Consider the following 252,904-nt stretch of genomic DNA (forward strand, 5'->3'; position numbering starts at 1 on the left):
TTTCCAGCTTCCGAAGACCATATAAACTCTACTTTTGGAAAATGAAAGAACATATCAGAGACCTTATTCATGTTATTTGAAGTCAATTCTTCAGCAACTGTCAAAAGATACCTGGGAATTCAATGAAGAAAAGAAGATTTAAGATGAACATTCAATGTTTGAAAATATTTCTGAGAAATCATCATCAGAAGGGAGTAAAGTGTGGGTCTTTGCTGTAAAACAAGTCTATATATATTGTTTTAAAGCAGGGGGGTGGACGCACAACATCCCACTGTCGTTGAAGATCAGTGAAATACGTCCGAGAAAAGCCGTGGATGTTATTAGTATACAGAGTCCTCACTGAAAATCGTAATTCAAAATTCTCGTTCGGATCTCTTGGACTAATGAGAAAATCCTTCTGAAAGTGTATGATAACTTTCAAAAGTCAAGTGTAGATTTCATAATACAGTATTTAGTCAAATAGCATCAGTTTTACAGGAAATCAAAGCTGGATTGATATTTGAACAAGAAAAAAAGCTATAGAACTGAAGATTTGCAGTCTTAACAATAACGATGTTTAGTTTACTGGCAAGAAATGTCCTTTTAATCATTCCTCATGTACTGAATGTATTTTTTAATTTATAAATTAGATATGACTTGGTCCAGTGATGACTGATTTTGTATGAGGTACATGCTGTTACCCAAAGTTCATGTCATGTGTTTTGCTGATTGTAACACGGGCTCAAAACATGGTATTAAACTTTATCTTATTGATAAGTGTATCAGCCAAACAAAACAACACTGACCTGAATAATCACTTCTTGTAGTTTTTTTTAAAAAGGACACAAGGTTAGCCATGATAACTTGAGAAGTACCGACTGGTAAATCACATCTTGTTTTGCTGAACACACACTCAACAAGATATTGTATCTCAAATGGAAAAAACACCCATTTACCATATATGGAGGAGTTACAAAGACTGGCTTTATTCCTCAGAAATTGTGTCACAATTGGAATAAGTTATAAAATGATTTGTCAAATGATCAGTATGGTGTTAAGCTGAAAGGAAGATGACTATGCTTTTTGGATTTTTTTACAGGCTTTTATTATTTATGATATTTCATTTCCAACACAAATGTTTCAAAAATGATTGATTGATGTTCTTGATTGCCATACTTTTTGAGTTTGTATGTAAATATTTTTTCATCTGACAGTTAGTGTGTTTCATTTCTAAGTAGAAAAACACCTGATTTAAGATTTACAATATTTCTGTTTAATTTACATGGATAATACATATATATGTGTGTATAGTGGGTGAAACTAGTGGTGACAATATTTGATTTAATCCTATTACTGGTTCTGTAGAAGAGGTTAGATTTGACTATAACTAGGAAGCTGATCCCCAGGGATGATTCACTGGGTTTTTTCACACTTGAAGTCATTCTGTCTTGTTGACCTGATTATTCAGCCATATATTGTAATTTTTTTGGTCTTTATTGTCAAAATTCCTAGTGTTGAATCTAACTGTTCTATATCTATTTAACAGTTCTTCATTTAAAAAAAGAAGAAGTGGAACTTTGATCTATTTATTTAGTGTAAGACAAGGAAAGAGACATTTATAGGCTGTGCTGACAGAATTTGTTTTGTTTGTGCTATGGTTTTGTATACTTAATGGATATCATTTTAATGTTACAAGTGTCTTGATGTTCTTGATCAAATTTTTATTATATACGTTTGTGTTTATTGCGGAGTTTTGCCATGATAAAGTTTTTTTGAATAGTTTTAAATCTTTTTTTTTTTTTTACACTTAAAATCGTTGATATATGCAATTATTTGCTTGCACACATTGTAAATGCAAATACTTTTAGAGACATATAAACACTACAAAGAAATAAGTTATGAATGATAGAACTATAACTTCTATAAATTTACGAATCATTAATATTATACATATATTATTTATAGGGTGCGTTTGATATGGACATAGCGGCTTTCAAAATATGTTGGTGCTTTTTGCTATTAAATCTTCATTGTTACTTTGCTTTTTTGTTGCCAAATTATTGATCACATTCTTTTGGACTCATTACTGTCAATTGAGTGTACAACTGTCAAACCTGCCTTAGCAGCCTTATTTATGTAGTGATCACAATTCTACCATGACCAGTTCTGTTACGATGGGTTTTATTACTCCTATAGAAGGCTATTCATGATTATGACCACTATGACTTAGTCCTACAGGTCACTATAGACAGGTTTCACTATACCCTATATTAACATTTCTGTATAAAAGTTGGAAGGGTCATTTATCTATTTTAGGATTTCATCAGTTCAAATAAACAAATAGATACAAGCAATGGGAAATATTATTAACCATACATAGTGATAACATCAAACCTCTTCAACCATTCACAGTGACAACACCCAACCTCATCAGCTATACACAGTGACAACATCCTACCTCATCAGCTATACACAGTGACAACATCCTACCTCATCAACCATACACAGTGATAACACCCAACCTCATCAGCTATACACAGTGACAACATCCAACCTCATCAACCATACACAGTGACAACACCCAACCTCATCAGCTATACACAGTGACAACACCCAACCTCATCAGCTATACACAGTGACAACATCCTACCTCATCAACCATACACAGTGACAACATCCTACCTCATCAGCTATACACAGTGACAACATCCTACCTCATCAACCATACACAGTGATAACATCCAACCTCATCAACCATACACAGTGATAATACCAACCTCATCAACTATACACAGTGCTAACATCCAACCTCAACTTTACACAGTGCTAACATCCAACCTCATCAACAATACACAGTGATAACACCCAACCTCATCAACCATACTCAGCGATAACATCCAACCTCATCAACCATACATAGTGATAACATCCAACCTCATCAACCATACACAGTGATAACATCCAACCTCATCAACCATACACAGTGATAACATCCAACCTCATCAACCATACACAGCGATAACATCCAACCTCATCAACCATACATAGTGATAACATCCAACCTCATCAACCATACACAGTGATTACATACAACCTGATCAAGCATACACAGTGATAACACCCAACCTCATCAACCATACACAGTGATAACACCCAACCTCATCAACCATACACAGTGATAACATCCAACCTCATCAACCATACACAGTGATAACATCCAACCTCATCAACCATACACAGTGATAACATCCAACCTCATCAACCATACACAGTGATAACATCCAACCTAATCAACCATACACAGTTATAACATCCAACCTCATCAACCATACACAGTGTTAACATCCAACCTCATCAGCCATATACAGTGACAACATCCAACCTCATCAACCATACACATCGATAACATCCTACCTCATCAACCATACACAGTGACAACATCCAACCTCATCAACCATACACAGTGACAACATCCAACATCATCAGCCATACACAGTGATAACATCCAACCTCATCAGCCATACACAGTGATAACATCCAACCTCATCAACCATACACAGTGACAACATCCAACCTCATCAGCCATACACAGTGACAACACCCAACCTCATCAACCATACACAGTGACAACATCCAACCTCATCAACCATACACAGTGACAACATCCAACCTCATCAACCATACACAGTGACAACATCCAACCTCATCAACCATACACAGTTATAACATCCAACCTCATCAACCATACACAGTGACAAACACCTCATCAACCTACACATGACAACATCCAACCTCACCATACACAGTGACAACATCCAACCTCATCAACCATACACAGTGACAACATCCAACCTCATCAACCATACACAGTGACAACATCCAACCTCATCAACCATACACAGTGACAACATCCAACCTCATCAACCATACACTGTAATAACATCCAACCTCATCAACCATACACAGTGACAACACCCAACCTCATCAGCCATACACAGTGACAACACCCAACCTCATCAACCATACACAGTGATAACATCCAACCTCATCAACCATACACAGTGACAACATCCAACCTCATCAGCCATACACAGTGACAATATCCAACCTCATCAACCATACACAGTGACAATATCCAACCTCATCAACCATACACAGTGACAACATCCTACCTCATCAACCATACACAGTGATAACATCCAACCAACCATACACAGTGATAACATCCAACCTCATCAACCATACACAGTAATAACATCCAACCTCATCAACCATACACAGTGATCCAACCTCCAACCTCATCAACCATACACAGTGATAACATCCAACCTCATCAACCATACACAGTGATAACATCCAACCTCATCAACCATACACAGTGATAACATCCAACCTCATCAACCATACACAGTGACAACATCCAACCTCATCAACCATACACAGTGACAACATCCAACCTCATCAGCCATACACAGTGACAACATCCAACCTCATCAACCATACACAGTGACAACATCCAACCTCATCAACCATACACAGTGACAACATCCAACCTCATCAACCCTACACAGTGATAACATCCAACCTCATCAACCATACACAGTGATAACATCCAACCTCATTAACCATACACAGTGACAACACCCAACCTCATCAACCATACACAGTGACAACATCCAACCTCATCAACCATACACAGTGATAACATCCAACCTCATCAACCATACACAGTGATAACATCCAACCTCATCAACCATACACAGTAATAACATCCAACCTCATCAACCATACACAGTGATAACATCCAACCTCATCAACCATACACAGTGATAACATCCAACCTCATCAACCATACACAGTGATAACATCCAACCTCATCAACCATACACAGTAATAACATCCAACCTCATCAACCATACACAGTGATAACATCCAACCTCATCAACCATACACAGTGATAACATCCAACCTCATCAACCATACACAGTGATAACATCCAACCTCATCAACCATACACAGTGATAACATCCAACCTCATCAACCATACACAGTAATAACATCCAACCTCATCAACCATACACAGTGACAACATCCAACCTCATCAACCATACACAGTGACAACATCCAACCTCATCAACCATACACAGTGACAACATCCAACCTCATCAACCATACACAGTGACAACATCCAACCTCATCAACCATACACAGTGATAACATCCAACCTCATCAACCATACAATGATAACATCCAACCTCATCAACCATACACAGTAATAACATCCAACCTCAACAACCATACACAGTAATAACATCCAACCTCATCAACCATACACAATGATAACATCCAACCTCATCAACCATACACAGTGATAACATCCAACCTCATCAACCATACACAGTGATAACATCCAACCTCATCAACCATACACAGTGACAACATCCAACCTCATCAAGCCATACACAGTGACAACATCCAACCTCATCAACCATACACAGTGATAACATCCAACCTCATCAACCATACACATTGATAAAATCCAACCTCATCAACCATACACAGTGATAACATCCAACCTCATCAACCATACACAGTGATAACATCCAACCTCATCAACCATACACAGTGACAACATCCAACCTCATCAACCATACACAGTGACAACATCCAACCTCATCAACCATACACAGTGATAACATCCAACCTCATCAACCATACACAGTGATAACATCCAACCTCATCAACCATACACAGTGATAACATCCAACCTCATCAACCATACACAGTGATAACACCCAACCTCATCAACCATACACAGTGATAACATCCAACCTCATCAATCATACACAGTGACAACATCCAACCTCATACACAACCATACACAGTGACAACATCCAACCTCATCAACCATACACAGTGAAAACATCCAACCTCATCAACCATACACAGTGATAACATCCAACCTCATCAACCATACACAGTGATAACACCCAACCTCATCAACCATACACAGTGATAACATCCAACCTCATCAACCATACAATGATAACATCCAACCTCATCAACCATACACAGTGATAAAATCCAACCTCAACAACCATACACAGTAATAACATCCAACCTCATCAACCATACACAATGATAACATCCAACCTCATCAACCATACACAGTGACAACATCCAACCTCATCAACCATACACAGTGACAACATCCAACCTCATCAACCATACACAGTGACAACATCCAACCTCATCAACCATACACAGTGACAACATCCCACCTCATCAGCCATACACAGTAATAACATCCAACCTCATCAACCATACACAGTGATAACATCCAACCTCATCAACCATACACGGTGACAACATCCAACCTCATCAACCATACACAGTGACAACATCCAACCTCATCAACCATACACAGTGACAACATCCAACCTCATTAACCATACACAGTGACAACATCCAACCTCATCAGCCATACACAGTGACAACATCCAACCTCATCAGCCATACACAGTGACAACATCCAACCTCATCAACCATACACAGTGACAACATCCAACCTCATCAACCATACACAGTGACAACATCCAACCTCATCAACCATACACAGTGATAACATCCAACCTCATCAACCATACACAGTGATAACATCCAACCTCATCAACCATACACAGTGACAACATCCAACCTCATCAACCATACACAGTGATAACACCCAACCTCATCAACCATACACAGTGACAACATCCAACCTCATCAGCCATACACAGTGACAACATCCAACCTCATCAACCATACACAGTGACAACATCCAACCTCATCAACCATACACAGTGACAACATCCAACCTCATCAACCATACACAGTGACAACATCCAACCTCATCAACCATACACAGTGACAACATCCAACCTCATCAACCATACACAGTGACAACATCCAACCTCATCAACCATACACAGTGACAACATCCAACCTCATCAACCATACACAGTGACAACATCCAACCTCATCAACCATACACAGTGACAACATCCAACCTCATCAACCATACACAGTGATAACATCCAACCTCATCAGCCATACACAGTGACAATATCCAACCTCATCAACCATACACAGTGACAACATCCAACCTCATCAACCATACACAGTGACAACATCCAACCTCATCAGCCATACACAGTGACAACATCCAACCTCATCAACCATACACAACAACCTCATCAACCATAACATCCAACCTCATCAACCATACACAGTAATAACATCCAACCTCAACAACCATACACAGTGATAACATCCAACCTCATCAACCATACACAGTAATAACATCCAACCTCATCAACCATACACAGTGATAACATCCAACCTCATCAACCATACACAGTGACAACATCCAACCTCATCAGCCATACACAGTGACAACATCCAACCTCATCAACCATACACAGTGATAACATCCAACCTCATCAACCATACACAGTGACAACATCCAACCTCATCAGCCATACACAGTGATAACATCCAACCTCATCAGCCATACACAGTGACAACATCCAACCTCATCAACCATACACTGTAATAACATCCAACCTCATCAACCATACACAGTGACAACATCCAACCTCATCAACCATACACAGTGATAACATCCAACCTCATCAACCATACACAGTGACAACACCCAACCTCATCAACCATACACAGTGATAACATCCAACCTCATCAACCATACACAGTGACAACACCCAACCTCATCAACCATACACAGTGACAACATCCAACCTCATCAACCATACACAGTGATAACATCAACCATACACGGTGACAACATCCAACCTCATCAACCATACACAGTGATAACATCCAACCTCATCAACCATACACAGTAATAACATCCAACCTCATCAACCATACACAGTGATAACATCCAACCTCATCAACCATACACAGTGATAACATCCAACCTCATCAACCATACACAGTGATAACATCCAACCTCATCAACCATACACAGTAATAACATCCAACCTCATCAACCATACACAGTGACAACATCCAACCTCATCAACCATACACAGTGACAACATCCAACCTCATCAACCATACACAGTGACAACATCCAACCTCATCAACCATACACAGTGACAACATCCAACCTCATCAACCATACACAGTGACAACATCCAACCTCATCAACCATACACAGTGACAACATCCAACCTCATCAACCATACACAGTGACAACATCCAACCTCATCAACCATACACAGTGACAACATCCAACCTCATCAACCATACACAGTGACAACATCCAACCTCATCAACCATACACAGTACACATCAACCATACACAGTGACAACATCCAACCTCATCAACCATACACAGTGACAACATCCAACCTCATCAACCATACACAGTGACAACATCCAACCTCATCAACCATACACAGTGACAACATCCAACCTCATCAACCATACACAGTGACAATATCCAACCTCATCAACCATATACAGTGACAACATCCAACCTCATCAACCATACACTGTAATAACATCCAACCTCATCAACCATACACAGTGACAACATCCAACCTCATCAACCATACACAGTGACAACATCCAACCTCATCAGCCATACACAGTGACAACATCCAACCTCATCAACCATACACAGTGACAACATCCAACCTCATCAACCATACACAGTGACAACATCCAACCTCATCAACCATACACAGTGACAACATCCAACCTCATCAACCATACACAGTGACAACATCCAACCTCATCAACCATACACAGTGACAACATCCAACCTCATCAACCATACACAGTGACAACATCCAACCTCATCAACCATACACAGTGACAACATCCAACCTCATCAAGCATACACAGTGACAACATCCAACCTCATCAGCCATACACAGTGACAATATCCAACCTCATCAACCATACACAGTGACAATATCCAACCTCATCAACCATACACAGTGACAACACCCAACCTCATCAGCTATACACTGTAATAACATCCAACCTCATCAACCATACACGGTGACAACATCCAACCTCATCAACCATACACAGTGACAACATCCAACCTCATCAACCATACACAGTGACAACATCCAACCTCATCAACCATACACAGTGACAACATCCAACCTCATCAACCATACACAGTGACAACATCCAACCTCATCAACCATACACAGTGACAACATCCAACCTCATCAACCATACACAGTGATAACATCCAACCTCATCAGCCATACACAGTGACCTCATCAACCATACACAGTGACAACTCCATCATCAACCATACACAGTGACAACATCCAACCTCATCAACCATACACAGTGACAACATCCAACCTCATCAACCATACACAGTGACAACATCCAACCTCATCAGCCATACACAGTGATAACATCCAACCTCATCAGCCATACACAGTGATAACATCCAACCTCATCAGCCATACACAGTGACAACATCCATACACAGTGACAACATCCAACCTCATCAACCATACACAGTGACAACATCCAACCTCATCAACCATACACAGTGACAACATCCAACCTCATCAACCATACACAGTGACAACATCCAACCTCATCAACCATACACAGTGACAACATCCAACCTCATTAACCATACACAGTGACAACATCCAACCTCATCAACCATACACAGTGACAACACCCAACCTCATCAACCATACACAGTGACAATATCCAACCTCATCAGCCATACACAGTGACAACACCCAACCTCATCAGCCATACACAGTGACAACATCCAACCTCATCAGCCATACACAGTGACAACATCCAACCTCATCAGCCATATACAGTGACAACATCCTACCTCATCAACCATACACATCGATAACATCCTACCTCATCAACCATACACAGTGATAACATCCAACCTTATCAACCATACACTGTAATAACATCCAACCTCATCAACCATACACAGTGACAACACCCAACCTCATCAGCTAACACCCAACCTCATCAGCCATACACAGTGACAACATCCAACCTCATCAACCATACACAGTGACAACACCCAACCTCATCAGCTATACACAGTGACAACATCCAACCTCATCAGCCATACACAGTGACAACACCCAACCTCATCAACCATACACAGTGACAACACCCAACCTCATCAGCTATACACAGTGACAATATCCAACCTCATCAGCCATACACAGTGACAACATCCAACCTCATCAACCATACACAGTGACAACACCCAACCTCATCAGCCATACACAGTGACAACACCCAACCTCATCAGCCATACACAGTGACAACACCCAACCTCATCAACCATACACAGTGATAACATCCAACCTCATCAACCATACACAGTGACAACATCCAACATCATCAACCAATTAATTACAGCCCATAATATCATCAGCCAATCAAAGATAGTCTCCAGTTTCAGTAATGATACACAGCACTGACTGCTTGCCTCAATCCTAGACACATCATCCATATACAAATTTGTTATTGCCAAATAACCCTCAAATTTCAATTTTAAAAGTTTTAAGGAAATCCATTTTCAAATTTTGATTAATTGAGCTGTATTAAAAATCTGATTTGAACTTACCTACTTTGAAAAGTATTTCTTCAGTTCAATAAATTCTTGAAAAAATCCTAATCCTTAAAAAAATCCTAATTTTGATGCTTATAATATTTTCCTTTACAATAAAAGTTTTGAGTATAAACTTGTTACTGTTTGAATGTTTAAGTCTAATTTCCAAGGTCAGGGATAATTTTTGTATTCAGTTAAAAATTTCACATATTCGATATCATTTGTGTGCCTATTAGAAACTGATGATTCTTTACTGTAAAATTTACACTTGCTTGACCTCTGAAAGTAATGACTAGCGGTCAAAATTACTTTTTATATTGACCTTACTTTAAATTGAACTTATTTGACAAGTGAGAAGTATAAAGAATTGATCAAGGCTGAATGTTTTATGGTTTTTCTTAGTAGAACTTTTATTGATTTTACAATCTATCAACTTACTCTGTTTGATATTAATTAATCTTCTTTGCCTGGATGGAAGCAACCGTGGGGGTCATACTGTGGAAGGAAACCAGAGTAACCAGGGAAAACCATCATGGTCAGCAGGTGACCCTTACCCTTTCGTGCCTTAAGGTGAGAGGCCAGTATGCTATGATTACACCACCTGACTTCCTTACTGTCGATTTTGATTTTGTGATGAAGGTCATGTAAACCAAACAACTACTCTGGTTCTATTTCAGGAGATGTGTTTTTTAATATGAAAATAAATGGTGATTTTAATTCAAATGTGAAAATCTGAAAAGATAATTAGAAGCAGAGTACAACTACATAAATGACAAGGCAGGGCCCTGCATATATCACACAGGTTTCATACATCAGCATAGTATGAATAAAAGCATTTCATGGTTCTGACCTAATAAGGGTAATTTTGTATCAAGTTAGGAATCCATTACACCACTCATTTTTGAGAAAAATTTGAAAATGTCTCAGCCAATCAGAAGACACCGTGGCCATTATGAATTTTATTATCTGCACGAGTAATAACTATACTTGTTTGGAACTCCTTAAGGATCATTTATACTAAGTTAGAAGTCAATGGAACCAACCGTTCTTAAGAAGAATTTGAAAATGTCTCAGCCAACCAGAAGCTATGGTAGCCATATTGGATTTTCATGATCTGCACCAATATCAGCAACATTTTTGAGAGATGTCATGATGGTCATTTGTCGCAGCATTTAAAGTCCCATGAGTCATGTAAATATGAACAGATGCCAATGATCATCAAAGCCATACAATATATTGTGTACATAAAACCACATAATAAATGTGATGAAAATCTGACAGCAAATATGCAGCATGTAGAAACTAATGAAATGGTCCACACCAAATTTGGTGATAATTTGACAACAAATATACAAGTTATTGCAAAAAGCAAATACGGACAAGCTGATAACTATAGTGCACCAGCATCTCAATGTGGAGCCCTAATTACAAAAGAGAGTCCTTTTCACATTATGATAATACATGCATTAGGAGGGCAAGGCATGCCTGTTAACAGGTGCTGGACCTACGATTGCATGCAACATACTTACCAGTAGTAATACCTATCAATAAATCTTAATCAAAGTTGATAAAGTTTGTATTTCAAACCACAAATTTTGTTGAGCCTTTACAAGCACTGCATAAGTTGAAATGAACAGGAATACTACCAATTTACAGTATCTTTAAAATTCTTTCACTGTTTGGATGACATGTTGTCCAAATTTTGTCAGAAGCATCTTTAAGGGGGAGGGTGCTCAATTTTATATAAATGAAGAGTCTGGAACAAATAGCTCAATAGGGGTAGTAGGGGTAGAGATATTTTTATTTATTTAGTTAGAAGGGTCTTTGTGGGAAGGGTTACCAATGCTGTATGAGCAATGAATCTGACCTCTCAGGCCTAAAACCCTTCTTGTGTTGACATGCAGATATTTTTATTTATTTAGTTAGAAGGATCTTTGTGGGAAGGGTTACCAATTTTGTATGAGCATTGTGTCTGACCCTTCAGGCCTAAAATCCTTCATGTGTTGGCATGAAAGTATTTAGACCAAATATGGTAAGGAGCCTTGAAATCCTTGTTTAGAGGAAAACATTTCTTCTCTCATTTTGGCCAGAAACATCCTTTGGTGAAAGGTTCATGATGATTTTGCATTAATAGAATATCTCAACTTAGTATGGCACAGTGCCCCATAAGGGATTTATAGGAAATTTTTAGAATCCATCTGTAGGTGTGTCAGGATTTTGTCTTAATTTGGTAAGAAGAATCCTTGGTGAAGGGGAACCAATTTTGTTTAAATGAAGGGTCTGGGGCCCCAGGACCTGTAAGGAAAGGGCCCAATTGTGGATATCAAGTGACTTCTTATAAAATCCTTCAAACTTTAAGAAAGACAGGATTTTGTCCCAATATTTATTGGAAAATTAAATGAATCCTAATATGCTTAACTCAGAATATGTTAACGGTGAAAAAAAGACATAAAAAGCATGTGTTAACCATCCATCCAAAAAATTATCTCCAAAGTGCTACAACTAATCTCAGTTTACAGGTCAAACATATTCAATGTACACCTGAATCAATTTAAAGTTATCAATTAGATCAGTTCATTGAACCACACACATAAATTGATATATCTAAGTCTGTGACTGAACACTATTATTTGCACCAAAATTAACTAAGATGTCGACAGTATATGAACTACATTGCTTTTGTCCTTTCTACATTTTATGATGCAATATTCTTGTTTTTTTTTTACAGTAAGAGCACTGTAGTGTCACTTTATAGATCACTCACGTGTACCATTATCTATATCACACGTGACCTGATTTTACCCGAGTGATAAACCCTCCAACAATTCAGCAACTGGCTAAAAATGAATACTTCAAAAATATTATCAGAATCCATGCCCATCGTGTGAAATGTGTCAAACACCAGTTCATATATTTTTGTATGATACTCAAGTACCGTGCGTGAACTATCAATATCTTAAAACTAGTATTAGCAACAAAGAATGAGATATCAAAATAATAGGCATTTGAAATATTGAAATTTTAACAAAACGTGCATAATTTTAACGAAGCAAATATAGCATAAGTTTATGATAACAACGACAATGGTTTTACAAGGATATGCCCGACATGACAACCAACACGTGTTTTTGAAGTTTTGTAAACAAATCAGAGTAATCTCCCTTTGTCACGAGAGTGTACACGAGAGCCACCGCCATTTTGAGAGAAAAAGACAAAACAGAAGTTGTCAGTGTCAAATAACTGCTGTTTACTCGTACACTTGGGCCATTTTGTGGCCTAAAGCGTAATGCATGCCTCTCTCAAATGCTAATAAGCCAGATCTGCAAGAACAGCAGAAGTTTGACGAGGAAGTAAATTACAGGAAAAGAAAATCCAGGGAAAACCTTTCTCCTCCAAATCACAAAAGGGTTCGTCAAAACTCGGATGAAACACCGATGACAGAATCTCAAAAGCGAGCCAATTTCTCAGCGTTATCGAGTCCTAGCAATGGGTTAAATAGACATGCTTCGCCACTGGCAAACAGCAAGCCAGGGGCAGCAAAAAAACTTGTGATAAAGAATTTCAAAGGTAATGATGTAACACAAAAAAGTATAATTTTCCCTTTAAATTCAATGCATATTTTATAAAAAAGTTACAATCACATTGACAGTGCAAAATTATGATACGAAACATTTTGATAGTGATTATAATGAAATACTGGAAATGTAACATACTTTCTTGAATGTAATTTGATAAAAATGAATGGTTGCATTATAATACATCTTCCTTTTCATAAACAGTGAATGACGAAGTAATTGGTTTTCATTAATTATCTACTCAGTTGCACTGGAAGTTACTAAAAGATGCTATCCAAGTTTTATATAACAAGTTCACCTTTAACACACATTATAAGACTAGTACAAGCTTAAGTGTCACACTAAAATTGTTTGCTTGCTAGTCACATGTATAGCATTCATTCATGTGGAAGTAGATGCTTTAATATGAAAACCTGAAATATTTAACAAATGTTATACTAGAGAGTTAAATATCTCCACAAATATTGGAAAAATGTTTACTAGAATAGGTTGATAGTACATATGGTGTTTCTCTTGCTGACAATAAACATACCACATGTGGTCTCATCGTTGAATAACTACAGTAATGAGTTTTGACATAGGTTGCTTTTTGATTTTCAATAGGTGAAAGAAACGAGTTGTCATTGTCTTTTTACAATTATATAGAAGCTCTTCTAATACTTGTGATGTTTCAGATTCAGTTTGACACAAATGTTGACAGTTATGGCTGGTTGTTTGTTTCTATCAAAGCAGTTTGGACTCCTACTATATTTACTGTGTCCTACTATAGTATAGGCAGATGAAGGTTGGAAAACAATTTCTGTGTTAAAGGAGGTAGTGGGGAGTGGCTTTTTTTTTTAAAGATGTATGTGTTGGAATTTTCTTTCTGTAACTGAGATAGTTGTTTATGTTTGGTGAACTAGATTTTATAAGTTTTTGCTCTGATGTGTCTGACTTCCAGTACAATTGACAGGGAAGGAAGTAAATTGGCAATTTTGATTAACCATGCAATAAGCCTATGAACCAACTCTCCATGATCACTTATACCAAAAGTTGTGGGGATTGTTTATATTAAAGGACAAAAAATAGAATTGGTTTATAATCTTACTCACCAGCAACCTGTATGAGTGGACTTATTTCTTTGTATGAGGTTATTGCTGGGTAAATACGATAGTTGTGAGAAGATTGTAGGAAAGTAAATAGCACCTTTCAATGTAGATTAGACTCCTATACAGTGTAAACAAACAATGGATACTGCATTATACCTTTGTTTTGTCCTTCTAGGACTCAACAGTATTGATACTTGGGGCCTACATTTTTGTTTTGAGGTGAAGATTTCATTTATGTCATATAATTGTTTGTTCTTTTTGACAGAAAAACCAAAATTGCCCGAAAACTTTCAACAGCAAACATGGGAGAAGTTAAGGGATTCGGTAGAGGCTATTCACACAAGCCATTCTATCCAATCCAGTCTGGAGGAGCTTTATCAGGCAGTGGAAAACATGTGCTCCCACAAGATGTCTGCCAACCTGTACGACCAGCTCAAACAAGTGTGTGAAAACCATGTCAAAGCCAATATCAAGCAGTTTCTAGAATATCCTTTGTTTAACTAATTACTTGACAAAATTGCTAATGGAAGTGTATGTAGCAGATGTGTGTTTTATTGTATCATTATTTATTGGATTTTTTTGTGAACAGCTGGGGTCATTTTAAGGCAAGGTCTCCTTGTGGTAGCTGGAGGCAATTTGTGTATGGTGTATGCCACTAACACATCAACACTGACTGGTCTGTATCTAATCTTTCTGAGAAAAACAAACTATCAAGGGTAGGGCATGTCACACCATGCACCTCAGATAAGTACGTCATGATATAGGGAGTGTCAAACCATGCACCTTGGATAAGTACCTCATGATATAGGGTATGTCACACCATGAACCTCAGATAAGTACCTCATGATATAGGGTATGTCACACCATGAACCTTGGATCAGTACATCATAATATAGGGTATGTCAAACCATGCACCTCAGATAAGTACCTCATGATATAGGGTATGTCGAACCATGCAGCTCAGATAAGTACCTCATGATATAGGGTATGTCGAACCATGCAGCTCAGATAAGTACCTCATGATCTAGGGTATGTCAAACCAAGCAGCTCAGATCAGTATATGATGTTACAGAGCATGTCGAACCACATACCTCAAATAAGTACCTGATGATACAGGGCATGTTGAAGAGCAGATCTCGGATCAGATGTCTTTTGCTTCATTTATGTGTAATGTGGTTTGTGTTTCGACAGAAAAATTGTGGGTAAGGTTATATGGGGTCTGTTTACAGAGCTTTCCCTATGAAGCATTCATGAATCAGAATCCTTAATTATTGGTACAGAGAATATAGGGTATGAACAATTTCTAAAAATGATGGACAGTTGCTGGAAGGATCACTGCAGACAAATGGTAAGTGTTCATATTAACGATGTGAAATTGCTTTTAGACATTAGTAAAGAAGTGATCTTACTTGTAATTCTATACTGCTGTCATTTGTCAATAAATCTTCATTATTTGCTTTCATTTGTCAAGGAAAATGTGTAAAAAAAACAAGTTTGATGATTGGCCAGATGGGGAATCCATAATTTATTAGTGTATGTCTCATTGTGTTATATTTATGAAAATCTTTTTCTCTACAGATAATGATTCGAAGCATTTTCTTGTATCTGGATCGCACATATGTGTTACAAACGTCCTCAATCTTATCCATCTGGTAAGTTATTCAGAAATTAAGTTATGTATGATGTAGTGACATTTTCCACCCTTTTTTGGGGGGAAGGGGTATTGATTTCCAATATAATTAGATATTTTGGAAATAACAACATCTGTCATTACAAAGATGTGCTTGTTTCCAGTTTTGAAGTTCGGTCAGTTCATGGAGAGATTTAATTTTTAGAGGTAAATTGAAGGAAACTTGTCATTTAAAGATGAAAATTAATTATTGAATTTCCTACATTTATGAAACAAAATGCTTTGTGTGTAATCTGATTTTTTTCAACAAGAAAAATAAATTATTTAGCAATAGACATTTCATGCAGATAAGAGTACCAAGTATGTTTAATATATGTTTTTATGGCATTATTTAAAATATGTAATGTTCACAACATTTTTTGTTTTTGCATTAAATAAGTAAATATGGGACTTAAACGTTATACAGGGACATGGGACTGGACTTATTTCGCTCTCAGATTGTTGGACACCATATTGTACAGACACGTACTGTAGATGGTCTACTCCAGTTGATTCAGCGAGAACGCAATGGCGAGGCTGTAGACAGACAACTGATGAAGAGTTTGTTACGAATGTTGTCAGATCTTCAGGTAAGCTGCATAGAGTGTTAGGACCCAAAAGGGTACTGTAAACCACTATATTTTAGTCAGTATTTAATTTTACGAAAGGTAAGTGACAGTCTTATTCACAAAAACATGGTTTCACAGGTACCATGTCCAAAAGTCATTTAAGGTCAACATGTGCAAAAGTGATTTGTGGGAAATTTAATTGAAGCTGCACAGGAATAAATATGAAATGTAATCCCTTGTGAAAAATAAGTGACTTACAGTCAAATCTTTAGACCCCTACTGTTAAGGTATCTGAACTATTCAGGTGAGTGATGTAAGCACTTGAAACACCAAGACAAAGTAATTTCCATTATGAGGACAACAGTAAATATGTGTAACAGCTAAGTAGCCAGTGTTTAACAGGAAAAAGAAGGAACATTTTATTGACCTTTCAGCAGACCAGGTTTAATTCTTACATGTTTACTGTGGTTTGGTTTGATAGCTTTGATAAGTTTTAACACCTCTGATGAAAACCTGTTGATCTGATTCAGATTTATCAAGATGCCTTTGAGAAGAAATTTATCGAGGCCACAGACAGACTCTATGCTGCTGAAGGACAGCGACTAATGCAAGAAAGAGATGTAAGTAATGACTTCTTGCCCAACAACAGGCCTAACAGTGTGTCTATTACTTCAGGAGTATGTAAAGATAAGTTAAACTGTGCAAAAAAAAGAGTTTCAGGTTTGATAGTCATCAGTCAAGGTTAAAGGGTTGAACTTAAGATATTATATTTTTGGTTGGGAGATATTTATCGGGGATCATGCTCATTTTCTTTTCATTTGAAAAAAAAAGTCTTTATTTTTTACCTGGTATTGCTTTTGTATTATTTTTGTCAACAAAAAATCCACCTACTCAAAGATAGTACTGGCACTGGAAGAGTAAGTGTGTATTTTGACAGTTCTACTTTTGTGATGTTGGTCTATATAATGTACCATTTTAATCTTTTGTGTTAATATACCCATTTAAGATTTTCAGCATTTGTCTTTTACCTTTTGGTGTGTTTAATGTTATTTCCTTTTGGATCGCTGTGTGTTTTTACTGGTTGATGGCCCTAATGACATTTAATGTGTTGACGGGCCATTAAGAATGCAATAATAATAATAATTGTGGATGCAATTTCAACATTGCAAAAGTTTTCTTATTTTCACCATTGATGACAATGACAAACAACAGCCTGAGCTCAGTCCAATTGGCTAAGACTAGATGCAAGTTAAAGAGATGTGTGATACCAACTTTATATTGTTACTTAGGATTTGCATTTCATTGTGTAATTTGTGTTTTCTTTATTGACTGTTAGGTTCCAGAATACTTGGCTTATGTTGACAAGCGTCTAAATGAGGAATCTGAAAGATTGCTACATTATCTGGATCAAGCAACAAAGTAATTACAATTATATATTGTTGGCTTATTAATTGATTAAATGAGAAAAGAATTTTATTTTTGTAGTCGAGGTGAATTGCACGAATGTGATATGGTTTTATAATGAAAAATTTATATGAAAAGAGCTGATACAAGTTGTGAATTCCTCTGTTGGGGAGATATTTTCAAATTATTGGAAATGCCAGATATCCTAAGAACTGTTGTATTTATAACTGGAGGTATACATAAAACTTGATATTTTTATTAACAGAAAACCACTTGTGTGCTGTGTAGAAAAACAGCTACTGGAGCAACACCTAACACAGATCCTACAGAAAGGTACACTTTGTCAAAGCAGAGTCTTTCTAAAATAAAGCCAGTATGATGTACAGATAATATCTGATCTGGATTATGTGTAGCTCTATATTTATGTTTTGATGTTGATCCTTAAAATTGAACAAAATTATTGGACTAAGGGTAAATTTTCTTGGATTTCTAAGTTTGCTGTGATTGTATCAATGTGTCTACTGTTTGTTAATGACCAGGTCTGGACCAGCTGTTGTCAGAGAACAGAATCATGGAACTTACACTCATGTATCAGCTTTTCAACCGGGTGAGAGATGGACTCAAGGATTTATGTATTGCATTTGCTGTGTACATCAAGGTAGGTAACTCATGGAGGACCTAGATAATACACATTGTTACAAGTTCTTAATGAAACAGATAAATTAAAGATAATTGATTAATTCAATTATATCTTAATGTTCAGTGATAATATTTTATACAGTTCTAAAAGAGAAAATTTCCAGTAACAGAAAAATCAAAAAGTAGACTTTGTCGTTCAGGAGTAATGATCTAAGCTGATATTGACAAAACTTTCTATTGTGTTTACAGTCAACAGGGCGCCTAATTGTGATAAACAGTGACAATGATACAGAAAAAGATAAGGACATGGTTCAAAGTCTATTAGGTAAACTGTTTCTTTTTGTTTTCTCCTCTGTAATATCTTTCATCACATGATATGCCTGTTTTCAAATGAATTTCCCTGTGTTAAATTTTTGCATGTAGGTCACTAGTGTAATACACCCTGGGATAATTTTCATTGGCTGAATCAGTCAGAAATTGATTGTGATGTCATGATATGGAGAATGCTCCCATCTTATTCTGACAACCGTTTTTACTTTGAAACTATCAAGATGAATTTTACTGAGTCTGGTGATTAAAGAACTCACTTTCATTTCATGTGAGATATCACAAAACTCTTTTGGAAGTGAAAAGTTTTGCTCGCCAAGAATAGCAAAATAAAAACTGTTTAGATACTATTCATATTTCTGAGACCTTCGTTACTGATTGGCGTGTACTAATGATCTTACTGTTATCAAAGCTTGAGAATGGATACATTACCAGCTATGGTACAGTTCTATGTTAAAAGATTGTTTCTCTTTTCTTGGTTTGGTTGGATTTTGAATTTATTTTCAGTTCCATGCAAGTGGTAGTTTAGACGCAAGAATCTTTTTAAAAATGTTTGTCTGAAAAAGCTCACTTAAGTTAAAATCATTAAAAACATATATATTTTAAGCTGACCTAGTTCCTAGGATGAAGCCTGACAAAGTTTGAAAAAAGAAATGGCCTTAGAACTATGTTCAAGGTCACAGGGGTCAGATTTGTTAAAACATTTTAATAACTTCTTCTCATGAACTAAAAGGCCTAGAGGCATGATATTTAACTGGTATGTTTCTAGGATGAAGCCCGATATAGTTTGGGAAAATGAATGACCTTGACATATATTCACAAGTTCACAGGGGTCAAATATGTTAAAACATTTAAAGGACTTCTTCTCATGACCTGAAATGCTTAGAGGCATGTTATTTGGCTGGTACAGTGTCGAAAGTCACTTAAATGTAACACATGGTTAATATATTTCTGCTTTGTCAGTTGCTCTTATGAAATACATTATCTTAGCCTGAGCTTCTTTTTGTTCCAGATTTCAAAGACAAAACTGACAACATCATCAATGTGTGTTTCAACAAAAATGACAAATTTGTTAATGCAATGAAAGAAAGTTTCGAAAACTTTGTAAATGTTCGACAGAACAAACCAGCAGAACTTATTGGTAAGAACAGAGATAAATGAAATGAGTGAAGAGATGTTTCATGTATACATGTTGTATAAACACACCAGGAAAGCTTATGACAAGAAAGTAGGTGAATTGTAATACTTAGATATTTTTTATTTTGATTTAAAGGTGACAAATTTTCAGGTGGTCAGGTGATGGTGATGGAATCAGAGCTCTAACTTCTATACGGTTTAGTAAAGTAGTCTAATAGAATTGGCATCCTCAACATAGACACTTATATCTTTGAAATGAAATACACACACAAAAATTCCAAGCAAGGAATTTATATAAAGATAAGTGAAACATCAATAATTTTACTTCAGCTTTTCATTAGAAGGCTGTTTGGTACAAAAATCAGAAAAAAATCTTTTTAATTGTTAAAAATTTCACCGTTGTTGTTGTATTCAGCCAAATATGTGGATTCCAAGTTACGAGCCGGAAACAAGGAAGCCACAGAAGAGGAGCTGGAGAGACTTCTTGACAAGATCATGGTCCTCTTTAGGTTTATACATGGTATGTAAAGGCGTCTCAACTGAAATATTATCTTCAAAATTGAAATTCCTTATTGATCAATGTATGAAATATTTTCTAGTTTGACTCTACACAGTATTTTTATTAATAAATATGTTTTTTTTAACTTGTTAACAGGTAAAGATGTGTTTGAGGCTTTCTACAAAAAGGACCTTGCCAAGAGGCTCCTGGTAGGAAAGAGTGCCTCAGTGGATGCAGAGAAATCCATGTTATCTAAACTCAAACAAGGTAGGTAGGATTGTAAAAATTCTTACTGTATTATCTTAAACAAGGTAGGAATGATTGTGAAAATCCTTATTGTCTTAACTCAAATAAGGTAGGTAGGATTGTAAAAATTCTTACTGTATTATCTTAAACAAGGTAGGAATGATTGTGAAAATCCTTATTGTCTTAACTCAAATAAGGTAGGTAGGATTGTAAAAATTCTTACTGTATTATCTTAAACAAGGTAGGAATGATTGTGAAAATCCTTATTGTCTTAACTCAAATAAGGTAGGTAGGATTGTAAAAATTCTTACTGTATTATCTTAAACAAGGTAGGAATGATTGTGAAAATCCTTATTGTCTTAACTCAAATAAGGTAGGTAGGATTGTAAAAATTCTTACTGTATTATCTTAAACAAGGTAGGAATGATTGTGAAAATCCTTATTGTCTTAACTCAAATAAGGTAGGAAGAATTGTGAAAATTTATATTGTCTTATTTTAAACAAGGTAGAAATGATTGTGAAAATCCTTATTGTCTTAATTCAAACAAGGCAGGAAGGATTGTGAAAATCCATATTGTCTTAACTCAAATAAGGTAGAAATGATTGTGAAAATTTTTATTGTCTTTAATTCAAACAAGGTAGGAATGATTTTAAAAAATCCATATTGTCTTAACTCAAATAAGGTAGGGAAGATTGAAAAATCCATGTTTTCTAAACTCAAACAAGTTAGAAAGGATACTCATATGAGATAGAAAAGATTCAAAGGAACAGTTTTAAGTGAACAAATGGAAATTTTGACTTGTTTTTATTCTACCTGAAACCTTTTTAGGGGAGGCGGGAAACATCTATCTCATTTATCTGTAAAATACATATGCTGCAAGATATGTACCACAGAGAAAAATGTAATCATAAAGATGTGTTGTCTGTTTCTTGATAATTTCTGTTAAAAGTTGCTTTTGTTTCATTAATTATTAAAAAAATGTTTTGTAAATAGGAATGTCTTTCAGTATTTGAACGTTAGTGTTGAGGTCAAAATGTTGTATCAACTATTGTCATCAACATGAAACATGAATATAACCACAGGCTTTGTGCTAGATATATGTAAGTGTGTGATATACCGTAACATGAATGATTCAAGTTTCAAAGTTTTTTGCTGGTCCCTTAAATTTCAAAACATCAGATTTTGAAAAAGTTTTGTTGCTGATGTTTGACAACTATGCTCATCATAAGCAACATCTGTTCTATAGTGATTTCCATTTCTCATGGACTAGTGTTAAAAAGTTATGAACAAATTGCAGTAGAGGATGATAATATGAATTAAGTAGTGATATACTAATATCTTCAATATTGGTTCCTTCAGAATGTGGTGCTGCCTTCACAAGTAAATTAGAGGGAATGTTCAAAGACATGGAGCTGTCGAAGGACTTTATGTTGACATTCAAGCAGGTAAAACATTTACATTAACTAAGAAAATCCTGTTTATTATCCCACCATCAACAGTTTTTGTTATTGCTTGATGGATCTTTCTCAAATTTTATGTGTAGGTTTCCCTTGGTCCCTAGTTGTGACATTTTGATTTTGGACAGATATGGAGAACAAAATGGCAAACAGGCAGCCATCTTGGATTTTTTCAATGAAGATTTGTTATGGCTATTTCTTGAAAAAGTACTCTATGGATCTCTCTCAAGTTTTATATGAAGGTCCCCCTTGGTTTCTAGTTGTGCTTGCTAATTTTGGGACTGATCAGAAAAACAAAATGGCCGACAAATGGCCATCTTGGGTTTTGATTTTAAAAGTTTGTTATCCCTATTTCTGAAGAAATACTGAATGGATCTCTCTCAAATTTCATATGTTTGTTCCATTTGGTCACTGCTTGTGTCCATTTGAATTAGGGACTGATCAGAAAAACAAAATGGCTTTCAGACGACATGTATGTTTGGCAGGTAAAGATTATCATTGCTATTTCTGCTAAGGAATGTTCAAATTTCTGATCAATAAGAGCAAAAACAATGAAGGGAAAAGATCCAACTTTCAAAGAGCAAATAAAAGGATCAAACAATGATGGGCACCAAGATCCCTCTGAGATCTCATGTGCTTAATGGGACTTCATATTGTACCACTGAAACCCTCTGGATGTATAGATAAGAAGATAGCTTACATGTCCATTGATGATATATAGACACAATTATATCAATTATCAGAGGATAAAGTTACAATTTTATGATTTAATTAGAAACTGTTATTTGCAACACATGGAATGTGTTCTTTAACAAAACTTCATTACAATTGGGAGTGAGAAAATATAGAAATATAGAGAATCCTTTCCCTGGTAATTTCCAGTTGAGGTATAGGTTATCTTTTCACTACATAAAGTTATAATCTGATAACCACTTGCTTTATTCCATTACTTCAATACATCATGTACAGCATTTATATAATACCCTCGGCACTTTGATGTCTATATTCGTTGTCTTGGGCTTTTTCCCCCTATATTATATTAGACATGTTGACTTTTCTATTCACACTGGATTGTTGATGTCAGAGATAATGTGTTGCTAATGAAATCTCCGTCTTAAACAGTATATGCAGCACATCGATTCACCAGGTGGTATAGAACTGACTGTGAATATCCTCACAATGGGGTACTGGCCCACTTACACTCCCATGGAAATACACCTACCAGTGGAGGTAAGTCTGAACAGGTCTGGAACACGAGGACAGCTGATCTGTACCTCAGTATTACTGACAGTGAAGAATGGGACTGGAACATGCCAATCTGAACCTCAGAATACCTGACAGTGAAGACTGGGACTGGAACATGCCAGTCTGTATCTCAGTACAACTGACAGTATAAAGTACACAATAGTGGTAGGGTAGGGAAGAATGGGACAGTGTAAGATAAAGTAATGTGACTGTTGACTGTTACACTGAAGGTACTTAAGAGTACAGATCTTTTGACAAAATGATAGACTTTAGGGTTCAAGTGACCATAGTGATTAGGTGAGACTTTTGTATTGGGTACAAATATCTGAAGAAAAATTATTTATGAATGAATTTATCTATATATGATTCATGCTTCACATCTTGAGTGAGTTGTCAAAGTGAAAACATTCAACTTCATTTCTCATCAAATGTGCAGTAAGCAAATATTTTTAAAGCACATACAGATGATAGATCAATCAAGCTTTAAAACAAAATTGTGACCATAAATGACTCTTGGCGCTAAAAGATTGGAAATACATTTTGTTTTGCTTTCAGATGATAAAGTTTCAGGAAATTTTCAAGAAATTTTACCTGGGTAAACACAGTGGGAGAAAACTACAGTGGCAGCCCACACTAGGCCATTGTGTGTTGAAGGCTTCCTTTGAAGGGGTAAGTCAGTATTTTGAATATGTAAGATACTTCAACTGCCATCATCATTTTTACATATTTTCCCACATAATTAGTTATGACTGGTCAGGACCTTTTCAGTCTGTAAATAAATAACAATCTGAAGAACAGTGGTCATATTTATTACATAAAAGTTTTCCTGTCTATATATCATTTAGGTTGTCATTTCAATTTTTTGCAGTTTTACCAAAGCATTGAAGCAACAATCATGCATTTTCTTCTATAATGTTAGCTTATTTCTCAACCTTGATGATAAAAGGTATGTTTTATATTTTCAGGGTAAGAAGGAGCTACAAGTATCCCTGTTCCAGACCCTCTGTCTCCTCCTCTTTAATGATGGAGTCAAGTTCTCTCTCGAGGCCATCAGACAGGCCACCGCTATTGGTAAGTTTGTCAGACTCCTAGCTAGTCTCCTAATTATACCCTCTGCAACAAAGTTGGGTTGAGGTGTGGGGATGTACTGGAATCGCATTGTCCATCTGTCTGTCTACAAACATTGTCTGGCTATGTATTCGCTCATATGTAGAGTTGAAATCACAACCTTGGTTTTGTACTCTGGCAAATGTTTTCATAAGGGCATATATGACTTTGATATCAATAAAGAAATCCGAAGAACAGTACATGAGTTACCATCAAGATGGTGATATGGAAGAAGCATCAAGTGTCACATTTTTACCAATGATGTTTATTGTGTTTATAAAGCTTCATGTAACTTTTGAATAAATTTCTGGAATTGTGTATCATTATTCTCATCTTTCTGTATCTATAAATTGGCATGCATGTTGGTAAACAAGTGATTCAAATAGTCTCATTTTCATTTGTTTCAGAAGGCTCTATATTATACAAAATCTTGGAGCTAATGTTGAAATTCGTTCAACTTGAAGTCCCTGTTAATTTTTTTCATGACCCTGACAACTTTCGAGTTAACAAAGTTTGACTGTACTGTTAGTAGTTTTAGTAGGTAATTGACAAATAAGGTGTATAGAGCTAAAAAAAGGTTCTTATGAAATGTCCAAATAAAAACATGGTCTCTAAGTTGTACATGATTAATGATTTTTATTGCTTTAACCAGAGGATGGTGAACTGAGGAGGACGCTTCAGTCACTTGCATGTGGTAAGGCCCGAGTTCTACAGAAACACCCTAAGGTAAGTCACTGTGAGGAGGTTGATCACTGTCAGGACAAAGCTTTGTACCTGGTACTATTTACTATTGTAAACCAACTTTCTTTTGCTTGTGATATACTTTGGGAAATAACACAATCAAAGCAAAATCACGAAAATTGATTGTTGGGAATTAAAACATAGATAATGAACCGTGATTTTCATAGTTAATATTTAATACAAAATGCACATTTACCCTACATGCAATTTGACTGAACTTGTATTGCTGAAATCACAAAGGAGAGTTGGTTTAAAGTGTTTCACACATTAATTCATCTTTGATACCTCAGGGGTTATGAACACTTTCACCCCTCGAACATATCATGCTAAAATTGAAGGCACAAAAGAATTAATAAGATTGATTCCAGGTTGAAGAAAACTACCAATCACAGACTGATAGCTTCTTTTGAAGATTAAAAATGAGCGACACCTAAATTCAAAGTCATTACAACATACCCTTATGCATCCTCCTGATTTGTTTGATGTATATCAAAAGATCAAACTAGTCTTTTCATCTGGTCTATAAGGTGTTGCACAAAAAACATTTTACCAGGGCATGTTCCAGGGGAGTTGAGATTGAAAGTGATGTGACTCTGCTCTGATCATTTTAAATAGGTCTTTTTTTACATGGTATATTTTGATTCAACATTTATTGGAAAAAAATAGTTTCTAAAAAAAAATTTGCGATGGTTCAAATTTTCATGATTATCAAACGATTGAAGCATAAAGGATTTGCAGAAGTCATGAAACTAACAGTGGTTTTCTGTATCAAGTTTATTTTCAAGATTTAGCAATTTTAATCAATACTCACAAATAGTAACAATTAAAACCCCTTGAAAACAAGTTCAGAGTAAAATGTGAAGTTAAAACATTTGATATTTCTTGTGTGTTGATTGTTTATGTTTTTATTTTCCAGAGTAAAGAAATAGAAGATGATGATATGTTTATCTATAATGAAGGATTCAAACACAAACTTTGTAAAATCAAAATCAACCAAATACAAATGAAGGAAACGGTGAGTTTTACTGGAAAATAAATTCTACTTCAGAAATACAAGTATCCTCTGCTGATCAAAGTGTGTTTCTTTATCCCATAATTGTCCTATTATCTAGTAATTTTACCCATTTGATATTTTTGCCACAAGTAAAATTGATCCTGAATTGTTTTTCATTGGCTTCTACTCAGAAACCTGTTGTGATGTCATTGTTGACAGTGATGTTTTGTCATAAATTGAAAGTTATGCAACAAAATTGCTGCCTCTGTTTGATTTTGTCATTCAAATTTTTGCTTTAAAACATGTAATATTTAACTTTTTCTGTCCATCCATCTATCTGTTGTATCTGCCAATCCATTCCACACTTTTGATCTGTCTGTTAGTCCGTCCATCCATACTTTAACTGGTGACTATAGTGAGAGTTAAAGAAGTGGAGTACTTTTGTTTGTGATTGCAGCAAGAAGAGAATACGAGTACAACAGAGCGAGTATTCCAGGACAGACAATACCAAGTAGATGCTGCAATTGTTCGCATCATGAAGACACGGAAAACCCTCACACACAATCTTCTAATATCAGAGCTCTATAACCAGCTTAAATTTCCAGTGAAGGTAAAGTGTTAATCTTAAGATTAGGAAAGTTGACCAAAAGACAAAAAAAAACATCTATTGAATTACAAGCTAAAATTTCGAGGTAAAATACCATCTCTGGAAAAATGATAAAAAAAACCCAACTTCTACATATATAACCATTTTTGTTCCTCTAGATAATTGAAAAGGGATTGGGTAGGCAGGCATATTATTTTCTATCTTTCTGTCCATTTGTTAAATATATTCCAGAGCTTTAATTATTAGATACCAAGTATTTACAAAATTAGAGAATTTTTATGTTAATTACTATGCAACAACTGAACTTGGTAAATTAAATTAAATGATCGAACTACACAGGGACATTATACAGATTTATCTACAGAAATATACTCGATTCAAATTCCAGTCCTGATCATTTATATGTAATTTGAGTTATCTCCCTTGGACAAACGTTTCCAGAGTATTGCATAAGATAATTACATTACTGATGATTGGTTGAATTTGATCAGAATCAATATTATTAGAATATACTATTCATTAATTAAAATGGATATTGTTACACAACTTTAGGAGTATTGCAGGATTACTCCTCATAGATGAATCATGAGATAAGTATACAAACATATGGGCACTCTCAGTTCAGACAGTAGGCTTTCATATAAATCCAAACTAAAACTGGTTTGATTTCAATAAATAATTTCAGAATACACAAGTGTTTGGAGACTCATCTGCTGAAATTTTATAAAAGCAGATGTTAATCCCATTCAAGAATGAGTTCTTATGACTGAGCTTACTTAGGTGTTGAATTTGACATGGAACAAGAGATAGCATTATTGTGAATACATTTCAATTCTATCGATTGCAAAAAGATGCTCCAAATTCTTACAATTAGAAATAAACAAAGCCAATGTACAAGTGAATAAAGGCAAAAACACGACTAAGCATTTATTAGTATATTTATTTTCTTAAGTCTTAAATTAACACCAGAAATAGAAATGGCATGATAAATTCTTGTCAGCAGCTGTCTAGTAATGACAATAGTAAGAAGCAAGGCAAAAACAATCTTTCTTTGGCAGACATAAATACGTGCTGAAGTTGCATTTCACATTCCTTGATTTGTATGTCCATAGTCTTCATACTAATCAGTAACTTTATCCTTTTTAGAAAATACTTTTTCTTTAGCACATGTGTTACTAATGACCGTGACATTAGATTTCACATTTGCTGATCTTTGGTATATGGCAAAAACGCCTCTGAATCGAATGTCTTAGTTTCATGAATGGCTTCCCCTCGGGAGCATAAGTGTTTCTCAAAGATATGGTAAAATGTGAGTTGATAAAGACGATTATAACTGACCAGTCTCCAGTTGTATGATTTACAGTCAAGGTAAACTTCCATTTTCTGAAATTGTAAATACAACGGAAAGGAACCTCTACATCTTATTGGTGATTCAATCGTTCATTTTTGTCAGGTTCTAAGAAATAGAATTTGCCTGCTTTGAATATGCTTCAAGCGATCAATCATATTGATCAATATTGATGATTTTGTATCAAAGACATATTAAGTTGTAATAAAGAGAACTGCATCATATAGCTTTGTGCAAACAGCAAATTTAGCATAGAATTTGGTTGTTTTGAGTTTATAATAAATTTAGAAAAAATGTGTATGACTTTGTTTCATTTTGTTTTCTACTAATTATCAATTTGTCCTTTGTGTTACAGCCGGCAGATTTGAAGAAAAGGATCGAAAGTTTGATTGACAGAGACTACATGGAACGTGATAAAGATAATCCAAATCAGTATCATTATGTTGCTTGATTCTTATGGACAAATTTAGTTGGTGATAAAACATTTATTTGACAGAGATCATTTCTGTCTTTCAAAGGCTTTGATGACCGTGATTATATCTGTCTGACATAAACATTGAGACAGATTGTATCTGCCCAATAAAGATATTGTTACTGTCGTCTTTTCAGTCTGGCGAATGTTTCAGCGATACATCTGCGATTTGCATCATTTCAGTGCTATTTTTGTCATTGTGTGGATTTCTTTTATTCGTGTTCATAGAACTTCTTTCATATTCGTGGAGCAAGAAATTGGGAAGTTGCAGATAATTGGTTCTTTGTGGTATGTGTGTTAGAACTCAACATTAACATTATTTCTCGGGCCATCCTCAGAAAGGCTGTCACCTCATGGTCTGAACTCATAGACAGAAAATGTGAACCAGGAATGTGAACCAGATATATTGGAACCAGTCAATACACTGAACTATACAGAGTATAAATCGGTTGGCAAATACCTACACTTACATATTATTCATTGTGTCATAGACAGGGAAAAACATGTTGACTGTGCAAGTGATATCACTTTTAACAAACCATAGTTATTTATTACTGAAGAAGAACATGGATTAGGAAGTGTAGCTGGGTATGTTTTTCCGTGCCCCAGCAGTAAGGGAATTCACTAAATAGGCTGAAAGAGAAAGCTAGATATTCTTTTTAAAGAAAGCCTCTCATTTGGGATTGAAAATGAACTTAAGTGCATAAAGTGCGACTACAATGTTAAAAGTGAGCATTCCAAGATAATTGAATTCCTTATTTGTAAATCTCATTTTCTTTCTCTGAAGTGATAATGTTTTGTTTATAACTCAACAGACATGCTGGATGTGGTCAACAGTACTAGATAAATTTGAACACCTTAAAGATTTTTTTTCTTTTTATTTATTTATTTCATTTTTTTCAGTTGAACAATTTGCATTGATTTTCATTATTGATGGGATATCTGGTGTCCAATAATATCTGCATATCCCAATATCCAGTCCCCACTAATCTGGTCATCTCTGTCCAGTCACCATTAACCTGGTTATCTCTCTATCCAGTTATCACTAATCTGATCATCTCTCTATCCAACAACCACTTATCTAGTTTTGCCAATATCCAGTCACCACTAATATTGTTATCCCAATATCCAACCACAATTAATCTGGTCCTCTCTCTATCCAGTTACAACTAACCTAGTCATCTCTCTATCCAGTCACTTCTCATCTGGTTATCTCTCTATCCAGTCACTTCTAATCTAGTTATCTCTCTATTTAGTGACCACTAAGCTGGTTATCTCTCTATCCAGCAACCACTAATCTGGTTATCTCTCTATTAAGTGACCACTAATCTGGTTATCTCTCTATTAAGTGACCACTTATCAGGTGTTATTGCTATCCAGCAACTACTAAGCTGGTCATCTCTCTATTAAGTCACCACTAATCTTGTTATCTCTCTATACAGTCACCACTAATCTGGTTATCTCTCTATACAGTCACCACTAATCTGGTTATCTCTCTATTAATGACCACTAATCTGGTTATCTCTCTATACCGTCACCACTAATCTGGTTATCTCTCTATACAGTCACCACTATTTGATTTTCCCACTACCCTTCTACCACAAATATGATCCCATATACATCACACTGATCTACCACCAACATGTCTGTCTCCAGACTGACAATAGAGATATGTAAGAATATGAATGAGTAACCTGTGTTGACACGTTTAAACTGAGATCTGTATACTTGTCCTTGTTCTGTTTGCAAGTTCTTACTTTTGTTATTCAATCACATTTGGAATAAATCCACTCAACACAATAATCTGTCTTTGGTCATGATAACTGGATAGAAATATTAACGCTGATTTGGTTAAAACCCTTATTTAACTTCCTTTGTGTGTGTTCCATACATGTAATATAATACTGTATGTGTACATTTTTCAGCACAAAAAATGTTGTGGTTTCCAAGCGCAAAATTTGAATATCAATGTTTTCTTAGTATGTTGTGTTAAATGGCACATATCCCAAAATTGAAATAGCATTTCTTCTGAACTCTTAACATCTTGAACGTTTGTGATGTCATATTTATTAATTCATTATAGATAAATTTTAATAGCATACCTGCCTGGTTCAAGTGGCTGGCCTCAACCACTTCCCTTGTCATATATACTTTTTCAATCAACAACTTTTGATGATACACCAAAATGTTAATGTTCTGTTGGATAGCTAGCCATTTACATTTTGTGTATTGTAAATTATATTAAAGCAAGGATATTGTCTTACTAAATGCCAAGCTCAAAAATTAAACCATCTCTTACTTTAGATTTAATGAGATTATTTGCTGATGATTTCCTGGACATCTACATGATTTTTTTGATATAATTACATTTCTACGTTTCTATAGTCTTCATGATTCAATATGTATTGAACTGCATTGTGAAAATGGACTGTTTTTCTCATTGATCATTATGTGATATGCAGGGATTATTGCACACTTAGGTCTATATTACACGGGCCATATACACATAATTGTAATCAGTGGTACCTGCAGTAGAACTTTTTGTTTTTATTGCACAATTTCTGTGACATACAAATATGATATTTGTGTTAAGTACATGTACAATATGTATGTAAAGTGAAAGTACAATACAGTATTTATGTAAAGTGGAAGTACAATATAGTATGTATGTAAAATGAAAGTGGAGAGAATGTCTGATGTAAGGGTGTCCTGGCCAGTTGTTTTGTATCTAAATTGACCTATAAGTGACGAAACGGACAACTTTCCGCTCTACAGATTTCAATGTTGACTTTAGGTGGACATTACTGTAAATATTATTTTGAGGAGTTCGTATTGTCCTTGTCTTGAAGATGGAATAAAAACAATAGACACATTGAAAATAAATTTAGTAAAGTAAACATAGTCTGTTCAATGGTAATGAAAAGTATATCTTTTTATGGCTTCAAAATTTGTGAATTAAATGAATTAGAAACCAACATAGATAAATATTTGTTTAATTTTTAGCAATGGGAAAATTAAGCTGTTTTCACAAGAGTTCAGGAATTTTGGTATTATGTTGAAAGTGTGTTTATAATCCTCTATATAAACATTTTTGATATGACTTGAATTTGGTTCTGTTGAATGATAGCCAAATTAGTGCTACTAAAATACAGTGCTAGATATTACTCTGGTTTTACTGAAAATATTTAGAATAGATTGTTGTGCTTTGTTGTTGTTCTAAAAACATGATAAAAGAAGTTTAAATATTTTTGGTTAGTTTTGACAAGTTATATTTTTCGTCCTAATGTGCTCTCACCATTTTGTGGTAGAGGATAATGAATTACAAAATTTATGACAAGGCAAAATTGAGTCTTAGAGGTTATGAATGTCAAAAGTGTATGTGAGGAGTGGCTATTTACCAATTGTCATCTAGTGAGTAAAATTTGTACATATCAGATTTCAACAATCTATTGAGGTTTTCTTTGGGTGATGCAAAAGAAGAAATGATTTGTATATAGACTAAACATTCAAGTAAACACTTGAAGGGGCAAGTTCCTTTAAAATATTTCATCAACTCTCCAACTGCATTAAGTTTGCTTTCCTCTAAGAAGTCTTTGATAGTGTTAAGGGAGGTAATTTTAGCTACCAGGCAGGTCAACTTGTTTTGATTAATGTCTTTCATTTGTTTTCCATCTGTTTCTCACAAATGTTTTAGGAAAAGGTTGAAAGCTAGTTCCTTTGCAATGTTAACTACTAAGGGATAGAGTTAACCATTTTATGAAGTCAACAATACCAGGTAAACTTTAGGTCACTTGCCTGTAGACACATGTCTTAGCTGCCCATAGACTTTGTGTCTGATTTACCCATAGACACAGTGTCCGAGCTGTCCATGTACACAGTATCCAAGATGTATCTATGGACAGCTCACGCTGAAGTTCTAAATAGGTTACTTTCTCAGAAAAGGTATTGACTTAAAATTTTAGCAAAATCTTCATTAATGAATTACTAGTAAGTGGTGTTTTAACTTTCAGTATCAGTGATGATCCTGCAGGCCTGATATATTTCTAATATTTATAGGTTTACTGTCAGGTGTGAGAAAGAATACTAGCTTGCTGGTGTTCTGTGCTAAGTGATATTTTCAGGAATTGTATACACACAATACAAAATATTGATCAGAATTAAAAATATTAAAGTAATGATATGTTTGTTGTGTTATTTTCTTTAGAACAAGAACAACTGAGCTCCAGGTATATTGTGGCGTCCTTCATCCGTCCATTTGTTAGCTTTATCTCCAAATCTTTCCGAGTCATGAATGACTGAGTAAATTTTAACTAAATTTAGTCAAAGGCACCCTTTGGGGGAAGGGGAACATACTTTGTATAAATACTAGGTCTCAGGGCAGGAGAGGCAGGCCCCAATAGGGCAAGTAGAGCAAAGTCTTAAAAATCCTACTCTTCTTGTAGGAATAATTGCATTATGTCCAAATTTGGTCTGAAGCACCCTTGGTGGAAGAGAATCAATTCTATATAAATTGTGGGTCCTACCACACAGGCAGACCAACTATTTACGAAAATTGTGTTCCCCATCCCCCAATGATGCTTCTGTCTTTGGTCAAAATTAGCTTAGTTGTTCATGACATCGTGCTTTGTAAATAAATGGACGATGTCACTGTTTGCCATTTGAGGTAAAGATCTTGTCCCCTGCCACTCTGGTATTCCAATGTAAACCTTGTATCAAAAACTGATGAAATGTAATGAAGACAGTGCAAGAAGAAAATTGATCCTGTACTGGGAAAATTTCACAGCAGTTGAATTTTTCCTGATTTTATTGGTAAAACTGAAAAAGCCAGGCTACAGTCAGTTGTATGTTACTGTATAAAACTTATCCTGAGTGAGAGCAGTTCAGTGTGAGGGCACAATATATTCGCCCTAGATTACAGTTGCACATTAAGGCACAGATATTGGTAAAATAAATGAGATGAGACCTTACACAATTTTCTTTTGAAAACTTACAGTAAACAGTAAGAACATTTGTTCACTTTAATTAACAAGAGGCCCAATGGGCCTGCAGCACTCACCTGGTACAATTGTATATATATATATACCAACTAAATATCATGCCCATAGGCATTTTAGTTCATGAGAAGAAGTTGTTTAAAAGTTTCAACAAATTTGAATGCTGTGACCTTGAATTTAAGTCAAGGTCATTTCTTTTCACAAATTTTGTCAGGATTCATACTGGGAACATACAAGCCAAATATCAAGCCTTTAAGCCTTTTATTCATGTGAAGAAGTAGTTTAAAGGTTTTAACAAATTTGACCTCTGTGACCTTGAATATGAGCCAAGGTCATTTCCTTTAGCATCGTTGTCAGGTTTCATCCTAGGAACATACCAGCCAAATATAAAAACATTTGGTCCACTGGTCATTGAAAAGAAGTTGTTTTCAGGAAAAAGTTGACGCCTGATGACGGACCCTGTGCCACAGCATAAGCTCACTTGCCCCTTTGGGCCAGGTGAGCTAAAAATGACACTGAATCAAATGTCAAATTATTTTTATTACTGTTTCTAGTACGAGTATAAAACATCTTTTGAGTAAATTATTTATCTATTGATACAAATCAAATCATAATTGGACATCATATATCAGCAAATTGGTTAGTGTACAGAAACTTAAATTCATGGCATAAACCTTTTTAGTGTTTCCTGTTTGAATGAAATAATTTTCACCATTGTACATATTTATCCTGTCAACTCTCATCATTAGGGTTGAGTTTATCACAGGAAAATGAAATACATAATGTTCTGCAAAATCATTAATTTTCTTGGTGTTTTTTTTTCTCTGATGAATTTGTGATTTCTCAACAAAGTAAAATGTCCATGAGACGATAAACTAATCAATACTAACATTGATTATAGGACATTATAAGCACTACTGCTTTCCTCAGCGATATTTATCCACAAAATCAAGTGCCAAAGAACATTCAGATTTTTATAGAAAATACAAATTCTCAGCCCAACTAAAATGAATGAATTTACAGCATTGGTTGTTAGGTGGACTTATTACCAGTCATGTCTGTATACAAATCCATAGATATTCAACATTTTTTGTATAATGAATCCAACATTTTAGACAAAATGAACAAAAACAACTTGCTGTATACTCTGTACAAAACATCACAACTTTGATAGTATTTATTTTGAGAATCCAAGCTTTTCTGTAACAATTCTTTGCTATCTTTGACTGTGACATAAGAGTCCATTAGTGACAGATTTACACAGATGGATGAGTAAGTGATCTAGATGTTTGTGACAGGTTTAGCACCAGATAAACGTGTGTTATTATCTTGTATATCCCTATGGATGAAAAGATGAAACGTGCTTGGCACTTCTAGGCTATATATGGCTGGATACAATTTCACAACCCACTTGTAAACTTGAAGAACTGTAAAATTACAGGCATGTCCTAAAACAGCACCCTGATAACATTAACTTCCAGTACATAAAGAAAAAAAATTGTAGTTGGAGATTGAAAAATGCAGGACATTCAGACTATTTTTTTTCTCTTGTAGTCATAAATGACTGAATGAAGACTTTTGTGCCAATAGTCTGTTACTTACTAATCTATGATTTCTAAAGCAGGATTTCATATGTGACATCTGAACATCTATTGGCATAATAAAATGATTATTTCACATGATAAATCTTGAACACATCTTATTCATGTTTTCTCTTTATGATTTATAAATATATAATTTCCCTTTGTCGATATCAATTTTGTTGTGAGACTGGCCTTAAAAGATGGAGTGCAGTTCTAGTAAATAACCTTAGCAGAAAGTCACACTCAACATTGATATTTGACATCAGGATCAGGAACATAAGCAGGGCTATCTCTGGCTCTGAATTTTCAAAAAACTGGTTGCTGTTTCAAGCAACACAATTGGCAACTGATTCTTTAAAATCATTAGCACTACCCATGTGGTACAATAAGTAATAATTAATTATTACGTTTTATCAACTCTCCATCTTGAATCCAGTTGAAAAGTGGTTAATATGACAAATAATAAAAAAAAAATTAACATGATTTGTTAGTTTGCTGACTGGTTTATTACTCTCCTTGTAGTAGTGATAGACTACCTCACTGAACAACATACAGGAGGCCCATCAAGGTAAAATCTATTGCCCAAGAACGCAGATAGGTCTGTTTCTCAAATTCTTGAGAAACACAAACTGCTACAGGTAGGGAGAGGTAAACCATATTCTAAGGGTCTTTACCTGAAGCTGTGTTAGCCAACCCTAAACCAACTGAGTTACTGAAGTTGTGTTAGCCAACCCTCTACCAACTGAGTTACTGAAGTTGTGTTAGCCAACCCTCTACCAACTGAGTTTACATAGATTAGAAACACACGTCACTAGCAGAAATAAAAAACATAAACAATAGATTAAATTTGCAAAGAATATGAAAAACAATGATTTTAAATGAAATAAAAATGATAACTGTTTATATTCCTATTGATATAAATACTTAAAGATAAATGATATATTGTACAAAATAAATATACATATTTACTTCATCAAAGTACAAAATAATTAAATAAGACATTCAACATGTTTACAAAAGGCTAGTTTTGATCATTGAAGAAAACCTGGTCATTAGGCTAGGATTAAACGGCCCAGCAAGTAAATTGAAGAATACCTGGTAATAAGAGTCAAGAATCAGGGCCTTATATTAAATAATGAAAACAATGAAAAACCAGATTTGGTGAAAAAGTATGATAAACTACTAAATGTTGAATTCATGATAAGTGATAAGCCATGAAAGACAATGATTTAAATGTTGTGTTGCCTTACAATGGTTTTTAATTAACCACATATCGTATACTTAACGTCGCAGAAGCCAACAAGGTTAACAAGTGCTTTTTTTATTAAGTGAGATTCTTGTTGTTAATAGAGTACATACGGTAAATAACTTTGGACCAAGGGAACTATTTATATATATATATATGAAAGATCCATTCAGTTCTTCCCAAAAAATACAGATAACAAAAAAATTATTTCAGAATGGACAAATGATGGACAAACCATGCTTGGCAGGAAATTTGAACAGTTGTCATTTAATGATTGCAGTCCAAAAAAATCTAAAATTCACAAACAAACATAGTAAGTTAAGAATTCTGGTTTACATTTGCATTGACCAAAAGATAGTTTTAAATGTACACAAACAAGAGATACCAGAAGGATCTTGACGTCCACCATTGTTTGATCTTTATTTGTCCTTTAAAAGTTGGATCTTTTCCCTTCTTTTCTCTAATCTGTTTTTGCTCTTAATCATGTAAAATTTGAACATTCCTCTAAAGAAATAATGATAACAAACTTTCATTGTTGAAATCCAACAATACTCTTTTTATGAATAGTCCCAAAATCAAACAGACACAACTAGGGACAAAGGAGAACCTACCTACGATATCTGAGACAGATCAATCTAGTCCAGAAAAGCAATAACAAACTCTGTCTCAGGTGACCTAAAAATCCAAGAAGGCTGCCTGTCAGCTATTTTATTTTTTTTATCAGTCCCAAATTGAAATGGGCACAACTGGGTAATGAGGGGAACCCCATATGATCTCTGAGAAAAATCTGTCCAGTACTTTCCAAGAAAAAGTGATAACAAAATTTTTTTTTCGGATGGACGGACAATGGACGAACGGCTATTTGAATAGCCCTCCATAACAATATCAAGACTGGCATTGATTAGGTAACTTTATGAAAATCTACAACCTAGAAACTTTCATCCTCTGAATTATCATCCCAATCACAGGATTCAACTGCATCATCGAAACTCACTTCCTTATCATATTCGAATCCTGCATCTCCAGGTTTAATGCGATTTTTCTCAAATGTATTTTCCATTACAGCTTTCTTCCGTGTAAGTGTCTCAGGATCAACCTTATTCAAGTCTTCTTCTGGATCAAGTTTATCAAGCTCAGCATTTCGAGCAAGGCTAGCCTCAAGACTCATCCCTTTCATTTTATCACTGATGATGGTAATAAGGCGTTCTAATTGGCTTTTTGGAAGACAATGGACAAATTTCTTGTGACGAGGATTTGTTAACAATTCTTCTGCTGCCCTGTCAACGCTGGAATTTTTTGTGAAATTTCTCAGTGGCATTGATCGACGTCTAAGTTTCCCATCTTTTTCATAGCTGACAATAATGCAGGGCGGGTCAAACTTAATGCCACACTTCTTTACGTCAATTCCATTCTCCATTTTTTGGGCTTCAAAAAAATATAATTTCATTACATCAACTGAACATGAAATTCAACATCATTTTTTTAATGAACAGCTGTAAAATACAAAAATACACATACCATTAGTAAAAAAAATTGTGCACATCAAAATTAAGGTGAGTTGGTGACACTAATACATATACATGTAACATTTAGGTATATTTGCATGTGAAATGCTGATCTGGAATTATTCCACTGAAACACGAAAGTATTTGTACCAGATTTTGGACTTGATATATGTAAAGTTCTAAATGCACAGTTTCGTACTTTCCCTTTGAGTATAAATCAATTAACTAAAATTAAGAAACCATTCATTTCATTCATACTTTTATAGAACAATGCTCCTAGAAATATATGAGTGGTCCGACCCTACTTTTTATGCTGAAATTCTGAAAACTAATGATATTCAGCAATTTAGTATCAGGCAGGTACGGCTGGAAACTATGTATAATGAACATATATCAGTTCCAAAATCTGGTACATGTGCGTTCATATATCATGGACTAATTACAGACCACCAGAATCGTTTCAACCTCGTTACGCGAAAGCGGTCATATTATCTTATCCCACTACTGTGCAAGTTCCTGGCAATGATCAAAGTAAAAAAAATCACAAATTATTACAATTTGTCGCCCATGTCAGTCACCTTATTTTTCAAGTTTTCAGTTTCCTCATCTCAAGTTCCTGCCATTTGTTTGAAGTGAGGGCTCACGGCTGAAAGCAAAATCCAATCTTTCACAATTCGGTGTCGTCTATCATTGCAATGTGTCCTCCATATTGAAACAAATATTAAGAGCATGCGCAAGGAGTGCTATTTTTTTCTCAGTAAAAAGTAGTGATAATGTGACGTTACAATTATTAATGTGCTCCGTAATTTCATCATTTTCTGTTGAGTATTCATAAAATAATTATAATAGATATCGAATATTATCAAAAGAATGTTAGATATCCTTCACCCTACCGTATTTGACTAACAAATTTCACTCTAAATGACTACTTTTCTCTTATACAGACATGCGCAGTCGATACCCGCCATTTCAACATGGAGGTCGTGTAGAACTGTGAAGACACAGTGTATGAAAAGTCACTAAATATCTCCTTATTTGCATGGTTTTTTGGTAGCTGAACAGGTAATTATACCAGAATCAACTAAATATGACAATGTTTCAAAAACATGTTTACGCTGCTTTACTGAATTTTCGCAAAAATGTCAAAAATAGTATCGTTAAAGAACATGTCGGCCGGTAATGCGGACGCACTTGATAAAAAAAATATCGTTTTAAGTCCTGTATTCACATCAAGTCGCCATCATTTGTCCGTGTCCTTGCCCCTTGATGTTACAGGCCCTCTCCCTCCCAACATTCGTCATTTCGACCCTCATTATTGTACAAGGGCTATTAACAAAAAAGAATCAAATAGTTCGGTTTTCTGTCTCTTTCTCGTCTGCCCGATAGCTCAGTCGATTAAAGCATTGTCCTCCAAAACTGGAGGTGAAGCTTGGAAGTACGCTATTCACTACTCCATACCCGTTGTGACCCGTGTGTCACATGAAGCTGTGAAACGAACCGGTCAGTGTGGACATGGTTGTATCGGTGGCAAGATGCTCAGCATCGCAATACATGTATTTGGTTAAATCGGCCCAGATTGAGGTCAGCGTGTGGTCGATTTCTTGTAGGTTAAATCGTCCTCAATATGTAAATATTTTCATGCAAAATAACATTTTTGATGATTCATTATAAAAATAAAATATATTTCACATGCTTTTGTTTTACTATTTTACCTAAAGTGTATCCTGATTGTTTTGCTATATTTAGCTACAAAATACTTCATATTAAACAATGAAAGGTCCAGAAAATGTGAATAATGTGGAATGTTATTCCTTTTCCCAGATATCGTGATTTATATGAAATGCACACCTTGGTGATCGCCTCAATACAGGTAGCCTACATCTATGACGTCACAAGTTCAACACTGTCAAAACAGTCCTGTAAAGATTTATACCAGGAATCTTTCATCATGTGTGCAAAATACAAGCATTTTATGTGATATATTCCATTGACACTTGCACTCACAGGTTTACAGTACCAGGATGAAATCCTTCATCCAATTGTAAGACCCTTTGTGGGTGCTGTCAGACCTGAGTTTGTACTGATAGACGACCATGCTCTACCAAACCAAGCTAGACTTGAGAATGAGTACCTTCAAGCAGAAACCATTGAGTGTATGGATAATTTGATAGAGCATGTGTGGGACATGTTTCAGCAATGCATTAGATAGTCCACAGCTTCCTGTCAACTGACAGAGTTTGTTGATGCTTTTCATCAAGAATGGCCATTAATTCCACAAATGGCTATACGGTACATGATTCGCAGCATGTGAAGCCAATGTGGAGGCTAGTGAAGGACACACTATTGAAAGTGTTACTGAATCCACTGAATCATTTTGAATTTTCAACACCATTGGGTCTTTAACTTTGTTTAAGAGGGCTATAACTTTTTATGCAAAACACACTTGAATGAAATGGATTGAAAGTAGGTCTAAGTTGTTCTGTTATTCTTTGACTTCACTGTTCTGTTTCATCTTCCAAAAGCTGAAGCATAACTGGTGCTGATTTCAATGACTGGTAGCAGCCACCACGGAAGGCGAGATTGAGAGCAGCTATTCAATGTCAGATTGCAATTGAAAATTTTCAATGTTATTATGTAGACAGTATCCAGCCATATGTAATATGATAGAATTTTAAGACATTGATCGATTTAAACTTGTTTATTGTTAACTTTAGAACGAGGGATGAGGCAAAAGTTATTACAACTTTACGCCATCTCTCAATATACATTTACGTATTGAACAGTTATTATCATGAAAATATGCGCTCATCTACAATAATTATTACTACAGTGTTAAAATCAAAATCTTAGACCAAATGAAGGACTGCACATGTCTGAAGATGTTTGTATTAAGGTCTATGGTAAAAATTCTTAAACTTAAACCAAATAGCACATTAATAACCAATATGTATATATATGTACAGGCTGATATTACCTTGGGCTGATTTCATGTGCGTAAATAGAGACTTTCAGCTGGGACGATTAAACCATGAATCACTTTGCCCCTTTTCCTGTGGACTGTATACAGCCAACCTTCTGTTTGTTCATTGAGGTGTTCTATAAATAGACCTCAACCCTTGCTGGTCACAGAGTCATAAAATTAACACAAAATGTTGATTAACAGAGAAAATTGCCTTTATCTAAAGACAGAAAAATTCATGGTCAATATGTTACGTATCTGGTATCATATTGTGGTAGGTATGTGGTATCATATCGTGGTAGGTATGTGGTATCATATTGTGGTATGTATCTGGTATCATATTGTGGTATGTATCTGGTATCATATTGTGGTATGTATCTGGTATCATATTGTGGTATGTATCAGGTATCATATTGTGGTATGTATCTGGTATCATATTGTGGTATGTATCTGGTAACATATTGAGGTATGTATCTGGTATCATATTGTGGTATTTATCTGGTATCATATTGTGGTATGTATCTGGTGTATATATCTGGTATCATATTGTGGTATGTATCTGGTATCATATTGTGGTAGGTATCTTATTTAGTGATTGTAACAATAGCTTTTAATGTTTGCTGAATTTTCAGATAAGATGTGGCCAATGTTGCTAGACATGTCACGGGACGAGTGTAAACGTGTCCTAAGGCGTCTGGAGCTGGAAGCCTATTCCTCTCTTATATCAGTGTTCAGGGCACAGGGTGATCTCAACAAAGAAAAGAAAAGGATACTTCAGGACCTGCAGCAAAATCTAAGGTTGGCACACACTGTATGATGGTAGATAGATCAGTAATAAGGTACATAACAGGTGAAACATGGAAGTGAAAGCGTGACAGAACCATCAGTGTCTGAATCGCAATAGAATCATAAGAACCATAGAACATGGATAGCACCAAAACTATCAAGGGAAGACAATGTAACAATCCCCTGAAAAGAGAGTGAAGCTGTGATGCGGCAGTAGCAGAAATAATAAGAGGATGTTGAAATACTGGGAGCTTGTGAAATTACAGGGAGGATTTTTCATGTTTGTTACAATAATCCTGTTTGGTATCTACCAATCTATTCTAGCAGTTCCTAATTGTCGATTAATATTAACTTGTAATATGGTCTGCTGAAGTGCAACAAGTGTCAACATTTAATTAAATGATATGGTGAGTTTATTGCTTTAGATTTCATTTATTACTATGATATTACATTTGAATAACAAATAACACAAACTTTTACAGCATATCAACAGAGAGACATCGAGCAGAAGTGCGAAGAGCAATAAATGATGAAAAACTTTCTACAATTGCTGACAGGTAGGTTATTGCAAAGGTCAAGCCGAACAAATTTCAAGAAAAAAAGAACTCACATTTACTTAAAATGCAGGTCATAACTATCACTGTTTAGAGTTGAGCATTAGAAGCTGTATGTTGTGGGAATTGGTTAAACAGTTTAGATTGTGCCCACTTTGAATGTCAATGGTGTATTTGTGATTAACACTGATGAACATTGAATACCAGGTTTAGCGATGCAGACCCATCTGGCCTCTTGTTACAGGAAATTTTAGCTGGAAACCATTCTCTTTGTTGTCTTTCTGTATCATAATTTTTGTGTTTCTGGAGGCCAATATATTTATTTTACTGTCTTCCTAGGTACTGAAACTACAACTGATGTCTGATATTATAATAGAAATGATAGAAACACCAGCAACAATACTTAGTGTTAGGTTCCTCATCATGGCAAAGCCATTCGATATCATCCTACCAGCTACTGATGAAATGATATTCTCTTTTGTTCTATATTGGATCCTTTTGCCATTTGCTTGTCTTTCCTTTTTTGGGTTGGTCACATTTTTAGACCTTGGTTGCCTGGTAGGTAATATCAAAAGCAACACTTTGAGCAACCAAATCCGGAAATGGTATGAAAAAATGTTGGTATCCCATAACAGATTACTAACAATATATGGTATCCCGGTAAAATATTTGTAATCCTGAAACCTATGTTGAGCTCTGTCACTGTATAAAACTTAAATACATATATGATAGATGGTCCCAAGCTTCTATAATTTTGACCTGATTCAGCATTTGCAATGTTTATGTCAGTCATTATTTTGGGTCCCTGCTATTTTCTGGATGAGGCACATAGTGTTACCCATATCTGTTCTGTCCTGTCCCATGCAGTCCTGTCCTGTCCCTGAACCCCTCAATAGATTTAGATCATAGCTCTGCACCTGATTATATTCTGATTTGCATAGGAGTGAAGGCATTGATGTTCTGACATTTTGTATTTTACCAACACTTACAGGAGAACAACATGGATTTAAAGTTTAGTTAGAATTTATCCCATATAGAAAGAAAATAAAACCAATGTAGTAAAAAATTATTGTTTTTGTTTTTAAAAATAAATTAGAATATAATCAATTAAGCAATCTTCACAGTCTCGGCTTTTAACTGTTCAATTTATTTGAATACGCTTTTCACAAACAAATAAGAATTAAACATGAATCGATTATGGTCTTTTTTATCAAAACTGAAGGAGGGACATACGTTTGTTGGAGAAATCTTTTCTTGTAAGGACCTAATTTGATAAGAGTGTGATTTCTGTTCCTCATAGTATGGCTGGCCCTAACACGGAGTCTGAGTGGTTAATAGAAGGGCGTAGATTGATCCCTCTGATGCCAAGACTTGTACCCCAGACAGCATTCACAGTCACAGCCAATCATGCTGCTAACATACAGGCAGAGAAAAATGCCAGCATGCCTAGTCCATCACACACTGGGAACAAGGAGGGTGAGTTCACAATTTCTTATATGGTAAACCAGTTGTCCTTGTATCTCGAGGAAACTCTGTACATATCATATGTATCTCAAAGGGTTGTAATGGTTGAAAATATCAGTGGTAGTATTTCTTTTTTTTCTTTCTTTTTCTGGCATAAATTTTCCTTTTTCCTTTAATAAATAATTCTTAAATGTGCAATGATAATAGCTTTCACCATCATTGTTTCAGTGAACACAGTGGCCAGCCCTACCACTCCTGTGGCTAGTGGCATCAGTAAGGTGTCACGTCCTACCAGTCCCAGTTCCAATGTGGTAGTCCTGCCAAGTGGCATGTCCATACACATCAAAGGTAGGGATCATAATTTGTAAAACAAAGAAAGGTTACACTGATACAGATGCTATGTTTATCTAAAAGTGACAATTTTTCTGACTATTTATCAATATTTTCACCAGAAATGTAGAAACTGCAACATGTGAGGACTACATGATTTCTAAGATGAGTTTTGTGCCACGAAGAAATGTTTCAAATCAGCAATTTCAAATCTATTTCACACATAACTTCTTGACTATCCTTTCAATTTTACACAAACAAGAAAAGCCATTGTATCTAATTATTCATGCACTGGGAAATGTTTGAATACTCAGTACTGCTTTTAACTTTTAAACATGAAATCAACTCTGATGAGATAAAATCCACTTAGGGCTGTTCCATAAAATAAAACTTCTTCAATATCAAAGTTTGTATACAAAAGAGTTTTAATCAAATTCAATAACCAACAAAATTAAATATGTTACTTAAAGTAACCCTCACAGAATTTTGTTTTCCATGGCACCCAAAAAATTTCATTCTACTGCCCTTTTTTTTACAGCCAAATACATGTTGCTTCCCTGAGCAACTGGAATGATTGTCCCACAAAATCTGATTTTTGATGTCAAGCTTACCCCCACAATTTGATTTTCTGGTGTTCCTGTTGAACAGTCACTCATGTAATTCTGTAATTCAATTTATAATTTGCACCAACCACACACAAAACCCATTTTAGTGTTGTCCCATCTTCCCACAAACCCCTCCCCCACCTCCCCAATTAATCTGATGTCTGACGCCCCCACATATTCAATTCTAGAACAGCCAATACACTATTGGAGACTTTTGATCACAATACTTTACATTCCAGGAGGATTAAATACAGAAGAGGACGAAGAACCAATCAGTCGAAAGAGACGACGTAGTCAATCTACAGAAACAATTGTGTCTCCTTCAGCTTCCACTCAAACCCCTCGAGTTACGTATACCACAACAGCTGCCAGTTCTATTTCAGGGATGTCACCCATGAAAATCACCATTAGCAAAAGTCCTCAGGGACGCTCTCAAGTCTCTACCAACATTACTCAGTCCCAAAAGGTATCCTCAAATGTTGTAGCATAATTTTGGGCATGGTAGTTGAATATGCTACCTGTGCTTGGCGAAATTTAAATTTTCAGTGTTTAAAAAGTGTTGTTGTTAACTTCAGGGCCAGGTGGGGTACATTTTTTTCAGTAAATTTCTCTGTTTTGTGATTGTAGGTCATCTTGGTGTCCAGTTCTGGCCAGTCATCCTCACCCAGCATGCTTCAGAAGTCCATCACAGTTCCCGTGGTTAAAACTGTCGGCTCACTAGCAGCCAGTCACAGCAAAGCTTCAATCATACTTCCAAACACATCCGTCAACTCCTCCAATGGAAACCTTGGCAACATTGTTACTGTAGCAACACCAACCATGTCTACAGCAACTTCCACATGTAAGCTCTAGGTTCATTTTCTTTATTTAACATCACCTTTAATTCTTCTCATTAACTTTTTTATTATTTTCTCAATTAGAGGTTTGATGAGACTTGAGATAACTTTGAATTTCCTGTCATAAGATGAGACAGATGTACTCTTTCATGTGGAATACATCTTAATTAAAAATGAGTTTAAAAGAATGCCCATCAGGCCTTGAAAACTGAACTGTCGTACATATCAACCTTTTTTCAAGGAAATATTATCTTTGCCTTTTCTTTTGTACCCAGTCTAGCCACTTAAACTACAGGTACAAGATGGTGTACTAAAAAAAACCCCACAAATCCAGCAAACTATAAATCTATTCTGTCCAGATTCTCAGGTCTATTTATCTGGTATAACATTGTATTGATGGATCAAATCTCTTGTTGTATAGGTACTACTCCTACAGTGGTGACAACTTCTACCATGACGTTTCTAACACCAGCGGTCAGTGTTCCGAAACCGCGACTAAAGACAAGCATGCCTAGACAACGATTCACAACGGTACAATAACCTATCAATAGATCTCTTTTAGTGCGTCACAAACAAAGCAAAAATAATTTAATGCAAATACCTTTGTGTTAAGAAAATTTGCATTAAAACTGAAAATTGATGACATGACTGCAAAATCAAAAGACAATACAGAATTTCATTAAGATCCTTATGAAGGAGAATATATCACTTGTACTACTAATTTTTACTGAAAATTTGAAGTGTCAAACTTTTACAGTAACAAATTTTGGTGTTTGTACATAATTCGAGATTTGTTTTCTAGTTTACACAAGCAGGTCAGCCTAAACCTGGTGTAGTGATTCCCATGGGTCCCCAGCCAGTCCAACCAAGTCCTCAGAATATTCAGATAAAACCTGTAACAAAAGCATCCTCCATACAGATACGGCAGGAGGGAGGTAAAGTTTCTGTTTCTGTCTAACATACAAAGTATAAGGTGTCATCTCTGTTGTACAGTGGCAGGAATCACACTTATTAGCCCACCATCATCAGATGGTGGGGTATTCAAATCGCCCTGCGTCCGTGGTCCGTCCGTCCGTAAACAATTCTTGTTACCGCTATTTCTGGAAAAGTACTAGATGGATCTTTCTCAAATTTCATATGCAGGTTCTCCTTGGTCCCTAGTTGTGCATTGTACCTTTTTTGGACTGATTCGAATTCAAGATGGCCGACAGGTGGCCATCTTGGATTTTGGATGTAAAAGTTTGTTACCGCTATTTCTTGGAAAGTACTGGATGGATCTTTCTCAAATTTCATATGCAGTTTCCCCTTGGTCCCTAGTTGTGCACTGTACCTCTTTTGGACTGATTCGAATTCAAGATGGCCGACAGGTGGCCATCTTGGATTTTGGATGTAAAAGTTTGTTACTGCTATTTCTTGGAATGTACTGGATGGATCTTTCTCAAATTTCTTATGTATGTTTCCTTTGGTTCCAAGTTGTGCATTGTACCTTTTTGGACTGATCCGAAATCAAGATGGCTGACAGGCAGCCATCTTGGATTTTGAGAGTAAAATCTTGTTACTGCTATATCCGAGGAAGTACTGGATGGATCCTTCTGATATTTCATAGATATTGGTTTCCCTTGGTCCCTAGTTGTGCATTGTACCTTTTTTTGACTGATTTGAAATCAAGGTGGCCCACAGGCTGCCATCTTGGATGTCGACAGTAATACAGCACAAGCATATTGTCCATTATCCACCTGTAACTGACTGCTATCTTTTTCAAATGATATTTGCTAATAAGTGCTTAATAAAAATATCTTGTGCCATCATTGAGTACATTCAATGAAGACCAGTTCATGAACATTTACAACACCTGTAACAAGCAAAAAAAAATAAACAAATCTTCAAGAACTGAAAATAGATCCTCAAATGGTGGGCGCCAAGATCCCTCTGGGATCTCTTCTATTGAAGAAGTGGGGATATATAGTGTGACTGAGGTTTACCGATCTAGAATATCCAATATTTATCATTTAGAAACAAAATATCATACAAAAAAATTGTCGTTCAAATAAATTGATACAGCATTTGTTATGGATAGAACTTTCATTACTAGAGATGGGATAAAATTGTTTAGTAAAATAGTTATCATTTTCTCACCTGCCTGACAGGCAGCTCATTGTGTGTTTCAGGATGTAGCTTCAACTTCTAGGCCTAGGTTGAAAACATTTTTCCTTTATAACAATTTGAGATGAAAGGAAGTTAAGTGATAGAAAAATATCCAATCAGTCAATTTTCTACACATATTTTTAGATACTGAGTGTCTATAGTCAAATCTGATTTACAACCTGGAACCTCATTATACCAAAAAAAAAAAAACACATAACTACCTCAGCAAGAGGGATAAAATATCTTTTGAAATTATTTTGTAAAGTAGTTGATGCAAAATACATTTATATAAACAAATTAAAAAGAAAATGTGAATATCTCCCTAAAATAACATATTTCATCTGTGAGAATTTCTAGGCCTCATATCTGTTTGAAAGAAAATGATTGGCCTATTTTCTATCGTTCAAGTTCCTTCCGTTTATTCTATGACTTTACTAAAACTGTTAAATCACTTTTGTTCTTCTATGATAGTGTTATTAAGAAGGTCATATTATTGTTGAAAGGGTAACAGGCTTCAGACAATATGTGGAACTGGAAGTGTGTGGTTTAGCTTCTTTTTCAGTCTTCGTGAGCTAGTTACTTACACAATGTATTAAATATATCTTCCCCACTATTGGGACATTTCTAGTCCATGCTTACAAGCAAAGATTGCTACCATATCACCAAGCTAGCTCTAGATATGTCAAGTATCATTTTTATATATATATATAAAAAAAAAGTTTCAATAAGATTTTCAGTGAACATCATTTATTAATACACTTTTCAAAAGTTGGAAGTTTTCATAGATTTATTTGATACAGTAAAAAATTATTTTAACTGTTGATGTTGAAATCTCCACCAATTCCCTTGAGCATTAAAAAATATTCAAATGTTTTATGAGAGTCCACTATTTTAGTCCTTCTGCGCTTGTAGTATGCTAATTGTATTTGGCCCAACCAATTATGTTCATGTTCTAATCATCATAGGTATGAAGATCATCACCCAGAGTATACCGGGGGGAGGCACCAGTAAAATTCTGCCGAAGCCCACCCAGCTGTCAAACAGTAGTGGTACACCAGTTGTCGTCGTTAGTGCAGGCTCATCTACTGCCACTTCTAGTGTTACTATGGTAACAAGGCCTGTAACATCCATAGGTATGTAGGCTACTTGAATTATTTGTAAATGATTTACTATCCCCTCGCAGCAACCACAGATAGATATAGTATTCCATTCATTTGTACATGCATACATACACTTCTTGTCTAGCAAATTCATTTCTCTCAACAGATTTTGATCAAACTTCACTTATTGGTATCATAATACCTTGAACTAGTTGGTGTTTCCGCCAGAGTCAGTGTTAATTTTACCTTCTTTATGATTTCAGGCCAGTCTGGTACAAAAATACTCAATATAACCCAGGGAGGAAAAGTGATATCGGGTGTGAATCGCTCTGGCAATGTGGTCACAGTTAGCCCAAAAACCTTACATCTGACTGCAGTCAAGTCTCAGTCTGGAGGCTCAGGTAAGTGTCATCAGCACTCAAGGTTTATTAGCTCACCTGGCCCAAAGGGTCACCCCCAGGGGGGACCGTTGTTGGGAAGTGTAAACATTGACTGTGGTCACCCCCTGGGGGACCATTGTTTGGAAGTGTAAACATTGACTGTGGGGGATCATTGTTGGGAAGTGTAAACATTGACTGTGGTCACCCCCTGGGGGGACCATTGTTGGGGAGTGTAAACATTGACTGTGGTCACCCCCTGGGGGACCATTGTTTGGAAGTGTAAACATTGACTGTGGTCACCCCCTGGGGGACCATTGTTTGGAAGTGTAAACATTGACTGTGGGGGATCATTGTTGGGAAGTGTAAACATTGACAGTGGTCACATAGATAGTCACCCCCTGGGGAGAGAGCAGACTGATAAACATAGATTGTGAATCCTTGGGGTAGGACTGAGGATTGTGCTCTCTGGGGTAAGGTTGATGTATAAACTATGGCTGGGGGCCTCCTGGAACCAGAGCAGATGTAGAAATATCAATTGTGGCCCCTCGCAAGCAAGATGTATGTATGAAATAAGATTGTGGCCCCCTGGAAGTAGAGGTATTATCATAGGCTGTCACCCCCTGGGGACAAGGCAGATGTCTAAGCAGTTAAGCAGAGTCAGTGGTCCCTTGGTGGCAGGACCATTGTACAAACAAACTGTAACCCTCTGGGGCAAGTGGGATGTATGCTTGTAGTTTTTTGGCATTTGAGGCTGTGGAGCAAGGCAAACATATAAATTTAGTAAAACACATGATAATTTTGTTTTTAGAGTACACAAAACTTCCTTAAACTGTATCCTCTTACAATGCTAAAATATAGCATTAGTCTGAAGTAACAAAATAAAAAAAAAAATCAGAATATTTATAAAGTGGTGAAGTTCGTATTACTGAAATAATATTCTGTTTTGTGCCTTGTGTATTAAATTTTGTGTTGCTTTCCTATTATCTTTGTAGTGTAAATTTCCTTTTTTCTAAATGTTAATGTTGACATGATTGGTTCCAGGAAAACCAAATGTGATTGTTGTTCAAAAAACACAACCAAAGAAGTCTCAAGGTGGGCTGAGTAGTACTGCTAAAGGAACAACCATCATCTCCAGTCCATTTGAAAAGGTGAGTTATCTGCCCCTTATTTACATTTAATAAGTGTATAGAGAATACATTGTAAGTGTCTTAAAATTTTAGCTGTCTATAGGAAAAGGTGAAGAAAGACAAAAGTGTCAAGCCTCTGGCAAGTCACTTTTGTCTTTCTGTCCCAATTTACGTACATATTTTACATGAGTGTGCACATTCCATGAATATTTGTGATGAAATATTTATCCCGTTTCTAGGAACTGGTTAGCTTTTTACAAAAACAGGATTCCACCAAGCACATTGTGGTGACCACACCTGGCAGTCAGAGGACAGAGAGGAAGGTCATAGTGACCACACCTGGTCAGCTTGAGGCAGTCACTCGCCATGTAAGTCTTGTCACATGTCTTTGATGTTTCGAAGATCATGGACTACCAAATATACATTGAGACTTTGAATCATTTGTGGTAGTATATATATATCAAAGTTTTCATGTTCATGACTATAATTCATAACACGTTATTTCTACCTGTACAAACACAACAAATACCACAACAAGTTCCAATAAAAAGAGGCATTTTTATCTTTAAACAGTTTCATTCATGAAAGATTAAAGATTTAACTTTAAATAGAAATTAACGAGAAATCAACAATGCATGCTTACGTTTACATTTGTACCTTCATGTCACACAGTTCATGTATTTTATGGATCAATTTAAAATGAAATGACATACAGCATTACAGCGGTCTTCAAGTGTTAAAGTAATAATCACATGACTAATACATCAACATTATAGGCACTAATGATCAATTGTTTTTCTTCTAAGAGGCCTACTTTAACAAAGGCTGTAATGTTCTTTATTCTCTTCTGACTTCCCCAGAGAGCTAGATCGGAATCTGAAGGAAAGACTACATCTTTGCTGGCAGATCTTATCCATGCTGCAGGAATTGTTCCAGACAGCTCTTCAGAGGCAACAGGTGATGTCACAATCAATCTGGACGAGGCTGCAATGGCTGCACTGTCTGTCAGCTCACAGGACAGCGACACATCTACACAAAGTAAGGACCTACACTCAGGGGTCTGATAGACTCGCACATATAAATGGTTGCTCTGTCTTTCAGACACAGGACATTGACATGACTACATAAAGTAAAGACACACACTTCAGATCTTTTAGTCTCACAGATGATAAACACCTGCTGTGTCTGTTTAACACAGGACAGCAACACATCTACACAAATTAAGGACCTACGCTCAAGGATGCGGTAGTCCTACACAGATCAAAAATGGCTGCATTGTCTGTAAGACACGGGGGGACAGTGACATGGCAACACAGCGTAAGGACCTGCAGTCTCAGTCTTCTAGTCTCCTAGAAATCTTGAATGCTTGCAGCATCTGTTTAACACAGCACAATGACACATCTACACAAATTAAGGACCAACACTTTGTAGACATTCATAAATCATTAATAAAAATAATGATAATAATAATAAGATTAACTAATGACTTCATTTTAATGATTTACTGCAGACATTTGCCATTGAACATGACTTTCTGAGGTTCAAATTTATTCATGTGGGAGTCGCAAGTGAACTGGACTCTACCTTACTTATTAATAAATTGCACATTTTTTACCACCACTGACCAGGGATAAACCTCTGACAAATTTATAAATACACGGCCATAACAAATGTCCATCATGATGAATGTTCACAGATATCTTCTCTTACAACACACTCAATTGTGTTGCTGTCATACTAATGGTGTTTGTTCATAGGCACAACATCACAGTCCTTACCCAATAATGAGTGGTTTGAGTATGATGTCACAGACGACAGCAGTCAAAACTATCAGACTTCAGGACTCGAGTCTGGAGTGGAAATACAGAGTTCAGGAGCAGCACAAGCCAAACCCAAGGTGACTGTACAGAGGTAAGTCCTATGCAAACCCATAACTCAATAGTTGGGTGCTAATGTGTCACTGTACAGAGGTAAGTCATATTAAAACCCATAACTCAATAGTTGGGTGCTAATGTGTCACTGTACAGAGGTAAGTCCTATGCAAACCCATAACTCAATAGTTGGGTGCTAATGTGTCACTGTACAGAGGTAAGTCCTATGCAAACCCATAACTCAATAGTTGGGTGCTAATGTGTCACTGTACAGAGGTAAGTCCTATTAAAACCCATAACTCAATAGTTGGGTGCTAATGTGTCACTGTACAGAGGTAAGTCCTATGCAAATCCATAACTCAATAGTTGGGTGCTAATGTGTCACTGTACAGAGGTAAGTCCTATGCAAATCCATAACTCAATAGTTGGGTGCTAATGTGTCACTGTACAGAGGTAAATCCTATTAAAACCCATAACTCAATAGTAGGTGCTAATGTCCTCTCTGAGGGCTGTTGTAACTGATATTTTGATATATTGAGATTTGTCAACTCGATGAAAGTTCCGTATTTTGAAGAATGAAATGGTGAGATAATGATATACCTGTACTGTATAGTGTAAAATGTGTTTAAAATTTGGTATTTGTCAATCAGAAAGAATAAAGTATATTATCATTTCTTAACTTTTTTTCAGATCAGCAAGTGTTGACCTAAGTCAGTTGTCAGACCAGCTTTCTCAACAACAGTTTTATTCTATAGGTAATTTTTCCTTTAATAACTATTCATATTAATCTGGTTTTAATTTCACTTACCTTATGATAAATTCTGTTATATAGTTTTCATATATGTGTTTATATGATACAAGATTTTTTTCGGAATATTGAAAAAAACCAGATTAAATATTGATCAAAAGTGAAGAAATGTCTGGTGATTGTAGTATTTTGCCTGCATTGATATTGACAATATTAGGTTAATATGACAAAATCAGGTGAATGGATGATTGATATCATGTCAATTGCTGTTTCATTTCATTGCTCTGTGATAACTCCGCCGCTAAGCCAAAAGTCAAAATCCTGGGGGTACTGTAGGAAAAAAAGTATATTTTGAATCTCATTATGAAATTATTTTCTCTCTCAGAACAAGCAATGAAGATTTTAAACCAGCCAAATTCTGAGGGAACCGCTTCAACACTAGATCCAGTCTCTCTCCTTAGAATGGAAAGTTCAGAGAGCTCACATTCTGACCCAGGCACATCAGAAGTAAGTTGTTGTTGTTACACTGATCTAGAATCTGTCCTTAAGATGGAGAGTTCTTAAGTTTTACTACATATGTTTATTGCAGTTCAGAAATGTTGTCAGTGATGTTATTAGTCTCCTGCTGGTGAAACCAGAGTTTTTGTTATTGTCTCTCTGTTTGTTTTTCTGTCTGGTTTCCAGATGAAGTCTTGCATAATGGATGACCAATCAGATTGACACTTGATATAATGTTAGTTTAGTAGGAAACTTAGTGCAGGATTGTGTTTTGGGTCACAAGGTCAACCACGTCTGTCATTGTTGCTAAAAGTAGATTTTTGGTTTCCAGATGATAACTTATGTTACAGATAATCAATTAGGTTGAAACTTGATACAGTGTTATTGTAGGTGGAGACCTAGTATGGGATTGAGTTTCACGTCAAAAGGTCAACCAAAAGCTTTACTTGTTCAGATTCTCCTTTCATGACCCAACCAAAGTATTTGAGAAGTTGCTTCAAAAATACTAATCATGGCATGGAAGGGGACTAACTGTGAGCTTGTTTTAAACGTGGTGTCAAGAATTATGGGTTTATGTGTAGATGGGGTAGCTCAAGATCTGAACAAGGTATCAAGAATGATTCTTTGAAAATTGAGAATATATAGTCAGGGTTTTAAGATATAAGCTGTATTTTGGCGAGGGTGAAGAAAGACAAAAGTGACTTATATTTTAAGACACTGACCATGTATTATATTTATCCTGCAATATTGGCTGAAAATCAGACCATCAAAGCTTCAACAATGTTGTCGCTTAATCTCTGTTTACCTGAGGTGGACATTATGCTTAATTATGCTTGATGACATACACCAAAATAATTGCTTCGCGCAGAAATATATTTCCAAACTTCAACAAATATGTCAGTGATTTGATTAATGTTTATAAATAACTTGGTTCACTACAAGATATAAAATTTCTTATTTAAACAGTTATTTGTATTGTTAAACGTTATATTTCAGTAAATTCAGACAGTAATTCCATTGATTATATGCACATGCTAAAATACACGTTTTCCTCCAATATCTATGTGGCAGGTGAATTCCAATAATGTGTCAGTTGCAGGGTAAATTAATGTATGACATTTTATATTTACACAGAGCCAGTCCTCCCTAACCACTGACAATGCTGAGGTGGACACCACAACCAGTATGCCCTCCTCCCAGAGCTCAATTGAGGGCTCCCAGTCTGAGCTTGAGCACCTTGCTCCTGGCCTCAACTTCCAGGGAGAGCTAGATCCTCAGACAGGCATATTTTACACTGTAGCTGCCACATCAGGCACCGACACAGTCGTCGTATCAACACCTAGTCTGGACCGCACACAACTTGACACGTCTACCACTGGAACAAAAACTTTCGATCTGCTCAGTAGCTCACTGGCCCAGGCGCAGATTGACCTTGACCCCTACCAGTTTATAGAAGAGGATGTTCTGGTGGAGAAACCTGATATTCAATCTTCAGCAGACATCCAGTCTGGTGATCAAACAACAGGTAAGGCAGGGTGTAAGACAAAGATGATATATTTTCACGTATAAATCAGAGTAGAGTTTTTCTTCTATATATCGTGATTCAGCGTAGTAGAACAATATAGAAATTTCACTCAGAAGTGAGCAAATAAGTGACAGGTTAACTGAGTGTGGAAATTGAACTTTGCATTGTCAGCAACACCAAAAAATTAACGACGTTGTCAGCAACACCAAAAAATTAACGACGTATCAGGAAAACCTTGATTCAAACTCAAAATTCAATGAAACTGAAAATAGTGCCATTATTAACTCATTGTGTTGAATGATTTTACAGACATTGAGACCACAACCGCAGAGTCATCCGAGGTCACATTAGGGGAGGAGGAGACACCTGCTGGATCAATCATCCGTATCAAATCAAGCAGCTTTATTCCTATACAAGAACTTAATAAAAACCAACAGAATGCCACCATCAACATTACCAGACATCAGGTAGTTTCAGTTCTAGAGATGTGTTGTAGAAATTACCTTAACATTACCAGACATCAGGTAGTTTCAGTTCTAGAGATGTGTTGTAGAAATCACCTTAACATTACCAGACATCAGGTAGTTTCAGTTCTAGAGATGTGTTGTATTAAAAATTACCTTAACATTACCAGACATCAGGTAGTTTCAGTTCTAGAGATGTGTTGTAGAAATCACCTTAACATTACCAGACATCAGGTAGTTTCAGTTCTAGAGATGTGTTGTAGAAATCACCTTAACATTACCAGACATCAGGTAGTTTCAGTTCTAGAGATGTGTTGTAGAAATCACCTCAACATTACATCAGTGGTTTTATTGATGGACATTGGAGGTTGAATTATAGATAGATTGGTTGTGATCTTTGACAAGTGATTATTGACTAATGATGTACTCATGGAATGATAAACTTTTACACTATAAATCATTATAAAGCATTTTGAGGCATGTGAAGATTCATTATTTTGATTTTATTTGTAAACTTCACATTTAAAAAATATTGACCAACATCAGCAGAGATTTAATTGCTCAAATTCTGGAGCGGTTTTGTATCAAAAAATGTATTCATCAGAAAACTAATCCTAAGCCCATGCAGGTTCATTATCAAAGTCAGGTTTAACATATTCTCCTTCATAAAATATCTAATATGTTATAGGTTAAGCAGGTTAGTGTTTGTGTGTGCCAATGTGCTCGGTTTTATAATGTATCCTTGTTGTTACCAGCCACTTGCCCAAGGAGTGTCAGAGATGATTCTGCCACAGGATGGTGTGTTTGCTGAAGGAGTAGAAGTAATTGGACAGGAGGGTACTTTAGATGACTTGGAATCCCATCTAGGTGGAAGTCTGTCTGACAGCATGTCCAGTGGAGTGTCTAGTGCTGTCACCGTGGAGACTGCCCAGATGGTGGACCCTGCAGACGTACAAGCCGAAATGTCTAGTCTGGACGACTTGGGTGTGGTTACGAGTCCTTCTATGGCAACAGGAAACAGCTCAGACAGCCAAGAGGTGGCTGGACTTGACCTCAGCGCCTCAATAAGAATGAGCAAGCGAAAAAGAAAGGCACCGTCGGCTATTGATGAGATACCAAGCCAAGGTTCTTGGATTAGGTCATGCATAGGGTAAGCTTACAAGTCTTAAGTTATTTGGGGTACATTAAAAAGTTTTCTGAAGCTATTTTGCTATACATAAGATAGTGCTTGAAATATTTAGCTTTACGGTCATTTCCACTTTCCTACTTTGGCTTATTGGATTCAACTTTGATTGATGACTTTGTATGGTAGCACAGTCTCTGTAGTTCATTATCTGTTGTATACAAGTTTTTCTTTATGAAGGATTTTGACTAGAAGTTGGCTTTGAGAATCCATCTGTGAACAGTTTTTATCATGTCTGGAAGGCATTGGAAATTTGTCACCATTAGGGCAGACGCACCCAGTTCAAAAGGGCATATAGAGATCTTTATGGTGAAGGAAATATTGTTTAAAGGAAGGTCTTGTCTGTCTTCGAGCAGAAAAGACTACAGAAAGGCCTAATGCTGGGGAAAGAATGTTTTTTCAATGTACTAAATTCTGATTGTCTTCATCACTAGCCCTCTACCTCTGGGTCATGGGTTTTAGGCCAACATTGGGCAGGTACTGGCCACATTCATAAATGACCCTGGCTATTAATTGGACGTAAAGCAACACTAAATTAAACGAATGACAAAATAAGGACACCACAAGAAAAACGTAACAAAGATGAAGATTTCCTGAACAATGATGTACAGATTATAGGGTATTTTTTTGTTTCTAACCATGTCTTTGTGATTTGTTTTAAGGTTGATTCAAAGAGTGTCACGGTATCGAGGACTAAACCGAGAGAAGGGGGATCTAAATGCTGCATCATGGTTTACTGAACCAGGTAAACAAAGGGAAGATGTCTCCTTTTTTTTTTCAAAAGGAGACAAATAAATGGATGATTTCTCTAAATAATGACTCCAAAAGAATTGTACCTCTTGGTGTTGTATCATAAATGTGTTATTTTATGATTGAGTAGAAGAAATTTTGTGGTTAATATTCACAAAATATAAATGATGTTGCAACTTTGATCAGTCTTGGGTGTGGCCCAAGTAACTTGGGTTTTCAGAGAAAGCACATGATACAACTTAAATAGGCTCTCGAATCCTACCTAAATATGAATGGCTCATAACAGAAGCAGCTCACATCTCCATCTTATGATCGTAAAATGCTAGACGTCAGTGATGAATACATTCCTGTTAATGGGGTTGGTCTCATACTAAGCCTTCTCCTTCAGGAAGAGTTCTTCAATTGTTAACATCCAAACATTGGAGATCTTCCTCTTCAAAAGTCATAGTAATGTCCAAATTCTGGAAACCCCCAAAAAAGATATTAAATCTAAAAAATCTAATCCTGATGAACTGTTGAATACATTTCAAGCAAACTCATTTGGACAGGAGTGATAGCAACATGTATGGTGGAAATCTATGCTAATGCTACTGTAAAACCGTCAATATTTATTTTTTGTTGGAAAACTTTTAAAAGTTGACAGGGATTGTACTATTAACAGAATGCATGATCAAGATTTCATAACGTGCCAACGAAAGTGTATATTTTGGGAAAACCTTGAAATTCGAGACCATGAAAATGGATTGTTTTTGGTAAACAATATTATGAAATTTTTTTATGATTCCCTTTTGAGTTTTTTACTTGTCAGTCTCTCTTGTTGTCTTTTGGTAAAAGTAGCTGAAATATCCCTTCTTGTCATGGTTGTAGTGTTTAATGACTGTGATCGTTACTTATTGTTCTGGTTACAGTTGACCGCACAGAAGTTCCTGACTATTACACAATCATCAAGCACCCAATGGACTTTGGAACAATCAAGAAAAAACTGGAGGTATGGATTCATGTCATTAGTGTATAATGTTGACCCCTTTTAGAATTTCTAATTCATTGATAACAAGAAATACAAGATTTCATGAATTTTAAGGATAACTTTTTAGTGTTAGCTGATAAGTTGGACAAATTTCTAAATATTCAACTTTTTCTTTGATTACAGGCTAACACTTACCTGGACCAGGAAGACTTCCACACAGACATGTTACTGGTGAGGGATAACTGTCGTACCTACAACCCTCCAGGGAGTACTGTCCGACGAGACTGTGATGAAGTATTCGCCTTTTACATGTCAGAATATGAAAAACTCCTGGACAAATGGCAGAAGGTAAAAAATCTATTTTGTTGTTCTATAGTTCATCATTGATAGGTAAGGCTTCCCACTAGTGACAATCATATGCATGTCAACGAAGCTTTGATGTTAAATCACTTGTCTAGGAATGTCAGCATTAAGACAGAGTCAACAGATAAATTCTTCTTTTACAAATTTCATGTCATTGATTTCCTTTTGTTTCTAGGCTCAGGTATCCTCGCCATCCCCAAAGAAATCTCGCCAGGACAAGAGTCCTGTGAGGCCATGAGGAACTCTGTTTTACTTGATGGAGATCTCAAAGCTGTGCAGACATCATTATCCAGTGGTGCTATACAGGGGCCTCTGATGGAGGAGAAGTGATCTGCTCCATTCCTGTGACAGAGCTCTCCCACAAGTCTCCTGTGATATCAGTGATAATGTTATCACTTCCTTCAGTGCCAAAGCTTCGCAAATAAAGTTATAGGTAAAACACATCAGATCTTTGCCACGTCACTTCTATCTTACACAAAGAGTACCAACTCGTATTGGATCTCGGTGGTGAATGATTGTAACTCTCCAACCCTACACAAGAATTACTGTGTCATATTGGATGTGTTGGAGTAGACTGACTGTGATCAATGCCAATCAAGGATCGGAGCAGGATATCTGCTGTATGTTCCATGTTGTGTTTTAGCATCTACAGTTCACAATGAACTCAGAATCATGCACATCCAGGGGGCAGACAATGAAAGCAGGCAACAAATGTAAGCTTAAAGTGGTGAAAAACATTCTTAAAATAGTGAAAGCTGTGAGTGTGAGTGTGTTAGATACTAAGGTTCTACAGAAGACCCTGATGTGGTAACCACTACCAACATCTGTAGTACAGTGTTCTGCTACAGAAGACCCTGATGTGGTAACCACTACCAACATCTGTAGTACAGTGTTCTGGACACTTCTGATCAGAATTGTAAGATGAACAGCTGGTTTTCTAATACTACAGCATACTCTCTATTCAGTGCCATGATGTAGAGCTATTGATTCCCAATTAGATTTGAGTGTTTTAGTCTCAATTTGGCAAAAACTCAATTTCTAATTAAAAAGTGAAATTAACCTTTGTTAAAATAGTGAAGATGGTCACAATAACCATGGATGATCTGGAAAGCATCGTCTTTTAAAATTGTAAATAAAAAGGGTGTGTGCAATATTTATTTTTTCCTTTGACATTTTTAAGTCACTTTACCAACAGTGACTTATATTTACTGCCTTTTGTTTAGTGTCACCTGCAAACTTTTTATATGTGTAACTTTTCGTTGAAATCTCTATAAATAGATTTCTTTGAAGTGTGTTAAGAATTATGAAAGATTAAACCAAACTGAAATGTTGTGTATATTGGTTTTTTTTTTTTTTTTTTTGTTTTTGAACAAACACCACTTAAATGATTTAAAGCAAAATGTTGGCCAGTTGTTTATAAGTCTTCATTGGATGTTGTAGAATGCAGATAACTACAGTTCATGGCTGATTTTCATTAATTCTGGAATCTGTTATTTTGACAATATTTTTATTTCGATATATAATTTGTCATCTTAACCTGTTAATATTTGCATAGAAAATGAAATTGTGTTACAGATTTACAGACTCCGATTAGGGCCAAGATGACATCAAGAATGACAACATAAAAACTTTTTATAATCTGATATAAGGAATTTTAAAGTAAATATTTTGTAGAAGATTTATTAACCTTACCCCACAATTTCTTTGCTGTTTTACAATGGAAAGAAAGCAGTTTTCTCTAGCCCAAAATGTGTTATTTTCCCAAAATGAAGCAAAATCCAAAAATATTTTTCTCATTCTTCAGCAAAATCCTACTATATTCTCCCAATTTATGAAGCCGCAGGCTGCTGTAAAATCAAGGGAGAAAAATCATTGTCATCACATCTAATTAGCTCAAGGTTTGATGATCTGAAATAATCCAAGTCTTGTTTCTGTATCAAATTTTATAAAGTAAAACCAAATAGATTAAGATGTTGTTGTTAAACTAAAGTACAATTAGTGTTTAGATTAAAAGTCCATTGGCATCTCGTGGTATTTGTCATATATAGTTTATATATTAGATAGACTAGATTAAGAACATCTTTCACTTAAATCTACATAAATAGAATGATTAGACAGATTGTGTCTATAATTTAAAATTTTCAAAGTGAAAAACTTCTGTAGCAAGACAAATTTCAACCTGTGCTCTTTGCCATGCCTTTAACTTGTGACAAATAAACACAACAGATTATTGTCAAGATGAAAGGTAAAGGTCATAACCTCTCTATGTCTTGGTCAAGGCCATAAAGTAAAAGTTCATTGCAGTTCATCATAGTACATATCACATGAAATTTGAAGTTGTGATGGTGCTCCAGATTTCATAGGAGTAAGGTGTAGGTGATAGAGGTGAAATTTTACAGTTTAATGATATTAAGGAATTACATGAGGCATTATTGTTCAGTTTTGGTAGGAGGTGCTCATATCATATCAGGAGTCGCATTCTGTCTGACAGATTTTCTGTCTCCATTGCAAACATTCTAAAGCAATGATCATTGGTGAATTTACAAAAATCAAATGGTGTGATATTTGTTTACTAGAAATTTTGCAGTCAACAATCAGTGTCATTTTGAGTTGGTCTCCTTGTAGTAGCAGATGGCTACCTCTCTGAACAACATGTGGGAGGCCAATTACATGCCACCCAGAGAAATTAGGGTTAAGTGTCAAAGACTTCAACCACAATACTACAGGAGAGTCCACATCTCGGCTTCCTCAGAAACACAAACTGACATGAGTAGGGACCGTCATATCATGAAATGTGTACCAGCTAATGTCAAGTATTGAGTTTGTGTATGACTGAGGTATCTGGGTCAAAGGTCAAGATTGTAAGGGTCATAAGGGTTAAAGGTCACAGATATCAGGTTCTGTTGCACTGAAGTTCATAAGTGAGGGAGGTGGGGAAAATAATGTTTGGGTTAATATTAAGTCGGATAATCTTCTGTTTTCACCACATAGAAGAATTGGTCTTATATTACAAGTAGATGATAAAGTTACTGTTGATGGGTATTGTATGTTAAATAATGTAAATATTCTTTACTGGTAACAGTATCATCATTTTTAAAGTCTTCATTTAAATTATGATTGTTCTGTTAAAGTCTCTGTTTAGGATGTGATACACAATGTTATTTTAATGCCTGCTGTTACATATTTTTACTGTCGTTGGGTCATAATACACAACAAATAACCATTTATATTATTGCTGTTCATTAAGAAACAACACAATTATGTTAGGAAGATTAACATTTTCTGGCCTGGAGATTTATTTGCAATATTTCGCCTGTTGTCTGGGCCTCTTGTTGAAACAAAGAGATACTGTTGACCTGATACATATTATGTTAGCTATAAGGAATGTACCATATATCTATATGATCAGTTATGTTGTCAGTGTTAAACTGTTTGCCCTATCAACCATTCACTTGTTGAGATATTTATGTAGTATTTCTGTGTTCATCATCTGTTCAAATTTCATATCATCTTTCCTGTGTTAGTCATGTTTTAAAATATTTCATCTACATTTGGAATAAAATGAAATTATGATAAAATACAGTTTGTCTTTATTTTTAAATACATCTTAAAGTTTGGTAATACTGCACCTGGAAATATTCACCCATATTTCATCTCTTCCCCCCCCCCTTCCCCCCCCCCCCCCCCACACACACACACACAAAGTGTTATTTTCACATTAAAAAACATTAAAACTTTCAGATTTTCTGTTCTTCAAATTTTCAGTAATATTTTCTCTTCAACCTAAAAATATCATTTTCGTCTTCTTAAATATTGCTGGATTTATTGAATGATGGCACTAGTGCTTCTCATGTCTAAATAAATAATGATATTTGTGAAGGTTACATTGAACAATTCATGCCCTTAGCATCAATGATGAATCCTAGACAGATAAAACATTGACATGATGCTGTGATTACCACCATGTCTCAAAGTACAAGGAACAGTTCCTGAGTTTTGTGTCATTTATACAAACTACCGGTTTCTACAAGAGTGACGGGTGTTGGGTGTTTCTTGTGTCGTACAGGGAATATTTTGCTCCTTGTTATGTGTAATGTGGTTTATAAAGTTTAAATCTAGAAATCTGTGCCGACTTGTAAATTAATGGTTGGCTATTCCCAAAGAATGTGAATTTCCTATCTTCAGAATTAATATGACCTCAATTTGAATGTTTCAAAATTTCCAAGATGCAACATCTTTCTTCTAGAATATCTGAATACTTAAACAAATGAAATACATACAGGTGTACAGTAAATCTGATGATGAATTACAGGAAAACTAGTATTTCCCTTTGTTAAATGTTTCACTCTTGATTATGACATGGAGAAACAAGTTCACTCCCTTTCCTACATAATAACAATAATACCACAAGGCAAAATAAGGAGTATCAGACACATCTAATTTCAAATCTCACTGGAAAATATATTTCCCACTAGGATTAGAGAAGTATAATATTTCCCACTAGGATTAGAGAAGTATAATATTTCCCACTAGGATCAAGGTGGTATAATATTTCCCACTAGGATTAGAGAAGTATAATATTTCCCACTAGGATCAAGGTGGTATAATATTTTCCACTAGGATTAGAGAAGTATAATATTTCCCACTAGGATCAAGGTGGTATAATATTTCCCACTAGGATTAGAGAAGTATAATATTTCCCACTAGGATCAAGGTGGTATAATATTTCCCACTAGGATTAGAGAAGTATAATATTTCCCTCTAGGATTAGAGAAGTATAATATTTCCCACTAGGATCAAGGTGGTATAATATTTCCCACTAGGATTAGAGAAGTATAATATTTCCCACTAGGATCAAGGTGGTATAATATTTCCCACTAGGATTAGAGAAGTATAATATTTCCCACTAGGATCAAGGTGGTATAATATTTCCCACTAGGATCAAGGTGGTATAATATTTCCCACTAGGATTAGAGAAGTATAATATTTCCCACTAGGATCAAGGTGGTATAATATTTCCCACTAGGATCAAGGTGGTATAATATTTCCCACTAGGATAAGAGAAGTATAATATTTCCCACTAGGATCAAGGTGGTATAATATTTCCCACTAGGATTAGAGAAGTATAATATTTCCCACTAGGATCAAGGTGGTATAATATTTCCCACTAGGATTAGAGAAGTATAATATTTCCCATTAGAATCAAGAAAATATATTTCCCACTAGGATTAGAGAAGTATAATATTTCCCACTAGGATTAGAGAAGTATAATGTTTCCCACTAGGATCAGGGTAGTATAGTATTTCCCATTAGGATCAAGAAAATATATTTCCCACTAAATAAATCGGTTACCATGCTGCTAATTGGAAAAACCATCCTCTTTGCTTGCGTTGTAGGTGAAGATCAAGGTGAGTGGTTGATGTGGAAGAATCTGGGATTACTTTCATGTCGGCAAGGTTTACTTTCTTCTTCTGGAAATGTGAGGACAAGTTAATGGTATTGGAGAATAGTTATAAACACCTTTTATTCTGCAGACAGAACTCGTCAAACATTTGGAAAGTATACCCCAAAAGTAAAACACGGATTTTCTTTTTTTTTATTTGCTGTCATTTATTTCCGATGAAAAATATGATCAACCTTTATAACCAAGCTGTCAGTCGATTAAGGTCCCGTGTTAACACTCAAAATATCATATGACTGGTTAGTCGAACGAAATATTACTTCCTAAAATGTTATTCTATTCAAAGAAAGACATCATTGAATTTATGGGTCATTTGGACAAGCATAACATCCTTCGTCTTTTTAAGTGCTTCTTTTCTCTCGCTTTTGCCGGATATACCTCAACATAAAAGCAGTGTTAGCCTATCCAAGCTACATTTGAACTGGTTATCTGCTGTTGAATGATCCCTGTGCTATTGACACCCGACCACGAGATCGCCATATAAGGAACATGTATTTGCCTTTATACATGCAGTGCGTTTCCTGATGTCATGTACCTACGGGTATGTACCGTAATGCGAGGCAATATTTTCCTGATGTCATGTAACTACGGGTATGTACCGTAATGCGAGGCAGTAGTTTCCTGATGTCATGTAACTACGGGTATGTACCGTAATGCGAGGCAATGTTTTCCTGATGTCATGTACCTACGGGTATGTACCGTAATGCGAGACAATATTTTCCTGATGTCATGTACTTACGGGTGTGTACCGTAATGCGAGGCAGTAGTTTCCTGATGTCACGTGCCTACGGTTGTGTACCATAATGAGAGGCCGTAGTTTCCTGATGTCACGTTCCTACGGGTATGTACCGTAATGAGAGGCAGTAGTTTCCTGATATCACGTGCTAACGGGTATGTACCGTAATGAGAGGTAATAGTTTCCTGACATCACGTGGTTACGGTTGTGTACCGTAATGAGAGGCAATAGTTTCCTGACGTCACGTGCCTACGGGTATGTACCGTAACGAGAGGCAATAGTTTCCTGATGTCACGTGCCTACGGTTGTGTACCGTAATGAGAGACAATATTTCCTTATGTCACGTGCCTACGGGTATGTACCGTAATGAGAGGCCATAGTTTCCTTATGTCACGTGCCTACGGGTATGTACCGTAACGAGAGGCCATAATTTCCTGGTGTCACATGCTAACGGGTATGTACCGTATTGAGAGGCAATAGTTTTTTTATGATGTCACGTGCCTACGGTTGTGTACCGTAATGAGAGGCAGTAGTTTCCTGATGTCACGTGCTAACGGGTATGTACCGTAATGAGAGGCCATAGTTTCCTTATGTCACGTGCTAACGGGTATGTACCGTAATGAGAGGCAATATTTTCCTGGTGTCACGTGCCTAGGGTATTTACCGTAATGAGAGGTAATAGTTTTCTGATGTCACGTGCCCAGGGTATGTACCGTAATGAGAGGCCATAGTTTCCTGATGTCACGTGCTAACGGGTATTTACCGCAATGAGAGGTAATAGTTTCCTGGTGTCACATGCCCAGGGTATGTACCGTAATGAGAGGCCATAGTTTCCTTATGTCACATGCCTACGTGTATGTGCCGTAATGAGAGGCAATAGTTTTTTATGATGTCACGTGCCTACGGTTGTGTACCATATCGAGAGGATGTATGCAACAATGTGGCATCGCGTACACACGTACATTCCTGTCACGCGTCTACAGATGTGATTATCCCCCCTTACAAGTTTATAAGCCAAACGGGGAGGTTGAAGTGTCAAAAGGGATATTTACGTATTCGTCTATAATAAGGTTGATTTTGAAACTAAAACAAAAATGAACTGTTACCTGGGCCACTCCATAGATTGATTACCAAACAGGTTATTTTGATTATTATCAACTTGTCTTCGTTACAAATTGTTCGACCGTGGAAGTGCTGGTTAAACTCGATTAAACTTTAAACGCTAAAGCGGTGTCAACGGTTGTTTGAGGACTCTCTACCCCTACCCGATACCTCTACCCCCTAAACCCTTAACTCTACCCCTACCCGATACCTCTACCCCCTAAACCCTTCACTCTACCGCTACCCGATACCTCTACCCCCTAAACCCTTCACTCTACCACTACCCGATACCTCTACCCCCTAAACCCTTAACTCTACCCCTACCCGATACCTCTACCCCCTAAACCCTTCACTCTACCCCTACCCGATACCTCTACCCCCTAAACCCTTAACTCTACCCCTACCCGATACCTCTACCCCCTAAACCCTTCACTCTACCCCTACCCGATACCTCTACCCCCTAAACCCTTCACTCTCTACCCGATACCTCTACCCCCTAAGCCCTTCACTCTACCCCTACCCGATACCTCTACCCCCTAAACCCTTAACTCTACCCCTACCCGATACCTCTACCCCCTAAACCCTTAACTCTACCCCTCCACAGTATTTTGAACCGTTTATCGGTCATGTAGAGCTACTGTGATCCATTTTCCTTGTTGTGCGTTATATTTACCTTTGCAATTATTTCTTTGAAATGATCGACACTCGCTACTAGAATTAGTTTATTGAAACAAAAAAGCGGGAAATCTACAGCAATTTTTTTTATTTAACGTGCGACCCCGTGAAAATACGACTGTCATTTTAAAATTAAATATTGTTATCTCAAATGCAGTTGTACACTTAGAAGTAAATCCATTGAAGCCAGAGACTACACATATTACACGGGTAAAAATGCGTATATCAGCCCTTGCCGTTCCCACTCGCGTCATTTTGTACCCAGACGTATACCATATCAACAAGCACTGCACCCCTACCCTTACACTAACAATCACCCAAATAATATACAATACACAAGTCTGATCTTTAATTGAGGAAACAAAGTATCTATTCGCTAGTTTTTTTTCTGTAAGTGTACGTTTAATGTCGTACGACAGATAACCTGTTTTACACTATAAGATGACGCCAGCAGTATATGTTTCACATTGTCTATGATTAATGTATAATACAAAAGCTCATCTTGGAATCAAACAATGATTACTGGTTAGTCATATATCATTCAATGAAAAAAAATCAAGTTCATTGTAACATTTTACTACGTTGCGGTGATAAAACGTTGAAAAAAGTGAAAAGGTAATAGTTAAGTCCGCGTTTCTCAATATTCCAATCACCAGCAAATTTAAAATCGAATTCATCCAGCCGTGTTGATTACTTACGTAATAAGTAGATCGTGATCAAGCGTAAATCGAAAATATCGGGAAAATCCAATTTGTATATTTAAATAACTCATTTAAATATGGTGTCAAATTTGGACATAGTGACGTTTAAAAGCCCCCTTTTTTAAAAGCCCACGCACCATCCTACCTTTGGTGCATTTCTTATATTGGTGTCATGACGTCGTCTATGTGGTTTTAGAGTCATTTGCATACATGGTGCTGTTTCACTTAAAATTCAATGCAACGAATAAAATCAAACTGTTAGGAGGTATTCATGTTTAAAATAACCAACTACGTAGCAATATTTTCGCGAAAAAACTGAAATATGGTGAAATTTTGAAGCTATTATTCTCTGGTGTTGCGGGTCTCTTTCACATACGTTCTATATACGTTACCTATCCCGTGATACCTAACGATCGCATGTAAAAACAATGAAATAAAATCAGTTAAACGGAGGTGAAGATCGAAATTCATCACCACAATTTACAAACTGCAATGCCCGACATTAGTTCACTGTCTGAATTCATTGGTATTCTGAAATGAGTGCATTTGAAATGAATAGATTTGAAACACCGCGATAAGTTTGCAAGGTTTTTTTTTTTTTTGAAATGTAGTGTTTTTTCTTTGTAAATAGGGGGAAAACTGATATGTATGCATATTTCACAATTGTGACAATGCGATAATCGTCTTACCGCCATTTTGAGTTTTAAATTCCAGATGGAAAACATAAGCATTTGAATATATACCTTTCCGAATTCACCGAAATGAAAAATTAATTTTCCCATTTCGTTGTCTATCACATTAATGTCGAACTCTTTAATCTCGACATTTGGACTGGAAATATTGGTTTGTCAACTTCTAACTTTACAATTATTATTGTTTTACTTAACGACTGACCTGTAGCCTGGTGGGTTTTTATTTAAGTCAATTTTACTTAATTGTGTTATAAGTAAAAACTTACCATCAGTATTCAGCTGTTATTTTTCAGCATTATTTTTTTCTATAATTCAAACATATATTCATAGTAACAATGACTTCGACACAAGATGTAACATTAAAAAACAAAGGATGATAAAATATTAAACAAAGGATGATAAGATACAAACAAAAGATGATACATATCTATGGTAACAAAAATGATACAGAACTGGACGTCTGTCTGCAGAATCTACGGTTTGAATTAGGAACAAGACCTAAAATTTGCGACATTAATACAACAGAAAGAAGAACACCAAAACTACAAACGAAGATCAAGATGAACAGAAAGTGACACAAAAAAGCCTGGAAAGCATCATATTGTAAAAAAACCTCTAAGATTTCAGGACAGCGTCTTACATCCTCGGAGTGGAAACTGGTGAACTAGTCTCTAATCTGCTCCAACAGACAGCTATTTTCTCACCATTGGTGTTTAGATGACAATTATTCACGATTTATGTTGTTAACGGACAGCATATCTTAATCAGAATGACATAAAATAAAGAGTTAGGACGCCAATAGTGACTTTAATAGATCACGCTTTACTCGCAATGTCAACACACATGTTGACTTTCACAAGCCAACGAATAGAATCTTGATGGAAACCTCGACTATACACAGGGGCCAGGCATATTGATAAAACACAGACTTGATCGGAGACCTCACTATACACAGGGGCCAGGCATATTGATAAAACACAGACTTGATCGGAGACCTCACTATACACAGGGGCCAGGCATATTGATAACCACAGACTTGATCGGAGACCTCACTATACACAGGGGCCAGGCATATTGATAACCACCGACCTGATCAGTGACCTCACTATACACAGGGGCCAGACTTATTGATACAACACAGACCTGATCAGAGACCTCACTATACACACGGGCCAGACTTATTGATACAACACAGACCTGATCAGAGACCTCACTATACACAGGGGCCAGGCATATTGACAACCACAGACCTGATCAGAGACCTCACTATACACAGGGACCAGGCATATTGATAACCACCGACCTGATCAGTGACCTCACTATACACACGGGCCAGACTTATTGAGAACCACAGACCTGGTCAGAGACCTCACTATACACAGGGACCTCACTATACACAGGGGCCAGGCATATTGATAACCACAGACCTGATCAGAGACCTCATTATAACCACAGACCTGATCAGAGACCTCACTATACACAGGGGCCAGGCATATTGATAACCACAGACCTGATCAGAGACCTCACTATACACAGGGGCGAGTGACTTAGGCGTCTGATCGTCTTGATCACTAGTCTTCCACCTCTTGGTCGCGAGTTCGAGGTCCAATTGAGGCAATCACCAGATATTGACCGCAGTTCGGTGTTTTTTTCTTCACGAACTCCGGCTTTTCTCCGCCATCCATGCCTGTCAAGTCCTTAAATGACCCTGGTTGTTAAAAGGACGTAAAACAGCAATAAACGAAACTAAACCAAGATGACTAAACCCTGTCTTGTTGCTGACTATCAGATGACTAATCCCTGTGTCTTGTTGCTGACTATCAGATGACTAATCCCTGTGTCTTGTTGCTGACTATCAGATGACTAATCCCTGTGTCTTGTTGCTAACTATCAGATGACTAAACCCTGTGTCTTGTTGCTGACTATCAGATGACTAATCCCTGTGTCTTGTTGCTGACTATCAGATGACTAATCCCTGTGTCTTGTTGCTGACTATCAGATGACTAATCCCTGTCTTGTTGCTGACTATCAGATGACTAAACCCTGTGTCTTGTTGCTGACTATCAGATGACTAATCCCTGTGTCTTGTTGCTAACTATCAGATGACTAATCCCTGTGTTGTACTGACAGATATAGAGGAAATATTCTTGTGTTGTTTCGATGATTACCACGTGACTTATCCCCCTGTTCTGTGTTATCACCACTGCAGTCTGTGACACTTAAGAGTCATGTATATTGAGGTCCATATCGTTTTCGAACGGCCATGAAGAATGTAATGAGCGCAACCAAATATTCTGAGCATTGTATGAAGACTGTAGTTATCCGACATTTTATCTCAACTCTCTAAATCATTGTATTGGACTGAAGGATGAAGCTTATCGGTTTTTTCTTCCTTCTAACTATGACGCTAATGAAAGGTAAGTGACCTTGCTAACTGTGTTCATGATATACTGTAAAGATATTTTTATCCATAGTTCAATTCTCGTGGTTTTATAACAAAAATATATTGAAAGGCTAGCGCGCGCACCAAAACACTCTTTTAATCTCAATTCAACTTTTTTTCGTCATTTCATTTCGAAAGGTGAATATCAAAATCCTTTTAAATAATTTTACAGTGGAATTGGAGAAAAGATATTCCGAGGAAAGATAAACACACAACAGACAACACTAAATATAATTTGTACGACCATTGTCTGCTTATGGTAAATGAGTGAGTGTAGTTTCTGCATGATTTCTTTTTCACTCAACCGAGAGACGGAAAAACATCTCTCTGGTAGACAAAAGCGGAAAAAATAAACAATGATAATAAAAATAAATGTATGTTAACGAAATCTTAATTCAAACTCAAAATAGTTAATGTGTTGCCCTCGCCTCATCGTAAGAAAGAACGTAGTAGAATAAGACCAGGTGTTCCGAAAGGGTAATCATCTACTGTTTCCTTGAAAACGCCCGCCATGTAAATATTGGTCAATCCAATTAAGTAATGCCACGTTTTAAAACGGGAAAAGGGTCATCAGCAAGAAGACCATCTGGTTTACTAATAAGCATTGGACACCATCTAACACCACCTCTCTCAAGTAAATGGAATATTTCTCACTGAGATCATGGCGGTGACCGTTTAACGTCCTTATAGTCTTCATCAGCCTGTATCTCTCGAAACCCTGCGTTGTAAGTTTATCTGCCAGCTGTCAAATTTCCCACAGAAATCGTGATTTTTTGAACCCCTACAAAAAGAATAAAGGATGAAAGGTTGATACTATATAAGTTAGAGAAAGAGGGATGTTACTCTTTAGAAATGGGGAAAATCACAACAAAGAAATAATCACGGCTATCATGCGGCTTGGTAGACAGAAACCCTAGTTGGTTTCGTTGTAAAAGGGTCTGTAGGTATGCCGACAGTCTGTTGGAAGATCTCATCACATAACTAGACAAATATCTATAGTGTCAACCAGAATTTCCACCATTTTTATATGATTTTACTCTAAGCATATTTCATTTTAGCTTTACATGTAGTATAAACGAAATACGCCCCAGTAAATAGTCCAACAAGTTTGTACATTGGGTCATATTTTATTGAAAGGAAGCTCTCTCGCATCAGATTAATGTAGTTCTGTTAATTTAAATGGGGTATGGTAGTGGAGGGAAATGTTCGCATCGTTGTTTGCCGTCAAACGCTCTTCGGAGTTTTAAAAAATCCGCGTAAATATACGTATTTATAGTATCAGGATTTGATAGTTGTACGAGGGGCAGGAAGAAGCATGGATCGAGGGTAAACAAGACGTTGTCAAATGTTGTTTATGAAATATTCTTGTGGATTTACGGAATCCGGGGAAAAGGCAGAAGTTTAATCACGGAAGCATTGTTTGTCTTTGTAAATATTTGGATTTGCAGACTACCGGAGAAGCACACACACATATATATATATATATAGCATATTTGTTTTGCCTTATTGGAATTCTTTTTCAAAGAGCGAAACAATAAACATTATCAGGGACGTATAATACTGATACTAATACGTCTCTGACATTATGTATGAATGTTTAGGAGAGTCATATATTCCAGTAATACACGAATAAAAATAATGACAGAGGACTCACAAAGAATTTCAAATACAGCCACGTGTTTTATTTTATTTTTAAACTTGACACAAGTAATTGTCACGACAACGGATCCAGGGAAAACGACACACACTAAGAGAGCAGGTTAACACAGGACATCGCGATCTCTTTTAGACACCAGTTTTCAGATCTCTAATTTTGAGTTCTGACAAGGTTGTCATGCGAGAGTTTCACAATGTTTCTAACAATACCAGTCACCATCTAATTGTCTCTCTCACGCCCTTATCTTACCTTTATTTCTCCCCATGAACACTTCCTTTGTTAGTCATTCAACATACAATCCATTTGATTTCTATTTTTCTTATGTCATCTTATAGAGTTATTTTATCTGGAAATCTAACATCTCTGTCTGTCTGTCTGTCTCTCTCTCTCTCTCTCTCTCTCTCTCTCTCTCTCTCTCTCTCTCTCCCTCTCTCTCTCTCTCTCTCTCTCTCTCTCTCTCTCTCTCAGATGATGATTATGATGATTACGTTACATTTAATATAAGTGTGACTTTATTGAAGTTTGATCTCTGTATAGGTGCATGTTTATGTCAAATCATCTAAAAAAATGAAACAAATTATAAATAATTTCAGTGGATTTTTTGTTTCGCCTACCAGAGTTTTGCCCCTTGGATTAGCCGGCGCCGCTAATTCTACTTTCATTTCATTTTGGCACATGTGTGTCGATAAAGCTAAAGGGACAACAGTTTAAGTCAACAAATCAGAATTCGCACAGAAGTAAAAGGTTTGTGTAAAACACCACAAAGTCACATATTTCTCTTGTCGATTCTGCAGTGGCTAAGGACCATTTGCGCGCCTGACCACCGACGTACATATCCTTGGCGCATTTGTTTCTGGAAACGATGTCGAGACGATACTATTAGTAACTGCTATTAGTATGGGTATAATGACAGACGAGGTGGTAACAGTGGTCAAAACAGAACATCAGTCAATACATTAAGAAATCTGCATGATGAATGTATTTTGGACAAAGTGGTTTTGTGGCAATGCATTTTTTGTCTGCAATTTTAATATCAGATGTTTTAGACAGTGTGACCTTGTAAGAATGTTGATATCTGATGTTTAGACAGTGTGACCTTGTAGCAGTGTTGATATCTCATGTTTTAGACCATGTGACCTTGTAGCAGTGTGAGATATCTGATGTTTTAGACAGTGTGACCTTGTAACAATGTTGATATCTGATGTTTTAGACAGTGTGACCTTGTAGCAATGTCGATATCTGATTTTTAGACAGTATGACCTTGTAGCAGTGTTGATATCTGATGTTTTTGACAGTGTGACCTTGTAACAATGTTGATATCTGATGTTTTAGACAGTGTGACCTTGTAGCAGTGTTGATATCTGATGTTTTAGACAGTGTGACCTTGTAGCAATGTTGATATCTGATGTTTTAGACAGTGTGACCTTGTAGCAATGTTGATATCTGATGTTTAGACAGTGTGACCTTGTAACAATGTTGATATCTGATATCTTAAACCGTGTGACCTTGTAGCAGTGTTGATATATCATGTTTTAGACCATGTGACCTTGTAGCAGTGTTGATATCTGATGTTTTAGACAGTGTGACCTTGTAGCAATGTTGATATCTGATGTTTTAGACAGTGTGACCTTGTATCAATGTTGATATCTGATGTTTTAGACAGTGTGACCTTGTAGCAGTGTTGATATCTGATTTTTAGACCATGTGACCTTGTAGCAGTGTTGATATCTGATGTTTAGACAGTGTGACCTTGTAGCAATGTTGATATCTGATGTTTAGACAGTGTGACCTTGTAGCAATGTTGATATCTGATGTTTTAGACAGTGTGACCTTGTAGCAGTGTTGATATCTGATGTTTTAGACAGTGTGACCTTGTAGCAGTGTTGATATCTGATGTTTAGACAGTGTGACCTTGTAACAATGTTGATATCTGATGTTTTAGACAGTGTGACCTTGTAACAATGTTGATATCTGATGTTTTAGACAGTGTGACCTTGTAACAGACTGTGTGACCTTGTAACAATGTTGATATCTGATGTTTTAGACAGTGTGACCTTGTAACAGTGTGACCTTGTAACAGTGTTGATATCTGATGTTTTAGACAGTGTGATCTTGTGGCAATGTTGATATCTGATGTTTAGACAGTGTGACCTTGTAGCAATGCTGATATTTAATGTTTAGACTGTGTGACCTTGTAGCTATGTTGATATCTGATGTTTAGACTGTGTGACCTTGTAACAGTGTTGATATCTGATGTTTTAGACAGTGTGACCTTGTAACAGTGTTGATATCTGATGTTTAGACTGTGTGACCTTGTAACAATGTTGATATCTGATGTTTTAGACAGTGTGACCTTGTAGCAGTGTTGATATCTGATGTTTAGACAGTGTGACCTTGTAGCAGTGTTGATATCTGATGTTTTAGAGAGTGTGACCTTGTAGCAGTGTTGATATCTGATGTTTTAGACAATGTGACCTTGTAGCAGTGTTGATATCTGATGCTTTAGACAGTGTGACCTTGTAACAATGTTGATATCTGATGTTTTAGAGAGCGTGACCTTGTAGCAGTGTTGATATCTGATGTTTTAGAGAGTGTGACCTTGTAGCAGTGTTGATATTTGATGTTTTAGATAGTGTGACCTTGTAACAATGTTGATATCTGATGTTTAGACTGTGTGACCTTGTAACAATGTTGATATCTGATGTTTTAGACAGTGTGACCTTGTAGCAGTGTTGATATCTGATGTTTAGACAGTGTGACCAATGTTGATATCTGATGTTTTAGACAGTGTGACCTTGTAGCAGTGTTGATATCTGATGTTTAGACAGTGTGACCGTGTAGCAGTGTTGATATCTGATATCCTAGACCGTGTGACCTTGTAGCAGTGTTGATATCTCATGTTTTAGACCATGTGACCTTGTAGCAGTGTGAGATATCTGATGTTTTAGACCGTGTGACCTTGTAGCAGTGTTGATATCTCATGTTTTAGACCATGTGACCTTGTAGCAGTGTTGATATCTGATGATTTAGACAGTGTGACCTTGTATCAATGTTGATATCTGATGTTTTAGACAATGTGACCTTGTAGCAGTGTTGATATCTGATGTTTTAGACAGTGTGACCTGTAGCAGTGTTGATATCTGATGTTTAGACAGTGTGACCTTGTATCAATGTTGATATCTGATGATTTAGACAGTGTGACCTTGTATCAATGTTGATATCTGATGTTTTAGACAATGTGACCTTGTAGCAGTGTTGATATCTGATGTTTTAGACAGTATGACCTGTAGCAGTGTTGATATCTGATGTTTTAGACAGTGTGACCTTGTATCAATGTTGATATCTGATGTTTTAGACAATGTGACCTGTAGCAGTGTTGATATCTGATGTTTAGACAGTGTGACCTATTAGCAATCCTTATATCTGAGATATTTTAGACTGACAGAATGATCTGTTATATTGCAGCAATGCTGGTATATGTGATATTTCTATCTGAGAGCTGTTGTTTATGTCTGTATATGTGATATATCTGAGAGCTGTTGTTTATGTCTGTATATGTGATATTTCTGAGAGCTGTTGTTTATGTCTGTATATGTGATATATCTGAGAGCTGTTGTTTATGTCTGTATATGTGATATTTCTGAGAGCTGTTGTTTATGTCTGTATATGTGATATTTCTATCTGAGAGCTGTTGTTTATGTCTGTATATGTGATATATCTGAGAGCTGTTGTTTATGTCTGTATATGTGATATTTCTGAGAGCTGTTGTTTATGTCTGTATATGTGATATTTCTATCTGAGAGCTGTTGTTTATGTCTGTATATGTGATATATCTGAGAGCTGTTGTTTATGTCTGTATATGTGATATTTCTGAGAGCTGTTGTTTATGTCTGTATATGTGATATTTCTATCTGAGAGCTGTTGTTTATGTCTGTATATGTGATATATCTGAGAGCTGTTGTTTATGTCTGTATATGTGATATATCTGAGAGCTGTTGTTTATGTCTGTATATGTGATATATCTGAGAGCTGTTGTTTATGTCTGTATATGTGATGTTCTGAGAGCTGTTGTTTATGTCTGTATATGTGATATATCTGAGAGCTGTTGTTTATGTCTGTATATGTGATCTTTCTGAGAGCTGTTATTTATGTCTGTATATGTGACATTTCTATCTGAGAGCTGTTGTTTATGTCTGTATATGTGATATATCTGAGAGCTGTTGTTTATGTCTGTATATGTGATCTTTCTGAGAACTGTTATTTATGTCTGTATATGTGACATTTCTATCTGAGAGCTGTTGTTTATGTCTGTATATGTGACATTTCTATCTGAGAGCTGTTGTTTATGTCTATATATGTGACATTTCTATCTGAGAGCTGTTGTTTATGTCTGTATATGTGATATATCTGAGAGCTGTTGTTTATGTCTGTATATGTGATATTTCTATCTGAGAGCTGTTGTTTATGTCTGTATATGTGATATTTCTATCTGAGAGCTGTTGTTTATGTCTGTATATGTGATATTTCTGAGAGCTGTTGTTTATGTCTGTATATGTGATATATCTGAGAGCTGTTATTTATGTCTGTATATGTGACATTTCTATCTGAGAGCTGTTGTTTATGTCTATATATGTGACATTTCTATCTGAGAGCTGTTGTTTATGTCTGTATATGTGATATATCTGAGAGCTGTTGTTTATGTCTGTATATGTGATATTTCTATCTGAGAGCTGTTGTTTATGTCTGTATATGTGATATTTCTATCTGAGAGCTGTTGTTTATGTCTGTATATGTGATATTTCTATCTGAGAGCTGTTGTTTATGTCTGTATATGTGATATTTCTGAGAGCTGTTGTTTATGTCTGTATATGTGATATATCTGAGAGCTGTTGTTTATGTCTGTATATGTGATATTTCTATCTGAGAGCTGTTGTTTATGTCTGTATATGTGATATATCTGAGAGCTGTTGTTTATGTCTGTATATGTGATATTTCTGAGAGCTGTTATTTATGTCTGTATATGTGATATTTCTATCTGAGAGCTGTTGTTTATGTCTGTATATGTGATATTTCTGAGAGCTGTTGTTTATGTCTGTATATGTGATATTTCTATCTGAGAGCTGTTGTTTATGTCTGTATATGTGATATTTCTGAGAGCTGTTGTTTATGTCTGTATATGTGATATTTCTATCTGAGAGCTGTTGTTTATGTCTGTATATGTGATATTTCTATCTGAGAGCTGTTGTTTATGTCTGTATATGTGATATTTCTATCTGAGAGCTGTTGTTTATGTCTGTATATGTGATATATCTGAGAGCTGTTGTTTATGTCTGTATATGTGATGTTCTGAGAGCTGTTGTTTATGTCTGTATATGTGATATTCTGAGAGCTGTTGTTTATGTCTGTATATGTGATGTTCTGAGAGCTGTTGTTTATGTCTGTATATGTGATATTTCTATCTGAGAGCTGTTGTTTATGTCTGTATATGTGATATATCTGAGAGCTGTTGTTTATGTCTGTATATGTGATATTTCTGAGAGCTGTTGTTTATGTCTGTATATGTGACATTTCTATCTGAGAGCTGTTGTTTATGTCTGTGGTGTTTGAGTGGAACTGCCCTATCAATTTAAGCACACTTCTGCCTGTTGTTTTCTGGCCTGAAGCTGATTCTTCCTTTTATATTTGAATGCTTCAAGTACCGTAAATTTGCGGGTATAATGCGCACTCGGGTAATCAATATTCATGTTTAGGGGAACTTTATTTATAGAACTAATTATATTCTTAGGTAAGTGGCTGATATTGTATTCTGATAAAGTTGTTCTTTTGACCAAACAAGTACATTGTATAGTAAGATGACTAAAACAATCAATTTCGAGGCAAATTTATGTTATTTTAGGTCTGTCCAAAAATGTGTCAGGAAGTGCTTTCACCTTGCCAACATCTACCATGGAGCCTGGAATTGTGTCAGAACCTATAACTACAGGTGAGGAAGGCAGCACTCTGGCACAAACCTCCATACCTGGCTTTCTGCTGGCGTTGACTGACAACTCGACAGACAACGATAATTCATCATTCAGCTCCTTGCTGATGCACGTCCTTGGTAACCAACTCATGGGAGTTTTCAATAACTTGACCAGTCCTGAGGAAGCCAACAGCTCTGGTTAGTTGTACTACTGCTAGAAATTAGACTTAAACAGTCACAAAATGAATATTATTTTTGAAAAATATTGTCCATGGCAAAATGATGATCTGTTTGATGTTGTCGTTGGTACACAGAAGTTGGGCTACATCTGTGATAATATCTAGTCTAAATGTCATGTTTCAGTTGATGACTTGACAGGTTTTATACAAGACTTGTCATATGTCCTCCAGAACACCAAGCCTAAAGACAACACCACTACCGGTTCAGCTGTAGCAACCAAACGGGCCTCAGTCATCCCCATGACAATCACCCCTACAACAGCCATTTCCTCAACAGTATCCTTTTCAGGAACCACTGATGCCAACTTCTCGACCAATATGTATGATCTACACAGTCTCACGGATGTAAGGATAAAAACTTAAACCCTCTGTGATGACCAAGTTACAAAGCTTATTGGTTTAATTTAGGGTCATTTAAAACACACAGAAATGTGTTTTGTGTTTTAGTATGAATCCTGACAAGCTGATCAGACAAAAGTTGGAATCATCTATCTAAAAATACTACTGAGCAATAAATACTTATGTGTCTTCACATTTTGTCTCATCTGATCGTCGCATCTTGCTTTCATTTGCATTTTTGGTCAATGGGAAATAAAATATTTAAATTATACACTACCAGTGTCAGCAGTTGTGGTGTAAACAGAATTAAAAGGACTATCAGTGTAAATATAGAAGTATGGGGACGATCAGTGTAAATATAGAGGTATGGGGATGATCAGTGTAAATATTGTAAATATAGAGGTATGGGGATGATCAGTGTAAATATAGAGGTATGGGGACGATCAGTGTAAATATAGAGGTATGGGGATGATCAGTGTAAATATTGTAAATATAGAGGTATGGGGATGATCAGTGTAAATATAGAGGTATGGGGATGATCAGTGTAAATATAGAGGTATGGGGACGATCAGTGTAAATATAGAGATATGGGGACAATCAGTGTAAATATAGAGGTATGGGGACGATCAGTGTAAATATAGAGGTATGGGGACAATCAGTGTAAATATAGAGGTATGGGGACGATCAGTGTAATTATAGAGGTATGGGGACGATCAGTGTAAATATAGACGGGGATGATCAGTGTAAATATAGAGGTATGGGGACGATCAGTGTAAATATAGAGGTATGGGGACGATCAGTGTAAATATAGAGGTATGGGGACCATCAGTGTAAATATAGTGGTATGGGGACGGTCGGTGTAAATATAGAGGTATGGGGACGATCAGTGTAAATATAGAGGTATGGGGACGATCGGTGTAAATATAGAGGTATGGGGACGATCGGTGTAAATATAGAGGTATGGGGACGATCGGTGTAAATATAGAGGTATGGGGACGATCAGTGTAAATATAGAGGAATGGGGACGGTCGGTGTAAATATAGAGGTATGGGGACGATCAGTGTAAATATAGAGGTATGGGGACAATCGGTGTAAATATAGAGGTATGGGGATGATCAGTGTAAATATAGAGGTATGGGGACGATCGGTGTAAATATAGAGGTATGGGGACGATCAGTGTAAATATAGAGGTATGGGGACGGTCGGTGTAAATATAGAGGTATGGGGACAATCAGTGTAAATATAGAGGTATGGGGACCATCAGTGTAAATATAGAGGTATGGGGAAGGTCGGTGTAAATATAGAGGTATGGGGATGATCAGTGTAAATATAGAGGTATGGGGACGATCAGTGTAAATATAGAGGTATGGGGACGATCAGTGTAAATATAGAGGTATGGGGACGATCAGTGTAAATATAGAGGTATGGGGACGATCAGTGTAAATATAGAGGTATGGGGACAATCAGTGTAAATATAGAGGTATGGGGACCATCAGTGTAAATATAGAGGTATGGGGATGATCGGTGTAAATATAGAGGTATGGGGACCATCAGTGTAAATATAGAGGTATGGGGATGATCGGTGTAAATATAGAGGTATGGGGACGATCAGTGTAAATATAGACAGGGATGATCGGTGTAAATATAGAGGTATGGGGACGATCAGTGTAAATATAGAGGTATGGGGACGATCAGTGTAAATATAGAGGTATGGGGACGATCAGTGTAAATATAGAGGTATGGGGACGATCGGTGTAAATATAGAGGTATGGGGACGATCGGTGTAAATATAGAGGTATGGGGACCATCAGTGTAAATATAGAGGTATGGGGATGATCAGTGTAAATATAGAGGTATGGGGATCACTGAGGAATATGGAGACTTCTGTAGAACAGATCATGGAGACTACTGTAGATGTTGTGATGGAACCTTTCTCACAACAAACATTCAAGACATCAACAATCTTGGTTTGTTTGATTTCAGGTTATATCTATCCTTCACACAACAAAAGTTTCGGACATGAGCCTGAGTCACTTAAATATCATTACATCTCGTATCGAGACAATTTTGCACACTCAGCCGTTTGATGTACTCAACATGTCTCATGTGCTGACCTATCTCAATTCCGCGACCCAAACCAATGCTGATACAGTGCAGGTTCGTCTGTATTCTTATATCTTTAACCTTACAATAAAGAAATTGTTACAGGTATGTTTATGTAATGAACATTTATATATGTCCATACAAAATAACTGCAGTATAAACAACATATTGAAACATTCATATTTTAGCACATTAAATACTTCCAGTGCAATGAGCACTAAACTAAAATTACAACTGAAATAAATATGTGTTGATAGTAAGTTACAATAAACAATTTTCTGTTGTGTTCTGTAGAAAAGTTCTCTCATGCATAATACAACATTACATGACTGTCCTGTACATGTGATTTATTGATTTTATGGTACACTCTCTGAAAGAATGATACTAAAGTGTCACCAGCTATGTTTCTGATTTTTTTATTTGACATACTTTCCAACTTTTCAAATTCTCATTGGGGAGAAAACAGAATTTTGTGATGCTTTGGTGTAAATGTATGGTAAACAGATTGCTTATTTAGGTGTGTACTGTTAGGTAAAAATTGTCAAAAACCTGGTGATTTAAAGCCTTCTGTTGTTAGATTGTTAGCTTGAATGATTTTTGTAGATGTTGACCTCCATTGTGTCAAAGATGATAGCGAACGATCCCACAGAAGAGGATGAGGACATATTTGGGGTATGGAATTAGTGGTGTTGGTATTGGATGGAAACCAGTTTTCATGTCATGAAATATTTCCATAATCAAGTATTTCTGTAATCTAGTATTTCTGTAATCTAGTATTTCTGTAATCTAGTATTTCTATAATCAAGTATTTCTGTAATCTAGTATTTCTATAATCAAGTATTTCTATAATCAAGTATTTCTATAATATTTCTATAATCAAGTATTTCTATAATATTTCTATAATATTTCTATAATCAAGTATTTCTATAATATTTCTATAATCAAGTATTTCTATAATATTTCTATAATCAAGTATTTCTATAATATTTCTATAATCAAGTATTTCTATAACATTTCTATAATCAAGTATTTCTATAATATTTCTATAATCAAGTATTTCTATAATGTATTTCTATAATATTTCTATAATCAAGTATTTCTATAATCAAGTATTTCTATAATATTTCTTTAATCAAGTATTTCTATAATATTTCTATAATCAAGTATTTCTATAATATTTCTATAATCAAGTATTTCTATAATCAAGTATTTCTATAATCAAGTATTTCTATAATATTTCTATAATCAAGTATTTCTATAATATTTCTATAATCAAGTATTTCTATAATATTTCTATAATCAAGTATTTCTATAATCAAGTATTTCTATAATATTTCTATAATCAGGTATTTCTGTAATCAAGTATTTCTATAATATTTCTGTAATCTAGTATTTCTATAATCAAGTATTTCTATAATCTAGTATTTCTATAATCAAGTATTTCTATAATCAAGTATTTCTATAATATTTCTATAATCAGGTATTTCTGTAATCAAGTATTTCTATAATATTTCTGTAATCTAGTATTTCTATAATCAAGTATTTCTATAATCTAGTATTTCTATAATCAAGTATTTCTATAATATTTCTATAATCAAGTATTTCTATAATATTTCTATAATCAAGTATTTCTATAATCAAGTATTTCTATAATATTTCTATAATCAAGTATTTATATAATCAAGTATTTCTATAATATTTCTATAATCAAGTATCTATAATCAAGTATTTCTATAATATTTCTATAATCAAGTATTTCTATAATATTTCTATAATCAAGTATTTCTATAATATTTCTATAATATTTCTATAATCAAATATTTCTATAATCAAGTATTTCTATAATATTTCTCTAATCAAGTATTTCTATAATATTTCTATAATCAAGTATTTCTATAATCAAGTATTTCTATAATATTTCTATAATCAAGTATTTCTATAATAATTCTATAATCAAGTATTTCTATAATATTTCTGTAATCAAGTATTTATATAATCAAGTATTTCTATAATATTTCTATAATCAAGTATTTCTATAATATTTCTATAATCAAGTATTTCTATAATATTTCTATAATCAAGTATTTCTATCAAGTATTTCTATAATATTTCTATAATCAAGTATTTCTATAATATTTCTATAATCAAGTATTTCTATAATATTTCTATAATCAAGTATTTCTATAATCAAGTATTTCTATAATATTTCTATAATCAAGTATTTCTATAATATTTCTATAATCAAGTATTTCTATAATATTTCTATAATCAAGTATTTCTATAATATTTCTATAATCAAGTATTTCTATAATATTTCTATAATCAAGTATTTCTATAATATTTCTATAATCAAGTATTTCTATAATCAAGTATTTCTATAATATTTCTATAATCAAGTATTTCTATAATCAAGTATTTCTATAATATTTCTATAATCAAGTATTTCTATAATCAAGTATTTCTATAATATTTCTATAATCAAGTATTTCTATAATCAAGTATTTCTATAATATTTCTATAATCAAGTATTTCTATAATATTTCTATAATCAAGTATTTCTATAATCAAGTATTTCTATAATATTTCTATAATCAAGTATTTCTATAATCAAGTATTTCTATAATATTTCTATAATCAAGTATTTCTATAATCAAGTATTTCTATAATATTTCTATAATCAAGTATTTCTATAATCAAGTATTTCTATAATCAAGTATTTCTATAATATTTCTATAATCAAGTATTTCTATAATCAAGTATTTCTATAATATTTCTATAATCAAGTATTTCTATAATCAAGTATTTCTATAATATTTCTATAATCAAGTATTTCTATAAATATTTCTATAATCAAGTATTTCTATAATCAAGTATTTCTATAATCAAGTATTTCTATAATCAAGTATTTCTATAATATTTCTATAATCAAGTATTTCTATAATCAAGTATTTCTATAATATTTCTATAATCAAGTATTTATATAATCAAGTATTTCTATAATAATTTCTATAATCAAGTATTTCTATAATATTTCTATAATCAAGTATTTCTATAATATTTCTATAATCAAGTATTTCTATAATATTAGTATTTCTATAATCAAGTATTTCTATCTATAATCAAGTATTTCTATAATATTTCTATAATCAAGTATTTCTATAATATTTCTATAATCAAGTATTTCTATAATCAAGTATTTCTATAATATTTCTATAATCAAGTATTTCTATAATAATTCTATAATCAAGTATTTCTATAATATTTCTGTAATCAAGTATTTATATAATCAAGTATTTCTATAATATTTCTATAATCAAGTATTTCTATAATATTTCTATAATCAAGTATTTCTATAATATTTCTATAATCAAGTATTTCTATCAAGTATTTCTATAATATTTCTATAATCAAGTATTTCTATAATATTTCTATAATCAAGTATTTCTATAATATTTCTATAATCAAGTATTTCTATAATCAAGTATTTCTATAATATTTCTATAATCAAGTATTTCTATAATATTTCTATAATCAAGTATTTCTATAATCAAGTATTTCTATAATATTTCTATAATCAAGTATTTCTATAATATTTCTATAATCAAGTATTTCTATAATATTTCTATAATCAAGTATTTCTATAATATTTCTATAATCAAGTATTTCTATAATCAAGTATTTCTATAATATTTCTATAATCAAGTATTTCTATAATCAAGTATTTCTATAATATTTCTATAATCAAGTATTTCTATAATATTTCTATAATCAAGTATTTCTATAATATTTCTATAATCAAGTATTTCTATAATATTTCTATAATCAAGTATTTCTATAAATTTTCATGAATTACAAGAAAGATAGTATACATTTATTGATTAAAGTCATGAATCAGTCCAACATTAGAAACTAGTACAGGTTGTTACAAATGGAGAAGGATGCTGTACTTAAGAAGAATCTACTTCATCATATGAACCCGCGTGTGAACACTGTTAGCTGTTTTAAGAAATGTATGTGTAGGGTATACTTTCTTAAATACCGTATAAAGCTCCTGGAATTTAAACTCCTCTATATGATTTGAAGAGCTTACGTGAAGTGTGGTATAAATTGACCTAAGTCTCCTATAAAGCTTGTGAGAGTTTGTTTTATTTCCGTGTGTTTACAGACAATGATGCCGGACTTGATGCTTACCATGGAGAGTGTTCTATCAGCATCACATCCATCAGATGTTGTCAGTTTCACAACACCTGAAATAGGTAACTCTACAGTTTTAAATTTGTAAAAGAGTTACCAGCTTTTTGTTGTTGAAATTGGAAATGAGGCATAGTCAATAAAAAATGATCACCAGAGTTTATAACATTATAAACCTTCATCCTTAAATACCTGATGGTTTAAAAATGTGGTATACTAGAATCATAATCACTGATGTACATAGACATATTTGCCTCCTGTTGTAGAGGTTTCGTCGGCAGTGATTCAGTCAAACGAAAGGATCGACGGTTATGTAGTGATGGAGACCATTGTTGGGCAAGTCACCATGCCAGTCATCCTGGTTGAAGATGGACAAAGTAAGAACAGGGTTTGGATGACCCAACAGAACCTGTTCGTAACAGCTGTAGTCAAGAGTAGAATTATTGTCTGGAAATCGGGGTTCAGTAGTTGCTTCTCTTTTTTCATTTTATGTACAACACCAAACCAGGCAGCATACTGCCTTGACATGTACAATACAACATAAGGCAGCATACTGCCTTAACATGTACAATACAAAGTAAGGTAGCATACTGCCTTAACATGTACAATACAAAGTAAGGTAGCATACTGCCTTAACATGTACAATACCAAGTAAGGTAGCATACTGCATTCACATGTACAATTCAAAGTAAGGTAGCATACTACCTTAACATGTATAATACAAAGTAAGGTAGCATACTGCCTTAACATGTGCAATACAACAAAAGGTAGCATACTGCCTTAACATGTACAATAAAAAGTAAGGTAGCATACCGCTTTAACATGTACAATACAACATAAGGTAACATACTGCCTTAACATGTACAATGCAAAGTAAGGTAGCATACTGCCTTATTATGTACAATAAAAAGTAAGGTAGCATACTGCCTTAACATGTCCAATACAAAGTAAGGTAGCATACTGCCTTAACATGTGCAATATAAAGTGAGGTAGCATACCGCTTTAACATGTACAATACAACATACGGTAGCATACTGCCTTAACATGTACAATAAAAAGTAAGGTAGCATACTGCCTTAGTGTGTAAAATTCAAAGTAAGGTAGCATACTGCCTTAACATGTACAATTCAAAGTAAGGTAGCATACTGCCTTAACATGTACATTAAAAAGTAAGGTAGCATACTGCTTTAACATGTACAATACAACATAAGGTAGCATACTGCCTTAACATGTACAAAACAAAGTAAGGTAGCATACTGCCTTAACATGTACAATACAAAGTAAGGAAGCATACTGCCTTAACATGTTTTGTGTTGTACATGTTTATACAGAATGCTTCCTGACTTTTCGTTGTGTGAACAACATGTAGGAATGCAGCATATTTAACCAAAGTATCTTTTCTGTGTTCACACAGTCCGGATGACCACCATTGTGTATCGGAACATCCAAAAACGTTGGACCATCCAACAGAGTTATAGCCACGCCCAGATTGGAAGTAATGTCATGTGTGTCTCGCTTCAGCGACTCCATAATACAACATCAGAAAAACTCAACATCAGCCAACCAAAGTTAATCACCATGGTACTGCCTACCAAAGTCAATGGAGTAAGTGTTGTACAGAACATTTAGTCATTATAATATCAGCATATATTATAACGTTACAGAGATTGTGTGAACAACATGTAGGAATGCAGCAATATTTAACCAAAGTATCTTTTCTGTGTTCACACAGTCCAGTGTGACCACCATTGTGTATCGGAACATCAAAAGGTATCTGACCATCCAACAGAGTTTAGCCAGCCATTTTTAGAGAGAAATTGGAGATGTCATGTGTTCTCGAATTTCAAAGGGTAAGCTTGTACTAGCGACTCCATAATACAACATCAGAAAAACTCAATATTAGCCAACCAAAGTTAATCACCATGGTACTGCCTACCAAAGTCAATGGAGTAAGTGTTGTACAGAACATTTAGTCATTATAATATCAGCATATATTATAACGTTACAGAGATCTGCTAGGATTTGAACCCATGACCTCTGGCTTACAGGAAAGATGATACAGGAAAGATCTACTATACAGGAAAGATGATTGAAACTATACAGAAAGATGATACAGGAAAGATGATATCTACTATACAGGAAAGATGATACAGGAAAGATGATATCTACTATACAGGAAAGATGATACAGGAAAGATGATATCTACTATACAGGAAAGATGATATTTACTATACAGGAAAGATGATATCTACTATACAGGAAAGATGATATTTACTACACAGGAAAGATGATTATCACTATTCTGGAATTTCAACAAAGGGTAAGCTTGTATTTTGGAATTTGTACAGAAAAGATGATATCTACTATACAGGAAAGATGATATCTACTATACAGGAAAGATGATATCTACTATACAGGAAAGATGATATCTACTATACAGGAAAGATGATATCTACTATACAGGAAAGATTGACAATACTTATGTTTCTTTATCATCCCACTGATTGAGTGAGTGTAAACTTTTTATCTTGTGCCCATGGAAATTTGAGAAGGATCATCGTTCCATCCAAACGTCTGTACCTCTGTCAAAGACACATTTTAAAAACGATTCAAGAGAACGGCTCAATATTTACATATTCAATTCTTCCTTATCATTAAAGTATTCACGTGTGGAAGTCATGTCAGAGTTAGCATAACCTCTATAATGGTCAGCAGAAATGAATTGTAAAGAAAATGTGAGAGAGAAAGTCATGTTCTCGCACCTCAGACAGGGATATCCCATGTAATACCCCATCCCATCTGGCTAGTACCCTTACATGTGTTTTCGTGGCTTTTTTTATGCATTGGTATATTCATCTGGGTGTAGGCGTAGGTGGCACCTACACCCGCGCATTAACATAGGTTAAGTTGTGATCTCAGGCTAAGATCCTGTAACATCCTAACCTCGCCTAATGCCTCAATTGGGATTATGTTATAGGCTCTTAGCCCTCAGCTGAGATACTCTGATCTCACTCAGTTACAGGTAACATATTTTATTAATCCGTCTTTATTTCCAAACATTTGATAATTAATTCTGAATTATCCAATATCTATACATGACAATGAAGTTTGAGATCTGTATGGAGAGAAACGTTTCTCTTGTTCTGTGTAGTTATTTCTCATGATTTTGAACTTTGACACTAACCAAGACATTTCAATGATAAGCCTAAGTCGTTCCTGAGAGATAATAAAGAATATAAAGTTAGCTCTACATATAATTCTACATATCTAACATAGGTAGAAAAACATGGCACAGATTTCTGTGATATTTCTGATGCAAATGATAGTGAAGTAAAGGAAAATATGTATTTTCAAATTTCTCTTGTTCCTCCTGTTATCTGTTGAGTAGAGAAAATGTGGAGGAGGAGGAAATGTAGACTTGTATAGAAACATAGAAGATGATTCCATGTGCCAAAATCATAGACATACAAAAACATATTCAAAATTTTAACTGATGCCTAGATTAAACATTTTGATGAGTTTAATTCATCAGTGATACAGGATACTCTTACATATGTACAGGTGTTTGGCAGGGTACATGTATTTATAAAGTCCCATGTTTCCTGTTTAAGCTGTTGATGGATTACTGAAATAATGTCGGGAATTATGGTCAAACAGTCCTACAGCCATGAAAATAATCACCACACACTACTTTTACTGAAGAATGACTGGCAAACAATTTTTTACAATATACTACATTTTTTTCACAGTGAAAAGGTAAGGGGTCACCTGCCCGACCACGTGGGTTTTTCCCAGGTACACCGGTTTCCTCCCACAATAAGACCCCTCGCGCGCTTACATCCGGGCCAACGAGAGTGATTAGTATAAGTTAACATAAGTTGTTTCGCAATTGTTGTAAAATAAATAAAGTTTACATATACCTTTTACTCCAGAATCTGGGACACAGCAGGTGGCCGTCTGCTGACAAAGAATATGAGTCATACAGAGTGTCAATTTGATCATCTCACCAACTTTGCTGTTCTTGTCCTCTACTACGACCAAACACCCAATGTGAGTCAATCTACCTTGCTCTCTACTTTGATGAACCGCTCATTGTGAGTCAATCTACCTTGCTCTCTACTATGATGAATCACTCACTGTGAGTCAATCTACCTGGCTCTCTACTATGATGAACCACTCACTGCGAGTCAATCTACCTTGCTCTCTACTATGATGAACCACTCATTGTGAGTCAAAATATGACTAGTCACTTGATGTGAGTTAATTTATCTAGTTCTTAATTATGACCAAACACCCGCTATGAGTCAATGAGTCAATTCACCTAGTTTTTTTTAGTAGCACCAATGACTCACTGTGAATCAAATTTCCTTTTTCCCCAACTATTTATATCTATGTTTACACCAAATGATGTGCTCCATGCTTGAACTCTTTTCATGTTTTGTATTGTGTATAATATAACCCATCGTATCTCTTTATTAATATTTAACTCAAGTATTTATTCTGAGGAAACACTTTATTCAATGTTGACCTATTTTCCTTGTTTCATGTAATTTCAGATGTCTAAGCATCAGAAACAGGCCATGTTTATTCTGACAGTGGTCAGCTGTAGTGTGTCCATCACCTGTTTAGGTGTGTGTATTATACTGTACTTATATCTACGGTATGTATAATACTAGTTATATATCCTTTATATCCAAAATGTGTGTTTTAGTGTGAGAGATATTGCAATGTGTTTATACAAGTTTTAAAAGTTTTGTGTCTGTTTTGTAGCCTTCTTTCTGATGAGAAGATCCTTATACATACCAACTTGTGTGTCGCTTTGATGTTGGCGCAGCTTGTTCTTGTGACATCAGACGGGGCGGAGAAAGTCTCGGTACGTCATAGATCACCGATATATACTGACGTTGTCACATCATGTTCTTGTTCCAGATGGGGTGGAGAGTTAAGGTATTTCGTACATCACTGATTTATGCATTGGCCAAGTTTGTCCTTGTGACATCAGATGGATAGGTCATATATCACGGATTTACAGCTGAATGACAGTGGTCAGTACAATTATATGACCTACCTACTAAATATTATTTTGCCAAATTTTGTCATTTTGTTGTTTTTTTGGGGTTAGGTGGCAAAAAGTTATGAAAAGGAAAAATATTTTTTCTTATTCATTTTTTTGCATTTCTTACATTTTTTTTTCTTTTGTATTTTTTTTGAAAGATCGCTATACTGGTTTGATTATGTCAAGATAGGTTGGATGACGATAATTCCTATCATTGTTTGTAACTGTGAGTAATTTTGTCTGTGTTATCTTGACACCAATGTTCTGGTTTGTTCTGGCAGGCTGCGTGTAAGTTAGTGGCGGTGTTACTTCACTTCCTGTTCATGGCTTCTTTTTCCTGGATGATGTTGGAAGGTCTGTCTGTGTATTTAGCCTGTACACGAGGATTGTACAACTACGGTGACATGCGCTTGAAGTTCTTCCTAGTTGGCTGGGGACTTCCAGCAGTCATTGTTGTTGTATCAGTTGGTGTGCAATTTCCGAACTATGGGGAGACAACTGATGACAGGTAGGCTGCATGGATTTATACACCACAACAAATTTGGCAGAGTCTCAATCTGTCTGAGGATATTGTACTGTTTAGCTGACCGGACACTTTCATCCAGAATAGTTTCATTACATTTATCCTTGCCTATTATCAATACGAAAATGTATCTGAAGAATGACTACAATATTGTCTACTTTCTCCAAACTTACTATATCTATAAATCTGTTGAATGCTGCATTCTACAACAAATAAAGCCAGAAAAGGGCATCCCTATATCTTCTGAAGTGTTTAAAGGTAGAAGAGTTCTATTTCAAACTTCTTTATCGGGTGTATATGTTTATCATCTGCTGTTGCAGCTGCTGGCTGTCTGTGAAGGATGGTTTGATATGGGCGTTCCTGGGGCCAATGCTGGTCATAATTGTGGTAAGATAAAACTAGTAATTAATAAGAAATTGAAGTGTTATTTATGAAAAATATTTTGAAATATAAAATTTTTATCCTATGGACCTTAAACTTTTCAGTAAGTAGTGTGAACTGGCCCTTGATTGGCATTGTTTGTATAAATAGAGGGGTGGAGAGACTTGTACTTGTTAAATACAGTCCCTCTCACACATCTGACCGACCATAATCCTTTGACTCCGTTGGTAAGATTAAGGTTCATTTTTTTTGTCTGGACACACAGCTGAAAAATGTTTTTACCTGTTTTTTTCACATTTGCCTATCCACCTGCAACAAAGTAGAACAGGAGTTGATGACGGAAGTTTCACTGCTTATCAGATATAATACTAATATATATGTTACTGTTGCCATGCTTTTCAGTTCAATTTGTTCATACTGTGTTTGGTGATCAAAGTGTTCCTGACCTTAAGGGCTAATTCAAGAAAGACTCAAGCAGAAAAATTGCGGTATGTAGGCATGAAAATTGGTTGAACCTTGATGATGTTGCTGTTACACTCTGTGGTGATATTTATCTGAAAATTGTCAATGATGACACCTTTCCACCTACACAGGCCACTCATGGATAATTCTTTTTTGAAAGAAATCCTGTCAAAGTTAATTGCGTAATAAGACAGAATTTTTAGTTGAGGGACCAAGTGAATTTCTAAGTTCTGTTGACAGGCCCAGTGTAAGGGTGACTTTGCTGCACCTCTTTATAGCTACCGGGGTACAGAGATTTTGCCCCTGTCTTCAGGGTTTGATGAACGGAGTAATTTTCAATATCTTTTTCACAGGGCCAGTGTTAGAGCTATGGTTACATTGCTGCCCCTCCTCGGAGTTACGTGGGTTCTCAGCATTCTGGTCCCCCTCCACTATGTATTTCATTACCTATTTACCATCGGTAACTCCATGCAGGTAATTGTGTACCACCACATCTAACTCCATGATTGCCAGTTACAATTCTAGTTTACAATTGATATTGGAACAAACATAGAATGAAATACTGTGATGACTCTGTGTTTGTAAATGGATGACATTTAGTACAGGGAAAGTGATAGCAAAGAGACACTTTTATAGAAATTACTGTTGTTTTATAGTAATTATTAGTTTAATAGTAATTACTACTGTTTTATAGTAATTACTACAGTTTTATAGTAATTACTACAGTTGTATAGAAATTACTAGTTTAATAGTAATTACTGTTTTATAGTAATTATTACTGATTTGTAGTAATTACTGTTGTTTTATAGTAATTATTACTGTTTTATAGTAATTACTATTGTTTTATATTAATTATTACTACACTGATTTATAGTAATAGTAATTACTGTTGTTTTATAGAAATTACTGTTGTATAGTAATTACTATTGTTTTATAGTAATTACTATTGTTTTGTTTTATAGTAATTACTATTGTTTTATAGAAATTATTATTTTTTTTTATAGAAATTACTACTGTATTGTAATAATTACTAGTATTTTATGCTTTTCATAACTATTTTGTTCACTCCGTTATGTGTCAAATTACTATTTAATGTATACACGTAGAGTAAGAAATATCAGTAATCATTATTATTTTTTAAAATGTTCACAAAACTATTTCTCATGTTCAAAATGACTAAATTGCATTCTGAAATGTTGGCAGGTCTATATATACAGGTACATCAGTAAACATTTATATAAAATGTTTTCTCTCCACAGGGGATAATGATCTTCCTGCTACATGGGATAGGAAATGAGGAGGTTGGTATGACTTCCTCTGAAGGTCACAAATCTGTCCTATATTCACAATCTCTTCCTGATCATCTGTCCATCTAACTGACCGTCTGTATAACAGTCTAGCCATCCGTCCATCTGACTGACCGTCTGTATAACAGTCTAGCCATCCATCTAACTGACCATCTGTATAACAGTCTAGCCATCCGTCCATCTAACTGACCGTCTGTATAACAGTCTAGCCATCCGTCCATCTGACTGACCGTCTGTATAACAGTCTAGCCATCCATCTAACTGACCATCTGTATAACAGTCTAGCCATCCGTCCATCTGACTGACCCTCTGTATAACAGTCTAGCCATCCGTCCATCTAACTGACCATCTGTATAACAGTCTAGCCATCCGTCCATCTAACTGACCATCTGTATAACAGTCTAGCCATCCGTCCATCTGACTGACCGTCTGTATAACAGTCTAGCCATCCGTCCATCTAACTGACCGTCTGTATAACAGTCTAGCCATCCGTCCATCTGACTGACCCTCTGTATAACAGTCTAGCCATCCATCTAACTGACCGTCTGTATAACAGTCTAGCCATCCGTCCATCTGACTGACCGTCTGTATAACAGTCTAGCCATCCATCTAACTGACCATCTGTATAACAGTCTAGCCATCCGTCCATCTGACTGACCCTCTGTATAACAGTCTAGCCATCCGTCCATCTGACTGACCGTCTGTATAACAGTCTAGCCATCCGTCCATCTAACTGACCATCTGTATAACAGTCTAGCCATCCGTCCATCTGACTGACCGTCTGTATAACAGTCTAGCCATCCGTCCATCTAACTGACCATCTGTATAACAGTCTAGCCATCCGTCCATCTAACTGACCGTCTGTATAACAGTCTAGCCATCCGTCCATCTGACTGACCGTCTGTATAACAGTCTAGCCATCCGTCCATCTAACTGACCGTTTGTATAACAGTCTAGCCATCCATCTAACTGACCGTCTGTATAACAGTCTAGCCATCCGTCCATCTAACTGACCGTCTGTATAACAGTCTAGCCATCCATCTGACTGACCGTCTGTATAACAGTCTAGCCATCCGTCCATCTAACTGACCGTCTGTATAACAGTCTAGCCATCCATCTAACTGACCGTCTGTATAACAGTCTAGCCATCCGAGTAAATTACTGTGTATGAGTCTTATTTTTCACAATCATTATCGATAGAACAAGAAGGGTGTCGTTATAAATTTTACATATCTCATGAAACCCACTTGTGTATTCGGAGAAGTTTTGGGTAACCTGTTTCAAATTGTCAGTTAGGCTGCCATCTTGGTTTTTGACAATGAAGATATTGCTATTTTTCAGCCAGTACCAGGTCTATATAAAATGGTTGTTTGTAATTCATATATCTCCCTGAATCTCAAGTCATATTGTATACCGCAAGATTTTCATCCCCATTTAACGTTCACCCTTTTCGTTCATAAACAGAAAGGGCTAAACATTTTATAAAATCCTCAGAGGGCGAAATGAACATGAAGTGAATTCGTGTACAATAGTAAAAGGATGAAAATTACCTGGGTTGAAAATATCCCAGTATTCAGTTACACGAATCAACAGCTGGTCAGATTAAAGTCTAATGAGGTGAAAATTTTGTTTGAATCTCTCCAGGATTTATGGATAGTGACCCAGTTTGACAGAGCCATTGCAGAGTGTAGGTTTATAAAAATAAAACTTATCATAATATCAGATATTATTATAAATCCCTCCCCCTTGTTACAAATATCATATTTCTGTCATGTACCTCTATAAATGAAATTAAATAATACTATTTATTATGATACATTTCAAAATAGAATATAAGTTATCATGATGTTTCTGTCTGCTTGGATTTCATTTTCCTAAACCCAGGCAGTTGTCTGTATTTGATACCAGTGTTGTTTCTATTGATGATTAAATATACGTCAATAAAAATATTGATATCGCTAATAATTCATGTTGATTTTAAAGCTTACAAAACGCAGTGATCTATCGATACAAAAAATATAAACTTGTTTTCATTTCTGTTGATAATAAAGTAGACTTGGTCGTCTTCTGGTTCTCACACGCAGTTGACTTCCTGGTGTAACTTTTATTACGATACTTTTAGTTCACCAGAGTGAGGCTGTTCACGATGTCCTTGGTGCAGCTGTTCAATCACAATCCTTGTAATCACCTTTAAATGTGTTAGAAGGATATTTCTCAAACTTGGTGTGTATCTTCTCCTTGGTCCCTGGTTTAACCCATTCAATTTTTTGTTTGCTCGAGAAAAGAATGGCTAAAAGGAGGCCATCTTGGATTTTGACAGTTGAAGTTTGTCATCAATAATTCGCAGGAAAGTTCTTGTTACATTTTTTTTTAGATTTCATATGTAGAATTCTCTTGTTATCAAATGATTCAGAGGAAATGGGGAAAGTTGGGGAAAGTAGGAAAGATTAGACTGGTATAGAACCAAAAAAGATCTTTGAATGGGCACGAAGATCCCACATGGACCTCTTGTTATTTTGAAAATAGAACATCATGAGTCAGTTCCAGAGTACATGAAGGTTTTGAAGTCCTACAAGGACCACTGTCTGTTACAAGAGTTTGTAGGATCATTGTTAGGATTAAAAACATACAGTGTTCCAATCTTGACAGGTGAGGAAAGGGTTGAGTGAGAGACGTAAACGACATTCTATGACAAGTACGGAGTCAATCACAACCATCAACTCCAGTCAACCTAAAATTGTGGTGAGTAATATCAGAAGTTGTATATTGGTTTGAAAATAAAATTCTTAACACTGCTTTTAGCTCACAGGAGCATGCTGTATTTTCAATTGTCAGGTTTATGTCTAAATATTGTGGAGTAACACCAGAGTATTTTAATGCATTGTGTTATTAAATTAACAATAGAGGATTTTAGAGGGTTTTTGAATACTATCTCATTATTTGTAGATGATTGTGAATTTCAATTTTGAGATAATTTTGAAACACATCATTTTCAGAGATTCAAACAGTTACTTGTGCCAGTGGAGACAGTGGAAAAAGGTAACAATTTTGGGGAGTGTAATAGAGGATTACTGTAAATTATTTCATTTTTGTGGGGATTTAATGTAACCGTTTACTGTGAAATAACATTTTTAATGGGTTTTATTTTTACCGATTACTTAAAAATATTTAATTTTTGTCAGGTTCATTTTTGTTACTGATTTCGTGGGTATTGTTAATCCACAAGTTAATTCGTACACAAAATGATAAACAGTTAAATTTCACATTTTAGTCTGTATACTAGTAACTTTTTTGAGTACATGGAACAATATTTTTTTTTGTCTGAAAAACCTTGGAATTCAGACCCAAGGAAATATTTCATTGTATAGTAAACATCCTGATTCATCAGTAGATCCTTGTCTCCATATATAAAATAGGAATAGTATACATCCTGATTCATCACTAGATCCTTGTCTCCATATATAAAATAGGAATAGTATACGTCCTGATTCATCACTAGATCCTTGTCTCCATATATAAAATAGGAATAGTATACATCCTGATTCATCACTAGATCCTTATCTCCATATATAAAACAGGAAAAGTATACGTCCTGATTCATCACTAGATCCTTATCTCCATATATAAAATAGGAATAGTATACGTCCTGATTCATCACTAGATCCTTGTCTCCATATATAAAATAGGAAAAGTATACGTCCTGATTCATCACTAGATCCTTGTCTCCATATATAAAATAGGAATAGTATACGTCCTGATTCATCACTAGATCCTTATCTCCATATATAAAATAGGAATAGTATACGTCCTGATTCATCACTAGATCCTTATCTCCATATATAAAACAGGAAAAGTATACGTCCTGATTCATCACTAGATCCTTGTCTCCATATATAAAACAGGAATAGTATACGTCCTGATTCATCACTAGATCCTTATCTCCATATATAAAATAGGAATAGTATACGTCCTGATTCATCACTAGATCCTTGTCTCCATATATAAAATAGGAATAGTATACGTCCTGATTCATCACTAGATCCTTGTCTCCATATATAAAATAGGAATAGTATACGTCCTGATTCATCACTAGATCCTTATCTCCATATATAAAACAGGAAAAGTATACGTCCTGATTCATCACTAGATCCTTATCTCCATATATAAAATAGGAATAGTATACATCCTGATTCATCACTAGATCCTTGTCTCCATATATAAAATAGGAAAAGTATACGTCCTGATTCATCACTAGATCCTTGTCTCCATATATAAAATAGGAATAGTATACGTCCTGATTCATCACTAGATCCTTATCTCCATATATAAAATAGGAATAGTATACGTCCTGATTCATCACTAGATCCTTGTCTCCATATATAAAATAGGAATAGTATACGTCCTGATTCATCACTAGATCCTTGTCTCCATATATAAAATAGGAATAGTATACGTCCTGATTCATCACTAGATCCTTATCTCCATATATAAAATAGGAAAAGTATACGTCCTGATTCATCACTAGATCCTTATCTCCATATATAAAATAGGAAAAGTATACGTCCTGATTCATCACTAGATCCTTGTCTCCATATATAAAATAGGAATAGTATACGTCCTGATTCATCACTAGATCCTTATCTCCATATATAAAATAGGAATAGTATACGTCCTGATTCATCACTGGATCCTTGTCTCCATATATAAAATAGGAATAGTATACATCCTGATTCATCACTAGATCCTTGTCTCCATATATAAAATAGGAAAAGTATACGTCCTGATTCATCACTAGATCCTTATCTTCATGTATAAAATAGGAAAAGTCATTTTAGAAAAAAAGGAGAATTTCAAAGTACAATTTTAAACAAATTATGATGAAAATCAAAATTTTTATTTTGAAAACATCAACATTCATATTTGTTACGAAAGCAATCAACTTTTTGTTTATCTGACCATCAATCATAAACATTGTCAAAGACTATGGAAAAGAAACAAAGTTCCAACCAAACAGTAAATTTTTCAAAAACTTTAAAATTTAAGCCCCAAGAAATTGTTGGATTTTATAAGATATATGTCCCTGATTGGTCACCAGAAAAAAAGGTTTCGGTTGAAATTAAATACCAGTTAGTAGTATGATTTAAAACAAACAACAACAAGGATATTACATTCTGAAAAAAGGAAACAAATCATTATCACATCACAAAAGCAAGCAGTTAACTTTAGCTCAGCTGGCTCTCAATCATTAACATTCCCGTATACTACCGCAGACAAGCAATGAATTTGTAAAAGTTAATTCTGTTTTGATTGGCTTCAAAAATATGAAAGTGAATTAAAAAAAGAAGACAAAAAAAAAAACAAATTGAAATTTTACAAAATATATTTATCAAAGAAAAAGCAGATATGAAAGTTGAATATGAAAGAGAATTTGTGAATTAGAAAAAGATGATTCTGGTTTGATTGGCTTCAAAAATACGAAAGTAAATTTAAAAAAAAAAAAAGACAAAAAAAAACTAATTTTAAGTTTTACAAAATATTTTTATCAAAGAACAGACAGATACGAAAGTTATATGGTCTTTCCTGTGTTGTAGTGTCCGACAGGAGACAAGCATGGACGGAATTGTAACCTGACTGACAAAGTTACAATACCAAATCAGAATGTTATCAAAACCCAGCAGACCGCAACATCTTATTCAAGCCAAGGGTATCCAAGATATGGTGAGAGGACCAGCTTGCATCATATATGATAAGGGATTATGATACAATGTATTTGACAACCCAACAAGTTTTCATTAAGAAAATCCTATGTATTTTTGACCAATGGATAATACATAACAAAGGAATGTTGCTTTCAAATGAGATAAAAAAATGGACTAGTGACATCAATAAAATTGTGTTAAGTATAAATTTTGATTTCAGAATCGGACAACAAAATCTGAGGTCGTATAGACCATTTCTTTGTAAAACACCAAAACAGATTTGTTTTGAGGTCATGTATCATTACACTATCATTCCAACTTTTCACCTGTCTATGTAGTCTTGTAAAGATGAAAGTTTGTAGTTTTCTGTGTGGTTGTAATTGTAATGCTGAGTCTTCAGTCTTCAATCCCATTAAAACACCAATGTAGCAAAATAAAAAAGATCTCTTTAAAAATATATATTTACAAAGTATCATTAAAGTAAACAGAAACAATAAAGATATTCAATATGTATTTTTTTTATCAAAAATCAAATACACAAAAGCATCAATCTTTGCATTAAGCCACATCAATTTGAAAAATAGTCCTTAGGGAATTACTGCTGTGAGAAAAAACGAAAAGAAAAAAAAGAAATAACTGCTCCTCAAAAAATATCAAAATTGTTGAATTTTTCCTTGTTTGATTTTAAGTTTACACATCGCAACTTTTAGATGCATAGATACTTGAATTGCCAGGAAAGTGAACACAAATCAAACTGACCTAGGTTTACTAGGTGGGTGTTGTCAATGAAGCAGAAGATGCTTACTCTTCTGGAACACCTGGTCTTATTCTCCTTGTACGTTTTCAGGAGTCTCTGTGTAAATCATTCTTTTGTTCATATTTTCTCCCAGTTTTATTGAATTTGAGTTTGAATTATGTTGACATGTTGGTATTTTCTTGTCACTTGTTACAAGTGTAAATTGACATGGAGCTGTATAAACTACTTATCACGGGTTTGTGGTCAATTTCTTTCTTTGTCTCTTCTTTTTATCCTGTCTTTTGATAATGATATACAAAACAACATGAATAGTTTAGAAATTGGTTATACATATGCTATGCTAACATGACTGAAGTCCTAAGGAATGTCTTGTTCCCATGCTTGCTATATAGGGTCCAAATTTTACCAGCTGATATGGTTTTGAATAAATTAAGTATTTAAAGTGAATTCATGAATTTATTTTTCATGCCATATGTTACTTTGGAGTTTTTTTGTTTTGTTTTACTAATCAACTTATAAATTCCAACAATAATTGAATTTACCTGGTGTGAACTACCAGTACTTTGAAACACCATACAAACACTGTACAGAGAAAAATAGGTATCATTTTCAAGCAAAATATTTACCATATGCAAGAATTAAAATGTGTGTTTGAATGTTCCCAGTACAAAGAATATCACCCAGAAGCAAATCCATTGTAAATATCAACTGTGTGTACCAGGCAGTAAATCAATGGGTTGGTAAAGTCTACTTCTGATTGTACTGAAATTGACCAAAACTAGAAAAGAAATAAAATTCAATGAAAAATCCACCCTCTCATCTTAATTTTTTCAAAATTTCCAAAAGAACTACTTTTGAAATTGATGTGGCTTTAAACATATGTTCATACATATCAATGTTAACAAACTTCTACAACAAAACAATGCAACCCCCAGAAATGGTCAGCAAAAAGACGGCAAAAATACCCACAATACACAAAAAGGCAATTAAGCTGACATCTTGTTGGAAATTCTGTCATCTGTCTTTTATCAGCTTTGTAAATGAGCAAACTTCTTCTCAATAACCATGAGCCTAGAGTCAAGATATTCAAATGAACAACCTTATTGCCTGCAATATATCTCTGACCCACAACATGTGTGGATACAATTTGATAATACAATAACACAAACCTGTCCCAGGCTTTTATTTTGGCATCAAGGACCACGTTAAAATTTTCCCAAAGTCATGATAATAAAGCTATTTTTTGGTAACAGCAAGCTTTAGAATAAAGAAAAGTCATTGCATCTATTCTAAAAACAATTACTGCATTGTTTACACCGTTGCTTTGTGAAAAAAACCCAGATGGTCAATATCTGTACTGAAATTACTCTTTCCCTGAGGATGCTCCTCCAACTTGTTCTTTATGTATTGCGTGTTTGTATGATATCCCTCGAGGAATGACACCACAAGAGCGACATAGATTTTCTAAATATGGTAACAGTAACCCTCAAACTCGAGCTAGTCTGAGATATCATGGTCCTTTATAAATGTGTACGTGAAGTTCGGTCGAACTTCCCGGAGGAATGAAGCCAACAGAACACTTAGCAGTTTCAGTGTTGTACGACTCCATAGACTGTCCAGTCATGACTCCTTCAATATTTCTAGGATGAAAATGTCAATCTACACTACAGATGAAAAATCCATTGATTTACACATGAAGCCTTAAAGCTCCTCACCAATATATGTATACATACTGTTACGGTCTAACTTGCAGTGTGATGGAGTATTTAAAGATATATTTCTTAGCATCGTACACAAATTGCACATAACAGAAAACAGAATATAGTGGACAATATCACCGATTAAATACTGTATTGATTTATCACATCTGCTTGTTATCCAATCAATTCTTCCACATAGCATTTTTGTGTATATTTCACGAGTGTATAAAACGTGGAGTGATTTCACCCGTTGATGGCCCTAATGACCTTTTATGTGTTGATAGGCCGTTAAGAATGCAATAATAATGATATCTTTGGCTGTATGTCAGAAATTAATTATAATTTCCTATGAAATTTGCATAACATCATGAACTGGACAAAGAGGCCAAAGGGGCCTGCATCACTCCACTGGCTAATTAAAGTATTCAGCCATTTTACAAAGAATTTCAAATATGACAAACTATTGCTAAAATAATTTCCCTATTGGGTCCACATCCTGTGGCCAAACATAAAATTTTCTTCAGATCTAATATGGACAATTTGCCCTATTGGGCCAAGCCCCTTCAGTTCAAGGGGGCTGAAACCCAATATTCATAAAAAATTGATAACCCATCATCCAAGAATGCTCCACACCAAAATTTGGGCAAAATCTGATCATTCCTTCATTAGAAGTAGGATTTTAACGAACTTGCTCTATTTCTACTATTGGGTCCCGCCCCTTCCGCCTCAAGGGGTCAAGACCAATCGCTTACACAATTTTGTTCCCTTCCCCCAATAATGCACAAGATATGGTCAAAAATGGCAGAGTTGTTCACGACTAGTAGCATATTGTCGAAAAAGTTAACGGACGGACGATGGATAAATGGACGCACAGACAATGGATACTGAGGTATGCCAATTGCTCACTTGGCCATCTGGTACCCAGGGGTGGCATAGTGTAGTGTCCACCAAATTATCAATCAAAACCTGGTATCCAGGGGTGGAATAGCTGTTAGTCCACCAACTGAGTCAGACTTTTTATTACGTTTGTCCCCTGGGCTTATTGTTAGACAAATGTGTTATGGTTCAATGACCCTGGAGAATTGTCTTTAAGTAAACATCAATTAAAATGATCACAATTCCATCTTTTAACTAAACATCTTATCAAAGGCATATGAGGTGACTTTCCAACGCCATCCAAAGAACATTGGGTAGATGAGGTAAGCCAGGTAGCCGAAGGCTACACCTGTAGACACATACAAAATGGCGTTGATTGACGGCAGAAATCTTTTGGACAATGATGGGGCTGTAATAGTCTTCATCGTGCTGGAAATCCCTGTCTCTGACCATTGTATGGCAAGTTTGTCTAAAATCTGAAAAACAACACTGACAGTATGCAATTGATTTGATTTCCTTTAAAAACTTCTATAACACTTTTATCAAACTTTTACAGCTCATTCTTCATTCTTACTTGTGAAAGAAATTTCTTATGAAACCATATCTTCTTCAATGAAGTCGAATTTCAATTTTATTTTCAAAGCACTGGCATTTTGTAATAAAATCAATTGATATTTGAGACATCTGAACGCTTAATTTTCTTACAATCCTGCAGCTAAAAATTCAAACTGAAATTTGGAAATGTTAAACCAAGGAACAGTTGAACCTGTTCATGACACACATACTGTCTCTGAAAAATCATTCATGCAATAACGTCCTCATCACTTGTTTATACAAAAACGGGCAATGAGGCGATGACACTGAACTACAAAACCAGGCAATGAGGTGATGACACTGAACTACAAAACCAGGCAATGAGGTGATGACACTGAACTACAAAACCAGGCAATGAGGTGATGACACTGAACTACAAAACCAGGCAATGAGGTGATGACACTGAACTACAGAACCAGGCAATGAGGCAATGACACTAAACTACAGAAACGGGCAATGAGGTGATGACACTGAAATACAGAACCAGGCAATGAGGCAATGACACTAAACTACAGAAACGGGCAATGAGGTGATGACACTGAACTACAGAACCAGGCAATGAGACGATGACACTGAACTACAGAAACGGGCAATGAGGTGATGACACTGAACTACAGAACCAGGCAATGAGGTGATGACACTGAACTACAAAAACAGGCAATGAGGCGATGACACTGAACTATAGAAACAGGCAATGAGGTGATGACACTGAACTACAGAACCAGGCAATGAGGCGATGACACTGAACTACAGAACCAGGCAATGAGGTGATGACACTGAACTACAGAACCAGGCAATGAAGCGATGACACTGAACTACAGAACCAGGCAATGAAGCGATGACACTGAACTACAGAAACGGGCAATGAACTACAGAACCAGATAATGAGGCGATATTGACACTGAACTACAGAAACAGGCAATATGGTGATGACACTGAACTACAGAACCAGGCAATGAGGTGATGACACTGAACTACAGAACCAGGCAATGAGGTGATGACACTGAACTACAGAACCAGGCAATATGGTGATGACACTGAACTTCAGAACCAGGCAATGAAGCGATGACACTGAACTACAAAACCAGGCAATGAAACGATGACACTGAACTATAAAACCAGGCAATGAGGTGATGACACTGAACTACAGAACCAGGCAATGAAGCGATGACACTGAACTACAGAACCAGGCAATGAGGTGATGACACTGACCTACAGAATCAGGCAATATGGTGATGACATTGAACCACTAAACCTGGCAGTGAAATACAGAACCAGGCAGTGAGGTGATGACACTGAACTACAGAACCAGACAATGAGGCGATGACACTAAACTACAGAATCAGGCAATGAGGTGATGACACTGACCTACAGAACCAGCCAATGAGGCGATGACACTGAACTACAGAACCAGGCAATGAGGTGATGACACTGAACTACAGAACCAGGCAATGAGGCGATGACACTGAACTACAGAACCAGGCAATGAGGCAATGACACTGAACTACAGAAACGGGCAATGAGGCGATGACACTAAACTACAGAATCAGGCAATGAGGTGATGACACTGACCTACAGAACCAGCCAATGAGGCGATGACACTGAACTACAGAACCAGGCAATGAGGTGATGACACTGAACTACAAAAACGGGCAATGAGGCGATGACACTGAACTACAGAATGGCAATGAGGTGATGACACTGAACTACAGAAACAGGCAATGAGGCTGATGACTGAACTACAGAACCAGGCAATGAGGTGATGACACTGAACTACAGATGACACAACTACAGAGGCAATGAGGTGATGACACTGAACTACAGAACCAGGCAATGAGGCAATGACACTTAACTACAGAACCAGGCAATGAGGTGATGACACTGAACTACAGAAACGGGCAATGAGGCGATGACACTGAACTACAGAACCAGGCAATGAGGCAATGAGGCGATGACACTAAACTACAGAATCAGGCAATGAGGTGATGACACTGACATACAGAACCAGACAATGAGGTGATGACACTGAACTACAGAACCAGATAATGAGGCGATATTGACACTGAACTACAGAAACAGGCAATGAAGCGATGACACTGAACTACAGAACCAGGCAATGAAGCGATGACACTGAACTATCAAACCAGGCAATGAAGCGATGACACTAAACTACAGAATCAGGCAATGAAGCGATGACACTGAACTATCAAACCAGGCAATGAAGTGATGACACTGAATGACACTGACAGTGAAATACAGAACCAGGCAGTGAGGTGATGACACTTAAATACAAAACCAGACAATGAGGTGATGACACTGAACTACAGAAACAGGCAATATGGTGATGACACTGACCTTCAGAACCAGGCAATGAAGCGATGACACTGAACTACAGAACCAGGCAATGAGGTGATGACACTGAACTACAGAACCAGGCAATGAGGTGATGACACTGAACTACAGAACCAGGCAATGAGGTGATGACACTGAACTACAGAAACGGGCAATGAGGCGATGACACTGAACTACAGAACCAGGCAATGAGGCGATGACACTGAACTACAGAACCAGGCAATGAAGCGATGACACTGAACTATCAAACCAGGCAATGAAGCGATGACACTGAACTACAGAACCAGGCAATGAGGTGATGACACTGAACTACAGAAACAGGCAATGAGGCGATGACACTGAACTACAGAACCAGGCAATGAGGTGATGACACTGAACTACAGAACCAGGCAATGAAGCGATGACACTGAACTACAGAACCAGGCAATGAGGTGATGACACTGAACTACAGAAACAGGCAATATGGTGATGACACTGAACTACAGAACCAGGCAACCAGGTGATGACACTAAACCACAAAAACCAACACAAACCAGGCAATGAGGATGATGACACTGAACTACAGAAAGGCAATGATGAGGCAATGATGACACTGAACTACAGAACCAGGCAATGGTGATGAGGCAATGATGACACTGAACTACAGAACCAGGCAATGAGGCGATGACACTGAACTACAAAACCAGGCAATGAGGTGATGACACTGAATGACACTGAACTACAGAACCAGGCAATGAGGTGATGACACTGAACTACAAAACCAGGCAATGAGGCAATGACACTTAACTACAAAACCAGGCAATGAGGTGATGACACTGAACTACAAAACCAGGCAATGAGGTGATGACACTGAACTACAAAACCAGGCAATGAGGTGATGACACTAAACTACAGAACCAGGCAATGAGGTGATGACATTGAACTATAAAACCAGGCAATGAAGCTATGACATTGAACTACAAAACCAGGCAATGAAGCGATGACATTGAACTACAAAACCAGGCAATGAAGCGATGACACTGTGTAAGTATTGAAACAGGCAACAATTGGCCAAGAGTGCCTGTATCACTCACACGGATATAAAACAACAATGTCAAAATAATCAGGAAGCTTTATGTTTGTATATATGTAGCTCTAGTGATAAGCAACAACAATCACTCTTTACCTTCATGTCAAGGTTATTTATATGAAGAAACTTGTTAGCACTTCCATCGGTAACCTAGGTCTTACAAAACATGAAATTATTTTGTTTAGGTTTTATGTCCTTAAAAAAAGACCAATGTTACTCATTAGAAAGAACATCTAGTCATGAATGGCTACCTAAGCTAATTTTGATAAAATTCGGTTGTTTGCATTCTTTTTGTATAAATGTAGGTTCTCTGCCCTCTAGGTTTCTTTAAAATCCTACTCCTGTCTGTTATAATACAATAACATGCAACTACAAATGTAACTATGGTAACAGACCACAAGGCAATGATGTGTGATTATAAAGACACATTACCATATTAACAATATCTGATAACTTCTAGTAAGCTGATGACAACATGTAACTATAAAAACACAGCCAATAAGTCAATGACAATCCTTATCTAGGGTAACGGCCAATAAGTCAATAACAGTCCTTATCTAGGGTAACAGGCAATAAGTCAATGACAATCCTTATCTAGGGTAACAGCCAATAAGTCAATGACAATCCTTATCTAGGGTAACAGCCAATAAGTCAATGACAATCCTTATCTAGGGTAACAGGCAATAAGTCAATGACAGTCCTTATCTAGGGTAACAGACAATAAGTCAATGACAGTCCTTATCTAGGGTAACAGCCAATAAGTCAATGACAGTCCTTATCTAGGGTAACAGACAATAAGTCAATGACAATCCTTATCTAGGGTAACAGCCAATAAGTCAATGACAATCCTTATCTAGGGTAACAGCCAATAAGTCAATGACAGTCCTTATCTAGGGTAACAGACAATAAGACAATCCTTAATGACAATGACAATCCTTATCTAGGACAATAATGACAATCCTTATCTAGGGTATCAGCCAATAAGTCAATGACATTCCTTATCTAGGGTAACAGGCAATAAGTCAATGACAATCCTTATCTAGGGTAACAGGCAATAAGTCAATGACAGTCCTTATCTAGGGTAACAGACAATAAGTCAATGACAGTCCTTATCTAGGGTAACAGGCAATAAGTTTATGAATTTGTGTAATTAAATGGTCAATAATGCAAAGATAAACTGTGGTATCAGAATTGGACAGAAAATTTAAATATAGTGATGTAATAACAAAATATACCGTTTGTTACAGCAATCAGGTTATGTTAATGTGTACGTATGTTAGCAGGCAATGTAGATGTGCTCCTTATAATGTTGAGGGGCGGTTATGGGGTGGTAAGGAGAAAGATAATTGAGGGATCGTTATGAAGTTGAAAGGACAAAGATAATTGAGTGGTGGTTATGAAGTTGAAAGGAGAAAGACAAGAGGCCCACGTATGTTGAGGGTCATCTGATTATAAAGACCTATATATGAAAGAGGCCAAATAGGCCTAAAACAAACTGCTCAATTACTCTACAGCTTACATAAAATACATTGGTTGGTTCATAATGACATTTCTGTAAACTTGAAATCATATATTTTATACATACTACAGGCCCTTGGTAATGAAGGAGTTGCTTATGCATTTCAACAAATTTGACCCCTGTGACCTTGACAGTAGGTCAAGGTGAACAAACTTGGTAGCCCTTCATCAAAGCATGCTATAAGCCTAATATCAGTACCCTGAGCCTTCTGGCAGTTCACGAAACATGATTGCTTTATGTCATCCTGACTCTTCGGGTCAGATGAGACCTATTAATTGAGGAGTGTATTTGGTGTAAATAGAGATAAGGTAATTCAGGGGTGGTTAGGAAGTCGTTAACGGTGTAAAAAAGGAGAATGATAATTAAGCAGAGGTAAAGTGTTAATATTAGCCATGCACTATCTGACAGATTCCAAGTGATACGTACTAGCAGTTAGAGTCACAAAGGGTGAGAATCTGAAGCAAAAACATGTTGAAAGTTGAGGTTAGTGGCAAAATTTCATTAATTTGGTGCATTTTGAAAAAAAGTGTTATATTTGAACTACCTTTATACAAGTAATACAATAATTTGTCTCACATCAGATAATAAGAGATTAAAGAAAAACGAGATTAATAACATCGAATGAAGATTGTCAATGAATTCCATAAATAAGGCAAATTAAAAACAATGGATATATTCTGAAAAATTCGAAGTTGATAACATCCAGTGTGGATGTAAACATAGGTCTACATGTAAACATAGGTCTATTCATGTTAAGTCTACAATGACTTACGTATTCACATGAAACAAATCCCACTTCACATGCACAAAGAAATAATTTCCCATTGAATATTGAATCAACCAGCCGTGATATGTAAATACCATATATTGGGGAAGCAAGTTTGTTACTATCTAAAAATGGAAAAGGAGACACTGTCACCAATAGGGAATTAGGTTATAGACACACCACATTACCATATAACATAGTTTAGACCTTTTCTACATGTAAAAAAAAATGGTAGCACAGCACTGTAGAATAACACTGCACCAGAAATAAGGCACGTACTATCCATGTAGCACTTATATTATTTAAGATGTTGACATGCATCTTGAGAAACATCTTTCATCATTCTTGAAAGTAAAATCCACTAGGAACTTTGTTTCCTAGACGATGGACTGGCAGTTTTGACAGAGACATTCATGAAGCATGAAGGTAACATGCATATGGTAGAAAAATCTTCACCATTCAAGCAAGTATTACCAGAATGTGCAACTTATATCTCCCAGATGAGGCCTGATACAATTCAGGATTTTGTCATTGAAGCATGAAAAAGTAATAGGTGGGTCATTTTCAGTTTCTGCAATATGCATCCTGTAGAACAGACCTTGTCAGGAATAGATTGATAAGTTTTCTTAAATTTTCTAATGAATATGAATTTTGTACTAATTAAAAATCTTAAACTTGTTACCATGTCATAGTGAATTAGATCTAATGTTTGTCTCAATGTTTATGTCATATTCAACATGGCCTGAAAGTTAATGGCAGACAAAATGCTCCTCAGGCAGATAATATAAAATCTGTTGACAACAGCTTACTACAGAACATAGTCTAAGGGAGACAACTCACAATTTGTAATGATTCAAATCAAAGGCTGGAAAAATTTTCTTTATTTTCGATGTGAGTGAATTAGGACTGACTCTAAGTAGAGTTTGAGGTTTACTTTGGACTGTTGATTACTTTGTAGCATAAACCAAAGTGATACATATTTAATTTTTTTTAAGTTGTTACTTCAAGAAATCAGACTTTCAGCTACCTTTGTTTTATTTCTCTTAAAAAATGATACATCAACATATGTAGTTATACATTACAAACTTCAGCAAAGCCTATAAAAGTAAACTTAAGTAAATCTTCATATTCCAAAATTCTGTTTTCTGTTGACCTACCTCACGAGCTGCCCGTTCACCAGATTGAAGAGCTCCATCCATGTACCCCATCCACTCGGTAGCTGTTTCTGTCCCAGCAAAATGGACATGACCTAGAGGTTTCCGCAGCATTCTTGATAAGAATGAAATACATGCATATGAATTGTGGCATCCTGTTAAATTTGTATGTCCTTATAATTGTGTGTTTTATGTGTATTTTGTTTTTATTCAGGAATCTAACACTCTCGTGTGTTGACTGCGAGTCTGTATTGTTTGTGTAGTTTTGTTTTGGCCCTCGCAATGTATATGTGCTCTGGAAATATGATAGTACCCATTTGTATAGAGTAGGTCCAAATTAAATACATGTTATTATTTAGAGTATCTATAGGACTGACCATTGACTGACCAACTGACTGGACATACGCAATTAACATTCTCTTTCCTTGCGTGTATCTCCCTTTCCTTTATAGCATCTTTCACTTTGTCTTTGGGAGCTGGTCATGACAAATAAATGTTTATTTTGTAAGTATCTAAGGGACTCGTCTACCTATTTGGTAAGTATCTAAGGAACTCACTTGTCATGCTTTTTAAGATTAAAAGGAGTATGTCAGTGTGGCTTGTACATAAGTCTCTGTCACTCTGCTAATGGAGGACTTCTTTGGCTCAGTTGGTGGAGCCTTGGATTATCACAGAGATTCTGGTTCAATTCCTATTGTGAGACTTGGCAGGAATATGTTTTTCCCTGTTCTATTACATAAGTACCCAGAACTCACCTGCCATACTTTGTAAGTACTCCAGGAGGCATTACTCCCAAATAACATCCTCCGGAGAATTCCTCCGCCATCCAGTTCTTCTCAATGTAGTCAATGGGCTGTAAGAAACACAATACTTATATATTTTTCTATAAGTTTTTTTATAATACACTAAATGTGTGTTCAGGATACTCTAAGTTCTCTCTCCTTAAGAATAAATAAAATATTCTATATATAAACACCACTATAAACAACCACAAACAACTTCTGTTAATATGAATCATGGGAAAGCCATTTGGAGCCAGTATAGTATTATCATGGATGTATTTCATTGTGGTAAACGTGACAAAATATTTGTCAACAATAATCATTTACCCTAAGTTTGAGCAAAATTTCCTTCCTTGAATATTGTATTCATTAAGTTCCTAACTAGTTCATGTTTTTTTTTTGTATTTTCCCTATTTATCATTTTTGCACAATCTCTATATGTTTGCCTGGTAAGTTACTTATTGCTTAGTCTCGTTCAGGAAGACTCTTGTTGTCTGTACATGTGATGAAGTGTCTTGGTAAATGAGACAATTTGTTGCTATGTTTGCCATGTTGCTATCCACCATTGGTGCAAAGCATTACTGGAAATTCAACTTCTATGTCACAACTTTGTAACTGATAGTATGTGTGAAATTTTTCACTCTATTTCATTCATACCTGTAATTTTTAGGACTTGCTACCATGAAAACAAGAGTCCTGGTGGGTCTGTACCACCTTCATGGTTTAACAAAATCAGAGTCCCAATAATGTTTAAATCCAATGCAATTATACTTTTCCAAAATAATTTATGTCTGTAGCATGTCAAAATAACCTGTGTGTTTGATTTAGTTTTGAGAACACTTCTGACCAAATTTGGTGAAAGTCTGCTTATGTGGTCAAGAGGAGTAGTGTTTTATGAATGTAAGTTACAATTTCTCCTTGTGAAATCTTTTCCTTCCATCTAGAGTGTTGAAAACATTCTACAGCAATGAGTTTGTATTTTAGAGCACAGTATCCTACATTCCACCCTTAGTAGCCCCCTTTTTAATGACATAAACAGATGGATGACCTCAATACAGTACTGCTTACTTGCATCTGAATACATAAATAAAGGGAGATAAATCTTACCTGTAAGAATACATCCATTTTGAAGGCTTTTGCATAATACTGGCACAAAATGTTCTTTCTGTAATGTACACATAATATACATGTATCAGCTTTTGAATGTTTTTCGACAATTCAATATTTGAATTTAAAAGAATTACTTCTGCGAGCAATACAAATACTATAAGGACCTTTCAAAAAGGTTGTCCTTAACAGAAAAAACAATTAAAGGATGTTTAAAGAAATAAACGAAGACGAATGGATATTATCACTGATAAAGATAACTCTATCACTGAGGACGTTTGCACCAGTACCTTTCCGACTCCGACATTTCCACAAGATCTCGAGATTTGTCTGCCAACACAAATCCCATAATGCATGGATGAGATCCGTCAGGTTTTGTGTCATCCAGACAGAATGCTACAGGTCCAAAATCTGATGTTATCATTCCATTGTAATCTGTTAGAAAAATAGTAGGTTAAAGGTCACTGGGTCATACAAAGGACACAAGGTCATATAAAGTTATAAGTTAGGTCATAAAAAAGTCACTGGGTCACAAAGGTCATGAATTATATCATAAAAATTCAACAGGTCATTAAGGTCACAATGTCATATAAAGGTCATTCGGTCACTAGGTCAAAATCAGGCAATATAGAAGTCAAAAGGTCATATCTTAAGGTTGCCATTGTATACAATTGTCACCAGGTTAAGAACATCAACAGACTAAACAAGTCAGATAAAGGGTAGCACTTTCTATACCTTAAAAGGCCATTCACGAGTAACATCAGTTTTCACTGACAAAAGAACAAAAAGATGATGTGATATCTGCTATCTGATGACCTACTTTGTTCCCTCCAGAAAGGTTTGTCGTAAAACATGAATGTCTTGATGATGGATCCCATGGGCATCCTCTGTATGAGTTGAAGCTTGAGGTCAGGGAGAGGTGGATAGAAAGTGATTCTGTTCAACAACGCGTGAGGAACTGAGCTCACCACATATTTTCCCTATAACAAAATCCAAAGAAAATGTGCCAAGCCTTGTTAAGCTACATGTTGACAGTTTAAACACTATCATCCCATTACAATCAGATCAGTACAGATGTTCAATGATTTTACTTTGGTTAAAGATTTTTCCTCTCCTCCTTGTGCTAAATTTGTTTCCTGACGATTTGGAATTGTGACAGGGCAACCTTCATCACTTTCACAAGATGCAACTGTTTGGATGTTGAATAGTTTACAGATCTAATGGTTTACAGATCTAATTGTTTACAGATCTAATGGTTTACAGATCCAATGGTTTACAGATCTAATGGTTTACAGATCCAATGGTTTACAGATCCAATGGTTTAAAGATCTAATGGGTTACAGATCTAATGGTTTAATCTAATTGTTTACAGATCTAATGGTTTACAGATCTCATGGTTTACAGTTCTAATGGTTTACAGATCTAATGGTTTACAGATCCAATGTTTTCAGATCTAACGGTTTACTGATCTAATGGTTTACAGTTCTAATGGTTTACAATTCTAATGGTTTACTAATGGTTTAAAGTTCTAATGGTTTACAATTCTAATGGTTTACAGATCTAATGGTTTACAGATCTAATGGTTTACAGTACAGATCTAATGGTTTACAGATCTCATGGTTTACAGTTCTAATGGTTTACAGATCCAATGGTTTACAGATCTCATGGTTTACAGTTCTAATGGTTTACAGATCCAATGGTTTACAGATCCAATGGTTTACAGTTCTAATGGTTTACAGATCTAATGGTTTACAGATCTAATGATTTACAGATCTAATTGTTTACAACTCTAATGGTTTACAGATCTAATGGTTTACAGATCTAATTGTTTACAGATCAGTTTCATGAACAGCCAGAGTAATTTTGAGATAGGATCTTCTTGTAATAGCTGGTAAATATATCACTGAACAACACACAGGAGGCCCATTGCATGCCATCCAGAGCAATAATGGTAAGTGTCTTGCAGAAAGACACAACCTGAACAGTACAGGTTCATTTCTCAGCTTTCTAAAATACAACCATCACAGCTAAGGGGTAATGTGTTAAAAGGTAGTTACAATGTATTAGAAGGTAGTTACAATGTTAGAAGGTAGTTACAATGTTAGGAGGTAGTTACAATGTTAGGAGGTAGTTACAATGTTAGAAGGTAGTTACAATGTGTTAGAAGGTAGTTACAATGTGTTAGAAGGTAGTTACAATGTGTTAGAAGGTAGTTACAATGTTAGAAGGTAGTTACAATGTTAGGAGGTAGTTACAATGTTAGAAGGTAGTTACAATGTGTTAGAAGGTAGTTACAATGTGTTAGAAGGTGTGTTAGAAGGTAGTTACAATGTTAGAAGGTAGTTACAATGTTAGAAGGTAGTTACAATGTGTTAGAAGGTAGTTACAATGTTAGGACGTAGTTACAATGTTAGAAGGTAGTCACAATGTTAGGAGGTAGTTACAATGTTAGGAGGTAGTTACAATGTGTTAGAGGGTAGTTACAATGTGTTAGAAGGTAGTTACAATGTTAGGAGGTAGTTACAATGTTAGAAGGTAGTTACAATGTGTTAGAAGGTAGTTACAATGTATTAGAAGGTAGTTATAATGTTAGAAGGTAGTTACAATGTTAGGAGGTAGTTACAATGTTAGAAGGTAGTCACAATGTTAGGAGGTAGTTACAGTGTTAGAAGGTGGTTACAATGTTAGGACGTAGTTACAATGTTAGAAGGTAGTTACAATGTGTTAGAAGATAGTTACAATGTGTTAGAAGGTAGTTACAATGTGTTAGAAGGTGGTTACAATGTGTTAGAAGGTAGTCACAATATGTTAGAAGGTAGTTACAATGTTAGAAGGTAGTTACAATGTTAGAAGGTAGTTACAATGTTAGAAGGTGGTTACAATGTTAGAAAGTAGTCACAATGTTAGGAGGTGGTTACAATGTGTTAGAAGGTAGTTACAATGTGTTGGAAGGTAGTTACAATATGTTAGAAGGCAGTTACAATGTTAGAAGGTAGTTATGATGTATAAAGCCTTACTTACTACTGGCTTATATAGGTTTCTGGATTACACAGGTAAACAGTTTAGACTAACTTACCTGGTATTCATGTCCATGAACATCTTTGACCAGCACTTTTTCCTTGGTTTGGTCAACACTGACCACTGGACAGGACAGATGGACGGTGCCTTTTAGCTTTTTGGTCATGCCTTCTGATAACTGTTGTGTTCCGCCAATAATCTTCTGTTCCTTAAACACCAAATCAAGATTTATTTTGGTACACTGAGGGAGTGATTGGAACTGTTACCCTGAAGTTCAATGCAGTCATTCATGATACAGGTAAATTTTGGCAAGTGTGAACCTGTTTGACAAAAAGAGGAGGAAACACCACAAACGCTAAGAGGCAGGAATTTAATGAGTTTGAGAAATGCAAGGTATTTGAAGAATAAGGTTTTGAGAAATCCGAGTTTAATAACTAGAAACATATAAGAACACCGTCGGGACCAACCCGAAAGTTCAGCAAATAGTGGGTATTTGATAAATACAGGTTCGAATAACAGCTCTGGGTTTTACTGAATATTACATTTTCTTCTACAGCATGTTACAGACATGTTTTGGCCTTAAGCAGGGTGTCATCAGGCACAGCTTACATGGTGTACATGTAGTTAGAAGTTAGAGTTTGTAGCAGTACTATACTTGTGCTCCATCCTTGACAGATGCTAATCTCATCACACCTCCTCCAGAATGAACAAACCACAGGAAGAAGAGGAAAGAGACTTCATGCGGCTCGGATGTCAGCGTCGATCGAACAAACAGTAGGATATCTGATGCAGCACTAAATGAAAATCATACAAAATCTATGTCTTAGTATCATCAAATGACACATTAATTTCTTCATTGGTTTCATTTACATTTGAATTCAATAAGTCCACCAAATGTGATAATTAGTATAAGTAGACTTATGTAGCTATACTTATCCATGAAATTGTACATTCAAAACAAAAAAAACAACAAAAATTTAGTCTCATGAAAAAATTCTGATTTTACAGTAAAACTTACACCAATTAAAGAAATTACCCTCATGATATAAATAACTGCTGCAATAATTCCTGTGTTACTGGAAAGTTTTTTTTTATAGTCAAGGTTTTCAATTTTTCACAACTTTAAAAAATGAGAAAAATGTGAAATACAGATACTTTGTATATAAATCATCAGCTGTTTAACGAAATTTGATGAAAATTTATCTTTTTTCTTTCTCTTAAATCTTTGGTTAAAACTTAAAATATCTGAACCACTAAAAGTTGAGACGGACTTTACAGTATGATATATAATTTGAACACTTTTACTAACAAATAAATGAATAAAGTGGATTGATACTACATCCAAGATTCATCACTAAAAAATACCAAGTGTCCTGATTAATTCAGATATTCTTACTTTGTCCAACAATTTCTGTCAATGAATTCCTTTACTGTCATGCTGTCCCATTCAGCAGCTTTCTGGGCCATCCACGGAGCATTTCGGGGCACCTGAAATGAAGAATTTGTAAATAGTTATAATTCTTTATATTTCTTGTGTGATTCAGAAAATTCTAGTTTTGTTGTACATGTCATGGCATGCTATCTTGCTATAACATACATGTTAAGGGAGTATGCTACCTAACTATAACATACATGTTAAGGGAGTATGCTACATGAATCTTACTAAAACATTCATGTTAAGGGAGTATGCTACATCACTATAACATACATGTTAATGGAGTATGCTACTTCAATGTAACACACATGTTAAGGGAGTATGCTACTTCAATGTAACAAACATGTTAAGAAAGTATGGTACCTTAATATAACATACATGTTAAGGGAGTATGCTACCTTACTAAAACATACATGTTAAGGCAGTATGTTAACTTACTATAACATCCATGTTAAGGGAGTATGCTACCTTACTAAAACATACATGTTAAGGCAGTATGTTAACTTACTATAACATCCATGTTAAGGCAGTATACTACCATACTAGACTTTGCCAGGGGTATAACACTCATATTAAGGGAGTATGCTACAATATTCCAACAATAAGCCCCTTTCTACTGATACACAACATTAATATAACTTGGTTAAATGATGCAAAGGAGGTTCAACAATACTGAAATGCTAAGAGTTAAATTTAATATCAATCACTATTCTGTTTTATCACATAATGGCTGTTGTGTCATGTCATACAGCCATGTCATTGATGTTGTAAGATTTGTGTAATAACACTGTTGTGCTGTTATGTCAACAATAAATATTTAACTGGTGACACTACATGATTGTCTCCGTGGCGAAAATGTACGAACTGTGTTAAAATAACAGCCTTATAGGGAAATTAATTTAGGATTTTTTGTTTTTGTTTTTTTTTTTTGAGAAATGCTGTTTATATCATAAATGGATTTTACAGTAATTTGGATGTAACATGAGATTAAACCCATTAAATAAATGATAGGTCATTAACCGTTTCTGACCTCTAAAATTATTGAACTTATTTACCAGGTTCCATATAACATGAACTCTCCTGTAATATGCTCTATTTCATTCTCTCACCTGTTTAGCCATGCGGTCTATTGTCCTGATGATATTGTTCAGGTCCAATAGTTTGAACGGATTCCAATAAGGAGGAACAACCCCACCAAATGTTGCCCAAATACTCTAAAATGATAAAGATAATGTAAATATCTTAATTATTGGAAACGTGTTTATTTGTCATTGTGCTTAAATGCTCAAAATTTATATTGCACTTAAGTCTGACTGCACTAAAAGATATATGTTAACAGTATCTTTCTTTTCATAATTTTGTTTTAGATAGTAAATTTAACACTGGGCACTTTTTATGCTGGTCAAAAAAAAAAAAGAAATAAAGAAAAGGAACAAAAGAACTGGGCATATGTTTCACTATGTATAGTACGACAACCAAGCTGAGAAAAGATAAACAGATAAAACATGATTGATATCTGTGATACTGATTAATTATTACCTTATAGTTCATGATTGTTTTTCCTACTTCATATACATTGGTAAGTTCTAGTCCTAGCTCTTTGGCGAGGTTTTTGACAATGTCTTGTGTCGGGCCGAAATGTGTTAATTTGTCATTGTGCTGTCTCCCTAAATGGTGAATAATTTAAAAGGCACATTAGTCTGAATGCAGTAAAAATGTATGTTAACAGTATCTTTCTTTGTCAAACTAATTTTGTTGAAACGATAGTAAATTTAACAAAGAAAAAATGATTTATGTGAACAGAAAAAACAAAAACAAAAAAAAAAGAAACAAAATGAACTGGACATAGAAAAAGTTTCACTATGTATAGTACGAAAAACAACCAAGCTGAGAATAGATAAACAGGATAAGAACATGATTAATATCTGTGATACTATGATGTAATTATTACCTTATAGTTCATGATTGTTTTTTGTAAGCATATACATTGGTAAGTATCTAGTTCGTGAAATAGCTCTTTCACAAAGGTAAATTACGATGTCTTGTGTCGGGCCGACATATGCTGCACCTACATCAGTATAGCCATTGTTGTCTCCCTGTGGTGAATAATTAAGAAAAAAGGTCACATTAGTCGAAATCAGTAAAAACAGGAGATCTTTGTTTGTCAAACTCAATGAAATGGTTGAAACGATATGGGTGAAAATATACAGAAAAAGAAAAAATGATTTATGTGAACAGAAAAAACAAAAACAAAAACAGAATCTCTACCCCATTTACAATGATAATGACAAGAGGACATTAGAAAAAGCTATTTCTGCTGCACTGTAAGCTAGATACAAGGAAAAACTTAAAAACTATGCAACTCTGGATCAATTCCGAACCCTTCCAAGGATGACAGAGAAGATGGTGTAACAATAGATGACACCTATGTGTCGGAATCTATATCTACTGTATTCCTGGATGAACTGCATTATTTTGTAAGCATTATACAATTGTATGCAAGGCGTTATGCAAGGTGAGTTCGCGAAATAAATTATTCACAAAGTCAGTAATTTAAATAGTTTACTTTTCGCCAAGTAAATAATTATAACAGGATATACCCAGATCTTTGTCCCCGTGTATAATTATAACATGAATACCCAGATCTTTGTCCCCGTGTATAATTATAACAGGATATACCCAGATCTTTGTCCCCGTGTATAATTATAACAGGATTACCCAGATCCTTGTCCCTGTGTATAATTATAACAGGATTACCCAGATCTTTGTCCCTGTGTATAATTATAACAGGATATACCCAGATCTTTGTCCCTGTGTATAATTATAACAGGATATACCCAGATCTTTGTCCCCGTGTACAATTATAACAGGATATACCCAGATCAGTTGTTGTGCCATGGCCATTAACGTACACATTAGTATTATTGTATAAACACTTATTTTATCATTATTTCATCCCCATTTGAAAGCAATATGTAACACTCCAAAGAAATTTTTTTTTCTTTTTGATAAAAAAAAAAATTAAGCAAAAACAAATTATGAAACGTTCTAATAACCCATTTAAAAAATATGTACATCAACATGACACCTTCAATAACAAAATTTATATTTCTAGGACACACCCATTTTCTGTTAACCTTTCAAGCACTCAACTCAATGATCATATGAAAAATTGACAATGGGCCAGAAGTCAGGAGGATGTTCATTACTAAAAGTCTACTGAGAACAAGGCCTACCTTTATGGTGCAGGTTCGTCCTCCGACGCGATCTCTAGCTTCCACAACGCTCACTGTCAGCCCATTTTCTTCGAGAATCTTGGCAGCATAAAGTCCTGGTTTAAACAAAGTTTTTTTATATCATCTACGTATCCTATTACAAAATTAAAGACTTGAATTGGTATAACAATGGATGACTTGATACATTTTAATAGCATAGTTATTCCCCAATAACCTTGTTGTCAACACATTACCTTTCCCTTTGATTTACAATCATGGTGTGTGTTTATTACTGAAATAGTATATGTTTTTAATTCTGATAAACAGAACAACTTTTTACATACATTTTTTACTCTTGTTGGTTCAGCTGGAAATGTGGTAGGGAATTTATTATGGGAGGAAACGGAAGAAACTCAAGATTTACCAAAATATGCACAGTACTTTTTTTTAATCTGAATTTTCTACCAGCTTGTTTCTGTAAACCGGTAAGTTGAGAATGAAATTTTTTCTTGGGAAATGGAAAGAGACCCATAACTTTCCCTTAATTTGTGAAAATAACACACTTTTAGGGGAAACAATCTTTTTTGGCTGTAAAACAGAGCAAATAACAAAGAAATAATCATAATGTTTGATGTCCGACATGGAAACTGAACCCGAGTCATCTAATTTAGAGGTGTGTTACTGTTACCAATGTAACATCACTGTTGTTTTTTACAGAACAGAGGAAGTGAATTCTGCATTAACTTTACATTTTACTATGTGTTATGTCATCATTTAACATGCACATTTGTATGTTTGGAATTTGAAGTCTAACCAATTTACAATGAAAAAAAAACTACGAAAAAAAGATAAAATGACTCATACAGGAACTTCCTATCAAAGATTTTTCTAACTCCATTTCAATGCCAAAAAAAGTTATTTTCCCTATTCATAGTTTGTGTTACTTTTCCAAAAATGATGAAAAAAATCTCAATATTTTAAGAAAACAAAAATTATAATTTATACACGAACAGACTGCTGTAAAATTCAGGAAGAAAAGTTAATTGAATTTGACTGTATTTCAAAGTATGTTGCATTACATAAACAGTATACCATTATCATAAGGTAACACCAGACTGATACAAAAAGATCTCAGCTAGCTTATTTTGTTTTCTATACCTCACCAAAATGCATAAGGTGCAAAGAGAAATGCGAGATCGGATTTTGATTAGATAACACATGACATCCTCTGGTGTTCAAATAAAAGAGATGCCAAATGGACCTGTATCAGTCACCTGATTTGCTTTTTATCTATAAAATTGGAAGAGATTATTCTAGTAAATTTCGGGTCATGAACAGGGTCAATGTAATTTATTTCTTCAAACTTTATAGCCTTTCGTCTCGGCTTACTACTCGCTCAATGAACATTTTCATCCTGGGGCAACTTGGTTAATATTATTTAGAAGATCGTTTGAAAAAATATCATCAGACGAGCTATAAATAACATACAAGCAATAAACATTTTAGGAAAATAAAAATTAATTACAAAACAAAATAAATTCAAAATGAAAAAAAAAATCAGAAACCTGACCCGAAAAATAAAAGCGCCCGGCATTCATTTTCTATTGTCTTTTGATAAAAAAAGATGCAAAGAAAACAAGGACGTGTCTTAACGTGAAAACTTTACAAGAGGTTGATAACTGATACAATATGCACATCACATATAACAAATGAACAAGGAAATATAGGCAAATAGTGCAGTTGCGACACTTTTATCTAAAGTGAAAGTAGACTGTTTCCATGCAACTCTTGAGTGTTCTGTATTACTGTTGGTAGCACTATGTCACGTGCCGATTGTTTTGCTTTTGTTATATTTAAGTGCATGATGTATGAGCTGAAAGTTAAACAAGTGTAGTATGACAAAAATATTAAGTAATTGACGAACCACTCAATCCTGCACCTATCACTACGACATCGACCTCCGAGCCGGCCATTTTGGACATGTGGGTCATATGATTTTTTTCATATGTTCGGAACGTCTTTGAATTTATCGTAGGCAACGGTAGAACAGTTAGGAAATGAACGAATGGTATCGAGATTTTACGAGACGTTAGTTCAACATTGATGGTGGCGTCGCTAAGGTAAACTGAATGCAAGTTTCTTTGAAAAATGACATTGTACTATGTTTATTGAAAATTAATGTAATTTTATGTAATATGTAAACTCTCACGTGCCACACAGTTCATCCATACATGCATTTTATTCGTTATAATTCACAGGACGTGTTCTCTGAGACGAGCACGGTGCTCGTTGGTAGTTAGGTCGAATGTGACTTCATGAACAGCATTACATGAATTCAAAATGGAGGGTTGCGTCTGTATAGAATGCCCAAATCTCAAAAGAGTCAGCAGCATGCATATTAGTCCGTATTTTCTGTACAAGTAAATAGTAATTGTTTTGACGATATTATCTATCTGACATTTCTGGTGGTTTTTTGTTTGTTTGTCCGTCTCTTTACGTGAAGTTGTCAACAAAGTCGGTTAAAATTGGTTTAACATTTGATCTTATTTTTCAGCTATGCTGAAAAAATACTTCAGAGAAATTCGATATAAGATCTTATTACGTTTGTTCAATGATTAAAAGGAGATTAACATTTGTCAAGTTTTCCAGCAGAGCTAGGATTTAACTTAATTTTTCGATTAGAAAAATTGTTGATATGTCACAATGTTGTTGTATACAAAGTAACTGGTGCATGTCATAATAATAATCAAACTGCTGAATGTCTGTTGTTGAAGCCCACCAAAGTGTATTGATTTCTTGACATAGGCCATTGATATAATCTCAATCATCATTATGGAAGTGTATAAGATTAATTCTATGAATTGTATGAATATTTACTCAAATATTATGGTAGTAATAAGCTTTTCGTTATTTGAAATACTATTCAGATATTACAAGTATTTTCTTAATTCTAGCATACATATAACAGATTATATGTGTCTTTGCTTCTAGCAATTGTCAAAAAAAAAAAAAAAAAAAAGCTTAGACGAGAATTTACAATTAAAGCAAACCAGCTATAAACTCCTGACAAATAACTTTAAATGGCATAATTTTAAACATTAACTGGATCTTTCAAATGATGATTAGCTTGTCTTTTATTGATTTTATTCAAAAATATTTCATTGTTACCTGAAAAGTGGGAAAATAGATACCATCCCCATTAACTTGGTGGTTCCAGGAAATATCTGTACATTTGTACCTTAGAGTTCAAGGAGATTCTTTGTGAATTGCAATGAGGCTAGGTACTAAAAGGTCACTTGTTGTCCAGCTAGGCTGTCAATCATCCCATAAGTTCGGGTTTTGGTTGGTTGGTTGATTGGTTTTATGTCTCTGTGACTCCTCCTGTTGCCGGACATTGTCTCACAGGCGAATATCAGGTAGACATGGTTACTCTGTGTAGTAGGTATCCCTCTAATGAGGGGTGAAATTAGATGATTTTAGAGTCACACAACTGTCAATCAGCATCTGGTAATTTTTTCGTAGTTTCCTGGACTTTCTATTTAAGTCTCTCAAGTCAAGCAGGGTCAGCATGGCTAAGAGAGTTATTCTCCAAGTTTTACTTTTCATGTTTTCTTTTGCTTGATTATCATCTTTGTGTAATTTAGATCATTTAAACATATGTAGTCTAAGACCTGTGATTTAACAGCCATTGTTTTCCTGTCTGTATATAATCAAAATAGAGTTTACTTGCAGCATCACAGTATTAATACATGCACTGTGATACAGTTTTTAAAATAGTTTTAACTAACTAGTACAATCAGTTTTTTATAGGTATTTTAACTTTCTGAATATTTTTTTATCTCTTTTTTTCAGAATTAATTTTTAAAATTGGATCCCAGACTTTTCTTATACTGATGAACTGAAAAAAAGTCAGACATGTCAGAAAAGGGATCACGAACGACGACCCCTAACAAACCTGGATCTAAGAGAGGATCCAAGGTGAACACTCCCAAATCTGGAACCCCCAAGGGATCCAAAAGCAACACCCCCTTGCCTACTGAAGTAGCACTAGTCGCAGCTGAAGATGAAAATGCTGCAGCAACTTGTAAGAATTTTAAACTTTATTTCACTTTTTAAATGTACACAGTTATAGTGATCTGAAGTTGTGAAAAAATACAAAGTTTCTTTTATATCATTTTGGATAGATATATTTCAAAAGTTAAATGTAATTTATTTTTTGGTATGTCTTAAAGTCCTTTACTCTGATATGGCAGCTCCTATGACAAGATTAAATGTATAAATTGAAACAATTTTAAAACATGTCTTCATAAAAATGTATACTGTATTAGTTAATGAATCCCTCACAGATATTCACTGATGTGGAAGAATTTTAGTTTTTACATAATTCACATTGACACGTAAAAATTATTTCTGAGTCTAATATTTTTGGATTTTCTTTTGACAGCTGAGGGTGCATTACAGCCCGGAGAAGGAGAACAGGGTGAAGGGGAGGTAACTGGTGTTGTTGCTGATGTAGGAGGCAGTGAAGTAGAGGCTGAGGAGGCTGCAGCTGTTGATGTAATCACAGTGGTACGTAGCATTTGTAGTTAAGTAGACTGATCTGCTGGGGTCAGATACTGATATCCTTGATAATAGTTATCAGAGAGATAGGTACAGCAGTCAGAAAGAGGTACAGTGGCCAGAGACAGGTGCAGTGGTCAGAGGGAGGTGCAGTGGTCAGAGAGAGAGAAGTACAGTGGCCAGAGAGTGGTACAGTTGTCAGAGAGATAGGTACAGCGGTCAGAGACAGGTGCAGTGGTCAGAGGGAGGTACAGCGGTCAGAGAGAGGTACAGCGGCCAGAGACAGGTGCAGTGGTCAGAGGGAGGTGCAGTGGTCAGAGAGAGGTACAGTGGCCAGAGACAGGTGCAGTGGTCAGAGGGAGGTGCAGTGGTCAGAGAGAGAGAAGTACAGTGGCCAGAGAGTGGTACAGTGGTCAGAGAGATAGGTACAGCGATCGGAGACAGGTGCAGTGGTCAGAGGGAGGTACAGCGGTCAGAGAGAGGTACAGTGGCCAGAGACAGGTGCAGTGGTCAGAGGGAGGTGCAGTGGTCAGAGAGAGGTACAGTGGCCAGAGAGTGGTAGAGTGGTCAGAGAGGGATACAGTGGTCAGAGAGAGGTGCAGTGGTCAGAGAGTGGTACCATTGTAGGAAACAATTATCAGGATGTGACATATACGGTTATCAGTTGCAGTGGTCAGTAGAGCTATGTTGCTCAGTTACATGGCTGCACTGCTGGAGTCAGAAGCTGATGAGGCCAAAATTACAAACAGGATAGAGGTTAATCAAAATTGAATTAACAAAAACATGCAACACAGACATAAAGTAATAAATGAAATGATGCAGAAACATTCTGGATGATTTTCTAATTCTTTCTCACAGTACTCATTGATAAAGGAACGAGTCACAGTACAGAATCTGAAGGAAGAAATGTGGAAAGAGCAGCACGAAGAAGCTGTCCAAGCCTTCATCGACGACCCATCTGTCAAACTAATGGTGGCCTATATTGACCCGTTCAAAGGCTTCACCATTGAGCATGCTATCCCTACCTTTCTAGTAGATCAGCTCACCTACCTGATCAAATCGGCCAAAGTCAAGGAGCTCACTACAGACAATTTCTTGACCGTCGTCCAGTATGGCACTGTCAAGGGCATGCATATTGAGAGTCTCTTGCGAATGATGATGGGAATCTATGCTCCAATATTTTTTGAGAACACAACTTGGCCAGACAGTATCCTTTTTCTATCATTTAGCTGGAAATGATTATATAGAATGTTGATGGTTTAAACTTTTTATGTCATTGCTTCTGTAACCAGTATTCATTGGAAGAACATTCTCCAATGCCTGCTATTTATATTAATCTATCATATTTTCTACTTTGTTTTTTTTCTCGCTGGTCAGACGCTTGTGCAGCTTATATGTGGACGAAATAAAAATGGACAGAATGTAAAAATTAGATGAAGTGTTTCGTTTGGACATCAGTGGGATACTGACACTCTTGTCTATAAAGGCCAATTTTATATGCTTTCTCGAATGGTCTTTATAGACAGGTTTGAAAGAATATTCATTTGATCATTTTACAGACTTCTGTTGAGTGGCATAGAATATTCAATTCAAAAATTCAAAAGACTGTATGTCTCTGTTAAAATTCCTATATCAGTTGGTCATTGCCTTGTGGGCTTGTTTACCTTTGTGGCAGTCACAGAATCATTAGCCTTTTTGAAGATGGAGCTTTGTCGTGTTGTCACACATTGGTCTGAAGGATAAAAGAAATATCATATTGATTATTAATTATCTATAGATCTGTCCTCAGAAAATTTATTCATTGTTGTGTTACATATATTCTAAATCAATCAATCAGTCAATCAATCAAAATCAATCAATCAATCAATCAATCAATCAAAATCAATCAATCAATCAATCAATCAATCAATCAATCAATCAATTAATTAATCAATCAATCAATTAAATCAATCAATCAGTTAATCAATCAATTAATCAATCAATTAATCAATCAATCAATCTCTATCAATCAATCAATCAATCAATCAATCAAAATCAATCAATTAATCAATCAATCAATCTCTATCAATCAATCAATCAATCCTTAGCTTGCATCAGGTATAAAGAATGATTTTTCAGCTCAATTACACAAGTTTCTTGCCAACCTCACGGACACAAGATGGAAATTAGAGGGTAAGACTGTCTTATACATCCCTACAGAAGGACTCCGCCTCACCTCAGAGGATGCTGCCAAAAACAAGGAGCTGGTCCAGAGACTGGAGAGTGAGTTTTCCACACCTCAGTAAAAAGTGCTTTTTTTATACCGGAAAAGTTGTTGAATTTGAAAAGTTTCATTTTCCATTATTTTCAAGTATAGAGTGAAACTGCGAAAAAATGGATCCTTGAAAATATGACATATTGGAAATGGTGGATTTAATATCTATCTTGTACACAACTTTCTAATTTATTGCTTGCAGTGATAGTCAAGAAGGTATGTAGATAGTTTATGTATAGTCTTGATAAACACAATTCAATTCAAAAGAAAAGAGATATTATCAGTGAGCTGTTACAGATTGATAACTTATTTTCAGCTGCTATGATACACTGGGCTAGACAAATCAAGGAAGTGCTCAATAATCAGGATGCCTTTGAGATGGCTGAGAACTCTGGCCCCCTGGATGAGATTGAGTTTTGGAAGAACAGATGTACAGATCTGACAGGCATAAGTACTCAGCTGGACAAGCAGGGAGTGAAGAAAATCACGGAGGTTCTCCAGATGGCCAAGTCCTCATATGTTGCACCGTTCCTCAAACTCTCATCAGAAATCAAGGTGAGTATAATGTTTTATGAGATCAAGGTTGATAAAATTTCAGGAATTCAGAATTCAAAGTAGGAGAAGTTTCACAAACTCAGAAATCAAAGTGGTTGAAGTTTAACAAGGTCAGAAATCGAACTAGGTGAAGTTTTAAGGAAGTCAGAAATTGAACTAGGTGGAGTTTAACGAGGTCAGAAATTAAAGTAGGTGGAGTTTAATGAAGTCAGAAATCAAAGTGGTTCAACTTTAAAGAGGTCAGAAATCAAAGTGGTTGAAGTTTAACAAGGTCAGAAATCAAACTAGGTGAAGTTTAACGAGGTCAGAAATCAAACTAGGTGAAGTTTAACAAGGTCAGAAATCAAACTAGGTGGAGTTTAATGAAGTCAGAAATCAAAGTGGTTCAAGTTTAACGAAGTCAGAAATCAAACTATGTGAAGTTTAACGAGGTCAGAAATCAAAGTGGTTGAAGTTTAACGAGGTCAGAAATCAAACTAGGTGGAGTTTAACGAGGTCAGAAATCAAAGTAGGTGGAGTTTAACGAGGTCAGAAATCAAAGTAGGTGGAGTTTAACAAAGTCAGAAATCAAAGAGGGTGAAATTTAAGAATAGTTATTTGCTTGGAATATTCCAGTTATGTATTTGTCTCACTACATTATGCTATTCTCATATATTGTCAATGTTTTTTTAAAGGAAGGGTCAAGGCAGGCAGAAAGTAACCTCAAGTTCCTCATGGTACTGAAAGACCCATGTTTTGAGTTGTCTGAAGCCAAACCCAAAGATATCCCTGCCATGTTACCCAAGATTCTCAGTACCATTAGGATGATCTGGGTCAACTCGGAATTCTACAAAACCAGAGAGAGGCTCACAGGAATACTCAAGAAGGTAGACTATCTTTATTTCATTTAGACATTATCATGCTAAAAACTTTTTTGAGAAACTTGTTTCTTAAGAATTTTATCATAAGAATTACAGTGCAACCAAACTTAGTAGAAAGTATGAATAGGTATCAAAAAATTGTAAACTGATACTTGGGTAAAGCCCCCTTTATTTCTTAATTTGCCACTAGGTGACATCAGCGATAATAAACATTGTGTACTTCTGGGGGCTCTCAGGCCCTAAATTGGACAAGCTAGTTAGCTGGTGTAACTGATGATAAGATGATGTACTAAAATTTTGTATGTTTTTTTTACAGATGAGTAATGAGATTATTCGAAGGTGTTGTAAGGAAATCAACCTTGACAAGATCTTTGATGGCCATGTACAAACAGGGATGAAGTCTCTCAACGAGTGTATCGAATGTTGTGAGAATTGGAAGGAAATTTACAGCAAGGTACTTAAATCTTTTGCTAGATTATTATTTTTTTTCATTTTTAATATTTGAACTTGTTTGCAAAAAATATTTTACAGTTTTGATTAAGTTATGAACTTAATGAAAAGATCCCTATTTAACTTGGTACATGAAATAAATTGAGTAAAAAGGCACTAGATAATTAATGTTTTACCTCATAGCAGTGAAATTAAGTTTAAACACAAAAACTATTTTGAATGTACATATGCCGAAATTGTTTTCGTTATGTTTATATTTGTAAATGATTTGTATCATTTCACAACATTTTTTGTGTCTTTTTTCAGATGTCAAAATTACATCACAAATTCTCACCAGTGGGATGGGTGCTAGATAAGAGCAGCATTTTTGCCCAGATTGATGCTTTTGTACAGAGGTGTAAGGACTTAATTGGAGTAGGTCTTGTTTGTTTTCCTTACACTTAACACCTCAGTGTGTATACTGTAAAGTCATATATATTTGTGAGCCTTAGATCTACGTTTAAAAAAAAAAAAAGTTTTTCTTTGTGGAAAAAAATGATAAAATCCACTTTTACTAAAATTAAGTGTATATCATTTTCTGAAAATACGATTGAAGAGTACCCATAAAATCAATGAAAATAAAACACCTGGAAAATAATCAACGAACTGGTCGTGTGACAGAACTTGATACCTGATCGTTACAGATTTGTTGCAAAGTGTTTGTACTGTACAAAAATGTATTAACAGGAAAAAATTGTTTCATTACAAATTTTCACTGTTTCTTGTTAGTTCTTGAAGACGTTGATTACTAATAAAAACTGATTCACAGAGTCCTCCTTTGCATGATAATGCTGTATCTATCCAATAATAAGGGTATGCTTGGTAGCAAGTCCACCCTCGTCTTTAGAAGTTTCCGTAAGAAATGCTAATGAATATTGTATCAATGTCCTGTAATATCTTAGCAAGTCTGTAATCTTCCTTTTTACTAGAAATAATGTCTTTGTTATAAAATTTATGACCATGTTCAGTAAGATAAGTACTTTGTCTCTAGGTGTGTGAGGCCCAGATCCATTTTGCTCGTCGAGAAGAGGGAGAGAAAACAGACATGCCTCACTTTGCTGGACAGAAGGGCCCAGAGATTGCTAGAAGTCTACTGGAAATTGAGGCAACATTTGAGAAAAATCTCAGTCAGCTTCGTTCTGTGAAAAACACAATTTTAGATGTCAAAGCCACGTCATGGCATGATGACTATGTGAAGTATGTATTATTTTATATACAATAAAGTCTTTATTCAAGGACTCAAATTTTCACAATTTTTACCAAAAACTGGAAGCAAATCTGATCTCTTTTCCATGAAATTATGAAACAGACCAATTTCATTTTTCATTATTTTATTCCATCTTTGAAAATAATCAAAATTTATAATTTCTCATAAAAAAACCATAACTATGCTAAATTGATAAAAAATCTCAATAATTAATTCCAGAAGAAATGATAAAGAAATCTTTTTTGGTCTGTGAATAATGGTACATTGATCAGAGATATCAATAAAAAATCTAAACAATAGGTTTATGTTTTCATTGTGACTATCACAAATGTTTGCTCATATATAGTTCCACTAATGAGACAACTTTTGTGATGATAGGTTCCGAGCTGGTATCAAGGATTTGGAGGTGATGATGCAGAACGTTATCACATCAGCTTTTGATACAGTCAACACCGTTGAAGGAGGTGTAGAACTTCTTGACATTTTCATGCACTTGGCCTCGAGAGAAGTAAGTAACTTTGAAAATATGTCACCTTTTGATGAAGTAAGACTTTTACCATCTCAAAGTTGTGAACAATTTTATTCCCTTTTAATCACAATATGAAACATATCAGCGAGCATGCCTAATAATTTTTCTGTCCTATTCAGGCTATCAAACGAACTATAGACAAGAAGACGGTGGATGTGTACACGATGTTTAACGAGGAGCTGAATGCTGTCAAGAAAGAGCTTACTCAGAAATCTCTCAAACAGTCACCAAGTCACCCGAAATTTGCTGGCCAAGGACTCTGGGCCCGACAACTGAAACGTAGAATAGAAAGAGGCATGATGGTGTGTAGTGGTATTTTATTGAAAAACTCTTTTGTTGAATTTCAAAAAGAAAAAATGGAAAATATGAATGCGGTTTTACTTTTAAAGTGTTGATATATCCCGTCTTAGCAAAAAAAAAAACAAGTCAAACAAACTGTGATGTATTCGGTGAGAAATAGTCACAAGTATAACAATTTTATTAGTAAAGTTTTTATTATTAGACAGTTTAATTTTTAAAGGATTTACCAAAAGCTTGATGGAAAAGGGATCTACTTTTAACAGATATCACCAAACAGATTATCATTTTTCTTCATGTTAATCTTATTTGCAAGGTTTCTCTCTCATGGTCAGAATCCATTCTCGAAAGTAGAAGCTCTAAAAAATTCCAATTTTTACAGTACATGTATTAATGATAGAAATTTACATATGTTTAGATACTTTAAAAGAGGAATTGTGGGTAAAATGTTCACATTTTGATATTTCGTTGTTTGTGGTATGATCCTACTGGTGAAGAGTTGTCTGGAGAAGGACTTATCATGATGAAAACTTTATTAATCATTAACTATCATATATATATCTTTACAATTAACCTGTGTAATAGTGATTGTGTGGAGAATATTGTTATATTATATTTATTATTATTATTTATTACATCATATTTTTTATTATTATTTATTATAATATATGTTATATTTTATATAGATCCTGGATAGGGCTCACTTCCTGCCTCACATTGGATCTGGTGAGGAGGTGAGAACACAGTACCAACAACTTTGTCTTGCCCTTGATGAGTACATTCGTAAAACTTTCCACGAATGGACACAGACAGTTGACAAGGTAATTCATTATTCCATATTCTTATTGTCCTGTTTTGGTTTTGTACGTTTGAACTTGAAACTAAATTTAAATATCTCTGAAATGTAATTTGATAGTTCTAGGCTCATTGCCAAGGAATATATGAATTTCGTTAAATAGAATTATACTCAGTATGTTACAAGAAGATTTTGAAGAAAATCAAACTATATCTTATCTTTATGAAGTAAAAGTTTTAGCTTAAAATTCAAAAGGAATAAATATTAATTTGAAATGAAATTTTACAGCCAAAATTTTTTCTAAAAAATATATTAAGAATTAAAGTTTCGTTGAAATTCATTGATCTTGTTTTAAAGTTAAAAAGTAAAATATTTGTTTTAGTTTGTTTGTGATTGGATACATTAACATCTTTTTGTGAATTTGTTTGTTTTGCTGTTTTTATGATACATTTCACAAGTAGAATTTTCTTCTATGTAGCATTATTTGAATTGAGGACAAATGAAAAAAAAATGTACAATGAATATTAGCAGGGGTTTTGATCTTCTCATTTTGTACACTAAATTAAAATCTTACTGTTTGTGTATTTTGCAGATAAGTGTAAGTTTATTACTTTTTTTCGTTTGAAAAGAATTTTCTTGTACTTTTCCTTCTTGGTATCTATCAGTTCCTCTTTTTCTATGATTTCTGTGAATGGCAAATCTACATAGAATTATCAAGCTGATGTAGAATACAAATGTTGATCTCCCTTTTTATCATTTTCTTGGAGTGGTTTGTGCTGCTTGGATTTGAAGACTTTATTTTCTTGTTTGAAAATTATAGCGAAAGTTTACTGAAAATGAATAAACTGATCACAGACTTCAGACATTAGTCAGAAGATAATATTCATTTCATGATGTTTACACAAAAGACAAAATCTGTGTGGTAATGTGTTTTCAGCTAACTGTATCTGTTCTTTGAAATTTTTTTTTGGCTTCCGTAGGTTTTGTAGCTAAAGAAAGTTTTGGTGTGGCGCTTGAAATTTCAGATTTTTTTTAGCAAGGGGAACAAAGACATTAAATGAGGTTGATCTATTGTTCTAAGCTTTTAGGTAAATAATGATGTCTTCATTGGTTTAGGGTCTCATTCCTAGCCATCAACCGACCATAATATTGTAGTATTTTATCCTTGGCTATCCTACAGTACATCTATGACGTAGGATTTTGTGATCATATGGTGGTGATGTAGAATTCAGTTCTTAAGTACAAATATATAGCATTAGATATTTTCTGCAGATTTGTTCTTCAACTGCTGTTATCATGAATATTCCGGTAGGTATATACTTGGGTACCACATAAAAAAGTTTACAACAGGGTGGTCCTCCTCTCCCCTTACTCTGGCTCATATAAAAATGTTCATTTAAAAAGATAAAAAGTTATTTTTCCAAGTTTCTTTAATAACAAAACACTTGAACTATAGGGAATAGTATTTGTGATCAAGATTTACTTTACAAGAAATTATATAAATCTTCCTCATAAAATATTGTTTTAGAATATTAAACATGAAATATTCATGATTGGTAATGTCATTTTCTCAAAAATGCTTCTGACTTTTTTTCGAGATTCCTTGACTAAAGAGTTGTTTAAAGTCACAGATTCAGATTTCATTGTGTTTGTTTATTTGTGATAATACATTTCACTAGAATGAATTAAAGGTTGAAGTGTGAAAAGTTGATTAAAGAGGCATTTCTCCTTTGTTAAAACCATTTGGTTCATAAAACAATAACTGAACAGTAAAAGTGACTACAGCAATCAAAGTCTCAAAATTACTCAAAGTTGTTAAATCATAGACATTCAGAGTTCTTATGTCAGCATGAATCATAAAGATTACAAACGTTATAGTGAAATAATAAAATCTGTTATAGGTTTAAAAAAAATGTACTGGACATATGTCAGTATTTACTTATCTATTTATTTCATTTAACGGGCTTTATGTCCGCTAGCCTGGCCTTTTGACCTTTCAGCATTATGTCATTAATATGAGTCAGGGAAGGAGAATGGAGACCAAATCTACTTAAGCATGCTATCAAAGTGGAAAATGTAACATTGACTAATGTCTATACACGTATTACAACGATGTGTTCATGTTAACATTTATCAACGGTTTTAACAATGGGAAAATGTGCATGTTTAGTAAATTGACTGTGGGATATCAAAACAGTTACTCAATGAGTATGAAGGGGATGGTCAAACCTCTCATCCTGAGGCTATAGTTTAGGGCAACAGTTCTAGGTCTTCCATGCTATTATCCATACTATTGTGTACATGTGTCTGCAAAAATAATGACGTCACTCAAACAAAATCTTTCATAAATGACATTGAACAGTTGTCATATTGGTAGAGGTCTAGGGCTCTAATTTACTCTCACACCACAAAACTGTTGATTTGTCAGTTAACACTTTTAAAATTACTAGTTAAAAAAATAATACCGTCTATGTTTTTCTACTTCCTTTTTTTTTTTACTTCAAGAAAAAAAGTGTGAAGAGTTTTCCATAAGTAGTTGTGCAGAATGTGTGTTCAATTTATTTATTTAGTATGTTTTTTTGTTTCTATGCTCCCTGAAAAATTTTGGTAGAGCATATTGTCATTGCCTTGTCCTTGAATTCTTTTGTGTTTGCAGCAGAACTTTGCCCCAACTTTACATTGGTCATGCTAAGGGAATGTGTAGTATACCAAATTCATGTCCCTTAACCCCTCAGTAGCAGAGTCACTGCCTAGTGTTAAAATTTTGTGCCATGAACATAATTTTGCTTGCTTGAAATCTGGAATGCTATGAAACTTGGTGTTTACATCAGTCATACTAAGTGAAAGTGCAGTATGCTGAATTCAGAGCCTGTAACCTCTTAACTACAGAATTATTGCTGTTTGTTAAAGCTGTATCTAGTAAAGTCATGGTCGGGGAGTAATCATCAGTTTCACTGATACTCTTGTCTTTTTGTTGTTGTTTGTTTGATTTTTTTTTTTTCAATTATATTGAAACTAAAGCCAGAGACAAGTCTCCATTGTTTATAGTTACAACAGCTGCAAGTGGTATGAAATCTAGAATTTGAAAATATTTCAGAGTGGCATGTATAAATTATTTATGTAAGTACTATAGAAATGAATTAAATGTGATCTGACTTTAAAAGCAGCTTCAGGCTGAATAAACAATGTTTCTGAGCTGTTTTAGTCCCAAACAGAATTAACTATGTTTCCAGGCTGCATCAGTAACATTTAAATATGGAGGGGACTCAAAGTCCCAGACTGAATTATCAATGTTTCCAAGCTGTTTTAGTAAAGTTTCTGTTTAAATACGGAGGGGACTATACACAAATTCCCAGGCATTTTTTGTATTTGTGGCTCTGTTTTTTATGTATATATATTTTTCATTTTATTAAATTCTGAAGCAAAATGACTTATAACCATACAAGGTATAATTACACAATTACAAAAATTAGTTTCCTTGGAAATCTTCTTGAATTGAAATCATTTGTTGACGTTTTATTTAAATGTAAATATTATCATTAAAAAGTATTTCAAAATATCTATGAGCAATATATCAGAAAAACAAATGTTCTGTAATAAATTGTATCATAACATATTTCGATAATTTTTTGTGATCTGGACGACTTGGGTTAAAAGGGAAAATTTTTCATGACAGAGAACAATGCAAGACTGTCCAGGTTGTTATTGTGTAGATTTCCTAGTCATGTTAAGCATAAAACTGTTTACTAAAAAACATATATATATGGTGGTAAGTTCTTCACTGACTGTAACTATGAACTACTTTAAGATCATATTTTTTGTGGGCAGAATTTTTGTGGTTTTCCAAAGAATTATTTTTTGTAGACGTATGATTTTGTGGATAAATATAACTCAATAAATCTAATTTTATCAGCTTATGGACATATGAATTCAATAAAAATAAATTGCCCACAAAAAAAAATGATTTTATAGTATATTGCTATGGTAATTTTGTCTGCAGGTTCCTGGAAATAACTTTAAATACTACCTCTATGACTAACAGATAACAATATGTATGTGGGGATATTTATGAGTTTCTGGTTGAATACCATGTATATTTCTCAAGTATGATAATATTTGATATATATCAAGACACAGTTTTCTTTTTATGTGCTGTTAAATATTCTGACAGGACAAATTATGGTATGGCATTGTTCGTCCATCCTTTCAGTGTAAACTGTTATTTGTCCATTAGGCTTCCCTCATCGTTTCTAACTGATCTTTCAGCCATGGAAGGCTTAATCACTGTGACCTGAAAGTTTGTTCCTCTGACCAGCAGTTTGATTCAACATAGTTTGAAGGGGTTACTTCCCTTTGTTTTTTTTCAGTATTTGTGTCTTGTCCAGCCTTCTCCCACAATTTTAGCTCGTTTCTCTTAGACTTTGTCAGGCTTTATAACCATATCATGAGATTTAGTTTTAATGAGAGACATTCTAATTCAGCAATACCAAAAAGAGTATCAGTTTGAAAGGCTGTATCAAATGTGATTATCTGTGTATGTAAAACAATGTATACTGATTAGAAAAAATCAAGTTGTGGAAGCAAAGTTAAATATATTGTAATTATTCTTAATATAATCAAGATTTAAAAAAATTTAATTACTCTATTGGTCATTTTTGTACTGAAATAAAGATATTGAGCTTTAATGTTTAACTTTTTTCCATAGAAGTGTTTAGATTTTTTTTTTTTTTTTTTGTATAGAATTATCAAATGAAATGATAAAATTATTTCAAAGGATTATCACCTGCTGGTTAACTATGGGTAATTATGTTATACAGGAGCCCATGAAATTATTAGAAGTGCCCCTGATGTGTAGAAGCAGTGAGAAGCCTCCCATGTTGGACATCAATTTCAACAGGTAAGACAATGTTGATTTCAGCAGTTAAAACAATGAAAAATGTAATTTTCAATAGGTAAGATGACAACAGATGTTGATTTCATCAAGTGTAGTCACTCCACAATGTTCTGATCTTTTGATCTTAGATCACCTGATCGACTGAAATTGACAATTCTACATAGAATAATGATAAACTGTGGATCAGTAGTTTATGAAAATGAAAGGGATTTAACAACTTTTGAAATAGTCTTATAGAATGAATATTTTATGCAAAAGGATTATAAGATTCAAACAGTATGGAGAACTGGTGATGACTTAAGCTACAAACACACTTTGACAGTAAAAAGTACCAAATCTAAATTGAGATACTATGGCCAGTATGAAAATTCTTTATAATGGTAGATATGGTAAGCTTTTTATATAGACAATTATGACAAGTTGTTAGAAAGTCACCATTGTCAGTTTGATGAAACTTTCAGTTGAACAAACAATGTTACAAAAACATGTCTAAAAAAAGACACCTCCTACCCCCAAAAAAGAGAAAAAAAAATTACCCCCCAAACCCCCAAAAAGAAAAAAAAAATACACCCCTAAACCCCAACCCCCCCCCACAAACCCCCAAAAAGAAAAAAAAATTACACCCCCAAACCCCCCCCCCACCCCCCCACAAACCCTCAAAAAGAAAAAAAAATTACACCCCCAAACCCACCACCCTCTAAAAGAAAAAAAATTAAACTTCATGTAAAAATGTGCAAGTGGCATAAAAATGTCTGTAATGATGTTTGTTGTGTGCCACATACAGGAGTTTGCTGAAGATTTTCCAGGAGATACATTACTGGGAACGCCTCATGTTTGAGATTCCTCACTATGCTACAGATGTGTACAACAAACGAGAGGATCTGCGGTCTCTGAGGGAACATGTTTTGTTAGTCGTGCGTGACTACAACAGGTAAACATAGTCACTGATTCTTCATTGTACTGTGTTATCAGTTCTCCATTTTGTTTTCCAAGTTTTCAATCCAGAGTTTTAAAATGCTCCAAATACTGAAGAATATTATTGTCATGGGATATATATTGTTTGCTTTTGGTAAAATCTTTAATTGTTCAAAAAATTTATAGCAACTTTCAGTATTTTCATTGTAAACAGCCAGCCAAATAACAGTTTATTTGTTGGTTGAATTTGTTGGTTCAGAAAACCGATGAAATCAGCGAAAAAAAAAGATCACAAAAATGATGATTTAGCAGTATGTATGTCCAGATTGAAATTTCCGCTTTTGGTTAACATTGTGTGAACAGTTTGTGTATGTATGCCATTCATTATTGATAATGATTAAGGAAAAAAGAAAAAGTGATCATATAAAATTAGTTATTCTTTAAAAATTGTTTGTGTCAGACTTCTAGCCATGATGGCTCAATTTGTAGAGTGTTGACCTGTGTAAACTCAGGTGAAGGTAAGATCAGTGCTGACCCTACCAAAGTGATTTTTTCTCTCAGGAAGCTGAAAAACGGACCAGTTTGCATTGATATTAGGCACTGCTGTGTTTTTAGGCATAACATTTTACACAAATTGAACTATGGCATAAGACCTCCCATATGTTGTTCAGTGGTGTAGCCACCAGCTACTAGAATCTTAAAATGAACCTGGTTGTTCACAGGTCAATAAACCCTACTAACAAACAACTTAATGCTTAATTAATGAAGCTATGTTTGTTTTTCTTTTCAGAATTATTGCAGCACTGTCTGTAGAAGAACGTGGACTCTTTAAAGAGAGAATTCGTTCCCTAGACAAGAAGATCCATCCTGGTTTGACAAAACTGACGTGGGCATCAAAGGGAATCTCTGACTTCTTTGTGACAGATTGTCGTATCAATGCTAGTAAGATACAAGTGACAGTGGACGATTACAAGAATGCCAACATGGAGATTTCTAAACAGTGTGTCCAAATCAGTGATATGTTGCTCATAAGCATAGACAGTCGCAAAGTCTACGAAAACCTGGAATTTGATGAGGAACAGGTTGGGAAATAATTTTTCTCAATATTTCTTTTTTCGTAGACTTAAGAAGCATTCAATGTGCCACAGAAAATGGTTGATTTTAACAATTCTTTTTATCAATCATATGTCACAAGGTACAAACTTTTGCAATTTTACTAACATCTTGATGTAAGCAGGATGTATCGGGAAAAAGTCCTGAAATGGACTACAGTTCTTAATTGCTTTTATTTCAAAGTATCAATTCTTAGCAGTTTTATTTCATCCTTAAAAGCCTGTGAAAAATTTTTTTTTTCTGTTTTTCAGGCAAATCACAGGGAAAATGTTTCAAAAAAACTGAAAAACCTGCATGAAGAGTTAGTCAGGATGATGCGAAATACATATGAAGTGTTCAAAAATGACGGCATGGAGGTATGTGTTTGTGTTCATGGGTTGATGGTAGGGTAGGTGTGGAGATATAGTTTTACCCATCAGAATCCTGGCCTGTATCAGTAGGATGAAAACCAGGGAATCATGCCCAAAAGACTTTTCTACTGCTCATGGGATAGAGTTATTTTCTAGAAAGCTTCCGGTTTCCTTCTGTAACATGGAGAGAAATGTTGTGGGTTTTCAAATAATTAAAGAAACACACAGTGACTTACCAAAAGATAAAACAAAATACAAGACAGTGTGCACAGACATGGCTGATCCAACTTCACATCAGGCTGGTGAAGTATTGTACAGTATTAGTTGAGTTCCCATCGTGATGAACTTTCTGCTATATTCCATACATCACAGACAAATTTTGACACAGAATTTTGGTAACTATAGTAACTATTTTGGATTTACCACACACCATTTCATTATTCCACAGGTACAACAGCATTGGCACAGATACACAGAGAAGATGGACAGGATGGTGGAGGAGGCATTCAGACTTAACATCAAGTGGTCACTCCAGGAACTGTCCAAAGCAGTGAACGGTGATGGCAAGTCTGCCCCTAACCCACTGTTTAGGGTCAAAGTTTGTCTCCAAGGTGACAAGGTAAGGAATTGTTATAACACAATAAGACTTTGTCAGTAAAACAATATTTTATAATAAGCCCTGCTAAAATGACTAGGTAAATGAATGCTTTGAATCAAATCATATTTCTGCCACCATTTTACACCAAAACCATGTTATACTGCCACCATTTTACACTAAAACCATGTTATACTGCCACCATTTTACACTAAAACCATGTTATACTGCCACCATTTTACACTAAAACCATGTTATACTGCCACCATTTTACACTAAAACCATGTTATACTGTCACCATTTTACACTAAAACCTTGTTATACTGCCACCATTTTACACTAAAACCATGTTATACTGCCACCATTTTACACTAAAACCATGTTATACTGTCACCATTTTACACTAAAACCATGTTATACTGTCACCATTTTACACTAAAACCATGTTATACTGTCACCATTTTACACTAAAACCATGTTATACTGTCACCATTTTACACTAAAACCATGTTATACTGCCACCATTTTACACTAAAACCATGTTATACTGTCACCATTTTACACTAAAACCATGTTATACTGCCACCATTTTACACTAAAACCATGTCATACTGCCAATATTGTACAATTAAACCATTGATGCCATAATATTATCAAAATGACTTGATAATAAGATAGATTTAACTTCTTTGATACAGGTTGAATTCCAGCCAACACTAAAACAACTGGCAAGTGTAATTGGCAGTATCGGAGGTCAACTGACCAAGGCTGTGTCCCCGATTGTCCGTCTCCCTAACATTCTGACCAAGAAACGTTCTACAAAAGACGTAAGTAAAGAGTGTGTAAGGATTTAAACAAATGTCCAGAATATATGTCATACAGTTCATAAAGCTGGCAAAATTTTTGTTAATAAAACTGATCGACAAGTTGTCTCACACACACATGTTTGTGATATTTTCCAATGAATACAGTTAATAGTCACACAGGCCACTTGTCTATAAAGGTCACTTTTCTGCTTTACGTGACCTTTATAGACAGATTTGACTACATCAATGAAAGTTTTGTAATTTTATATGACTATATATTTGAACAGGTAATGTATATTGAAACCTGTTTATAAATGATATTGTTCTGTATAAAGAGGTACAATTACTATGAATAGAATTTCATTAGATTGAGACAAGTGGTATTTTTAGCCATTTATTGGTTAAAACAAACAGCTTCTATAGACAGGTATTTGTTATGTAGAGGTGGCCTATATAGATAGGTATTTGTTATATACAAGTGGCCTTTATAGACAGGTATTTGTCAGATACAGGTGGCCTTTATAGACAGGTATTTGTTATACACAGGTGGCCTTTATAGACAGGTATTTGTTATATAAAGGTGACCTTTATAGACAGGTATTTGTTATATACAGGTGACCTTTATAGACAGGTATTTGTTAGATACAAGTGGCCTTTATAGACAGGTATTTGTCAGATACAGGTGGCCTTTATAGACAGGTATTTGTTATACACATGTGGCCTTTATAGACAGGTATTTGTTAGATACAAGATGACTTTATAGACAGGTATTTGTTTTATACAGGTGGCCTTTATAGACAGGTATTTGTTAGATACAGGTGACCTTTATAGACAGGTATTTGTTATATACAAGATGACTTTATAGACAGGTATTTGTTTTATACAGGTGGCCTTTATAGACAGGTATTTGTTATATACAGGTGGTATTTGTTAGATACAGGTGACCTTTAAAGCAAGTTTGACATTATATTCTCTGACTGGTGATACAATATGCTATTTGTGCAGCCTATCCATGATGTTATTTCGCGGGATGAAGAGACAAAGAAGATCCAGACAGTTATAAACACTGGAATGCAGACAAATGCGACCAACCTACAGAACTATCTGAGTACTTGGGATAACTACCGTGAAATCTGGGAGATCAACAAAGATATGTTTATCAAACGCTACCAAAAACTGAACCCCCAGGTGTCTTCCTTTGATGCTGATATTGCCAGGTGATGTTTCATAAATATCCCAAGTCTTTTTGTTTATTCCATTTAATGTTGTATAGTACAATTCATAAATCTCATATGTATAGAGCAGTAAGCCCATGCCTTGTATTAAGCTCTTGCAGGAAGCCGAGTCCCATCGTTTATTTAAAATTGATGTTGTGGTCACTAAGGCTTATTGCAGTATTTATATCATCACACGACCACCCCTGAACTTTTTTGCAATAGCTGATTTTGAGTATTACAATTATTTTTTAAATAGGTTTTATTTTTTTTTACTGTTTTCCTGAACATTCTAAAGCAAGTATGCTGCATTGTTAACAAAAGACATGACAGGAGCAAACATTTTCTCACAAGGATTTATTTTGTTTTTTTATTGTATTTTTTTTGTAATTTTTTTCCATCAACAAAAATGTCGAAAAACAGAAGTCCGCAAAAAATAGTCACTTTAACAGTCCTGTACAATAACTTTCCTCTGACCTTTGTCCCCTACAGGTATGATGAGGTCGCCAATAATGTGCAGACTCAGGAAACCATCCTCAACATTCAGTTTGTATTACTGGATTGTTCTCCTCTCAAGTATGCCATCCTCGGCCATTGTCAGGAATGGCAGAACAAATTCACCACCCTCCTCAGTGAGATTGCCACCAGTCGCCTCAAAGAACTCCATGACTTCCTCAAGGATAACGGCACCAAGTAAGCATGCTTCATAATCTAAATTAGAGAAGTGTTCTGAATTCATAAATTCTTATTTAACAAGAAAATTGGAAAAGCAAAATTAATTGACACCAATTTTAAATGGATGTCTTTTAGTGTAACAGTCTAACAGAACACATTATCCTGGAAATCATGTGCCCACAGATTTTGTTTTTTTTTTCAATGAAAATTAATGATCATATTTAACCTTTCTGTGGTCCATAAATTTTTGTGAAGTTAACCTTATATTAAACATGATATATGTTCACATTATTTTTTTTTCTTCACATTTTTAAGATACTGTACATTGTATGTTCAGTATCCATTTTACTGCCTCCAAACTTGTCATTTTTTTTGGATCATGTTTGAGTGACAACTGTGATATCCATTTCCAGTGTAAGCAAGCCTCCTCAGACTTTGGATGAGCTCGGAAACAGTCTAAATCTGTGGGAGGAGCTACACTTGGGACTGGCTGATACAGAGGCCAAGTTCCCACCCCTTCATGACCAATTCAGCATTCTGGAGAAGTACGAAGTGCCCATCCCTGAGGAGGTAACACTGACAGTTGTTTGAATAAATGTATACACTCACTTTCAGAAAGAACATGTCTGTCAAGTTTTGTCTCTTTTTCCAGGTTGTTATGGTTTAGGTAAATTTGGATTTACAATGATTGATTTCTTGTCTTGAAGAACTTGAATGTTATATACTTTGGGGGGGATTAGATTTCTCGTCTAGTGAAGAATTATATGCCCAATATGATATCTACTGGACAATTATCCCGCTAATATATGAGCAAAATTTTCTCATCTAATTTGAAATAAGGACGAGAGATGATGGATGTTTACAAGTCAATATCTGACTAAATGGATGTTGTTGTTCTTTCCACCAGGTGACGGCCATGTTGAATGAGCTGAGCAATGAGTGGGTGACCTTCCAACAAATCCTCATTGATGCAGAAACCATGCTGAAGAAACACAAGGTCAGTGTGAACACATATTCGTCAGTTCTGACCACTGTCTATCTGTTTTCGAGTTTAAGGCCATATGCTGTCTTCAATATTTTACCTGCGATTTGTGTTAAAAGTTATCTCTCTTACGTCAATAAACTTCAAGAAGTCTTGTTTTAGTCTTACGTAATGACCTGGTTTATCATGAGGCTTGTATTGTGATCCGATCACTTGAAGTTATGTTTTTATGATTATGCATCAATAACAGAAGTAGAACATAAAGAAAAAAAACGATAAACTTGCTATGACAATACCATTAACAAATGAAATAAGTTCATGGTTTAAAAATTTCATGATTCTTTAAGAAAGAAGTGATGTGTTCATGTGCACCCATGTTTTTTACAGGCAGTTCTCACGGTTCATACATATCTTATTTTTTCATGGCTTCTTCATGGCTTCTTCATGTACTTTCTCCCAGTAAATTGTATACAAACATCCAGTATCTATCATATCATGCCTTGTGAATTGTAGGAGAAATTCAAGAGTGGATTACTTGCTCAGTCAGAGGAATTCAAGAAGCAGGTTCACAATTTAATGGACGAATTTGCCACGAAGGGTCCATTTGCTGCCAATATAGTAACAGGTGATGCATTGAACAGCGTAGCGGCCATCAAGGAACAATTAGACGCTCTGAAGAGACAAGAGCAAGAGATCAGGAAAGGTCTCAATATCTTCAAGATAGACCAGCCGCCATCAAAGGAAGTCGCCAATCTGGACAAGGTAGGATAATATACTGTGGTTTTAGTGTATAAAGTATTGAAAATTTTTTACTTTTGTAGACTTTTCTTCTCCTTGATAAGGATTCTTTGTAAATTGTTTTTACATCTTTGATGAAGCTTAGGGTTGCTGTGCTGCAGTATTTTACATATTCAGTAATAACCCCAGATATCAATATACATTACTTTTAATACAAGTGTGAGTATAGCTGGACTATAAACCAAAATTTTTTTCAATTGGTTCACACGAGTATGAAAAATGATTGGGTGGTTGGATGAAGTAGTGGAAACTTAGCTGTCACTTAGCTGTCTAGGGTTAGACTCAAACTATGGAGGTGAAAAGGTATGGGTCACCTGTCCGACTGCATGGGTTGTCGGTGCACCCCCATTTCTTCCCACAGTAAGATCCCTTGTATGCTTGCATCTAAACCATATAGAGTGATAAATATAAGTTGAAATAAGTTGTTTCAAAACTGTTGTAAAATTAATAAGTTTATATTTACATTAAAAGTCCTTTACTTTAATGTCACGAGGTCCTTGATAAGTCTTGGAACTTTTGATGTCTCAAGTCTGAATGATCGCTGTTTAAATACCTGACATGGTACAGAAAAAAATTTATTATACATCATGCAGGACTGTTTCATTCTTATCTAGAAGACTTAAATCAATTGTATCAAAATTTCACTGTTTAATAAATAATATCCTCTTTTTCCAATTTATAAAGAAAATGTATCACAAAGGAGCAAATGATACTGAAGTATTTGGCATGGATACAGAATTGATGTATATTGGCATATAATATGCTAAATAAAAGATAATTTTATCCGATGAAAACTTATTTCCAATTCTATTTTATGAAATCTAGGACCTGGAGTTGATTGAGACTATCTGGAATCTGAATAAGGAATGGGAAGGTCTGTGGTCTGACTGGAAGGGGAACAAGTTCACCGAGCTACAGACCACTGACATGGAGAATAATTCTCAGGCCATTTACAAGAAACTAAACCGCTTCAGCAAAGAACTCAAGGTATCAGCTTTACCACTGTTTTCTCCCATCAGTTATGAATTTGTTTATTCCTTCAATTGCTTTCTGTTTTTTTTTTTTTTTGGTTATTTGTTTTGACAGTTAAAAAATTTTAGATATATATATCAGAAATTTTTTTCAATTTGTAGAAATAGCCCTTGTGGCAATCACGGAGGGGATTTAGCATTCTTTTCTCAACTTATTTTGATCAAACTTCATATTTTGATAAAGTGTCAAAATATCTTGAACAGGTTTGTGTTTCAGTGTGCCAGGGTCAATGACGGAAATTTCTTTGCAATATTCTGATTGGTTGAAAATAATCTCGATGCGATGACAAAAGTTAGATATATATTGTTGTTGTTTTAACATTTGTGCAAAATGTTGTGCTTCAGGACAAGAATTGGGAAGTGGTGGATACCAGCAGGAACAAAGTCGACCAGTTCAAAAGAACCATGCCTCTTATCAATGATCTCAAAAACAAAGCCATGAGGCCCCGACATTGGACACAAATCCAGGTATCACATAATGCTATGTTTAAACAAGACAGAGCTGGTTTATAGCTCATCAGTGGTGTACACAACCTCAAACAAAGATCTGAGATGTGTGGTTTGATTCTCCATACTCCTGGCAGTTTATCTGGAAGCTGAGAAATAGACCGGCTTATGCTGTTTTCTTTGTGTTTTTGTGCAAGATGCATTAATGGTGTTGTTCATTGAGGTAGCCACGTGTTTCTAAATGATCCCCTCTCACAAAGATCCTGGCTGGGAACGATGTGATAAATCCAGTCAACAAACACACAAAACACAAAAACCAATTAATTTTCACACTTATTCATTCGTATGATTTTACTCTGTTAAACTTTTCTTTGACAGTACATTTGTTTTTGCAAATCTTACAGTTTTTTTTTTATCATGATATTATAAAGTTAATATATTTGCAGTGGGTTATTTTTGTGGCCTTTCTGTCCTGCGAACATCTCGAAAATAAATTGATCACAAATATTTGTTGGTTTTACAGGAAACAGGTTTAGTTGTTCTTCGTAGCAGAATAGTCTACAGTTCAATATTAAGTCCGAGACTTGAGGGGACTTCTATACATAAATCGGATTTTGTAACAAAAGCCTTCCACATAGTCTTTTGTAGCCAAGAAATGAAAAAGGGCCGCCATTCAAAATACTGTAAAAGAATTTAATTTAGTGCAGTCAATATTTAGCGGTATAAATTTAGAAGTCATACAAGTGGGAAATTCCAGTTCTATTTATAGCGTAATCTCAGCTGTCAGAACAGGCCAACAGAGTTACGGGTATGGTTCACTGATTTTCGGTATGTGATCTTGAAACAACAGTTTCATAGTGTGGTAGAAAAAGGGTGGCACTGACAAAACTAACGTTGACTTAAGACTCTCAGCGCTGAAGCCTGTTCACGCTGCGTGGCTCATGAGAGCCCGTGGCACCATCACAAGAAACGAAGAGCTCCTTATTAAGTCAGTTGGGACTACTGGAATATTTGATGTGTTATAAAAGCAGACTCTCCGAGCCACATTGTGTTACTTGATTGTTGTACAAATTATTGGTGTTAATAAACTGTTTGATAATCTGATTCAAGCATCATGGAAATTTTCATACATATTTAGCGCTTTGATGGTTGTATGGAAAATTTGCTATTATTAAATGACTGTTAAAATTTCTCGTTTTGAATTACACAGAAGGATTCATGTTATTTTGAAACGGTATCCATTTATAAAAAAGACAAATGCAGACCCTGCAGATGTTATTGTCACTCAAGACTCTGGAGTTTATAGAATATCTAATGTCGTTTACAGAAAGACATGGCAAAGGAGTTTGATCACAATAGTGAGGAGTTCACTTTGGAAAAAATCATAGAGTACGGGTTTGACCAGTTTGCCGAACAGATCAGTGACATCTCTGGGGCAGCTACTAAGGAATTAGCCATTGAGCAGGTGAGATGGAATTTTCTTGAACCGGCTTAAATATATCATTATTCAGTGCAGACTTTTAATATCTATTTACATATTACTTGAGGCATTGTTAAGATAGACTATATTTTTGGAGGGTCCTTATTTTGGCAACTTTACAGAATGGAATATAATTACAGAAAAAAAAATACCCCAGAAAATGAAACATAAAGTAATCTGAAGTTTACATGTCCTTTTAGCAGAAATTTGTGCCATCAAAAGATCCTAACCTTTACTGTATCTCCTACTGCAGTGAAAACTTTTATGTGTTGTTGTTGGTTGGAAATGTCATGCTGATTGTACTTTTAATTCCAGGGTCTGGCTGGTATAGAGAATACCTGGAATATCACAGATCTCGATATTGGACCTTACAAGGACAGAGGCCACTTCAAACTCAAGTAAGTCTGACTTTCGAAAAACTGGGTGGAGTTTTCTAGCTACCTGTAATAATTACGAGGTAACAGATTTATTGTAATACCTACATGTATTGATGGGGCTTAAGCTTAATCATTGTAACAAATAGTAGTTAATTAACACTTAGTTAATTGCATAACTTAATTAACTGTAGTTGAATAACTTTCCATTGAAATGGTTGATCTGGTGTAGTATGATAAAGTGAAGCCCTTATTTGAGTGAGCCATGGTTCACTGCACTGTTATGGTATTTTAACCCCGATTCATTTGACCATGCTTCACAATACCACGCTACATTGGTCCCTGTTAGTTTCAATTGATTTATCTTGAACTTGATAACTTAACAATGTTTTGAATGGATTTGTCTCCCCACATAACTCATTGAAAAAAATGATAAAATGTACTTAATCTGGTGTAATCTAATTACAGCACTTTTATCATTGTTTAAAAGTTTATACAATGATGGATTTGGATAACTCTTGTATAAAATATATAGAATCAGAAAGTAGGGAAATTAGAGCGCTAAAAACCGATTACTGAGGGATTAATTATGTTTACTGTGAAATATTTGTGTTTTACATACACGTCTAGGTCAACAGACGATGTGTTCTTGGCTCTTGAGGATAACCAAGTTCAGCTGTCGACCATGAAGGCATCGCGATTTGTGAAGGCTTTCGAGCAGGAGGTTGATCGCTGGGAGAGGGTTCTCTCACACATCCTGGAGGTGGTGGAAATGTTACTACAAGTACAGCGACAATGGATGTACTTAGAAGTGAGTTTTACTGAACTTTTCCTTCATTAAGCCCAGGAGATCAACAAAGATATTCTTACTTAAAGATGTGGGCAGGGGGTGGGGCAGGCTTGTTGAAGAACAATAAAGAATTTGTTGGTAAATTTGTTAGATAAATAGATCAACGATTGGCTTATTGCTGGATAAATATGGTATAGAAGAGAATAACGAAGTAGATGAGAGGGTGACCATGACAGACAATCATGACAGACAGATCTTATTGTCTTACAGACTTACAGGAAAAAAAATTAGTTGAAAATAAAATGAACTATAACAAAATAAAAACAGTCTTCAGCAAATCATATACTTCTGCATTAGGCTTTTGGAAAAACTTTAGTTGTTTCCAAAAAATGAATACATGAATAAAATCACAAAAATAAGAAAATAAAAGTGATCACAGAAATGTTTTCTGTTTTATCGATTTGGTAAAAAATACTGGAATGTTGCCAGAAGTTTTTGTTAAAGTCATAAAAATTTGAACAATTCAAAAATAAATACCAAGACACTGCACGTATGTAAGATTCTTTTTACTCTGTAAAAGGTACTTGATACGTAATTCAACGCCAATGTATTGTTTTCAGAATATTTTCCTGGGAGAAGATATCAGAAAACAGCTGCCTAGAGAATCAGCAGAGTTTGATGATGTCAATGGTAAATGGAAAGTGATAATGTCACGTCTGAACAAAGACAGGAATGCCCTTAGGGGAACTCACCACGAAGGTACTTACTGCAAATCACTTAATTGTCGTGTAAATAATATGTAATTAAATGTAAAATGTTCTGTATATCAGATCGTTACTGACAAATCATAAGTTTAATACTATCATGCAGCAAAAAATTCTCCAAGCAATTTTTTTTTGGGGGCCTTTCAATAATGAGTTGTCTTTTTCTGTAAGTCTTCCTTTATTTTTTCCTTATTGCTATTGTATCAACAATTTAGAAATTACAACAATTCATTTGTAGGTCTGTTGGAGAGTTTGAATGATATGAACCTTAAGTTGGAGGAGATTCAGAAATCACTGGATATGTACCTGGAGACAAAACGGCAGATCTTCCCTCGATTCTACTTCCTGTCCAATGACGACTTATTGGAGATCCTCGGACAATCTAAGAATCCGAAAGCTGTTCAGCCCCATCTCAAAAAGTGCTTTGATAACATCAAGTCACTCGAGATGATAAAGGTAGGATACCTTACTATTCGTAGAAATTAGCTCTGTTTAAGACAATTTAGCATAGAGATATGTATTAAGTAAACATAAGCCATGGGTAATATCACCAGTAGTTATGATTCATGGTTGTTCTGAAATAATTCACAACTTATGAAGACCTTCTGACACCATAGAGTTATATTTTGAGATTAGAAATGATAGGAAGTTTACAGATGAAAAGAAAAAAAATTTAAATTATCCAGAAATTGGTTTTTAAATTTATTGAAGATATGATTCTCTACAAAAGTAAGTAGGAACATTTGTAGGTGACAGCGTTGAAAAATTGTAAAAAGATAATGGAAAACCTCACGCTGAAAATATAATTAGTATAATCTCAAGATCATACTGTTAGGGATCATTGCCTACACTAAAGTGTTTTTCAATCAAATTCAGCCAAGTTTGAAGTGGGAAGCATCTGGAATGTGGTCGACAGAGGGAGAGTTTGTCGAATATGAGAAGCATGTCTACCTGGAGGGGCTTGTAGAGGTAAGTTTATTCTACCATGTTTTGAAATAGGTCTTTCCCTTCTCACTTTACTAGGGAAAAAAATTTTTGTGGGGCTCAAATTTTTTTAAGCGCCAAAAATCAATTATTTTGTGAACACTGTATTTCTTGGATCAGTAGAACTCAATAAATCTACTGATATTGAAAATTAATGTAAAATTAATCAATTCTAGGACATATGAATTAATGGATATAGTACATTCAAGAACTCCACGAAACAGAAAACTTTCACAAAAATTAATGATTTTGAAGTAAAACCTGAATATATGGATATGAACATCTGAATTTTTTAAATTATTGATTTTCAAGAACTTGAAATTCTGTGAAAGATTCAAGACATGTCTTTCTGAATTCCTTGTTATAAAATGTATGGTAGGAATGATCATATCATACTGTGTTTTCATTGTACAAAAATGAAGTTGTAAGTTGATATGTAAAGTTGGCATTTTTCAACGGATTAAAACAATTTTTTTATGGTTTTACTAAAAGCTTGAAACAAATAAGATGTATGAGTATTTGTTGGCAGGTTTGCCTAAAATGTATTTGTTTGCAATGGTGAAGCAAATGGAAAAATAAAAAAGATAGGAAAAGTTCACTGTGTGACATAATTGTATTTAACAGGCGTGGTTGTGTGACGTAGAGAAGACCATGAGATGGACATTGAAGGATGAACTGAAAAAGTGTCGTGTGTCTCTGAAAAAACACATGACGAAGAGAGACAAATGGATTAAGGAGCATCCAGGCCAGGTAAAAAAGTTACAAGTTGCTGTAATAACAATTTTGTGGTGATCAAAATATGACATTAAAAATACAACTACAAGTTTGCTTTCTACAACATTTGATAAGTTGACGTGTGGTTGTCCATTAATTAAATAAGAGTAAATCCATCTAGTTCATATCTTATCTAGTTAATCTTTGACGAAGTTTTCGAGACCTGTAGTAAAATCTGCAGGTCAGCCCTAACTTTGACTTGAAATGTTACACTACAACTGTTATAACTGTTATATCTTGTTTGTCAACAATGTAAATTTCTCTTTGATTGTTTGTTTTTGTTGTTTACACATCAAATTCAACTGTGAAATATTTGAAACACAAGCAAGACGTGAAGTGATAATCTGGAGTTTTTTTGGGTTTTTTTTTGAGAATTGCTCTTTTTTTTTCAGGTAATTTTATATACATGCAAACATTGATTTATAGATGTAATGTATATGTATCATTAAAATCCAATAAATTGTTTTGTATTTCCAGTTGTGTATAACAGCAAGTCAGATGCAGTGGACAACTGATGTAGAGAGAGCACTCAAACTGACAAGAGACCGCGGGGACAAGAAAGCTCTCAAAACAATGAAACGTAAACAGGTTAGTAATGATGCTTGTCAATGGAATGGCTTCTGTCCAGCAAATTTAACAGGAAATGATGTTTTTCAGAATTTGAAGGTCAAGGTCAACATAACTTTTTATGGAAATTGTCAAATATTGAAATTTATTTGTATGGAACTGAGGTGTTCATGTTCTAGATATTTTGCAGTCTTACAACACATATTTATATGTTTCCTATTATCATCAACTATTTGTAATCTTCTCCTTAGGTTGCCATGTTGAACAAGTTCTCAGAGGCTATTCGTGGAAATCTTTCCAAAATGCAGCGGTTGAAAGTGGTTGCCTTGGTTACCATTGAAGTGCATGCTCGTGACATCATTGAGAAGCTGATTAAGACTAACACATCAGATGAGAATGCATTTGAGTGGCTCAGCCAACTTCGTCTGTACTGGGAAAAGGTTGGTTGAGCAGGAATTGTCTACAATGTAATGCTTATTTGAATCACCTTGTCTGACCATCCGACAGTCTGACCGTCCGACAGTCCAACCATCCGACTGTCAGTCTGTCTGGAATTTTGTGTCAAGATCTATTAAAGTACCGAAGCAATATTTCTCAAACTTTGCATGCTATAACATATAGTTATGCCACTTTTTGTTTAAACTTGATCAAATGCTGAAGCTCATTATAGTCTATAATTTGACATAATAGGTGTTCCAAAACCATTGCCATGGAAACACTTTGGAGGCTTCTGATTGGTCCAGATTATTAGATATTATCTGATTAAAATGAAAATTGGTTTAAAAAAAGTTTAAGGGGATGACAAATACAATGATACCATATTTGGAAAAAATTAAAAGTATTTCCATTTGGTTGCCATGGTGACTTACAATATATTTTCAGTGATAAATTGTTTATATCTCAAAAAAGAAATCTTTTCATTGAAAGAATGTATTAAAGAATGTATTTCCAAGAAATTTGATTTTTATATATCTGTATGGCAGTGAAAATTGGTGTTCCATTTTACCAACATGGTCATCTTAATGATGGTGAAAATATATAAAACTGAAGACTGTTTGCAATGCAGAGATGCCTTTGTTTCACCTGTGGATGTGTTCTGTTTCAGTCTCCCATTGATGACTGTGTTGTCAAACAGACCAACACCCAGTTCCCATACGGATATGAGTACCTGGGTAACTCCGGCCGATTGGTCATCACACCACTGACCGACAGGTGTTACATCACACTGACCACAGCTCTTCACCTCCACAGAGGAGGTAGTCCCAAAGGACCTGCTGGAACTGGTAAAACTGAGACAGTCAAGGACTTGGGCAAATGCCTTGGAATGTACGTCATCGTAGTAAACTGCTCTGAAGGCCTTGACTACAAGTCCATGGGTCGCATGTTCTCAGGTCTGGCACAGGTAAGTAATGTAGATCTACAGTTTTAACAACTCTTTGCTGTTTGGTGGAAAATTTATATTTCCTTATGTCGTATTCAAGCTTGTAGAATACCACATGAAAACATGCAACTTAAATTTTTCAGAAGAAATATATATTTCAGAATTTTCAAGTTGAAACTATTAAAATTTATTTTTGAAGTTTGAATTATGTGGAAATCGAATGCTTGATTCACTTATATCATGTTTAAAAAATTATTGCAGAAAGCAAATTATAAAACATCAAATTATAAATCTGAACATGTGGCATACTTAGTATGTACCTAGTAAATAGCTGGAAAACTTTTCTAATCTGTACCAAGTGTGATACATATATACCTGGTCAATATCATACATTTCTGTTCTGTGATTTGTTTTAAATCAATATTTATTGTTAACATCACTGAACCTGTGTTTTTTTACAGACGGGTGCCTGGGGTTGTTTTGATGAATTTAATCGTATCAACATTGAGGTGTTGTCTGTGGTTGCCCAACAAATCTTGTCCATCCTCAGTGCCTTGGCTGCCGGGTCTTCTCGGTTTGTCTTTGAAGGTCGTGAAATCGACCTGGTGTGGTCGTGTGGTATTTTCATCACTATGAACCCAGGTGAGTTGTTTTTGTGTAGCAGAAGTCAATATATATTACACCCATGCTATTGTGTTGCTTATGTTCATCCATCATATCCTGTCCCGTTACTTCCTGTGCAAAACCAAATTCATACCTTGAAACTATTGCAACTAAATTAGTTGATGTTTCCTCATAGTATCATAACATCATGTTCTACACCTGATCAGATTCTGGTTCACACTTACCCTATAGTATCATAACATAATGTTCTACACCTGATCAGATTCTGGTTCAAACTTACCCTATAGTATCATAACATCATGTTCTACACCTGATCAGATTCTGATTCACACTTACCCTATAGTATCATAACATCATGTTCTACACCTGATCAGATTCTGGTTCACACTTACCCTATAGTATCCTAACATCATGTTCTACACCTGATCAGATTCTGGTTCACACTTACCTCATAGTATCATAACATCATGTTCTACACCTGATCAGATTCTGGTTCACACTTACCCTATAGTAAATCTAACATCATAGAGAGTTTCTATAAGGCATATGTAAGGCAGTTTAGAATGGGATTGAAAGTTGATAAAATTCTACTTAAACTGAACTCAAATTCTACAACAATTTCTAGAAATACAATCAACTCTATGTTGACAAAGTTTTAAAAACAAATAAAAAAAAAAAACCATTGTGCTACAGTAAACAGATCTCGTCAGAACTTGAATATGTCCCTTGTGTTTTGTAACAACTAGCTCATGCCATGTTTACATACAAAAGAAAACTCCATGTTGCCAAAATACTAGCTTTATCACCCACTTGTCTTGTCCTCTATTCCCAGGTTACGCTGGTCGTACTGAACTGCCCGATAACCTGAAGTCCATGTTCCGACCGATCGCTATGGTGGTACCGGACTCCAACCTCATCGCAGAAATCACACTGTTTGGTGAAGGCTTCGGAAACACCAAGGTTGGTATTGGGTATTTGTATAGAGCCAAGCCCCAAGGCCATATCTATTTATATGTACAAACCACCCCCATTTGTAATTTTTGCTGTATATTTATGCATGTGTGGAGAGTTATGTATATTTTGAGTGCCCTGTTCATGCTTATTTTGTCATGTTTTCAGGGTCCATGTTGTGTTTATCATTTCATGCTGTGAGCGTCCTGTCCATGTTTTGGGTGTCCTTATGGCTATATATATTTGTCAAATATTGAGTGCCCTGATCATGTATATTTTGTTTTATGTTGAGTGCCCTGATCATGTATATTTTGTCTTATGTTGAGTGCCCTGATCATGTATATTTTGTCTTATGTTGAGTGCCCTGATCATGTATATTTTGTCTTATGTTGAGTGCCTTGATCATGTATATTTTGTTTTAAGTTGAGTGCCCTGATCATGTATATTTTGTCTTAAGTTGAGTGCCCTGATCATGTATTTTTGTCTTATGTTGAGTGCCCTGATCATGTATATTTTGTTTTATGTTGAGTGCCCTGATCATGTATATTTTGTTTTATGTTGAGTGCCCTGATCATGTATATTTTTTCCTGCAGGCTCTAGCAAAGAAGGTATACACTCTGTACTCTCTGGCTGAGCAGCAGCTGTCCAAACAAGACCACTATGACTTTGGTCTGCGTGCTTTAGTATCTGTCCTCAGATACGCTGGCCGTAAGAAACGAAGCAACCCCAACATGCCTGATGAAGAGGTAGGTCTTCTGGTTTGTAAACTAAAAAGAGACAAAAAGAAATGAAACACGTTCATTATTTTATTGTTCTGTGCTTTTAGTTTTTATTTATTTTTTTTTTTGTTTGTTTATTTTTCATTTAAAATTTTTGGGTCTCATTTGATTACAAATTACTAAATCTACATAAAATTCTCTCATGATTTTGCCAGAAGCACTTGAATAGAAATTTTTTTTGTTAAAATTAAGAAATAATTGTTTTTTTCTCTCTCTCATTTTTAAATATCTTACTCCTGTTGCTCGTGTTTTGAATGCTGAATCTTGTTCTGTTGCTATGTTTGAGACGTTCAGTTAGAAATTGCTGAATTTACCTGTAAAAAAAAATGTTCTCACCAGTTCTAACACCAAATACATAAACAATCTTATCTTAGTGACTACTCTTTAGCAGTGTTTGTTTCAGGGAATGGAATATATTTTTCAGTGATGGTTTTTTAGAAAGCTAGTTTAAAGTGATGTGTTGCAGCAGTGATATGTCAATATGCCCTTTATATTGAATTTTTGGTTTTGATAAAATCCAGGGAGCAGTTAAGAAGTTTGAAAATGAACTTGTTACAGATGAAGAGGTAACAATGATACACACAAAAATATGAAGGTCACGAAAAATTGGGTCAAATTATAGCCAAGTCGAATTTGCGATAATCCTATTCGATTAAGTATTGATTATGAACTTGTATATTAATGATTTGATGTATAAGGTAAAACTCATTTGATCTTCCAGTGAAACATTAAAAACTATATACGTGACATAAACTAGCTGAATTTTATATCTTAATCAAATAATTCTCAAAGATTTGTTCTTTGTCAACTCAGTCAATCAACTGTCATTTTTTATGGGAAACTGCTAGCAGTTAAAGGGAGATAATCTAAAATTAATTTTTTAATGTTGGTTAAAATTTTGGCTGTTAGGACAAAATTTGCACACCTGGTCCAACTCTTTCTTACATAGCACACATAAAAATTGTTTTAAGTGAGCTGAATTCTTTGTTAAGGAAGTTAAATGAATTCCCTTGTCTAGAAAAATCTATAGTAACACTTAATAGTATGAATGGCTGTTAACAGATCAACACCTTTATTTATTGTCACAAACACATTATGAGTACACCCATGTAGCTTTTTTTTTGATTCAGGGCTACCAAATTTATCAAATAAACAACCTTATCTTGGTTTCGTTGACTAACAAATATAAAATTTTTTTTTTAATTTAAAAATGAAAAATATTGGTAGGTTGAAACTTTCAGGAAAAAAAAAAGAACTTGAGTATTTTTGTGTGTTGTATCTATACAAAGCAAATGATAGCACTATTATTTTATCTATATTACATGTTTAGTAATAATATTTACGTCATATTTAAATTTCATAAAAAAAAAAGCTAGGTAGTGTGAATTTGCTAGAATATTCAACATATTTCTGATAGAATACCTTCTTGTCTTAAAATCTGGGGAAAAACGTTATAAATTGAATTTTAATATTGCAGAAAATGACAGCAATTTCAAGTTATCACCATGGACAGATAAATTCATTACCAAAATCTGGATCTGTAACCTTTTAATTACAGAGTTATTGCCCTTTATAAAAAAATTATGTCCAGAACATAATACTTTGCCTACTGTTAACCAAGGATCATGAAACTTATTGGATACATTGAGCATACTAAGACACTAAGATGCTCAACCCATCAGTAACAAAATTATTTCCCTTTAAATATCTTCTCCAGAGTATAACTTTGCTTACACTTAAAGTAGGACTATGAAACTTGGTGTATACATTGGTCATACTAAGAGAATGTGCAGTATACCAGATTCAGAGCCTGCAACCCCTTAATTACAGAATTATGTTAAAATTTTGTGTCCTGGAAAGTTGTTTTCAGGGAGCATTCATTAGTTTCATTGTTGCCCTTGTTTGATTCAGTGATGCTTGTAAGTAAATTGATATACTTTTCATTGTTACTGGCATGGAAGGCTAGAAAGGACTGGTTAGTGGTCAGATGCATGCTGAATATCTTTGTCATAACTGTTCCATGCTTACTTTAGCTGAAAAAACCCTGCTAAATAAGGAATTGCAGTACATAAAAAATGATCTCATCTTGTCAATGTAACATTGACAGAAAAGCTGCACATAACAAAGTTGTTGTCCATGAAACACATTTGAGTGTTGATTCAATATAATTCTCATCTTGCTTCTTCATTAAAGTTATGTATGTGCTAGCTAAATATAGCTCAAGGATCTAGGTATAGTGTCTGAAATTGTCAGTACAGAGTATGGAACATTGATGTCAGCTAAAGACAACTCAATGTCCTGATTCGGATTACAGAACATAGATGTGGATTTTATATGTACTATGAAAGCCATTAGTATTGTGATCATGCTTGCTGATGGGGAGTTCAAGGTCAAGGTCAACTTCATAATGTCAACAATCTGGTAGCAATGTTTCTTGACAACAGTTTATGTTAGAATACAAGTACTTGAATTAGGTATACCTTTTACAAGTTCAAGGTCAATGTTTTTTGTAAAGTTTACTCTGTTATGCCATACTGATATGCCAGTCTCTGAGTACAGTCAGTACTTTGATGTAGATAAGCTAGTTATTGTTGCCGAATTTTTAAATGTTTGCTTTTTAAAATAAAAGACAAGACCATTTATTCTGAGAGTTTTCTGATGGTCAGGAATGTATCTCTAGTTTTTTGAATGTTAGAAAAGATTTTAAATTTTGAATTCAGAAAACAACTACTGATGATATAGTAATTAAAAGATATGAAGATCCGAGGTGATGATTTGTTTTGTTTCTAACCAAAAATAAATCCATTTCTGGTAATAAGCCCACCCATATTTCTGTACACAGTAGAATTACCAACAATTGTATTGTTGTGTAATATAAGTCTCCGCTTGTCTATGAGTCAAATGTTAGCCCACTGGGCTTATTACAGGATATAAACGCTTTACACAGTACCAACCCATTTTTACAGTTGCTGCTGCTGTCTATGAAGGACATGAATGTTGCAAAGATGACTGCAGTAGATCTGCCATTGTTTAACGGAATCATGTCCGACCTGTTTCCAGGAATAGAAACACCAGCTATTGACTACAGCAAGGTAAGTACAGGGCAACTGAAGGCTTGGAGATTAGTCTCTAGCAAATTTAAAAAAGAATTAGGGACAAAAATGAAATTTGATACAGAAAAAAAAGATAATTTTACATATATTTTCAACCATATTGATAGAAAATTCCACCCACGAAGTGTGTAAATATAAAATTCTATTTAATCACACAATGTTGATCAGTGATGCCTTTTGTCTGCAGATGAAGAATGCTATCACAGCAGAACTGAAAGAGAATCAACTTCAGTGTAACAATCACACCATCACCAAAATCCTCCAGCTATATGAGACAAAGACTTCGCGTCATTCCGTCATGATCGTTGGATCAACGCAGTCAGGGAAGACAGTTGCATGGCGCATGTTACAAGGGACTTTGTCTCGTCTCAACAAAGAAAAAGACAGCGGTTTTCAGATTGTCAAGGTAGAGCTTATATTAAATGAAAATTCCAGCCTCAGGTTAGAAAAAATTGTGCATAAAATGTTTAATTGTTTTACTGAAAATAAAACAGCACTGGAAATTTCTATATTTTTTATCTGAATTTTATCAAATTTACATCGAATAATTACATCTACATTTTATGTGGTAACCTTTTTAAAACAATCTTCCTGCAAATTATTAGAGTATTAGACCATCAACTGTTTTAAAATGCTGCTTGCTTTATATTTCAACATTCTTGTTGTAGGAGTACCCAATCAACCCAAAATCGCTCTCCCTGGGGGAACTCTATGGTGAGTTTGACCTCAACACCAATGAGTGGACTGATGGCGTACTATCCAGTGTTATGAGACAAACCTGTGCTGGTAAGTACTGACACATATCACTACACTTACAGGTAGCTTATTCAACATATATATTAATTATATTATTATTTAACAAAATACTAGGAGAGATCAAGACTTTTGCAGAAAATTATAAAATTATACGAAACGGAAAATAGTGGCCATTCTTCCGGGTAGGATTCTATAGATACAAGATTGTATTGTCACACTCTCATTTTCTAATTTCTTTTGGACAAACATGCTAGCATCACATAGCAAATGGAGAGAGAAACAATGGGCTCTTCCACAAAAATCTAATTATGTTTTGTTTCATGTCATGAAAGCGCCTTGATCAACAGTCTCAGTTCCTGCTTAAAACTGACTTTATTCAAGCTCCTTGAATGAATTTATATAAAACATTAAGATTACAGAGATCGGTAACACTAAATGCTGACAAGAAATTACTTCAGTACTAAACCCTACAAGACTATGATACATAAATGACTACATATTATTTCAGATGAGCGCCCAGATGAGAAATGGCTTGTTTTTGATGGCCCAGTTGATACACTTTGGATTGAGAGTATGAACTCTGTAATGGACGACAACAAGATCTTGACCCTGATTAACGGGGAGCGTATTTCTATGCCGGAACAAGTGTCACTTCTATTTGAAGTGGAAGACTTGGCAGTTGCTTCCCCTGCAACAGTATCACGCTGTGGAATGGTGTATGCAGACTACAATGACAATGGCTGGGAGCCATTTGTAGAGTCCTGGCTGGAGAAGAAGAAGGAGAAGAAGGTTTGAGAAAACAATTGTTGTTCTGAAAAAAATAATTGAGCACATCTATATATAAGTTTATCTTGTATTCGTAAAATTTTATTGATTTTGTTGGTGATCTCCATCATAAAGAGAAATATTTTATGTCATTATGCAGTATAAAATTTGATACTCATTAGTATGCTTGATGACTTAATTGTTATCAACTTGGTTCTCATTCGAGCATGTTACTTCTTTGGATTGATCTGGACTTATATGTGTTATTGATAAAGCAGAAGACACTTACCCTTTCAGAACACCTGGTCTTATTATCTTTTTCCAGGATTTTCATATGATTCCTGTTCACATTTTGGCCCTGTTTCACAGATCCTTAGTGTGAATTGGGATTTTGTAAGTGTGTCAAATTTCTCTTGTCTACTATTTGTAATCATGTTTTATTTTGATTTTACAGCAATTGGTTGAAGAGTTGCGTCGCCTGTTTGACAAGTACTTGGTGAAGATCCTGGAGTTCAAACGCCAGAACTGTCATGATTTAATACCAATTGCTCAGCTTAATGGAGTGACCTCCCTTTGTAAACTCTTCGACTCTTTGGGAACACCGGAAAATGGCGTAAGTTTTGAAATCTCCAGTTTTTAGCTATTTAAAATCTTTTATAAAACTTTTTTATCATTATGTAATCACAGGCATTGCCTCTTAAGTTTTGGGGAAGAGGTGGAGAGTATGTTGGAATAGATGTGTATATTTGTCTTTCTGTAGTTGATAATGTGTCGGAAGTGATATGCCCAAGTGACCCTCTCAACCCAATCTTATGCCACGCCATCCAGGAGCATATAGGCTTTTCTGATCTGTTTATATTCTCAGATCAATTCATAAACATAGATGTGATGAGTACCTGGGTACTAGAAATTCTCATGTGTCAATTATCTTATACTTGTCATCTAAGTGTAAGTGTTTCTCATAAAAAGTTGTACTTTATTTTTCTCAATAGTTAATCTCTTTAAAAAAGCATCATACAATAGCTATTCAGAGTAGAACTCTGATGTGCATGGGTGAAACAATGTCTAGAGGTTGACAGACACATGAAAAAAAAATAAGTGAAAGAAATCAACCAATATTTCTATATACTTTTTCAAACTATTTTTATAAAACTTGTTACTGTTGTTTAATATCAGGTTGACCACAATGATGCTGAAAACTTTGTGAGGATGGTGGAGCTCTGGTTCCAGTTCTGTATGATCTGGTCAATCTGTGCGTCTGTAGATGAAGAAGGACGAAAGAAGATAGACAATTACATCCGAGAAATGGAGGGGACCTTCCCCAACAAAGACACCATCTATGAATATTGTGTTGACCCGAAGGGAAAAACCTGGGTTCACTGGGAGGAGAGGCTCAGAGGTGGCTTTAAATATGCCCCAGGGTAAGTTGATATGTCTCAAGGAAAAAACCATGATCTGTAGGGCAGAGAGAGAGAATGACTCAAGGAAGATACCATGTTCTGTAGGGCAGAGAGGGAGAATATCTCAAGGAAGATACCATGTTCTGTAGGGCAGAGAGAGAGAATATCTCAAGGAAGATACCATGTTCTGTAGGGCAGAGAGAGTGAATATCTCAAGGAAGATACCATGTTCTGTAGGGCAGAGAGAGAGAATATCTCAAGGAAGGTACCATGTTCTGTAGGACAGAGAGAATGACTCAAGGAAGATACCATGTTCTGTAGGGCAGAGAGAGAGAATATCTCAAGGAAGATACCATGTTCTGTAGGGCAGAGAGAGTGAATATCTCAAGGAAGATACCATGTTCTGTAGGGCAGACAGAGAGAATATCTCAAGGAAGATACCATGTTCTGTAGGGCAGAGAGAGAGAATATCTCAAGGAAGATACCATGTTCTGTAGGGCAGAGAGAGAATGATCTCAAGGAAGATACCATGTTCTGTAGAAGATACCATGCTGTAGGGCAGAGAGAGAGAATATCTCAAGGAACATACCATGTTCTGTAGGGCAGAGAGGGAGAATATCTCAAGGAAGATACCATGTTCTGTAGGGCAGAGAGAGAGAGAGAATATCTCAGAGAGAAGATCTCAAGGAAGATACCATGTTCTGTAGGGCAGAGAGAGAGAGAATATACCATGTTCTCAGAGAGAAGGAAGATACCATGTTCTGTAGGGCAGAGAGAGAGAATATCTCAAGAAGATACCATGTTCTGTAGGGCAGAGAGAGAGAATATCTCAAGGAGGATACCATGTTCTGTAGGGCAGAGAGAGAGGATACCATGTTCTGTAGGGCAGAGAGAGAGAATATCTCAAGGAAGGTACCATGTTCTGTAGGGCAGAGAGAGAGAATATCTCAAGGAAGATACAATGTTCTGTAGGGCAGACAGAGAGAATATCTATCTCAAGAGAGAGAAATGACTCAAGGAAGGTACAATGTTCTGTAGGGCAGAGAGAGAGAATATCTCAAGGAAGATACCATGTTCTGTAGGGCAGAGAGAGAGAATATCTCAAGGAAGATATCTCAAGGAAGATACCATGTTCTGTAGGGCAGAGAGAGAGAATATCTCAAGGAAGATACCATGTTCTGTAGGGCAGAGAGAGAGAATATCTCAAGGAAGATACCATGTTCTGTAGGGCAGAGAGAGAGAATATCTCAAGGAAGATACCATGTTCTGTAGGGCAGAGAGAGAGAATATCTCAGAGAGAGGAAGGATACCATGTTCTGTAGCAGAGAGAATATCTCAAGAAGATACCATGTTCTGTAGGGCAGAGAGAGAATATCTCAAGGAAGATACCATGTTCTGTAGGGCAGAGAGAGAGAATATCTCAAGGAAGATACCATGTTCTGTAGGGCAAGGAAGATACCATGTTCTGTAGGGCAGAGAGAGAGAGAGAGAATATCTCAAGGAAGATACCATGTTCTGTAGGGCAGAGAGAGAGAATATCTCAAGGAAGGTACCATGTTCTGTAGGGCAGCAGAGAGAGAGAATATCTCAGAGAGAGAGAAGATACCATGTTCTGTAGGGCAGAGAGAGAGATAATGTTCTGTAGGGCAGAGAGAGAGAATATCTCAAGGAAGATAATGTTCTGTAGGGCAGAGAGAGAGAATATCTCTGTCAAGGAAGGCAGAGAGAGAGAGAATATCTCAAGGAAGATACCATGTTCTGTAGGGCAGAGAGAGAGAGAGAAATCAGAGAGAGAGGAAGATACCATGTTCTGTAGGGCAGAGAGAGAGAATATCTCAAGGATACCATGTTCTGTAGGGCAGAGAGAGAGAGAGAGAGAATATCTCAAGGAAGATACAGAGAGATGTTCTGTAGGGCAGAGAGAGAGAATATCTCAAGGAATACCATGTTCTGTAGGGCAGAGAGAGAAGGAAGATACCATGTTCTGTAGGGCAGAGAGAGAGAATATCAGAGAGAGAGAATATCTCAAGGAAGATACCATGTTCTGTAGGGCAGAGAGAGAGAATATCTCAAGGAAGATACCATGTTCTGTAGGGCAGAGAGAGAGAATATCTCAAGGAAGATACCATGTTCTGTAGGGCAGAGAGAGAGAATATCTCAAGGAAGATACCATGTTCTGTAGGGCAGAGAGAGAGAATATCTCAAGGAAGAGATACCATGTTCTGTAGGGCAGAGAGAGAGAATATCTCAAGGAAGATACCATGTTCTGTAGGGCAGAGAGAGAGAATATCTCAAGGAAGATACCATGTTCTGTAGGGCAGAGAGAGAGAATATCTCAAGGAAGATACCATGTTCTGTAGGGCAGAGAGAGAGAATATCTCAAGGAAGATACCATGTTCTGTAGGGCAGACAGAGAGAATATCTCAAGGAAGATACCATGTTCTGTAGGGCAGAGAGAGAGAATATCTCAAGGAAGATACCATGTTCTGTAGGGCAGAGAGAGAGAATATCTCAAGGAAGATACCATGTTCTGTAGGGCAGAGAGAGAGAATATCTCAAGGAAGATACCATGTTCTGTAGGGCAGCAGAGAGAGAGAATGTTCTGTAGGGCAGAGAGAGAAGGAAGATACCATGTTCTGTAGGGCAGAGAGAGAGAATATCTCAAGGAAGATACCATGTTCTGTAGGGCAGAGAGAGAGAATATCTCAAGGAAGATACCATGTTCTGTAGGGCAGAGAGAGAGAATATCTCAAGGAAGATACCATGTTCTGTAGGGCAGAGAGAGAGAATATCTCAAGGAAGATACCATGTTCTGTAGGGCAGAGAGAGAGAATATCTCAAGGAAGATACCATGTTCTGTAGGGCAGAGAGAGAGAATATCTCAAGGAAGGTACCATGTTCTGTAGGGCAGAGAGAGAGAATATCTCAAGGAAGATACCATGTTCTGTAGGGCAGAGAGAGAGAATATCTCAAGGAAGATACCATGTTCTGTAGGGCAGAGAGAGAGAATATCTCAAGGAAGATACCATGTTCTGTAGGGAAGACACACAGAATATCTCAAGGAAGATACCATGTTCTGTAGGGCAGAGAGAGTGAATATCTCAAGGAAGATACCATGTTCTGTAGGGCAGAGAGAGAGAATATCTCAAGGAAGATACCATGTTCTGTAGGGCAGAGAGAGAAATGACTCAAGGAAGGTACAATGTTCTGTAGGGCAGAGAGAGAGAATATCTCAAGGAAGATACCATGTTCTGTAGGGCAGAGAGAGAGAATATCTCAAGGAAGATACCATGTTCTGTAGGGCAGAGAGAGAAATGACTCAAGGAAGGTACAATGTTCTGTAGGGCAGAGAGAGTGAATATCTCAAGGAAGGTACCATGTTCTGTAGGGCAGAGAGAGTGAATATCTCAAGGAAGATACCATGTTCTGTAGGGCAGAGAGAGAGAATATCTCAAGGAAGATACCATGTTCTGTAGGGCAGAGAGAGAGAATATCTCAAGGAAGATACCATGTTCTGTAGGGCAGAGAGAGAGAATATCTCAAGGAAAATGACTCAAGGAAGATACCATGTTCTGTAGGGCAGAGAGAGAGAATATCTCAAGGAAGATACCATGTTCTGTAGGGCAGAGAGAGTGAATATCTCAAGGAAGATACTATGTTCTGTAGGGCAGAGAGAGAAATGACTCAAGGAAGGTACCATGTTCTGTAGGGCAGAGAGAGAGAAAGGAAGGTCTCATATTCCCCAATGTATGGGTTGTGTTCTGAGGAGGATTGGTTGGAGCGTCGATTTGGATGTTGTTGAAGGGATGTTGAGTGATGTTGGGAGGGAGGGAATATGGAGGTGCTGTAGTGGTGGTGTAAGATTCTTGGAAATGCTGTCTGGTGGAGTGTTTTTTTATGATGTTTGCGAAGAGGATGTTATTGGCAAGGGAAGAGATTTATGAAGGAGGAAATAGTGTTGTTGTGGGAAGTGGCTGTTGTTGGGGATGGTTTGGAGAGAAAATGTTTTGGGATGAGTGTGTTGTTGCAAAATGTGAGAGTAGACAGTAATAAAGTATCCAAGGATACCAAAAAGATTCATGGGAGTAGATTATTGGGTGGGGATTCTTTAAGGGGATAAAGTAATTATCTTATATAGAAACATTAGAGAACTATACAAAATGTGTTTTTGTGTAACAGGACTCCATTCTATAAGCTGATCGTCCCGACTGTGGACACAGTTCGCTACCAATACCTTGTGTCCACACTGATCCGGTCCTTCAATCCTGTCATGCTGGTGGGTCCCGTGGGAACTGGCAAGACCTCGGTGGTAGAGAACACCCTGGGAAAAGTAGATTCCAAGACCTACAGTCTTCTGACTGTCAATATGTCAGCCCAGGTATGTATCAGGTGTTTTTTGTGATCAAAAGCTGTATTGTGAACATGATTAAAGTTCTGTACAAGCATACCTCAATCATTGTCATCTTTACTTCTATTTTCATTATTTTGGAAGGAAAATTGAAACTATGAAAAAGAAACAGATGACCTGAAGATAATTTGATACAGAAGTCCATAATCTGATTTTCGACTTTAGTGGAAAATATGTTCTTAAAGTCAAAACAAAAAACTTTGAAATCATTTTTCTTGAATTCAGTACAAATATTGATTTGGCTTTCAAACAGACAAGTTCCAACCAAGTTCAGGACATCATAGAGAGCAGGGTGGAGAAACGTACCAAAGGGGTATATGTACCAATCGGGGGGAAGAAGCTCCTCACCTTCATGGACGACTTCAACATGCCAGCCAAGGATACGTTTGGTTCCCAGCCTCCACTAGAGCTGATGAAACTGTGGCTTGATTACGGCTTCTGGTATGACCGTCTCAAGCAGACTATCAAATCAATCAAGGACATGTTCCTGCTGGCAGCCATGGGGCCACCTGGTGGTGGTAGGATGGTCATCTCACGACGTCTTCAAAGTCGATTTAACCTGATCAACATGACTTTCCCACAGGTATTTATAGACATTACATTATCATCTTTGAAAACAAAAAACAAACTTATTTCTATAAATCCCCTTTCCTTGTTTTACTTACTGTAAATTTTAATTTTGTTCTTGATATATAAACTCTAAAGCCCTTCATGATGCCAAAATTAAAAAAAAGAAAAGAAAAAAAAACCTCAAACAGATATTGATCTCATTATTTACCATCTCATTAAGAGCCTTCATCTATTTTCACATGGCTCAAATATCACGGTTTTACAAAAGTATGCTTTTTCGTTGGCAGATGATTTTATGGTTAAATCATGATTACAAAATCCACAGGTACTATAACCTATATCTGTCTTTATTTTCTAAAGATATAACTTAGGGGATTAAGAGTAATTGCAAATTCAAAGAAATTTAAATAAAAAAACCTTGAAAATTAATGATTTTAGATTTTAGAAATCCCGCTCACAATTGACACAGTGTGGCTTTTATTTTACGAAGTTGAATTTTGTCCTTTCATGTTTTCGTAGGAGTCGCAGATCAAGAGAATATTTGGATCAATGATCAACCAGAAATTACAGGACTTTGAGGAAGATGTGAAGCCAATCGGTGATGTACTTACCCAAGCAACCATTGAGATGTATCAAGCTGTTGTTTCCAAGTTCCTCCCGACTCCAACCAAGATCCACTACCTGTTCAACCTCCGAGATATTTCCAAGGTTCAGGAAACTACTGCTTATATCTAAACCATATATTCTTCGTAAAAGATGTTTAATATACATTTAGGCATTGGTTTTAAAATAATTGAATTTGCTGTCTGTTTTTTTGTGCATGCATACATTCATTGCACAAAACTTTTGTATGAATTCTATCATGAGCCCCTCTGGGTCAAAGGTCACACTTTTGAAATAAGAGATTTATAGGAAGGAGGGTGTATATGTGAGCCCCTGCATGTTCACTTTGTTTCATTCTCAGTATTTCTCTGAAAAGTGAAACAGAGACAATGGTGTTGTCAGTAACAGGTATCATTAAATCTGTTCCTCATAAGAAATTTGTCTGAATCTTTGTAGGATTAAAGTTTTAATTGTACAATGGTAACGTTACAGATATTCCAAGGTCTATTGAGGGCACACAAGGACTTCCATGATACAAAGAATGCTATGACAAGGCTCTGGATCCATGAGTGTTTCAGGTAAAAAACAAATTACTTCAGGTAAAACATACAGATATTGTGTTGGTCTGCTTCAGGTAAAACATACAGATATTGTGTTGGTCTGCTTCAGGTAAAACATACAGATATTGTGTTTGTCTGCTTCTGTTAAAAAAGACTTAACAACTTCCAGGGTATTATCCAAGCTGAATTCATACAATGCATTGCTATATATACACACCAGTAACTGTACGTTAGATTAAAAAACTTCCTAGCTTTAAGATAGTTTTTAACATTTTAAGTACCTGGTGGTACCCTTCAAACTATCAAAGATAAAAAACCTGATAATTTGCTATTTGTGTTGATAGAGTGTTCTCTGACCGTCTTGTTGAGGAAAAGGACCACGAGGCTTTTATCACCATCCTTACAGAGAAACTGGGGACAATGTTTGACCAGACCTATCACAACATCTGTCCTAACAAACAGCCTCCTATATTTGGTATGGTGATAAATAGATAAGATTGACTTGAATGATGATTGGATCTGTTATCATATATATATTTCATTTCTGACTCAAAGTCAGGGGTGGGCTTATTAAAGGACAGTAAGAAAATGCATTGACAGTCTGTATTCAGGTTTGTGTGAAAGTCTGTAAACCCCATATAATGTTGTACATATTACTAGTAAATCTACCTGTATTAGTGGAAGGGAAGTAACTCTGTAATGTAGTATGTGGGCAAATTATCTCCCCTGCCCATACTTGATCAATGAAGACTCTCTACATTATCCATTATGATAGAGATTTTTTAACAGAAAAACCTGGAAATTTTCTTAATACTCTGACTCTTTATGTGATCTGATCAGTGATTGGGTGAATATGTTATGATTTGATTGATTGACAGGTAAGCATGTGATTTAATTGGTTAACAGATGATTTTATATGTAATTTAATTGGTTGACAGGTGACTATATGAATCCAGACTGTGTGTATGAGGATATAGTAGACATTGTAAACCTCAAGAAACACATGATGGACTTACTTGAGGAGTATAACAGCACACCTGGTGTAGTCAACATGGACCTCGTGCTCTTCAGGGATGCCATAGAGCATGGTAAGTCACATGCCCTGGACTTTCATCTGATAAAGCTGAAGGGAGGATATTTACAAAGTTTTGTGTCAATATACGCTTCCCTTAATATTTATTTCTGAGCACTACTGGGTTAAATAACAATCCCATTCCATGTTGTTTTTGTATTTTAGTGTCCAAGGTGGTGCGCGTTATACGACAGCCTCGCGGGAACATGTTGCTGGTGGGCGTCGGTGGTAGTGGGCGACAGAGCTTGACCAGACTGGCAGCCAGCATTTGTGAATTTACCATTTTCCAGATAGAAGTCACTAAACTATATCGCAAACAGGAGTTTAGGGACGGTAAGATTTTTAGTTTGATCTGACAGAAGTTTGGGTATCCAAAATTTTGTTTATTAAACAGGAGCCAATGGATGATGTTTTGTTGTGATATCAGTTTGATTAAAGAGAAAATAAGGGATGAAAAAATTTTGAGTGTTTTGTTAAAAAAAAATTCGATATTCAGTTAAATTGCCGAGGTTAGATCTGAGGTATAACTCCATAATAAAAGACAACATATTTCTGAAAATTATTGTAGTAACAAATTTTGGCATTAATTAATACTACACATTGTAATGAAGAACTTGATACACCATACCATAATGAATGGCGTGTAAATTGTATGACAGAATGGATGATGTATTCTGACTGGGATATGGCTGATATATAGTGTGAACAGTGATGAGCGGTGATTGGCAATATGTGGCATGTGTTAGCTTTCTTTCTCATTTGAAATATTTTTCTCTAGCCAAAAAAAGGTACTTTTAACATGTGATATCACCATTAGCAAGGGAGACAATTTCTGTCATCCTTGTTCTTTTTTATGTAGGTTGCTGAAGTCAATAATCCTGTTTTAGAAAAGTTACAAAAGATTTCATATCAATTACTGGTAACCAATTAATGAGTTGCAAAAATTCTTTGTCCAGAAGTTGAAGTTGGTTTTCTCTAGATCAGTTGGACTAATCTTTGAACATGATTTCAAATTTCAGATTTGAAACGACTTTACTGGCAGGCAGGTGTTGATAATAAACCAACAGTGTTTATATTCAATGACACTCAGGTAGTTGAGGAAGGGTTCCTCGAGGATATAAACAACATCCTCAGCAGTGGTGAGGTGCCAAACCTCTACAAGCCAGATGAGTTCGAGGAGGTATGTTGGCGTAGATCTGTGTGGAAGTAGCTTAACTGGGCAAAGCTTTATGGCTAATAAAAGATATTCTTATGATGATTTTATACATTTCATCCCCTGCTCAGCAGAAAGTGGAAGGATAATAATTTTTTTTCATTTATCTATCTAATTACCAGGCTTGGAATTCTTAACTTAACTGACAGGAACTTTTTCCTGCAAGTCTCATATACAGTAATGGATTTTAATAAGAACTGGTCTGGAACATCCTTTGGTGAAGGGTTTTCCAGTTTTGTAGAAAAGGAGGGTATATCCTCCTTGTTGGTTAGAGGATGGGACCCTGTAGGGGAAACAGAGGTAAATGTTAAAACTCTTATGTTTTTGATACTGTGATCATAATTTTATGTACTGAAATAATTACCATTCTGATTGAAGCCACAATTCATCTTTAAACAATTTTTCTTAGAAAAATATAGTGACATTGTATAGCGATTTTTGTTCATAATTGCAGTTTGTCTAACTCCTTGATAAAATGTTCTTTTGAGTTTGATGTGGAGCTCTAAATGTTATAACTAATTTTGTTTGTGTACTGTAATTTGTGTTTTAAATATAGATAGGATCAGTTTATTAATTGAGATTTAGAAATGCTTAACTAGGTAACTAAATTTTAAAGAAACTGAATGTGATTAATCTAACTGGAAATGCAACTATTCTATTCAGATTTCTGGTTTGAAATTGACAACTATCCTGTTTCCCTTAAAAATGACATAATGAACTGGTCCAGTTGACCAGTCTATTTGTGATACAAAGGGTGCGAGAACTTACTATCTTGTGCTTGATAATGGATTTTGTAGGATGTTTGTGTGATTTGTTAAAAAGCCGGTAGATTTGCTTTGTGGTGATGCTGTAACTGCTGTAGATTGGTGATGTGTATTTTGAAATATCTGGACTCTTGTTGGTCAGCGATGAACACTTTTCTCTGGTTCTTGTGCAGACTAGTGTAGAATTCTGTTATAAATTTCCCTGATAACAAGTATTCCTGTCATTCTGTGATAAAAGATACTTTAGATTTAAATGAAATGTTTTTTTATGTCAACGTTAACACCCATTCTCAAATTTCAGATATGGTGTTGAGATAATTTTTTTCAAAAATTTTAAATATTTATTAGATCTGCAAACATTCAACTCAAGTCAGGACAAAAATCTGAGATTAGGATGACTGTGGTTCATGTCTTTGGAATAAAAAAATAATCAGGAAAAACTCAAGTCAAGTTCCCATAAAAAAGAAATTTTTGAAAAGCAGAAAATTTTAAGTCAGATAAGTGAGATTCTGGTCCACGACACAGTATTATATAATCTACAGTCTGCTAGTATGATAAAATGTTTATCAGCAACACCATCAAGTGTCCATCTAACATCTCCAGGAGACGTGATTCCTGTGTTATACCCTGGATACCATATTGTTATAGTACAGATCTACTGCCTGTTACAACACTGCCCTCTAACACATCAGAAATCAGGGGAAGATAACTCACACTGATTCTTAATACAGGATTTAATTTTTCATGAACAGTGTCTGAAAAATTATTCACAAAATCAAAAAGTTTAAAGAAAACTCCACTTCAATGTTACCACAGGACACCTAGATGTTACCACAGGATATATCTAGATTTTACCACATATTATATCTAGATTTTACCACAGAATATATCTAGATTTTACCACAGAATATATCTAGATTTTACCACAGATTATATCTAGATTTTACCACAGAATATATCTAGATTTCACCACAGAATATATCTAGTTTTTACCACAGATTATATCTAGATTTTACCACAGAATATATCTAGATTTTACCACTGATTATATCTAGATTTTACCACAGAATATATCTAGATTTTACCACAGAATATATCTAGATTTTACCACAGATTATATCTAGATTTTACCACAGATTATATCTAGATTTTACCTCAGAACATATCTAGATATTACTACAGAATACTTAGATGTTACAACAGGACACTTAGATGTTACCACAGATTAAATCTAGATGTTACCACAGGATATATCTAGATGTTACCACAGAACATATCTAGATATTACTACAGAATACTTAGATGTTACAACAGGTCACTTAGATGTTACCACAGATTAAATCTAGATGTTACCACAGAATATATCTAGATGTTACCACAGAACATATCTAGATATTACTACAGAATACTTAGATGTTACCACAGAATATATCTAGATGTTACTGCAGAACATATTAAGGTATTACTACAGAATACCAAAGCATTACAACAGTATATAAAGATGTTACCACTGCACATATTTAGATGTTACCACAGAACATATTTAGATGTTACCACAGAACACAAATCTGTTGCTGAAGAATCAGTATATTAATACTATTAACAGTGGTCCCCTGATGGCTGACTTTGGGCGTGATGTAACAGGCTACAGAGGTATACAATCTTTGTCATCAAACACTTGGTGTACATTGTAGTAGCCACACTAAGTCAGGCTAACTTATCAATGACATATGTGCAGCTTGTGTTTGATATTATCATTGCCTAGGTGCGAACGGCTCTGAGTGACATTGTCAAAAAAGAAGGAATCGATGATAGCCCTCAGAGTGTGTTTGCATTCCTCATTTCCCGAGTGAGAGCCAACCTCCATGTGGTCCTGTGTATGAGTCCTGTAGGAGAGCCTTTCAGGTAAGGTAGACAACTCAGAATCAAGGTAGACAATTCCAACAGATGGCAGACAGTTGGTCAGTTACAGAGTAGAAAATTTGGGTAAAGGTGGACAGTTGATAAAAGTTTAGCTAAAATGGAGATAGCTCTGAGTATAAAATAAACAATACAAAAATTGAAGCTTGGCAACTCAATACAGGGCTGACATCTCAGAATATAACTCACAATACAAGGTAGACAACTCTAAATAAAAGATAGACAACTCAGAATATAAGGCAGTCAATTCATGATACAAGGTAGACAACTCAGAATACAAGGTAGACAACTCAAAATAAAAGATAGACAACTCAGAATATAAGGCAGTCAATTCAGAATACAAGGTAGACAACAGAGAATACAAGGTAGACAACTCAGTATACAAGGTAGACAACTCAGAATACAAGGTAGACAACTTAGAATACAAGGTAGACAACTCAGTATACAAGGTAGACAACTCAGAATACAAGGTAGACAACTTAGAATACAAGGTAGACAACTCAGAATACAAGGTAGACAACTCAGAATACAAGGTAGACAACTGAGAATTCAAGGTAGACTACTCAGTATATCTATCAGACAACTCAGAAAACAAAGCAGACAACTCAGAATACAAGGTAGACAACTTAGAATACAAGGCAGTCAACTCAGTTTGAGTGACAGACAATTCACTTTCTGGTACAACATATAATATGTAGTTACATAAATAACTTGTACAAGAAATAGAGATGTCAGAGGTACACAATTTGAGTGACAGGCATGGGAGGTAACTCAGGTCTGAAACATCTATCTAAATTCTACATTATTTTGAAGATAATGTACTCATGAGTGCTCTTAGATTTTGGGTTTATAATTGGAAAATATTTCAATGGTAAATAATAAATGCTTAAATCAAAGGAAAAAACAGGAATTTTTTCATAATAATTTGCTACATCGAAAATTACACTCAAACACTTTTTGAAAGTTTGAAGAGAAATTACAATACATAAAAGAAAATGTACCACAAATGACTTAAAACTAAAAGAAAAGGATAAATTAATTGTAATTTTAATGCAAATGAAACAAATATGATGTAATTGTTGTTGAATGCCATGTATGATTCGTACATATTTGGGTTTTCTAGGAATCGTATGCGTATGTACCCTGCATTTGTCAACTGTACAACAATCGACTGGTTTAGTGAGTGGCCACAGGACGCTTTACTGGAAGTTGCCGACAAATACCTGGCAGAGATCAACCTGGGTGGTGAAGATGAGGTAAGGTGCCGGAACACGAAATTAGTTACCTACCTGTTGTGTTGATGGGAGTAGTCTCCCTTCAATGAGGTCTGTCCATATCCTATTAAGTATCTGAGATTAAGTAGATAACAGTGGGATATTAATATTAATTGTGCGTGCTAACAGTATGATCAGTTACTAAAACAAGATCTAATGATAAACAGCTCGTTTCATCAACAATTTCTTCAAGCGACATATTAATGTTGCCTTTTGTTTATTGTCATCCAACTTCCCTTGTGGCTACAGATGGTCCAAAATTGTGAATTATACAGTTGAACTTATCCCAAGGGTTTAAGGAGAGAGTGCAAAAGGGTCAACTTCATTGAAATATGAATGATTTCTTGAGGCCAAGATTTGGTAGAATCAAATACTCTTCATGGATGAATTGACCTTAAGGTACTTTATAAAAAATATTACCTCCATTTGTACAAGAAAAAAATCTTTGAGGACATGGAATGATACAGGATGATGTGACCCTGATCCACACCATAGTTCATAGGGCAAGGGCAGAGGAGGTCAAATGAACTTAAACTGGAGCTTTCTTCACTTATATACATCAGTACTAGATTTATACAATAAGGTAGTTGTTTTGATTTAAACAGTCCTCAAGGTACATATTTATAACTGTTTATATAGCATTTTCTTGGCGTAAGCACTTTCTACATTTGAATTTCATACACTTCAAGATATTATACTTTGTTTACGTCCTGTCACTACAACGAAATAGTTCATCAAAGCCAGATGACCATGAAGACTTTTGGGCCTCTTGTTCAAGTAATTTAGTATACATTCAAAAGTTTTTTTTTTTAAAAATCGTATCCTAAACGATAGTATCTCAAAATTTTTGAAAACTTTTTTTATAAATTAAGAAGTAATTCAAAAAATTTTCGGTATCTGATGTTAAGGAAATCGGTGTATTTTTTGTCACAAAGAAATTTCTTTGCATAGACAGTTTAAATACTAAAGAAAACCTGAACATTGTGTGTTTTTCCCAGTTATTATTTTTATAAAAGTTTGGAAGGGTTTAGTCGGTGTGTTTTATGTATGAGGGTTTAATTGTGTGTGATTGCTTGTGGTGGCAGTATCATGCTGATGACAAATTATACTTCTGATAAGCCCACTGGGCAACATGACCCCATTTATTTTTCAAGCAATATGCTCATGGGATTAAAACGTTCCTTCTGACTCAAAGCAGGGAGATGGGCTTATCGGACGACATGTATAACCACAGTTTATAATAGTACCGAGGATGGGCTTATCAGCCGACATGTATAAATACAGCAGATAACAGTACCGAGGATGGTCTTATCGGACGACATGTATAAATACAGTAGATTATAGTACAGAGGATGGGCTTATCGGACGACATGTATAAATACAGTAGATTATAGTACAGAGGATGGGCTTATCGGACGACATGTATAAATAGAGAAGATAACAGTACCGAGTATGGGCTTATCGGACGACATGTATAAACACAGTATATAATAGTACAGAGGATGGGCTTGTCAGCTGACATGTATAAACACAGTAGATAATAGTACAGAGGATGGGCTTGATAACAGTACCGAGGATGGGCTTATCGGACGACATGTATAAACACAGTAGATAATAGTACCGAGGATGGGCTTATCGGACGACATGTATAAACACAGTAGATAATAGTACCGAGGATGGGACATATATAATAACACCACTAATCCCACAGAAAAATGCCTCTCTATATGTTAATATTTCTTGCAGGCAGGACGGAATTTACGAGTGGGTACTTGTTTTGGGTGGCCAGCTAAGCTTTCAGTGCTTTTGTTTGTAGCCATGAATATTCATATCATTATGTCATAAACCTATTGTCTTTGTCATCATGTAACTGACTTACTGACAGAGATTGTTTAACTTCATTCCATCTTTAGAAAAGCAAGAAAAAGGCGGTAAGCTGTCCTTTGTCTATGTATACATTAATATGGAGACTACCTCATATCACAGTATCCTTTCCTTGTACTAAACACCATTTTTTATTTTCCTTTTGGTTGTGGGACTACAGCAATACAGTACATTTATAGAGCTAGGCTGCTGTATAAATACATGTACAAATAATTCTGATTTACAGCGAGTGTTCGGTGCATCTAGACAAGGAACATTTTTGTCGTGGATTTGCTAGATAGATTTGACTAAGGGAGAAAAACTTATAACCTGATAAGATCAAGAAAATGAGAATTAATACTTATCACTTATTAGCAAGCTTTGCTCTATTTTCAGAAGAAATATCTGGTAATTATATAGCTGTTGGGACATATTGTTTTTGTTCTGTTTCTCGTTCGTGACTGTCCCCCAAGAAATGGTTGAAGAGACTTATTGGTAATGTTACATTTCTTGGCTGTTATCACTGAACCTCTGGTGAAATCCTCCACGGATTAGGTCAGGGTAGTTGTGTTACTGTTCTTATTCCTTAGTATATACATAATTGTTATTCTGAGGAATTTCCTAAAATATCACATACATTCTCATTATAAAGTGTACATCTTATCATTTTTTTAATTAGTAACTAACATCCAAAATGACTTCAACTGCCTCTGGTTAGCTGAGTTTTTAAAAGGCCATAATTTTTGTTCTAGAAGATGGATTGAAATAAAATATTGTAAAAGTGACACTTATACAACATGATCATTAATTGAAACAAGAAAGTCATGATTTTCAACAAGATGGCTGCCATACAGAGGCGTCTAATTTGTCAGACTATTCTTTGTCAGATAACCTGTCATGTAATTTGTGTTACAGACATAATGTTATGACACTAACTTAAAACTGAAAAGGTTATCTTTAATGACAAATTACAATACTATATTTTCCCCCTAAAAGTCTGATTGAAAGAAATGTGATTCATGAATAATTCATGATGTCATTGTCTTTCTCTTTATTGATCCTGATTCTTTGGGGTTTTTTTTGTTTTGTTTATGTGAACTGAATTTTATTTCCATAAGTAAACAGTTAATTTATTAAAATATAGAATAATGGTTTTTGATAAATGATGTTACTCAATGTTGAGACATTCCTAAATTGTTTTAAAGGCTACAAAAGGCTATATAACAGTTGGAGCAGATATAGAGCTAAAGATTGTACGGATATCACCTTGATTCTATGTCCCTAAATTTATAACCTGTCTAATTACACATTATAGTGTATGGATATCACCTTGGTTCTATGTCCCTAAATTTATAACCTGTATAATTACACATTATAGTGTATGGATATCACCTTGGTTCTATGTGCCTATATTGATAAGCTGTATAATTACACATTATAGTGTAAATAATAAGAATAGGAAATGCATTGCTTATCTTAATATTTCAATGTACAAGTTTTTCTCTGTTATTCTAAACGCAGTTAACATTTTCATTTTTTTTCTTCAAATTTGTATAGTTTGTTAGATCTGGCCATTATATGAGCCAAATTACTTCTTGTTCTTTATCTCGTCTCTATAATCAGTAAAAATATATCACGGACTAGAACTCATATCCTCCATATATCATTTTATTCATCTAATTATCCACCCATTAATTAGACCTTGATCCTTCCTTCTCAATTAAAATACTGTACAGTATAAAATGATCTTTTAACCCTGTGAATAGTATATGTTTATTGATTAAAATATATATATGTTGATATCATTATATGTAATATCTAGCACATACTGATATTTTCTGACATAATTTGTCATTTTACAGAATAAATATATTTTTTACAAAGTATTTAGATTTTAATTCTATATTGAAATAATTATGAAAGTGTAATTCAAATGAGAATACAGTATCGTTTTTTTTATTCAAATTATGTTAATTTAGTATACTTTTTAAAATATTATAAGTCTTGAGTCTCCCCTGTCATAAGATAAGGGAGATAACTAGGTCAGACAAGGGAGATAACTAAGTTATACAAAGGAGATAATTAGGTCAGCCAAGATATATGAGTGAAAAATGGGAGTCAATGATGGATATCAAGGAGTTAACAAGTAATTCAAAACAGGTGATACACAAATTAAAGCTGAGAGGTATCAACAGAAGCATTTTTGAATGCTAAACATTTCTTGTAGAGAAATTCTGCATTGCATGCCTTGGTATCCAGCCTCCTCTCTGTCTGTCCCTCTTGGTAATGGTATAAAGCATGCTCCTCATTATGCCCTTATAACATGCTTTCATCTGTTCTCATGCATGCCAGGTCTTTTATTCACTTATTCATACTTACTCACTGTTATATAGATTTTTCTTCAAATAAATTTTTTTTCCTTACAGTTCTTTGTATAATTATACTGTACAAGTTGAATTTTTTTGAGGTTCTACTTTTTTGTTGTTTTGAGAAATCTTGAAAAATTTAATTGAATTGAAAATAAAATTAACAGAGAAAATTGTAGTCCATTTTATGACTTCCATGGAAAACAGGATTATTCTTTTTTGCTTTAAGCATTTGGTAGAACCACGAAAATTTTAACCCTTGAAAAACTTCTTTTATAGCATGTTCTGAGAATAAAAATTATAAGGAAAACTTTAGACGTCACGAGCGTCCATGGAAAAAATAGGTCAATAGTGTTAAAAAAAATACAAATTTTGTCCTTCAGGTGTTCAGTTATTGTTTTTTTTTTCTCCATATTTGTGTGATAATGACTGTAACAAATGTTACAGGATGTAAAACTATATGATGAATTACAAAGATAATGATTGTTTCAATAGAAAATCCTTTGTTCATTTATAGGAAAAGTTGAAACCAATGCTGGCCAAGATGTTTTCTGTTATGCACAAGTCCGTTGTGTCGTTCTCCCTGCGACTTTTATTGGAAATGAGACGTCACAACTATGTAACACCAACAAATTACCTGGAGCTCGTCAGTGGATACAAGAAGTAAACATCTACTTTATGATCAATTTACAGTGAGACTTGACGGTTAAACACAGGATTTCTTCTCCTGTTTTGATTTTGGATTCAAATTTATTTTGCAGCAAAATCATTAATTTTAATAGGGATTTATTTCCACGGGTCTCGGATCTTTATCCTGCAATTAATACATAAGAATTATCTTACTGTTAGAATAAACATGATTTTTAGTATAAGTATATTGATTGGCCAAAGAATGAAGTTCCCATGAAAATATGATAATGAAATTTGATCCCCTCAAAAAAAGAGTATTTTGAAGAGTGGAGATTTGAATAATCAATGGGCAGAATTACCAGAATTTTTTTTTTTTTTTCATTCATAATTAGAAAGATTAAAGAGATGTTTATAGTGAAAACACCGAAAAATATCCTAGCCAGTGAATTTTAGGGGGTTGAGGATTATGGGCATGTGGGGGTATGGTGACAACCAGAGGTAGGAGAGTTGATCACCATAGCTGCAACATTGCATTTCTCAGGAAGCTGAGATCATCTTAGATTGTCTTGTACTGTTTTAGTTGTGGCCTTAAGCAAAACACATTACTTTCATGACTAATTGTTATGGGCCTGTTGCATAAGGTTCATTGAGGTCATTACCATCTACTTTATAAAGACCCCATTTCAAAAGAACTTTGATTTTTCATGAGACATAAAATCCAGCAAAAAATATAAACAAATATTGTCCAACATCTTGTCAGCCCTGGAATGATTTTGAAACAAAATACATGTATTGTTTCTCAGTTGTTTACAGTAGATATACTGTTTACTGTAGATGTACTGTTTACAGTAGATATACTGTTTACTGTAGATATACTGTTTACTGTAGATGTACTGTTTACTGTAACACTTCCTGTTTTGTTTCAGACTACTGTTCAACAAAAATAAAGAACTTGGTGATGCTTGTAACAAATTAAAGAACGGTCTCAGCAAGATTGATGAGACACGAGAGAAGGTCGAAAAGATGTCAATTGAACTGGAAGACGCCAAGATCAAGGTGGCTCAGTTTCAGAAGCAGTGTGACGACTACCTGGTCACTCTTGTCCAACAGAAAAGGGAGGCAGATGAACAACAGAAATCTGTAGCCCAAAAGTCCGAGAGGATTACTGAAGAGGAAAGCAAGTGTCAGCATATGGCTGATCTAGCTCAGCACGACCTCGACGAGGCTCTGCCTGCTCTGGAAGAAGCTATTAAGGTAAACAATACCAGAAATTCTATGAAAATTATTAATTTTGAGTTTTCAAATTTTTTGCATTTTTTGAAGATGGAATAAAATCGCAAAAAATATTGTTTTTTTTTTTTATTATTAATAAAAATTAATGCATAATTTTTTTCTATGAATAACAATGATAACTATACTTGATTTTGAAGTAGTGTTAAAAATTTGATAAGAATTGTTCGTGATAATTAGGACTTAGAGAAACTCAGTTTTAATAACAATGGTAAACAATAAATTGTACTTGAGGACAAAAATAAAAATTTCAATTATTTTGACGATAAAAAAAAAAGTTTTGTAATAAAGGATGTAACTGAAACTGAATGATAAGGGTGATAAAAATAAGTTTTTGGTCAGGACACAAAAATCACAGATAAATGTACACTTTAACAAAATGAATGAATAGAAAAAAATGGTGATATTTGAAATATTATAGAGATAATATCATCACACAAATCGTAGATCACTGAGAGCAGGGTGTTTGGTGTCCTGTATTCCTAACTCTATGATAAATTACAGGGAAAGTTTGGAAACTGGTATTCTGTAAAATCATTCATTTTAGTGGGTTTTTATTTCTGTTGAATTTGTGGTTACACTTAATTCATGAATTTAAATGTTCACAAAATGATAAAAAGATAAAAAAAAAATTGGCATGGATTATAGTAAAAAAGGATTTAGCAAGAGTTGTCAACAAAATTAAGTGTCAATGAAAATGCAAAATTTGCAAAACCATAAAATTTAAGCCCCCAAAAAATTCATCGAGTCGCTAACTCTTAACACAAGTTTTAGTATATTTTACAATGTCCTTACTAGGTTATCTCCCCTTGTCTTGATTAATATTTTTACTGTTTATGTTTTAGGCTCTGGAGTCTCTCAACAAGAAGGATATTGGAGAGATCAAGTCCTACGGTCGACCTCCCACCCTTGTAGAAAAGGTCATGGAGGCCGTCATGATCTTGAGGGGTCAGGAGCCGACATGGGCTGAAGCAAAAAGACAGCTTGGTGTGTATTTTGTTTATCATTTTCCCTAAATTTACTGGTGCAATTATGGGTTTAATATTTTGTCTGCTCGTCTGCTTTAATGATAAGTTGGGTTATTGTATCAGTGCATAACTGTGGAAGTCATTTGATTAAAAAAAAATAGAATAACATATTGATCCCAAAGTAGACACAGTGAAAACAACACATTATGTCAGGGGATGGGCTTATTACAAGAAAAAGGAAATATCATAATTTCATTGAGAATTAATAGATAGGGATCGGCTTATTTCCAGGAATAGGGGTTTTGCTGGATAGATAAGTTAACGTAATTAAGTGAAAAGAAATACTTTTCTGTTGCTAGGTGACAATAATTTCATCAAACAGTTGATGAACTTTGACAAGGATAACATCTCTGACCGTGTCCTGAAGAAGATCGGTGGGTATGTGGCTCAGTCTGACTTCCAGCCAGAGATCATTGGACGTGTATCTGGTGCTGCCAAATCTCTGTGTATGTGGGTGAGGGCTATGGAGGTGTATGGCCGTGTTTTCAGGGTTGTGGAGCCTAAGAAACAGAGACTAAACGCAGCCATGAGCCAGCTGAAAGAAAAACAGGATGCATTGGCTGATGCGAAGGCAAAGCTGGCAGAAGTATGTATTAATTTGTATGGTCAGACAAAATGTGTCACTTTATTAGAGCAGAATTTATCCTACTTTCACTATATATTAAAGCAAAAAATGCATGACACATGGTTGGGCTTAATATGATTAACATCATTAGAACAGAAGGCAGATAAATAAAGCAACATTATCAATAACTCAGTCACATAAGTGGCAGTTAGATAACATACATATGTAGATGATTCAATAGATCACATATAAATACATGCATTGCCAATAAGTTAAATTTATTTTTGTTTATTTCATGAGAACTCTTCGGGTTCCAATGTCCACAGACTTGAAAAATTAGTCCATGTACATTTATTAATCTGTATTTATCCACAATTTCCAATGTCTAAGAAAACGTGATTTTTTAAAAACCACAAAAATTGGATTCCACAAAAATATATAGTTTTACAGTATATTACATATATGGTTACTGTAAATCATGGAGAATTCTTGAATACTTCATTTCACGAATGATGAGCTATTAGATATCTTGATTCTGCGAGACTCTGATATCACTGACGTACTAAAACAGGTATTTGTATTCGAGATTGTCTCTTCTCGCATATTAACGCGAAAAAAAAATCCTACACATAAATAAGTGATTTACAGTATATTACATCGGTGAACTGATAGAGATAAAAACCTTGACGATTATCTCTCACTGAACTTACCTCGACCTACATACCTGTAACAAGTGATTACCCCAAATTGATAGGCAGAAAGGTAAAGGCAAAGAATGCAAAGTCTTAAATACTAAAATTGTTTATGATTGTCTCCCCTAGGTCGAGGCTAAGATGGCCGAATTGAAGCAACAATATGACGAGAAACTCGCTCAGAAGGAGGAGTTAAAGAGAAAAGCTGAGTACACAGAGATGATGTTGGACCGTGCAGCCAAGCTTGTATCTGGACTGGCAGGCGAGAGGATCCGATGGGAAGAGACAGTTAAGGTGAGTTGATGTTAATGCTCTGTGGTATATTGGCACCACCATCTGTAAACTCTATAGATGGGTGTATGGCTGCCATCTTGTAAATCACTGTTATCCTAGACTTTATCAAGACAAGGCTGCACTACTGAGTGGTACACAGATGGTCCAGACTGAAACTCATATCAGACCGACAATCCTCTTGGCTGACACCTTGAAAATGTTGGCTTTGTCAAGTCATTCATTATCATTTTTATACATATTTGTAAACTTATCTGTTCCACCTATAGTAACAGTAATACGCCATGTAATTTAACCACCATAATGACATTAACTGAATTTTGCAACAAATAAGCTCCTTTCTTCATTTTCTACACAAGCATTAATTCAGAAACAATAAACTATAAATTTTATACTTAACTTTTACACTAGGGAAGGGGACTTATCTTAGGATAAAGATGGTGCTGTATTTAGTTGAGTCAGGATGGTTTTGTGGGAAAATAAAATACCAGATTTATCCCACATTAATTATTGTCTGGTAATAAGCCCATCCGGACCTATCACAGTTTCAGACGGCATGCAGACAAAGGGTCTATCATTGTAAGTCCACCTTGATACTGTGAGTCACATATTGTGTTATAGACTCCCTAGATAACTGTGATAATCATGTTTATGATGGGAGTTTGAGTATAAGGTGGCTGTTTTTGTAGGACCTGGAGGAGAGGATGGGCTACCTAGTAGGTGATTGTTTAATGGCTGCCGCGTTCATGTCCTACATGGGGCCGTTCCTGTCCAACTACAGAGATGAGATGGTGCAAAAGATTTGGCTCACTGAGGCAAGTAACACAAGACACATTGAATTATAACACGACTAAGCAAAGACTTTATCAGATGTCCATGTGAAATCTAATATCTTAGTGTTGCTCTAATTTCTTAGAGTTTCTTATTTTTTTCAAAAAATATTTCACAGGACATGATTTCTTAGATAAATTTGTACTCTCAAAAAATCCACTGAGGTCAAAGATTCATATCATTTTTTTAAGAAATATTAACGATACAAACAAAAAATTTTTTAAAACTATGAATGATAAAATACAAACTAAGAAAATATGATGATTTGGCAGTATATCTTTACAGATTATCAAAATGATGACTTTTGTAAATTTTATCAAAAAATAACAATTTACAAAAAACATACAAGACGGGAAAATTTCATATAACAAATTGTGTATATCAGTTGACTTATATTTACAGATAAGGAAGTTAGCGATACCTTGTGCACCTGACTTCAGCTTCTGCAATTTCATGGCTAAGCCCACAGACGTCAGAGACTGGAACATTAAGGGACTTCCCAACGATAGCTTCTCATCTGAGAATGGTGTCATCGTCACATCAGCCAGCCGTTGGCCGCTCATGGTCGACCCTCAGGGACAAGCCATTAAATGGATCAAGAACATGGAAGCTGAACATGTAGGTTATTTCTGTAGCTACCGAATTATTTATCTCCCCTTTCGGTGAGGGACATTTGGATAAGACCATTTTTCCTCAGAAATTCTGAGCACTGTCTTATATTTCCAAGAAAGAAATGATGAGGTCCAATAGGGTCAGGGTTAATTTTCAAAGATTTCTCATCGACAGAAAAGTTCATCAGTTACAAAACTTTTCATGGAGGGAAGTATCCTTTGGTCAAAATCAAAATTTTGAGTCTTGAAGTTCATTTCCTTTTAGGTTCAACTTTTCTCTCACTGGGAATGATTATACAAAAGTTTCAATATAAATTTTGGTTAAGGTGCATTGTATGCCATATAATGATTTCAACTCCATCATGCAGTTGTTTCGTCCAAGTGTGGAAATCTACCATTCTGTATAGTTCTGTATGTATGTATTCTCTGTATATACAGGGTCTGAAGGTGTGTCATTCTGTATAGTTCTGTATGTATGTATTCTCTGTATATACAGGGTCTGAAGGTGTGTCATTCTGTATAGTTCTGTATGTTTGTATTCTCTGTATATACAGGGCCTGAAGGTGATAGATTTACAACAGTCTGATTACATGCGAACCTTGGAGTCGTCCATACAGTTTGGTCTGCCAGTGTTACTACAGAATGTACAGGAGTCCCTTGATCCCTCTCTTGATCCTATCCTCAACAAATCTCTCATGAGAGTCGGTAAGTAGGACACTTTTGTTGTATAATGAATAATGTAAACATGAGTTTCAAAAAGATGTTTCTGGAAATATATCTGTGGTCATTTACAAGATAATAAATCTTTATGGACAGAAACAACATCTTGGTGTTTTATTGAATTTTCAAATTTGAAACAAGTAATGCAAGATCTAAATGGAAATTAAGATCACATGTTCCTAAGGGGCTAAGGTCTTTCTGTTTGGGGGGGGGGGGGGGTGGGCATGATAGATCAGTCTGGCAGAGTGTTAACAAATGTAACCTCAAGTGAAGATCCAAGGTTCCTGGTTTGATGTTTGTTACCCAGGATGGTTTGTGGTTCTCAGGAAACTGAGAAACAGATTAGTTTGCGCTAATTTGGTTTTGTCCTTGTGAGAGTCATTTTGTTCTAATTGCCATGGATGACCTAAGACAGGCTTCCCTCATGTTGTTCAGTCAGATAGCAACCACCTGCTTCAACTAGACCCGGTCTCAAAATGACCCTGGCTGTTCATGGTGCAATTAGCCCAGGAAAAAAAGTGTTTTATCGCCAACACATCTGTACAATGCCTTAATGCAAAAATAAGCCCAGAATGCTAACACAATGACCTTAGGGATGGGCTTATTACAGGGCACTGACATAGTCATTTCATGTGAACTTGTGTATTGAAAACAATGTAAATTCTTACAAAATATTTCCTTGTCCTAGGTGGAGCCTACCTCATCAAGCTGGGAGACAAGGAGATTGAATATAACCCAGACTTCCGTTTCTATATCACTACCAAGCTCAGCAATCCTCACTACACTCCAGAAATCTCTACCAAGACCACAATCACCAACTTTGCAGTGAAGGAACAAGGTGAGTACACACCAAACCATCTGGTACTACCTGACAAATCAAATATGACCCTGTAATAGGGATCACTGTCTGACTATAAGTTTTCTTCTGTGGACATTGTCCCTGGGCCATAAGGTGAGCTGGATTGAGATCCCCATTCTTTTAACAATTGTATCATACAATTGCTGTTAAGTATTAACACTATCATGCTATGATTTGGTATAGGAAACAACCCCTGCTTCTAATACCTTTGTTCCTTAGTCATCAAATACCTGACTAATCAATTCCATGATTGTTATCTGAACCTTTTAATCAAACATAGTATTGCTGGGTATGTCAAGATGGATACATTCATGCCAGGCGATTGACCCACAAGGGCTAATACCCACTTAGGAATGTAGCTCCCTAGGGGGCTAAGGGGCAATGTACCACCAAACATGGGAAATTTAGATATTGAATATTGTGAAAAAAAAATATTGTCTTGACCAGTTGGGTGCCATATTACATGTACAACCAAATATGCTACACAGCACCATACAGAGCAAGGGGTAGGTATACATATGTATCTTTTTAAAGAAGGATTTTGCAACCTTAGACAGAGTTACTTTAAATGGGAAGAGTATTCTATGAACTGGATGAGTTAAACGCCCATATGAGTGATACAGGCCCTCTTGACCTCTTGTTTACTAAATCGTTATATATTTATTATAGATCTGAGATTATTGAAAAGTTTCTTCAGGGTAAAGATTTTCTGACGAATCATTCTTTGTGACTAGGTCTTGAGGCCCAGCTGTTGGGTATTGTTGTACGAAAAGAAAGGCCAGACCTTGAGGAACAGAAGGACAGTCTGGTGAGAAGCATTGCTGCAGGAAAGAAGAAAATAGTGGAGCTAGAGGATGAAATTCTCAGGTAACAAAAGATCAATTTTTTTTTGTTTGTCAAAAGATCCATGAAATCCTTACAGATTGTTTCCCAGTGAAAAGTATCCAGAAATCCAATTTTATGAATACATTTGATTTGTGAATTGTCTTCTTGCAGACTTCTAAACGAGACGAAAGGTTCACTTTTGGATGACGAACAGTTAGTAAACACTCTACAAACCTCAAAGGTCACATCGCAGGAGGTCTCTGAACAGCTACAGATCTCTGAACAGACTGAAGTGAAGATTGATGCCGCTCGTGAGGTACATATTATTTGTTGATGATGCGTGTGTCAAATATTCATATCCAGCTAAATTTTTTTTCAGAATTTAGTTGAATGCAATATGTTAAGAAAAACAACCATTTTCTACTATTTCTTTCAGGGATACCGTCCGTCTGCTGAGAGGGCTTCCATCTTGTTTTTCGTGCTCAATGACATGGGACGAATTGACCCTATGTACCAGTTCTCATTGGATGCTTACATAGAGCTCTTCATCATCTCAATAGACAAGAGTCCACGCAGCAGTAAACTGGAGGAGAGAATTACCAATCTCAATGAATACCACACCTATGCTGTGTACAGGTAAGTCAACGAATACCACACCTGTATGCTGTATACAGGTAAGTCAACAAATACCACACCTGTATGCTGTGTACAGGTAAGTCAACAAATACCACACCTGTATGCTGTATACAGGTAAGTTAACAAATACCACACCTGTATGCTGTGTACAGGTAAGTCAACAAATACCACACCTGTATGCTGTATACAGGTAAGTCAACAAATACCACACCTGTACGCTGTGTACAGGTAAGTCAACAAATACCACACCTGTATGCTGTGTACAGGTAAGTCAACAAATACCACACCTGTATGCTGTATACAGGTAAGTCAACAAATACCACACCTGTATGCTGTGTACAGGTAAGTCAACAAATACCACACCTGTATGCTGTATACAGGTAAGTCAACAAATACCACACCTGTACGCTGTGTACAGGTAAGTCAACAAATACCACACCTGTATGCTGTGTACAGGTAAGTCAACAAATACCACACCTGTATGCTGTGTACAGGTAAGTCAACAAATACCACACCTGTATGCTGTGTACAGGTAAGTCAACAAATACCACACCTGTATGCTGTGTACAGGTAAGTCAACAAATACCACACCTGTATGCTGTGTACAGGTATGTCAACAAACACCACACCTGTATGCTGTATACAGGTAAGTCAACAAATACCACACCTGTATGCTATGTACAGGTAAGTCAACAACACCTGTATGCTGTATACAGGTAAGTCAATATATACCACACCTGTATGCTATGTACAGGTAAGTCAACAACACCTGTATGCTGTATACAGGTAAGTCAACAAATACCACACCTGTATGCTATGTACAGGTAAGTCAACAACACCTGTATGCTGTATACAGGTAAGTCAATATATACCACACCTGTATGCTATGTACAGGTAAGTCAACAACACCTGTATGCTGTATACAGGTAAGTCAATATATACCACACCTGTATGCTATGTACAGGTAAGTCAACAACACCTGTATGCTGTATACAGGTAAGTCAATATATACCACACCTGTATGCTATGTACAGGTAAGTCAACAACACCTGTATGCTGTATACAGGTAAGTCAATATATACCACACCTGTATGCTATGTACAGGTAAGTCAACAACACCTGTATGCTGTATACAGGTAAGTCAATATATACCACACCTGTATGCTATGTACAGGTAAGTCAACAACACCTGTATGCTGTATACAGGTAAATGTAAAGATATCTATATTTTTTCTCAGTATCCATTTTTTTTTCTTTTTGATTTAAATAGATCCTTGGAAAACCAAGATTTAGTGTCCCATCAACAACCTGTATCATGCCCTTATACTAAAGAGCACCACTTACTTGTATAATGGTGATAACATGGTAAACATTGTTACCAAAACATCCTGACAGACGTTTCAGATTGAATGTGTGATATCAAACTGTATATTCAGATGAATTTAAAAATTGTTGACGTTGTTTTCAAGGTACACTTGTCGAGGATTGTTTGAGAGACACAAGTTGTTGTTTTCCTTCCAAATGTGTGCCAAGATCCTTGAATCGGCTAACAAGATCAACATGGACGAATATAACTTTTTCCTGAGAGGCGGCGTGGTATGTTTTCTGTACAAACAATCTTCAAGACTTTATTATCCAAATCATCGTGGTCCTGATAGAAAAGATCATGGTTACTTTACTTAAAAAGGGAAAGACTGCACACACTTTTACCCTGAAACATTGCCACCCATAAATAACATTGGTCATCACTTTCTGAGACAATGTCACACAATCTGATGATGTCATCAATTTTTGCTGTCACACATTTCATATTTCATTCATTATTACACAAGGAATCAAACTTACTTTTACCATTATGCATAAATTTCCATAAACTTGAAACAAAATTAGTGATTGTTTAAGTCTCATATGAGACACATGATTAAATCCCTTCTTTGCAAAAAACAAATGAAAAATATACTTTTCATGTCAATTTTTTATAACCATCTGTGTGATGTCATTCTGTTGTGATTTTATGACATCCCAGTTGCTCGTATTACATCAGTTCTTATGACCTGGCCATTCACATAATAACACAGAAATCATGTGATGAAACTTGATAAACTATATAGTTAGATGTTGTATTCTGTATTTCTAAATTTCTGGTCATTTCTGTTAGCATAATATCATTTTTTTTGAAATTTGTGTAGTTTGTGATAAACATAATTGGATGATGTTGAATAGCTGTACTTATATCATGTTTTGTTTTTGTGTAAAGGTGCTTGACCGAGAGAACCAGATGGACAACCCTTGTTCAGGCTGGCTGTCTGACATTGCTTGGGACAACATAACAGAACTTGACAAGCAGACAAACTTCCATGGCGTCATCACCTCGTTTGAACAATACCCACGTGACTGGAATATCTGGTACACCTCTGCTGAACCTGAGACAGCCACACTTCCAGGTCAGTTTCTTTGTTTGCAGGACTAATTGCCACTTGAGCAGCTAGGGTCATTTTGAAACAAAGGTTCCATATAGAAACTGGTGGCTATTACACAGTACATCTTGAGGGATGCTTGCCCTGTAATGCCAACAGCTGACAACACAGCGTGTGATTTCAGTTTCCAGTAAATCAAGAATCACCCCAGACACCTGTGGTTGAACAGACTGATGCTCTACCAATCATGTTAGGAAATTTGTATAGATGTTCAAAACCCAAAGTAGCAGAACATTTACAAGCTATTTTCCTACTTAAATACAAGGAGTTAAGTCCCTTGAAAACTTTTATACAAAGTTATAAAGCATGAGCTGGGGTATGACATTAGAATTTAGATTACAGTTCTGTTTTACAAAAAAATGTTTTACAAAAAATGTTTGAAAATTTGTTCATAAAATGCTGCCATTCTGATTCAGGTGAATGGGACAACGCCTGTAACGAACTGCAGAGAATGCTGATTGTACGCTCTCTCCGATCGGACCGTGTCTCATTCTGTGCCACATCCTTCATCATCAACAACCTGGGATCAAAGTTCACAGAGCCTCCTGTACTCGATATGCAACAGGTTGTAGAGGACTCGACAACAAGGACCCCCCTCATCTTCGTTCTCTCTGCGGGTGTGGTATGTATATCCTTAAAATAGTATTTCTGTTTAGAAAGTACCTGTGATCAGTATGTAAAGTGTGCTAAATGAAGCTACATCCTGATTGTGATCCTTTCTAAGAGGGATTTTTATCTCCTATGTAGTCATAGATATAAATAAATCTTCCAAAATGTTCATAACTTCCAAAATTAGACATCATTAAGTGAAAACCTGTCTTTAGCAACCACTTGTACTTTTTACTATATACAGACCACCTATACAACCTAACCTTCCATATTAGTCCCAATATTGGTCTATAACGACAGATATATAATTTCACTAGTCAGGCTATAGTGACTAGTCAGGCTATAGTGACTAGTCAGGCTATAGTGACTAGTCAGGCTAGTCAGGCTATAGTGACTAGTCAGGCAGTGACTAGTCAGGCTATAGTGACTAGTCAGGCAGTGACTAGTCAGGCTATAGTGACTAGTCAGGCAGTGACTAGTCAGGCTATAGTGACTAGTCAGGCAGTGACTAGTCAGGCTATAGTGACTAGTCAGGCTATAGTGACTAGTCAGGCTAGTCAGGCTATAGTGACTAGTCAGGCTATAGTGACTAGTCAGGCTATAGTGACTAGTCAGGCTAGTCAGGCTATAGTGACTAGTCAGGCTATAGTGACTAGTGACTAGTCAGGCTAGTCAGGCTATAGTGACTAGTCAGGCTATAGTGACTAGTCTGGCTAGTCAGGCTATAGTGACTAGTCAGGCTATAGTGACTAGTCAGACAGTGACTAGTCAGGCTATAGTGACTAGTCAGGCTATAGTGACTAGTCAGACAGTGACTAGTCAGGCTATAGTGACTAGTCAGGCTATAGTGACTAGTCAGGCTAGTCAGGCTATAGTGACTAGTCAGGCTATAGTGACTAGTGACTAGTCAGGCTAGTCAGGCTATAGTGACTAGTCAGGCTATAGTGACTAGTCAGGCTATAGTGACTAGTCAGGCAGTGACTAGTCAGGCTATAGTGACTAGTCAGTCAGACAAATCAGAATATCATTTGTCAAAAATTCATGAGTTGACCTCAATAGTACATGTGTAAGTCAGAAAGAACTCGTGCAAATTAAAAGGAAATCTATAAAAGCAAGAGGCTTGAAGTTTTGATCACATGTGAACGTCCTGTTTACAAGTTTTGATCACATGTGAACGTCCTGTTTACAAGTTTTGATCACATGTGCACGTCCTGTTTACAAGTTTTGATCACATGTGAACGTCCTGTTTACAAGTTTTGATCACATGTGAACATCCTGTTTACAAGTTTTGATCACATGTGAACGTCCTGTTTACAAGTTTTGATCACATGTGAACGTCCTGTTTACAAGTTTTGATCACATGTGCACGTCCTGTTTACAAGTTTTGATCACATGTGAACGTCCTGTTTACAAGTTTTGATCACATGTGCACGTCCTGTTTACAAGTTTTGATCACATGTGAACGTCCTGTTTACAAGTTTTGATCACATGTGAACGTCCTGTTCACAAGTTTTGATCACATGTGAACGTCCTGTTCACAAGTTTTGATCACATGTGAACGTCCTGTTCACAAGTTTTGATCACATGTGAACGTCCTGTTTACATGTTTTGATCACATGTGAACGTCCTGTTTACAAGTTTTGATCACATGTGAACGTCCTGTTTACAAGTTTTGATCACATGTGAACGTCCTGTTTACAAGTTTTGATCACATGTGAACGTCCTGTTTACAAGTTTTGATCACATGTGAACGTCCTGTTTAAATGATATACACCACTTTATAGTAACTATAATTTGAACAAAATGTGTAATAAGACTTAAAGATCAAGTTTCCAAAGAATTTTTTTCATCTATTGCAGAATTCTGTTTTTCACAATCACTGTTCCATATATTTCATAATCCTGTTATTGTGTTTTAGGATCCAACAAGCTCTTTGCTACAGCTGGCTGAATCCAGTGGAATGGCCCAGCGGTTCCATGCACTCTCCTTAGGTCAAGGACAGGCTCCAATAGCCACCAGAATGATCAAGGAAGGCGTGAGAGAGGTGAGAGTGGATGATATGGCTAGGAAAGTGTATCAATGAGGTCTGGTTATCATAGATGGAAATGTGCTCCTGACATCGTGGAGTTTGTTTACTGTAAAATTAATCATTTTCATCGAGTATTTATCTTCATTGATTTTGTGGAACCTCTTCATTCATATGTCCATGAACAGAAATAGATTTATTTATTCATTAATCAATGAAATGAAGTGTCCATGAAATACTGATTAAAAAAAAAAAAAAAGAAAGAAATCCACAGTAATTGAGTCCCAGGAAAACATCTGACTTATGACAGAATCATGATAAATGATGAGGGAATATATTACAGGCAATTTCCGGCTGAATGACTTTACAGGGAAATATTTGCCTTTGGTATTTTTTGTCCTTTAAGAAAAGTGTTCACTTTGTCGAATCTAAAACACATGAACCATGTACACCTACAGAGTATTCCAACTTTAACAGCTTTTCATTCTGTTGCAAGTAAAACTGGTATATCTGAGGTGGGAGATTTCAGGTTTCTTTTATGAAAAAAAAATTATCTAATCTAGTCCATGGTAGATTATACAACAATGATTCACCTTTAAAAAGCTGGTACATTTCTCTCAGTTATTAAATGTTTCAAAATTGTTTTCTTTTGATTTCAGGGTAACTGGGTGTTCCTGGCCAATTGTCACTTATCCCTGAGCTGGATGCCCCAGCTGGATAAGTTAGTGGAACAGTTACAAATAGAGCAGCCTCATCCTGAGTTCCGTCTGTGGCTGAGTAGTAGTCCCCATCCTGAATTCCCCATATCCATCTTACAAACCGGCATCAAAATGACCACAGAACCACCCAAGGTAGACAACTCAATCATGATACAGATGTAACTGAAGTCTGTTATCGGGAAATTTTAATCTGATGAGACGGGACCTAGAGAGTGTTAATGTTCCCCCTATCTTACCCTCTTTGTTGTAGGGGGCATACAGAACTACCGTCATCGGTCTATCCCATTTCGTCCCGTCGGATTCAGATTATATGTCATATCTCGTGAACCTCTCAACAGATTTGATTCATATTTATCCCTGTAGTATCACAACATTAAGTTCTACACCTTATCATATTATGGCAGCCCCAGTCTAAGGGTCAAAGGTCACAGATATGTTTGACATCAATCAATACTACTTACATTCTCGGGAGTGTCGGACAATCATGTTAATTAAAAACATAGTTTCTAATTCACAGTTTTATTTAAGTTACAAACAAAACAAAGATATTTTTATTGTAATTATTACATAATGCAGAATTTTTTATGGTTATTGAATAAACCTGAAGCTTTCATGTATTTTTCTATTATTTTAGGGTCTGAAGGCAAACATGAAACGTTTGTTGAACCTGGTGACAGAGCAGCAATTTGCACGCTGTACTAAACAGGACAAATACAGAAAACTGCTATTTGCTCTGTGCTACTTCCATTCCATACTTCTGGAGCGTAGGAAGTTCCTTATGCTGGGCTGGAACATTGCCTACGAATTCAATGATGCAGATTTTGAGGTTTGTGATACTGTAAAACTACACTAAAATGACCAGATTATGAATCTTAAGAGTTTGTCAAAACTTCAGGTGCCATCGATCTGTCACGCCATTAACTCTGTGTGTATTTGTATATTTTTCCAGGAATTCACTATGACAGCTATAACATTAAAAATACCCAGAAAAAGGTTACACCAAGATATCTTGATATCGTGTATACTGTAAAAACATTTTTCAGGTTTAATTATTTTTCTTACTTTTGTGTGGAATAAAACCACAAAATAGATGGAATCTATAAAATTGGAAATGAAAGAGAACCCATTCTTTGTTTCATGTTTTCAGTGAAAAATAATTCCAACTGGTTTTGACCTTTGTAAATACCTTGAAAAATATAAACCATAAAATTTTCAAGTTGTCTGTAACGTGTCCGTTCCTAGTGTTCTTTAGATATTGTGGTTTTTGTATTCTGTACTGTTTTAAATCACTTTTATCTTTATGATATCCACAACGTGCAGACATATATACTTTACACTTGACAGGTGTCAGAGAATCTACTCAGTATATACTTGGATGGCTACGATGAAACACCTTGGGATGCCCTCAAATATCTCATTGCTAACATCAACTACGGGGGTCATGTGACTGATGATTGTGATCGACGTCTGCTCATGACTTACGTCAATGATTATTTCCATGATGGAGTCCTTACTACTCCATTCTACAAGTGAGTATCATCAGAGGATCTCACGACCACAAAAACAAATATATTCAAAATTATTTCTCCTTGTGTTAGGGTGCTTGTAGCAATGTTCCCAGCCATTGTTATTATGATAATAATACACACATTGTTATACTTCAAGACATGCAGAAAAGAAGCATTTGTCCAATTCACATTTTTGAAAAGATTTGACTGTAAAACATCTGACTATAATTTATCAAACATATCACTATGATTGACCTAGATTTAATAGTGATAGACCTAGATTTACATGTCATATGGCACTCTATAAGTCCAGCCTTTAATCACCAGAACTGATGATGGGATATTTAGCAATTGAAACCAAATCATCATTTAATACACTTACCCTTCTGGAACACCTGGTCTTAATTTTGCTTGTTCTTTAGAACGATATAATCAAATATCAAATATTTTTTGTTTAAATTAGGATGTCCATTTTGCCTACATACTATGTACCAAAGGATGGACCGCTGTCATCTTATAAGGAGTATGTTAGTATGTTACCAAATGTCGACCATCCAGAAGCCTTCGGCCAACACCCGAACGCTGACATCGCCTCTCAAATCACAGAAACCCGTCTCATGTTTGACACCCTGTTGTCCCTGCAACCGACAATATCTGCGGGTGGAGGAGAGAGTCGAGAGGACAAGGTTACTATCTTTATGGTTTTCTAGATATACAAATGTAGTGCAAAATTTAATACACAGCTGACATTTTAATAGCAAATCAAAATATTGGCAAATGTCTGTTTTTGCCAGTATACCTGGATATCCAGTAGACATGTAGGAAAAATTTTCCCTTGTATATAGTCTAAAATATTAGCTCTCAAAATTCAACAGCTACATGGTATACCATTGTCAAACATTTCTGATATTGACAGGTGCTGGACCTAGCAGCCAACATCTACAAACAGATCCCAGAGAATATCGACTACGAAAACACCGCCAAGATTCTGTCAATTGACCCTTCACCTCTCAATGTTGTACTCCTGCAGGAGGTAGGTTCTTTCTTAGGAAAACAGAATTCAATTGTTGTATTCAGTTTTAATGTTGATGGCAGGACCGTTTCAATTTTATCATGAAAGTTTAAAGTTTTATCCATGATAGGAACTTCTGTACCAGTAGAAATTTGAAAATATGTTTCCTCATCACTTGACTAACAAGAGAGGACATTGTGAATTTCATCTGAGGCATGTGCAGGTATTTTGAAATTATCAAAACTATGTATAACTACAAGTGCATACTATTGTTATCCAAATTTACTTTGAACGGGCTTAATACTAGACTACTCTCAAATGGTTGATTGAATTTACTCATTTCACTGACGGAACATAAATCTATATAAAACAGATCATAATTAGCTCACCTGGCCCTAAAGAGTTCTTGGCCCTAAATCTACAGCGCCTAGTGAAGGGGAGAGGCCCCTTAATTGGTCCTCAACTGGACAGCCAAGGGATCAGGACCGTAAAATAATTCAGACTTCAGGAATGAAAACATGACGCCCATGTAACTCTTTCTATTTTCAACAGATACAACGTTACAATATTTTGCTGAATGAGATCCGGCACTCCTTGACTGACCTTGAGAGAGGTATTCAAGGTCTGGTTGTCATGACACTTGAGCTGGAAAACATTTTCACATGTATCTTTGATGGCAGAGTTCCTCCAAGTTGGCTCAAGGTAGGAAATTGCATTTTTTTTGCATCAGCTGTAACATACCTGTATAAATTTAAACCTGAAGAAAAATTTATGTATTGTGAAAAAAAAATTGCAGTTTTGAACACACTGAACAGCAATAGGCCAAAAATGAAAATGAGAAATACCTTGATATCATTCACATTGTGTTCTACAGTTTATGGAACTCGGTGTATCACACTAAACAAAACCAGGAATTTTCAGAGTCTTGGTGTAATAGCTGTTATTTAAGTCATACATAAGAAAACTGACATGAATTCAATTTTTTTGTATATCTTCAGTTGCTTTTAAATCATCAAAAATTGAATAAGTTTGATTGTATTCTAAAATATATTGTACATTTGTAATAGGCTTACTCGTCACTAAAGCCCCTGGCAGCATGGACTCGTGACTTGGTCCAGCGTGTTGACCAGTTCCAACACTGGGCTCTTACAGCTCACCCGCCAACCATTTTCTGGATGTCTGCCTTTACTTTCCCTACTGGATTCTTGACCGCTGTCCTCCAGACTTCCGCGAGACAGAACAGCGTATGTACACAAAACATCTGCTTACATTTGATAGTAAAATTCTATATTTCTGTATAGCTTGATTTCGAACATGAATAGGTCATGATACTTAATGAATAAATGTTGTTATGACTCAGAACATTGATAAAAGTCTGTATTAAAATTGAAAAAGTTATTAGTGAAGAAAGGATTTTTGCTTCGTTGGTGGCAATTTCATAATAAAATAAGTTTTGCGATATATTCCTTCTTATATTGATTTTCGTTATTGACCTCTTGGAATACAAAAGTATTCTTCGTACATTTTGTTTCTTTTTTATGGTACTGAACTGATATCATAGTCTACTGAAATACAGAACAGAATCTGGAATTGTTTGATTGAAATTCTTGTTAGGGTCAGTGTGTAGAATGAATGCCTGCGTATAGTCTATATCAAAATGTGGGGGGAAATGATTTGAAGTTGATTAGAGAAAGTCCTGTAATTGTATTATCATATTATTATTTAACGCCTGTTTGATCATTGTGTGGTGTTACAGGTATCAGTGGACACGCTACAGTGGGAGTTCAGTGTTCTCACAGTGGATGATTCCAATATAACAGGGCCACCTAAGGTAATGATGACAAGGCAATCTACTTTTTATACAGAAATGATTATATACTTCATTACTGGTACACCCCTGCCACGTTATAGGAGGGGGGAGGGGTAGAGGGGTCGGGGAAGGGTAGAAGGGGTTGGGGAGGGGAAGAGGGGGTAGAGGGGTTGGGGAGGGGTAGAAGGGGTTGGGGAGGGGTAGAGGGGGTGGGAGGGGTAGAGGGGTTGGGGAGGGGTAGAAGGGGTTGGGGAGGGGTAGAGAGGGTAGAGGGGTTGGGGAGGGGTAGAAGGGGTTGGGGAGGGGTAGAGGGGGTGGGAGGGGTAGAGGGGTTGGGGAGGGGTAGAGGGGTTGGAAAGAGAAGAAGGGGTTGGGGAGGAGTAGAGGGTTTGGGGAGGGGTAGAGGGGTTAGGGAAGGGTTAGGGGGGTTTGGGAGGGGTAGAAGGGGTTGAGGAGGGGGAGGGGTAGAGGGGCGGGGAAGGGTAGAAGGGGTAGGGAAGGGGTAGGGGAAATGTAGGAGGGTAAAGGGGGAAGGGTAGAGGAGGTGGGAAAGGATGGAGGGGTGGGGAAGGGTGGAGGGGTTGGGAAGGGCAGAGGGGTGGGAAAGGTTAGAGGGGGTGGGGAAGGGTAGAGGGGTGGAGAAGGGTAGAGGGAGTGGGAAAGGGCAGAGGTGGTGGTGAATAGCTAAAGTGTCACCATGTACATGTATGTATGTCCTGTCCCAACCCCAGTAGAATGGAGAAAATGATTTCAGTCCAGAAATAGTGGTCAGCTTTTCTACTTTGATTTTGATTTTCCAAACGACACATACAGTTAACACTGTTTGGTTTTGTTGTAGGATGGTGTATACATAAAGGGCCTATACCTCCAGGGAGCAGGCTGGGATAAGAAGAATATGTGTCTCGTAGAAGCCAACCCCATGCAGCTCGTGTGTCCCATGCCTTCCATACACTTCAAACCCGTGGAGAGCAAGAAAAAGGCAGCTAAAGGTTAGTGAAGTTGTCGGCTTTAAGTTTAAGGAAACTCTTCGCACACACTCTTTCCATCCATTGGAGAAAATATGATTGAAATGATTTTAAAATATTTTCTCTGTCTATTTGTCCTGATCTGTATACATCATCAGAATTTAGAATTAGTTGTAATATTTTAGAAGTTCGAATAAAGTAGGATTTTTGAGGAGAATTTTCACTGGTATGTAATTGACACCTGATGTTTGTATCAACAGGTCTTTACTCCTGCCCATGCTACTACTATCCTAACCGTGTCGGTGTCACTGGGCGTGCGTCTTACATTGTCTCTGTCGACCTGAAGACTGGAGAAAAGGCTGCAGATCACTGGATAAAGAGAGGTACAGCTCTGTTGATGAGTTTGGACTATTAAAGACACTGACCAGTGGTTTTAACACTGACCATGGATAAATGTGACATCTAAATACTTTAGAATTGGATGTGTTCTATTCTGACCTGTGATGATTATTGGTAACAGTATTGTGACCTATAATGGTGATCAACGTAAAACGATCATCATGTCAGCTTGTGATATTTACAAATTTTGAAGTTCCTGCCAGACAAAAGTGCCTCTTTGGACTTTCATCTACAGGAATGAAACGATGTTGACGTGTGTTGATTTATTTTCACACTTATCTGAACTTTGTTTACAATCACAGATCTTACTGAAGGAAGTAACTGTGACCCTCATTTTTATCAATAGTGCTACATCAGCTTCATCACAAAGTTTGTGGAGATTTTTTTTTTTCAAACATGAATTTTGTTTTTTTGTTGACAATCAATATTAGATGTCAGGTGTTAGAATTAAGTATGAATTATGATTCAACATAAGATTGTGTGCCAAATGTCAGATATTATAATAACTTGTTTGTACATTTTGTACCATTTTTCTGAACAATTACACAAACGCTCAACACACCAAATACAAAGCAAATATTGCAAACTTCAATTTGCTTCTCTCATACATATATATTGAATGTAAAACATTTTAAATACAAAGCACAAGTCCTTTCATAATGAGTAGAAACATCCGCCTTTGTCTTGTAGCCTCTGATACCTTCCACAGCAATATATCTCTTTCTCCTTACTTCTGATACACGCCACAAAGATATCTCCCTCCGTTACTCCTAACTTCTGATACACGCCACAAAGATATATCCATCCGTTTCTCCTTACTTCTGATACAGGCCACAAAGATATATCCCTCCGTTTCTCCTAACTTCTGATACACGCCACAAAGATATATCCGTCCGTGTCTCCTAACTTCTGATACACGCCACAAAGATAGATCCGTCCGTTTCTCCTTACTTCTGATACACGCCACAAAGATATATCCCTCCGTTTCTCCTAACTTCTGATACACGCCACAAAGATATATCCGTCCGTTTCTCCTTACTTCTGATACAGGCCACAAAGATATATCCCTCCGTTTCTCCTAACTTCTGATACACGCCACAAAGATATATCCGTCCGTGTCTCCTAACTTCTGATACACACCACAAAGATAGATCTGTCCGTTTCTCCTAACTTCTGATACATTCCACAAAGATATATCTGTCCGTTTCTCCGTACTTCTGATACATTCCACAAAGATATATCAATCTGTGTCTCCTAACTTCTGATACGTTCCACAGCAATATATGTTTCTCCTTACTTCTGATACACGCCACAAAGATAGATCCGTCCGTTTCTCCTAACTTCTGATACATTCCACAAAGATATATCTGTCCGTTTCTCTGTACTTCTGATACACTCCACAAAGATAGATCTGTCCGTTTCTCCTAACTTCTCATACATTCCACAAAGATATATCCGTCCGTTTCTCCTAACTTCTGATACATTCCACAAAGATATATCCGTCCGTTTCTCCTAACTTCTGATACACTCCACAAAGATATATCCGTCCGTTTCTCCTAACCTCTGATACATTCCACAAAGATATATCCGTCCGTTTCCCCTAACTTTTGATACACTCCACAAAGATATATCCGTCCGTTTCTCCTAACTTTTGATACATTCCACAAAGATATATCCGTCCGTATCTCCTAACTTTTGATACATTCCACAAAGATATATCTGTCCGTTTCTCCGTACTTCTGATACACTCCACAAAGATAGATCTGTCCGTTTCTCCTAACTTCTCATACATTCCACAAAGATAGATCCGTCCGTTTCTCCGTACTTCTGATCCATTCCACAAAGATATATCCGTCCGTTTCTCCTAACCTCTGATACACTCCACAAAGATATATCCGTCCGTATCTCCTAACTTCTGATCCATTCCACAAAGATATATCCGTCCGTATCTCCTAACCTCTGATACACGCCACAAAGATATATCCGTCCGTTTCTCCGTACTTCTGATACACTCCACAAAGATATATCCGTCCGTTTCTCCTAACCTCTGATACACGCCACAAAGATATATCCGTCCGTTTCTCCGTACTTCTGATACACTCCACAAAGATATATCCGTCCGTATCTCCTAACTTCTGATACATTCCACAAAGATATATCCGTCCGTATCTCCTAACCTCTGATACACTCCACAAAGATATATCCGTCCGTTTCTCCTAACTTCTGATACACTCCACAAAGATATATCCGTCCGTTTCTCCGTACTTCTGATACACTCCACAAAGATATATCCGTCCGTATCTCCTAACTTCTGATACATTCCACAAAGATATATCCGTCCGTTTCTCCGTACTTCTGATACACTCCACAAAGATATATCTGTCCGTATCTCCTAACTTTTGATACACTCCACAAAGATATATCCGTCCGTTTCTCCTAACTTCTGATACATTCCACAAAGATATATCCGTCCGTTTCTCCGTACTTCTGATACACTCCACAAAGATATATCTGTCCGTATCTCCTAACTTTTGATACACTCCACAAAGATATATCCGTCCGTTTCTCTATACTTCTGATACACTCCACAAAGATATATCCGTCCGTTTCTCCGTACTTCTGATACACTCCACAAAGATATATCCGTCCGTTTCTCCTAACTTCTGATACATCCTACAGAGATATATTTGTCCATTCCTCGCAGCTGACATATTTTGTGGAGCTACGTCTGTCAGAGAAGTTTCTATACATGCAAAAGTATGTTTTGATGTTGTATTTATATTCCGAAATGAAAGTTTCATGAAGACTTGACAAGAAAAAAAATCTTTATTTTTAAACATCCATTAGAACAAATTCTATTGCAATTCTTTTTATTGTAATTTATCAATTTTACCGACTTTGTTTGTTATTTTTACAATAAATTATTTACATTAAATCTTGATGTTTGGAGTTTTCATGTCAGCATTGTGAAATATCTAGCAACTGATAGCCTTAGTCTGTCTGTCTGTCTGTCTGATATATATGTATTGCTGACTTATGTCAGCTGTTTCTCAGTTTTTCATTGTTGCAGGACTGTTTTCTAGTTGCCTGAAAGTCTCAACTGATCTGTTTGGATAGTTTTGGGTTTGATATTTTTTGCTATCTGTCCTTGAACAAATTTACTTTTTCAGCTTCTCAGAAACTCTGGATTGGAATGATAAGTAACGGTATTAAAGAATGGCAGACATCAAATTCTTCAAAGTTAAAAAATTCTTTATGTAATGAAATTTGTGCAAACCAAAATGAAATTTGCTAATTTCAACAACATCAAATATTCGAAAAACAAGCTAGCAACCATGGCAACAACCATGAATTAGTTAATGTCTGGCATACACACATCCTCAGCTTCCTACTCCAATAGTACACAATACTACGAATTCCGGATGTATTTCTTTATTCACTTCCATCGTCGAAAACATTTGTTAATAACAGGAAATTGATTTTTTTCAATTGTGTAAAATTCTGGTTGCTATGGTAACGTCATATTAGTAAAACGTGTTTTTTGTCAAAAGATATGGAAAGCTTGTATTCTCATGTTTCTAAATATATGGCGGCTGCTTACCAAAAAGCTGACTGGAAAAGAGTGGAAATTCATGTTGAAGCAAAATCACAGATTTTCCTTAGTGTCATTAAAAATTCCTGGGAGTTAGGAGTTCATGTTGGCAATCAATATTTTTATTTTTTATTTACATATATACATCTTAGTATAATCGAAATTATTCCACAGGTAAGTTGTTACCCGAGAATCGGTCGCTTTTCTAAAACAGACTATAGTCTTACCTAACATTAGTACCCATTGTTTTTCCCCTGTCACAACCACCTGTGTCCAATGCTAAAATAGAACATGTTGGCTGAGAGGGAAGACAGCGTGACCCTATCTCCTGTGATGTCAGTGTTCAATGACCGGTAGCAGCAGCTGTGGAGGAAGCAGACGACATCGAGAACAGTTTGTCACGCTATGTAAGGATACAAATGAACGTTTTGTAGTTTTGAGGAATGAGATAATTCTGAGTATAACATTATATTCACCATAAACAGACATATGGAATTTTGCTTAAAGTGATCAGTTCAAACATATTTATTGTCAACCTAGCACAAGGGACGAGGCACCAGTTATATATATCTATATATAGAAACAATTATTACCGTGAGGATATGCATACATTGTATATCTACAATAATTATTACTATTGAAATCAAATCTGTTACTTGAATTTCCGAACAATATCGTATCCAAATTAAACGCAACATTTATATTAGTGAAATTTTAGATATAAAATTGCCTTAATCTGTCTAAAGATGACGATTAAAAGTAGTAGATACCGTTTAAATAAGGATTACTACAAGAACACGAAGCATTATTTAAATTTACAAGTTAGTTTAATTGAAACCAAAACAGACTGCTGAAGGATAACGAAGCCCGGTGGTATATATAGAGTCTGAACATGCTGAGGAATTTTCCGCACGTACATGTATTTCTTACACATAATTTCTATAATCTAAACTTACATACCGTGGTACCACTTCAGTTAAAAGATACAAAAAGGTAGCAGTACATGTATTTTCATGTCTTTAACATCAACAAGGTTTGTGTTCGCTGGGGTTTTATTTAATGATAAGATGTATGATCAGGGACGTATAAATACATTATTATAATACTGTATTATACGTCCCTGGTCCCTGTCTTTAACATCAACCAAGGTTTGTGTTCGCTGGGGTTTTATTTAATGATAAGATGTATGATCAGGGACGTATAAATACATTATTATAATACTGTATTATACGTCCCTGGTCCCTGTCTTTAACATCAACCAAGGTTTGTGTTCGCTGGGGTTTTATTTAATGATAAGATGTATGATCAGGGACGTATAAATACATTATTATAATACTGTATTATACGTCCCTGGTACAATATAGGACAAATTAACATCATTATATTTTCCTTATAAGTCGTCAATGCTTGGTTTTGTTAGAAGTACTTTTGTATGAGATGCTAAATCATATGACGGACTTACATAAAATATACCTGTAAGTTATATACAACAGTGTCTGAATGTCGATCCTTGTAGGGTCGATGGTATTTGGTGTTATTATATAGGAAGGAATTCTCTATTCTCTTATAGTGTATATGTCATATTTGAGGGAATTTTGAGAATTGGAGAATTTCGAAAATTTTAATGTAATGTTTTTACAGTACATCAATATCTATATCGACTACATATGTATCCATATTATTTTTTAATCAACTTGGACATTTGGAGGAAAAGACTTATTAGATTTTTATTTTGTATTGGCATAAAATTACCGTACGAACAAGGCGAGGCGATAAGGTTACGTGTGTTAATATGCTGTTACGCACGTCTTTATTGCCATAAACCAGAGGTGTTTATTATCAACAAGTTCACCAACATGACTCTGCGAAAGATGGAGCGTCTGCCTGGTTTATGGCGTTAATGATGACGTCCGTATCGTTTATGCTATATAAGAACGGTCGAAGCGGAAATTGGCCAGTAATTCACAATGGCAGTCTCTGAAGATATTACTGAAAAAGACAGGATTAAACACAATGATAATCTTTCCGAGAGCAAATACCAGTGTGCAGCAAGAAAGAATGACCTTCGAAAAATGTTATTTATAAAATCGGTTTTGACTAAATGTAAGAAGGGAGATTACTCGCTTCGCCCAAAAAGATATCTACTAGAGTACAAGGACATTATTGAAGACTACAGTTACGCTATGGACTGTTATAGTTTTCACTAGGATAAATGTGTTTTCAATGGTGGATTCTTCGGAAAAAATAATCTTTCCACTAAAATAACCAAGTTAATACGTGTGTATTCGGTGCCCGAGTGCAAATTGTATTGTACTGGATGGCTTCGTTAGTGTGGCTGTATCAGTCAGGAGATTCGCTATCTGGACCACTTCTACACCTGAATTTCTTTGGACTACTAAGGTGTGACAATAAAAAGACGTTAACCAACAGAAGGACACAGTTCCCATGGGTATGCCGATAATCCACTGGGAATTCCTACCACCAAACTAAACAAAGATATTGCTAACCAGGATTTTTTTTCCGTTTCAATCCGTTCAGACTTGGACCCAAACTATTCTTAACACGTGAAAACGTAGGTGAAACGTGAAATAAAAATTTCGCACATACTTACGAAGAGAATATTGAACCCGCTTGGGTTACAGTTACATTGCTAATAAATTCTAATGCGGCGTCAGTTATATTCTGAAATTGACGTTCGTTTGTTTAGTTTGCAGCCCGGTAAACAGCCAGTTTGATAGTTTCCTTGCGGTAGCTGGTGGTCACCTCATTGAACAACATACGGAAGGTTCGTCGCATGCCACACACAGCAATCAGGATGGAGTTTCTTTCCCAAGGACGCAACCACATCAGCACAGACCAACTATTTCTCGACTTTCTAAGAAACGCTAACCGTCACGGGTAGGGTGCTTCAAACATAGTGTGATGTTTTTATCAATTGTTTGAAAATCAACATCAACGGCGATGACGACATCAGCAACAGAAATAACGAAAAAGAGAAAAAAAATCCACGGAAATCCTTGAAAAAATACAAAGGGAGTAAAAACCAGTTGTTCCGCTTCATTCACGACACCGGCCACGTTGGTAAACCCGAGTAATGCCACGTTCCCAACTGAGAACCAGGTATATATCAATGAAACTGATTGAGCATCAAACACGTCCATCTTCATAAGGCACAAGGATATAGCATATTTCTGGATGGTTATCATAAATCTTTCATTGTCGCCGATGAGGAAACCCATGTGTTGTGAACTCACTCGTTAGCTGTCTAGAATAACCAAACAACTGCTTCAAATTAATATAATCATGGAATGTTTGGGAAGCATGCATGGTTGTATCTAGAAGTGTAAAACTGAGAATTTAGGCAAACCGAAAACATAACGGGTATCACACAGCTTAGAAGAATAAGCTAGACGGACCGGCAATAAAATATTACTTATATGAATTAATGTTGAGTCAATCCAATAAAAACGAGAGAGGTCTGTATTCTTATCGTTAACTAGTAATCCGAAAGATTGTAATAAAAATTTAGATATGGTGTTGTCTGGTCACTTTAAATTTCTACATACCTTTAGCTGATTCCGTGATTCCACAACTACGTCACATATAGCAGTATCAACGGAGGGCACAGGAACAGCCAGGCTTAGGTAAATGTTCGTTAGTGTAGACCTGGTACCTTGTAGTTTTGCTCGACCGATTTGTTTTGTTGGACTAATTGCAGTCGGCACGAAATGAAGTTTCTTATTTTTTTGAGACACAGTGTACCTATATACCAGCAAGTAGTAATTTCTATAGCGAGTAAGAGTTAGCTCCTGTGATGTAGAGGGAAATAATTAATTGCTAATTAACAAAAATAACAAAGATATATAGAAGGACAATACCCAGCAGTATCTAGAAGGACAAGAATTATCTCTCGTGATGAGTAGGACGAGAATTATCTCTCATGATCAGTAGGACGAGAATTATCTCTCGTGATCAGTAGGACGAGAATTATCTCTCGTGATCAGTAGGACGAAAATTATCTCTCGTGATGAGTAGGATGAGAATTATCTCTCATGATCAGTAGGACGAGAATTATCTCTCGTGATCAGTAGGACGAGAATTATCTCTCGTGATGAGTAGGACGAGAATTATCTCTCGTGATGAGTAGGACGAGAATTATCTTTCGTGATGAGTAGGACAAGAATTATCTCTCGTGATGAGTAGGACAAGAATTATCTCTCGTGATCAGTAGGACAAGAATTATGTCTCGTGATCAGTAGGACGAGAATTATCTCTCATGATCAGTAGGACGAGAATTATCTCTCGTGATCAGTAGGACGAAAATTATCTCTCGTGATGAGTAGGACAAGAATTATCTCTCGTGATGAGTAGGACGAGAATTATCTCTTGTGATGAGTAGGACAAGATTTATCTCTCGTGATGAGTAGGACAAGAATTATGTCTCGTGATCAGTAGGACGAGAATTATCTCTCATGATCAGTAGGACGAAAATTATCTCTCGTGATGAGTAGGACAAGAATTATCTCTCGTGATCAGTAGGACAAGATTTATCTCTCGTGATGAGTAGGACAAGAATTATGTCTCGTGATCAGTAGGACGAGAATTAACTCTCATGATCAGTAGGACGAAAATTATCTCTCGTGATGAGTAGGACAAGAATTATCTCTCGTGATGAGTAGGACGAGAATTATCTCTTGTGATGAGTAGGACAAGATTTATCTCTCGTGATGAGTAGGACAAGATTTATCTCTCGTAATGAGTAGGACGAGAATTATCTCTCGTGATCAGTAGGACAAGAATTATCTCTCGTGATCAGTAGGACGAGAATTATCTCTTGTGATCAGTAGGACGAGGATTATCTCTCGTGATCAGTAGGACAAGAATTATCTCTCGTGATCAGTAGGACGAGAATTATCTCTCGTGATCAGTAGGACGAGGATTATCTCTCGTGATCAGTAGGACGAGAATTATCTCTCGTGATCAGTAGGACGAGGATTATCTCTCGTGATCAGTAGGACGAGAATTATCTCTCGTGATGAGTAGGACGAGAATTATCTCTCGTGATCAGTAGGACAAGAATTATCTCTCGTGATCAGTAGGACGAGAATTATCTCTCGTGATCAGTAGGACAAGAATTATCTCTCGTGATCAGTAGGACGAGAATTATCTCTCATGATCAGTAGGACGAGAATTATCTCTCATCATCAGAAGGACGATAATTATCTCTCGTGATGAGTAGGACGAGAATTATCTCTCGTGATGAGTAGGACAAGAATTATGTCTCGTGATCAGTAGGACGAGAATTATCTCTCATGATCAGTAGGACGAAAATTATCTCTCGTGATGAGTAGGACAAGAATTATCTCTCGTGATGAGTAGGACGAGAATTATCTCTTGTGATGAGTAGGACAAGATTTATCTCTCGTGATGAGTAGGACAAGATTTATCTCTCGTAATGAGTAGGACGAGAATTATCTCTCGTGATCAGTAGGACAAGAATTATCTCTCGTGATCAGTAGGACGAGAATTATCTCTCGTGATCAGTAGGACGAGAATTATCTCTCGTGATCAGTAGGACGAGGATTATCTCTCGTGATCAGTTGGACGAGAATTATCTCTCGTGATCAGTAGGACAAGAATTATCTCTCGTGATCAGTAGGACGAGAATTATCTCTCGTGATCAGTAGGACAAGAATTATCTCTCGTGATCAGTAGGACGAGAATTATCTCTCGTGATCAGTAGGACGAGGATTATCTCTCGTGATCAGTAGGACGAGAATTATCTCTCGTGATGAGAAGGACGAGAATTATCTCTCGTGATGAGTAGGACGAGAATTATCTCTCGTGATGAGTAGGACAAGAATTATCTCTCATGATCAGTAGGACGAGAATTATCTCTCATGATCAGTAGGACGAGAATTATCTCTCGTGATGAGAAGGACGAGAATTATCTCTCGTGATGAGTAGGACGAGAATTATCTCTCGTGATGAGTAGGACAAGAATTAGATCTCATATTGAGAAGGGCAAGAATTAGATATCATATTGAGAAGGGCAAGAATTAGATATCATATTGAGAAGGGCAAGTATCTCCTTAATGACGGAAGCAAAAGTCGTATTGAAAAGTAGGGTTATTTTAAAATTAGTTCCTGTATTGAGGAGAAGGATGATTTTAAATTAGTCCTTATTATGAGAAGAAGGATGATTTTAAAATAAGTTCCTTGTATTGAGAAGTGGTGTGATTTTAAATTTGTTCCTGTATTGAGTCGTCTAGTAATACTCGATATACACATAGTGGTTACTCTGTTGAACATGGATAAAACACATCGTAAATCACGTATAGCGACGACCTAAGTGATTTCTTTATTCAAGGAAGTGTTGGATGTGTTGCAAACACAAGCGTGCTCCTTTGTTGTGAAAACACTATAAAGCTTTGTACTCAGAAGACACGCGATCACTCTTTGATTAAGAGTGTAAAAAGTCCTCTTGTATTGAGGAGTCACAACTTTCTCTTGGTAAATCACATCTTAGATTGAGGAGGCACAAACAGTTCTTAGATTGAGGAGGTACAAACACCTCTTAGATTGAGGAAGTACAAACGCCTCTTAGATTGAGGAAGCACAAACGCCTCCTAGATTGAGGAGGCACAAACACCTCTTAGATTGAGGAGGCACAAACACCTCCTAGATTGAGGAGGCACAAACAGTTCTTAGATTGAGGAGGCACAAACACCTCTTAGATTGAGGAGGCACAAACACCTCTTAGATTGAGGAAGCACAAACGCCTCCTAGATTGAGGAGGCACAAACACCTCTTAGATGGAGGAGGCACAAACGCCTCCTAGACTGAGGAGACACAAACGCCTCTTAGATTGAGGAGGCACAAACACCTCTTAGACATCTCTTAGATTGAGGAGACACAAACGCCTCCTAGATTGAGGAGGCACAAACACCTCTTAGACACCTCTTAGATTGAGGAGGCACAAACGCCTCTTAGATTGAGGAGGCACAAACACCTCCTAGATTGAGGAGGCACAAACACCTCCTAGATTGAGGAGGCACAAACGCCTCTTAGATTGAGGAGGCACAAACGCCTCTTAGATTGAGGAGGTACAAACACCTCTTAGATTGAGGAGGTACAAACACCTCTTAGATTGAGGAGGCACAAACACCTCCTAGATGGAGGAGGCACAAACACCTCTTAGACTGAGAAGACATACAGTTTTGAATACCACAATTTTACAACAGCTTATTTGTCGTGAAGTCCTGCACAAAAGGTGCGTTGATTCAACGTTATCATCGTCTTTTCATGAAAACGTGTTCCTAACCCAACGGATTACAAAGAACCACATTCACTAACCTTTATCGGCTCTGATAATACTGCTTTATACGTCGTTGACTTAAAGTGTTTTGTTAAAAGGATCGAACAGTATAATGTTTATTACTGTTTAGTTTGTATATGACAAAGCAGAACCTATTACAATGTTGAAGAGATTTGAACATTTGTGTATTATTTCCGGAAAACAAATACTATTGCAGCGATAAACATAGAAATTCTAATTAAGAAAATTGTGGTTTTTGTTGTTTTTTTGTGTGTAGTTTTAAACTATTACGTTTATTTGTCTTGATATTAATTGATTTGGCACAGTTTGATGTACACATGTCTCTGTAAGGGTCTCATCCACGTCTATTGCTTCAAAACATTCACCAATAGTACGGAATTACTTCAGTTCTATCCAAATAATGAAGCCGAAGTCACACGAAACTTCCCTTGACACTTATTAAAGAATTCGAACGAAATGCTTCGTCTGCGGTATCCCTGGGACTTTGGGATATATTACTTTGTTGCGGGTTGTAAAATTTGTCATCTATGGTTTCTGTCGTATGATATTAAACATTTTTCGCAAAAGATGAAAAAAAAGTCAAAAAATAAAATCTTACCATGTTAATTGACAAGTGTTTCCCAACATTGTCATTAGTCTTAGTGATTACACTCAGACGAGGTCAGAATATTGTCATTAGGCCTATTGATTACACTCAGACGAGGTCAGAATATTGTCATTAGGCCTATTGATTACACTCAGGCTAGGTCAGAATATTGTCATTAGGCCTATTGATTACACTCGGACGAGGTCAGAATATTGTCATTAGGCCTATTGATTACACTCAGACGAGGTCAGAATATTGTCATTAGGCCTATTGATTACACTTGGGTGAGGCCAGAATATTGTCATTAGGCCTATTGATTACACTCAGGCGAGGCCAGAATATTGTCATTAGGCCTATTGATTACACTCAGGCGAGGCCAGAATATTGTCATTAGGCCTATTTTGTCATTAGGCCTATTGATTACACTCAGGCGAGGCCAGAATATTGTCATTAGGCCCAGTGATTACACTCAGACGAGGCCAGAATATTGTCATTAGGCCTATTGATTACACTTGGGCGAGGCCAGAATATTGTCATTAGGCCTATTGATTACACTCAGACGAGGCCAGAATATTGTCATTAGGCCTATTGATTACACTCAGGCGAGGCCAGAATATTGTCATTAGGCCTATTGATTACACTTGGGTGAGGCCAGAATATTGTCATTAGGCCTATTGATTACACTCAGACGAGGCCAGAATATTGTCATTAGGCCTATTGATTACACCTGGGCGAGGTCGGAATATTGTCATTAGGCCTATTGATTACACTCAGACGAGGTCAGAATATTGTCATTAGGCCTATTTTGTCATTAGGCCTATTGATTACACTCAGGCAAGGCCAGAATATTGTCATTAGGCCTATTGATTACACTCAGACGAGGTCAGAATATTGTCATTAGTCTTAGTGATTACACTCAGGCGAGGCCAGAATATTGTCATTAGGCCTATTGATTACACTCAGGCGAGGCCAGAATATTGTCATTAGGCCTATTGATTACACTCAGACGAGGTCAGAATATTGTCATTAGGCCTATTGATTACACTCAGACGAGGCCAGAATATTGTCATTAGGCCTATTTTGTCATTAGGCCTATTGATTACACTTGGGCGAGGTCGGAATATTGTCATTAGGCCTATTGATTACACTCAGACGAGGTCAGAATATTGTCATTAGGCCTATTGATTACACTCAGACGAGGTCAGAATATTGTCATTAGGCCTATTGATTACACTTGGGCGAGGTCGGAATATTGTCATTAGGCCTATTGATTACACTCAGACGAGGTCAGAATATTGTCATTAGACCTATTGATTACACTCAGACGAGGTCAGAATATTGTCATTAGGCCTATTGATTACACTCAGACGAGGTCGGAATATTGTCATTAGGCCTATTGATTACACTCAGACGAGGTCGGAATATTGTCATTAGGCCTATTGATTACACTCAGACGAGGTCAGAATATTGTCATTAGGCCTATTGATTACACTCAGACGAGGTCAGAATATTGTATTATCACATGTAAATTCCTCCGGACATTAAAAGTCCCATCATAATAGTAACTTATAGTATTTATAAAGTGACGGGAGATTGCCGTGTGTGTGCTCCGTTGAGCTGTGTATGCGGGTTTTAGCGACAGCATAGCGAAGCATGGTTCGGTTGTCTCCCAGGATTAGTAAGCCAAATACGATTTTCCGTATAGCACGGTAAGGTATGTTTATCTGTGTCTCCGACCATCTTGTTTATTCAGTGTGATAGGGGCACTACAATGTAATGATACATAATATAAATACTTGTGTATCTTACAGAAGAGTGTTTCAAACACAATAGCTAATGTTCATGTGTAGTACGAGCATGTCATTTGATAGTCATGTCATTTTGAAAGTATTTATTTCTATATATATGTGGAGTATCGTGTTTAGACAAACATATGCGACAGTCACCGGTGTTATATGTGAGCCTATCTTTAAGTGTGTTACTGACTGTCGATTATCGCTTTTTCCGTTTAGTTAAGTTTATATCTTGTCAACTCAAAGGAATAACGCTGTTAGTATCTGGCTTATTTGCGACCTTATTCGTCAGGTATGTCTTTCCGTCCTCGGTCAACGCGTTATCTACAGTTTACTGAATTTCCGTGTGGGGTGACACCTGCCATGCTAGATTGCTCTATAACATTTGAGTATGAAGCAGTTGTACAGATATTTCATTGCAATAGTTCTTGTGTTTCTTCTAATGACTGGCGCGCTCCATTACGTGCCAAGAATGCTCGTGAACAAAAGTGGCAGTGGCGGGAAGATAAAATGTCTTCTAATGCCTACAGAACTTGAAAATCAAGCCAGGACTAACGACGACCGTAAAAAATGGCCAGCGTGGAGTGTTATCAGGAAGCAAAGCAGAAAAACGGCTTCGAAGCTTCCATATGTGTGGGACAATGATATTGGTGACGATAGGATAGTGTCCCAAATGGAATTTGTGCCAGGAATTCATGGAGAAAAGAAAGTGCTTTGGACGAGAGCCTCTGATTTCAATGTAAATCCTGGAGACAGAATATTCAGCTCCTGTCCAGTTAAACACTGTACAATTATTGAGGATGACAATTTTCCAAAGATTGACGCCAAAATGTGGAATATGCAGTTTTCCTACATGGATATACCGAGGTTCAATCCCGCTAAGACCAAACAGGAAGACCAAGTTTGGATTATCTATAACCTGGAAGGTCCGCTTGCGACCCCGGATTATTATCTTTTAGATAATTTGTTTAACTGGACAGCGTCTTATAGACGAGACTCCACCATAGTAACGCCATATGAAAGATGGCGTCCATACAAGGACGTGAAACCTTCAACGAAAAAACGAAATTATGCGGCTGGCAAAAGTCGAAAAGTAGCCATGTTTATTTCTAACTGTGATACGACGAATGGACGGATGAATTACGTCCATGAATTACAGAAGTATATAGATATTCATGTTTACGGTGCATGCGGAGACGGAAGTCACCAGTGTGACAGATTTGAAAATCAGACTGCATGCATCGAAACATTAAGGCGACATTACAAGTTTTATTTAGCATTTGAAAACTGCAATTGTCGACATTATATAACAGAAAAGTTTTTCGTTAATGCTTTATCGTAAGTATACTTAATCCGTATTTGTTTTTCATGAATATTTATTTTTAAATGTAAGATTAGCACCACATTTGGTAAAAGCGTAGCCGTAGTTGGTCTGATACGTGCACTTTGCCACTCATCAAATTACAAAATGGTTAAAACGAAAAAGATATTTACAGGGAAGTTTCCATATGAAATATGACGAAACGTAAATAACTGGTAACTAAACGCCCCTTTTATATTAAGAGTTTAAAGGTTAAAGAGTCGAAAAAGGTGGAGAGCACTTATAGAGGGTGACCTTTGATTAAGTCGGAAGCCGTAAATTCGAACTCTCTAACTGACATAACCGTGCTCGAGGATTAGATATTTAATCTTAACGTGAACATTTGTGTTTATCATGTGGCACCTGAAGGGAACAGTTCTCTTTCGATCAAATTTAGACCCCTGGGATCACTAGCGAGTCATAGAATGACCTGGTGCTATTCACATGTGTCTTTTGTACAAGGGGAAATGAAGTCATTTAAGTTAAATTTTAAAGTAAGCAGGACGTCAACAGATCATCTGTCAGCCTTGACGACAACAGGTCATTTGTTGTCGTGACGTTAACAGGTGATCTGTCAGTGTGACGTCAGCAGGTGATCTGTCAGCGTGACGTCAACAGGTCATCTGTTAGTGTAACGTCAACAGGTCATCTGTTAGTGTAACGTCAACAGGTCATTTGTTAGTGTAACTTCAACAGGTCATCTGTCAGCGTGACGTCAACAGGTCATCTGTCAGTGTAACTTCACCAGGTCATCTGTTAGTGTAACGTCAACAGGTCATTTGTTAGTTGACTTCAACAGGTCATCTGTCAGGTTGACGTCAACAGGTCATCTGTTAGTGTAACGTCAACAGGTCATTTGTTAGTGTAACTTCAACTGGTCATCTGTCAGCGTGACGTCAACAGGTCATCTGTCAGTGTAACTTCACCAGGTCATCTGTTAGTGTAACGTCAACAGGTCATCTGTCAGCTTGACGTCAACAGGTCATCTGTCAGTGTAACGTCAACAGGTCATCAGTCAGCCTGACGTCAACAGATCATCTGTTAGTGTTACGTCAACAGGTCATCAGTCAGTGTGACGTCAACAGGTCATCTGTCAGTGTGACGTCAACAGGTCATCTGTCAGCGTCGACGTCAACAGGTGATTTGTCAGCGTGACATCAACAGGGGATCTGTCAGCGTGACGTCAACAGGTCATCTGTCAGTGTGACGTCAACAGGTCATCTGTCAGCGTGATGTCAACAGGGGAACTGTCAGCGTGATGTCAACGGGTCATTCTTCAGTATAACGGCAACAGGTCATTTGCTAGCATGACGTCAACAGGCCTTTTGTCAGCGTCGACGTCAACAGGCCTTTTGTCAGCGTGACGTCAATAGGTCATCTGTCAGTTTGACGTCAACAGGCCATCTGTCAGCTTGACGTCAACAGGTGATCTGTCAGCGTGACGTCAACATGTCATCTGTCAGTGTGACGTCAACCGATGATCTGTCAGCGAGAAATCAACAGGTCATCTGTCAGTGTGACGTCAACCGGTGATATGTCAGCGAGACGTCAACATGTCATCTGTCACTGTAACGTCAACAGGTCATCTGTCGGCTTGACGACAACAGGTCATCTGTCAGCGTGACGTTAATAGGTGATCTGGCCCCACTTGTATAAAACATCTCAACTTGAGATTTCCTCAAGTCGAGATTTTCCTCAGCTGATATCTCCTCAAAAACGGCTTGTATAAAATTTTCTCAAGGAACAGGAGGAAGGCATCGGCTAGGATGTCCTGAAATTCCTTGACAAATTTTCATACAAGATATTTTCAAGGAGATATTAGCTGAGGAAAATCTGTGCTTGAGGATATCTCAAGTTGAGATGTTTTATACAAGTGGGTCCTGTTAGCATAACGTCAACAGGCCTTTTGTCAGCGTGACGTCAACAGGTCATCTGTCAGCGTGACGTCAACAGGTCATCTGTCAGTGTAACGTCAACAGGTCATCCGTCGCTGACAATTTTCTTTATTTTGGATAACTCTACAGTGACCTTATCGGTATTCAATAATGTTCAAGTATTAGGGCTCTTTTGGAAATCTCTACCTATCATATTGGCTATCATGAACAACTCAATGTCATATATACATACATCAAAATAACAGGTCAATCCCGATAAGAGTTAAAATATTTACACCTGCAAGCTCGGGGCGCTGATAATTAGTTTACTTACTTCACCAGCGTGTATAAAATACAATTTATAACACGCAAAAGTCGCTGTATGACCTGTCAATATGTGTGTATACATATTTCAGATAACTGAACAATTCTTTGAAAATCATTTTTCGGGACAGGCATGTGCGTAGCTTTACAATGTCTAATATTATACCAGCTACACAGGTATCCCGCGCCCGCATCAAAGCGAAAATAGTCTTTTGTCGGTAGCAATTTTACCTGCGAGAATAATGTGTATCATTAATAGATCTACGTCTGAGGATATTACTATAAAAGATTACCAACAGGTAGTTATAAGTTCTCTAAGTCCTCAAAGGTATCGGGGATACCGGTCGGATTACTTTAGCAAAAATGTGAAATTATAGTAGATATTTAACAAATACTGTTACATTACATCACTTTTGTGGGGCGCCATTGTTGTGCCTCTTGAGTGCGTAGGAAAAAAACCCAGACAATATCCAATAAGGCTTTACATAAAAATGACGGAGATTTAGACTACTTTAGAAGGCTGTACAAAGACACACAAGGGAAGGGCGTTTCAATAGGAACGGATTGATAGGTAGCGTCAAGGCTGCGCGACATTAACCTACCGAAGTTTGGAAATATTTAGCGGGTGTGATTTTGAATTCAAAACAGGCTAATGAAGTGTGCCGTGTTTATGGGATGTCCGTTGTACATATATACATGTATGTGATATATATATATATATATATATATATACACGTATAGATATACCGAGGGTGTATTTGAGTTGGATCAAAGGTGTTCATATGTACAATCTGCCGTTGTCAATACATACTGTATATCTATACACAGACAATACACCTGTATGTGGTCAGTCACACTGCTAACGAAGATTACTATCTGTCAATACATACTGTATATCTATACACAGACAATACACCTGTATGTGGTCAGTCACACTGCTAACGAAGATTACTATCTGTCAATACATACAGTATATCTATACACAGACAATACACCTGTATGTGGTCAGTCACACTGCTAACGAAGATTACTATCTGTCAATACATACAGTATATCTATACACAGACAATACATCTGTATGTGGTCAGTCACACTGCTAACGAAGATTACTATCTGTCAATACATACAGTATATCTATACACAGACAATACACCTGTATGTGGTCAGTCACACTGCTAACGAAGATTACTATCTGTCAATACATACAGTATATCTATACACAGACAATACATCTGTATGTGGTCAGTCACACTGCTAACGAAGATTACTATCTGTCAATACATACAGTATATCTATACACAGACAATACACCTGTATGTGGTCAGTCACACTGCTAACGAAGATTACTATCTGTCAATACATACAGTATATCTATACACAGACAATACATCTGTATGTGGTCAGTCACACTGCTAACGAAGTTTACAATTGTTTCAATACATACAGTATATCTATACACAGACAATACACCTGTATGTGGTCAGTCACACTGCTAACGAAGATTACAGTCTGTCAATACAAACCGTATATCTATACACAGACAACACACCTGTATGTGGTCAGTCACACTGCTAACGAAGATTACAGTCTGTCAATACAAACCGTATATCTATACACAGACAGTACACCTGTATGTGGTCAGTCACACTGCTAACGAAGATTACTATCTGTCAATACATACCGTATATCTATACACAGACAATACACCTGTATGTGGTCAGTCACACTGCTAACGAAGATAACAAGGTTCTTCCTTAGAAGTGACAATCACAAATTAACTGTCATTGAGTGCCTCGTTGTTTTCCCTCATGTTTCTCACTTTAAGTAGACTTATGGGAAAAGATTGTTAGACAATCTAAGGCTGATAAGTGACTCACCTGTATTCCTTTCTGTGATGTTCTGTGTATACTTGTATATGTATATATATTGTAGTTACTTGAACTGTAAGCTGACATTGTTTACAGAGGTAGATGAAAGGAAGTAGTTTTAAAAACATTTCGCGGTTAGGTATTTTTGATGGTTTTTTTTTTTTTTTTTTTGTGAGCGTGGATCTTGTAATACGTCACAAAATATTATTGACATGTTTACGAGATTTTCATCGCGAAAACATTTCATTGGGTAATGTTGATAGCTTAGAGAGGAGTGTTCGTCCGTCGGCCCGTCCGTCCGGGTAGTTTCCCGATGATAACGGATGACAGATTAGCGTGAAACGTGATAGAATATTAGGTTAGTAGGAGTCCTAGTGCGCTATTTTTGTTTGGGGTTGAAAGGTCAATGACAAGGGTTACTATTGCTAAAAATAGATTTTTGGTTTTCAGATGATAACTGAGTTAGGGATGACAAATTAGGATGAAACTTAATATAATTATTACTTTATCGGAAGATCTAGTGAGGGCCATTGTTTTCAAAAGGTCAACCTGAAGGTCACTGTTGCTAAAAATAGATTTTTGGTTTTCAGATGATTACTTGAGTTAGGGAAGACCGATAAGCTTGAAACTTGATACGATGTAATTTGTATAAGTTTATCATCAGATCGAGGGTCTCATTGTGTCTGGGTTGTTGTCATAAAATTGAGATATCCGTGACTGAATTGTCATTTCACAATATCTACAGTGACAGTAATGTCCATTGACAATGCCTGAAAGTGGACATTTATCACACACATTCGTTTCCATTATGGCATCTTCTAAAAAGAAGAATTTATTTCTACCAGTAATCTATTTCTGATCAATACCAATTGATACAAACACACTTCTGAAAGAGATCAACATTGTATACATTGTATATTAGGTACATACTAGTTAAAATTCCCATCTCATGTTCCAAACAAGGTATTTGAAAATTTCCTGCAAAAATGCTAGTTATGTAACAGCAGGGGGCGTGTGTTTTTTGCAACACTAACTGTAAGTTTGTTGACAAAACATTATCCCATTTAATCAAAACATAAATATCGTTTTTTTCTCAGAAATAATGACCAACTGTAATATGATCAACGTATTATACTGAAACCTAACATATCAAATAAAAAAATCATTGTATCAACCACCCAAATTCCACAGTATACTGGAAAGTTCATTGTTTTCGTTGGTGCAAATTTTCGTGGTTTTACAAAAAAGAAAACAAAAAACATACCGTAATAATTAACACCCATCAGGTGTTAGGGAATAGCACCAACCACCGAACAATATTACCAGCGCGTGAAAACCAACTTCTTACTTCATCGACCATTACAAACCCACTACTTACATACTTTATCGGTATTACAAACCCACTACTTACATACTTTATCAGTATTACAAACCCGCTACTTACATACTTTATCGGTATTACAAACCCACTACTTACATACTTTATCAGTATTACAAACCCACTACTTACATACTTTATCAGTGTTACAAACCCACAACTTACATACTTTATCAGTATTACAAACCCACAACTTACATACTTTATCAGTATTACAAACCCACAACTTACATACTTTATCAGTATTACAAACCCACAACTTACATACTTTATCAGTGTTACAAACCCGCTACTTACATACTTTATCAGTATTACAAACCCACTACTTACATACTTTATCAGTATTACAAACCTACTACTTACATACTTTATCAGTATTACAAACCCACTACTTACATACTTTATCAGTATTACAAACCCACAACTTACATACTTTATCAGTATTACAAACCCACAACTTACATACTTTATCAGTATTACAAACCCACAACTTACATACTTTATCAGTATTACAAACCCACAACTTACATACTTTATCAGTGTTACAAACCCGCTACTTACATACTTTATCAGTATTACAAACCCACTACTTACATACTTTATCAGTATTACAAACCTACTACTTACATACTTTATCAGTATTACAAACCCACTACTTACATACTTTATCAGTATTACAAACCCACAACTTACATACTTTATCAGTATTACAAACCCACAACTTACATACTTTATCAGTGTTACAAACCCACAACTTACATACTTTATCAGTATTACAAACCCACTACTTACATACTTTATCAGTGTTACAAACCCACTACTTACATACTTTATCAGAACATACTTTATCAGTATTACAAATTCGTTAGTGCATACATGTACTAACTGTCAACGTTGGAAATTCGGACAAACGCGATTGAAAGAACGCGGGGATGTTAAGGATCTTGAATCACAATTGGGAGTCAAATTTGTTCAAAAGCTGGTTACAGATGACTGGGTGATAGTGAAAATTTGGAAACGTTGATAAAACGGTATTTGGAACATCATTTTTCTGTTCACAGCTGTAGATTTGTTATGACAAATCAGATTGATACTATTCAAGTGTTAGTTTTGCGTTTTTCAATGACAACAATTTGAATTTTTCACTAAGCACTGGTTATCACTAAGATTTAAGCATACGGAAATAGTTTTCCAGTATTAAGAGGACATATGGGAGCTTGTGTTAGGTCTGTTCATATGTGAGATGATAATGTGGGCCTTCACATTCGGAGTAACACACTATCTCGTGAAGGTCACCAGATGGCTAAACTTTAACACAAAATATGCACGTTGTATGGGGCTCAATCATTCAATTTGACGATAGCAACATGTGTAGTTATACAGCATTTGAAACACGTGCACGATAATAACGGTGTCACTTATTGTTTATTTGTCGACAGATCTGACGTCATTCCTGTTGTGATGGGAGCGCATCCTGACGATTATAAAGCTGTGGCACCACCAGACTCCTTCATTCACGTCGAGGATTTTAACTCGCCTAAAGACTTAGCAAAATATTTACATACATTAGATAAAAATGATGATTTGTACAATGAATATTTTCGATGGAAAGGCACTGGTTCGTTTATTGACACCAAGTTCTGGTGTAGACTCTGTGCCTTACTTAATGACCCTGACAAACCTAGCCTCGTTGTGGAGAGTTTAAGTGCATGGTGGAGACCTCCTGGGGTTTGTATCCGTGAAGACCAAAAATGGAAGGATTTATGACGTCACGCAATGCCTTTCAACTTTAAAGGCGTATATTGAAGCATTTTATTTTGTTATGAGTCCTGTATAATATTTGTTACTTATTGAAATCCAAACAGCAGTAATACCACGTTACAACAGCCGTATTGATTTTTAGACCATTTATGCGTTTCCAAATGAAAGTCAAGGTTGAATATAGCACATAAAGACCATTAAAATATAAATAAAAATTTTAGCGATATTATTTCAAAACTTTGTTGTTTTAATTGTCTGGTTTGATAGCATGTATTGACGAGGTAACATGTGTACGGATGGAATGTGAACGATAAGTAAAGTCAGTGCTTACTGTAGAACAAACAGACTTACGTCACGTTAAACCCCGATGCACTGAAGGTGTAAACTTTGATAGGTCACATGGGGACCTAACACTTCTTGTCTTAACGATTTCTCCATCTGTGTCTAATGTATCTGTACAGAAGATTTATATCGGTAACATGATAACACAACACCTGGTGCTGGTTTCGCACGTGACCGCTAATTAGGCTTGTAATGGCGGTTTCTCTATACGTAGCGGTGATGAACCTCACGTGGGTATACCTGCTTCCGCCAATGTTTGAAAATGCATTTGCACAGACAACTTCGACAGGTCACCTGCGAATACCATTTTTTCATGTGTTGATTTATCCATTTCAGATGTATGCAGTCAGTGTATTATATAATTAGAATTGAATGGTCACCGACGTTCTCATAATAGAGAACACATAGATTATACATTATCAGTAAAATACAGCAGTTTGTGTTGCTAGGACAACGATTGCGAAACTTCGTTGGAAATAGGAACTTCGCTATCCGATCGCTGGAGCAAAATCACAATAAATGAGTTGTTTCCTCGTCACTGAGGACAAGGCATAGACTTAAGTTTATACAACAACAAACAACAACAACATCAAAAACAACATCAACAGCATCATCATCATCAGCAGCAGCAGCAGCAGCAACAACAAATGAAATAGCGACATGTAGATTTTTAATTCAATCTCCAATTGGAAGAGCTTAGCGCAAAAAAGGAAATCCCTGAAAAAAGAACAAGAAGAATAAGATTGGGTGTTCCGGAAGGGTTAGCATATTCTGCTTCTTAGACAGCATCGGCCGTGTAAATCCTGGTCAATCTTAAGTCGTAATTTTCACAAATGTGAACAAGTTTACCAACAATGGCACCATCAGGAATACTGACGAACATTAAACACGTTCATTTCTCACATGGGAATAGAACATTTCCTAATGAGGTCATTTTGTTCATCCTCGTGATCTTCATCAACCTGCATGTCTCAAAACCATGTACCGTGAGTTTTTTCTCAGCTGAAAATATATGGAGAAACATCTTGCGCAATCAAGGAATCAACTTTTTATGGGCGTGGTTATTTTTCTAGAATAGAGAATTAAGGTTCAATATAAAAAATATCTAAAATGTATTTAGTTGTCCAAATACAACTAGTTACATAGATAGGGATCATGCCAACTGTAGCATGAGAAGAGACAACTCGAAAACATATTGCACCTACAAATAGGTAAAGACTCGTGCCTGGATTGGGAAAAAAACATCAATTATGGATTGAAGAAAATCCAGCAATAAATCAAACTTTGTTTAAAAAAGTTTTTAAAAACCGTTATTTTATCTTAATCTAAACACAAAGTCCAGTTCTGTCCGACCCATGACATTGACATTAAGTTGTCGGATATAGGTTCATCAATGGAATTTCGACAAACGACTTGCCACCCCATGTTAGCGGTCCTTTCACGCTAGTAAAGACATCAAACGACTTGCCACCCCGTGTTAGCGGTCCTTACACGCTAGTAAAGACATCAAACGACTTGCCACCCCATGTTAGCGGTCCTTACACACTAGTAAAGACATCAAACGACTTGCCATCCCGTGTTAGCGGTCCTTACACACTAGTTAATACATCAAACGACTTGCCACCCCGTGTTAGCGGTCCTTACACGCTAGTAAAGACATCAAACGACTTGCCACCCCATGTTAGCGGTCCTTACACGCTAGTAAAGACATCAAACGACTTGCCACCCCGTGTTAGCGGTCGTTACACACTAGTAAAGACATCAAACGACTTGCCACCCATGTTAGCGGTCCTTACACACTAGTAAATACATCAAACGACTTGCCATCCCGTGTTAGCGGTCGTTACACACTAGTAAATACATCAAACGACTTGCCGCCCCATGTTAACGGTCCTTACACACTAGTAAATACATCAAACGACTTGCCGCCCCATGTTAGCGGTCCTTACACACTAGTAAAGACATCAAACGACTTGCCATCCCGTGTTAGCGGTCGTTACACACTAGTAAAGACATCAAACGACTTGCCATCCCGTGTTAGCGGTCCTTACACATTAGTAAATACATCAAACGACTTGCCATCCCATGTTAGCGGTCGTTACACACTAGTAAAGACATCAAACGACTTGCCACCCCATGTTAGCGGTCCTTACACACTAGTAAAGACATCAAACGACTTGCCTACCCATGTTAGCGGTCCTTACACACTAGTAAAGACATCAAACGACTTGCCATCCCGTGTTAGCGGTCCTTACACACTAGTAAATACATCAAACGACTTGCCGCCCCATGTTAGCGGTCGTTACACACTAGTAAAGACATAAAAACGACTTGCCATCCCGTGTTAGCGATCGTTACACACTAGTAAAGACATCAAACGACTTGCCTACCCATGTTAGCGGTCCTTACACACTAGTAAAGACATCAAACGACTTGCCACCCCATGTTAGCGGTCCTTACACGCTAGTAAAGACATCCAACGACTTGCCATCCCGTGTTAGCGGTCCTAACACACTAGTAAAGACATCAAACGACGTGGCACCCCATGTTAGCGGTCCTTACACACTAGTAAAGACATCAAACGACTTGCCATCCCGTGTTAGCGGTCCTTACACACTAGTTAATACATCAAACGACTTGCCACCCCGTGTTAGCGGTCCTTACACGCTAGTAAAGACATCAAACGACTTGCCACCCCATGTTAGCGGTCCTTACACGCTAGTAAAGACATCAAACGACTTGCCACCCCGTGTTAGCGGTCGTTACACACTAGTAAAGACATCAAACGACTTGCCACCCATGTTAGCGGTCCTTACACACTAGTAAATACATCAAACGACTTGCCATCCCGTGTTAGCGGTCGTTACACACTAGTAAATACATCAAACGACTTGCCGCCCCATGTTAACGGTCCTTACACACTAGTAAATACATCAAACGACTTGCCGCCCCATGTTAGCGGTCCTTACACACTAGTAAAGACATCAAACGACTTGCCATCCCGTGTTAGCGGTCGTTACACACTAGTAAAGACATCAAACGACTTGCCATCCCGTGTTAGCGGTCCTTACACATTAGTAAATACATCAAACGACTTGCCATCCCATGTTAGCGGTCGTTACACACTAGTAAAGACATCAAACGACTTGCCACCCCATGTTAGCGGTCCTTACACACTAGTAAAGACATCAAACGACTTGCCTACCCATGTTAGCGGTCCTTACACACTAGTAAAGACATCAAACGACTTGCCATCCCGTGTTAGCGGTCCTTACACACTAGTAAATACATCAAACGACTTGCCGCCCCATGTTAGCGGTCGTTACACACTAGTAAAGACATAAAAACGACTTGCCATCCCGTGTTAGCGATCGTTACACACTAGTAAAGACATCAAACGACTTGCCTACCCATGTTAGCGGTCCTTACACACTAGTAAAGACATCAAACGACTTGCCACCCCATGTTAGCGGTCCTTACACGCTAGTAAAGACATCAAACGACTTGCCATCCCGTGTTAGCGGTCCTAACACACTAGTAAAGACATCAAACGACGTGGCACCCCATGGTAGCGGTCGTTACACGCTGGTAAAGACGTCAAACGACGGGAGAGATATCTGGTCACAGGCAACTTTATCATGTAAGCCAAGGTTGGAGCTGTTTTAAAACAGGGCATATTTTAGATATGGAATCCTGGAACAGAGATTTTAAAACTAAAATGGCAAAGCTTTTAAAACCTTGACACATTTGCAGCCTTTTTTTATATTGTTGGTTGTTTCCGTCAATCGCTGTTGGATTCCAGATAATGTTCACTTCTTAGAGGCCACGTTCCACAGGACTTGTCTCCAACGATTCCGTTCGATCGTGTACGCCTTTTGGTGACTTTGTTCGTTCGGCGACCGGATCTTTATACCGTTGACTAATGTTTATGCCTTCTTTAACAATAATGTTTTCATAAATACTCTGAGACAATTTGTAAGGATATTTAAACGTAGTTTAATCACTCGTCATATCTCCGGCATCTTGACTTGAGAAAACCAACGGGTAATAACGAACCTATAAACTTATTTAAATATTTCAAGTAGAAGACTGAATATCAGCTGAGGGTGACATGAAATCCGAGAACAATAGGTCCGTGTCCCAGAAGGTACCCCAAAAGGTTGGTTATAAAATGTCAATTTTTTCAACTGAAAGAACAAGAAGGAACTATTTCTTCGACGTTTAACAAATCCGAAGCCATAAGAAATTCCATTATCAATCAAATTATACACTTAACACTTGTCTAAACTGTGAATAAATTGATATATTGATAGTGTAAAAAGCCAAGAACATCTGCGTGAAAACATGACATGATGTTTCTAAAAATAGATTTTCATCGATCTCTTCTGTATACGTGTTTTTTCGGGTGTCGTCTGCGAAACGCGACGTTTACGCTTTGGGAGCCTGACGTCATACTCTGCGTTTTAATAGCCCTCATGCCAGTACTTCTTCTGTTCATTTTTGCTTATCATTTATCGATCTGAATTCTTAATTAACATTTTTGTTAACTGTTCTTATTGCAAACAACAAGCAAAGTTTAAACGTATCCTTACAATATTGTTAAATTGACTCTATTACTTGTATGAAATATAGTCGCGTGCCCTTGTGTGTGGAGTGTCGTGCTTCGTGCTGTACTTCAAAGCTTACATCAGGTATTCAGACGTTACATGTCTGACCTTTGTGTGCTTCCCGGTCCTAACAGCACAAGGTAGATGTTTCTAAGCACGAATCAAATACTATGGAAACGTATTTGGACCTACTTTTGTTGTGATAAAATATAGTCTAAACGACTTAAAAAAACACGACATGGCGAGATATTTCATGACTTAGCGACTTGTATTTTATGACTTTGCCTCCCAAAATCTCACCATGTCGATGTAAAATATCTCGACATTAGTATAGTTACACGACAAACGACTTGGTGCAATGTCGACTTGATCCGATACAAATGCAAAGGAGACATTTGTTGTCCAGGCAGCTTATTATGATATTGTGATATCTCATCTGGGGCGTGTGGTAGAGCGTCCATGATATTATATGTTATTTTGATATTGTGATATCTCATCTGTGACGTGTGGTAGGGCGTCCATGATATTATATGTTATTTTGATATTGTGATATCTCATCTGAGACGTGTGGTAGGGCGTCCATGACATTATGTGTTATTTTGATATTGTAAGATATCATCTGTGACGTATGATCGGGCGTCCATGGTACTATTGTATTGTTTTGATATTGTGCGATATCATGTGGGACGTATGATAGGGCGTTCCTGATATCATTGCGTTAATTTTTTATTTGATATTGTTAAATATATCAATATCAGTTCAATTTTGAACCTCAACTGATTTAACTTTATAGAAATGATCGAACCTCTTTATGGAAATTTAGAACCCCAAATTAAAAACTTTCCTTAGGGACATGAAGATGGAATGAAGTTTTATATAATTAGTATTACACAAATGTACCATTGGATCGTGTATCTTCCATTATTAATGCTGTACATCTTCTGTTTTTACGACCTCTAGTTACACACGTTTACGTGTTGCACGAGGTTGCTTGAGTGAAGGAATAAAATCTTGAGCCAACACTCATGATTCGCTTATTTGAAGTATACGTTATATTATAAATACACTAGTACAAACAAATTATTATTAACTAGAGATCGACGGATTATAGCAGATTAATACATCACTCTGGGTTATAAATGACATATTTCAATCTTATGCATGCCAAATATCATAGTTTCAAAGATCGAATTTAAGTGATCTGAACCGCTGGTGTTTTAAAGTATTTTCTTCTGTGACACGTATATCATGAATGCCACAAAGCGCGATTCGTGTGCAGAGACTCGAAAATCACGTGCACGGCGCGTTGTGACGTTAGCCTAGACACCCTGTATGCTAATCCTACAATATATATATATGTGCATACACAAAACTGTTCAAATAAAAGATCGGAACCACCAAAATACGTAATTTGAACGAGTGACATACATGTATATAACATTTTATTTATTAATTTTAAGTTTCGTTTAAGCCATAAAAGCAAATTTTGTAGTTTAAACCAGAATTTTTGACGCACTTTATTTGGTAATCATTTTACAACAACAGTGTGAATGCGCGACACTGGTAAGCGATTTAGTCTCGTGTACATTTAACTACTATTTATTGTTGTAAATGCTGGCATGTTACCTTTTTATTGAAAATATAAGTTGAATTAAAGTTGATAATATTAGGGAGAATCTGGTTGCAGACAGATTCATACACATACTCAGATAAAAGTCACAGGGTTTATAACTCAATTCCATAAAAGGGTAAATAGAAAGTTGAAAAATAGATTTCAAATATTTTTTTATAAAAAGGATTTTTTCTTACTACAACTAGGTAATTGTATAGTTAACTAATTATATAATGTTTATACACTACGGTGGTCATGTGTTGTAAAGTACACGTGAACTTGTACTGTCTATTGTAAGTGTCCTGTATAACTTGAGTTCGTCACTGTCCGTACGTCGATCTTTATGTCCTTATATGGCTGTTACCTGTTCGGTAGTGTCCGTGTCTGTCCATATTTGGAAGTTACATGTTTACGTGTTCAGGTATGTTGTGTGAGAGGTGAGAATTTCGTGCGAGAGTAAGTGAGCTTTTCAATAAAACTATCAGTTCGCAGTCATTCGTCGCATACGGCCACGGAACGACCGCGGGACGCATCCTCCGGAGTCCAAACGGTAGACGTTGAAGGTAACTACACTGAATATTATAGCAATAAACAGTAATTTTCTGTAATTGAATTAACAGTAACAGTGTCTCGAGAGTTACATGGTATAAATATATATAGTTCGTTTGACTAAGGCCACACTTTTTGTATTGGTCTGTGGTTTTCCTTCGATGTTTTGCGTCGCACATGACTGACAGGGGAATAAACTAAGCAGCAAACAAACCTCGATTTTTGCTACGACAGTCCTAAGGGGTAAGGATAGACCCCCAGTCTTATATATAGGTTTATGGGCGGAATCATTACTGCTTTCTGTTATAACAAGACTAATAGTCCTAAGGGGTAAGGATAGCCCCCAGTCCTATATATAGGTTTATGGGCGGAATAATTACTGCTTTCTGTTATAACAAGACTAATAGTCCTAAGGGGTAAGGATAGCCCCCAGTCCTATATATAGGTTTATGGGCGGAATAATTACTGCTTTCTGTTATAACAAGACTAATAGTCCTAAGGGGTAAGGATAGCCCCCAGTCCTATATATAGGTTTATGGGCGGAATAATTACTGCTTTCTGTTATAACAAGACTAATAGTCCTAAGGGGTAAGGATAGCCCCCAGTCCTATATATAGGTTTATGGGCGGAATAATTACTGCTTTCTGTTATAACAAGACTAATAGTCCTAAGGGGTAAGGATAGCCCCCAGTCCTATATATAGGTTTATGGGCGGAATAATTACTGCTTTCTGTTATAACAAGACTAATAGTCCTAAGGGGTAAGGATAGACCCCAGTCTTATATATAGGTTTATGGGCGGAATCATTACTGCTTTCTGTTATAACAAGACTAATAGTCCTAAGGGGTAAGGATAGACCCCAGTCTTATATATAGGTTTATGGGCGGAATAATTACTGCTTTCTGTTATAACAAGACTAATAGTCCTAAGGGGTAAGGATAGACCCCAGTCTTATATATAGGTTTATGGGCGGAATAATTACTGCTTTCTGTTATAACGAGACTAATAGTCCTAAGGGGTAAGGATAGCCCCCAGTCCTATATATAGGTTTATGGGCGGAATAATTACTGCTTTCTGTTATAACAAGACTAATAGTCCTAAGGGGTAAGGATAGACCCCAGTCTTATATATAGGTTTATGGGCGGAATAATTACTGCTTTCTGTTATAACAAGACTAATAGTCCTAAGGGGTAAGGATAGCCCCCAGTCCTATATATAGGTTTATGGGCGGAATAATTACTGCTTTCTGTTATAACAAGACTAATAGTCCTAAGGGGTAAGGATAGCCCCCAGTCCTATATATAGGTTTATGGGCGGAATAATTACTGCTTTCTGTTATAACAAGACTAATAGTCCTAAGGGGTAAGGATAGCCCCCAGTCCTATATATAGGTTTATGGGCGGAATAATTACTGCTTTCTGTTATAACAAGACTAATAGTCCTAAGGGGTAAGGATAGCCCCCAGTCCTATATATAGGTTTATGGGCGGAATAATTACTGCTTTCTGTTATAACAAGACTAATAGTCCTAAGGGGTAAGGATAGCCCCCAGTCCTATATATAGGTTTATGGGCGGAATCATTACTGCTTTCTGTTATAACAAGACTAATAGTCCTAAGGGGTAAGGATAGCCCCCAGTCATATATATAGGTTTATGGGCGGAATCATTACTGCTTTCTGTTATAACAAGACTAATAGTCCTAAGGGGTAAGGATAGCCCCCAGTCCTATATATAGGTTTATGGGCGGAATAATTACTGCTTTCTGTTATAACAAGACTAATAGTCCTAAGGGGTAAGGATAGCCCCCAGTCCTATATATAGGTTTATGGGCGGAATAATTACTGCTTTCTGTTATAACGAGACTAATAGTCCTAAGGGGTAAGGATAGCCCCCAGTCCTATATATAGGTTTATGGGCGGAATAATTACTGCTTTCTGTTATAACGAGACTAATAGTCCTAAGGGGTAAGGATAGCCCCCAGTCCTATATATAGGTTTATGGGCGGAATAATTACTGCTTTCTGTTATAACAAGACTAATAGTCCTAAGGGGTAAGGATAGCCCCCAGTCCTATATATAGGTTTATGGGCGGAATAATTACTGCTTTCTGTTATAACAAGACTAATAGTCCTAAGGGGTAAGGATAGCCCCCAGTCCTATATATAGGTTTATGGGCGGAATAATTACTGCTTTCTGTTATAACAAGACTAATAGTCCTAAGGGGTAAGGATAGCCCCCAGTCCTATATATAGGTTTATGGGCGGAATAATTACTGCTTTCTGTTATAACAAGACTAATAGTCCTAAGGGGTAAGGATAGCCCCCAGTCCTATATATAGGTTTATGGGCGGAATCATTACTGCTTTCTGTTATAACAAGACTAATAGTCCTAAGGGGTAAGGATAGCCCCCAGTCCTATATATAGGTTTATGGGCGGAATAATTACTGCTTTCTGTTATAACAAGACTAATAGTCCTAAGGGGTAAGGATAGCCCCCAGTCCTATATATAGGTTTATGGGCGGAATAATTACTGCTTTCTGTTATAACGAGACTAATAGTCCTAAGGGGTAAGGATAGCCCCCAGTCCTATATATAGGTTTATGGGCGGAATAATTACTGCTTTCTGTTATAACGAGACTAATAGTCCTAAGGGGTAAGGATAGCCCCCAGTCCTATATATAGGTTTATGGGCGGAATAATTACTGCTTTCTGTTATAACGAGACTAATAGTCCTAAGGGGTAAGGATAGCCCCCAGTCCTATATATAGGTTTATGGGCGGAATAATTACTGCTTTCTGTTATAACGAGACTAATAGTCCTAAGGGGTAAGGATAGCCCCCAGTCCTATATATAGGTTTATGGGCGGAATAATTACTGCTTTCTGTTATAACGAGACTAATAGTCCTAAGGGGTAAGGATAGCCCCCAGTCCTATATATAGGTTTAAGGGCGGAATCATTACTGCTTTCTGTTATAACGAGACTAATAGTCCTAAGGGATAAGGATAGCCCCCAGTCCTATATATAGGTTTATGGGCGGAATAATTACTGCTTTCTGTTATAACGAGACTAATAGTCCTAAGGGGTAAGGATAGCCTCAATTCCCATGTATAGATTTAAGGGATCTGATTTAACATAAATTTAAGGACGTGAGAAATGAAATGTTTTTGAGGAAGAAAAAACCCAACAATAACATTTCAAGCAATTCTGTCTAGCAGAACCCGCTAATCGAAGAGAAAAAAAATAAGCCTGGGTCAGATCAGTGACATATATGTTTAACGTCCCTGGTCAGACGGATGTCGTACGTCCGTTTGCGGTGTTCTTGATTTTATAACTGAAGTTCAATTTATTATAAATGTGTCATAAATATGTCAAATTTCATTGAATATACATAAAACACATGAGGCTAGAAGAATGTCTCTGGTGTGAATAGAAGATACAGAGTACCGTAAATATATGAAATATCTTTTGAAACTTCTGTTCTTTTTTAAGCTGACACATTAAGATGTGGATACATATCTTAATTTCCTGTATGCCTATATATAGTTTGTAATTAAGCGGGCCGGGGTTACAGTCGACCCCTTCCCCTACCCCCATCCCAACCTTAATCCCAATAAATACAAAACAAAAAAATATATCGATATAATCATCATCAAACTCTAGAAATTTTCATCTTTTCGTCCAATGTGTTTTTTTTTAGATAAATTTAAGAAACAGACTTTCTTGTGGCGCTTTGTTTCAGTAACAGTGTGCACCTGAGCTGTGCGTCGGGCACGTGCAAGAAGTTTGGGTCTCCAGATCGGATTGACCAATGAAAACGTGGAAGAAAAGGGACAACCAATGAGCTTGGACTATTTAAAATCTGCTCAGTGCTGCGACAATTTTTTAGCGTTGGGCACGAGACTGGTCATTCAGAAAACACCTGCTGCGAAACTGACATGTAAGTGACATTTTCTCATATATATTTATGTACTAAGTGTAAAATTTGAAGAAATAAGAATTCCTTTGTTTTAAACATTCCTTTTAGATGTATGTTGTGACTCTAGCGTATACACACACGAGAAAATGTACATGTTTGTCCCTTTTGTGACCTGGTGTGGCCATACAAATCTTACTGTCCTCTTGTAGTGTCGATATCTCATTCTTTTCACGGGAATAAGAGAACATTTGTGAGTTCCTACAGCTAAAGAGAGTCTCGCCATAGTCATATCGTAGTTGAAATTAAAACATTGTGAGAACCATGAAAATAATTTGGGAGGGAAATTACTATTTTCTGGTATAACAAAGAAACTTTTTGGTCCTAAGATGTATGAAGCCCCCAGTCCTATATACATGTAGGTTAATGGGCGGGATCATTACTGCTTTCTCATAGACTGGACATACAATCATGTTAATATTGTTATGAAATTATGTTACCATAGTTACAGCTGTAAAAAATATAATTTTTCGAACAATATTGGAATGTCATAGGATTTCTAATATCACACTAGAAGGGTGGGGGCAGTAAGCATAGGTGTTAATGATGTCATACACATGACATTTAAGAATATCTAATGTCATATCACTGTTAATTACTTTAGAGAAATGTGTCAGATCCTAATTTGAAGTTTTTGTGGGATTTCTAGCCTTCACTATGACATCACAGTGCATTGGTGAAGCCATCATTAGCAATTGATGACATCATAGTACTGATGACATCAGCCATTACCATGACATTATGACATCAGACTATATATATGTAGTATTAATCTGCTTTTCAGTTATCTAAATTCACAGAAGAACAAACTACTCAATTCAGTTTCAATTGCAACTTTATTCAAGTAAATTTAAGACTGATTGAGGTTTTAATTTTTCAAACTACCTCCCTTTCTTCCTAATTTGAGAGCAGAATTGGTCAAAACACACCATGCGGGAAAATCTATATTACTTGATAGCTATTTGTGATATGCAGTAAAGTGATATATGAATTTGTTGATCTGATCATTTTCTAAACACTCTGAGAAGGATTTTAATGAAATTCAAAAAACTAATTGTGATGTATAAAGCACATTAAAAAAAATTAATCTATTTGAAATGTGCTTTACTATGTTTGATTAAGTTTAATCCTATTCATAATTGCTATAAATACATAAAAAACACTGAAACTTGTTCATAATGATTTTATTTTAATTTCATAAGGGGTGAATAAAGGGAGGTAATTAAGGTGCTCTTGTGGGTGAGAATTTCAGCTGTTTTCAAAAAGGCTTGGTATCAGTTGGAAAGCTGTTCTACAGTAGGTAACAGGTATAAGAAAAGTCAGTAACAACCTTAGAATGTATTTAGACTGGATTTCAGGGCAATTCCAATAGTTTAATGTGTGGTATCCATGGTAACTAAGAAGGAAAGTAGGAGTTTTTGAATTTTGGATAAATTCTGTTTTGATGATTTTTACTTAATAATGTGTGTATTTCTCATAGACTGGACATACAATCATGTTAATATTGTTATGAAATTATGTTACCATAGTTACAGCTGTAAAAAATATAAATTTTCGAACAATATTGGAATGTCATAGGATTTCTAATATCACACTAGAAGGGTGGGGGCAGTAAGCATAGGTGTTTATGATGTCATACACATGACATTTAAGAATATCTAATGTCATATCACTGTTAATTACTTTAGAGAAATGTGTCAGATGCTAATTTGAAGTTTTTGGGATTTCTAGCCTTCACTATGACATCACAGTGCATTGGTGAAGCCATCATTAGCAATTGATGACATCATAGTACTGATGACATCAGCAGTTACCATGACATCATGATATCAGTCTATGTATGTAGTACTAATCTGTTTTTCAGTTATCTAAATTCACAGAAGAACAAACTACTCAATTCAGTTTCAATTGCAACTTTATTCAAGTAAATTTAAGACTGATTGAGGTTTTAATTTTTCAAACTACCTCCCTTTCTTCCTAATTTGAGAGCAGAATTGGTCAAAACACACCATGCGGGAAAATCTATATTACTTGATAGCTATTTGTGATATGCAGTAAAGTGATATATGCATTTGTTGATCTGATCATTTCCTAAACACTCTGAGAAGGATTTTAATGAAATTCAAAACTAATTGTGATGTATCAAGCACATTAAAAAATCTATTTAAAATGTGCTTTACTATGTTTGTTTCAGTTTAATCCTGTTCATAATTGCTATAAATACATTAAAAAACACTGAAACTTGTTCATAATGATTTTATTTTAATTTCATAAGGGGTGAATAAAGGGAGGTAATTAAGGTGCTCTTGTGGGTGAGAATTTCAGCTGTTTTCAAAAAGGCTTGGTATCAGTTGGAAAGCTGTTCTACAGTAGGTAACAGGTATAAGAAAAGTCAGTAACAACCTTAGAATGTATTTAGACTGGATTTCAGGGCAATTCCAAAAGTTTAATGTGTGGTATCCATGGTAACTAAGAAGGAAAGTAGGAGTTTTTGAATTTTGGATAAATTCTGTTTTCATGATTTTTACTCAATAATGCAGTAAGCATAGGTGTTTATGATGTCATACACATGACATTTAGAATATCTAATGTCATATCACTGTTAATTACTTTAGAGAAATGTGTCAGATGCTAATTTAAAGTTTTTGTGCTTTACTATTAATAATTGCAGATGATTTAATTTCGCTCTTTGCAACTGTTTAATCAATTGATAATCTATAAATATCAATGAAATCTATAAATATCCATGAAAACTTGGAACATATGAATATATTTTGATGAAACCTGGGTCTGCAACCTTGTTATTATTGAATTATTACTGGTGGACATTGTTGAAATTGGTCACATGACTGTTTAGGTCCGGAGGCCTCTTTTTAAAGAGAAAACGTTGATCAGTTGCGTTTTTTTTTTTTTTTTTTGAAACTAAATCAGCTTCAGCACATGAAAGATGAGGAAAAAATTTTGCAGCCCTGTTTCTGACAAATTGGAATGATGGCACCAACTGAATGAAAGTGGAATTTTATTTGAAATGTGATACACAATGTGACATTGACTTAGGAGAATATGGGTGAATGCCATGACCCTGAATATGGGTGAATTCCATAACCCTAAGGTCTTGCATTTCTCTGGAGAGGTAAAATTAAGTATTAGATTTTTTTTTCAACATTTTATAAAATTTTGATTTCAACACCAATCAAAAATATTTTACAGATGGATCCTTGAATGAGCTGACATAGTGTGGATGTACTAGACCTCACATGGCTGCAATGGTTGGATTGGAGGATTGCCGACAGGTGGCCATCTTGGATTTTGGAAGTAAAAGTTTGTTACCGCTATTTCTGAGAAAGTACTGGATGGATCTTCCTCAAATTTCATATGCAGTTTCCCCTTGGTCCCTAGTTGTGCATTGTACCTTTTTTGGACTGATTCTAATTCAAGATGGCAGACAGGTGGCCATCTTGTATTTTGGATGTAAAAGTTTGTTACTGCTATTTCTTGGAAAGTTCTGGATGGATCTTTCTCAAATTTCATATACAGTTTCCCCTTGGTCCCTAGTTGTGCATTGTACCTTTTTTGGACTGATTCGAATTCAAGATGGCAGACAGGCAGCCATCTTGGATTTTGAATGTAAAAGTTTGTTACTGCTATTTCTTGGAAAGTACTGGATGGATCTTTCTCAGATTTCATATGCAGGTTCCCCTTGGTCCCTAGTTGTGCATTGTACCTTTTTTGAACTGATTCGAATTCAAGATGGCAGACAGGCAGCCATCTTGGATTTTGGAAGTAAAAGTTTGTTACTGCTATTTCTTGGAAAGTACTGGATGGATCTTTCTCAAATTTCATATGCAGTTTCCCCTTGGTCCCTAGTTGTGCATTGTACCTTTTTTGGACTGATTCGAATTCAAGATGGCAGACAGGCAGCCATCTTGGATTTTGGAAGTAAAAGTTTGTTACTGCTATTTCTTGGAAAGTACTGGATGGATCTTTCTCAAATTTCATATGCAGGTTCCCCTTGGTCCCTAGTTGTGCATTGTACCTTTTTTGGACTGATTCGAATTCAAGATGGCAGACAGGCAGCCATCTTGGATTTTTGAAGTAAAAGTTTGTTACTGCTATTTCTTGGAAAGTACTGGATGGATCTTTCTCAAATTTCATATGCAGGTTCCCCTTGGTCCCTAGTTGTGCATTGTACCTTTTTTGAACTGATTCGAATTCAAGATGGCAGACAGGCAGCCATCTTGGATTTTGGAAGTAAAAGTTTGTTACTGCTATTTCTTGGAAAGTACTGGATGGATTTTTCTCAAATTTCATATGCAGGTTCCCTTTGGTTCCAAGTTGTGCATTATACCTTTTTGAACTGATCCGAAATCAAGATGGCTGACAGGCAGCCATCTTGGATTTTGAGAGTAAAAGTTTGTTACTGCTATTTCTTGGATATCTGGATGGAATTTCATAGGCAGTTCCCCATCTTGTGCATTGTACCGACAGTAATACAGCACAAGCATATTGTCCATTATCCAATGTAACTGACTGCTATGATATTTGCTAATAGGTGCTTAATAAAAATATCTTGTGCCATCATTGAGTACATTCAATGAAGACCAGTTCATGAACATTTACAACACCTGTAACAAACAAAAAAAATAAACAAATCTTCAAGAACTGAAAACAGATCCTCAAATGGTGGGCGCCAAGATCCCTCTGGGATCTCTTGTTTTAGATTTTTTGTCGAAACAATCACCATGGTGGTGGAGCATCACCAATTTCACCTAAACTGGTGGGTATTCAATGTTTTTGTTGATAATTTAAAATATTAAATCCTTTCAGAATAATATTTTACAGCTTACAGTGGAGCAAACCAGAAGGCAAGGAAAAGAGACAGAATTGTATCTGTGGTGAGAACAGCAACGCAAAAGTAGAGCAGTTGCGTTAGGACAGCAAGGATCATTGACGCGGTGGAATCTTCCTGAACGCAAGATTACATGAACAGACTTGTGGAAAATGGAACCTCACAGGATATCCTTCATGCTCAAGTCTGTGTATGACACACTGCCATCTCCAAGCAACTTGTGTAGGTGGGGCCTTCTGGAAGATCCAGCTTATTCATTGTGCGGTGGAAGAGGTACACTTGCATATATCCTATCAGGCTGTGGAGTAGCCCTCCAGCAGGGACAGATGGCGTCATGACCAGGTTCTAGCTGCTATAGCAGATATTCTGGAAAAGGACCGGCGTCAGAAGAGGTCACTGATAGAACCTCATAAAACAACCCACATACAGTTTGTGAGAGCTGGAGAGAAGGGACCACCAACTGCTACTGCATATCGTGTGAATGTACTCAGCCAAGCACCATCATGGGAAATGAGAGTAGACCTCAACAAGCGTTTCGTCTTTCCTGATATAGTGCATACCACTCTGAGACCAGACATTGTGATATGGTCACAACAGCGCCTGAAGGTCACCTTAGTGGAGCTCCATGGGAAGAAGGGTGTGATGAGATAATATGAGAAAAAAGCTCTCAAATACCAACAGCTAGTAGAGCAGTGCAGACAAAAGGGTATGGAACTGTTGTTGCTGATAACCTGCATGGTTGAGTAGAGGTCGTGCCAAGGATTCCCTGCACAGTCAGTATGGAAGATGTTCCAGAAAGTGGGACTGAGTGAGCAAAGAGGAAAGCAGCTATTAAGACCTTGGCTGAAAGGAAGCTGAGAGAGCATCATGCTGGCTATGGTGCAGAAGAGATGAGCCAAACATGGAGCCCCAACAGCAAGCACTGATTGATCACCACTGCTGACCCGCCAACCAGAGAAAAAAGTGGAATAAGGGTAGAAACAACCGATGATGGATGGAATCCACCTGACGATGCTAACAACAGGCTCCAGAGTTCCATGTCATCAGTGCCTAACCGAAACAGCGGTTGGGTTACCATTAGCAGAGAAATCTAAGTTCACATTCCATGGTGGTGGAGCATCACCAATTTCACCAAAACTGGTGGGTATTCAGTGTTTTTGTTGATAATCTTAAATATTAAATCCTCTCAGAATAATATTTTACAGCTTAATCCTGGGATTAGCTGACCTCGAATGGCTGTACTGGAGCTGTTGTTGCTGATAACCTCGCATGGCTGCCCTGGATTGGAGGATCGTGGCTGTAGGTTGCAGTGAGGTACATTTGTACCGAGTTTAGGTATGTTTTGATAAATTGAATAATTGGGGGCCTGATAAAGTTGTTCAATTTTATCGCGATAAATGTCAGATAGTTGAAACCTTGGAGAGATCTACCAGCAGGAAGCTGCGATCATGGCTGGGAGTACCACCTAGTTTCACGGCGGTTGGCCTGTACAGCAAGACATCTCAGTTGCAGTTATCATTGTCCTCCGTGGTGGAAGAATTCAAGGTGGCCAAGTGTAGATTGGTTATGACCCTGAAGGACTCCAAAGACATCAAGATACAGAAAGCTGGAGTGGTCACAAGGACAGGCCGGAAATGGTCAGCTGGTGCTGAGAGCACGCTGGAGTTACAAGACATCATGGAAACATCTGTGTTGACGGCGTTCGGTTATCGACGGTTTTACCCCCATCTTTGGTAAGACGTTATTATCAATTAATCAAATATATTCACACTTGTCAGACTTATATATTTGCAGGTCCGGCGGAAGGGAGAGGCCGACCTCCCTGGGAGCCAGCTGGTCGGTCAGGTACTTTTTTACCAAAATAAAGGTACGTAGGTTCTCTGTTCTACACCTGTTGTAGGAATGAAGTCTATATCGTGTCGGATTGAAGTTCTTACAAGGCTACATTCAGACCCTACTGGGAACTCTAGCAATTGGAGGACTGGACGAAGTTGGTTTTTTGATCAGGTCCGCTCAAACTGTGTACTTCTCCGACATCGCAAGTTCCTTCGGCAGGTAAATGTCCGTGAGTCGTATACAGATATTTCTCCGAACATGTGGGAATTTCAGTTGGCACGCATTCAGTGCAGAACTCGTTATTCCATACACACTCATGGGGTGAGAATGTTTTTGTATGTGGCTTAGCAGGGTTTTCTTGCTTTGAGGGGTTGTGAAACAGGAGTCGAATACGGTGCGACTCGGCTGATAGATCGACCGAGTTCATAATTCGATTGTGACGAGAGAAGGTATGGTGTTTGTTTGCGCCGAATTTGAGCTTTTTTCTGTACATGGTGTTTTCTTCCCCTGCGAACAGTGTTAAAGTTGATACAAGCAGCGGAGCTTTGTTTTCAACAGTACGCGGCCTGCAAATCACGGGCAATCGATTTTTCGTCCATGGTGGAGTTCGGTTATCGACGGTTTTACCCCCATCTTTGGTAAGACGTTGTTATTATCAATTAATCAAATATATTCACACTTGTCAGACTTATATATTTGCAGGTCCGGCGGAAGGGAGAGGCCGACCTCCCTGGGAGCCAGCTGGTCGGTCAGGTACTTTTTTACCAAAAAAAAGGTACGTAGGTTCTCTGTTCTAAACCTGTTGTAGGAATGAAGTCTATATCGTGTCGGATTGAAGTTCTTACAAGGCTACATTCAGATCCTACTGGGAACTCTAGCAATTGGAGGACTGGACGAAGTTGGTTTTTTGATCAGGTCCGCTCAAACTGTGTACTTCTCCGACATCGCAAGTTCCTTCGGCAGGTAAATGTCCGTGAGTCGTATACAGATATTTCTCCGAACATGTGGGAATTTCAGTTGGCACGCATTCAGTGCAGAACTCGTTATTCCATACACACTCATGGGGTGAGAATGTTTTTGTATGTGGCTTAGCAGGGTTTTCTTGCTTTGAGGGGTTGTGAAACAGGAGTCGAATACGGTGCGACTCGGCTGATAGATCGACCGAGTTCATAATTCGATTGTGACGAGAGAAGGTATGGTGTTTGTTTGCGCCGAATTTGAGCTTTTTTCTGTACATGGTGTTTTCTTCCCCTGCGAACAGTGTTAAAGTTGATACAAGCAGCGGAGCTTTGTTTTCAACAGTACGCGGCCTGCAAATCACGGGCAATCGATTTTTCGTCCATGGTGGAGTTCGGTTATCGACGGTTTTACCCCCATCTTTGGTAAGACGTTGTTATTATCAATTAATCAAATATATTCACACTTGTCAGACTTATATATTTGCAGGTCCGGCGGAAGGGAGAGGCCGACCTCCCTGGGAGCCAGCTGGTCGGTCAGGTACTTTTTTACCAAAAAAAGGTACGTAGGTTCTCTGTTCTAAACCTGTTGTAGGAATGAAGTCTATATCGTGTCGGATTGAAGTTCTTACAAGGCTACATTCAGACCCTACTGGGAACTCTAGCAATTGGAGGACTGGACGAAGTTGGTTTTTTGATCAGGTCCGCTCAAACTGTGTACTTCTCCGACATCGCAAGTTCCTTCGGCAGGTAAATGTCCGTGAGTCGTATACAGATATTTCTCCGAACATGTGGGAATTTCAGTTGGCACGCATTCAGTGCAGAACTCGTTATTCCATACACACTCATGGGGTGAGAATGTTTTTGTATGTGGCTTAGCAGGGTTTTCTTGCTTTGAGGGGTTGTGAAACAGGAGTCGAATACGGTGCGACTCGGCTGATAGATCGACCGAGTTCATAATTCGATTGTGACGAGAGAAGGTATGGTGTTTGTTTGCGCCGAATTTGAGCTTTTTTCTGTACATGGTGTTTTCTTCCCCTGCGAACAGTGTTAAAGTTGATACAAGCAGCGGAGCTTTGTTTTCAACAGTACGCGGCCTGCAAATCACGGGCAATCGATTTTTCGTCCATGGTGGAGTTCGGTTATCGACGGTTTTACCCCCATCTTTGGTAAGACGTTGTTATTATCAATTAATCAAATATATTCACACTTGTCAGACTTATATATTTGCAGGTCCGGCGGAAGGGAGAGGCCGACCTCCCTGGGAGCCAGCTGGTCGGTCAGGTACTTTTTTACCAAAAAAAAGGTACGTAGGTTCTCTGTTCTAAACCTGTTGTAGGAATGAAGTCTATATCGTGTCGGATTGAAGTTCTTACAAGGCTACATTCAGATCCTACTGGGAACTCTAGCAATTGGAGGACTGGACGAAGTTGGTTTTTTGATCAGGTCCGCTCAAACTGTGTACTTCTCCGACATCGCAAGTTCCTTCGGCAGGTAAATGTCCGTGAGTCGTATACAGATATTTCTCCGAACATGTGGGAATTTCAGTTGGCACGCATTCAGTGCAGAACTCGTTATTCCATACACACTCATGGGGTGAGAATGTTTTTGTATGTGGCTTAGCAGGGTTTTCTTGCTTTGAGGGGTTGTGAAACAGGAGTCGAATACGGTGCGACTCGGCTGATAGATCGACCGAGTTCATAATTCGATTGTGACGAGAGAAGGTATGGTGTTTGTTTGCGCCGAATTTGAGCTTTTTTCTGTACATGGTGTTTTCTTCCCCTGCGAACAGTGTTAAAGTTGATACAAGCAGCGGAGCTTTGTTTTCAACAGTACGCGGCCTGCAAATCACGGGCAATCGATTTTTCGTCCATGGTGGAGTTCGGTTATCGACGGTTTTACCCCCATCTTTGGTAAGACGTTGTTATTATCAATTAATCAAATATATTCACACTTGTCAGACTTATATATTTGCAGGTCCGGCGGAAGGGAGAGGCCGACCTCCCTGGGAGCCAGCTGGTCGGTCAGGTACTTTTTTACCAAAAAAAGGTACGTAGGTTCTCTGTTCTAAACCTGTTGTAGGAATGAAGTCTATATCGTGTCGGATTGAAGTTCTTACAAGGCTACATTCAGATCCTACTGGGAACTCTAGCAATTGGAGGACTGGACGAAGTTGGTTTTTTGATCAGGTCCGCTCAAACTGTGTACTTCTCCGACATCGCAAGTTCCTTCGGCAGGTAAATGTCCGTGAGTCGTATACAGATATTTCTCCGAACATGTGGGAATTTCAGTTGGCACGCATTCAGTGCAGAACTCGTTATTCCATACACACTCATGGGGTGAGAATGTTTTTGTATGTGGCTTAGCAGGGTTTTCTTGCTTTGAGGGGTTGTGAAACAGGAGTCGAATACGGTGCGACTCGGCTGATAGATCGACCGAGTTCATAATTCGATTGTGACGAGAGAAGGTATGGTGTTTGTTTGCGCCGAATTTGAGCTTTTTTCTGTACATGGTGTTTTCTTCCCCTGCGAACAGTGTTAAAGTTGATACAAGCAGCGGAGCTTTGTTTTCAACAGTACGCGGCCTGCAAATCACGGGCAATCGATTTTTCGTCCATGGTGGAGTTCGGTTATCGACGGTTTTACCCCCATCTTTGGTAAGACGTTGTTATTATCAATTAATCAAATATATTCACACTTGTCAGACTTATATATTTGCAGGTCCGGCGGAAGGGAGAGGCCGACCTCCCTGGGAGCCAGCTGGTCGGTCAGGTACTTTTTTACCAAAAAAAAGGTACGTAGGTTCTCTGTTCTAAACCTGTTGTAGGAATGAAGTCTATATCGTGTCGGATTGAAGTTCTTACAAGGCTACATTCAGACCCTACTGGGAACTCTAGCAATTGGAGGACTGGACGAAGTTGGTTTTTTGATCAGGTCCGCTCAAACTGTGTACTTCTCCGACATCGCAAGTTCCTTCGGCAGGTAAATGTCCGTGAGTCGTATACAGATATTTCTCCGAACATGTGGGAATTTCAGTTGGCACGCATTCAGTGCAGAACTCGTTATTCCATACACACTCATGGGGTGAGAATGTTTTTGTATGTGGCTTAGCAGGGTTTTCTTGCTTTGAGGGGTTGTGAAACAGGAGTCGAATACGGTGCGACTCGGCTGATAGATCGACCGAGTTCATAATTCGATTGTGACGAGAGAAGGTATGGTGTTTGTTTGCGCCGAATTTGAGCTTTTTTCTGTACATGGTGTTTTCTTCCCCTGCGAACAGTGTTAAAGTTGATACAAGCAGCGGAGCTTTGTTTTCAACAGTACGCGGCCTGCAAATCACGGGCAATCGATTTTTCGTCCATGGTGGAGTTCGGTTATCGACGGTTTTACCCCCATCTTTGGTAAGACGTTGTTATTATCAATTAATCAAATATATTCACACTTGTCAGACTTATATATTTGCAGGTCCGGCGGAAGGGAGAGGCCGACCTCCCTGGGAGCCAGCTGGTCGGTCAGGTACTTTTTTACCAAAAAAAAGGTACGTAGGTTCTCTGTTCTAAACCTGTTGTAGGAATGAAGTCTATATCGTGTCGGATTGAAGTTCTTACAAGGCTACATTCAGACCCTACTGGGAACTCTAGCAATTGGAGGACTGGACGAAGTTGGTTTTTTGATCAGGTCCGCTCAAACTGTGTACTTCTCCGACATCGCAAGTTCCTTCGGCAGGTAAATGTCCGTGAGTCGTATACAGATATTTCTCCGAACATGTGGGAATTTCAGTTGGCACGCATTCAGTGCAGAACTCGTTATTCCATACACACTCATGGGGTGAGAATGTTTTTGTATGTGGCTTAGCAGGGTTTTCTTGCTTTGAGGGGTTGTGAAACAGGAGTCGAATACGGTGCGACTCGGCTGATAGATCGACCGAGTTCATAATTCGATTGTGACGAGAGAAGGTATGGTGTTTGTTTGCGCCGAATTTGAGCTTTTTTCTGTACATGGTGTTTTCTTCCCCTGCGAACAGTGTTAAAGTTGATACAAGCAGCGGAGCTTTGTTTTCAACAGTACGCGGCCTGCAAATCACGGGCAATCGATTTTTCGTCCATGGTGGAGTTCGGTTATCGACGGTTTTACCCCCATCTTTGGTAAGACGTTGTTATTATCAATTAATCAAATATATTCACACTTGTCAGACTTATATATTTGCAGGTCCGGCGGAAGGGAGAGGCCGACCTCCCTGGGAGCCAGCTGGTCGGTCAGGTACTTTTTTACCAAAAAAAGGTACGTAGGTTCTCTGTTCTAAACCTGTTGTAGGAATGAAGTCTATATCGTGTCGGATTGAAGTTCTTACAAGGCTACATTCAGACCCTACTGGGAACTCTAGCAATTGGAGGACTGGACGAAGTTGGTTTTTTGATCAGGTCCGCTCAAACTGTGTACTTCTCCGACATCGCAAGTTCCTTCGGCAGGTAAATGTCCGTGAGTCGTATACAGATATTTCTCCGAACATGTGGGAATTTCAGTTGGCACGCATTCAGTGCAGAACTCGTTATTCCATACACACTCATGGGGTGAGAATGTTTTTGTATGTGGCTTAGCAGGGTTTTCTTGCTTTGAGGGGTTGTGAAACAGGAGTCGAATACGGTGCGACTCGGCTGATAGATCGACCGAGTTCATAATTCGATTGTGACGAGAGAAGGTATGGTGTTTGTTTGCGCCGAATTTGAGCTTTTTTCTGTACATGGTGTTTTCTTCCCCTGCGAACAGTGTTAAAGTTGATACAAGCAGCGGAGCTTTGTTTTCAACAGTACGCGGCCTGCAAATCACGGGCAATCGATTTTTCGTCCATGGTGGAGTTCGGTTATCGACGGTTTTACCCCCATCTTTGGTAAGACGTTGTTATTATCAATTAATCAAATATATTCACACTTGTCAGACTTATATATTTGCAGGTCCGGCGGAAGGGAGAGGCCGACCTCCCTGGGAGCCAGCTGGTCGGTCAGGTACTTTTTTACCAAAATAAAGGTACGTAGGTTCTCTGTTCTAAACCTGTTGTAGGAATGAAGTCTATATCGTGTCGGATTGAAGTTCTTACAAGGCTACATTCAGACCCTACTGGGAACTCTAGCAATTGGAGGACTGGACGAAGTTGGTTTTTTGATCAGGTCCGCTCAAACTGTGTACTTCTCCGACATCGCAAGTTCCTTCGGCAGGTAAATGTCCGTGAGTCGTATACAGATATTTCTCCGAACATGTGGGAATTTCAGTTGGCACGCATTCAGTGCAGAACTCGTTATTCCATACACACTCATGGGGTGAGAATGTTTTTGTATGTGGCTTAGCAGGGTTTTCTTGCTTTGAGGGGTTGTGAAACAGGAGTCGAATACGGTGCGACTCGGCTGATAGATCGACCGAGTTCATAATTCGATTGTGACGAGAGAAGGTATGGTGTTTGTTTGCGCCGAATTTGAGCTTTTTTCTGTACATGGTGTTTTCTTCCCCTGCGAACAGTGTTAAAGTTGATACAAGCAGCGGAGCTTTGTTTTCAACAGTACGCGGCCTGCAAATCACGGGCAATCGATTTTTCGTCCATGGTGGAGTTCGGTTATCGACGGTTTTACCCCCATCTTTGGTAAGACGTTGTTATTATCAATTAATCAAATATATTCACACTTGTCAGACTTATATATTTGCAGGTCCGGCGGCAGTGCAGCGGCTCCCCCAGGCAGCAGAGAGGGCATCCTGTTGGGGTTTGGATGAAGAGGGACGAGAGTAGCTGGAGACCCACCACCGACGCGCAGCGACTGATCACCACTGTGGACCCCCATCCTGAGTACCGAGTAAGGGGTCGAAACACGCGATGAAGGATGGCCTCGTCCGAGGACGTCGGCGACGTAGCAGCAATTCCATCTAGCTGTTTGTATGTACCAGTGCTGAGGTAAAGATAACGAACAAACCAGTTCATGAGACAATGATAAATGGTAACTCTTTCATACACCATGTAAGATTTGAAAAAGATCCAGGACATCAAGAACCTGTAACTGACCACCTTAGGCCTGAGGATCTCAACTGAAGAAAAGATTGTGAATATGACGATGACATACCCCTTGTATAGACTACTGACATTAACACCTGTGGTGTAATTTGATGTAACACATGTTGCAGAAATGTTTGAATTAATGTGATTGTAATTATTGTAGGTGAAATAAAATGTCCGGTGGAAGGACAGAAATCTCAAATCCCGTGTCGGCGAGTCACACTTGGCACGTTAAATAGAATAGGCTAGTTAGGTATATGATAGTTGTAGTGGTAGGTTAGGAATTCTGTGACACTCCAAATCATTTTTTAGAATTTTGTTTCTCCCTTTCTTAAAGATAAATTGTTTTGGGCTGCAATCTTTGTAATAAAACAATCGGTTATATCATTTCTGTGAGAAATTGTAAAGCATGTAATCATTTTTACTAAAATTAAGTAATGGCAGTTTGCCTATAATTTTGCCTCTCCTAATAAAAAGATCTTCTGTATTTGTTTGGGTTTGCATGAAACTGAAATGATATGCATGTTTGCTACTAAAAAAGCATGCCATGTAGTAAAAATTTCGAAATTAATAAATCAAAAATAGTACCCGATATCTTTTGTATTCGTCATTGCATAAGATGTGAAATAGATTGAATTCAACTTGCTCAATGCCACAATGTCAAAGGTCAAATAATGGCAAATGTTTTATCTCTTTAAAACTTTATAATACTTACAATGCTATAGATAATTACAGAATTATTTTGGCAGCAAATGTGATAAAAACTCCACTCGCATCAAGTAAGGCATATGCTGCACTGTAATCGGGTTTCTGTAAAAGAAAAATTAGGAACCCAATTTACAAATGCAAAAAAAAAAAAAAAAAAAAGTTCTGAAATATTTGTTAAATTCATATTTAGATTAAAATAGAATATCATTTATTTTAGAATAGATTAGATGAATAAAACTTTCATTTTTTTAATATTGCTTTTTTTTGCTAGCTTAAAGTAGTGGTCCTTTAATGAGGAGGCCTCCACGTGGCAAGGACTGGAAACAGCTTACACTCATTATTGTTAGTAGGCTGGCTGACATCCTCATGCAATATGTATCCTCAATCCTCAATCAATCCATCATCATCATCATCATCATTATCATCATCCTCAATCAATCATCATCATCATCATCCTTAATCAATCCATCATCATCCTCAATTTCAGCTGTACATGAGGCCGACCTCGGTGGAAGCTAGCTGGTCGGTCAGGTACATTTTTACCAAAATAGAGGTACGTTGGTTCTTCAAATAATTTGTCCAGGGTATATCTCACAAAAAGTAAAAAGAAATCTTTCATAAAACTTGATGTGCAGTTACACCACAAGACGAAAATGTCACTGTGACCTTGACCTCGAAGATAAAGAATATTGTGTTTTTGCCAAAGGATTCCTAAACTGTAAAGAATATCTTCACATCAAACTTTGTGTAGTTGCCTCATCTGACGATGTGCAGTGCTTTAGAAAAGTTCACTATAAACCTTGACTTTGAGCTCAAAGGTCAAATGATATATATTTTTGTTGGAAAGGGAGACATAATCACCAAAACATTTCTAGTTCTTGTCTTGATAATGAGCACTGAGTTTAAAAGACTGAAGTACTAGAATAATAGAGAAAAAACAGTTCATCTCTGAACTTCTAGATTTAACATTACCAACCAACGGTATTACAATCTATTTGCAGGTACCAGAGAAATTTCAACAAAGTTTGGCAGGTGGGCTGTACATGCCGTCATGGAAGAGAAGTCGTACACTCATGTCGAAGGACTTTAAGAATCTGTAGTGGAGCATCGTTTGGCAGATCGAGTTAGGATGAAGGGAGGACCAACTATGGCACCAAATGACACCAGACGGGTTGCGAAGACCATTGCTCCAGTACCACATCCCCCAACGTCTCAGTTCGGAAAGCATCAGAAAAGTAGACTGAAGTAAATCTTATCTTGGCCTGTTTCATAACCCGGATTTGTGATATGATATAGTGGGATGTTCCGAAGACGTTTTTGATAAAGAATGAACATTGACTTTAAAAAAACAACAGAATTATGAAGTGTTCATGAACAGTTCTTGCTTCAGTATTCTAGTTACATTAATTTTGTGACTTAGTTTGGCTGATTCCTGAAGGACAAATGAATCTATATTGTGTTGTGGCATCCATCTGTCTGTGTCAGTTTTGAGATCTTTATTCATCTTCAATAACACAAAGATACTCGATTCAAGTCTTTTTGCACATAGCAAGCTGTAATGGAGTCATTTCATGTTTGTTACCACAAATAAATGACCTTCAATTGCTTTTTAGATGATTTAGGTCAAATTGTGTAAATTTCCAAGTAACATTTTGAAAATCTGAAGACCCATGATGTTTTGTCTGTGGCATACTGGGATGCTATCAAATTTGAGCCAATATATATATATATACTGTTTCAGCTTTTCCTTTTTACACTGCATTGCAGATGAGCATTTAGAAACCATATGGTAATTTTGGCTTTTTGTTTGTAAACACATTTGATGTTACTTTTTATTACATGTATTTTATACCAGATAAATCATGTGATATTAGTTCATGTTTTTGTTCTTATTTTGTAAATAATAAATTTAATCATTATCTCAATGACTGTAGACTGGTATATGGAGCAAACCCAGAATGACTGTTCCTGTAGATTTCTAGTTTCAGAATGTAAACAAGGGTGGCCAGAACAGTCAGTATCCCTGAACAAAGTGACTTAATCAGAACATGACCCTTCAAGTTCAGATGAAAATTCGGGTGATGAGAATGCCATGATCACTGACCATAAAACAGAAACTGAACCCATCACTTTAGTTGCTGAACAAAAAGAACGTCTTGTAAAGACACCATCTGGCAGTGAACAGTCATTTAAGAAAAAGAAACAAGACTCACAAAAAAGACACTTAAGAGTGGCACTAAAACCAGCACCATGACCACCCTCGACAAGTTTCTAAACCAAGGAACTCTGATGTCTCGTAAATCAAGACAAATGGCCGAAGAGGTGCGTACACCACCAACTCTTGACAGAAATGCTGGAGGCTGGAGGAAAAGCAAAGAAAAAACCAAAGGACGATAAAGTAAATAACAAGGTGTAAATGTAATGCAGATCAATGAAAAATATTTTTTGGGATTTGTATCCTTTTTCCCTTCCAGATCTACAAATACAGTATCCATGAGAAAATACAATCACAGTAAATATATAACAGAGAAAGTAGAAATTAAGTTAGAAATATGTTTATTTACAATGTAGAAAATTTCACTAAAACAATCCAACATGGTAATATATGTATGAATCACGAAATATATTCTATACAGAATGTATGCCATATTAACTACATAAACAGTATACATGTATTTACATTGTACATATATCAACAAAAAACAACACCATGTTAATTGTGTCATACAATGTATAATGTACAAACATAATGAAAACAACACGTACAACAAAATGTTACATATGACAATCATAATCTAAATATCAAAATATTAAAATATGTATGTATAAATATATAATAAAAAATACCTGTATATTACAGGATAAAACCCATAAAATTATTAATCAGTTAAAAACATAATATTTTCAAAATATTCAAAAATTCAAAATAAAATACAAATTGCACTGTATAACGCTAAACACCCAAGGTCTCAAGAGAAAAACAAAAGAAACAGATTTTATGCATGGGCTAAGGAACAAAAAGCTAATATATGTATACAAGAGACACATTTCATAACTTCGGTACCAGTCAGAGCAGAGGAGTATCTATATTACTAAAAATAGCTTGAATCATGACAATAAATATGTATTATGGTAAATTTACAAATACATGAAAACAAATTTACAATTATCAACATATATGCCCCATATGAAAAACAGCAAAACATTTTTTTTAAAACAAAATTAGAAAAGTTTTAACAGGGCATGATAATAATTGGAGGGGACTGTGAATAGAATACAGAAATGTGTTAATGGCCTTACTATATTAAAAAGAGAACTTAAATTATTTGACATGTGGAGATTAAAAAATCCTACAAAAGAACAATTTACTTGAAGAAAAAATAACAAAAGAGAAGCAAGTAAAATTGACTACTTTTTGATATCAAGGGAAATAACTCCCAAATTAATTAAAAACATATGTCCTATGATAAAATATCTTGCTGTTTCATTAATTCTAGATATCTCAAATCCTGCAAGAGGCCCAGGATATTTGAAATTTAACAAGAGCCTACTAAACAACGAAGCATACAAGAATAGCCATTATAAAGAAAATCTATATAAATCTGTAATAAAAAAAGGCATATGGTGCGCAAATCAAATTAAAAGTTAATTGGTTGGAAAAAGGCGAAAAAAACTCTTGAAAAGAAAAGACAAAGACAAAAATTAATAACAAAATTAACAGTGAAGATGAAGTTATGCTGACCAAACCAAGACATTTTAAATAGACTAAGACAGTTTTATGAAAATCTTTACAAGAAAAAGAACAAAGATTCAGCAGATATTTTGAACTATATTGAGAATACAGAATTTGAAAAAGGGTTAAAACAGCAAGAAAGTCTATCCTGTGACGAGGCTACACTTCAAATGAAGTTGAAGAGGCAATAAAAAATATGAAACTCAGTAAATCACCAGGCAATGACAGTTTAACAGCAGAATTCTACAAGGCTTTCGGGCCTCCCCCAAACAAATTTTAGTAACTTGATTCCATGAAATTTATAGGAAAAAAGAATTAACAACATCTCAAAAACAGGGTAACCTTTCCCTACTTTAAAAATAAAGGTGATCCCCTAAATTAAAAAAAACTGGCGCCCAATCACACGTCTTAACACTGACTATAAAATTCTAGCAAGGTGCTTATCAGAAAGCTTAAAATCCATTCTTCAAAATATAATTAGTTCCGACCAAAATGGCTTCATTAAAGGTAGATATATTGGATATAACATGCGACAAATTATAGATATAATTGAAAACAATGATAAATTTAAATTAAAGGGTGCATTATTATTTTTAGACTTTGCTAAAGCATTTGATACTGTTAAATGGGAATTTATTTATCAAACAATGTTTAAATTTGGCTTTAATGAATACTTTGTAAACTGGATTAAAACTCTTTATAATAATATAACCTGTGTGATTAGTAATAATGGATGGATTTCGGAGCCAGTACAAATTATCACGCAGAATCAGACTGGGCTGCCCTGTATCAGCATTATTGTTTGTGATGGTAGCAGAATTGATGGCCATCAGAATAAGAAGTAACGAAGATATACATGGCTTTGTAATTAAAAACAATCAATTTCGTCCATATAAGATATCACAATTAGCTGACGATACCACATTGTTTTTAAATTCAAAACAAGATATTGAAAAATCTCTTAACTTAATAGAAACCTTTGGCACTTTTTCAGGTTTAACTTTGAATAGAGAAAAAACAAAAGGATTAAGACTAGGTAATCAAGTAATGACTGAAGATAATTTTGAAGGAATAACGTGGACAGATGAAATAATCAAAGCTCTTGGTATATACTTCTGTCTGAACAAAAAAAAATGTTAGACTTAAATTGGAATGAAAAAATGAATAAAATTAAGAAAATAATAGATAACTGGAAATTAAGAAAGCTGACAATAATAGGAAGAATACATCTAGTTATATCCTTACTCATACCACAATTAACATACCTAAGCTCCATGCTATATATTCACCATAACACTATACTTCAATTTGAAAGGATAATTCATATTTACATATGAGAAGGGAAGTGAGAGAAAGTCAAACGTAAAACAATGATTTGATCATACCAAGATGGTGGGTTAAACTGTATAAACTTAAAATCCCACATTGATACAATAAGATTTAGCTGGTTAAAAAACTAACATCCAAGGAAAATGCTTTATGGAAAGTTATACCAGAGTTTCAGATAGGAAAATTTGGACCAAATTTCTTAATATGCAAAATGAACAGATAATTTAAAAACCTCCGAAAAAGTGAAGAACTTTCCCCATTTTACTGTAAAATTTGATCCACATGGATAACACTAAAAGAACCATGCATAGAACCAAAACACTACAATAACATGTTATCACAAATTATATGGGGAAATAAGTACATAAAGATGAATGGTAAAACTCTTTGGTTTGAAAATTGGCTAAATTCAGGAATATTCACAGTTAAGGACTTGCTACACAACAATGTAAAATTAAATGAAAGAAATATTTACGAGAAACTTCAAAACAAAAGTAGTTGGTTTTCAGAGATATCAATAATTAAATCAAAGTACTGAAAGTACTGAAAGGCTAAACATATTGAAAAATGTTCACTAATAACCGCTAAGCTATATTACTTTCCCCATACTTCTACACTTTGGAATGCAAAAATAACTAAAATAAGAGAACCAGAGGCTATTTTTCTTAATTTTAAGCGATTTTATCTTTTCTTTAATTCTTATTTCAAATTTGACGACAATAATGTGAACATATCAAAATAAGTAAAAAAAAATAACAAAATACACACAACCATATATTTATCACCAACAAGCCAAAGGATAAATAGCTCTATGATGAAGTTGACTAAATAAAAAAAACCTTTGAAATACCCAAGATGTTGCAATTACTATCCTATCAATATGAGTATTTAGACAAATCGAAAGGATTTTATACCTACTTCTTTATTTTGAATGTATTGCAAGGTAATAGTCCTTACTTATTATAATTATATTTGTAGTTGAGGAAAGTAGATAAGGTGTCCAGAGCATTTTAGATAGATAAAAGTGTAAGTAATTACATTAAATGTATTTACATGCCTCTCTTCCTTGAAGTATCATGGTTAGATTTTTCTTCCTGTTCTATAAAGACATAGTTCTGAGAGATTAAAACAGACTTCCATATATATATACAAAATTTACAATATTTTCACTATAGCTACTACTATTTCTGATCTCCAATGCATTAGATAATGTCACCATGACACGCTAAACGTTCTAGTTAATTGATAATTATAAACATGAATATTTTGGACTCTAACTCTTTTGATATTTTAGCCAATGATAAGGCCAGGATTGTTAAATTTTGTCTGAATGGCCGTCGCAATAGGCTATGCATACTGAGTACCTTTAGCCTAAAAAGCAGTCCCAAAAAGATGGCTTAGGGAAATGGAAGAAAGCCAGGTAAACTTATAGAACTTTATAGTCACTATAAAAATGATCTGATCATTAAACTCCCTAAACAAGAACAAATTAATATAAAAATTGTACCAATCAAAAAATATATAATCATCTTGTGAAAATTAGGTCAGAAAAACCTATCACTACCATATATGGGGAAAATAAACTAGGTATAGATCTGCATTATAAACTAAAATATATACATGAATTTATATTTAAATATTTACAAAGTAATAAATTGAAAGAGTTCAAATGGAAACAATTCAACAAAATTCTGGCATCAAAAGAGACCCTATACAAGTGGAAAATTAATGATATCCGTAACTGTAACTACTGCAATATCAAGGAAGACTATGAACACTATTTCATAAAATGTAAATACTTAACAAATTTTCATAAAAAAAGCAAAACAGATATTTGAAAGATTAGGATATAAAACAAGAGGCCCATGGGCCTTAACGGTCATCTGACAAAAAGCAAGCCAAACTCTAACAGCAGTGAGTCTGCCGTTAAAACAGTGGGCTTTATTCATTTGAATAAACTTGGTAGCCCTTCCTCCCAGCATCCTACAGGCCCAATATCAGCACTCTGAGCCTTTTGGTTTCTGAGAAGAAGTCATTTACAGATTTTAACATATTTTAACCCTGTGAACTTGAAAGTGGGTCAAGGTCATTCACTTGAACACATTTGGTAACACTTCCTAAAAGCATCCTACTGGCCCAATATCAGCACTCTAATCATTTTGGTTTTTGAGAAGTCATTTGCATATTTTAACATATTTAACCCCTGTGACCTTGAAAGTGGGTCAAGGTCATTCATTTGAACAAATTTAGTAGCATGTCATCCCAGCATCCTACAAGTCCATCATCAGCACTCTTGGACTTTTGCTTATTGAAGAGAAGTTGTTTGTATACTTTAACATATTTGACCCCTGTGACCTAGAAAGTGGTTCGAGGTCATTCATTTGAACAAACTTGGTAGCATGTCATCCCAGCATCCTACAGGTCCATTATCAGCACTCTTGGAGTTTTGCTTATTGAGAAGAAGTCGTTTGTATATTTTAAAATATATGACCCCTGTGACCTTGAAAGTGGGTCAAGGTCATTCATTTGAACACACTTGGTAGCCCTTTATCCCAGCATGCTACAGACCCAATATCAGCATTCTGAGCCTTTTGGTTGTTGAGACGAAGTTGTTTAAAAATTTCAACATATTTGACCCCTGTGACCTTGAAAGTGGGTCAAGGTCATTCATTTGAACAAACTTGGTAGCCCTTCATCCCAGCATGCTACAGACCCA

General features: G+C 36.1%; 7 protein-coding genes across 7 annotated transcripts; 5 read left to right on the forward strand and 2 right to left on the reverse strand.

The window, feature by feature from the left end:
- Positions 1 to 13,844: 13,844 nt before the first annotated feature.
- On the forward strand, positions 13,845 to 33,918 carry LOC132558206 (cullin-4A-like). Its single transcript, XM_060222739.1, has 21 exons — positions 13,845 to 14,185; positions 15,547 to 15,766; positions 16,560 to 16,629; positions 16,860 to 16,933; positions 17,378 to 17,540; positions 18,050 to 18,139; positions 18,856 to 18,938; positions 19,189 to 19,256; positions 19,463 to 19,581; positions 19,812 to 19,887; positions 20,902 to 21,030; positions 21,442 to 21,546; positions 21,682 to 21,792; positions 23,132 to 23,217; positions 24,352 to 24,459; positions 25,030 to 25,143; positions 25,440 to 25,545; positions 26,234 to 26,307; positions 27,239 to 27,337; positions 27,774 to 27,926; positions 29,627 to 33,918. Exons 1-21 carry the CDS (start codon positions 13,909 to 13,911, stop codon positions 29,720 to 29,722), a joined length of 2,421 nt encoding a protein of 806 aa, XP_060078722.1. The 5' UTR covers positions 13,845 to 13,908; the 3' UTR covers positions 29,723 to 33,918.
- Positions 33,919 to 35,262: 1,344 nt separating this feature from the next.
- LOC132558213 (centrosomal protein of 19 kDa-like) lies at positions 35,263 to 39,765 on the reverse strand. The gene is made up of 2 exons (XM_060222749.1): positions 39,650 to 39,765; positions 35,263 to 38,991 (listed from the first exon to the last, which is right to left on the reverse strand). The coding sequence occupies exon 2, from the start codon at positions 38,981 to 38,983 to the stop codon at positions 38,495 to 38,497; it is 489 nt and encodes a 162-aa protein (XP_060078732.1). The 5' UTR covers positions 38,984 to 38,991; positions 39,650 to 39,765; the 3' UTR covers positions 35,263 to 38,494.
- Positions 39,766 to 40,065: 300 nt separating this feature from the next.
- Positions 40,066 to 63,304, forward strand: LOC132558211 (BRCA2-interacting transcriptional repressor EMSY-like). Its single transcript, XM_060222747.1, has 24 exons — positions 40,066 to 40,133; positions 42,663 to 42,828; positions 43,299 to 43,373; positions 44,671 to 44,846; positions 45,063 to 45,182; positions 46,009 to 46,235; positions 46,397 to 46,610; positions 47,027 to 47,136; positions 47,408 to 47,540; positions 49,716 to 49,883; positions 50,114 to 50,251; positions 51,272 to 51,378; positions 51,597 to 51,725; positions 52,218 to 52,395; positions 53,115 to 53,268; positions 53,919 to 53,983; positions 54,362 to 54,483; positions 55,609 to 55,999; positions 56,309 to 56,466; positions 57,219 to 57,613; positions 58,309 to 58,391; positions 59,305 to 59,384; positions 59,547 to 59,711; positions 59,902 to 63,304. The coding sequence occupies exons 2-24, from the start codon at positions 42,668 to 42,670 to the stop codon at positions 59,962 to 59,964; spliced, it is 3,612 nt and encodes a 1,203-aa protein (XP_060078730.1). The 5' UTR covers positions 40,066 to 40,133; positions 42,663 to 42,667; the 3' UTR covers positions 59,965 to 63,304.
- A 15,834-nt stretch (positions 63,305 to 79,138) lies between these two features.
- LOC132558228 (latrophilin-like protein LAT-2) lies at positions 79,139 to 96,832 on the forward strand. Its single transcript, XM_060222769.1, is given in 17 exon segments — positions 79,139 to 79,352; positions 79,518 to 79,738; positions 81,716 to 81,889; positions 82,439 to 82,507; positions 86,001 to 86,091; positions 86,293 to 86,403; positions 87,441 to 87,640; positions 88,309 to 88,346; positions 89,959 to 90,076; positions 90,583 to 90,686; positions 90,797 to 90,899; positions 91,364 to 91,590; positions 91,926 to 91,992; positions 92,389 to 92,474; positions 92,802 to 92,922; positions 96,405 to 96,497; positions 96,752 to 96,832. Coding segments are annotated over 17 exon segments (2,118 nt in total).
- A 2,326-nt stretch (positions 96,833 to 99,158) lies between these two features.
- On the reverse strand, positions 99,159 to 121,771 carry LOC132558229 (amine oxidase [flavin-containing] B-like). The gene is made up of 14 exons (XM_060222771.1): positions 121,723 to 121,771; positions 119,820 to 119,914; positions 118,623 to 118,679; positions 118,123 to 118,203; positions 117,693 to 117,797; positions 116,545 to 116,636; positions 115,804 to 115,942; positions 115,207 to 115,356; positions 112,951 to 113,110; positions 112,421 to 112,565; positions 112,131 to 112,188; positions 110,997 to 111,094; positions 110,245 to 110,356; positions 99,159 to 103,263 (listed from the first exon to the last, which is right to left on the reverse strand). The coding sequence occupies exons 1-14, from the start codon at positions 121,769 to 121,771 to the stop codon at positions 103,039 to 103,041; spliced, it is 1,566 nt and encodes a 521-aa protein (XP_060078754.1). The 3' UTR covers positions 99,159 to 103,038.
- A 1,942-nt stretch (positions 121,772 to 123,713) lies between these two features.
- LOC132558230 (dynein axonemal heavy chain 2-like) lies at positions 123,714 to 198,135 on the forward strand. The gene is made up of 80 exons (XM_060222772.1): positions 123,714 to 123,882; positions 124,243 to 124,367; positions 125,211 to 125,565; positions 126,456 to 126,620; positions 126,929 to 127,167; positions 127,842 to 128,033; positions 128,344 to 128,481; positions 128,784 to 128,891; positions 129,508 to 129,713; positions 130,102 to 130,231; positions 130,372 to 130,554; positions 131,236 to 131,370; positions 136,163 to 136,242; positions 137,024 to 137,170; positions 137,945 to 138,236; positions 138,519 to 138,623; positions 139,066 to 139,236; positions 139,911 to 140,039; positions 141,024 to 141,235; positions 141,725 to 141,925; positions 142,321 to 142,477; positions 142,815 to 142,904; positions 143,403 to 143,651; positions 144,513 to 144,674; positions 145,064 to 145,186; positions 146,493 to 146,630; positions 146,961 to 147,043; positions 147,650 to 147,830; positions 148,430 to 148,568; positions 148,812 to 149,029; positions 149,450 to 149,542; positions 150,182 to 150,307; positions 150,809 to 150,919; positions 151,150 to 151,338; positions 152,004 to 152,300; positions 152,741 to 152,921; positions 153,736 to 153,863; positions 154,448 to 154,600; positions 157,600 to 157,725; positions 157,934 to 158,152; positions 158,415 to 158,532; positions 159,011 to 159,291; positions 159,722 to 159,880; positions 160,444 to 160,688; positions 164,847 to 165,045; positions 165,329 to 165,658; positions 166,165 to 166,353; positions 166,741 to 166,826; positions 167,153 to 167,283; positions 167,747 to 167,896; positions 168,046 to 168,213; positions 168,900 to 169,060; positions 171,623 to 171,762; positions 172,901 to 173,033; positions 177,798 to 177,943; positions 178,837 to 179,170; positions 180,046 to 180,187; positions 180,528 to 180,814; positions 181,615 to 181,779; positions 182,466 to 182,591; positions 183,010 to 183,225; positions 183,773 to 183,923; positions 184,627 to 184,776; positions 185,532 to 185,664; positions 185,794 to 185,938; positions 186,059 to 186,258; positions 187,728 to 187,854; positions 188,516 to 188,702; positions 189,152 to 189,357; positions 191,263 to 191,388; positions 192,030 to 192,221; positions 192,724 to 192,915; positions 193,434 to 193,618; positions 194,061 to 194,283; positions 194,514 to 194,630; positions 195,162 to 195,311; positions 195,677 to 195,853; positions 196,366 to 196,440; positions 197,258 to 197,408; positions 197,645 to 198,135. Exons 1-80 carry the CDS (start codon positions 123,714 to 123,716, stop codon positions 197,797 to 197,799), a joined length of 13,593 nt encoding a protein of 4,530 aa, XP_060078755.1. The 3' UTR covers positions 197,800 to 198,135.
- A 13,349-nt stretch (positions 198,136 to 211,484) lies between these two features.
- On the forward strand, positions 211,485 to 219,837 carry LOC132558223 (glycoprotein 3-alpha-L-fucosyltransferase A-like). The gene is made up of 2 exons (XM_060222765.1): positions 211,485 to 212,431; positions 219,337 to 219,837. The coding sequence occupies exons 1-2, from the start codon at positions 211,485 to 211,487 to the stop codon at positions 219,662 to 219,664; spliced, it is 1,275 nt and encodes a 424-aa protein (XP_060078748.1). The 3' UTR covers positions 219,665 to 219,837.
- The last annotated feature ends 33,067 nt before the right edge of the window (positions 219,838 to 252,904 follow it).

Source organism: Ylistrum balloti, unplaced genomic scaffold (assembly GCF_031769215.1).
Source record: "Ylistrum balloti isolate Yb309-2 unplaced genomic scaffold, AGI_CSIRO_Ybal_v1 Utg370772, whole genome shotgun sequence".
Classification (NCBI taxonomy): Eukaryota; Metazoa; Mollusca; class Bivalvia; order Pectinida; family Pectinidae; genus Ylistrum; species Ylistrum balloti.

Coding starts and splice junctions, on each gene's coding strand:
- LOC132558211 (XM_060222747.1), top strand. CDS start 42,668: ATGTGGCCAATGTTGCTAGACATGTCACGGGACGAGTGTAAACGTGTC. Junction 45,183..46,008: donor CATGTCCATACACATCAAAG/GTAGGGATCATA, acceptor TTTACATTCCAG/GAGGATTAAATACAGAAGAG. Junction 51,726..52,217: donor TTGAGGCAGTCACTCGCCAT/GTAAGTCTTGTC, acceptor TGACTTCCCCAG/AGAGCTAGATCGGAATCTGA.
- LOC132558230 (XM_060222772.1), top strand. CDS start 123,714: ATGTCAGAAAAGGGATCACGAACGACGACCCCTAACAAACCTGGATCT. Junction 141,926..142,320: donor CTCAAGGATAACGGCACCAA/GTAAGCATGCTT, acceptor ATCCATTTCCAG/TGTAAGCAAGCCTCCTCAGA. Junction 185,665..185,793: donor CTAGAGGATGAAATTCTCAG/GTAACAAAAGAT, acceptor GTCTTCTTGCAG/ACTTCTAAACGAGACGAAAG.
- LOC132558229 (XM_060222771.1), bottom strand. CDS start 121,771: ATGGCCGGCTCGGAGGTCGATGTCGTAGTGATAGGTGCAGGATTGAGT. Junction 115,943..116,544: donor GACAGAAATTGTTGGACAAA/GTAAGAATATCT, acceptor ATTTTCATTTAG/TGCTGCATCAGATATCCTAC. Junction 112,189..112,420: donor GAAATGTCGGAGTCGGAAAG/GTACTGGTGCAA, acceptor TGTACATTACAG/AAAGAACATTTTGTGCCAGT.
- LOC132558213 (XM_060222749.1), bottom strand. CDS start 38,983: ATGGAGAATGGAATTGACGTAAAGAAGTGTGGCATTAAGTTTGACCCG.
- LOC132558223 (XM_060222765.1), top strand. CDS start 211,485: ATGAAGCAGTTGTACAGATATTTCATTGCAATAGTTCTTGTGTTTCTT. Junction 212,432..219,336: donor TTTTTCGTTAATGCTTTATC/GTAAGTATACTT, acceptor ATTTGTCGACAG/ATCTGACGTCATTCCTGTTG.
- LOC132558206 (XM_060222739.1), top strand. CDS start 13,909: ATGCCTCTCTCAAATGCTAATAAGCCAGATCTGCAAGAACAGCAGAAG. Junction 21,793..23,131: donor GTTATCTAAACTCAAACAAG/GTAGGTAGGATT, acceptor TGGTTCCTTCAG/AATGTGGTGCTGCCTTCACA. Junction 25,546..26,233: donor CAGACAGGCCACCGCTATTG/GTAAGTTTGTCA, acceptor TGCTTTAACCAG/AGGATGGTGAACTGAGGAGG.